Source organism: Desmodus rotundus, chromosome 12 (assembly GCF_022682495.2).
Source record: "Desmodus rotundus isolate HL8 chromosome 12, HLdesRot8A.1, whole genome shotgun sequence".
In the NCBI taxonomy this organism is placed as follows: domain Eukaryota; kingdom Metazoa; phylum Chordata; class Mammalia; order Chiroptera; family Phyllostomidae; genus Desmodus; species Desmodus rotundus.
In genome coordinates, this window is record NC_071398.1 from 77,624,201 (window position 1) to 77,871,070 (window position 246,870).

The following is a 246,870-nucleotide window of genomic DNA, read 5'->3' on the forward strand; positions in this document are numbered from 1 at the left end:
TTGGTCCCTGCACACCTAGTTCTTGTCCTTAGAAAGTGCCTGTCCCATGAGGGAGAGTGGTGGAACCACCTCCCCACACCTGTCCCCAGGACACAGATGTGGGCAACTGGCCACTGATCTTGCTTGGGCTGTGGACCCCAGTGAGTGGGAAGAGATGCAGGGGTTGAGGAAGATAGAGAAGGATAGGGAGGCATGACCTAGAAGGAATGTTGAGAAAGAAGGATCAGTTTGGGAAAGGCAGAGAGATGAGGTGGAGTCCTAGGTGGGGGTGGCAGATCTGGGGGGACCAGAGTTCGAGGCTGGGATGGAAGGCAGACTTAGAGATGAATTCCCTGGGAGGAGGGACGAGAGTGAGAGAGGGGGGCTGCAGCAGAGGGTAGTCAGTGGAGCAGGACTATGAGCAAGGAGCAACCCCCAGCCCCCTGCCCAGGGTATTGACCTGCTATATTACTCAATTGTACCCATATTGATCAGGTAATTGCTTTATCTCAGGTCTCATTTGAGCTCTGTCTGGCTTCCCCTTCTCTCTCCCTCTTTTTTCCTATCAGCCCCGCACAGGGCTCCTTAATACAGAATAGATATATGTATGTATATATTAAAAAGTTTGGTTACCCTGCCCCAGGATGGTGTTGGGGTAGGGGTCAGGGGTTGGATGGGGGGAAGGAAGACCAGCCTCCCCCTGGAGTCCCTGCATTCTCCTCTGCCAAGAAATCCTTCCTGGCTCCAGACGATGGAAGTATCTGCCCATCTCCTGTTCTCAAATGTCCAGAGAAGAGCTGGGGAAGTAGAATTAGCCTCAGTCTCAATCTGCCTGTTCTCACCATAACCCCCCAACCCTACTCCCAAGCCAGGATCTTGGATGTCCCTTCACTAATTCTGCAGATTCTTGCCTGCTTCCTCATGTCATGTGTAATGCCAGTTTCTCCCCTGCCCTCTCTGGGGCTCTGTGTGTGCATGCTTCCTGCCTGCCTTCCTCACACTCTCACCCTCTTCCCATACTGCCTGTTTTCAAGGAGCCTTGGCCAAATCTCCCTACTACCCCACACCTCTCCCCAGGGCTCGGGCAGCCCACTGGGTCTCCAGCCTGAGGAAGGGAAACTAGGGAAGGAAACTTAGCCCCTCCCAGGGAGTCTACAGACTAAGGAAGGAGGGACACCCCAAGCCCCACCCCCAGCAACCAGGTAATCCCTAGTCCAGGAGAAGATATAGTTCCCCCAGGAGGGTAGGAGCCCCCATAGAGGGGCTACCTGCCAGCCAGCAGCATCCGTCTCTGCCAGTGTCCCCCTACAGAGCCCAACAGGACTCTTCATCAGAGTTTATCCGAGCAGAGGGCAACCCATTCTCTTCTCTGGAGCGGCACCTCTGTGCCCTGGGGAAGTTCTTCCTTTAGTCAGCATTCCTCCTGCTGCTCCTGCAGCCTTTTCCTTCCCAGTTCATCTTCTATTCAAATGCCTCAATCCTTTCAGCTTCTCCTCTAACTGTCCCCACCCCACCTTTCTCCCATCCTTCCTTCCCAGTACCACTGCCCTGCTATTCACTTTGGCCTCCTTGTGTCCAGGCCTGGAAAAAGTAGGAACAACTGTCCTGGTTTGTCTGGGGCTATCCCAGTTTCAGTACTGACAGTCTCATGTTGGGAAATTGCTCAGTCCCAGTAACAGTGGGCACCCTACCTGGAAGGTAGTACACTGCCTGAAGTCCAGCTCAAGGGGCCAGATTGGGCACACAAGTACCGAGAGGCCAGCAGCACTTTCCCACATGTACAGAAGACAAAGACAAGCACAACCCCCACCCCCAACCCCCTATACAGATACATGTACACAGAGACACCGACAGTCTCCAAAACACGGCAGAGCTCACATACCCAGCAGCAGACACTCACAGCAACGCAGACGCACACACTCAGACTCACACACAGGCAAGTCCAGCTCACAGACCTACGTTCCCAGACTAGATATGCGTGGACACAGATAGGCACACACAGTACGCCAACCACACATGCTGGAAACACAAACTCCTACCCACACGGTCACAGAGACACTCTGTAGAGAGACAGACACTCATTTCAGGAATCCTCAGACACACACAGACGCTAACAGAGACAGACAGACACACATTCTGACACCCACACAGACCCAGGTACACAAAGAGGCCTTCACCTGAACCCATGGGGTAAGCTGATCAGCAAATCCAGAGCTTTTCCCTGTTCTGCCTTGGAAACACCCACAGGATTTGGGAGGTGAGCCCAGCTCCCCCTCACCTGAGAGGAGACAGTGGCCCAGGTGTAAGGCTTCAGACCACAGGCAGGGGACCCTGGGCTTGAGCCTCACAGAACCAGATAGCACACACACCAACCCTGCTGAAGACTCCTCCCAGGCTTGGGGTCCCTACCCCGCCCCGGTATCAGGGCTGGGGACATTCCTCAGAGCAGCTTTTCTGGAGAGGAGGTCAGATGTGGGAAGCTGTCGTTCCCTGTCTTGGGGTTGGCTGGTGGGGATGGAGAAGTGTGAGTAAAATGGGTTTATTTACTGGGAGTCCGTTGTCTCGATTGGTATCGATCCCTGCATGTCACCTTCCATTGCCACTAATGGGACATGAAGAGTCTCCACAGACACCGCAGCCAATGGCTACACACACACACAGAGCCGCCCCTCCCCCTAGCCTTCATATCCATATGCTGCATCCTAGCGCTGCCTCCCTTGCCTCCTGCTCACCACCTCCTCTGCCTCTAGCCTCTCTGCTACCCTCTGTCTCACCTACTCCTTCTCCTAGTCATCTCCTCCACCTCTTTTTTTGTCCTCTTAAGACTAATTTCCTCCTCCTTCCAAAAGCATACCTGGCACTTCCTTTTTTTCCTGGCCACCTGGGACTTTATCCCAGTCACCACCACTTTCCTCTGTCCTTCTTATGGGGGTGCACTGAGCCCCTTCCTGTCTTGGGGAGCAGCTGGGGGATTTGACGTAGTGAGCCAGTGGGAATGACCCCTCATTTGCCAGCAGCTGGTAAGGACTGTTTATAATGGGATATTCTCCTTCTGTCATAATTGGACCAGACAGACAGATCTTCCTGGAACAAACCAAGTCCCCTGCCCCTTCAATCCTAGACCAGTCCTGGCAGAAGAGCAAGAAGGGTAAGGAAGAGGAGACTTTTTGTCCTTCTTCCCCATCCCTCAGCAAAGAGATAGCACCACCTTCCCATCTCCACCCTGCCTGGCAAACCCCTGATCCGGTGCAGCCTCCTGAGAAGCCCTCCCCAGGCTCCAACCCTATCCCTACATCTTTGGTCCCACCCATTTTAACATTAGATGGTTACAAAAGCACGAGGCCTGAGAGGACCCATTCAGGGCGGTAAGGTCTTGATACAAAGTATGTCAGACAATGTCAATAGGCTTGCAATTTAGCAGATAGTGCTGGTGACTCAAGTAGGAAAAAAAGTCACTAACTAGGACAGGAAAATTCTACATGAGGCTCAAATAGAGCACCCCTTGCTTTGCTGCTGTGAAGACACTCAACATGCCTGAGTCTGTGCCATGAAGTCCTGGGGGCTGGCAGGGAGCTGAGAGGGGCTCCTCCCAGCCCCTGCTTGGCCTTCCCTCAGCCCCGACAGGCATCTCTCCATGCGGTCTCTGGGAGACACCCAGAGCCAGCTCCTAGTCCCAAAGGAGGAAGGGCTGCCTCCTGCTGCCTCCTGTCTCCAGTCAGGGAGACAGGGATGGGATCTCCACCCCAGCTCACTTGGCCCCTGTTATTGTATCACTTTGTCAGGGGAGTTTAGGGGGCTAATCAGTCCAGGTAGTTACTGAATATGAAGTTGGGGGTTTGAAGGCAGTTGAAAATGTGTTGAGGCTGCATGTTGCAAGTTATGATATTTGGACTGGCTAGAGTGTGGGGAGCAGGTTGGGGTACCTTTTGGTTTATTCACTCAGCAATCATTGTAGAACAGCCCCCACATCCAGGTGTTGTGCCAGACACTGGATGCAAATAGAGATGCTCATAAGAGCAAAGAAGAGCGCTGGTTTTGCTCAGAGGACTCCCCTTCCCCAAAGGTCACTAGGGCATTGGTCTATGTCTTGGGGAAGAAATAGGAAACACAGTGGGCCACCCCAGAAGCCAATGTCTGTGCCAGTGTCAACACCTGGCTTCCTAACTCCGCACCCAGCCTCCTCTACAATGTGAATTGGACAGAGAAGGCAGGGGGAGGGGCTGCTTTGATTGGGTTTACAGGAATATGAAAGGAAGTGGGAAGGGACAGTGTGTGGAACAGGAGAAAAGGTGAAAACTGTGATTATCTCAGAAGCAGCCACTCTAGTTCTCACAAGGACTTGAGGGACTTTCCTAGAAGCTCGGATGGTGGCAGGAAGTGGGAGAGCAAAAGAGCCATGAACCTCCTTCTCCAGAGCCCTCCCAGAGGTCACCCTGCCAGGAGAGCTGTGGAGGCAGGAGGTGGTCTGACGTCCCTGTGGAGTCCAGTTCCAAGGTCTAGGTCCCAGTTCTCCCACTTGAGATTCGTCTCTGACATCTTTATGAGGAGGGGGGGGAGCAGTCCTTCCTCCCCCTGAGCCCTCTGTGGCCTTGGCATCTTCTTGCTCCTAACTCAAATGGTCCTGAATTCTTAAATGGAGGAAATGGGATGAGGAGAAGGTGAGCAAGGGGTAGGATGAGCTTTCCAGATGAGGAAATGCAGTGATGCTGAAAAACAATCCCGATACCACCTCTTAGCACTGACTTCAGTCTTCCTTGCTGCAGCTCTCCGTCATCTGTCAACATCGAGTTCGCCTCATTCCTGCTTAGTATTCAACTCCCTGGGACAGTGTTCTGGGTCATCCCTCCCTTTGTGGGCCTTAGCCTGTGCCCTCAGCGGCTTGAGGCCCCAACCTCCTGCCTCCCCCCAGCCGGGACCCTCTCTTTGTGGCCCACGGCTCCTGTTTCTTCCATCATTCAGCCTCTCTCTCCCACTTCCATTATGTTAGCTTCGGTTGGTTTAACCAGAAAACAACCCCCAGAATTTAATTCCATGTCTCTCCATTCTCATCTTGATCAGCTCAGGGCTGAGAGTTGTGTAATGACAGGGGATGAGGGGGGCAAACTTGGCCTCTCAGAGTCAAGGAGAGGGGAAAAAAAAGAAAATCATATTGATTCCCAAGTGACAGCCATCAGTCTTCTCCTCCCCACTAGGGACGGGGGAGACTAGACGCAGGCTCACTCACTCAGCGCCAGGGTTGCTTGGTTCCCAGGACTGTAGAGACAGAGGCTCTAGTCTCTGACATCCACCTTCCTCTACTTTCCCCTGAGAAGTCTCTCCTGAGGTTAGTTACCTAAACCCTTCATCCCCTCCCCAAAGTATTTTGGAATCCTACCCCTTGTTCCTACTCTGTCCTTAGCAAGGTATCTGATGACCTTGCAATTACTTCTCCTGTCTGGTTTATACCTTATTTAGAAGTTCTTCTTGCTGTCTAACTTTGAGTCATATTAATAAAGAAAAGAAAAAATCATTTTCTAGAACTCTAAAAGGAAAGGGACATGAGTCCTTAAAAATCCTTAGAAAGAAGGTGATTGGGTAAACTATACCTATTAAATACTTGAGACTAAGAGGAAAAGTCACAAACTGTGAACATTTGGCAGCAGAGAGCACAGGTGAGACCTGGGACTCAGGAAAAACTGGGAGCAAAGTGGTATTAAGAGTCAGAGCTTGTAAAGGGAGGTCTTTTCCAGGCCAAATTCTTTTTATCTCCACAGAAACTTCTTTAAGAGCTCTGGCTGGTGTGGCTCAGTGGATTGAGCATGGGCTGACAACCAAGGGGTTGTGGGTTCATAGTCCCAGTCAGAGCACATGCCTGGGTTGCGGCCCAGGTCCCCAGTGGGAGCCACGTGGGAGCCACGTGAGAGGCAACCGTGCATTGCTGTTTCTCTCCCTTTCTGCTTCCCTTCCCCTCTCTCTGAAAATAAATAAATAAAATCTTTTTAAAAAGTTCCTTGAGAGGAAAGCTGGCTTACAGAGGGAAGGACAACCCTGGAAGGTTTCCTGGCGGTCCAAAACATGCCTCTTCCCCAGAACTGAAGAAGGGGCAGCCCTCTCACCAGTCTGTCTGTTACTTGATGTTTTAGAAGCTGTCTGCCCCAGAGGTCAGTTCTGAATGCAAAGTACCCTGGGAGAGACACTCCCTCTCACCCCACCCCCACGGAGGTGGAGAGGGCACGTGGCTGTGTTGCCACTGGCCCCCGAAAGGGTTAATTCTATTGTCTGAAACATCAGCTCTCCTGGGAGCTTGGAGATCCAGCTCTCATTTTAAGTAAACTGACTCAGTGTGTGATGATCGAGGGGTTGCTCAGCAAGGCATGAGCCCGAAGGAGACGCTGGACAGAGCAGGGACCAGACAGACTGCTGCACTGAGGTAAGGGACTCTGGTGGCAGGTCCGAGGCTGGGGCTGGCCGGAGGGACTGCCCTTCTCTGCCTCAACTCCCACCCTAGCTGTGGAGCCAGTAGTGGTGCCATTGGGGAGGGAAGAGGTAAGGAGACACAATCACTGGGTGAAGATGAGATCCAAGGGCCACACTGAAGCCACCAGTGCCAGTTGTTGGGCAGTCAAGGCAGAGAGAGGTGGGGACCTCATAAAGGCTGAAAGTCCAGCATAGCAGCAGCCTCTTCTCCCCAGAGGAGGCACAGCTGGGGTCGTATGGCTGCTCACTGGAGTGGATTCCTGGAATTAATGGGGTTGAGCAGGGCCCTGGGGGTACACACAGGGAGTGCTGCATCTCAGTGAGCTCACTGGAGCCATCCCTGTGGCCGAGGCTGAAAGGCAGTGGGTGAGAACCAACATTGAGGATGTGGGCATTACAGCCTGGGGGTGGGAAGAAACAGGATGGGCAGAGGGATCACAGGGAGGGGAGAGTTCAGGTTGTGCTCCCACCTGAGCCAGGCTGGCATGAACTGAATTGAAACCTCTGATGGAGTAACAGGGTTCTGCCTCATCCTTCTCTTCCTTTCTCAGACTCCTGGCATCCTTCTCAAAGAACTAGGACCAAGAAGCCTGGAATCTGAGAGCGTGGGTGCCCTTTATCAGGGGAGCCCCTGTGACCACCGGATGGATATAGGCTATGCGAAACTGGAGAGCCATTGAGGTGATGCTCTTATGGCAGAGAAGTCCCACTCCTCTCTTCAACCCCTTCCCAATTGGTAAGAGAAGAGCTGAGGAAGAGTGTTTTGCCCCTGCCACTCCACCTTCAAGCCCCTTCCTGGCCCTGCTCAAGGATAGTAGGGCCTGGTGGGGAGAGGGACCAGGACACATGAATGGAGCCTTGGGTTGAAGTTGGCACTTAGTGGAAGTTGAAGTTAGGGTTGTATTAAGATTGAGGTTGAGGTGGAGGCTGGAAGTGCATGCAGGATTGAGGGTTGGGATTGAGGCACCAGAGGCTCCCAGCTAGTGAGATCACCCCAGAAGCCTGCTGCATTCTCGGTCCCCAGTTACTCAGCCCCACGCTGGCCTGCCCGCTCACCCCAGCCTAACAGTTGGCTAGGAGCTCTCACTTCCTCTGGCTGGCCTGGCTCCTCAGCCACCTCAGCGCCTGCTGGAGGGGATTTCTTCTCTCGAGGTTGGAGGGACAAAGGGAAGGATAGGGGTTATCCAGATAGGGGGATCCCCTGGGACACAGCTGATGGGAATGAGATGAAAGGAACCAACTGAGGTTGCCACTGGGGGAGGGGCAAGGAGTGCTGGAGCACTTTGGAAACTAAAGAGTAGGGAGCAGTGAGGTGGGCTGTGAGAGCCAAAGCCAGGAAGTTGGGAGGCCTGGGTTCAGTCTCCAACTCTGAAGCACTGGAAATGGGGTGGAGGGAGAAAAAGACAGAGAGAGAGACAAGGAAACAAAGTAACAATGACAGACAGTGACAGAGATATCAAGACAGAGAGAGCCAGTCACAAAATGATTTATTTGTAGACATAAGAAGTAAAGACAAAAATGGAGAGATCAGTGGAAACTGAGACAGAAAATGATGGACAAAGAGGAGAAAAGACAGCGAATGGTGGTGGGAAATCAGACAAGAGAAGTTTGGTGGATGGGAAGTGGGAAAAAAAGGAAGAAGAGGCAAACTGAGAAAAGAGGAGAGAAACAGTAATGAAAGAGGAAATTAGTTGAAAATTGAAAGGTCAAACGAAGTGAAACAGAGCCCTGGAGGGGCCAGAGAGAGGGGTTGGCTGTGGGGCTGGAAGCGGTCTCTGCATTTCGCATGTCCCTAACCTCTGGATCCCTGAAGTGGTGGGTACTTTCCCCATGACTTTCAGCTGCCCTTCATGACAGGTCTGAGGGTGGGCCATGGGGTGTCTGGGTTTGGATTTCTATTCCACAAGTTACACAAACCTTTTAAGCCCCACAGCCCCTAGGAACCACAAAGACCATCATCAGAGGCATCTGCACAGGACAGGGGCAGGGAGGAGGGGTGGGCAGAGATCTGAGACCCAACTTTGGGGATGCGCTACTGGAGCAGAGTGAGAGGGAGCCTGGGAGGGGGCTCACGGCTGAGAGGAGGAAGGAGAGGGGCAGAAGTGCCACTGGCCCTTCTGGGGGAGCAACAGAGAGGCCGGGACCTTTCCCAGGTTGGGGACAATGGCTGGAATGGCGGAGCTGTAAGAGGGACATGAGGTTCAGCTGGCCAGATTCCCAGCCATGGAGCACCAATCAGGAATCCTTTCTGCCCTAGGCGCAGGCTCTCTGGGTAGGGAGAGGGGGCTCTCTGGGTGGCAGAAGGAGGGACAAGAGGCCCTGGGGTATCCCTGCCCCTCCCTCCAAATTCCCCTAGGGAAAAGATGATTGGCTCTGCCCCTCACAGCCCCAGCCTGTCTTGCTCTCCTACCTAAGCAGCTTTAACTAATAATATTAAGGGAGCTGAGCTCAAGGGAGAAACCAGAGGATTCCAATCAAATTCCAGATTTGGCAAAGGGTGAGGATGGCAGTTTACTCAGTGCTAAAAATAAAATACCACCCCCATCTCTGAGTTAACACTGCGTCCCTCTGATACCCACCCCCCCTTGCATATCTGGACCTCGCCTGTATTCACAGGCCCATTTTCACAACTCTATTTCTCTGTCTCTTTCTCTCTGCTGACTCTCTCTCTTGCTGACTCTCTTGCTCCCATCTCTTTCCTCCACCTCTGTATTTAGAAAACAGTCGCAAGTTCCCACTGAGTCAATCAAGCAGTCTTTAGAAGCCTTGGCTGTGTCCAGTCAGTCAGCTTATGCAGCCCCTCAGAGGGCCCCACAACAAAGTGACTTTTGATGCAAGTTTCTACCTTGCAGAGATGCAGCATTGGTCTTGAACTCTCAACTTTTTTTTGTTTAACCTGGGTGTGTTCTGTCCTTATCCTTTCTGTATTCCACTCTACCCATCTGACTGTCTGTCCTCTGGCTTCCTGCAGCCTCCACAATCATTTTTCTGGCCAAGAGCCCACTTCTTAGGTTTACACTGAATGCCTCCCGCCAACCTCCTCTATCTGCTCCCAAGTTTCATTCTCAAAATTTCTGCCCTGATTGACTGATTACAGCTGAGAGCCTAGAGTCAGACAGACCTGTTCCCATCTGGCTCCACCACTTGCCCAAGGATCTTATGCAAGTCTCTAAATCGTCTGAGCCTCAATTTCCTAGGCTTGCAAAACAGAGAAAATAATACTCCCCTCAAAGGGTTATTGTGAAACCTCGGGGAAGTAACATAATAAAAAAATGTCAAGCTCAATGCTGGTGCATGAGAGAGACCCAACTCATATTAACTAAACTCTTAAAAAGGTAAAATCTGTTTTGGGCATTTCCTTAAGCCTTACTCCCTATTGTTATCATCATCATCTCTTGCTTCTATTAAATAATGACCTAAAACCTACATGTGTTGTAACTTGTGTTGGCCAAGGGGATTAATCATATTATTAGTAAGCAGAATGATGGTGATGACAATAATAATTGCTTGCTCCTCTAACCCTTCAAGAAACACAAAGTGCTTAAGAGCAGCCACTAATATTTCAAGATTGGGTTATGATCCTTTTTGATGTAGAGCTCTCAGGACTTGTCCTCTTAGGACTGTAGGGGCTGTGCAGGGCCTGGTAGAGCTGCCCCAAGCTTTGTACAATTAGCTCACAGCACAAGAGGGAGGGGGCTGGAAGATGGGGAAGTGGGACAGAGTGGGACCACCTACCTGCATCAGCCTTGGGAGCATCACCAGGAGTGTGGGTTAAAATAAAGCACAAGGAATTAAGGTTAAACACCAACGGTAATTCTTGGGCGAGAAGGTAGAACTAAAATCTGCTCTTCTCTGAGGGTCCCCATGGTTGGGCAGCTCAAGGTCTCCAGCAGAAAAGAAAGGACTTGAAGGAGACGGTTGACAAAGCTTTCCAGCAGTGAAGATTTCCACCTCCAGAACCAGCAAGCTCCTCAGAGACTTGAGATTACTGGAGGGCCTCCCACACGTGCCAGCCCGGCCGGGGAGGGCTGTGGCATTCAGGCACTCGGGAAACCCGGAGGTTGACCCACTTTGGTTCTGTATTTTGAGTTTTATTCTTTTGGGCACATTGGTAGGCTACCTATGTGGCTGAATATTATAAATCTTTTTAAAATATACACACACTTTAAAATTTTTTATTTATTGATTTTAGAGAGGAAGGAAGGGAGAGAGTGAGAGAAACATCAATTTGTTGTTCCACTTACTTACACGTTCATTGGTTGATTCTTGGTATGTGCCCTGAATGCAGATTGAACCCACAACCTTGGTGTATTGGGACGATGCTCTAAACTGAGCTACCCAGCCAGGCCTTGAATATTATAAATCTTGATTTACAGTCTTGCTTTCCCCTTTTTCACTTAGAGCTGTATGACCTTAGAGAAGTTACTCCCCCCCCCTTGAACACTATCCCGTCTGATACTTTGTGTGAAGTTCAGGGCAGACCAGTTCCTCAGCACAATGCTGGCGCACAGAGTGTCTGCTTCCGGGTGGATTGTCATTCGCTTTTTTGCCAGACCCTAAATCCTTGCTGAGGTCTCAAACCTTCTAGACCAGGAAATATGATCAGATCAGGCAGGCGGTGGGGCAGCCATAGAACTTGGTCAGTTTCCTCCAAGGAAGAGTTTTCCCTTGAAATCTCTCACCTCTACAACCCCCATTTCCCAACCCACTTTTCTAAGGTGAGGTAGGAGAGGTTAGACTTCCCAAAGGATGGGGCAGGAAATAAGGGTGGGAGAAGAGAGTGGGGACATCTGCTTCAGGAGAGGAAAGCAAGGAGAGTTGAGGATTCCAGAATGTCAGCTGTCATTTAGAGACAGAGGGATGTGTGGAAACCCTATTCACCCAGATTCAGAGTAGCATTGACTTAACCATGGCCCTGTCTAATTTCCAGAGATGCTCTCTGCTCAGGCCAGGCTGGGGATCCCCAGAAGCACCTGCCCCATCTCCCACTCCCCTTGAGCTGTCATTGACCTCCCTGGAGCCAAGCATTCATTGGGGAAGGGAGAGCAAAAGACCACATGGCCTGTTGGTGTGGGGATGGGGAAAGCAGGGAGGGTCTTACCATCTGCTGTGTCTGGGATTTCTTGACCTTCTAACACCCGCAGCTCCTTCTTGCTGTAGTCTTGCTATTCAAAGTAAGGTCCACAGACCTGTAGCAGTGGCATCACCCAGGAGCTTGTTAGAAATGCAGAACCTCGGGGTCCGCCTAGTTCTGCTGAATCAAAATCTGCACTTAAAGAGATCCTCAGGTGGTTTTTATGTACATAAGAGTTTGAGTAGCACTCACTATTACAGATGATTTTTTTTTTTTGAGTCTTGAGGCAACACTTTAAAAACTGAGAAATGACAAAGTGCTATGGATTAGGGGGTAAGGGTATGGTGTCTAAACACCATGTGTCAGTCACTTTCCCTCTCTGAGCCTGGTCTGGGGAGTGAGGCAGCCACTCTCGCCAAGTCCTCACACACCCTACAGACCTTCCCACCTAATAAGTTCTTGTTGAGAACAGCACTCACCTCATACCCACTGTATCAGAGACAGTAACCCAGCACCCATGCCCTGTTTACACATGGTCTTTACATCCAGGTAACTCCTTGGGCCCACCCCCAGGAGCAGGGTGCATCTTGCCATCCCCATGGCAGCCTCTGCCATCCCTCCTCAGTCCTCTTGCCTATCATTTTCTCTTCCACTAGTGACAGAGGATGCCAGTCTTTTGCACCAGCCTTAATTCCATCCAGAGGCTTTGGGACTTAAACATTTCCTCCCTTTGTCTGCATCACCTTGGGGCTCATTCCACAATTTTCTCCCCACCTCACTGCCACCCTACCACCCATGCCAGTTTGGGAATCAGTAAGATCCCTTCTTCCTTATCCATGTCCATCAATTCAACAAATATTTACGGAGCACCTGCAGGTACAAGGCCCTGGGCTAGGATGGGCTCTGAGGAGCCAGCAGTGAACAAGAGCGCTGGGGTTCCTGACCTCATGAAGCTGACACTCTGAGGGAGAAGACAGGTGTTAAACACACAGTGATACCACTGTTATATTCAGTACCATCTATTGATTGTATCAACAATTGTTTCTTGAACACCTACAATGTGCCAGACACTCTGCTAAGCACTCAAGACTCATCAGTGAAAAAACACAAAAATCCTGTTCTTCTCAAACGTAAAATCGTTCTAAGTAAATTGGCAGTTTGGGTTCTTTGCATCTGCCACCTCCTCCCACTCAAGGTTTAAAAAGAGCCATGATTGATTACATTTTGGCTTGTCTTATCTTGGGAAAAACTCCAATCCTGTTAAGCCCAGAGAAGAGATGTCCTCTGTCTAAATCGCCCAGCAGGGGCAGGATATTGTGCTCTTCACATTCCTCCCCATCTACATAAGTGACCCAGAGTCCTGGATCAACTCCTGGCCAGTGAGAAGGCCCCCAGAGGAGGCAGGATCCTGCCAGGGTGCTGGGGAGCTTCCTGCCCCAGACCTTGTTCCCCTGCCTCAGTCTCCCTTTTCTCCCTTCATCTCTTCCCTCTTATCTTCTTCCTTCTTTGCCTCCCTCACTCTTTCACCTCCCTCTCCCTTACCTTCTTTCCCTTCCTCCAAGTGGTGTCCATTTCTCCCCAAGGCCCAGACACAGTCTTTGCTCCCATACTGGAACATGCACCACAGCTGCTTGGCAGAAGGCGTCCCTAGAGTTTTGGGCAACTCCTGGATCTCAGGTGAGCCTAGGCCAGGTCTCCCACCCAAGCTCCAGCAGCAATGCTGGAAGCACTTACACTCCCCTCTCTGCCCCAGGCTTGGCCTTCCTCAACTGGGCCTACAAAACCGAGTCTTCCCCAGGCTCCCGGCAGATCCAGCTGTGGCACTTCATCCTGGAGCTGCTGCAGAAGGAAGAGTTCCACCATGTCATTGCCTGGCAGCAGGGAGAGTACAGGGAGTTTGTCATCAAAGATCCAGATGAGGTGGCTCGCCTCTGGGGCCACAGGAAGTGCAAACCACAGATGAATTATGACAAGCTGAGCAGGGCCCTCAGGTGAGAGGAGGCAGCCCAAGCGGCCAGACAGGGCAGAGTTCAAAGAAAAGGGCTGCTGTTTCTGGCACCCCATCTGATTCCTGCCCCTTTAAGGCTTGGGAAATGCTCTTGAATGTGGTCAGATGCCTTGTGCTTATCCAGGAACAGCTCTGGGTTAGTCTTGCTGGCCTGGGGAGGGGGACATAGCTGGGTCTCTGGCTACACTCCCTGCCCACTGGACCAACTCTCCATTCTCATCCTTGGGATATTCAGATATTACTACAGTAAGAAGATCCTGCACAAGACCCAAGGCAAAAGGTTCACATACAAATTCAACTTCAGCAAGCTCATCATAGTCAACTATCCTCTAAGGGAGGTGCAGGCACCACCAACCCGCAACCTGTTGCTGGGGGCCCCTGCCTTGTTTCGTCCAGATATGGTGCCCATGGGCATGCAGAGTGAGGTAGGTACGAAGGCAGCCCCTAGCCCTCGGGCTCCACCAGGCTCCCAGCGGAACCCCAGCCTTCCCTTCTGCCTCAGGGACCCACCAGTTTCCAATGTCCTACTCCCCCAGTATCCTAGTCACTGAGTATCCCAGGGGCAGGTTTGATACTCTAAATCTTCTAAGATACTCTAATATTCCTATGCTAAGCATCACTCCTTTAGGAGTGGATCACAGGGAAGGAAATAGGGGTATTAGGCGAGGGTCCAGGGCATGTGGGCAGGGGTGATTTAACAACCATGGTCAGAGTACTTCATCATTTTAACAAATGGTTGTTAAACAGTATGTCCTGGGGAATGTATGCCAGGGAGAGCCCATTCTACCCCCATACCTTCTTCTCACTCCACAGCTCCTACACAGCATGCTGCTCACCCACTGGGCCATGGTGGAGCAGATGGCTGGACAGTGGACCCCCCGAGGGCCACCAGAGGCCTCTGAGGATAAGAAGGGGAGCACAGTGTCTACCGTGAGTGCTTGGGACTAGGGAGGGCCCAGGGGATCTTAACCAGAGAAGGGGAGCACCCTCTGGATGAACAAATGGGCGAGGGAGCCTGAGACAAGCCTTGCAGGACATTTGGTCCCGGCCAAAACACCCACTCCAGAAGGCCCCTGACATTTAGTCCTGTCCTAAATGCCCATGGAGACATCCGTTCCACCCAGACCCATCTCTCTAGCCCATGTGCCAGGACCAGCTGGGCCACCGAGGCAAGAAAGGTTATTGGCAGTACAGCCGCAACACTGTTATTGGGCCGATAAAACATGATAGTATTGTTTCTGTATTAACCTATAAACCAAAAGTAGAAATAAACACTCTAAAAAGTAGTAAACACTCTGGGCTGTTTGAACCCAGGGATATTTTCTAAGAGTAGAGGATGTGGACAGGACCAAATTTCAAGGACATTCGGCATGACCAAACATCTCCATGGATGTTTTGGGCAGGACCAAATATCTGCTCATTGAGACAAGGGGTAATATAAGTCATTTATTCATTCACCAAACATTTCTTCAGCACCAGCTATTTATTAGGTTTGGGGGTTCAGAGATGAAAGATGGCCCTCAAGATGCTCAGAGACTAGTGGGGGGCAGAGATGGGAATACAGCCAGTGATGAGATCCTGGGGAAGCAAATGCTGCTACAGGAATGCAGAGAAGGGAGTTAAAGCTTCCTAGAGGAGGCCGAACCTGAGCAGGTGAAACAGGTGGAGAAAAATGCCCAGGCACAGAATGGCGTTTGTAAATCTAAAAGCTGTGAGCAGGTGTAGCAAATCTGAAGAGCTGCTGGTAGTTTGCCGTGATCAGAGAGTGACTTATGTGATGGTGGTGGAGACGAGGAGGAGGGTGACCGATCAGCCTAGCAAAGCAAACAGGTGTCCAGTAACAGATGTCCTCCGAAGCAATGCTAAGGAGGTTGGACTTTATCCCGTGAGCAGGGGGTATCTGGGAAGGGAGAGGTATGCTGAGATCTTCATTTCACTGAGATGACTTGGCTTAATTTAGTGTTCGGGTTGGAGTAGGCATAGACTGGTATTGGGAGGCTTTTGAAGACAATCTAGGCTGAAGAGGATGGAACCAGGGCCAAGGCAAGGACCATGGCATGGAGAAGGAAGCCAAGTGAAGAAAGATCAGAAAGACAAAGTTCACTCACTCATTCATTCACTTACTCATTTCTTCTTTCAACAGATATTTAATGACCTCCTGTTTAACGTGCCAGGCATTGTCCTAGGGCTGGGAACACCAGCCTGAGTGAGCAAGACTGCTTTTATAGAGCTTGCAGGCAAGAGGGAGTTTGCAGACACTCAGTTAATATTTTAACAAATTGATATAAATTATAACTGCTAACTGCTGCAGAAAAGTTCAGGGGGCATCTGAGAAGACATCCTTGACAAAGTGACATTTGAGCTGAGACCCAAAATGTAAAGAGGCTCCAGCTTAGCTTCGAAGGAGGGAGGAGAGCATGGCAGGCAGAGAGAACATGTGTGCAGAGGTCCTAGGACAGAGAAAAGGAACTAGGAGAAGGCAGATAGGGCCTCGTAGAGTGATCTGTGGGGAGAAGTTAGAAATGTATGCAGAGGCCAGCACTTACAGGGCTATAAGCTAGGAAGTGACAAAGTCAGATTTTCTATGCAAAAGATCACAGAGACACGGGCTCTTATGCAGAGGCCAATGACCCTTTATTCCTTGGCAATTTCTTGGAATAAGAACTCTTGGCCTTAGTCCCACCCCTAGTAGAGCTGGGGACCCAGAAGTCCCCCTTTTCAGAGAACACAGGTGCCTGGTTCTGGGTCCCTGTGAATGCAACTGAGGCTGTGAGCGTGGGCAGCCCAGGGCCTGCTGGAACTCATCTGGCAGCCTGGAGCCAAACAGCACCTGAACAGTACTCCCTGTTCTTCCGCCCCCACCCACCCCTTCCCAGCTCTGGGAATGCCTTGAGCACAGAGCTCCTCTCTTTGGGAAACTATGAGGGGGGGAAAAGTGTTCCCTGGCTTGGAGTGGGTTATTTGTACCTCCCTGCCCTCTGCAGATACACACACAAACCTGCCTGTGCTTGGGCCCCGAGGGAAGGTATAGGTCACCAGAAGACTAGTAGCAGCCACATGCCTCACTTCTGGATGGTGATTCAGAAAGCTGTGCCAGTCCTTCCCCTCCACCTTCCCTCAGAGTACATGGTGCCAAGAGAGGAATCTGCTTCTGGGCAGAAGAGTGTCCAGGACTATTGAGCCAGAGACAGACGCTGCAAGATTGGTGCTAGGAAGGGGTGTGAAGGAAGAAGGACTGTCTCTTCCACATGCCTACTCAGCTGTGGATCTCCTATGGAGACACAGCCCTGACCTCAGGGGTCAGGGGACACAACCTTCTTGGTGAAGAACAGCAGTCTCTGCCTCATGTAAGGACCCAAAGAAAAAGACAGTAGCCCAGGAGAGGGTCCTCTGGCAGAGGTCTCCACACTTTTCCTCACAAAGGATCATTTTTACTATTTTCCCCTTACATAGATCCAATTTCAGAAATATAGTTTCTATTAAATAATCAGTTATTTAGTTAAGTTATTTTTATAACTAATTTGTTTTTCTAGTTTTTATCAACAATAGCCCCATCAATGTGATCATGTGGAGGTGATACTTGCTCTTCTAGTTAAATGATGTAGACTGCTAAGAAAAATGTGGAACTAGAGTTAGGTTTTTGAAATATAGAAAGTGACATGAAGTTCTATATAGCCATACCCAGAAACCCCAAACTGGGAGCTCCTATATATAATCCTAGAAAAAGAAGGCAGTTTGGAAGGAGTAGAAGGAGGGAAGTCTTCTTGGAGGAGAAGAGTTCTGGGTCAAAGCCAGCCGGAGAAGAGGAAGACTGGGGCTCAGTCCATGTGCACCCAGTCTCTGGCTCCCTGGGCCCCTTCTTACTGATGATGCCACTTTTTCTTAGCTAGGAGAGGGGTTTTTATGGATGAAGAAACAGGCCTGAGAATTTCAACAATATGTCCAGGGCCATGCAACTAGTCCTTTGCCCAGGTAGAACTAGAGCCCTCTGTTACACAGAGAGTAAAGAATGGATTCGCTGGGTTATGGCAAAGAATATCTTCAATCATTCAATCAACACATTTTTACTGAGCCCTTAATATGTGCCAGGCTGGGCAGGATCCAGAGGAAAACAAAACAGAATGTTCCTGTCCCCACAGAGCTGTAATCACACAAATGAGTACCTGATGCTAATGAAGCAAAGGGCCATGGGGGAGGGGCACTGGGAGTCATAAGGAGCAACCAGGGCCCTTGCCCAGGCTGGGGTGGTCTCTGGAGGCTGCCCCAAGGAAGTGACATTTACAATGAGACATGAAGCAAAGAAAAAAAGGAGGGCACGTGGGAGGAGAGAAAGTTTTAAGCAACAGAAAAAAAGAAAAGGGAAATGGGAGAAGAAAGGTGGAGGCGGGCACTCTCTTGACTCTCTTTCTCTCCCTTTCTCTAGGACTTGGCTCTGCCTCCACCCACTGTCTGCTCTGCCCTTGCTGCCATTTGGGGAGCCTCCCAGAAGAGCTGCCAAGTTTTGCCTCCTTCACACCTCCCTTTGCACCCTCTCTCCCCTCTGACTGGACCTGCCTCTCAGGGCCCTTCTTGCCCCCTCTCCTCCCAGAGCAGCAGTTTCCAGGGTCCTCCAAGACAGACACCCTGCTCCCAGGGCCCATGTGCCCCCCCAGCAGCCTGGTATTTTCCATGGCTTCCCTGTTGGCTGAGGTGGGACAGGGGGCTGGTGAGAGGCTCAGGTTCTTGTCTTTTAGGCCAGAGGTGTTGGGAGTAAAGCCGCACCCCCCAATGGGAGCAAAGGGATGCCTAGATCCCTGGGAGGGCTTCTCCTCAGAGATACATGGACCCAAAACTGGGGAGAAAAGTCATATGTCCCCCAATCTGGAGAATTTTGAAGCAGTGTGGACCTTGGATCCTCCTTAACTGGGGGACCACCAAACTCCATTTCTCCTCTTGTCCACCTCCCTGCTGGCTTTGCACCTTCCCATAGGTGGAAATCGGTTTACATTGCAGGTTTACATTGCAGGAAGACTTGAAAGGATGGAGTTGGACCCAAGAGGGTGGAGGCATTGCCAAGAAAGAGCATATGTGGAGATGGGAAAAACTGAGGCAGGGTGCCTCCTCCCCTCCCAATAAATTGCTAATCAGATTAAGGAGACATTCCTTTTTTTCTTTTTTATTGATTTGAAAGAGAGAGAAACATCACTTTATTATTCCACACACCTATGCATTCATTGGGTTTTTTCCTATATGTGCCCTGACCAGGGATCAAACCTGCAACTTTGTTGTGCTCAGATAACACTCTAACCAACTGAGCTAGCCCGCCATAGCTCTTTTTTTTAAGTATATTTCATTGATTATGCTATTATAGTTGTCCTATTTTTTTCCTCCCCTTTATCCTTCTCCGCCCAGTACCCCATTCCCTTCAGCATTTCCCCCGCTACTTAGTTCATGTCCATGGGCCATACATATAAGTTCTCTGGCTTCTACATTTCCTATACTATTCTTAACCTCCCTGTGTCTATTTTATGTTTTTAAAGATTTATTTATTTATTTTTACAAAGAGGGGAGGGGAAGGAGAAAGAGAGACAGAAACATCAATGTGTGGTTGTCTCTCACGTGCCCCCTACTGGGGACCTGGCCTGAAACCCAGACATGTGCTCTGACTGGGAATCGAACTGGTGACCCTTTGGTTCACAGGCCAGCACTCAATCCACTGAGCCACATCAGCCAGGGCTCCCTATCTATTTTATACCTACCAATTATGCTTCTCATTCCTTGTAACTTTTCCTCCATTCTCCCCCCTACCCCAGGGCCCTGCTGATAATCCTCCAGGTGATCTCCATTTCTGTGATTCTGTTCCTGTTCTAGTTGTTTGATTAGTTTGTTTTTGTTTTGCTTTTTAGGTTCAGTTGTTGATAGTTGTGATTTTGTTGTCATTTCTGTGAGCATCCTGATTATCAGTGTTTTGAACTGTGCATCTGATAGGTTAGCTATCTCCTCATTGCTTAGTTCTTTTTCTGGAGTTTTGATCTGTTCTTTTATTTGGGCCATATTTCTTTCTCTTGGCTCCTGTTACATTGTAAGCGGTGGAGCCTTAGGTATCCACCAGGGCAGGGCAACCCATGTCACTGTGTTGTGGCCCTGTATGTGGTGTAGGGGTCAGAGAGGATACAATATCACTTGCTCCCAGCTTTCAGTCACTTCCCTCACTTCCCACAAGCAAATGATGCCCTTCCATTTGCTTCCCTGGTGCTGATTTCCTGAGTGGGAGGGCTTGTATACATTCTAGAACCCTGTGGACCCCTCCAATGGACTCTCCTTAGAAACTGGCAGTTTCTTCCACCACTGCAACCCCCACAGGTTTTCACAGCCAGAGGTTTTGAGGCTTTATTTCCCAGTGCTGGAACCCTGGGTTGCATGATCTGTCTCGTTTTCCAGTCGTTCTTCCCAGTTTTTATCTGCACATGAATGTGGGGCCTCCATGTCTGCCAGCTGCCACCTCACTGCACATTCTCTCTGCCCTGGCTCTCCATCTCCTCCTATCTACCAGCCTGGATGAATATTTCTTCTTTAACTCCTTGGTTGTTGGACTTTCATTCAGTGTGATTTTCTGGCAGTTCTGGTTGTTTTTTGTTTTTAAATTGTTTGTTATCCTTCTTTTGGTTGTGCAAGGAGGCAAAGTGTATCTACCTACGCCTCCATCTCAGTCAAAAGCCCCTCTTTTCTATTTTATTTTTTAAAACCCCTCACCCATGCAAGGATATGTTTTATTGATTTTAGAGAGAGAGGAAGGGGGAGAGAGAGAGAGAGAAAGGGAAACATCAATGTAAGAGAGAAACTTCAATCTGTCGTCTCCCATACACACCTTGACCAGGGTTCAAACCTGAAACCTAAGAATGTTCCCTGACCAGGGATGGAATCTTTTGTTGTATGTGCTGATGCTCCAACTAATAGAGCTACCCAGCCATGTCAAGGAACATTCTTAATCTCAACTTTTTCTGAGGGACATGAGAGTAAGGTTTCCACCATTTGAAGCACCCCACACCTACCCACAGAAGGGGGAAATCAAAGGTCTCATTTGGGAAGGCATCAGGAGTTGATTTGTTCCCTGAATCTCAGGGCAACTCCTTCCTTCTCTGAGGCCCATGTTCCTTACCCAGCCTCCTTCCTGCACCTCCATGCACTTCTTTCCCATCCTTCTGATTTCTGTGGCCCTGGGACATGCATGCAGGTATGTCCTTCTATCTCCATTTCCCAAGACCCAATCAAGTGGTGCTGACAGGGACTCTGTAATACTCTACTGCAGACCATGAATAAAATGCCCTTGGCAAACTGCCCTCTTCGCTGACATTCCTGTTGCTCTCTGATCTGGTGTGGACCTAAACACTGGGATGAGGGCTGCAGGCCTGGAATAGCTGTGGAAATGAAGCCAGCCAGTCTTCTCCCTTCTGCTGCCATTATGTCCCAGAGATACAGGCTGAAAGAAGCCATTCTGGAGATGTAGAAAAACAGCCTCGAGGAAAGAACAGAGCAGAGCAGGGATCTTTCAGAATGACCGTTAGATACCTGCCATGGATCTCTAAGCAGAGTTCTAAGGGGCAGAGGTGAAGGATGGCACTGGCAGGGTCCCTCTTGTTCTGAGCTCCAGGTCCTAGAAGTGATGACAGGGGCTGATTTGAAGCATTGGGTGGCTGGAGAAGGGGAGACACATGAAAGGTGGTCTTTTGCTTAACCAAGGAAGTGCCAAGGTAACTGAACCATATTGCCCTCCTATCTCCAGGCTGTCAATGACAGGTTCAGGATTTGTCTCCACTTCCTTTCTATGATGAGTAGCAGGGACCAAGGGGGTGCACAGCGTCTCTTCGTCCATCATTTGTCCCTGTCCCTCATCGAAAGAGTAAGGGTGCTTCCCTCTCTCTGTGACCCCTGTACATGTTCTTTCTGCTGCCTCTCAGTCCTTCTTTGTGGTAGGTGCATCATTGTCACAAATGGAAGGGGAAGGAGAGACCCAGAGTCGGGCAGGGTTAGGCCTCACCCCACAGGAAGGTTGAGAAGAGCAAGGAACCCAGACCCAGGCCAACAGAAATAATCTAAAAGTATTCCTCATCTCAATCTCCCTCCCACACCCCAGATGCCCACAAAGGGGGACTTAAGAGTGTCTCCCCCAGGAGATCCCAGGGGCTACAGAGAAAACTACTCACTTCCTCCTAAAGCCACAGGCCCGAACACCAAGGCTTTCCCAATAACCTGCCCAGTTTGGGAAGACAAAGAGTTTAGTGTTGTCTGCTCTAGAAAGAGGGGTTTAGATCCAGTTCAGAGAGGCCAGCCCCAGGGACAGAGTCCCATAATGAGAACCCATGTGCCCTCTGCCTTGTGTCTTCTTCAGTGGTTTGTGGTTGCTGAGACCCCCTGCTTTTCAGGCAACACTTTGCTTCACTATTCTAAAATTTCCCTTTGGGGTAGGTGAACTTAGGAGACTGAAGATTTAGTTCCAGAGGACATAAGTTTCCAGGTGGCACACTCTGCATTTTAGACAACAGATTCAAGTAGAACAGAGTTTGACAGCCTCAGCACTACTGACATTTTGGGCTGCAAAATTCTTTGTTGTAAGGAGCTATCTGTATATTCCAGGATGTTTAATTATATCCTTCGCCCCTAGAGAGCAATAAGCACCCTCCTTTCCTTTCCAAACACTGTGAATTGTCCCTTGGGGGGGTGGGGAAGAAATCGTCCCTGGTTGAGAATCTCTTCAGTAGAGAATGATGGCCTTCCCAACTCCGGGTCGTTGCCCCAAAGATGAGGCTCAGACTCCACACGGAGAACTGTTGGCTTCCACGTTGCAAGAGCGCCCTCTGATGGCCATAGTCAATACTAGCAACCGGAAGAGCTCAGAGCTCTGAACTAGCCTGGGTGGGTAGAGTCCACGGGGAGCCCGTGAAAGGGTGATGGACAGCTTGGAGTCTTCTGAGAGGACACAAATCACAGGAGAAAAACATTGTACGTTAATCCTCCCATTTCAAACTCCTTTTGCAAATCATGAGCTATTCACCCAAGTCTATCAGCAAGTCTAATATGACAACAGACTGTGGGGCTGTCAGTTCCTCTGGTACAATTGGCGCCGCTATCAACCCTAGACCACACCTTCTGGTCATTTGTGGCCGCCAGTCTCCCCTGAGAAGAGAATGGGGTGGCTACTCAGCCTTATTCTAGGAGCAATGGGAACTATTTCTTGAGAAAGAAAATACCTGCTAAGAAGGGATCTCAGTGGTTTAACTGGGCTCAAGTTTTAAAAAACAGAGCCTAGCAGCCATTTCTACGCCAGCAAACCTCTCCTGCAAACCGCACTTCAGGGAGAAGCCTGCCCTAAGCTGCCTGTCTCCTGCCCTGAACTGCCTATTTGCACTGTGCCCCTACCATCTGAGCCAGCCGGTATAAAGAGGTTTCTGGAATTCTATTTCAACCAACAGAACTAAGGCTTTTCCTACTCAGTTGGAGCTGTGCAGCTATATCCCCAGAAGTATCTTTACCTCATTTGTATGAGTATGGACCAATCAGGAACCAGGGGCGGGACTTCTGTCTATGTAAGTCAGCCCCCACCACCCCCTCCTCCGTGCCCCCCTCCCCAATCCGGCACCACTCTAGGAGCATACTTCCGTTTTCCACCAAGGCCAAAGACACTCCTGGCTGAACCTGAAGCAGAAACACTGAAGATGAAACATCAGCGATGTTTCCACCAGAGCAGAGCTGTCTAGCAGAAGAGGGCTCTGGCCCCAGGGCTGCACTGCCTCGCAGCCATGCTGTTCCACACCTGTACTGCTTAATAATTGAGCTGTAACACTATTGAACTCTTCCGCAGCTGTCAAGTTTTCACAGTGGTACTGTATTACAATTGAGCTATTTGCAGTGAATAGTTTCCTTCTTCGCTGCCCCCCAAATTGAGGATTCCTCTTGGTGTTCATTGGCCTACTATCGGTTGACAGAACCAAGACAAGACTCAGTTGGTTCACCATTACCCCTATTCCTGGGCCGCTCAGCTCTATCACACCAAAGACAAAAACAGAAGCACTCATTCAGGGAAAGTTTTAGTGAGTCAGACTTCCAGGCTTCATAACTCTTAGACTGTTAGGAGCAAGTGGCATCTTTGACATCATCAAGGTCAGGCCCCTAATTTTACAAGCCCAGAGAGAGAAACAGACTTGCTTAAAATCTTGCATGTAGGAGAGCCAAATTTAGAATGTAAATTTCCTAATTATCAGTCAATGTGCTTGTGACCTTATCATAATCTCTTGGATTGAGAATTTAAGAGGCCCTTAAAATTCCACAGAAATAAAAATATATTATATAATGAGACAGAAATTTTAAGTTATTCCTGTGTAATTTTTAATATGACCATAATAGCAAACATTTCCCTTTTTGTGTGCATTTTGAAGTTGAATTACTTATTGGCTGGTGCAGTTCTCTAATTGTTGGTATATGTTAATATTATGTGCCCTTAAAGCCATATTGTCAGGTTAGTGGCTCACACTCTTGTTAAATGGAAGGTGTTGTTACCAGAGCACTTGATTAGCATATGGAAGTGGCCTTGGAGATTTAAAAACAAACACAAAAGCAAAGTATTTGCTGCCCTGAGTTGCTAGTGGCAATGAGGATAATCCCTACCCTCTCCCCTTTTCTTCCCAATGAAGGACCCGGACCAAGAGCGAGAAAAAATTCAAGTGCCGTATATGATTTACACACACGCATATATAATTCACCAAACATTTCTTAAATGCCTAAGATATGCCAAACACTGTGCTGCCAGGTAATGAGGTGCAAGGTATCTGCCCTTAAGACGCTTTCATCTGTGAAGTGTCACAGAGAGTTGACAGAAGTCAGTGCATTGCATAGGAAGTCAGCGGAGTTTGCACTGGAGCTGGGGGTGGGGTGGGCAGAGCAGGGGCTTGACAGCGGATTGAGTACAGAGCACTTGACAGGCAAGTTTTCCTGTAAGTGTTTAACACCTAATTTAAATATAAATTTTGTTTATTTTTCATAGTCAGTCGACCAACTGTGAACACCTACAAGTAAATCTTAAGTCACTTCTAACCCGCTAATGCAGAAAGCCAGGCAATATGTGTAGATTGCTTACACATATACAATTCTATGATCACTTTTTTTATTTACTATTACTTCATAAACACTTCATCCTTTACTCATAGTTAATGTTGATCATCTTAACCATAGCAGAATATCGTGTCATGTTGAAACAGCATGTATTTGCCCATTACCCTTTTATTGGGTTGACCAAAAGATCTGTTTAGTTTCTCCATAAAATAAAACACACATTTTTCTTTTTAAAATTATCTTTTATTGATTATGCTATCACAGTTGTCCAATTTTTCCCCCCTTTGCCCCCTTCCACCCAGCACTCCCCACTCCCTCAGGCCATCCCCACACCATTGTTCAAGTCCATGAGTCATGCATATAAGTTCTTTGGCTTCTCCATTTCCTATATCATACTTTACATCTCTATGGCTATTCTGTAACTACCTATTTGTACTTCTTAAATCCCTTACTTCTTCACATATTTCCCCACAACCACCTCCCATCCGGCAGCCATCAAAACCCTCTCTGTATCCATGATTCCGTCTCTGTTCTTCTTGTTTGCTTACTTTGTTTTTTTGATTCAATTGTTGATAGATATGTATTTTTTGCGATTTTATTGTTCATAATTTTGATCTTCTTTTCTCAAATAAGCCCCTTTAACATTTCATATAATTATGGTTTGCTGATAATGAACTCCTTTAGTTTTTTTGTTTGTGTGTTTGTTTGTTTGTTTTGCCTGGGAAGCACTTTATCTGCCCTTCGATTCTAAATGAGAGTTTTGCTGGGCAGGGTAATCTTGGATATAGGTCTCTGCTTTTTATGACTTTCAATGTTTCTTGCCAATCCCTTCTAGCCTGCAAAGTTTCTTTTGAGAAATCTGTCTTATGGGAACTCCTCTGTAGGTAACTAACTTTGTTACTCTTGTTGCTTTTAAGATTCTCTTTTTACCTTTAACCTTTGGCATTTCAATTATGAAGTGAAAGTCTTGGAGTGGACTTCTTTGCATCCATTTTGCTTGGGATTCTCTATGCTTCCTGGACTTGCATGTCTATTTCCTTCACTAAATTAGGGAAGTTTTCTTGCATTATTTTTTCAAATAGATTTCCAATTTCTTGCTCTTTCTCTTCTCCTTCTGGCACCTCTCTGATGTGAATGTTGGGATGCCTGAAGTTGTCCCAGAGGCTGCTTACACTATCCTTGTTTTTTTTTTTTTTTATTCTTTTTTCTTCCTGCTCTTATTCATTGTTTTTTGCTTTCTTAATTTCCAAATCATTGATTTGATTCTCAGCTTCATCCACTCTACTATTGTTTCCCTGTAAATTGTTCTTTATTTCAACTAGTGAATCCTTCATTATTTTTTAATTTTTTAAGTACATCTCATTGATTATACTGTTACAGTTGTCCCACTTTTTTCTCCCTTTTGTTCCCCTCTTCCCTGCACACACCCCTCCACAAGCATCCCCCCTCCTTAGTTCACGTCCATGGGTTATACATATAAGTTCTCTGGCTTCTCCATTTCCTACACTATTCTTAACCTCCACCTGTCTATTTTGTGCCTACCATCTATACTTCTTATTCCCTACCTTTTCTCCCATTCTCCCACCTCACCCTCCCCGCTGATAATCCTCCAGGTGATCTCCATTTCTGTGATTCTTTCCTGTTCTAGTTGTTTGCTTACTTTGTTTTTGTTTTGTTTTGTTTTAGGTTCAGTTGTGGATAGTTGTGAGTTTGTGGTCATTTTACTGTACATATTTTTTACCACCGTCTTGTTTTTAGATAAGTCCCTTTAACATTTCATATAGTAAGAGCTTGGTGATGATGAACTCCTTTAACTTGACCTCATCTGGGAAGCATTTTATCTGCCCTTCCAGTCTAAATGATAGCTTTGCTGGATACAGTAATCTTGGGTGTAGGTCCTTGCCTTTCATGACTTCAAATACTTCTTTCCAGCCCCTTCTTGCCTGCAAAGTCTTTTCAGCAATCAGCTGATAGTCTTATGGGAACTCCTTTGTAGGTAACTGTGTCCTTTTCTGTTGCTGCTTTTAAGATTTTCTCCTTATCTTTAATCATGGCTAATGGAATTATGATGTGCCTTGGTGTGTGCTTCCTTGGGCCTAACTTCTTTTGGACTCTCTGAGCTTCCTGGACTTCCTGGAAGTCTATTTCCTTCTCCGGATTGAGGAAGTTCTCCATTATTTTTTCAAATAAGTTTTTGATTTCTTGCTTTTCCTCTTCTCCTTCTGGAACCCCTATGATTCAGATGTTGGGATGTTTAAAGTTGTCCCAGAGGTTCCTAAGCCTCTCCTCATTTTTTGAATTCTTATTTTTTCATTCTTATTTCTTTTCCTGGTTGAATGTTTATTTCTTCCTTTAGGTCCAAATTATTGATTTGAGCCCTGGTTTCCTTCCCTTCACTCTTGGTTCCCTGTATATTTTTCTTTATTTCACTTTGCATAGCCTTCATTTTTTCCTCTATTTTGCAACCATACTCAATTATTTCTGTGAGCATCCTGAATACCAGTGTTTTGAACTCTGCATCTGGTAGGTTGGCTATCTCTTCATTGCTTAGTTCTACTTTTGGAGCTTTGATATATTCTTTCATTGGGGACATATTTCTTTGTCTCAGTGTCTATTATGTTGTAAGAGGTGGAGCCCTAGGTATTCACCAGGGCAGGGCAACCAATTGCTGTGTTATGGCACTATATGCTGGGGAGAAGTCCAAAAGGGAACAATGATGCTTGCTTGGCTCTCAATGGGCTTTCAGTCACTTCCCCCACTACCCACAAGCAAATTGGGCCATTCTGGTGCTGATACCTAGGCGGGTGGGTTTGTGTACATTCTAGGACATCTTTGGGTCTCTCCAATGAACTCTCCCATGAGACTGGGAGTTTCTTCCATCACTGCAACCCCCACAGGTTTTTACAGAGATTTTAAGACTTTATTTCCCTGCACTGAAACCCTGGTTGCACAGTGTCTTGCTCCCCAGTTATTCCCCCTGGTTTATCTGCATGCAAATTTGGGACCACCTAGTCTGCCAGCCACCACCTTGCCAACCTCGTCCTCCAGCCTCCACCTTGCTGACCTGGTCCTCCAGCCACTGCCTTGCCACACATCCTCTCCACCCCGGATGCCCATCTCTGCCCCTCCTGCCAGTCTGAATGAATGTTTCTTCTTTTACTCCTTGATTGTCAGACTTCCATACAGTTAGATTTTCTGGCAGTTCTAGTTATTTTTTGTTTTTAAATTTGTTATTGTCCTTCCTTTGGTTGTGCAAGTAGGCAAAGTTTATCTACCTATGCCTCCGTCTTGTCTGGAAGTCCTTTCCTTCGTTTCTGACTGAATCTTTTTTTATACTTTTGTGGTCCTCACTAAATTCCTTGAGCATCCTTATAACCAGTATTTAACTCTGCATCTCATAGATTGCTTATCTCTCCTTTGTTTAGTTCTTTTCCTGGAGTTTTTAACTGTTCTTTCATTTGAGCCATGTTTGTTTATCTCTTCATTTTGGCAGACTCCCTGTGTTGTTTCCATGTATTAGGTAAAGCTGCTATGAATGTGTGTCTTGGTAGAATGGCCTAATGTAGTGGGTGTCCTGTAGGGTCCAGTGGCACAGCCTCCCCAATCACCCAAGCTGAGTACTCATGGTATGCCCTTTGTTTGGGCTGAGTACACCTTCCTCTTGTAGTTGAGACTTGATTGCTGTTAGCAGGTCAATAGGAGGGATTTACCCAGGCCAGTCAGCTGCAAGGACTGGCTGAAAAGACACATTTTTCATTTTCACCAATAACTTTATTGATATTTTGAGTATGTTGGCTACCTCCTGCTATTGGCTTCTAGTGGGTAAAAGCCAGGGGTGCTGCTAAACATCTTCCAATACATAAGATAGCCCCACAGCAAAGAATAATTTGGCCAAAATGTCAATAGTACCAAGAAACTTCACAAACTACTTTTAACAAGTGATGAGTCACAGCCACTTCTCCATACCCTGTACAAATATTTTTTTGTGTTTCAGTTGCATGTTTACCTTTCTTGAAATAATAAAGCATAATACACTGAAAATGTTACATATCTTCTTCCATCCTCAATATTAAAGTGGCTGCACAAAAATTCAACAATTTTGATTTTTTTTTAATGCATGCTGATAGACAGCTGGCACAATACAATCTAACAAAATAGCTTCATATGACGTTAAAGAAAACTAAGCACTACTAGAGCTATTGTACAGAAAAAACTAAATGAACTTTTTGGCCAACCCAATAGAATGTTTCTTATTATTTGTTTTGTGAATAAAATGGTTTCAAATCTTTCTCCATAATCCCTTCTTTCTTTTTTTAAAAAAAATAATTCCTGGAGATATATTCTCAGGAGTGAAATAACTGGGTCAAAAATTATGGTATTTTAATGATTTTAGATAGATATTGCCCAACTGTCCTAAGTAAATTACTTCTATAAAATCCTTCTGTGGTCATTTGGACTGAGGGCTGATATATCCATTTCAAATGTTAGTAATGTAGGTAATTAATACTGTTTATAATTTTTCATGCTTTGTCCTTTGAGAGGCTCTTGACAAGTCAGGGCAGCCCACCAGGCAGAATCAAGTAAGCACAGCAGTAATGGCCTGTGGGATTCAGCCAGAGGAAAGCAAGGAATGGGTAAGATTTGATCTTTGAGCCAGAGGTTTTGCCTCCAAATGGAATGAGACCCAAACAGCATAGTCACCATGAACTACTGAAGGAACTTAGAAATGAAGCCAGAGATACCATCAGTCAGCCCCATCTATTTTTCAATTGAGGGTTCAAAGTTCCCCGAAAATAAGTTGTCCTGCCTGAGTCACTAAGAACAGCAAAACCTGATTATCAATCCCTATGTATCAAGCTCCTTTACTTTTCCTACCACCGGTGTGCTGTGGACTGATGGACAAAATGCCACAACTGCAGGCCTTGGTGCTACCATAAAGCCACTTTCTCCAACCTCATCTGAGCTATCACAAGTCTGCTAGTCCTGGATTAACTCTCAGCATCCTTTCTAATCTGCTCTCTTACCTATATTCCACCCCCTTTCTCTCTACTCACTTCTTACTAGAGCTTCCCTCCCCTGCTCTGGTTTATTCTTGCAGTCCCAGGAAGGGGTTGTCTCCCCAATGATGAAACCCCTCCTACTTGTATCAAACAAAGAAGGTCAGGCAAGGTTGTACTGGGGGCTTGGGAAGGGGAGTGGTGCCATGTTTCTTCCATGACTTCCATATTACTAAATTCAGTGAATACATTTTTGATCCTTAACCCTTTCCAGCTCTCCCATCCTTAAGTTCTTTTTCAAATTCCTCACTGGGCTCCCCTCTATACCCCCATTCCCATGTTCTCCAGAACATTGGTCACAGCTTGGTTTATTCTACATATGCTTCCTATGTGGTTTCAGTTTTGTCTTCTCTCCTTGCCTTAACCACCACCAAATTCTGACTGTTGACACATCTACACAGTCAGCCACGATCTCTGACTCAAGCTTTAGGCTCATTGGGCTCACTCCCCACTGAGCATCTCTGCCTGGATGTACCACTGGCATCTCAAACATTTCATGTCCCAAATGGAATTCTTTGTCTCCACATCCAGTACTGCCCCTCATTCACCTTTTCTTTTGGTTCCTTTAGTTAATGACACAATATATCCAATTATACCCAAATAGAAACTAGGGTGAAAGGCTATGCTTTCTTCTCACTCATCTCTTATACCCAGTCAGTCACCAAATCCTAAACATTTCTCAGATCTATCCTCTTCTGAACAACTCTACACCGACCTAAATTAGGTCTTCACCAACCTCTTAAGAGAGTCTAAGCTTGTCCCTTTCCAATTCATATTCTGTACTGCCAGGATGCTCTGTTAAAAATGTCAATTTGGAGTTCCAGCCAAGATGGAGGGGTAGGTAGAAACCCTTTGCTTCCTCGCACAACCAAAAGGCAGATAACAACCAATCTAAAATCAATAAACAACCAGAAGCGCCAGAAAATCAAACTGCATGGAACTCTGACAACCAAGGAATTAAAGAAAAAATCAATCAGAACAACCAGACCAGTAAGGCGACGGACCACAGACTGTGCAGGTAGGACAGCTGAGAAAAACCGCTGTGAGATGGTGGGCTGTGCGGGCGGGGCTGACTTAAGGGGAAAGTGGACCATGGCGGTTGCCACCATGGGAAAAACTCCCAGTCTCACATGAAAGTCCATTGGAACATGCACTAGGGACTAGCAGGAGAGCTGCATTGTTCCCTGTCTGGCTCCTCCCCCACAGGCAGTGCCACAGCACAGCAAAGAGGGTTGCCCTGCCCCAGTGAATAGTTAAGGCCCCGCCCCCTTACAACTTATCAGGTGCACCAAGGCAAAGAAATATGGCCCAAATGAAAGAACAGAGCAAAATTCTCGGAAAGAGAACTGAGTGATGAGGACATAGCCAACTTATCTGATGGGGAATTTAAAGTCCTGGTAATCAAAATGCTCACAGATCTGATTGAGCTTGGTCAAAAAATGAAAAATCAAATTAAAGATACCCAAAAGGAAATAAAGCAAAATATTGAGGGAACCAACAGTGACAGGAAGAAAGCCAGAAGTCAAAGCAACAATTTGGAACAAGAGGAAAAAATAAATTTCAGGCCATAACCATGAAGAAACAAGAATTCAAAACAGTAAAGAGAGTTTTACAAACCTCTGGGACAACCTGAAACACTCCAATATCCAAATCATAGGGGTGCCAGAAGGAGAAGAACGACAGCAAAAAATTGAAAACTTATTTGAACAAATAATGAAGGAAAACTTCCCCAATCTGGCAAAGGAAATAGACTTCCAGGAAGTCCAGGAAGCCTGGAGAGTCCCAAAGAAGTTGGACCCAAAGAGGAACACACCAAGGCACATTGTCATTAAGTCACCAAGATTAAAGATAAAGAGAGGATCCTAAAAGAAGCAAGAGGAAAGGTGAGAGTTACCTACAAAGGAGTGCCCATTAGGCTGTCAGTTGATTTCTCAAAAGAAACCTTGCAGGCAAGAAGGGGCTGGAAAGAAGTATTCCAAGTCATGAAAGGCAAGGACCTACATCCAAGATGGCTCTATCCAGCAAAGCTATCATTTAAAATGGAAGGGCAGATAAAGTGCTTCTCAGATAAGGTCAAGTTCAAGGAGTTCATCATCACCAAGCCATTATTATATGAAATGTTAAAGGCACTTATCTAAGAAAAAGAAGATAAAAAATATGAACAGTAAAAATGACAGCAAACTCACGGTTATTAACAACCACACCTAAAACAAAAACAAAAGAAAACTAAGCAAACAACTAGAACAGAAACAGAACCACAGAAATGGAGATCACATGGAGGGTTATCAATAGGGGACTGGGAGGGGGAGAGAGCGGGGAAAGGTACAGAGAATAAACAGCATAAATGATAGGTACAAAATAGACAGGGGGAGGGTAAGAATAGTGTAGGAAATGTAGAAGCCAAAGAACTTATAAGTATGACCCATGGACATGAACTATAGGGGGGGAATGTGGGAGGGAGGGGGTGGGCAGGATGGAGTTGAGTGAAGGGGGTGAAATGGGACAACTGTAATAGCATAATCAATAAATATATCAAAAAAATAAAATAAATAAAAATAAAAATAATTAAAAAGAACAAGCAAAAGCATTCCAGGAGCCGCACTCTGACAGCCGTGCACGATGCCATCCTGGAGGACTTGGTGTTCCCGAGTGAGATCGAGGGCAAGAGAATCTGCGTGAAGCTGGACGGCAGCCAGCTCATAAAGGTGCATCTGGATAAAGCCCAGCAGAACAATGTGAAGCACAAGGTTGAAACTTTTTCTGGTGTCTATAAGAAGCTCACAGGCAAGGACGTTAATTTTGAATTCCCAGAGTTTCAGTTGTAAACAATGATGAAATAAAATACTATTTTCAGAAAAAAAAAATCAGAGAACTGAGTTCCAGACAAGATGGAGGTGTAAGTAGACAATTTCCTTTCCTGCACAATCAATAGAAGGATAACAACCAATTTAAAAACAGAAAACAACCAGAACTGCCAGAAAATCAAGCTGCAAGAAAGTCCGACAATGAAGGGGTTAAAGAAGAAACATTCATCTAGACTGGTAGGAAGGACGGAGATGGGCAGCTGGGGCAGAGAGGACACGCAGCAAGGCAGAAACTGGCAGACCAGGGTGGGTGAGGTGGCAGCTGGTGGACTGGGTGGTCCCATATTCATGTGAGGATAAACAGGGAGGAACAACTGGGGAGCGAGACAAACCACTCAACCCAGGGTTCCAGCATAGGGAAATAGAGCTTCAAAACCTCTGGCTGTGAAAACCCGTTGGGGTTTCAGGAGCAGGAGACACTCCCAGTCTCACAGGAAAGTCTGTTGGAGGGGCCCACAGGATCCTAGAATGTACACAAGCCCACCCACCTGGGAATCAACACCTGAAAGGGTACAATCCACTTGTGGGAAGTGAGGGAAGTGATGGAAAGTGGGGCAAGAACTGAGCAAGCAGTGTTGTTCCCTCTCTGACCTCCCCCACTACATCATACAGGGCCACAACACAGCCAAGTGGATTGCGCCACCCTGGAAAATACCTAAGGCTCCAGCCCTTACATTGTAAGAGGTACACTGCTAAGACAAAGAAATATAGCCCAAATGAAAGAACAGATCAAAACTCCAGAAAAAGAACTAAGCAACGAAGAGATAGCCAACCTATCAGATGCAGATGAGTATGGTCCCAAAATAAAGGAAGAAATGAAGGCTATACAAAGTGAAATAAAGGAAATATACAGGGAACCAACAGTGAAGGGAAGGAAGCCGGGACTCAAATCAACAGATTTGGAACAAAAGGAAGAAATAAACATCCAACCAGAACAGAATGAAGAAACGAGAATTCAAAAAAATGAGAAGAGGCTTAGGAACCTCTGGGACAACTTTAAACATGCCAACATCTGAATGATTGGGGTGCCAGAAGGAGAAAAGGAAGAGCAAGAAATGGAAAACTTATTTGAAAAAGTAATGAAAGAAAATTTCCCCAATCTGGAGAAGGAAATAGACATGCAAGTCCAGGATGCTCAGAGAGTCCCAAAGAGAAGTTGGATCCAAGAAGAAACACACCAAGACACATCATAATTAAGTTACCCAAGATTAAAGATAAGGAGAGAATCTTAAAAGCAGCAACAGAAAAGGACACAGTTACCTACAAAGGAGTTCCCATAAGACTATCAGCTGGTTTCTCAAAAGAAACCTTGCAGGCAAGAAGGGGCTGGAAAGATGTATTCAAAGTCATGAAAGGCAAGAACCTACATTCAAGATTACTCTATTCAGCAAAGGTATCATTTAGAATGGTTGGGCAGATAAAGTATTTCCCAGATAAGGTATGTAGACAATGTCTGCCATCTCTGCCCCGGATGCACACCTTGTACATTTTTCTGAATGCTTTGATACAAAGTCTTATTAAACAAAGATGTGCATAATGAAAAGAAAATGAAAAAGACCAAAACAACAAGCAATTAAAATGGCAATAAATTCACAATTATTAATAATTGAATCTAAATAACAAACTAAGCAAACAAGCAGAATAGAAACAGAATCATAGATATGGAGACCATTTGGAGGGTTATCCATTGGGAGGGAGAAGGAGGAAAATGGGAGAAATGATGCAGGGATTAAGAAGCACAAATTGATAGATACAAAATAGACAGGGGAATGTTAAGAAGACCATAGGAATGGAGTAGCCAAAATACTTATGTGTATGACCCATGGACATAAACTAAGGGGGTGATTGCTGCAGGGAATGGGGGTACTGGGTGGAGGGGGCAAAGGAGGAAAAATTGGGACAATTGTAATAGCATAACATCAATAAAATATATTTTTTAAAAAATAAAATGGTTAAATTGTCAATTTTATATTACACATATTTTACCACAATAAAAAGATAATTTCTGAAAGAAGACAGAAAAGAAGAAAAAGGAAAGAATAGATGGTACAAAGAGAAAAAAATAGCAAAATGATGGAATTAAATCAAGTCATATCAATAATCATATTAATTATAATTGTGCTAAGAACTCACTTAAAAGGCAGAGATTGTTAGATTGGGGGGAGGGGGAGCAGGATACTGCCTACTAGATGTGCTGCCTACTAGAAATCCACTTTAAATATAAAGACACAAGTTAGTTAAAACTAAAAAGGTGGGGAATGATATATACTCTAACTCTAATTTAAAGAAAACTGGATGACTATATTAACATCAGTAAAGTATATTTCAGAGTATAGTATATTATTAGGGCTAAGGGGTCATTGTTTGATGATATAGAGGTCAATTCATCAAGAGGACGTAGTAATCCTAACCATTTAGGAATCTAATAACAGAGTTAAAAAATACATGAAGCAAAAACAGATGGAACTGAAAGAAGAAACAGACAAATTCATAATTATAGTTAGTTCAACATCTCTCTCTCTCTCTCTCTCTCTCTCTCTCTCTCTCCTGATAAAACAAGTAGGTAGAAAAATCAACAAGGCTGAGAAGGCTTGAACAATACTATCAGCCAAACTGACCTATGACATTTATAGAACAGTCCACCCAACAGCAAAAAAACTAATGAGACATTTACCAAGATAGACCATATTCAGTGACTTAAAACAAGTTTCAATAAATTAAATAATTCAAGTCATACAAAGGATTTCTGTAACAATGTAGTTAACTTAGAAATTAATAATAGAAAGATATCTGGAAAATACCCAAATATTTGGAAACTAAATAACAAATAACCCATATGTTTAAAAAATGTCTTTGAAATGAGTAAAAAATAAAAATACAATCTATCAAAATGTCTGGCTTTTAGCCGAACCGCCATCTTCCAGTAATTCGCCAAAATGACTAACACAAAGAGAAAGAGGAGAGGTACCCGTTTGATGTTCTCTAGGCCTTTTAGAAAACATAGAGTTGTTCCTTTGGCTAAATACATGCGAATCTACAAGAAAGGTGATATTGTAGATATCAAGGGAATGGGCACTGGTCAGAAAGGAATGCCCCACAAATGTTAACATGCAAAAACTGGAAGAGTCTACAAGGTTACCCAGCATGCTGTGGGCATTGTCGTAAACAAACAAGTTAAGGGCAAGATTCTTGAGTGCTTAATATGCTCAGTCCGTACATTAATTCTGGCTTTTAGGTAAAACAGTGTTTAGAGAGATATTCATAATGTGAAATGTCTATATTAGAAAAGAAGAAAAATCTCAAACTAATGACCTCAGCTTCAACCTTAAGAAACTAGAAAAAGAAGAGCAAATAAAATACAAAGTAAGCAGAAGAACGGAAACAAATAGGTCACAGCAGAAATCAATGAAACAAAAACAATAGAGAAAAATAAATGAAACAAAAAACTGGTTATTTGAGAAGATTAATAAAATTTATGCACCTGTAGTCAGGCTGGTTGGAGAAAAAATTACAAATATCGGTAATGAGATAGCAGAAATCACTACAGGTTTTATACATATTAAAAGATAATAAGAGAAGATTATAAATAACTTTATGCCCATACTGTCAACATCTTAGATGAAATGTACAGATTCTTTGCAAGACTGGATCTATCAAAGCTCACTCAAGAAAAAAATAGATAATCCAGGTAGCCTTATATCTATTTTTTAAGGTTTATTTTATTTTTATTCAAGAGAGAGAAATATCGATGCAGGAGAGAAACACTGATCAGCTGCCGTCTGCATGCACCAGAACTGGGGATTGAGCCCGCCACCTGGGCAGGTGCCCTGACCAGGAACTGAACCCAGCATATTTTGGTTATGAGACAACACTCCAACCAAGTCATGCTGGCCAGGGCCTTATATCTATTAAAAAAATTGATATTGTAGTTAAAAATTTTCCTACAAAGAAAATGCCTCCAAATGACTTCATTAGGAGTACCCTATAAAACATGTAAAGAAGAAATACCAATGCCAATTCCACACAAACTCTTCCAGAAAATTAAAAGGAGGGAATTCTTTCCAACTCCTTCCATAAAGCCAGCACTACTCAAAAACAGGCAAGGGATTACCAGAAAAGAAAGTGACAGAGTAATGAACATAGATGTAACAACTCTTAACAAAATTTTCGCAGATCAAATCAAACGATGTATAAAGGTTAATACATCACGGCCAGATGGCATTTATCCCAGAAATACAAAGCTAGTTCAACATTGAAAGTCTATAATATCAACAGACTAAAGAATAAAAACCATATGATCATCTCAATTAATCCTGAAAAAGATTTTGATAAAATAGAAACATCTTACCTAACAACAACAAGAAGGACAAAACCCACCTCTCAGCACACTAAGAATGGAAGGGAACTTTCACACTTCCACAATCTGATAGAAAAGCATCTATGAATAACCTGCAGAAAACATCATATTTAATGGTGAAAAAAATGCTTTCCTCCTAAGATCAGAAATAAGACATGGCCCTGTTTGGTGTTGCTCAGTGGATTGAGCACTGGACTGCAAAGCAAAGGGTTGCTAGTTTGATTCCCAGTCAGGGCACATGCCTGGGTTGCAGACCAGGTCCCCAGTAAGAGGTGTGCGAGGGGCAACCGCACATTGATGTTTCTCTCCCTCTCTTTCTTTTCTTCCTCCTTTCCCCCTCTCTAAAATTAAATAAATAAAAAATTTAAAAAGACAGTGTTAAAAAAAAGAGAGAGAGAAAGAAATAAGATACAGACGTTTGTCTTACTTAATTCTATCAACATTGTCCTAGAGCTGTAGCCAGCACAATAAGACAAGAAAAAGAAACACATATTGGAAAGGAAGGAGTAAACTTGTCTTTATCTCAGACAACATGATCATTTATATTAAAAAAGCCTGACAAAATCTATGAAATATCTATTGGAATTTCCAAGTGGGTTTAGCAAAACTACAGGAAACAAAATCAATAATCGTATTTCTATGTCTTATCAGTAAGCAATTAGAACTTGAAATTTTAAAAATACCATTCAGCAATAAATTGAGATACTCAACAATGTAGATGAATCTGAGTAAAAGTCATAGGAAAAAGAATACATACTTTACTCATTCATATAAAATTCTAAAATAAGCAAACTAATCTATAGGAATAAAAAGCAGATCGGTGATTGCCCAGGGACTAGGAAGGAGGAGGGGGATCCAGTGGGAAGGAGTGGGAGGGAAGAATAACAAAGGAGGATGAGAAAGTTTTGAGTTATAAAATAAATTCATATTTGATTGTGGTGATTGTTTTGTGTGTGTAAATGTCAAAACTTATCAAGTTGTACATTTTAAATATGTGTAACTTATTGTATGTCAGTATTTTTTTAATTTTAAGGACTTTTTTTTCAGTTTTTAAAGCATTCTTCTGGAAATATTGTGGGTTTTTTTTTAAATCATCCCTTTGGCATCTCACCTTTTTTGTATCTCACATTTGATCCAGGGAACTTATTCTTATTCAGAGGGGGAAAAAAAAATAACACACATACACACCCAACTTCCCAAAATATTAGCCTTCAATCTAAAATTGGCTTTCTTTCACACATATTCCTTTACAATTTATCTTGGCACCTTCCCTGTTATTCAATTGTGTCAGATACTAAGGGTGTTGAGGGGAGAGAGTTGGTTTCTAAGGTAACCACAGACAGGGAGCTATTAGGCTTAGAAAGCTGGAGTGCACACCTGGAAGGTGACACCATAGATAATGCAGATATTAACTCAGTGATAGTTAAGGTGAGAAGCCTCTTCTCCATGAAATATCTTGAGATCCTCAAAAGTGATAAGGGGGCAAATTTCTGGTGGTAATATCTCAAGGGAAACTGAGAGGGGAGACAACAAGCTGAATGCACTACAGTAAGATTTGCTGGTGACTGCACCATTAGAAAAATCTCTTAGGAGGGCTGAAATGTTAAACCATTGACTTCTACTTCCAGCTCCATGGGCCCCAATTTCTCATCAATAAGCCCTTCGCCTCTTCTATCGTTCTGAGAAGGTTCTGCCTATGCATTGCTCTTTGGTTCTATCTTTCCCTCTCAGTGCTTGACATAGTATCTGTAACATAGAGGCAGTACTGTTGACAATCAAGCACAGACTCTGGGGTCAGACTGCCTGGGTTCTCAGTTCTCTAACCCTAGGCAAGTATTGTACCCCTCTGGGCCTCTGTTTCCCATCTGAAAATGGCGATAATAATAACTGCTTCAAAAGGTTGCTGAGATGATCTAATGGTTAATACTTGCAGTTTGTTTAGAATAGTATTTGGGTATTATCATTACAGTATACCTCAGAGATATAGCAGGTTCAGTTCCAAAACACTGCACTAAAGTGAGCATCACAGTCAAGTGAGTCTCATCAATTTCTGGTTTCCTAGTACATATAAAAGTTATGTTTACACTATAGTGTAGCCTAAGTGTGCAACAGCATTATATCTAAAAAAGCAAGGTATATATCTTAACAAAAAATATTTTATGGCTTAAAAATGCTAACCATCATTTGAACCTTTAGTGAGTTGTAATTTGCTGGAATATCTTCCTCTCAATTTGTTAAAAATAAAAAATCCCACAATATCTTCAAAACACAATAAAGCAATGAGCAATAAAACAAGGTATGCCTGTACTTCATATTAAAATTTTACCGGGAACTCAACAGGTTTAATGAACAGAATATTCTGAGTGACAATAAAATAATGTGTGTAACACATGCTTAATTTTGGTTATTCTGGCTACCCAGAAGCATTCTAGAGAAATCTAAATCAGCTAAAAGATAAACCACAAAATGTTCTCAGCCTTAGGACTAAACAATACTTTAATTAAGCAAGCCTCTGCATATCATCTCTCCAATTGATAAAGGTTGAAGAAGGTGAAGGATCTCCAAAAAACAGTGGCATTATTCCTTCGGTGGTAACTTTATTTTGCTAGGCCTGTCCCCTAACGGCATGTCAAAAGGAGTCCATCTTTCTAGAAAGTATACATATGGGGCTGGGGATGTCTGCCCATGAATGAAAAGCTGCTTCTCTAGAACTCACAGGCTGAACCATTCCAGCATACCACTGCTGTCCCTCAGCCATTCAATTAACTATTCAGTTTCTAGAATCCATCTCAGCAAATAAAAGCTGACCATACCTGTTTTTTCTTTCCCTTCTTACACTTAAAAATGAGGAGATATGAATTCTATCAGTTAATGGGATTTCATACAAATCACCTAAAACCTGTCTTTGTCATTTTTTCCTTGAGTGTAAATGAACTTAATAACTAATGGCCATAACAACTAATGCCCTACCTATCCCACAGGATGTTGGGCAGAGAAAAGCATTCACTGATTAATAGAGTTCTGTGGGAAAAAGTTAAAAGAACTATTGTCAATTCAAAATACCACTTCTTAATATTTATCCCGGTTTTCCTGCCCAGCACTCTATAGTTTACAGAGTCCATGCTTGATCTTATTTAATCCTTAGGTAACAAAGCTAGAAAAGGATACAACCCAAAACAAACTCAGTTCTTAGGACTCCTAATCTAGTGCTCTTTCCACTAACCAATAGCTGCTTCAAGATTCCTACAATGTAGTCTGTGTTAGGCAAAATGCAATCTTTTCCTCCCCCTAAATTGAGATTTCCAATTTGCTTACATGGCCAGCTAACTTCAGGGAACTCTGTCCTGCTAAAGCCAACCCATCCCCATAGTCTTCAAAGTGTACAAAGAAATGCACTCATGTGCATGAGGAAAGTATTTGAGAATGCAGTCACACTAGTACATAACTATAGCAAAAATAATTATTTAAGCTTCATTAATTCTAATCTTTAACATACAGACCTAGCACTCTTACTGGGTCACTACTTCAACATGTGAGATTTTTCCAGGAACCAGTGGTAATGCCACACAAATTCAGACATTCATTTTTTTCATAATGCATGCCATCCACTGGACAAGAATACTTCTGTTAATTGCTACAAACTTTACAATTCTGAGTAAAGACAGGAAGAATGACCACGAAAATCCTTGTTCTGCAGAAATTCATTGGTTATCTCTTGGGAAAGGCCTAAAAAGAGATATTGAACATAGAAGAGATACACACTTTTATTTTACGGTGTTCTGTGATGAGATAAGGCTAGTTACAGTTTGCTATCTAGCACTTGTTTTCAAAAACAAAAACAAACAACAAAAATCCATGTAATCTGTGCCTTAAAGGTGAACATGACAGTCTATTAATTAGTGAGAAAGTCATTGCTTTTCTAAAGAAACTTATGCTTATGGAGAAATCGTTTTGAAAGTGCATGATTGGAAATGGTTCCAACACTGCGATTTTTTTTAATCAAAAACAATGTGTTCCACCTATAAAAACTTATGTCTATACATTTGAAAAACTAGGATAAAGAATTTAAAAATTTTTTTCAAATCTAAATAAAGCTTATTAGTGGGTTTGGGCCCAGTTAAAAAATATAAAATGCAACACCTTCCAATCATTCATGAAGAACTTGATTGACATAAGATGTAAATTTATTAGTTGTGTTTCAATTAAAAATATTTGCATTATGATGAATGAGATTGGAAAATGAGTATCAATAAATGCAATCAAAGATGTATTTCTTCCATTTGAATCTATCTCTGTCGCAAATATCTTTTCATCACCACAGCCATTAACTTTCACTAAAAAAGTATAATTTTAAAAATGTACTTCATCTTTCTTTCCATCTTTTAATATGTGTCTACTCGGGCATGTTTTATACAGTATGTAGTAAAATACATGTAAATAGTTTTTAAAATATTACACATATTTTAAAAGCATAAGAAAAATGGTTGGCACCAGTGGTAGGTCTATCGCCACAGAAGTGTCCACATCTGGGAGCTTCATTTTGCAGCTAGTATGGGAAGGGAATAAACAGTAAGGTCAGTAGCAGTTTAGACTGTGATGCTTCTGGTCTAGGGGTTGGAGAAACGGTGTGAAGGCAGCGGGTCTTTTAATTGCCATCCCGCACTTGGTATAATTTAGGGGAAGCTCCTGATCGTTCTAAGTCCCCACCTGATGCTTATTAGTTTCTTTTTTCTCCTACTTGCAAACCCACCACATCTAACACTGCTAGGATCACTCAGCTCCCTCTCTACTGCTCATGGATCGTGTGGGTAAATATATATACGTATATACATATTTCATCCAAGAACAATCAAGGTGGTGTGGAAGGGAGAGGACACCCAAACACCGCTGCCCGCAGGGTATTTTACAAAAGCAAGAAGACAAAGTTCACTCCCCATTACTAATGAAAAAGTTTCCTTTTGCATTAATTCTTTTTAACCATTAACGCTTGGGACCTTCTGATTAATGTTCTGTTTCTTGGAAAGATTTAGAAACTGATTCTACGTGAGGAAGTTACGAAAATAAAACGGTCCTTGAAAGGCCTTTTCCATCGAGTTCAAAAACACTTTACAAAGCCCTATATTAAGATGCCAATACCAAGCAAAGGTCTCTTTCCCTAATGTCGGTCGGTGTTAGAAGAGGGGAGGGCGCCGAAAATGGGAGGAAACAGTTTTCAAAAAGAGCTTCTGACGCCCAAGAAGGAGGCCACGACAAATTTTTGAAAAATAAGATGAAAAAAGAGGTGCAGACAGGGTGAGCAGTGGCGGTGCGAGAGCAGCGTGATGCTAGTGAATGCAGAGGTAAACCCTGGAACGTGGGGAGGGGGCCTGGAAGCAGGTGGGAGGGGGAGCGGGGGACAAAGGTCGGATCTTGAGCACGGGGCAGTAAAATGGGGATCAAGCACCCAAGGCAGAGCTGCAAGAAGGCAGCAGGAGCGGTGACGGGGTCGGGGCGGCGCCCGCCACCACGCAGCGTCAGGGCCGGGGTCGCGGGAGGGGCGGGGCGGGGCGGGGCGGGGCGATGGGGGCAGGGCCAGGCGGTGACTCTCGTGGAGCCCGGGACCAGCTAGGCCTCGCAGAGGGGCAGGGCCGGAGGCGCTGGGCCGCGGAGGGGCGGTCCGAGCGCGGCGGCGAGGGGTCGTAGGGAGGCCGAGTGCTGGGAGCCCTGAAGAGGGGCCGGCCTACCGGCCGGCTCACGGACACCAAGACCGCACGACCCGATGAAGGGGAGGCGGTAGCCCGCTGTCCGCTGTCCTCCGTCCGGCCGCGGCGCGAGGGTAAAGGCCGGCGGCCCGGCAGCGAGGAGGAGGAGGAGCCTGCGGCCCCGCCCCCACCGGAGCGAGGGAAGGAGAAAGGCTCGTGGGGAAGAAGGAGGGCGGGGAGGGGGTGGTCGGCCGGGCCTGCGCCGGGGTGAGTGGCGAGCTGAAGGGGAAGGGGCCCGGAAGGAGGCGAGCGCAGCTGCGACGCCGGGAGCCGGACGCCCCCAGTGCCCGCCTGCTCCCGCCTTCCCGGCCTGTGCCTGAGCCTGGAGCCCGCGGCCGTCCAGGCCGGAGCGCGACGGTCGGGCGCGGGGCGAGCGGGGCCGGAGTGGAGGCTGCCGGCGGGCCGGCGCGGTTAGGCAAAGGAGGAATAGAGAGGCCGGGAGAGAAGCAGGCAATCGGATTTTTCCAGGAGGCTGTTGTGGAGAAAAATCCCACCCGAACTCAGATCCACAATAATCATCCAAACTCCTCATAATAAGGGAGCAGTTGTTCAGGCCGGGAGAGTGGGAGCGAAGGGCGAACGGGAGGAAGCGAAATCTCCGTTTCATGGAGGCTGAGGCAACAGAAAATTTCGGAGCCTGGATGTGGACAAGCAAAACAGAACTAACTCAGGGAATGTCTTTCAGAAAAAGGCCGAACCTAGGCTAGGTCTGAGAATCAGGCTGGGTAGGTAGAGAAACGCAAGTTTAAAGGGAAAAAAAAGGAGAGAAGATTTTCAGAGATACTCTCTGTTTTGTGGTTATTGCTACCATTTTAAAGGTAAAAAGCATTGCATTTCAGGTGCTTTTTAATTTTTTTCTAGTGCGATCGGCTCATTTAAGAATTTCAAAACCTTTAATGTAAAAGCTTTTTTTGGTTTTTAAAGGAAATTCATAATTTTGGTACCCAGGGTTGTATTGGACTTGGAATGAATGCTTTTGTTTACATGCTATTGTATGGTTTGATTTTTTTCTTTTTACTGTCCAGCAAATCAGCTGGAAGGTTTTTTCCAGGTGCCAATTCGGATTTATTCATAGATTTTTTTTTCTTCCCTCAAATGTATCTGTTGTCATTTTAAGCAGTGAATACCAGAGAATTTTTCCCCCTTTAGAGCTTGAGGCGCTTTTACCAACAGGACAGCTGGGAAAACTGGATTAAAAGGATGGTTTTTATGTGTTTTTTTTCAGTAAGACTGATATTTTAAGGGCATATTCTCTCTGTATTTCATTTTTTAGCCCATAGCGCTAACTATTTAGAGATTTGTGGTTGGGTTTTGGTTTCTAAAGGTCATAGTTTTTCATTTTTCTTTCATTTTTTTCTTTTTTTTAAAGAGGGGGAAGGGTGAAAGGGGACTAAGAAAGCAGAGCATGTTAACTGGTAAAGTAGAATGGAGCTTCAGTTACTAGGGTCCTGAGAGCTGGAGGAAAAAGGATTCAGTCTTCAAGTTGGGAGGCCCTCCTCTCACCTTTCTTAAAAATTGCAAGAATTCAATCCTGATCAAGACATCAATACCACAGGATTCTGAAACCGTGGAGACACCGAGAAACCATGAGTGTAAGGCTACCCCAGAATATAGACAGGTAGGTTTGCCAATAATGTGGTTTTTCAACAGTTAAGAAAAGACTGGTAGGGAGGGTGTTGGATTTTGATAAAAGGTTACAAAAGAAGGGTCTGGGTGGACTGTGGGAATGGTGGGGTAGGAGTATGCATTGGTCTCTGGGAACTGTCTGAGCTTGTGTGTTTATCTTCCTTGTGTGTGTCCATATTCAAAACATCTCCTGATTCAGTGTTATTTTGCTTTGTTTTTTGTTTTTAATACAAGCAATAGACAGTGAAGCCAGGAGTTTGGAGAGAGGGGCAAATGCCTTTAGGCTCTAGCCTGGCAAACGTCAAAGTAGGCTTTGACGTTTGCCAGGTGAGAGGCTGTGGTCCCTAACTTGCCAGCCTAGAGAATAGGAAGTGGGCGAAGCCTGGGTAGGGGTATGTTAGTCTGCAAGGGTGGATTGGGACTGGCTTTAGGTGTTGGAGCTGCGGGAGGGAAAGGCCCTGTCAGGAGCGTGGGCCTCCACCTGGCCGGCTGTGTGGAATGGTTGATGATGGAGTGTATCCCGTTTCTAGAATGAAGAGGATGTTCTTGGCCTGAATGATGGGAAAGAAACACTCTTTGCATCCCTACAGGGCTGGATTTTTTTTTTTTTTAACCATTGGCTAATAATGGCCCCCAAATGAATAGGTCACATTAGAATTTTTTTCCTCTTCAAGATGAGGGTTTAACTTGAGACCTGCCAACCAACTGATTTAAACTTCGAAGGTGTTTTTAAAAAGATTGACTGCAAAATCGGCCTTCCCTCTGCCTAGAGCCGGAAGGAGTTGTTTTGGGCGATTAGGCCTGATGGGCAGATGCATTGGCCCTTAGAGTCTGACCACAGGATGCCCCTCCCCCACTTCCAGAGTCTGTCCAGCGCCCCCATTACTGGTAACACTACAGTTTACAACTTTCTAAGGTATCTATCTGCCTTTTCCCTCTCCCCACCCCCCACCTTTTCTCCTTGAGAATCTTGAGAGAGGATTGTTTTGTGTGTACTGCACATAACATCCTAACAGGATGGAGGACTGAACAAGCGAATGGTGGGCCTGGGCCTGGAAAAAATATTGTTGGAAAGATGGGGAAGACCATTTGCAAGGGACTAATTGCTTTCTGCATGTCCGTTTAATCTTTGATAACGCATGCTAATAATAATTTCTTTTTAGCTATAGAATGTCCCAAGGTGCATTTAATCTCTCTCCCCCAAACAGTAACCCAACCCCTATTGCCTCAGAGTCCTGTTTAGATTAGTTCAGCAGTCCCCAGACAGAGGGCCTGACTTGGCAATGGAGAGGAAAACGCAGACAGTCACAAAGAACAGAAAGTGTATGTGGCTGGTTCTAACCTCCGTCCTTGGCCTTTTTTGTTGGCTTCTCTATAGTTTGACTCTTGTAAAGGGAGAACTGAGGCATGTCAAGGCAAGGGATTGAAATGATTTCCATGCTGTCCTTTTCATCCTCTTGGAGTTTGGGAATTAGTGCACTTGCATTTTTGAGATTTGGATGGTGGGCTATTTCTTTGAATTCAGGGATATGAGAAGACGGAAATCCAGGTGTGGGGTGGGATGCAAGAAGGATGCAGTTAGGGTTCCTGCACTGATGTGAGATGCACCTCTGGGAGTTTGTGTATCCTCACTGTCTACTCGGGATTTGTAAAGCACAGTGCATTTTCCTAAGTGCTGTCATAGGAACATATCTCATTTGAGCCTCATGATAATTTCTGTGAGGCAATCAAATCAGAGGTTGTTATTCCCGTTTTACAGAGGAGATGACTGAGGCTCAGAGAGGGTACCTGGCTTGCCCAGGGCCATCTTACCTGACTAGCAGTGGAAACTGCACTCAAACGCGGCAGATCTGAATCTGAATCCAAGGTTCTTTTTATGGTCCCACTCTGTCTGAAGAGGTTTGTATACTGGTCCTGTGGAATGTGGCGGGCACTGTTTCATTCTCTTTTTGGACGTAGGGTAAGATGCTCTTCAGCATTCCCTTGCACTTTTTAACAGTCCTGGGCTCACATCTGTAATTTTATAGTTAAAAGTCCCATTTTCTCCTGCGGCATAATGCAGCTTTGCAAGGTGAGAGTGCTCCCCACTTCTCTGATTCCCTTCCCCATTAGAGGATCACTTCTAGGGCCCAGGCCCCCCTTCAGGTTATCTCCGTTTGTTTTGGATCTTATCCCTTATCTTGCCCTTTCACTGTAGGCCCATGCTGTTGGACTTTTTGGCATCTCAGGTTCAAAACCCTGTGAATTTTAAATAGTTCACAATCTGTAGGAAAGCCTGTACCTGTCTGTTCTCTCCCTGATCCCTTCCGCTCATTTCTGAACTGTAAGAGATGGCCTCTTTTGGCTTTCGTGATCCCCAACACTGGGGACTGTTTATTTGATGGTTGATTTTGCTGTGCTGGGTACTTCATTGCTAGCTATCATTTGTGACACCCGTGCTGACCCTTTTCCTTCCCCTCTTTCCCTGGGAAAATAAAGTGAATAAATATTTATTCATACTGGACAAATAGATAAGTAAATAATTCACAGTCTTATACTGGGGCAGATCGAGGGGAAGGAAATGCCCCACTTACGGAGTCAAGAATTCGCTTTTAGTTTATCAATTTGCTATGAAGAGAGCCTAGTGTAAGGTACTATAAGAGTGATTTAGAAAATCAAGTTTACAGCTGTTGCTCACAAAGAGCATGTGATCTAGTTGGGGAACTAGGAAAGGTCTAAGATTCCTGAAAGCCACTTAAAAGCAAAGACTGTATTTGGTTTGCTCAGGTATATCCTGTGTGCCTAGCTTAGCACTCTGTATTGGGTGAGTGTTCAATAAATACTGAGAAATGATTGTTAGAATGCATGAACATGTAAGCAAAGATAAATTCCATTTCACATTTTTCAACAATCATGTGTTAATTTCAAATGTAGTTAAAGAAAGGTCAATTAGAGGAGGCTGTCCAGGTGATGTGTATTTTCTAGGAGGTGGGCACCATGATGGAGAACAATGTCTGTGGAGAGATCCGGTGGCTCAGAGTAAAGAGGGCTTGGAATGTTTATTTGGCAGTCTTTAACCCCCTCTTAGGGGGTGATTACTGAGTTCAAAGAAACATGAAGTACCAGTATTTGGGACTAATCTTTATCTTTTAGTGTTAATCAGTTGTTACTGAAAAAGTGGGTTCCTAAAGTATCTAACTGTCCATGTTCCTTATTGCCCATTGATATATATTCTTCTCTAGGGTTTCTAAGAATGGGTTTGATGTTGCAAGCAGAGATAATGATACTGAATTATTTTTACGGGAATGGTAATGAGTTTTGCTAAGTCATCTATATGTGTTTGCCTTATTCTCTATGGTAAATGTTTTGAGATGGCCCAATGGGTTAAAATTTTCACCCATAAAACAGCTTTTTGCTGTGCAGAGATAGCTAATGTGAGGACCAAAACAGAGAAGTACTGGGTTTAAGCCAAGAGTTCTTGATTTGAGCCCTGGCATTCCCCTTAACTATGTTACCTTGGGCAAGTCATATGCCTCCTCTAGTTTCCTCATATGTAAAGCAATAGCTCATTTATATGAAATGCTTATAAACATTTTCACAAACATTTTACATACATTTCCACAAACATTTGCACATAGTGTGTCATTGGAGGATTATAACGTTTATTGCATCTCTTTCAAGGAGCTGTTGAAAGGAGCAAATCAAATAGGATAATATATTTCAAATTATTTTCTAAACTGTAAAAGTGTATATAAATTTTAGATGGTAAACACACAGATTTGATTTACCTTCATGCACTACTTTCTGAAGTAGCTCAAAACATTTTAAGAGTAACTGAAAGATCTTTCCATTGTTTTGAAGAATTTAATCAGTATGACCGGGGGTTTTTGTTGCAGAAGTATATGAGGTTAGAAAGAAGGAATGTTTTTTCCAATGGTAAGGGTTGGGTGATAATACTAGAAGAATATAAGAGAAGGTTATTGGACCTCCTTTCCAGGAATTTTGATGGAGGCTTCAGCTACCTTGACTCCCTTAGATGGAGATATAAAGGATTTGTTTTGGGATCTCTGGATGTTTCTTGCTTTACAAGCATTTGACTTTTCCTAATTCAATAAATCCAGACTCAGCAACTGTTCCTTATCAGGGATCTGAGATCGAATATAACCTTTCCCCAATCTGTAGCCTTTTTTTCCTAGAAGAGGCAAATCTCATACTAGGTGTGTAGAGGAGGGAGAAGGAGGAGGCAGAAGAGGGAGGAGAATGGTAGGTAGGCCTGTCCTAGGAAGGAGCCTCAGGCAGAGGGGAAGGTTTGTAGCTGAGGCTGAGGAGATGGCTTATCTGAGAAGGGGGTGGGGAGTGGTTCCTGGAATGCTTCCGTCTCAGCTTCAGGTTCTCATTGAGCCCTGGAACCAAGAAATCACCAGACGTTCAGCTGCGTTTCTCCTAGTTTAGAAGTTTGACCTTCCAGAACAGTGATAGGTATCCAAAACTACAAGCAGTAAGTCCCCTGAAATTCTGAGCCTTCTCTAAACTGTGCTCTACTCCTATCTGGGGGTGAAGTGAGAGATGTGGGGATTTGCAGATGAAGCATTAGCAATTAAATACCATCATGAGCAGGAGCAGGCTATGCTTAACCTCAGATACTCAAAAACATTTCTGAAAGAGCACCCTTTGATTAAATGTATTTAGGGTTTTTTTTGGAATGGTCTAAGTACTATCAGAGTCTCTGTCTTCCCATTTGGAATAGACAAAAAATACAAAAAGTTAAATGACAGTAAGAATTCATCAGAACTTTAAAAAAAAAAACAACGTTCTGTGAAGAGCACATAGCTAATCCCCAAATTAGTATAATGACAAAGATGTTCTGAAAACTCATAACCTCCATGGAATAGAGTTTGGAAACTTTTGGATAGTGTCCATATTGCTTTGAAAGTCTGGGGTTCTGATTGATGTATGTAAAGGAGCTTTGTTAACTGTATAATTCCATAAAACATAAGAGGAATTATTTTAATCAATATTGGCTGAGTCTACTTCACATCTTCACATTGCCTTTAAAGCTCCATTTCACTGGTTTGTTATTTTTAAAATTTAATTCCATGATTTATCATGTGATTTGAAAACCCTTTTCTCCGTGAACCACATGTTCTTCCTTCCTCAATCACTGTATTGGAGAAAAGCTGAAGTATCAGCCAGCTAGTGGCATCCAGGGTCCCTCTTTTGCCCCATGAGGGTGAGCAGGACTAAAGTTGCAGATTCTGATCTCAAAAGAAAAGAGTATCATTACTTTATTAAAAGTCTTGTTAGATCTCCTGTGAAAGGAGATTTGGAGTTCTGAGGGAAGAAACCGGCATCTGACTTACTAGATGAGTGGATTAGGCTAGCCAACCTCTAAGATTTGATTCCTTCCAGCTATTAGATTCTTTGAGCCTCTGGAAACTTAAGGTCCTGTGTCCTTTCTTACAGTGAGCCTGGACTTTTATTCCCAGCAGTCCTTATCTGGCCTTCTGAAAACCAGTGAAATGAATGTCTGAAAAGACCAAGGAACAGAGTTGTCTGATAAAATGGGAGGGGAAAGTGGAAGTACAGGGATATGGAAGTGTGGGGAGAGGCTGGGTAGTCTATAGCCCCCAATAGAATTGGAGTAGGATTTGGAAGGTGTTTTGTTTTCACGGTCTGGAGGAACACCCAGATTTGAGGTTCTGAAACAATTGCACAGATTTGAGAGGAAGTCACTGAAGTCTTAGGGGATCACCTTGCCCTTTCCCCTCAATTTCAAATAGGGTGTCTCTCGAGCTATTTAGAACAGTTGAGGGTCATTTTCAGTGATGTTTTGTGGAAGGTGATTCTGTGAGTTCAATAGTTTTAAATTCTTTGGGATACCAAACTTTTCTTTGCTATAACTTGAGTCTATTTGATGTCTTTTTATTCTGATTTCAGTATAGGCCCTGAAGTCACTAATATCCCTCTATCATCTTTTTTTTGGGGGGGGTGCTATCATCTTCATTGACTTCAAGATTTTCCTCCTCATTCTAAAGAACAGCAAACTAAGAAATTCATGTCTTAGTGGGAAAGGGGCTTTGGAAAATTACAGTGAAGTGATTTCAGAGTCTTGATTTCTAGCACTTTTCTCCTCCAGTATTTTAAGGTACTGGAAACTGGTGTGATGAAATCTATAGTCTTACCAGTCATGGCCTGGCATCAAATCACAGAGGGAACTGAACCAATCTAGCAACCTTCCAAGTGATGACCTATGGTCTGTGGCACTTAACAATCAATAGGTTGGACAGCAAATATTTATTAAAGAGCTCCATGCTCAGCTCAGTTCTTGGTGTTCTGGGAGATAATTTGCAAGAATGTGGAGCTTACATTCTTGTTGGGCAATGTTATTAACAACACAACACAAAGCAATAAGAAGATGGTACATAATTGCCGAATCTTGATGTCTACCAAAAAGGTATATTTAGAGTAGAAAGTTGGAGCTCGTGAGAATTGGCAGGGGAGAAGTAGTTAGAAATTATTTAGGTGGAAGAGAGAGAGGAGGGCATTTCAGACAAGAGGAACAGCATAAGCAAAGGTTCTGGGGTAGAACCAAACATGGAGTAGTCTCAGGATGGTAAGATTGTTGGTCTTTGTAGAGCAGAGAGAAATTATGTTATCAAGGAATGGGAGATGGTAAAACTGTTCAAGACTGGGTTTGGTAGGAAAAAGGGAGCCAGTGAGGTTTATGTAATATATAATGATAAAAATCGTGCTTAAGAGAGAATTCTGTTACTAATATGTAGATGCAAAGAAAGCTTGGCCCAAGAGGGCCAGTGGGAGTTTTGCAGTGTTCTTAGCAAAAAGATAATGTGGGAAAAAGAAAAGGGGCAGGATTTGTAAGGCAATTTGGAAAGAAAATCAGCAGGGTATGTTAAGGCTGACTCAAATTTGATTCCCAAGTTGCTGAGACTGACTGATGAGAGGGGTAGTACTATTGCTGGAGAGAATAAGGCCATCATTAAAAAGTTACATTTCTCCCTTGGTACCTAGAAATTCACTGAATACAGCATATCAAATGGTACTTAATTTGCTAAGACCCTTAGGTTAGGCCACTTCTACCAAACAGGGTTTTTTAAAATTTATTTTTGTTATTATTTTATTGTATTTTCTCCATTACCATTTATTCCCCCACACATACCTCCTTCCACCTCCGTCTACCCCCACCCCCTGCAGTCACCACACTGTTGTCCATGTCCTGCTCTCTTATCTATGAGTCTGTCTCTAATTCTGCCTATTAGTTCAGTTTGTTCATTAGCTTACACATATGAGCGAGATCATATGGTACTTGTCTTGCTCTGACTGGCTTATTTCACTTAGCATAATGTTCTCTAGGTCCATTCATACTGTTGCAAAGGGTAAAATTTTCTTCCTTTTTACAGCTGAGTAGTATTCCACTGTGTAAATGTACCATAGCTGTTATAACTACTCATCTACTGATGGACCCTTGGACTACTTCCAAATCTTGGCTATTGTAGATAACACTGCAGTGAATATAGGGGTGCATATATTCTTTCAAATTAGTGTTTTGGGTTTCTTCAGATACATTCCCAGAAGTGGAATCTCTGGGTCATTAGGCAGTTCCATTTTTAATTTTTTGAGTTAACTCTATACTGCTTTCCACAGTGGCTGCACCAGTCTGCATCGTACCAAATAGTTTTATTAGAGTTCTTCAGTGCAGTCTTTTAAGGGGAGGGAGAGAAAGGGAGTGAGTTCTGGGAGATCCCTTAGGGCTTTGAGTCATGATTTGAAATGATTAGCATATATTTGGTAGATTTTCACATAGAGACCAAACTCCAGGGATGAAGGGATATCTCTGCAAACCATCCTAGTGGCATAACTTTTTTTTTATTGATTTGAGAGAGAGAAAGAGAAACATTGATTTGTTGTTCCATTTATTTATGCATTCATTGGTTGATTTCTTGTATGTGCCCTGAGCAGGGATCAAACCCGCAACCTTGGCCTATGGAGATGATACTCTAACCAACTGAGCTGTCTGGCCAGGGCCCCTAGTGGCATAATTGTAAAAAGTATAGGATGTTGAGTGAGATCTTCGTGTGAGCCCTAGCTCAGCAGCTAACTGTGTGACCAGGATGATCTGTGTAAAAGCATTCTGTGAATTCTATAGTGCCAAACATACAGTGAATGTCGTTCAGGTATTTAGTTTGGCGAGAACTCCAGATTGGCCTGAGCTTTCCTCATCTGCCAATAGAAGAGCTGTGCTTGGGTGCTCAGTCCTATGCTGATTCTAAACTAAGGACTGAGAGGCATGACTCTGGGAACATACTGAACAAACACAGGACGGTAGTTGAAAGTCAGGTGCATAAGATCTCATCCTAAATTAATTCTTTGCTAGAAACCTTCACTTCACTATCCTTCCTTCCCAGTACAGCCTCCCTGGTTTGAGATTCGTGGCTTTTTCCTGATTACTGCACCTGCCGCCCGACTTCAGTTAGACTAGCCTGTTTCCTGGGCCCACATCACTCTTTTCACACCTTCACATGAGTGTTCTCTTCCTTCCCTCAACTCTTTTAGTCTTACTTCCTTCAAGGAAACCTTTTCTGGTTAATATCATCAACCTCTGTATATTTTATTACTCGACATTCCTTTGGTATATACATATTGTGATTCAGCTCTTTTATTTGTTTGAATAAAATAATTTTTTAAAGATTTTGTTTATTTTTAGAGAGAGGGGAAGGGAGGGAGAGAAACATCAGTGTATGGTTGCCTCTGGCACGCAACCCAGGCATGTGCCCTGACATCCAACTAGCAACCCTTTGGTTCACAGGCTGGCACTCAGTCCACTGAGCCACACCAGCCAGGACTGTATAAAATAATTTATGTAAAAGTTCTAATAGAATGTCTAGCATGTGGTAAACTGTTACAAATAAAGGTTGGTGTGCTTCCATTTTTTGTCTATGTTTTATGTTGGTTATTATGTCGTATCTTGTTATTCAGGGTTCAGAAGTGATATCTCTTCATTTTTCTGGATTACCTTCTAGTGCCTTGTTTAGTTCTCTTTATATGAGGTATATTTCTACGGGCTGTTTCCTGACTTGAACTCTTGCTCAGTCTTGATATTTCCAATTCCCTCCATGCCTAGCCAAGGGATTGCAGTAAAGCAATCTAAACATTGCTGCCAGGAACTGAGATCAAGAATTCCTCTTGTTTTCCTGGGTGCTAGGTCTCCGGGCACTTGGTATTTCTTCTAGGGACAGAGCAGCCTTGTTGTGGTTGCTTCTCTTCAGCTTCTCAGAGCTGGGGGGATTTCCCCATTGGCAGCCTGCTTTCTGGGCTGCTTTTCCCTATGGGAGTCTGAGGGGCACAGGGCCCACCCTGCTATTGTCCTGCCTGCCCCAGGCTGGCCCCATTTATTTCCCAGAGCTCAGTCTTCAGAAGCTTCCCTCTAAGAGACTGCTGCTGCAGAGAAAGGCCACTGTTGTTCTGCGGGGAGGTGCTGGAGAGAGTGTAGTAAATAGCTTTGTGAATGGGACCTTGTATGAGGCTAGAACCGCAGATCCACTTCTCCTCAGAGCCCTAGCAAGAGGGACAAAAAACGACTAGGGTTTTCATGTCTTAACAGGAACAGGGTCTGAGGTTTAGGGACGGATAGTCACGCTACCCACCAAATAAGAAAGTTCGTCCATTTAACAGATCCTCACTTGAGTGGTGCCCCTTAGGGCACTGGATTCCGTGGGAGTAAGTTGCATTTCCTGCCCTCAAGGAGAGTGCGGTTTTGTGGGGGGAGACAAAGTAAGCAGGGGTTGTGTGATCGCATCCTGAACTCTCTTCTGTGAAGTTAGTTGAAGCTTGTGAGCAAGATGTTAAAGTTTCCTGGGGGAGAGGATCTTCTAGTTGAGGCCTAAAATGAGAGCCATGCTTGAGAGAGGGAAAGTACAAGCAAGAGCAAGCAGAGGGAACAGCACATGTAACAGAATGTTACAGAACAGGCCCCGGGTGGGGTGCACAATATACTATTACAGAAAGGATCCCCCCTTTCTCTCTGGGGGTCCCCCCCCACACACCTACAGATTCGTTCGCAATGCCTGCCGCCGGAGGAAAGACGTCTCTCGATGCCAGAGACTGGTGAAAAGGAAAGAAATTATTTATTTAAAAGTTATACAGACTTAGAGTAATGACTTAATGTCTTCATTAAAATACTAAAGTCCTTTAGAACACCCACAGATGCACACAGTCCTTCCTTCTCCCTCTGCCCAGTCTAGGGTACTGTATCTCAGGAAAAGAAGTAGAAGTCCGTGATTCAGGCTCCCAGCACCATCAGCTGTGTTGCTGCCTTGGGGTCCCCACTCTGCCAAAGCCACGTGGTTCTCTCCCCCTACTCCACCAAAGCCTCGTGGTCCTCTCTCTTCTCCTCCAAAACCGCGTGGTCCTCTCTCAGGTATGGCTGCCGTGCCTGGGTTTAAATCCCAGCTCCAGTCTTCCTCTGCAGCCCCATTTCCAACTCCTCCTACAATCAGTTACACCTGCCAGCATTCCCTATTCTTCCAGCTTTACTGGGCTGCCATAGTAAGTCTGGGCAGGTGTGGCCCCAAGGCATGGAGCCAATCTTCTCCAAGCTCTCACGCAGGCGCTGTAACCAGGGGAAGTTACTTCTCAGTTACATCTTGGGTGGAATTCGCTCCCATCCCCCTGGCTCAAAGCATGGCCACAGCTCTTTAACATATCCACGAAACCAGTTAAAGGTTATAGATATGTTAAATGACCATGGCAGAGGTTAGCTGCACAGCTGTTGCTATGCAAAACAGCTCTGAATGGCCCTGCTCCATGTGTCCCTTCCTCCAGGTCAGGCTTGTGGGGCTGAGGACATCCTGTATATATATCTCCTGGACATCTTGAGTTCTGGACCCCATTACAAATCCCTATCTGGGGCCGTCCTCTGGCTGCACCCTGTTACAAGAAGACTAAAGGCAAGAAAGGGCACGGTGTGGGGGGAGTTGGAAGTAGCAGTGATCCATGTCAAGATCATAGAACAATTAATTAAATGAAACTGGAGACTAGGTAGGAGCTGGGGCCTTTGGACCATGTAATCCTCCATGTTAGAGTTTGGACTTTATCCTGAGGGTAGTGGAGGACCATTGCAAGACTTTAAGTACGAGGTGACATGATCAGATATGCTTTAAGAAAACAAGATTGTCCCAGTTAGCTTAAAAGAATGAAAGAATAGAGAGAGGGAAGATGCATTAGGAGACCACTGAGGTCATCTGGGCAGGAAGCTAGAGTGACCTCTTACTAGGGAAGTGACATTGTAGATGGTGAAAAGTGAAGGATGAGAGATGAGTTGTTGGTTATGTTATGTGGAGGGAGAGGGTTGTGAGGAGAATGTGGGTCAAGGATGACATCCTTTTTTTTGGCTTGGGCTACTAGGTGGTACTATTCAGTGAAAAAGAGGAACTCTAAAGGAAGAGTATGATTGAGGGAAGGAGGTAAGTCAGCATACTTTTGGGCATGTTGAGTTTGAAGTGCCTGTGAGAGATCCGAGGGATGATGTTCAGGTAGCTGCGTATATAGGTCTGGAGGTAGGAGTGTCCTGGGATAAAGAATCACATTTGTGGGTTATCACCATCTAGACGGAGTAGCGGAAGCACGAGACTGTCCAGGGACCACATGGAAGGTGAGAAGAGAGCCTTGGATAGAGCCCTGAGAGGCACTACATTTGAAGGTGAGGCAAAGGAAGAGGATCCCATAGAAGAAACTACAAGGGAGTGAGGGAGAAACCGAAAGAGCCAGGGCAGTGTGGAATCTCAGAAATGAAGGACAGGAAGGTCAGCAGTGTCAGATGCTCGCAAGAGGGGAAGGATAGGAAGGATAGAGAAATGTCTGGATTTAGTAACTAGGAGGATTTCATGGCCTCTAGGCAGGAGTGAGGGGGAGCAGAAGCCAGTTCGCAGTGGGTTGAAAAGAGGAAGTGAGAAAATGGTAACAGACAACCTAGTCAATTCTTTTATGGAGTTTGATCAGAAAGAAGAGAAGAAAATGTAGCTCCTGGTCCATATCAACACTACTTTGAGTTTATTTTTTAAGGTAGGGAGAGGTTGCCTTTAGTCAGAGGTTTCAGTCTTCTGGACACATGCGAATCATCTGGAGAGTTCATTAAAATACAAATTATTGGGCCCCGCCCTCAAGATTTCTGACTAAATTTGGATTGAGTTGGGGCCTAAGAATTTGTATTTTAACAGTGTCCCAGGTGATCCAAAGTTGAAGAGCCTTCCCATATCTGTGCTCTTTATGAGCTCTTTTTACCATCTCATAACAGAACTTTTGTTAACTGTCTATTCCAAAACTTTTGCCTTGGTGATTCCACTCTTTGTTGTGAATTTCTTCAGTAGATTTGAACACCTTCAGGGCAAAGGCTGGTCACTCTGTAACCTTGACACCTAACCTAGTGCCGACCATACAGTAGACATTCGATGAATACTGCTTAAATAAATTGAATTGAAATAGGTGAGCGAACTAAAGCAGAATTTCTGGGCCCTTCATCTGTGAAGCCTTGTTTAGCCCTTTTCTGTCTATTACTGATATAGATGCAAATAAATCCTGTGGGCTAGAGATCTTCAAGAATGGTGGGTTTACCGGGGTTTTTTATAATTGCAAAAGTAAACTGAAGCAAAAAAAAAAAAAAGGTCAGAAAATAATCTTAAATGTCAAATTTTATAGCAAATGTCAAAATAAAATATATATAATTTCAGTAATTCAGTTTTGGATTGAGAGAATAAATTTCCTAATGTCATTCCCCAAAATGTTCCCAGGTTCTGAATTTTTCATGTCACTGATTTCTTTTAGAATGTTAGTAGAATTCTTGAAAAGTGGTTCCTGTATCAAAAAGCTTGCATCTCTGGATCACAGGTCTGCAGAATGGTAGCGCACACCACCACCACTAGCTTCCCTGCTCAAGGGATAGGAATAGGGATCCCATGCTGTTCCAGGGTCTTTGTCACTTCCCTTGAAATGGGGTTCAGGGACCGCACTACCACAGTTTCCAAGAGTTCTCTGACCTTAGTCTCTCCCTTTCTCCTGCCTTTCTTTTTACCCTATGAACCCCCAGTGGGTTATTTGTCATAATTTCTAGAAAAGTCCCTAAGTTCTCCCAACCAGTGGCCCCAGGAGTCTGGGGTATAGATGTGGGTCAGTGGATAATGGTAGGTGTACAACAAGGCCTGTGTCAGAGGGTTTCCTAAACCCCACTTTAGGCCTTAGGATCATTTAAGTAATCAGAAACCCAGAAGAAATCCTAGTTCTTTTAGCTGTATCTAGCCTCTAGCTAATAGCTCTACTTCTGCTTTAGCTCACGTGTTTCCCTAGTCCTGAACTTGAGGCCTGGCGGATCGAGAAAGGACTGAGCAAGGCTTGGGAGGAGAGCCCACTCCTTGTTAAGATCCTGCCTCCCATTTGTTGGTCTGGGATATGGGAATTTTTTTATTCATTCAACATACTTACTAAATACATAGTAAATGTTAGGCAGTATTCTAGACTCTGGGGACAGATAGAACTTACATTCCGTTTAAGGAAGATAGACAAGTAAGTGTATTCAACTACTCATTGTTATTAGTTACAATCTAAAGCATAAATGAATTTAGTAAAATATAGGTTCATAACTGCTGTGGGAGAGGCAAGAGGGGATACGGGACAGGATTAAAGGAAGAAAGCCAAGGGGAAAAGTCAGGGTTTTTTCCTTTAAAATAATGATTTCATTGTATCTATAAAAACAAGACATGCTTGTTATAAAATAGTCATAAAGAAAAATGTGAGGAGGCCTGGCCCGTGTGGCCAAGTGGATTGAGTACCAGCCTGCAAACGGAATGGATGCCAGTTCGTTTCCCAGTCAGGGCACATGCCTGGGTTGTGGGACAGGTCCCCAGTTGGGGGCGTGCGAGAGGCAATCAATGTTTCTCTCACATCGATGTTTCTTTCCCTCTTTCTCCCTCCCTTCCCCTCTCTCTAAAAAACAAATAAGCCCTGGCTGGTGTAGCTCACTGGATTGAGTGTGGGCCTGTAAACCAAAGGGTTGCTGGTTCAGTTCCCAGACAGGGCACATACCTGGGTTGTGGGCCTGGTCCCCAGGAGGGGGCATGCAAGAGGCAACCACACATTGATGTCTCTCCCCCTCTCTTTCTCCTTCCCTTCCCCTGAGACCAAAAATGAATAAATAAAATCTTAAAAAAAAAAACAAAATCTTTTTTAAAAAAGAAAGAAAAATATGAGAAAGAAAAAAGGAAAGCCAGGTATTGTCAGCAGTGCCGTCACCCCCACTGGTGTCGTGAACATTGATTGCTGTGCAGGGCTCTAAATATGTCTCCTGTCAACACAAATGCTTTACAAGGATGGGGACCACGTCGCACATTCAGTGCCTGTTCTGAATTTCAGAAGTACAGACACACCTCTGTTGTTTTATAGCAAAGCAAGTGCCAAAGATTTCAGGAAAAAAATGGATTTACACTCAGCCCTGAGAAACGCTACCCATGATTGAGTTTCTATGGATAATTAGAACAAACCCCACAGCTGTCCGAGAGCACAAATTCTGGAGCAGAGCTCAGCTCTTTTAGCATATGTTGAACTACTCACCATCCTGTTTCTCAGGGACCCTCCCAAATCAGGGCTGGAATTCTTCAGTCTGGAAAGATGCGGTCAACAGAGTAATGGCCCCAAGAAGTCCATGTTCTTTTCCCCGGAACTTGTGAATCTGACTTTGCAGATATGATTAAAGATGTTGAGATAAGATGTGGTCCTAGATAATCCAGATGGACAGTGACATCACTGGGGTCCTTATAAGAAGGAAGCAGGAGGGCCACAGTCAGAAAAGATGAGGACGAAAGCAGAGGTCAGGGAGGAGGGAAGATACTATACTACAGGCTCTGGTGATGGAAGACAAAGCCACAGGCCAAGGTACGCAGCTGTCTCTGGAAGCTGGAAACGGATGGGAAAAGTTAGTTTTTTAAGTTGATGGGGAGAGAAGGATGGAAATTTTAGGACTGAGATATAAGTGCAATAATGATGGTAAACCTCTGTATTTCTGTAGTACAATATATAGTTTATAAAGTGTTTTTTGTCCATTATCTTTTTTGTTTGTTTGTTTTTAAATATATTTATTGATTATGCTATTACAGTTGTCCCATTTCCCCCCCTTCACTCCACTCCATCCTGCCCACGCCCTCCCTCTCACATTCCCCCCCTATAGTTCATGTCCAGCGGTCATACATATAAGTTCTTTGGCTTCTACATTTCCTTCACTATTATTACCCTCCCCCTGTCCATTTTCCACCTATCATTTTATGCTACTTATTCTCTGCACCTTTCCCCCCTCTCTCCCCCTCCCACTCCCCTGTTGATAACCCTCCATGTGAGCTCCATTTCTGTGGTTCTGTTCCTGCTCTAGTTGTTGGCTTACTTTGCTTTTGTTTTTGTTTTAGGTGTGGTTGTTAATAACTGTGAGTTTGCTGTCATTTTTACTGTTCATATTTTTTTATCTTCTTTTTCTTAGATAAATCCCTTTAACATTTCATATAATAATGGCTTGGTGATGATGAACTCCTTTAACTTGACCTTATCTGAGAAGCACTTTATCTGCCCTTCCATTCTAAATGACAGCTTTGCTGGATAGTCATCTTGGATGTAGGTCCTTGCCTTTCCTGACTTGGAATACTTCTTGCCAGTCCCTTCTTGCCTGTAAGGTCTCTCTTGAGAAATCAGCTGACAGTCTTATGGGAACTCCTTTGTAGGTAACTGTGTCCTTTTCTCTTGCTGCTTCTAAGATTCTCTCCTTCTGCTTAATCTTAGGTAATGTAATTATGAAGTGCCTTGGTGTGTTCCTCCTTGGGTCCAGCTTTTTTGGGACTCTCTGAGCTTCCTGGACTTCCTGGAAGTCTATTTCCTTTGCCAGACTGGGGAAGTTCTCCTTCATTATTTGTTCAAATAAGTTTTCAATTTTTTGCTCTTCCTCTTCTCCTTCTGGCACTCCTATAATTTGGATGTTGGAATGTTTCAAGATGTCCTGGAGGTTCCTAAGCCTCTCCTCATTTTTCTGAATTCTTGTTGCTTTATTCTTTTCTGGTTGGATGTTTCTTTCTTCCTTCTGGTCCACACTGTTGATTTGAGTTCCAGTTTCCTTCCCATCACTATTGGTTCCGTGTACATTTTCCTTTGTTTCTCTTAGCATAGCCTTCATTTTTTCATCTAATTTTCCACCAAATTCAACCAGCCCCTCTGGTGCTGATTCCCAAGTGGGTGGGCTTGTGCACACGTTAGGCCCCTGTGGGTCTCTCCAATGAACTCTCCTCTGAGGCTGGGAGTTTCTCCAGCTGCCGCCTCAATCCCCACGGGTGTTTTCAATCAGAGGTTTGAGGTTTTATTTTCCCGCATTGGAGCCCTGGGTTGCATGGTCAGCTTCGCTCCCCCACCATTCCTCCCGGTTTATCTATGCATGAATGTGGGGCTGCGGGGTCTGCTAGCAGTTGTGCTGCCTGCCCCGTTCATTCCACAATCCGCCAGTCTTTGGGTCCGGCCCCCAGCAACGCGAGCCCTCTCCACCCTGGCTGCCTGTCTCCTGCCCCTCTCCTACCGGTCTGCATGAATGTTTCTTTTTTTTCTCCTTGGTTGTCCGACTTCCTTGCTGTTCGATTTTCTGTCAGTTCTGGTTGTTTTTGTTTTTAAATTGTTGTTGTCCTTCTTTTGGTTGTGCGAGGAGGTGCAGTGTGTCTACCTAGGCCTCCATCTTGGTTCCAAATCTGTCCATTATCTTACTAAAGTAGTCCAGGCAAGTATTTATAGGAATTATAAAATTCCCGTATTATAAATGGGGAATCTCAGGGAGGCTTTAGTGATTTGCCTAAGATCTGTAAACTAGTAAGGAATGGAGTTGGGATTTAAAACAAACAAACAAACAAAACTGTGCGTACTGAACCCTGGCCTAGTGCTGTTTCCATTTTCTTGTACCCCTGGCAAAGCTTAGTGGTAAAAATGTATAAATCTTGTAAGGGAGCCAGTCATCAGGTTTGCTTGACAGAAGTGGAAGATACCCTCTAGGAAAAGAGATCTGTAAATCAGAAATCAAGTCTCTTGAGTTTTTAATCTCTTCCCAATAAGATTTCCTTGTCCCTGGCCCCTTTTGGACCTGAGGTTTGCACTCACTATCCAAAAAGACATTAACTCCCTCTCTTATTTTGCTTCCTTGTTGGTTAATGTCGGGGAAAGAATTGCACACACTCTGGGACCAGAAAAGTTCAGTGAGGTTGGGAAACATAAAATCTCAGTGACTCAGCACTATTCCACTGAGTAGTTAGTGTGGCACCCTTAGGCTTCAGAGGCCTTATCTTTGTGTGCTCTGTAGTGCCTGGGAGGGACTGTGTAGTGGATGTATGTGCAGTGAAGTTGTACTAAATGAATGGATACAAATTTTTAATTAAGAGTTTTATTAAGATAAAATTCACATACCATAAAATTCACCGCTTTAGCACGTACAAGTGGGTTTTATTTTTTCATTTTTAATTTTTTTTGAATTTTTGAATTACAGTTGACATTCAATATTATATTAGTTTCAGATGAACCAGCATAGTGGTTAGATATTTATATAACTTACAAAGTGATCCACCAATAAGTCTTGTACCCACCTGACACCATGTGTAGTTATTACAATATTGTTAACTATATTCCCTAAGCTGTACTTTACATCCCCATGATTATTTTGTAACTGCCAACTTGTATTTCTTTTGGTTTGTTTTGTTAAAAGATTTTATTTTATTTTTATCTTTAGAGAGAGGAGAGGGGAGGGAGAAAGAGAGGGAAACGTCAATGTGTGGTTGCCTCTCACACACCCCCTGCCAGGGACCTGGCCTGAGACCTAGACATGTGCCCTGATTGGGAATTGAACCATTTGGTTTGCAGGCCAACACCCAATCCACTGAGCCCCACATCAGCCAGGGCCCAATTTGTACTTAATCCCTTCACCTTTCTCACCCAGCCCAGCAGACTCCCTCCCATCTGGCAACCATTAGTTTGTTCCCTATTTCTACAAGTTTGTTTCTCTTTTGTTTATTTTGTTTTTTAGATTCCACGTATAAGTGAAATCATGATGTTTGTCTTTCTTTGTCTGACTTATGTCACTTATTATAATTTCCTCTAGGTCCATCCACATTGTCACAGATGGTAAGATTTCATTCTTTTAATGGCTGAGTAATGCTCCATTGTATATATGTACCTCGTCTTTATCATTCAGTTTTGATCGGAGCAGTTAATCCATTTATATTTAAAGTAATTATTGATAGGTATGTAGTTTGTGCCATTTTATTGTTTTCTGATTGTTTTTGTAATTCTCTATTCCTTTTTCTCTTGCTCCCTTCTCTTGTATGTTAATGTATGTGGTGTTATATGTGGATTTCTTTATTTCTTGTATATCTCTTATAGATTTGTAGTTTATGGTTACCATGTGCTTATGTAGTTTATGGTTACCACGCAGCTCGGTATATATATACCGAGCTGCGTCTATAGCAATCTATTTTAAGTTGATGATCGCTTAAGTTTGAACACCTTCTAAAATCACTACAATTTTTACTCAACCCCTTCATGTTTGTTTTTGTCGTTATTTTTTCTTTTCTGTTTGTGTATCCCTTAATTCACTGTTGTAATTACACGTGATCCTCTCCCTTTTGCTGTTTTTTTTTTTGTTATGTGTTTACCTGTCAGAATTTTTTTTCTAGTATTTTCTTAGTCATTTTTTATCTTTTTTGCATAAAGAAATCCCTTTAACATTTCATATGACACTGGTTTGGTGGTGATGAAGAATTCCTTTAGCTTTTTCTTGTATGGAAAGTTCTTTATCTCACCTTTGATTCTAAATGATTCCCTTGCTGGGTAATGTAATCTTAATTGTAGGTCCTTGCTTTTCATCACTTTGAATATTTCTTACCAGTCCTTTCTAGCCTTCAAAATTCTGTTTAGAAATCAGTTAACAGTCTTTGGGAGTCCTCTTGTAGGTCACTAATTGCTTTTCTCTTGTTGCTTTTGACATTCTCTCCTTGTCTTTAACCTTTGACATTTTAATTATGATGTATCTTGGTGTGGGCCTCTCTGGGTTCATCTTGTTTGGGACTCTGCGCTTCCTGAACTTGTATGTCCAGGCAAGTTCACCAGGTTAGGGAAGTTTTCAATCATGTCTTTTTTCATTTTCTTTTTTTTTATTCTCAAGGAAGGATAAGTTTATTGACAAACAGAGAGACAGAGATAGAGACATCAATGTGAAAGAAAACCATCGATCAGTTGTCTCCCATATGTGCTTCAACCAGGGATCAAACCCACAATTTAGGTATGTGCCCTAACTGGGGATCGAACCTACAACCTTTTGGGGTACCGGACAACACTCCAAATAACTGAGCCACCCAGCCAGGGCTCCAGTCATTATTTCTTCAAAAAGGTTTTCAATCCCTTGCTCTCTCTCTCTTCTCTTTCTGGCACCCTCATGTTGCGAATCTTGTTATGTTTGATGTTATGCACTTGATGTCCCAAAGTTCCCTTATGGTATCCTCTTTATTTTGGATTCTTTTTTTTTTTTTTTTTTGCTGTTCTGTTTGGATGTTTTCCTCTACCTTGTCTTCCAAAGATGATCCTTTGCTTCAACTAATCTGCTGTTAATTTCTTTTATTGCAGTGATTTTCAGCCAGTATGCCATGAGAATATTTAAAACATGCAATGTCTGACTATTTAGTCAGAGGCATTTTCCCTAAGCTTGACAAATTTAAAAAATGACAGCAGCCAACACAATAGCCATCTGTTATGAATGAATCAAAATTATACCTATTTTTTGTCAGATAGACAAAAAATATATGTTTTGGTGTGCTGAAGAATTTTAGTAATTAGCTTATGTGTGCCATGAAATTAAAAGGTTAAAATCGCTGTTCTAATATATTCATTATTTCCATTATTGTATTAATTTCTGATTTCTTCTTTTTATGCTTTATATCTCCTTTTGTTTGTTTTTTATGTATTAAACTTAAGCTCTTTTTATTGTTGTTCAATTACAGTTGTCCCCATTTTCCCCCCACTTTTACCACTCCCACCACCCATATTCAACCTTCCCCCCACCATTGTCTTTGTCCATGGGTCCTTTATACATGTCTCTTGACATCGCTTCCTCTTCTTTCCCCTGTTATCCCTCTCCCCCCTCCCCTCTGGTTACTGTCAATTTGTTCTTTATTTCCATGTCTCTGGTTCTATTTTGCTCGCTTGTTTGTTTTGTTCATTAGGTTCCAGTTAAAGGTGAGATCATATGGTATTTGTCCCTCACTGCCTGGCTTATTTCACTTAGTATAATGCTCTCCAGTTCCATCCATGCTGTTGCAAAGGGTAGGAGTTCCTTCTTTCTTTCTGCTGCGTAGTATTCCATTGTGTAAATGTGCCACAGTTTTTTGATCCACTCATTTACTGACGGACACTTAGGTTGCTTCCAGTACTTGGCTATTGTAAATTGTGCTGCTGTGAACATTGGGGTGCATAGGTTCTTTTGAATTGGTGTTTGCGAATTCTTAAGGTATAATCCAGCAATGGAATTGCTGGGTCAAAAGGCAGTTCCATTTTTAGTTTTTTGAGGAAATTTCATACTGTTCTCCACAGTGGCTGCACCAGTCTGCATTCCCACCAGCAGTGCACTAGGGTTCCCTTTTCTCTACAACCTTGTTGTTTGTTGATTTATGATAGCCATTCTGACCAGTGTGAACTGGTATCTCATTGTGGTTTTAATTTGTATTTTTCTGATGGCTGATCATACTTTCATATGTCTTGGGGCCCCTCTGTATGTCCTCCTTGGAGAAGTGTCTGTTCAGGTCCTTCGTCCGTTTTTTAATTGGATTGTTTGTCTTCCTGGAACAGAGTTGTGTGAGTTCTTTATATATTTTGCAGATCAAACCCTTGTTCAAACCCTTGTATCTTTGGCAAATATATTTTCCCACATAGTTGGTTTTCATTTTGCTGATGTTTTCTTTAACTGTGCAGAAGCTTTTTAATTTGATGAAGTCCCATTTTTTTTATTCTGTCTTTTATATCCCTTGCTATAGGGGACATATTGGTGAAAATATTGTTTTGTGGAATAGCTGAAATTTTTCTGCCTACGTTCTCCTCTAAGACTTTTATGTCGTTGCGACTTTTATTTAAGTCTTTTATCCATCTTGAGTTTATTTTTGTGTATGGTGTAAGTTGGTGGTCAAGTTTCTTTTTTTTGGCGTGTAGTTGTCCAGCTCTCCCAACACCATTCGTTGAAGAGGGTATTTTTATTCCATTTTATGCTCCTGTCTTCTTTGTCAGATATTAATTGACCAAAGAGACATGGGTTTATTTCTGGGCGCTCTATTCTGTTCCATTGATCTATGTGTCTGTTCTTAATGCCAGTACCAGACTGTTTTGATTACCGTGGCCTTATAGTGTAGTTTGATATCTGGTAATGTGAACCCTTCAGCCTTGTTCTTCTTTCTCAAAATTGCTGCAGCTATCAGGGTTGTTTATGGTTCCATATAAATTTTTGAAATGTTTGTTCTATATCTGTGAAATATGGCTTTGGTATTTTAATAGGGATTGCATTGAGTCTATAAATTGCTTTGGATAGTATGGACATTTTGATGACATTAATTCTTCCAGTCCATGAATATGGTATATATTTCCATTTATTTGTGTCTTCCATAATTTCTTTCTTCAGCGTTGTGTAGTTTTCTGAGTACACGTCTTTTACCTCCTCGGTTAGAGTTATTCCTAGGTACTTTATTTTTCTTGATGCTATAGCAAATGGGATTTGTTCTCCTGATTTCTGTTTCTGGTATTTCATTGTTGGTGTACAAAAATGCCTTTGATTTCTGAATATTGACTTTGTATACCACCATTTTGCCAAATTCACTTATTAGGTCCGTTAGTTTTTTGGTGGAATCTGTAGGGTTTTCTGTGTACACTATCATGCCATCTGCAAACAATGACAGTTTTGCTTCCTCCTTTCCAATTTGGAAGTCTTTTATTTCTTTTTCTTGCCTGATTATTGTGGCTAGGGTTTCCAATAGTGTTGAATAGAAGGGGTGAAAATGGATACCCTTGTCTTGTTCCTGATCTTAGTGGGAAAGCTTTTAGTTTTTGCCCGTTGAGTATGATGTTGCCTGTAGGTTTCTCATATATGGCCTTTATTATGTTCAGGAATGCTCTTTCTACTCCCACTTTCCTGAGTGTTTTTTATCATAAATGGGTGCTGTACCTTATCAAATGCTTTTTCCTCATCTATTGATATAAGTGATTTTTGTCTTTCCTTTTTTTTTAATGTGATGTATTACCTTTATTATATTTCCTTTTTTATGTTTCTTATCTCGTTGTTGAAGTTCTCACTGAGATCATCTCTTCTTCCCCAAAGTTCATTGAGCAGCCTTATAACCAGTGTTTTGAATTCTGCATCTCTTAGATTGCTTGTCTCCATTTTGTTTAGTTCTCTCTCTAGAGTTTTGTCATATTCTTTCATTTGAGACATGTTTCCTTGTATCCTCATTTTGGCTGTCTCCATGTGTTTGTTTCTATGTATTAGGTAAGTCTGCTACACCTCCCAGTTTGGCTGAATGGCCTCATATAGTAGGTGTTCTGTGGGGCCCAATAACACAGTCTCCCTGTTCATCTGAGTCGGGTGCTTCATGGGTGTCCATTGTGGGGGTTGTGTGTGCTCTCCTGTTGTAGTTGAGCCTTTATTGATGTTAGCACGTCAGTAGGTGGGATTAACCTCAGGCTGACTGGCTGTGAGGACTGGCTCTGACTATAATGGACAAGCTGTTGTACAGGGGCTGACCCCACAGAGTGGGATTTGCTTTAGCAGGGCTTTTTGCCTGCCGAGTCCATCCTTTGGGTGTATCATATGTGGCACCGATGGGGTAGTTCTCTGGTGTGCTCTGAAGCTGTCCACCAGGTATGTTGGTTCTGGGACCTCTTGGGAGCGGCTCCAGTGCAGGCCAAAATCAGCCACTGCCTGTGTCTGGCCCAGGACTACCTGGTAAGAGTTACAAAGCAATCTGCAGTTGGTGACTGCCTGTGCAGGACTTGGAGGCACTTGAGAGTGGGTATGTTGTGAACTGAGGTTGGCTGCCACTAGCACTTAGCAATAGGTACAGGGAATGCCAGGGCCAGCCCCTGCTTGTTTGGGATTTGTGGACATTGAGAGATTTTAGGAAAGTATGCAATGTGGGCCCAGGCTGATCTCTTTTATGAATTCGCCTATGAAAGAGGTATGAGCGGGGCACATAAATTGGCCATGGCAAGGTCTCAGAGACTACTAGGGTTGGGTGGGAGAGGTGTTAGCCAGGTTAATGGAAATTCATACATGGCATCCACCTGCAATTGTAGGCTTTGGAGAAGAGGATTCAACAAAGGAACCATGGTGCCAGCCAGGTACCTTTTCCAAGAGAGAGCTGCCCTTCCAGCTCTCACCCTGAAACCAGACAATTCACTTCCTCCCCTTCTATCCCTGACACTTTTCCAATTGCTGTCCCTTTTCTGGAGCTTAGGGCAAGTGTTTGGAAGTGAGTGAGTCTGTGCTCAGGCCCCTTATGAGGACTCCTGGTTCTGCAGCATCCTTCCACTTCACCCAGATGGACGGAGTCCTGCTGAGGGACGGAGTCCCTCTTTCTTTCTTTCTTTTTTTTTTTTTTAAAGATTTTATTTACTCATTTTTATAGAGGGGAAGGGAGAAGAGAGGGAGAGAAACGTTGATGTGAGAGAGAAAAACATCAATCAGCTGCTTCTTGTACACACCCCAACCAGGAAGCAAACCTGCAACCCAGGCATGTGCCCTTACCGGGAATTGAAATGACAACCTTTTGCTTTGTGGACAATGCCCAACCAACTGAGCCACACTGGTCAGAGTAGAATCCTGCTGATTTTCATAGCCAGATGTTGTGGGGCTCCTCGTCCCAGCACTGGTGCTCTGGGCAGGGTGCCAGGTGTGGCATTGGGACGCCTTGCTCCTTACTGGTGACCTCAGCTGCCAACAAATCCTTCCTAATTCTTAGCCACCCCATGTGGGTATGGGACCAGCCTGTTTCACATCTCTTGCCCCTCCTACAAGTCTTGACCTGATTTCTTCTTTATATCCTTAGTTATAGGAGTTCTGTTCAGCTAGTTTTCGGGTTGTCTCAAGGGTAGTGCTGTAATTTAGTTGTAATTTTGATGCAGTTGTGGAAGAGGTGAGCACAGCATTTATGAACTCCACCATCTTGACCAGAAGTCCCTAGTGATTTTTAGTATATTCATGGAATTGTGCAACCATCCCCACTATCTAATTCCAGAAAATTTTCATCACCCCGATAATAAGCCTTGTACCCATTAGCAGTCATTCCCATTGCTCCTCCCCCAGTCCTAGGCCACCACTAATCTACTTTCTGTTGCTATGGATTTACCTATTCTGGGCATTTCATGTAGACAGAATCTTTCACTCAGCATATTTTCAAGGTTCGTGCATGTCGTGGCATGTGTGTCAGTACTTGGTTCCTTTTTACGATGGAATAACGTCCCATTGTGTGGATGTGCCACGTTCTGCTTATCCATTTGTCAGTTGGTGGGCATTAGGGTTGTTTCCACTCCTCAGCTATTAGAAATAATGCGGTATGAACATTTGCGTGTGGGTTTTGTGTGGACATGTTTTCAATTCTCTTGGGTATATAGCTAGGAGGGAAATTGGTGAATCATGGTAGCTCAGTTTTTAGCATTTTGAGGAACCACCAAACTGTTTTCTAAGGCAGCTGTACCATTTTACATTCTCACCAGCAATCTATGAGGGTCCAGGTTCTTCACGTCTTCACCAATACTTGTTATTGTCTTTTCAATTATAACCATCATTGTGAGTATGAAGTGGTATCTCATAGGTTTGATTTGCATTTCCTAATGACTCATGAAGCTGAGCATCTTTTCATGTGCTTATTAGCCATGTGCATATCTTCTTTAGAAATGCCGGTTCAAGCCCTTTGCTCATTTTTTTGTTTGGATTATTTGTCTTTTTATCATTGAGAAATGGGTACAGTTTTAAGATAACTTGCTCAATCTCAGTAGGCCCAGTTTCATCAATTGCAAGGTGGGAAAGTTTGATCTCTGAGATCCGTCGAGCTCTAGTATTATTTAATCTGTGGAACCTTGGTCACTTCTTTCAGGTTCTAGTCACCACCATGTTGTTAGGAGTACGACTTTTGTGTCAAATAGACCTGGGTTTCCTGTAATTCATCCCCTCTAAGCCTCAGTTTCTTCCTTTCTAAAATAGCTAAAATCGTATTTTTATCACAGGATTCTTGCAAAGATGAGATAAAAATAATGCATATAAAATGCTTAGCAAAATACCTGACATAGTTAAGAGTTCAATACATGTTAGCTATTATTATTATCTCGTTATTACATCATATCTTGTAGTCTCAAATTGGACAAGCCAGGTCCCCATCCCCTAGATGTGACATGCCTGTCATGATTATTGAGGCTTTGCACAGATCAGTATTGTTCAAGTGACCTATTGCTGCAGTCTATCTCTAGCTGTCTCTCTCTCTGGAATCTCCAGTTGGTCTTTCCACATGTGTTTTCTCAGGGTAGCTGGACTCCAGAGTCCTTCCGAGGTGACTGAAGCCCCCAGAACAAACATTCCCAGACATTTGAAGAAGCTGCATCCTTTTTATAAGTAGTCACGTAGTGTCACTTCCGTTTCACTCTTGCTAGTTGAGGGAGTCATAAAGGCCTGACCAGGATCAGGAAGGGGAATAGGCTCCATCCCTTCATTGGAAATGGAAAGGTTCTGGAAGAGCATGAAGGATGGCAAATACAGTGTTGTTAGTAGTTACTTTTGGAAAATTCACTTTGCCACAATTACTTAACTCCTTTATCATTGGTGTTTGTCCCTCCTCTCCTTCAAATACCAGTTTAGAACTTACTTGACTAGTGAGGTCTTCCTGATTAATTCTCCTTGATTCGGGTTGTTTCTTTTTCCTGTATCTCTCACCACGTCGGTCCCTGTTGATTTTTGTATGACATCTGCTTACCTTTTCATGTGTTTCTTTCATCTATGAATACCCCAATAGTACCTGCAACTGGACTCTGTAGCCTTTAAGGAATGCCAGCCAGCACCCTAAAATAATTTACTGAAATCTCCGGTGGGGATTTTCCCAATAACTTTCATCAGCTAGTTTTCAAATATTGATTGGTTCTCTCTTGGTTGAAGGTCCTTGCATGTTAGAGAAACCCAAGTCTAATACCCTTTTGTTCTCTCACATGGTATTACTTCCGGCCATAAAAGCATATGGAGGGAAGACAGGGGAAAGCCATAATAACTAGCATTTGTCCAGCACTTGACTTGTGCTTTGACAGCTATTCTGATATGTACTTATTATAGTTATTGTTCTCCTTTTTAGATGAGAAAATCGAGGCTCATAGCAGTGGAGACTTTGAATGACATTAGTAGTGAACTTAGGTCTCTGACTCTAAATCCTGGGCTCCTCTCCTTGCTTGACGAAGGCTCTGGTTTGGCCCTGGTTTGGCCCTAGTTTAGCACTCATTTTTTTGTAATTTATAAAATTTTTTTATTGATTGATTTTAGAGAGAGAGAAATATTGATTCGTTGTTCCTCTTATCCATGTATTCACTGGTTGGTTCTTGTGTGTGCCTTGACCGGGGATCAAACTGCAGCCTTGGAGTATCTGGACCATGCTCCAGCCGAGCCCCCTGGCCAGGCCTGGTTCAGCACTCTTAATCATATAGAGCTCCCACAGTACCGATCTCAGAAATAACCTCCCTGTCTTTATTGAAGGAGGTGAACTTGGGTAAAATCTCTTTCTTTTTACCACTCTAGCCCTACCTTCTCTGTAACAGTCATCTTGGTGATCCAGGGCTCCAAGCTTTGTTTTCCTCTCATGGTCTTGCCTCTGTTGCCTTGATTATTTGCACCGGAGGTTGAGGTGCTTGGGAGCCCCGTGAGTTTGGCCGCTTTGGGAAAGTGCACTCCCAATAGGGGAATTCTGTGTGTTTTCTGGGGAGGGTCTGAGAAATAGTGCTTAATAGAATAGGAAGCACAGAATGAGTAAAAGGATGGGAAGGTAACTAGAGATGGTAGAGAAAAGAATCTCCAAAAATGGTCATTTTAAAACACCTTTCTTCAACTGAGGAAAGTATAGGCAGAAGCAAAACTGATGCTATCTCTACGTGTATCCCTGCTGGTGATCTGCCATTGCCTCATCAGGGGCTCTTCACTGGGAGTCTGTTTCATTTCATATGCTATCTTGGTGATCAAATACTTGGTGAGTTTTATATGGGTGCCATTACAAGAACCAGGAACCAAGCCAGGCATAGGATAAGGATCCATGTATTGTAACATAATAATCCTCACAGTGCCAAGCATTTCTCCAGTGCTTTTATTCTTCACAGCACTTTCCAGCTTTTGTACTTTAACCCCACCATATACTTGTGAGGAAGAGCATGGGGGTTGATAAGGGAGGCATCTCTCCTCTCCCTCCCTGGACCTGTGTTCCCCTAGGACACACTATTTTGACAACTCTTACCAGCTTTTGGAATTGCCCCCCTTCTAAATACACCTTAGCTCCTTGTCTTTCTTCCCATGAGTGGGTTGCCCTCCCTCCCTGCTGGTAATTAGAAGAGGAGCCTGCTCATCTGTGTGGCTGCCTAGTCTGTCATCATCAGTCTCCTGGAGAGCCTTTTATATGAAAGCTACAAGATTAGAAAATAAATTGGCTAGAGCAGAAAGATTACTGACTTAGAGGCTAGGAACCCACAGCTTCAGGAAGGCTTGGAGGAGGGGTGTTGAGGAGGGAAGCATGAGACTTTGGGGCTAGCTGGCCGCATGAATTCTACTGGAATCCAAGGTTTTCTTCCCTCTCTACCTGACTTATGCCCCATTTCATTTTGGCAACCATCATCTCTGACAGTATCCACACCTGCCCAGTATTGCATGCCTATCTGTCATCTAGGTATCTTGGAAAAAATAATGGAGAAAAGTGGTCTCTGACTTTAGGGAACCTAAAGGCTTGTTGGGAAGGCACCTACAAAAGACCTAAGAATCCTTAAGCAGCATAATGCTTTACTGGAAGGGTGGAGTAAAGGCACCATGGCCCACATCCAGAGCACTTACTGGCAGCTTGTAGACATGAGGAATCTTTCTGATTTTACCTTTCAAGTCTTATATGGCAATAAATTGACTTCAAGAATGTTTGTTGATCCTTGGTTGATGTGCCAGTGCTGTGTTACAAATTGCGGGGATTTAATATTCATAAGTACATACTTAACCTGAGATGTGTGTTCAAAAATGTGAAAGGAATAGTCACTCAAGGTGTCAGAAAAGTGACATACCTGACACACTTTCTCTGCTATTAAAAATAGATTAGGCGTTCAAGAGAAAAGGGGGAAGACCTGTTAAGCTATTGTAATGGAAGCAAGAGTTGATGGGCATGATTAGAATTAAAAATGTCTGTTGTTTTTACTGTGACAGATACAAACTTCTTACACTTGGGAATAGGTTAGGTTTCTGTGGGATTTCATTCCCTTCCCCACACATCTTTAATACATCTTTATTTGTCAAAGATGAAAGGGAATTATTACAAGTGTACCCTAAGGTCAAGAGATATGTACAGTAAAATGAAAAAAAATACATTAAAGTGAAAAATACATAGCAATCTGGGTACCTTCCACACCTGCAGACCAGATTTTTGAGGATTAGTGAATCGGCTGATTTGATTGCTACTCTGTCTAACCTTAATGACTTCACAATCCACAGCTGTTTATTTGTCTCATAATAACCCCTGTGTGTGTGTATCACTTTGCAGTTTTATAGTATGCATGTTTTCATATATATACTTTTTTAATAACAGCTTTATTGATATAATTTACCTGTCATAAAATTCATCTTCAAGGTGAACAACCATCACCCACATTTTTATCACCCCAAAAAGAAACTCATGCCCATTAACAATCACTTCCGCTCCCCGCAACAGCCTCAGGCAACCACCAGTCTACATTCTGTCCCTATGGATTTGCCTGTTCTGGACATTTCATATAAATAGAATCATACAATATTTGTCCTTTGTGTCTGGCTCATTTCACTTAGCATAATATTTTCAAATTTCATCTCTGTTATAGTATGTATCAGAATTTTACTCCTTTTTATGGCTGAATAATATTCCATCGTGTGTATATACAACCTTTTGTCTGTCTATTCATCTGCTGATGGACACTTGGGTTGTTCCCAAATTTTGGCAATTTATGGCTAATGCTGCTGTTAACGTTGGTGTATACATATATGGGAATATACCTAATGTTAGAGTTGCTGGATCATAGGATAGCTCAGTGTTTTGCATTTTGAGGAACTGCCTAACTTTTCCAAAGTGGCGACACCATTTTACATACCCACCAGCAATTTGTGAAGGTGTCTCTTTCTCTATATACTCTCCAAGACTTATTTGTCTTTTTTATTGTTGCTGACAAAAAAAGGATGTAAAGTGCTTTTTCATTGTTTTGATTTGTATTTCCTTAATGACTGATGATGTTGTGCATCTTCATATGCTGTGGATCATTTCATTGCATATCTTGTTTAGAGGTGTGTCTAATGTTAAATCATCATTTCGTTCCTGGGATAAATCCCACTTTGTCATTGTATGTAATCCTTTTTATATATTAATAGTTTGATTTGCTTGTATTTTAATAAATATTTATGCATATAGTCTTATTTAATCTTTACAACACCCTATGAGATTAGGGTCCTCATGAAGAAATTGAGGCATAAGTTAAGCAGTTTGCCTCTGACTACATAGTGTCAAGACTGGAATGTGAATGCAAAACTTTTGAAGTTAGTTTTATTTTCTTTCCACTGGTTCACTTTGCCTCTCTCGTTTAGCATTTATAACTAACAGTTGATTTTATTTATTTGGGTTATTTTCCTTTTTCGAAGCCTCATCAGTATTGTTTAGATGGAAAACTCCCAGAGGGTGGTCTCTTTAATGCTCTCATCGTATGGCCACACGGTTAAGACTTAATACTGGATATGTTTTAGAGGACAATGAAATGTATATCCTTGTTGGTTGTTAATTTAATTTTAAATACGTCCATGTCAGTTGTCTGTCTGTCTGTCTGTCTCTCTCTCTCTCTCTCTCTCTCTCTCTCTCTTTTTTTAAATCAGGAGCTTCACAGAACAAGGACATACTTGATTCATTTTTTTCTTTCTTAGTGCTCAGCATTTGCTGTGCCCAAATAAATACTTAATAAAGGCTTTAGGATTGGAAGGGTACATCTCTCTAGTGCCGACCTACAAGCATCTAAGGAGAGTATATTCTGCTGGCCTAGTGTTCATCTGACTGAAATCCCAGTACACTTGAAGAGCTCTCTTCTACTTAACTGTATGCCCCATCACACCTGTCTGTCCCTCCTTTCTGAGGCTGTAATTGCTGAGAATTTACAGACAGAACCTCAGCATTAAATCTTTTGCTTTTTCCACCTTTTCTAATCTGTGCATAGGTAAGCTGTAACACATTATACATTGAGGTACAAGCATTGGGAGGCCCAGAAAAGCTCTTTGGGGCATCTCAGAAGAGTGGGTGGGAAGCAGGTGGGTAGACCTGTAAATATGTAGCATTGGTGGATATGTATGAATGCTTTTTAAAACACAGTGTCTATCAGCATTGTAATTTGTCCTTGCTGTCTGTGAACTCCTTAGCTCCTGCTCTAATATAAAATAGGGGAAAAATGACTGTTCACTTTAATGTTAGTCAAAGCCTAAGAATGTCTTCTGCAAAACAAAACCGCATATTAAATTATGAAAGCAAATGAAAATGCTTTTTGGATTTTCTGGGTTTTTGCTGATTATTTGTGCTCTCTCTCCATTAGTGTGGGTATGTGGGACTTGCTGCACATTAATTGATTAAATTATCATTTGTATTTACAAACAAAGAAAGTAAGAGTGTGTAAACATTGTGATTTTCCCCTGTTTTAAATCCAAAGGCCATTGCCATATTTTATGATCTGGCAGCACTGTGACCTGGATAATGAACAGAATGTCTTGGGACAGACTTGTGTTACCAGTAAAAAGCGCCTGTGCCTACATCTCTGTAGTTGAAAAGGGCAATGTTTAATTTCTAGTGTGGGCCTAGAATACTTAATGCTGTTTTTTTTTTCTTTTAATAGTTTTATGGAGGTATATTTGATGTTCATTCATTGTGTGCCTTTAAATATATAATTGGATGCATTTTTACACATGTGTACATCTGTGACACAATCACCACCATTGAGAAAAGGAACATACGCATCACCACCAAAAGTTTCCTCGTGTCCCTTTGTAATCTTTCCCTGCCTTCTCTTCTCCCCACTCCCAGGGCACTCTCCTTGGGATTTCCTTTCCATCACTATAGATTAGTTCACATCTTCGGTAATTCTTTATAAATGAATGTCCTCTTGTTGTCTGACTTCCTTCACTCAGCACAGTTATTTGAGATTAATCCATGTGGTTGTATGTTTCACTAGTGTGTTCCTTTTTATTGCTGAGTAGTAGTATATTTTCTGGACAATTTGTGTATTCATTTTTCTGTCGATGGACATTTGGGCTGCTACAAATAAAGCTGCTATGAGTATTCATTCATTCATGTACAAGTCTGTGTGAACATGTTTTCATTTTCTTGTATAAACCCTAGAAGAGGAATAGCTGGGTCATGTGGTGGGTGTGTATTTAACATCGTAAATTCCCAAAGTGGTTTTACAATTTTACCTTCTCAGTAGTGATGTGTGAGAGTTCCTAGTCAAAACTTGGTACGGCCAGTCTTTTACATTTTAACCATGTTAGTTTTTTGTGCACTAGTATCTTACTGTGGTTTTAATTTGCGTGTCCCTGATGACTAATGATGCCAAACATTTTTTATGTGCATATTTGCCATGTATATGTTTTCTTTAATGAAGTATTCATTCAGGTCTTTTGTTCTTTTTTTTTAATTGGGCGTAATTGCCTAGTATTAACTAAGTTATTGAATTGTAAGGTTTCTGTGTGTATTCTACATACAATTTCTTTGTCAGATATGTTTTTGCAATTATTTTCTCTCAGGCTGTGACTTGCTTTTCCATTTTTGTAACAGTGTCTTTTAACAGTTTTAAATTTGCATGCAAAAGTTCTAACTTTTGACAAAATCTAATATACTGATTTTTCCTTTTATAGTTTATATTCTTTGTATTTAATATATAAATCCTTGCCAAAAATCAAATTCAGTAAGATTTTCTCCTAGAAGTTTTATTGCTCTAGCTCTTGTATTTAGATCTATGATTTATTTTTGTTACTTTTTATATAGTCTGTGAGATAAAATTTAAGGTTATTTATTTTTTTAGACATATAGATGTCCAGTTGTCCTAACACCATTCGTTGAAAAGAGTATTCTTTTCTCATTGAATTGCATTGGCAACTTTGCTGAAAATTGATCATATATGTGTGGTCTGGACTCTACTCTGTTCCATTGACTTATGTCTGTAACAGACTGGTTAAGTTATTCTGACTTTATAGTAAGCCTTGAAATTCAGGTACTACAAGTTTCTCAACATTGTTCTTTTGTTTTCAAAACTGTTTTTGGTTATTCTACGGTGAGAAACATTTTGATACAGATTTTAAAATCAGTTTGCCCATTTCTACAAAGATGGCTTCTGGGATTGTGATTGAGATTGTGTTGAATCTGTCGATCAGTTTGAAGAGAATTGACATCTTAACAGTATTTAGTCTTGCAGTTTATGATTTGGTATATTGCCCCTTTTATTTCAGTCTTTAATTTCTCTCAGCAATGTTTTGTTGGTTTTAGTATACCAGTCTTATATGTCTGTTGTCAAATTTATCCCTAAATAATTTTTGATATTTTAAATGGTAGCTTTTAAATATCACTTTTCATTAATGTTTTGTTGGTACACTTAAACACAATTCAGCTTTGTATATTGACTTTGTATCCTGCAACCTTACTAACTCATTAGTTCTTGTAGCTTTTTGTTCATTCCCTAAGATTTTAGAAGCAGGTTGTCTGACAAATAAGGATACTTTTACCTCTTCATTTATAATCTGTATATTTTGTGAATTTTGGAGAAAATGTGAATTTTACAACTTTTTTCTAGACCTACTAGACCTGTGGAACAAATGTTGATTCTCCCTCATTAGCAATTCGTGAAAAACAAAAAGAAAGGAGGTTATTAAATCCTTGTAACCATTCCTTTATTCATTCAATGAGCATTTAGTGTTTGCTGTTGGTCAGACACTATCTACTGACTAGTGGAAGAGACAGACATATAAACAAGTAATTACAATTTAACAAGTAAGTATGTTAAGTGCCAGAGTAGTTATGACAGAGAGTGCTGGGAACTTTGGGAGGCAGGACCACTCAGAATGAAGGCAGGGGAGAGGCTCTCTGAAGGCCCTGTAGCCCCGTGAGTGGGAGTGAATGGCTGAGATTGATAGGAGAAGGTTTAAACAACTCTGTCCTGATTGTCTGTATTTACTTGATTATTATTGAGAGTCTGAAAGGAATGCACATCTTTATATAGTTCTGTTTTCTTCCTTCCTTCCTTCCTTCCTTCCTTTTAAATTTTAGATGGTACGGGGCAGAGCAGGCTTTGCTTCTAGCCTTGACTCTTACTTATCTAAGGCCGTGCTCGCTGGGAGCAAGGCTATTTGACATCGTTTTACTGTTAACGCTAAAATTTATGCTGCTGTACTCCTAAGAACCCTGTGAGTTTGGTACTATGGCCCCATTTCTGCAGTTTTTTGTTTTGCCTTTTTAAAAATCATTTTAGCTTCTATTCTCTTATTTTTTATTCTCCTTCCAACAGTTGAGGTCTTTACATTTCTCCTGCCCTATACACTTTTAAGGGGAGACATGCTTCTGACTTGTAGCCCCAGCATATTTTCCAGAATCTGATGAGTGGTAGGTGCAAAATAGACTGTCTGTGTGTTGGTATAATTTCTCTTTAGCCTAGTTGTGCTTCGGTTACTCTAAATAATACAGGGTCATTCCAATTTTACAGGTAAAGAAATTTCTCTAGGCCACCAGAGTAAACAGTAGTAACTCTTTGTAGTACTTTTTTTGTAGAGAATTTAGTATTTTATTGGTTTGTAAAACACTAATAATCTAGACCAGCACTCTTCACTTTAGAGGTAAGGAATCTTGCTTGCCGTCATAGAGGAAGATAGTTTAAAAACAGCAATATTAGAAGTAACTACGTTTTATTGGTGGCTTACCGTGTACCAGGCCTGTAGTATGTGGGGTGGATGCATGACTTCATTCGGTCCCCACAAGCACATGGAGTGGCAGCCTTATTTTTGGGTGTCTGGGTGGATCATGGCTCCTGGCAAACATTTACTACCCACCCAGTTCTAAGAACCTAACAGAAGTTCTTCCTTTGTTGTTTTTCATTAGTGATTGAAAACTTAGAGATATCTACACTCCTTATTTGATTCTAAGGCCATGACTCACTCTTCCCATCACCTGATTTTGAAAAGATTCTCTCCCCTTCCTGAACTGAGAATTCCCAGAAGGCAGGGGCCAATATAGCAAGGCAGCTGGCACATGGTAGGAATTGAGTATATGTTCCTGAATGAGTGTATGCAGATCACCATGGGAAACATGCCCATCACAGCAGCACACTGAGAGTGTGGTGGCCAATTTTCCTTTTCAGTGCTGCTTTCTCCGTTGTGAGAACTGACCTGCACATAACTGTGTTCATGTGTTAAAGCTCTCTCTCGTTGGTCTTGTGACCATTAACAGACATGCTCTATACATTACCACAGTACCTACAGTGCATGTTTGGCATTAGGCCTTCAGGCTGAAGAATGAATAAAATAATCCCTGCCTCACGTTAGCTCACAGGTTATTAAATAGACAACTACAGCCCTGGATGGTGTGGCTCAGTTGGTCGGGCATCGTCCTATAAAGCAAAAGGTCGCCAATGAGATTCCTCGTCAAGCAGGGCACATGCCTAGGTTGTGGGTTCTGTCCCCACTCGGGGTGCATGAGGCAACCAATCAATGTTTCTCACATCAGTGTTTCTCCTCCTTTATTTCTCCCTCCCTTACCCCCTCTTAAAAAAAAGAATAGTGCACAAAGAATGCAGCAGTGGGGATTTGTGCTGTGAGTTAGGGGCACAGGGTAAAGGTAGCTAACCCAGCCAGGGGAAGGGAGTGGGATTGTACTGTTTAAGCACTTTGCACATAATAACTTCTTTAATCCTCATAACAACCCTGCAAGTTAGTACTGTTGGTGTTCCCATTTTACACTGAGGGTAATGAGAGAGCTAAGGTCACACAGCTGGTAAGTTGTGGAACTAGGATTCAAATTCAGGCAGTGTGACTCTAGAGTCCACCCCTAACCACTGTGCCATGCAGTGTCTTGTAGGTCCCGAACTAAAGGGGGAAAATTGAGAAATGTAAATATTTGTATCAAATTAATACAATTTATTGTTCAACTGGGTATGTGGTCAGGGAGAAGGAAGAGTCAAGACTGATTGCTACCTTGGGTGAGAGAATACAAGAGGAGCAAAGACACAGAGTGTACGGCGATGAGGTTTTCAGTGTATTTAGTATATTAAGTTTGAGTATCTACAGGATGAGGTGCCCCCTGCTCTCTAAAGTTGCATATAGGAACCAGAAACTTGAGAGAGACTAAGTACGGAAAACATGATTTTGGGGAGTCAGTGTTAGTAGAATTGGTTGGAAGCACCAGAGTAGACATTGTCCCCTACAGAGGGAGTGTGTGGTAGGAGCAGCAGGCCAGAAAGAGAGAGATCAGCATCGTTGGATGTGAAGAGAGGTCCAGTGAGGTGAGATCTGGAAAAGAAAACCCTGTGAACTTTCAGTGAAGGGACTATTAACAGTTAAGGGTCAGTAGCCTTACTGAAAATCTCATCAACCTTCTCATCAACCAAGGCAGAATCAGATTACAGGGGGTTAAAGAGTAGTAGAAGTGAAAAGTGAAGATAATAAGTGTAGGTTACTCTTTCCAGGAGTTCAGGTAAGTAAGGAATGGAGAAAAGAGCCCTGGCTGGTGTGGCTCAGTGGATTGAATTCAATTCCCTGTCAGGACACATGCCTGAGTTGCCCGCCAGGTCCCCAGTTGGGGGCATGCAAAAGGCAACCGACTGATGTTTTTCTCACACATTAATGTTTCCCTCCCTCTCTCCCTCCCTTCCCCTCTGTCTGAAAATAAATAAATAAAATATTTTAAAAAGAAAAGAGATTGATTGGTAATAACTAGAGGAGCTTGCCGAGTCAAAGAAATATTTTTTACTTGGGTTAAGATGTAGTTGGGTACATTTATGGGCTGTGGGGGCATAGAGCCAATAGATTGGAGGGATCTTGAAGATTTAGAAGAGGAGGGATTCCTGACAAACCAGAGAGGAATGGGGCCAGCAGCTTGAGAGGAATTGGACATTGAACTAGAGAAACAGAGCTAAAATGCCTGTGAATGCAGTGAGAAGCTTGTAGTTGGAAGTAGGAAATTGAAGTGCCTAAGGATTCGAGTTATTTCAGTGACCTAGAGAAAGGTGTGGCCCAGAGTGATGCTAGAGAGAGGGTGGACTTTAAATATAGAACTTGAGGTGAGCCATAAAGGTTTGGAGTAGTGATGGAGGGGGTATAGAAAAGACAATTACCAAGGCTTCTAAAGCCCTGACTGGGGGGCACTCCAGGCCTGACAAAGGTGCAGGCCTGAATCTGCACTCCGGATTGCACAGTGGGGTGGGTTTCCCCAGCTGTGCTGCTTCATATACATTAGGCACTCAGTAAATTTCGTTAAATGGAATGGCTTGGAAATGATGATGATGATAGTAACTAAAACGTATATAGCATTTGCCATGTACCAAACACTGTTTTGTTTAATACTCAACAGCAATTCTGTGAATAGGTTCTCTTTATCCAGATTCAATGTAGATTATTTGGCAAAAATATTGAACTAATACCTAGACAGAGAAACTATTTACTTTGATATGTGAGAGATAGGTACACATCTGGAATAGAATGTAAGGAAAGTAGTCATATGAGAGTCCTAGGAAAGGTTTTTTTTTTTTCTGAATCAGAAAAACCAGAAAAGTGTGGGAGTGGAGGGCTGTTTGTTTTTTGTTTGCTATGTTTGTTTTTTACAGCTTATTAAGATATATTTTACATACCATACCTTGAAATTCACCCATTTAAATTATACAGTTAAGTGGTTTTTAGTATAATCACAGAGTTGTGAGACCATCACCATAGTCCAAATTTAGAATTTTTTAATACTCCTTCCCCAAAAGCAGCTCCATACTTCTAGTAATCATTCCCCTTTCCAATTTTCGCCCCTTCACCCCAGCCCCAGGAAGCCACTATCTGCTTTGGGCCTCTATGAATTTGCCTATTCAGAACATTTCACATAAATGGAATCATGAGGTCTTTATGTCTGGTTTCTATCACTTAGCATGATATTTTCAAGTTTCATCCATGTTGTAGCATGAGTCAGTACTTCATTCCTTTTATTAAAAATATTTATTTATTTTATCTTTAGACAGAGGGGAAGGGAAGGAGAAAGATAGGGAGAGAAACATCAATGTGTAGTTGCCTCTTGTGTGCCGCCTACCAGGGGACCTGGCCCCATAACCCAGGCATGTGCCCTGACTGGGAATCGAACTGGTGACCCTTTGATTCACAGGCCAGTGCTCAGTCTACTGAGCCACACCGGCCAGGGCTCATTCCCTTTTTTTATTGCTGACTAATATGTCATTGTATGGATATTTGGGTTTCCTCTTTGGGGCTTTTATGAATATTGCTGCTATGAACAATCACGTGAAACTTTCTGTGTAAGTAAATGTTTTCAGTTCTCTCGGGTATATACTAGGAGTGGAATTGCAGGATCACATAGTATTTTTGTGTTTAACATTTTGAAGAACTGCCAGTTTTCCAAAGTGGCTGCACTATTTTACATTCTCACCAGCAATATATGAATGTTCCAATTTTTCCACATTCTCATCAACACTTGTTATTTACCATTATTTTGGTTCTAGCCAGCTTAGTGGGTGGCTGGGTATCACATTGTGGTTTTGATTTGCATTTCCCTGATGACGAATGATATTGAACAACATTTCATGTGCCTGTTGGCCATTTGTATGTCTTCAGAGAACTGTCTATTCAGATCTTTTGCCTGTTATTTAAAATTGAGTTATTTGATTTTTTTTATATAGAAGAATTTTTTAATATATTCTGTTTACAAGTCCCTTATCTGATACGTGATTTGCAAATATTTTCTTCCGTTGTGTGGGTTGCCTTTTCACTTTCTTGATGTCCTTTGAAGCACAACATTTTTAAATTTTGATGATGTCCAGTTTATCCACTTTTTTCTTTCGTTTATGGTTTCAGTGTTACAGCTAAGAAATCATTGCCTCACTCAGGGTTACAAAGATTTACTCCTGTTACAGTTTTAGCTCTTTTAGGTCAGTGATCTGTTATGTTAGTTGTCTGTATGATATGAGGCAGGGGTCCAACTTCATTCTTTCCAGTTATTGAAAAACTGTCTTTGTCCTTTGAATTGTCTGGCACCCTTGTCAAAAATCAGTGGAGCATAAGCATGAAGATTTATTCCTCAGTTCCCTACATTATTGACCTATATGTCTATCCTTAGGCCAGTCCCATACTGGCTTGTTTACTGTAGCTTTGTAATAGGCTTTAAAATCAGAAAGTAGGAATCCCCCAACTTTGTTATTCTATTTTCAAGATTGTTGTAACTATTTTCATGTGAATTTTAGGATCACCTTGTCAATTTTGCAAAGGAAAAAAGCTGAGTTTTTGATAGATTCTGTTGAATCTATAGATCAGTTTGTGGAGTATTGCTATTTTAACAATCGTAAATTTTCCAACCCATGAACACAAATGTCTTTCCAATTAATTTCTTTCGATGATGTTTTGTAGTTTTCACTGTACAAGTTTTAGTAAGTACTTTGCTAAATTTATTCCTAGGTATTCTTTTGCTATTAAAATGGTATTTTTTTCCAAAAAAAATCCTCACCTAAAGACACGCTTATTGATATTAGAGAGAGGGGAAACGAGAGAGAGACATCAATGTGAGAGAGAAACATCAGTTGGTTGCCTATTGTATGTACCCCAACCGGGGACCAAACCCTCAGCCTAGGCATGTGCCCTGACCAGAATTGAACCCACAACCTTTCAGGATGACACTCCAACCAGCTGAGCCACACTGGCTAGGGTGCATTGTTTTCTTAATTTCCTGTTTGTATTGTTCATTTCTAGTGTATAGAAATACTGTAATTTTTTGTGTGTCGGTCTTATGATCTGCAGCTGTTTAGTAGTTTTAATAGTTTTTTTATGGCTCTCTTGAGATTTTATATATATAAGATCATGTCATCTGTGAAGGGAGGTAGTTTTACTTCTTTCTTTTCAATTTGGTTGGCTTTTATTTATTTTTTTTCTTGCCTGATTGCCCTGGCTGGAACCCCTAGTTCAATGTTGTGAAGAAGTGGATAGAGCAGATACCCTGGTCTAGTTCCTGATATTAGGGTAGGGGTGTCAAACTCATTTTCACTGGGGGCCACATCAGCTTCGTGGTTGCCTTCAAAGGGCTAACTGTAATTTCAACTCCTTAACAGTTAAGGAGTAGTTACATTTATACAGTCCTAAAATTATTTCAGCCCTTTGAAGGCAACCGTGAGGTTGATGTGGCCCCCAGTGAAAATGAGTTTGACACCCCTGTAATAGGGGGAAGGATAAATTTAGTCTTTCCCCATTAAGTATGATGTTAGCTGTGGGATTTTGTTTGTTTCTTAGGGAAAGGGTGAAATTTAATTTGATAGGTGCTCCAAGCAGCAAATTCTTGTGGAGAGAAGGCGAGAGAGGTTCACAGTGAGATTCAGCTACTGAATATTAAACTGGGGTGGGGTGCTTTTATAATGGAATGAAATGGCTCAGAGCTAAGATTACAGGTCCTGAACTGCTTAGTGTGTTTTGACCTTTGCAGCCAGGGAGACTGGCTTCACCCTCTGCAGAAGTTTGCCCCCAGCTAGTTTAGAGTAGCTGATGAATTTGCATTGATAAGGAGTCTACTCATGTCTAGGTCAAATCAAAGTTCAGACTGAGTTTGTAAGCCAGGAGAAATAAAAGAAGGGCATTTGTCCCTCTGGGTACTTTAAGAGTTTAGCAAAGCCCTGGCTGGTGTGGCTCAGTGGATTGAGTGCCAGCCTGTGGACCAAAATGTCACCGGTTTGGTTCCCAATCAGGACACATGCCTGGGTTGCAGGCTAGGTCCCCAGTTGGGGGAGTGCGAGAGGAAACAGATTGATGTATCTCTCCCACATCGATGTTTCTCTCCCTATCTTTCTCCCTCCCTTCCCCTTTCTCTAAAAATAAGTAAATAAATTATCTTTTAAAAGTTTAGCACAATACCACTGACCTCAGGATAGCTCTCTTTGAAGAGCCCCATTTTCTCATCACTATGTTACTCAGTACTTTCTGAATACTGTTGGCTCTTTGTGGGTTTGCTTTTAACCTCTCATTTATACATTGCACAAATTTAAGTCTTTTTGCCTGTGTCTCCAACTCCTCAAAATTATAAATTTTCCAAGGACAAGAATTATGCCTACACTTTAATATGTGCCTCAAATGTTTAAATCACTTCTGTGTACCAATAAATACTGTAGTTATTAAATATTGATAATAGTAAATGTGATCATAAATACAAAGGTTTCTGAGCCATTTGGGAAGCATATTAAGTTTAAGTCAATTTTGTGCTTGATAAGCAGACTCTTGGAAGAGATGAGGTCATATGAAAATCATGATTTTAAGGTTTAACACAGACATACTTGGGTTTTTAGAGATATGTTAGTTCTAAGCTGCCCCTAGAATTTATTTAAGTTTATGCTTAATTATCTGCAGGTGACATACCAGCCACATACAGGTTAATGTTCACTTCCTGTGGACTTGAGCTTAAAACTCCCACTCCTGAGGCAATCTTAGGACCCAACAGTAGCTGGGAGGAAAAGCTTTCAAAAGCAAAACCAGGCCGTGCCTTTTATTCCCTTTTCTACCTTGTGAAGAAATGCAGCAGGACTCAGTGCTGCTAGTGGAAATTGGGTTCTTTCACAGGGTCACGTGATTCCACGCACACCACTTAAGGGAGATTTTGTCATGGTAAAGTTTATTCTGGTGGAAATAGAAAGCTGCCCCTGGGTTTCCATGTCCCATCTCCAGCCATCCCCCATCATGGAAAAAATCCGATCTTTTCTTCATCAAGGCCAAAACAAAGGCCGGCGTCCATAGTTTCTGTTTCATATTAAAGCTTAGTCCGTTGGAGCCCGTATGGTCTGCTGCAGCCCCCGTGGCTGCTAGTCTCACATGGTTGCTATAGAGAGAACAGGCAAACAGTGGGGCAATCATGTGTTACTGGAGAGAGACAGACAGACGGACAGACAGACACCAAGGCCTCTTCTTGCCTGCAGAATGCTTTTTTCCCCCTAAGCCCTGAAAAGAGTGACAGAGAAACCAGATTCTGCCATTTCTACCCTGTGATTATAGTGCTTTTGATGGGATGCTCACTTGTTCCCCACCTCCCTCCGTCAGTCCCACTGTGTGTTCAAATCAGAATCATCCTCAGGATTGGAAGGAATCTGGACTGTCCCGTAATTAATCTGACCCTCTGATTCTTATCCAGGCGATTGTGGGGCTCCATCTTGAAAATCTCCAGTTTTTCTTTGGCTGTCTGGTCCCTTAGATTGTGACTTGTGCCAGTGGCCATTTGTTAGCTGGTTTGCCAAACAAGTGGATTGAACAGTAGGTTGTGTGTAGGATCCTGTATTTTGTAGTGGATGGTGTGTGTGTGTGTGTGTGTGTGTGGTGTGCCTGTGCAAAACAAACAAAAACACCTCTTTTATCCAGCTGGCCAGCAGAGGAGGAGGAAATGCAAAGATTTCAAAAGTGGAAGTCACATTATCTCCTCTCAAGGAGTTTACAGCTTAGTTGGGGAACCCAGAGATGTGGAAGTACATTGATTTCAGAATCCTTAGAAAAAGAGTATCAAACATGCATTTAATACCCAGATGAGGTCTTTACAGAGTGAGTAAACTCCAGGGATGTACTCCTCTTTTTTATCACTCTGGATCTTCAAATACTACTTGAAATCAATGATTTGAATGATTGTGTGTCTGTTTTATACTGATTTTATTGTAATAAGCTACCAATAGTAAAGAGGGCTGGTGTTATACTTGCCTAGGGGGAGAGGTTAACCAAGAAAGGAAACTCAAGGAAAGCTGCTTGGGATTAATATGTTTTAAGTCAGGTTTTGATGGGAGGGATTGGGTTAGTACCAGGCTGCTTTGGGGCTTTTCTCAGTCTGGTCTATCAGCCATATTCTGGGGTCTCGAGTGGCTTCAAGAAATTTCCCGGACAGCCTTCAGTTCTGGCCTCTGAGCTGTAACTGTTCAGAAGCCCTTTAGGATGATAAAGTCTACTCCCTATTAGGGTGCCACCCCTTCCCTATCCTCTGCACTGTCCAACATTAACTTCCCTGGAGGTGATTCTAGGGTGTTGGACCTGCTGAAGGTCTTCAACATAGTGGAGGTGGGGGCTGGGAACAGCCCTGAGACCACTGGGAGCAATAAAGGACAGCATTCTGTTTTGTAATGGTGTGTTCAGGGCATCATTGGGGCTAAACTGAGCAAATCCACCCCCCAAGTTATGGACAGTAACCCTGCAAGAAAGAAGGAAAGTGCTGCACAAAGTACCCTTGCGCTGGAGGGTGAGATAACAGGAACATATTTTATATTCCAGGATAGAAGAGTAAAGAAGGGAAAAACTGGCATTCATTCCCACTAGCCCAGATTATGAGGAGCTGTGAGAGGAGGAAATTTCCTACAGGACCCCTCCAGGATCTTGGAGAATCCTAGATTCCTTTGGACTTCTAGGTGTCACCTTTTTCCTCCTATCTCCAGCCAAAATTGACCCCTGTGTGGAGAGACTGAGGTTGCTGTTTACTGTTCTACCAGATCCCTTTCATTTTCACGTTTTGGGTCTCACCCAGGGAACTCCCATCTGATGTCATCTCTGTGAGAAGTAAGGAATGTAATGAAGGTAGGGATCTCAACAATACTTCTCCTTCTGTAAAAGTTATTTTCATCTCTTGCTGCCATTCAGTGTTAATTATATTCGTGAGATGACTTCTTTCCTCCCTCACCCCTCCTTTCCTTAGTCTCCTGGAAATGGAGTAGGGTTGGAAGAAAGGAAAGATGGAAATTCCCATTGCATCTCTCTCTCTGCTCTCTACTGTGCAGTGGTTGAGATGGGGTTTGGGTGAGGAGGGTGGGAGAGGTAGAGAGATGGAGTCAGCCTTGGAGGGAGAGACCGAGAGACTGCTGAGCCAATGGTATGGGCCTAATTACTCCTCTGCCTTAAGCTTGCCTGTAATTGTGGTTTCTGGGAGCCAGCATGTCCTGGAAATCTGCTGGGACAGCGGAGATTTGGGATGGAGTTGAATTTTCCACTTGAAACAGTTTGCCCAGCACCCATTTTTGGTTGGAGGGTATTGTGAATCCCTAAGGCTCAAAAGGGGCAATTAGAATGGTTAGGACTACCAAGCCTTTTTTTTGGAACTGGATGAGAGGTCATATACTCTCAAAATCTGGACATTTTGAAAAGTTCAGAGAGGCACCTTCATCAGAGAGGCTATCTTCATCAGATAGCAGGATCTGGTGAAGAGTCGTGTGCTAGAAGTTAGGAGATCAGTTCTAACCTTGAGCACAGGGCCTTAATGTTCCTGCACCTTAGTTTCCTCATCTTGTTGTTTGATTTGAACGTTTGTGGGGGGTTTTTACAGGGATATTCCTACATAATAGGTGGGGAAATGCTAGACCCTTTTTTCCCATGGTGGTGATAATAAAATAGCTAATATACATTGTATTTATTGTATACCCTGTGCTAAATGCTTTAATGAATGGCACCATTTAATTTCATAACAATCTAGGGAAGTAGTTACCCACCTCTGCTACAGACAAGAAAACCTGAGGTGGAGAGATTACAAATCTTGCCTGAGGTCAGAGTCAGAATCATGACCACCAAGCAGTGGTTTGATTCTAAAACCTATGCTTTTGACCAGCAGACATAAATGGTAACCTGCATTGTGTTTTTACACTTACGCCAGGAAACACACAGAGCCAGACTGGCTTAGTGAGGTCTGGCTGTTGGACTTGGAGTCAGGGAATCTGAGTTTCAGTCCTGGCACACGGCCCTCACTAACCCCGGGACCTCAGGCAAGTGCTTTATGTTCTCTGAACTGGAGCTTCCTCATGAGATACTGCCCAGCACAATACCTGCCACCCAGCAGTTGTTTAATAAGTGTTAGCAGAATCTGAACTTACTTAAGGAGAAATAAGCAGCCAGTCCCTGCCACTTTGAATTTAGGATCTGAGATTTCAGAACACTGACATAGAGCAGATCTATGGCAAAGTAAAATGAATGGTGAGTACTCTCTAAACAGGGAGCAAAGCATTAGCAGAGAAAGGGTTTTGAGGTTAAACTGCTTGGATTCAAATTCCAGCGTCATCTCACTCACTGGAATGCACGAAATAGGCAAGTTACTCCTTTCTGTAGCCCAGTTTCTTCATCTGTAAAATTACAGTAATAGTATCAAGCCATGGGGCTGTTGTAAGGATTAAATAAAATAAATAAGAATGGCTAAGAATACTGAGTTCTTACTGAGAAGCTGGCCCAGGCCTAAGCATTTTATTTTTATGTTTTCAATAATTCGGTTTTAATAATCCCATGAAATGGATACTATTACCCCTATTTTAAGGGTGAGGCACAGAAAGTTTTAGTAACTTGTGTAAGGTCACGTAGCTGTCAAATGTCAGGGCCAGCCTTTATATCTGGGCATGAGGCTCAAGAGCTCACACTCCCAACCATGCTGTCTCATCTCAGTAAGTGCTCGGAAACATGCTGGCCCTTATCCTCACCATTGGGATCCACCTCTCAGTCAGTCACAGTGCTTACTAAGGGAGTGTGCTTAGACCCCGCCAGTAACTGTGGTCTCTGTCACCAAAGCTCGTGGCGGGCTTTCTGCTCTTAAGTTCATTATTTATTTAGAGGAGACATGATCACTGTGGATGACATAATTTGGAAACAAGTGCTAAGAGATACAACATGGATACAAAATGTAGCAGAAATTAATTTAGTTATTAAAAAGGTCATGGGAAAAGTTGGGCTACTTTTAGAAAACAGCCTAGAGAAGATAGTGTATACTTGAGTTCAACCCCACAAACTGGGCCTAAGGGCAAGGGTGAGCTGTTGGCAGTGCTGGAGTTTGGGAGGAGTTAGAATTTCACAATTGTCATTCATCTGTCAACAAATTTCCAATGAGTATGTACTGTGTGCCTGGCCCAACGGAGAAGATCAGTATCAATTGCCCAGTTGCCATTGTTTCTCAGTCAGTCCAGGTGCGTTTCCTAAAGATTATGTCTTGCAGACTGGTAATACCAAATTGAAATACTTTTACTGCTCTGCTCAGGGCGGCCCCTTGTTGACATAATAAAATCTCATGTAATGTCCTTTGTGCCTGGATATAATCAGAGTACATTTTCCAGGTCCTTGGAAAGGAACTGCAGGGACCATCTTGTTCATCCATTCCTGTCCCCATCATACTCTTTATTTATGAGGAAACTAAGGCCTAGAACTGAGGTTATAATCCAGAGCTTAAATCCCAGGAGACTTTATTTAAATGACTCTGTGCTGCCTGACAATACACTGAGTTAGTGTAAGGTGTAAATGCTCTCAATGTAACTGCCTAGAACAGCTGCTTCTCATTTCTCTTCACCTACAAGGGGGTCGTAAGTCTGTCTCCCAGTGCCAACCATTTTTGTCTTAACATTGCTTTCACTGTTGTGCAGCTCTCTCAATGTGAAGGACATAATTTACTAGGAAGAAGTATGACAACAGCAGCACTTGCTGGGAGTAGCCAGGGCCACCGCTCTAAACCGTGTCTTCCCACAAAATGTCCTGGCACTTCCTCCAGTGGAGAAGCCTGCAGCTGGTTTACTTTCTTTATGTGTATAAGCTGGAGTGGCAGGCTCCATAAGTGTCTGGATAGGTGAGGCCACCTTGGGTTTGTGGCCACTCCACCTCCTCTCAGGGGGAAATGTGTCTTGAGATTGTTGCTTGGAGTTGTCTTAGGCGGGTTTATGTTTTGACAGCTTTGGCTTGTCCAGCAGTCTCAGTCCCATCAGTCAACATGAAGGATGGAAGAAGGGCCATGTGGTGATGAAACTGCAGTGACAGCTACAGGAATCTCTGGCTACTAGGGAAGTTGACTCATATTTTCTCTGGCAGGCCTTCTCTTAGCTTCCTAACCAACTGTGTCTGTAAAGTGTCCTTTGTAGAGCTCGGGTTATTGGTGGGCCTAAGCCAGTTGGCTAGAGATAAGGGTGCTGAAGAAACACAAATTAGAAGATGTAAGTCCCTCCTTCAGAACACGTATTTTATTAGAGAGACAGAACCCAGGTAGAATACTTGGTGTGCTTATAGCATAAGTCAAATGCTTCAGGACTAGAAGGATGCAAAGAATATGTTGACCACTCCTAAGTCATCATTAGAGAATTAATTGAGGAAAGCTTCCTGAAGGAGGAGAATTTCCAGGCAATTTTTACAAGGGTGGAACGAGGAATTTGTGGGAAATCTCTTGCAAGCTTCCCCCACCCCAACGCGACCACCGACCACCGTCTTTCCTTTCTCTGCTTCTGGCAGGACTTCCTGACATCACTAGCTAAGAATGTAGAGGGTAGGGACACTCAGCCTGTGACACTTTGGTGTCCCTGCCTCCTGATTTCCGTTTGGTAGCTTAGATATTGTAACTGGGTTTGCGTCTCTGGAGTTACCTCTGCTGCAGAAAGGTGCTGCCTCCCTGGAGTAGGAGAGGATTGCAAAACAGAGCAGCGGTCCCACCATCCGCTCAGGTTACTGCCACAAGGTATCTGCTGCTTCATGGTTTAACCTCAGCAGTTTTAAAACCGACAGGCTTTCCTCTGCTTCCAAGTACTTTCCTATCGATTTTGGTATGAAGTCGAGGAAGGCAACTAATTTAATCCACCTTAAATTAGAAAGGTGAATCTTCTGAACCATATGACAAAATTTTTAAAAGCAAAATGAAGACTTCTTAGATTTGCCATTATCTTGGGTTAAATGTCTAGTGTTTGTTCTTTATTTGTGCTGGTAATCAAAAACTGACTCAAATAACAATTGTATTTATAGGAAGTAAAAAGCAAGGTGTGCCTTTAAGAAACTCAGTCCTTTGAAAGTTTTTACTTGTATTTAAAGTATTATCATCTCCCAGGAAGATTTATTCAAAACTTCAGAACATATTTACTTATCTTTTCAGGAAAACTTTAGGTAAAACAAGATATGCCTCTCGAGTGATTTTTGGTTTACAAATAATGTAGTTCGCACAGTGTCCTGTGAGAAGTGGAAGGCTTGGTCTCCCCATTTATCAGCCTGGAAGCTGAGGCTTAAAGGTGTTATGTGGCTGATCCACGGTCACACAGTGGGCGTGTGAGCAAGGAAGAAACTTCATTCCACAGACTGAGGCCCATTCCATTCCATCCTCCCCAGCCTCGGGTCCTGTTGACAGGGGCTCATTCTTTATCTTGACAGCTATAGGCTTTGCTCTTCCTTGTTCCTTTGCTTTTGTTAAAACCAGGAAACTAGAATAAAACTATTCTTAGCCATCTTGGAGACATCACCAGTGCAGACTGTCAAGTGCTTCTGGATTATTGTTAGGGAAAGCGTCTGCTGGTTTTTTTCCAGTTGGATGAATTTAGTTCTCCTGAGTGCTCTGGGTACAGGGACCTGATATGCCAAGGAAAAATTGTGAGAGACAGAGTCATGCAATGTTAGAACAAGAAAGGACATTGAGATAATCTGGTCCAGCCAGTTCCTTGTAGGGGGATGAAGCCTGGGTGCTGAGAGGGGAAGGTTGGACTTCGATGTCAGGCTGACTCGAGTTCATGTCCTGGCTCTACATTTAATAGTTGTGTGTCCTTGGGCAACTTATACAACTTCTGGGTCTCCTTTTCCTCTTCTGCTAAGGAAAATAACTGTCTACCTCGCCAGGTTGCCGTGAGAATTAAATGAATGCCTGTTGCATATTAGATGCTTATTCTATTGTATATAACTTTCTCCTCTTTTTCCAAAGGTCTACAGAAAGATAAGGGCAGACTTGGTCTAGAATCCAGATGTCTAGACTGTCCATTCTGCCCTCTTGCCACCTTAGCCTGCTTCTTCCTTGCTGTTCAGTGGTTTCCCTTCTTTGTGACACACACGCGCACGCACGCTGGGTCTTCCTGAAACTAGTCTGGATGATGTTGTCTGGAGTTACATAGCTACTGAATGGCAGCATTAGCACCAATACCCAACTCTCCTGGTCTCCTCCCGCTGTCCTGAGACACTGTTTCCATCAGATAACAGGTTGATGGAGGATACATAGATAAAAGCAAATGAATGTTGGCTAAAAGTAATAGTCAGCAGTAGGTCATCTGCTTCAGAGGAGATCCATAAGGTGGTTGCATCTATATTATTACCTGACTCAAAATTTGTTTACTTTGTGTTGCGAGTCAGGATGTGATTGCTTTGGGAGTAGCTTACTAAGTATGCGTGACTTAGGGTCTTATAACAAGCACAGCAACCATTTTTCGAGCATTGCTGTGTGCCAGGCATTGTGCTAGATACTTTACTTACATTGCACTAGTTCTTACAGTGGCCCTGCAAGATGGGTGGCTAGTATTCCAGTTTTGTAGATGAGAAAACTGAGGTTCACAGAAAGTAAATAATTTTCCCCGAGTCACACAAATGGTCAAAGCAGAGCCAGAATGTAAACCCACTCCTTCTACCTCACGCTCCACCATACCATTCCTCAATATCACTTTGAATTCAGGGTCCTAGCCCAGGCATTGAGTTTTTTCTGAGTCAGACAGGACAAATTAGGTAAATCAGATGTGGGTCTGCATCTGTGATGATAGAGCCCAGAAGGCTGGTGCAGTGTTGGGTTCGGAGTGAAGAGAAGGGTGCACAGCTGAGTTGTGTGGAATTGTTCTCTCTGCTAAGTGCTGAAGATGGCTGCGCCTCAGCGGGGCTCACTTCTTCCTCACTGGGGATACAGCGATGAATTTGGCATGCACTATCTCTTCAGGAGCTCACTAGTCCAACGAACAACGAGGAAAGGTCAGCACCCATGTGGGAAGTGCTTTGGCAAAAATATGTACCAGGTGCTGTGGGAAACAGAGAAGTTATCGAAGGGGTGACTTTGGGCAGGCTTCTAGTTTCCTCTGACTGGTCTGAGAGCCAGAGGCCTTGCCATGGAAGAGAAGGCAGAGCATGGCACAGCTGTGACCAAAGGAGACCAGACCAGCACTGTCTAATAGAAACAGAATGCAAGCCATATGTGTAATTAAAAATTTTCTAGTAGCCACACTAAAAATGAGAAACAGGTGAAATTAATTTTAATGTACATTTACTTTAACTCAGTATCTTCAAAATCCTGTTATTTCAACATGCAATCAATATAAAACACTACTGATATTTTATATTCCCTCTTTTTGTCCTAAGCCTTTGAAATCTTGTGTGTATTTCATACGGTATCTCAGTTCTCAGTTCAGTATCTCAGTTCAAACTAGCCACATTTCAGGTGCTCTGTAGCCATACAGGCCTCTCAGCTCCATAAGACAGTGCAGGACTGGAGAGGTCACCCTCTCGCAGCCCACTCCTGGCAATCTCAATCAATATCTCTCTCTCTCTCTCTCCCTCTCCCTTTCCCTCCCTCCCTCTCCCTCTCCCCTTCCCTCCCTCCTTCCCCCCTCCCCCCTTTCCTTTCTCTTCTATTCCAGTGGCAGGGCTCTCATAAAGGTACACATCATCTCCACCCCACCTGGTCTCTGGGCCTTTCCTTTTCCAGCCCGCTGTAGCCACACCTGTCTTTTTAGAGGCAGCTAATCTGATTCTGTTACTTTTCCTAGAAAGCCTTTTTGTAAAGCTGGGGTGGTCCAACCTTTTGGCTTCTCTGGGCCACACTGGAAGAAGAAGAGTTGTCTTGGGTCACACATTAAATGCATTGCAACATGTAATCACAAAAAAAATCTCATAATGTTTTAAGTAAATTTGCGATTTTGTGTTGGGCCGAAATCATAGCCATCCTGGGCCGCAGGTTGGATACCCCTGCAGAGTAAAATCCTGCCCCAACCTTTTCCTTTTGGCATACCCTATCTAACTGAATTCTCACAGCAGCTCTGTGAGATAGGTAGAGCAGGGCAGGTGAATTATCCACATTTTTTTTAAATCCTTGCCTGAGGATATATTTTAATTAATTTTAGGGAGAGAGGAAGGGATAGAGAAATATTAATGTGAAAAAGAAACATAGAAGGTTGCCTCCCTTATGCTCCCTTACCAGGGATCGAACTCACAACCTTTTGGAGAACAGGGCAGTGTTCCAAACAACTGAGCCACCTGACCAGGGCTGTCCTCCACATTTTAGGTGGAGAAACAAACTCAAAGTTTCCTAAGATCATCCAGCTAGTACAGTAAGTGATAGAACCAGCTTGGGAACCCACATCTTCTCAGTTTTATCTCCTGTTTGTTCCTCTAGTCCAACCCTTCCCTCTCCTCCCCTGTGCTGCACTGACAGCCTCATTGGAGCTGCTGTTTCCAGTTCCTCTTGTGCCTTTGCTTATACTGTTTCCTCCCCCTAGAACATCCTCCCACAGCAGAGCTGCCCATGGGCCCTTCCCTCGGTCCCAGGCTCTAGAGAAGGTCAGCCTCCTCTCTGATCCCTTTAGTGGCCATCCCCCGCCCCGTGTAGTTACTAACTTTTTTTTTTTAAGATTTTATTTATTTATTTTTAGAGAGAGGGAAAGGGAAGGAGAAAGAGAGAGACAGAAACATCAAATGTGTGGGTGCCTCTCAATCACCCCTCACTGGGGACCTGGCCCGCAACCCAGGCATGTGCCCTGACTGGGAATTGAACTGGCGACCCTTTGCTTCACCGGCCCACACACAATCCACTGAGCCACACCAGCCAGGGCAGTTACCAACACACTTTAACACACATTTTCCTATTTAGTGGAAGTTTCAGTGCTTTGTGTACAGAGCTGAATTCTAGAAATCTGGGAGACTGAAGTCTTTAAGAGCTTATTAACTTGTTCTTACAGCCAGAGTAAGATGTCACTCCCTGCTGAAGGTCCACAGAGAGGCTTAACCCCTTCTTTACTCCGTTCAGGCTTTGTTAAAACTATGAAATTGTGAATTAGGTCCTAACTTACATTGATTATGGAGATCATTCAAAACTTTCTGTTGATGATAAGTGTATTTTTATATTTTGATGTCTACAAAGTTTATTTGCATATGTTATCTAATTTCAGTACATGTATTGAATATCTGCTGTGTACTAGGTTCTAGTACTAGGTTCTAGAGCTGTTGCATGGTCTAGAGAACAGGAGACAATGAAGCTTATTAAACAGGGAAAGAAAACATTAAACAATTTTTAAAAAGCATCCAAATAATCCGTTGCTATCTAGTTAGACATGCAAAGGGAAGTTTCAGGGAGATCCAGCCTAGTGGGATGTCAGAGAAGGCTTCACTGAAGAAGAGTTGGTTACACTATACAGTGAAAAGTGAATATGAGGTCTCTTGGCCAAGGCAGGAGAGAAGGCCCCTGGGGTTGACATATAGTGAGCAAGGAGGGGAATGATGAGAGATGATGAGGCTTGAGAGTAAGCATGAGATCATTACAGAGGACCTGTTAGGCCATGTTAAGGACTTGGAACTTTATACAAGGGCAGTGGGAAACCACCGAAGGGTGATACATGTTCTAGGCTGGGTGTTTTTTAAGTCACGATGACCGCATGTAGAGAATGAATGGTTTCTGGAGGAGTGGAAGCTAGAGTAGATGTGAGGATACCGGTTCTAGGTGAGAGATGCTGGTGTCTTACACCAGCCTGGGATGAGGAGGTGCAGAAGTAGGTGGATTCCAGAAATATAAATAGGTATTATCAGTAGGACTTGGCAGTTGATTAGAGGGGGGATATCAGAGATAACTCAGATTTCTGGCATAACACTGTTTTCCGGAGAAGGAAATGTTTCCTCAGGAGCAGAGCTAGGCTTTGGTGTAGGACACTGATTTCAGTTTGAACATTCTCACTTTGAGGTGTTGGTGAAAGTGATTTGTTCCTCCCAATCCCCCTTTGAGGAAAGTGGGGTTACCCACATTTGTGATTGAGAAACTTAGGCGTGGAGAAGTTGGGCAACTTGCCTGAGGTGACATATCCAGGAGAAGGCTGGGACTGAGCTTGAGCCTGTACAGCAGGTCCTCAAACAAAGTTGTTTCTCTCATTTGGTTACTGTATTTTTCGGACTATAAAACGTGTACTTTCCCCCCAAATTTGGGAGGAAATGGGGGTGCGTCTTATAGTCCTCATGTAGCTTACCTGGCTCACTGGGGTGAGGGGGGTGGCAGTGGAGCGGGGTCACTGCTGCAGGAAGCCAGCGGCAGCAGGAGTGGGGCGATGCTGCGAGCCCTGGGCTGGGAGGCAGGAGCGGAGTCCCTGCTGCGGCATACTATAGTGCTAGGGAGGAACTCCCATCATGCTTGGACAGGTTGGGATGGTGGGAGCTGTAATTTGGCAACAGCTGCAGAGCCACACAGGTTGTACAAAACTGCTGTCCCCATACAAGAGTGTTGCACAACCTGTGGCCCTCCAACAGCAGATCTCCCCATAACAGTGTCGGCAGCAGATCCCCCCATAACGGTGTCGGCAGCAGGTCTCCCGGTAACTATGAAGGACACAGTGCTGATAGTTCTGTCATTACTGTATTTTGTTGTAGAAAGATACGATAGCGTACCGTAGTCTCCTGCTGAATCTACCGTAATTGTGGAAAGATGTCAAAGCAGAAAAGGATTTCTGCTTTAAAGGATGTTATTAAATATTTTTCCACATTTTTTTGCTTCAGAATTTTTTTTCCTATTTTCCTCCTCTAAAACCTAGGTGTGTCTTACGGTCCGGTGAGTCTTATAGTCCGAAAAATATGGTATAGCGTTGATGAGATGCTATAGGACTTTAGCTCTTAATTTAGATCAGTCTGTAGTAAAATTGTTTTTGTTATACATTGTTTCACTGCAGTTCCAAGAACCTATCAACAACTTTTAAGTGAGCGCTTACTGTACTTTATTCTTAAAGCCATGCTTTCCAAACCACACCACGTGGGCTGTATGCTAAGTATTAAATGTTGAATCCAGCTAACCAGCCCTCTCGACATACCTACCAGTTCTCTGCTCCCTCCACACACACTTGTCTGCCACGTCGTCTGCTCTGACAGTCAAACAGTCCTCACATCTCCTAATCTTGAAGAGACCTTTATGGAAGTAGGAAGAAGAGCTTTCCTGGCTCTGCCCTCCCTAGATTTAGAATACACCAGAAGTTGTTCCCTCTTTCCATTTATTGTTCACTCACTATTTCTTGTCCTGCTCAACTCAGTTCTGACACGCCGGGCACAGGTCACCCCTTAGGGTAACGTTTGCATGGGACTTCGGATGGTCAGTGGTTGTTGGTGCCAATTCAACACCAATTTGGGGTACAGTGAAGAAGGAAACTTTATTCAGTGCAGACAACTCAATTGTGATACAATGCAGCTGTAGAACAGCTCAGTAGTATTACAGATCAATTATGAAGCAGAGGACAACAGCACAGCTGTGAAATGGCTTGGGGGCCAAGCAGCCCTGCTCTGCTCCAGTCTGCCCCTCCTCCTCCCAGACTTCTGCTCTGCTCCGCTCTGGAAACACAGTCTTTGATGAAAAGGGAAAGTGAGGTCGGTCTCTCCTAGCCAGAGGGGAGCTGACTTACAGAAAGAAGTTCCTGCCCCCGGTCCCTGATTGGCCAGTGAAAATTCTGATGGGGATATAGCTGCACAGCTACTATTAACCAAGGAGAGTCTCAGTCTTATTGGTTGAAATACAATTCCAGGAACTCCTTTATAAGGGTTGACTCAGACGGCAGGAAGGCAGGCAGGCAGTTTAATGCACGCTTCTCCCTGAATTGTGGCATGTGTGAGAGGCCCCTGTTTAGGAATGGCTGCTAGTTTTAGAATGGCTGGGGGATTGTTTGTTTGTTTGTTTGTTTGTTTGATTGATTTAAGCCCAGTTAGCCACCAGGAGTCCTTCTTGGCATTTATCTTCTTTTTCAGTGTCCACAGTACTTTCAAAGAACTTAACAAACATTTGCCTCTTTGATCCTCACATCAGCTCTGAAAGAAAGGACGTGTATTTTCCTTCAGCAAACATTTTTGGAGCAGGCACCCACCATGCACCAGGCACTGTGCTGGAACTTGGCTGGTAATACAAGGATGAATAAGACTTTGTCCTTGTTCTAAAGGGGTTTTAGGTCTCTGGGAAAACTGAGAAGGCTCAGAAGTTAAAGGACTTGTTCTGAGAGTTCCTTAAAGTTACGGTCCTCTGAATAAGTAATAATCTGGTGTGCTTGTTAAAATAAAAATAGAGTCTACACACAAACCTGCTGAATTGAGTCCCTGGGATTGGAGCCAGTGGTTCATATGCTGCTCTACAGCTACTAACTGATCCAGTTGAAATCTGAGCCTTTTCTGGCTGCATTGCCAGAGACTTTCCTCCCCATTTGTCTTCCCCCTGGTTTTACAGATGAGAGAGCTGACACAAGGAGGAGTCAGGGGCCTTCAGTGACTTAGAGATGGGACTGGGGTTAGCGCCTGGGTTTTCCTGATTCCCAAATCTAACCTTTTTCTGCAACAGAGTATTAACTTTGCACTCTGGTTCTGATTGAAAGTACTTTCTGTGTCCTTTTATTTCTAAACATATTCAATTGTATAAGCTCTCAGGGAACATTTGTGTCATACTCTGTCAGCAGGGATTGTCTGCAAACAGGCCTCTTCCCCTTACAGTAGGGATATACAGGCCCAGGAGGCTGTGTTTGCCAGCCTCACACCACAGGGAAAATTCTACCCAAAGTCAGAATCCTTGGAGAGTTAGGGTGCCGGGAGGCTGCTTGAAGCTCCACCCCGGCAGATAAGAGAAACCAGCCCAGGTCAGGGTTCAGTGAGTATAGACTTTATCCAGAGCTAAGGCTCTGGTAGGGTAGCTCCTTCCTTGGTTTACTGCTGCTCCTGGCCTTGGGAAGGGACTCAGGAGTATTCCTTTACTCCAGATTCAAGAGATGTAGGTCAGCCTATGTATAGTGTGCTTTTTATCTCTACCTCTCTGTTTATCATATGTATTATATCTTTATATACACACATACCACATGTATTCTGTATCATGCATGTCATGTATGTGTATACACATGTGAAGTGTACGTAGTACGGGTGTGTATTTGTACGTGGGTGCATATGTGTGTATGTGTATAAAAAATAGGAGAGAAGGTCTAATCTGCATATGGCCACAGGTCATAGAACTTCCTGTTTAGGATCACAGACTTTGAAGTCATACCAACTTTATGCACATCTTAACTCCACTTATTTAACCTCTCTATTTGCTTGTCTGAAAATGGATGTACTACCTACCTCAAGAGGCTTTTGTGATGATTAAATGAGGTAACATATGTCTAATGTTTAGCACAGGGCCTGGTAGGTAGTAAGAACTTAATCATTATCACAGAACAAGGATATTCAGGCCTTTTCCCCATTTACACTTTTCTGGTGGGGCGGGGGTAAGGACAAAGAGACCAGGAACCTCCCACCGAGGGGATTGATACCACCTAGCTTCAGCCGATTGTCATCATGTGAAACTGTAAACCAGTGGTGCCAGAGCTTACGCGTTTTCAAGAGAAACCAGAAACCTGTATTTTTTTAATGTGAAACTGCCTGCTTTTCAAAATTTAACAACTAATTATTTTTAAATACACACATATACACAACACAAATCCATGACAGACCAATAGAAGGGAACTATGGCTGGTTCCCAGTTTTCAGCTTAGAAGGCTGGAAGGTCACCAGATATTTCCTTGCTGGATCACACACCCTCTAGGCTAGGATGAGGAGGGTGCGTTCAACATGTATTTACAGAGTGCCTGTTCCGTGCCTGGCACCGGTCCGGGGCATGTGGGAAGTACACATTGTAACCTTTGCCCTGTAGCAGAGAGGCAGGACTAACACACCAGATAACAGGCAGCAGTGTGGGAGGTAGGAACACTGGAATGTGGGCTCATCATAAAGAAAAGGATGAGGAAATGGAAGATTTCCATGAACTAATATGGAGTTCCTTTGAGGCTATATTAAATGAAAAAAGCAAAGTGTAAAGGGTGTAGGATACTACCTGCTGTGTTAGAAATAAAGAAAATAAGAATATATGTATTTGCTTAGTTTTACAGAAACACAGAAAGGAAAGGAAACCAAAAACAAATGAAAATGGTTACTTGGGGAGGAGTGGGACTGATTATACTCCTAATATTTCATTTTGAGTTTTCAACTATGTAAATGTTTTAACAAATCCAAGAAAATGTAATAAACCTGAAAAAACAAACCCTAAAATTAAAGTGTAAATATAAAAAGAAACCTAGCCCTGGCCGGGTAGCCAAGTTGGTTGGAGCATCATCCCATATACCAAAGGCTGCAGGTCTGATCCCTGCGGCACATACCTTGGTTGTGGGGTGAGGGTGGGTACAGGGGACAACCCATCAATGTTTCTCTCCCATGTTGATGTTTCTTTTACCCCCTCTCTTTCTAAAAATCAGTAAAAATGTATTTTGGGACTCAGACTTTTTTTAAAAAAAGAAACTTAAATACATTTCAAATTGATAATATAAGAAACAGTTAATTCAAAGTAACTTTCACACAGTACTGCTCTTTAGTGGGACATGGTCCAAGGACAAAAAGTAGCATAAGGGATTCTTGAACTTTGCTTAGTAAGCTTGTCGTTGCTACTGTTACTGAGGTAGCAACTCCAGAAACTATCTTGTATTAAAGAGTAGAGCAAACAAGTAAATATATTGCTGTTGTTTGGACACAGGTTTCTCGCTATGGGAAAAGGAAGAAAATATAAAATTAGGGAAGATGAGGAAGAACCCTGTAGTGTTAGAGTTAAACTGGAGATTCAGTGTGAGCTCACAGTTTTGTTTCATTTTGTTTCAGATTTTATTTATTTATTTATTATAGAGAGGAGAAGGGAGGAAGAAAGAGAGGGCGACAAACATCTATCATTGCCTCACATACATGCCCCGACTGGGGACCAAACCCGCATGTATTTGGCATGTATCCTGACTGGGAATTGGACCAGGGATCTTTCATTTTGCAGGACAACACCCAACCAACTGAGCCATGTCAATCAGGGCAGAACTTACAGTTTCTTAAGAAATATTTCCTCTGTGTCCATTGAAAGGGCTAGAAGCAATGACAGCTCAGTAGCAATGAGCACCTGGCACCCAGATCTTGTTTCTACATACATTTCCTACTAAAAGGAACCAGCACTCCTTAGAGAACTGTTCAATTCCAGGTCTGGCATAGGGAAAGTACAAGGTGAGTCTGTACTATCTTTCTATGCTGGAAAGCAAGGATGCACACACTCAGAGAGAGGGAGAGATGGAGGCCATCATAAAAGGCACAGCATATTTTAGGATCCTGTAGAGGTAGGAAAAAAGCAAACAAATGATAAGAGTGAATTTGTGAAGGTATTTGGATCCACTAGATGAAAGAAATGCCTTTTATACCAGGCAATTGCTGTGCGCGTCTGAGAGTATAGATAAGGAAGGAAATTGCCGGTTCTTGATGAAGGGTACACAAGGAAAATAGTATTGGGGGAAAGTTAGTCTGTTGGGGTAGAGTGCTGGTAGAGACTGGAGAGTGGAAACGAGGTTATATATAGTCGTTCAGACTTGAGGCAATGCGTATCGGGTTAAAACGATGGACATCAGTGATACAAGGAAGAAACAATTCTGGGAAACATAAAAGTACTTACCAGTCTCCATCACTGACTGGTTATATGGGGGGATGAGAAGTTGGACCAGAAAAATTTGTCTCGTTGGTACCATTTAGAGTCACAAATTTGGGGTGTAGAGGGTGGGTCTGGACCTTCTTCCTCTCCATCAGGTTTAGGCTGATTAGAATCTGATCTCTGTTGCCAAATTATTTTCTTGTTGTTGTTAAAGATTTTATTTATTTTTAGAGACAGGGGAAGGGAAGGAGAAAGAGAGGGAGAGAAACATCAGTGTGTGGTTGCCTCTCACACACCCCGTACTGGGGACCTGGCCTGCAACCCAGGCCTGTGTCCTGACTGGGAATCGAACGAGCAACCCTTTAGTTCGCTCAATCCACTGAGCTACACCAGACAGGGCTCAAATTTTGATGGGAATGTCATCAGGAAGAGGGAGAGCCCACCATTAAAGTCTATTTCATGCCAAATTACCTTCTTTCCCTCCTCCCTTGTGCTTAAGAGTTTAACCTTGGTCTTCCAAGTCTCTGCTCAGACTTAACACCTGCTGACCCAATAGCCACTGTATCTGCTGCTATCACTGTTTCTTCATCCTTCAATTCAATGGTAGTTCTTCCTCCTGTAAGCTCTCAAAGAGAAAAAGTATTTTTGCAAAAGTATTTTTGCAAAAGTATTGTTGTGATTATAGTTAATGTAGTAATCTCCTTTCTCCCTCACCTATGGGTTTGTTTTTTGTTTTGTTTTAAGGATAATTTCCATTTTATTTTGTACTAGAGAATTTTCCTTCAGCCCTTAAGGACTTAGCTCCTTACATGGACTTTGGTGGAGGCCATGGGGCAGCACCCACAGTTCTACATTGGGGCGGCAGTATTTGCTCATTCCAGGCATCACAAGAGTGATTCCTGACTACCTTGCTGTGAATGGCATGACTCACACAGTAATGTAGTTTCACATACAGCTTGGGAAGCATAGATGTTGAAGACACTCACTTGGAAACATCCCTAATTGCTGCGACCTCTCCTGTGTTTCAAATGATGAACTTCTTGATGGTCTTGTCCTTGGGTACAAAGAGTAGGCTACTCTTGGCCACGGCCCTTTTTGGCACAACCATTGTTGCTTCTTTTCTTGGTCATGTTGGAAGCAAGGAACCGAGAGCCCTTATAGGGGTTTTTTTTTTTTAGAGGAACTTTTTTGAGAGAGAGAGAGAGGGAGGGGGGGGGGGGAGAGGGAGTGTGCGTGTGTGTGTGTGTGTGTGTGTGTGTTTAGAGAGAAGGGGGAGGGAGGGAGAGAAACATTGATCAGTTAGTTGCTTCTTGTATGCCCCCGGACCAAGGACTGAATCCACAGCCCAGGCATGCGCTCCAACCAACTGAGCTACACTGGTCAGGGCTTTTTATTTTATTTTATTTTTGTTTTGTTTTACTAATTATTTTATTTACTTACCTTTTATCTTTATTTTTTTTTTACACTACCTTTTAGTCCCCTTAAACCCTTCTCCCCCCGAACAGTCACCACACTGTTGCCCATGTCCATGAGTGGTCAGGGCTTTTTAGAGAAACGTTTGATGGCAGCTGAAATTATCCTTGTCCATGCCCCTAACAGCCATCTGCAGCCAGGCATGTGGACCTTGAGTTATGTGCAACAGCTTACAAGCCAGCTCAAGAGCAAACCAAACGAGGTGAAGAGTTATCAGACCATTTTTTCTAGGCTTTAATTTGGACATAAGAAGCCAGTTTCCTGCAGGGTCAGGAAGGAGACCTGAACTGTCCCAAGATAAAACAGGCTTTTTCCTCAGGTAGTGAGGAGGGAGAGTTCAAACCCATCTCAGTACCCAGTGGTGGGGTGTTGTGGATCTGAGCAAAGACAGGATGATGAGCAGCTGGAGTAAAAGACCTTTTAAGGTCCTTTCTGAGAAGCCCTCTCTGATGGGGGTGGAGGGGCAAGGTGGAGCTGTCGTCACTCAGTCTTTGTACCGAAGTTCTGTATGTTTATCTCATCCATTACCTGCAAATGACTGTGTCTCGTTCATTTCTGTATCCCCTAGTACCTGGCATAGTGTCTAGAGCAGCACTGTCCAATAGAACTTTCTGCAGTGATGGAAATACTGTATTCTGCACTGTCTAGTACAGTAGTCACTAGCCAGATGTAGCTATTTAGCACTTGACCTGTGGCTAACACAGCTGAGAAACTAAAATTTAAAAATGTTTAAATTTTTTTAAAAATATGTCTATTGATCTTAGAGAGGAAGGCAGAGAGAGAGAGAGAGAGAAAGAAACATGGATGTGAGAGAGAAACATCGATTGGGGCCTTCCATACATGCCCCAATCAGGGATTGAACCCACAGCCTAGATACGTGCCCTGATGAGGAATCGAACCCCCAACCTTTTGGTGTACCCAACACTGCTTCAGCCAAACTGAGCCACACCAGCAAGGGTCCTGGGTTGAGTGCTGGCCTGCAAACCAAAAGGCCGCCAGTTCAATTCCCAGTCAGGGCGCATGCCTGGGTTGTAGGCCAAGTCCCTGGTTGGGGGCATGCAAAAGGCAGCCAGTTGATGTTTCTCTCCCACATTAATGTTTCTCTCCCTCTCTTTCTCCCTTCCCCTACCTCTAAAAAATAAGTATATAAGTTTTGTTTTAAAATGTAAATTTTAATAGTTACATGCAGCTAGTGACTATGTGTTGGATAATGTAAGTCTAGATTCAAGAACTTTTTTTCATTTCATTGAGATATAATTGACATACAGTACTGCATAAATTTAAGGTACATTGTGACGATATATATTGTGAAATGACTACCACATTAAGTTTATTTATCATAGGTTCAGAAACATTTATTAAATGTTGAACTAAATGGAATCTTTACATTGGGTGAAGAGGTGGGGGTAGTCAGGGAGTGATGGAAAGGGTAATTTGAAGGAACCCAAGACTTGTAGCTCTGTAAGTTTACCTTCTTGTCTGGCTTATAGACACAGTAATGAGAAGTAGAGTAGGAAGAACATCTAGGAGAAGGAACAGTATGGGCAAAAGCAGGAATCAAGAATAGGACGGAGCCCTCACTAATCAAAACCACCCCACCTTCCTGGACCCTGCAGTCTCATCTGTACAAGCCTACCGACAGGTGTACAGGCAGTTCCACTGGATGTTGGTGCTGCAGGAAGAACAGGTCCTGGGAGCTGTGGCGGACAGAAGCTGACCAGCATCAGGCAGCCTGTTAGATGTCATGGCTTAATGGCTTAGCTTGAAGACAGGACAGCCTTTCTCTGAAGTGTAATAGGGAAGCTCTGAAAGGTGTTAAGCAGCAAAATGACAGCATAAACTTGCATTTTAGTAAGCTCACTCTATTCCATTTTGGCCAGTTTCCATACCTGGGTCCATTATAGCTCAGTTGTGGTTTTTCTTTTGAACCAACCATTTCCAGTGTCTTGTCTAGTTTATGTCTTGTTTTGTTTTTTATTTCTCTTCCTCCTTTCCTGTATTGCTCTCTCCTGGGTCCCACGCTCTCTTCTTCCTTGATGTGCTCTCTCTGATCCAAAGATCAGCCAGTTAAAAGCAGTCTCACCTGTCCAGGGAAGAGGGGTGCCAGGGTGAGGGGAGGGAGAACCCCCTCTTTTAAATTTCAAAGTTATTTATTTGTATTTTATTATATTTATTATTTTGGATAGATAGCACCTTCACATGATTCAGAATTTAAAAGTTATAAATAAGAATATAATGAAAAGTTTTCGACTCTATATCCTTGTGCCCCAGGCACTCGGTTTTTCCTTCTCAGAGGCAACCGATGTTATGTTTTTTTCATACCATATCAGAGATATTTTAGATTTTTTATGCATGTATAAACAAATATTTTAACAGGTATAAACAAGTAATTTCCACCCTGGCGGATGTGACTCAGTGGACTGTGTGCCGGCCTGCAAAGTGAAGGGTCTCTGGTTCAATTCCTGGTCAGGGCATATGCCTGGGTTGTGGGTCAGGTCCCCAGTGGGGAGTGTGCCAGAGGCAACCGATTGGTGTGTCTCTCGCACATCAGTGTTTCTCTCCCTTCCTTCCTCCCTTCCCTTCTCTCTAAAATAAATAAATACAGTCTTTTTTTAAAAATAATAATAATTTATTTTTCTTCTCTCTTAGTCACTTTTTTCCTTTCCACATAATTCTGCATCTTGCTTTTTTCACTCAGCATCATGCCCTAGAGACCATTCCCTATGGTATATGAAGAGCCCCTCATTCTTTTGTAGGCTGAATACTGTGTCATTACATTTATATACTGCAATTTATTTAACCAGTCAGCCATCGTGAAAGGTTACTGCTTTCATTGAATAACCTTCTACATAGTCATTTGCTATAGGTGTGAATAGGAGGCCCCTTCGGAGGAGCAGCAACCATTGATTAGGACCTGGCAATTTGGACACTTGTCTAAAAAGGAGAGACATAGCAATGATTTGAGCTTTTACTATTCTGCAACGTCCTGTTAATAACAGGATATCAAGCAATAAATTTTCTGGTTTGGTGATCTGATTGGTACCTTGAGGTCTTAGGATCTTAATTTCTAAGCAAGGTGCCTCAGAATGGCAGGAGGGACAGGGCTGAATGTGGAGTTGGAATACTACCACCAAACAGACCAGATTCCCGTTCTCCTGTGGTATCCACAAGATAAATGGAATTTTCAAAGGTTTGAGTCATTGTTATACCCTTCTTTCTAGAAAAGTGTACAAGTTGCCAGTTACCTAGCAGGCTAGTATCAAATGCCCAGTTACCCTCCTAGAGACGTTGTTTGGGAGAGGGGTGAAGAGATGAAGCTGAAGCGGGGGAGGTTATTTCCGTTCCTGCCACTGCAGCCCTCTGCTATGTTCATGCAGGCTTCTGTATGTTTTTGACTCGCCATACCCTTGCCCTCCAGTCTCCCCTTCCTTTACCTAAAACTAACTAGCTGTTTGTTTTCTCCTGTCTTTTTCTTGGCATTCATTTTATCTGTTGCTCTGTTCTGTTCCATCAACCCCATTGCAGCCTGGTAAGACCCAACAAGTGTATGTATGTGTGCACATCCCATTGTTGCTGTTATCTCTTTGTCTCCTGGCTCCAGGAAGGGCTGCTTCCCTTCACACCTTGCTGGGTATTAGAGAGATCATATTTGCCGTGCCAGCCTAGGATTCCAGATAAGTGGCGTTGCTAGTAGTATAGACGTGGCTGATCTTCCACCAGGTCAAGTGGGTTTCAGGATGAGAGGGCTGGTCTCTCAGTGCCCAAAACATGGGGCCACTTTTTGGTAGGGTTTTTTTTCCACTATGAAATCGGTCCCTCCCTGCCCACCTCACTGATGTGCTTTTATTACTCCTCCTCCAGGTTAAGTAGCCTGTCTTTGGGAGATTCGGCACCTGAACGCAAGTCCCCTTCCCACCACCGTCAACCCTCTGACACGTCTGAGACAACAGGTAACCTCTTTCTTGGGGCATTACCACATTTTAACACAGAGGTATATACTCATACACACAAATCCATTTACCCCAGATGTAAAACAACTTAGCTTATCCATGAGCTCGTAATGTGTGCTAAGTGTTGTTACACGTTGTATATAAATTTCCTCATTTAGTCCTTACATCAACTGTAGAAAGTAGGTCGTATTGTCCCTGTTTTACAGATGAGGAAGCTGAGGCTCAAAGGGATTAAGAAACTGCCCAAGTGCAAAAGCTTATACTGGACAGAATTAGGACCTGACAAGTGGGTTTTAACTCCAGAACTCATGCTTTATCCGTTACAGGAAGCTGTCACACATACCTGCACACATGCGTGTGCCCAGTACACACCCAAGAGGATGGAGACAGTGGGGAGTTACAGCCTTTCTTATTTCCTATGTTTTTGTATGGATGTACTTGTGAAAAAACGGATTTTCTCTTGTCATTTATCCCTCCCTGGATTTGGCAAGGAATCAGCCCTGAGTCACCACCCTGCATAAGTTTTCCAGCTTTACAAAGAGTCATCAAGCTCTGGTGTCCCACGTGCTGCAGTCATTGGATGTAATTTGGCGAAAACTTGCAGTGTCACTGGGCTTCAGTCCCAGGACTGCTTCTCTGTAATGTTAGTCTTCAGCCTGGAGTCAGCCCTGCCCCTTCTTCAGCCAGTCTCACCCAGACAAACACAGATAGACTGACATGTACAAGACAGACAAGCACCTCAGAGAGGGTGATTTCTTGTATGGAATGCAGAATTGATCACTAAGAGGGGCATGTTGTTGCCATAGCCCCTGGGCATGATAAGTCTGGGGAATCTGGTTAGTCCGGAAAGGCCTCTGGAAGAGTCAACATGGGGCTTTCCTGCGACGGACTTGGCTTGTATGCACTAACCTTGCAGTGACAATGCCTATCTAACCCTCTTCTTTCTTACCACTCCCCAGGTCTTGTTCAACGCTGTGTCATCATCCAGAAAGACCAGCATGGCTTCGGCTTCACAGTCAGTGGGGATCGCATCGTTCTGGTGCAGTCTGTGCGTCCCGGTGAGTATTGCATCGCTCCTACAGTGGACAGTTCTCACGAAGCCACCTGTATGTGACAGTGCTGTCTTTCTTAAAGAACTTATATGACATTTCTCTCTGAGGGCCTGGGAAGTCATGGGGAGCACCATTGAATTACTATAGAACTAGTTCCCCCCGGGGGCATCTGGGGAAGTCTCCACGGTGCTCAGCCACTAGGCAGAATTTCTAGGGAATGACACTTTATGCTCACTTCCCCTGCTGGGAAGTGTGTGAAAACAGCAGAATTCCCTTAAGGTCACCAGGCAGATGCTTGGTTGCCCTCCAGGGGAGCTCCTCACACTGGGTCAGAGGATGCCACAGAGGGACGGAAGACCTGCTTTCTCCCTACTCGCCTTCATATCTCCTCACTCAATACACAGGCCATCACTACTCTGCAGCTGAGACAGCCACACTGATCCAGATGTATCTGCAAGTACAATTAACATTAAATAATAAATTACCAAAAGATAAATGATATGTGGAGGGTGGACAGTATGGGAGGTGACAGTGTTTGGGTAGTTTGTGGTTCAAGACATAGTATATTTCTTCTGATCAATTTGGGAAAGCTTCTTAGAAGAAATAGGATTTCAGGAGTAGTTTGAAAGATGGAAGTGAAAAACATTGGCAGGGTAGGGATTTGGTGGGAAGGGAGTAAATATTGGGAGGACGTCGTCAGCAAGTCAATTAAGTAACTAATTAGGTATGAAAAAACTTCAAGTACTTCAGAGTATGGTTATATGTCAGGTGAAAGAATTGTTGTTGGTAACCCAGGCTGCAGAAGACATGAAATGGGAGTGGGGGAGAGTCTAAAGCAAGTGTCCCAAAGAGGACTGGACAGCAGAGTAGCAAATGAGGCTGGGTCTGGTGACATGGAGCATTATGGGCTTGGTTTAAGGAGGATACAAGGAAAGGGGTAGGGAGCAGGCTAGCGTTTCACACTAAGTACAGTGCAAAATGGGAAGGAAAATATGCTGTAAGTAATTTTGGAAAGATTTGAGATTTGTTTATGGGAAAGTCAAAAAGAGAAGTCAAAGTTATGACCAAAATGAGGTAAATGGATCATGCAAGAATATAAACAATTATAGCCACCTAACTTTTATCAGTGGAAGTTTTTTTGTTGGTTGTTTTTATTTTTGTTTTTCATATCCTAGGGTAGAGGTCTGAAGGTACGTTTATTCTTTGCATGCTTTTTCTCCCAAGGTTCCTGGACTCGGTGAAACAGCTAGTGGGACTGCCGGTCACTTGTACTTTGCCTCCCTGGTCTCTGATAGGGGAAGCTTGGGGATGCAAGTTCAGCACTTCTTCAGTGTTTCCTTCTATCAGGCCTGAGCAGAGTCAGACCCCAGAGAGGAAAGAACAAAAGGATGGGTTACAGCAAAATAGGAGTTTTGGAAAATAAGTGCATGTGTGTGTATTTTGGGGAGGAAGGAGGAAGGGACCTCATTTGGATTGGCATTGAAATCACAAGATTAGGATCCTCTGGTTCACTCTTTCTCAAAATGTAGTCTTTCTTCTGCCTGTATCAGAATCACCTAGGTACCAGAATGGTTGAGACCAATAGTACTGAGCCCAGCCTCAGAAGTACTCAGTCACTCGCTGGCAAGGGGGCCAAGGAATATGCTTTGTAATAAATTCCCCTAGTGATTCTTGTGCTTACTGAAGTCTGAGAACTTCTATTCTAATTCCTTAATTCTAAAGAGTTAAAAAAAATTTTAAGTACTAAATTATTAGAAGTCACATATGTTTCATACATTCAGGCAAAATGGCTCCTTTCTCTTCACCTTCAGTTTTTAGATGACAGTGTAAGAGAGTTTCCATCTATTCACAAGTGATCTTACATCAATAGCATACTTTACATGCGGGTAGTTTCAATTCTTAATACTGAAAAGCCAAGTTGGAATGCACTCGTCACTGTCACTTCTCTTGTTAAGACTAGAAACATCTAGATGTGTTTTGTGGGAGTTTTATTTTGATCAAATGAATGCAACTTACAGATTTAATGATTACCTTGGGGCCGATTTACAAAAAAAAACTTCATTTGTATGCTTCTCCTTAACTTGCCTCAGTGTTAGTGTTTCTTAAGCTTCGTGGACATACGTTAAGCCCTGGCTGTAAGTCATCTAAAACAGCACAGCGGCCGAAGTGCTGCAGCCTTCAGTTGGGTGATAGCCTGAGAAAGTTAAGAGCACGCTCTGAGTTCTGCTCATTCAGTCATAATCAGAAGCTCTTAATCTGGTCCATTAGAAAGGGGAAGCTACAAAGAGTTTAAAACAGTTTAACAGAAAATAAAATGTTATCATGTTTAATGAACTCTCAGAGTATTTTTATGAACCTCTCAGGGCTTATGAGCCACTGTTCAAAAACTCTCATTTTAATCCTTTTCTCCATATTTCTCTTAGTAATTACTATTATGTTAAGAATTATATTTAATGTAGTAAACTCGTTCTTCCCACTAGAAAATAAGAAATAACTTTTATTTGACCTTGGAGCACATCTAGATACATTCAGATGAAGCACACATACCCGTCCCAGAGCTTGGCCCTCCTCCGCTCCTGCCGTGGCCTGGCCCTTAGAAGTCTGGCACCTGAGCTAGGTGGAGGGAGGAGCAAGAGCTGTGACCTGATATTGTCACCCTAGTTTAAAAGTAATCTTGTCGCTGGAGCAGAGGTGGATGTACACATTTGAGATACTTAACACAGAAAGGTGAGAAGAAATTTTGGAAGGAAGTGATCTGACAAGGACTTTAGGAAAGGTGACCTCTGGCAAAGGTGGTTGGGCTCTACTGACCTGGCCTTCTTCCTACAGGAGGTGCAGCCATGAGAGCTGGTGTGAAAGAGGGCGACCGCATCATCAAAGTGAGTGACCTTCCCTTTGCGCACCTCCATTTTGACACCAGTTATTAGTCAGCCACTGGTTTAGGGGTGGTGCCGTGAGAGTGAGCACAGTGGTATAATGTGACAGACGGTGAGGACTAAGATATTCTAGGCCCTTCTTAACTCAAAAGCAGTGGTCCCCAACCTTTTTGGCACCAGGGACCAGTTTTGTGGAAGACAATTTTCCCACTGGGGGACAGGGGGCAAGGGATGGTTTCAGGGTGATTCAAATGTATTACATTCAAGCTTACCTCCTGCTGTGTGGCCTGGGTCTTAACAGGCCCAGACCAGTACTGGTCTGTGGCCTGGAGGTTGGGGACCCCTCCTCTAACACAACCAGGCTTCTAGAACAGGTATGGGGGGGATACTCTCCCCATACAATGCTGACTTTAGGTCCTTGCCAGTTCTAAACTACTGGCATCTTCCCTGTTGCTTCAGTGCTTTCTTCTAGGAGGAGAAAACACGCTGGGTCAGTTGACACATGTACAAGGTTAATGGTTGAGAAGAAAGTATATACCAAAAATGTTTAAGTGGATAAACAAACAAACAAACGAATGAATGAGGCCGCAGGTCTTATCCCTGCAAACTTGTAGGCTAGCTGGGAAGACAAAACACATGGCAGATGTGAACAAGAACAAATTTACAAAGTGATTTTGAGTGAACAAGTGACCAGAGGTGGTTAAAGAGCACTGGAAAATAGCTTCCTAAAGGAGTGGCATTTTGAACTTGTACAAGGATTCCCTAGGTTTCCATCATCATTATTCAATATCATTTGTCCCCCCAACAGGTGAACGGCACCATGGTGACCAATAGCTCACACCTGGAGGTAGTGAAGCTTATCAAATGTGAGTTGGAGAGAGCTGACCACTAAAGAAAGTAGAGGAGCAGGTGGGGTGGGAGCGAAGGCGGGAAAGGACAGGCCTGTTGACCCCAGAGTCTACCTTTGTAGATGAGGGAGGCAGCTGAAGTCACGTTTTTAGTCTTGATGTGGAATGGTCCAATTAGACTGTCACAATTTTCTATTATCATTTCAGAGGGAAACACTGTTAGTCTCTCATCAAACACTTTACTTTGACACCCATCTTTGCCGTCACATTTAGACCCTATTTTACTAAGGCCAGGTCTCACTGAAATACCATTTGCTCCTCTCTCCCATTCACGGACATTCTCCCTCGTTTGTTTCTTATTTGGGGAAAAAAAGCAAAAATACTCTTTTTGCGGCTGGGAAGATGCAACAATTGAGTTTGCCTAGGTAATCAAACAGAAGCAACAAATGATGAGGAAACAGTTAAAGGGTGTGGGACGTTTGAGGAGGGTGGGAGGCTAGACCTACCGTGAGTGCTTTTCATGTGCCAGGCAGACAGTATACTGGGGCTTTGTGTTAGCCACTTAGTTTAGTGACACAAAGGAGGAAACAAGGACTGATCGGGCAGACTCTCAGGAGTGTTCCCAGATATTTATGGTGGAACTTTGGTTGAGGTCTCTGCATGAAGAAAGGGAAAGAAGGGGCACTTGTGTTGATGCAGGGTAGGTAAGCAGGAATTAGAGAATGGGGGACATTACAACTGAGGAGAACTTTATCTACAGAATTATTAGCTTCATGAGGGGAGAAGGAAGAAAGAACCCCCTCCTTTTCGTCTGAATGTCTGCTGTCCAGAACAATACCGCTTGAGCCAGCCTTTGTCTGTCCCTGCAGCTGGTGCCTATGTTGCACTGACCCTTCTGGGCTCTTCACCCTCGTCCATTCGTGCCTCTGGGCTCCAGCAGGACCCAGACCTAGCAGGAGCTCCCCAGGTCACCCCTGTGATCCCACCACCACCACCTCCTCCACCTCTGCCACTTCCACAGCGCATCACAGGACCCAAACCTCTCCAGGTAATGATCCTCCTGCTCCTCTCCTCACTCTCTTGTCCCTTTGAATAACTTCCACTGAGAGGAAAGTAGGTTAAATTGAATGATATGCTGGTAAGCAGAGACAAGCGAAGAGATGTTCTCCTTCCATGTAAACACACATGTGCAGTTTCATCAGACAGCAGCATACAGTGTGTTTCCTAGATATGTGGAAGACTCTAAGGAGGCCCTTTAAGAGTACTCCTCCCACACCTGCAGGCTTGGACAGAGTTAAACACTGTTGCCAGTCATTGTCACTAGGGTATGGAACAGTAGGGGAAAGGCTTCCTGGAGAAAAAGACTGCTTGGAGGAATGAAATAATGGAGCTAAGTCTGTAGTGGAAGAGAGTAAAAACAGAAAAACCAAGTAGGGAGAGAACCAAAAGTCCAGGGAAATCTGTGTGATGTGTTAAAAAGAGGTTGAGATGCAGATAGAATGGGGAACAGGATTTTCCAGTTGGAAAGAAGACTGAGCCCAGCAAGTCCTAGGAGACTTTAGAGAGCAATTTGATACCAGAGGTGATTACAGCAAGGTTTTTAGGAAGTTCAGGTAAAGTCAAAGTAAGATTGTATTACTGAATTCCGGTGAGGTTCCAGGTATTAGACAAAACACATTTATGATGCAGGCTCAACCCTCATAGCTTTCCTTGGCCAAGAATCAGCAGGTAGAAGAGAACTGAGCTGGTCCCCACCTCTGACTACTGTCATATTTTTCACTCTTAGGATCCTGAATTTCAAAAACACGCCACCCAGATCCTTAGGAACATGCTGAGGCAGGAGGAGAGAGAGTTACAGGTAAGGTCGCTGCTGAGGGTAGACTGTCCATTGCCTTAATGAAGTAATATTTTATCAGAGCAGTCTGCCAATGTGCACAACTGAATGTACAGGCCATATTCTAGTACCATAAAACTTCAAAAATTAAAACCCGGGACCACTAAGAAATTGTCATAGGCCAATAGAATTTGTTGATGCAGTTAAAGCAGAATTTGACCAATAGAATGAACAGGGTAATAGCTCGTGGATAATAGATTAGAATAGTGATTACACAGACAAAATACAAACACGTGATGAGACAGGTAGAATAAAATGAGGGGACACTAGAACTGAGGAAAATCAGAATCAGTTGGAATTGATCTTGCTGGTTTCCAGGGAAGGAATGCTCAGGAGGAGGGAGGGGGTGGATAGGTGAATGCCCAGGCAAGCTGATGGAGATGGGGGTGCTGTTGGTAAAAAGGGTGCAGAGATTTCCAGGCATAGAGAACAATAAGAAGATTACTTTAGCTGGAGTAGAATCATTTAGATTACTATAGTGGCTTACAGCAAGCTCCTCACTCCTTCATTTCAATTCAACAAACTTCTGTTAAGTGCCCACTGTATGTAAAGCATTGTTTTAGTTTCCGTGGCATATAGTGAGGGAAAAGATCAGACAGTTCTTGTCCTTAACCTGTTTAAAATCTAATGGGGAAAATCCATATTACAGTAGGGAGAGAGTGGCAAGAACAAAGAGCTTCCAATAAGAGAAAGAGAGCAAGTAATAATTGGAAATGCAGGGGAAAACTTTATAGAGGATTCTATTCCAGCTAGGCCTTAAAGAGTGGGATTTTTGTATGCAAAAGAGATGGGGGATGGAATGCTACTCAGTGTAGGTCAAAGGCACAAAGATAAAAAAATACACTCATTTATTTTACAAGCTGAGTCCCTGCTGTGTGTGTGTTGCAGTGCTAGAGGGAGGAGGAGTCCTAGGGGCAAAAGTTGGAATGGTTACAAAGATAAATGAGAGATGAACCTTTCCTTTAAGAAGTTTGTGATCCAGTAGGATATCAGTGGATGAATGAAGATACATAGTTACACTAATATAATAAGTAATGATATATGTTGACAAATGTCATGGAATAATCAAGACAGTGTGGTACTGGTGTAAGAAGAGACCTATATATCAATAAAGTAGGATTCAGAGTCCATAAATTAACCCACACATCCATGATTAATTGATTTTTGACAAAGATGTCCAGATAATTCAGTGGAGAAAGAATAGTCTTTTCAGCAAATGGTGCTGGGACAACTGGGTATCTACATGAACAGAATGAATTTGGACCCTTGCTTCATATAATTTTTTAAAAATTAACTCAAAATGGATCAAAAACTGAAATTATTTTTAAAAACTGTAGCCCTGGCTGGTGTGGCTCAGTGGGTTGGGCATCATCCTGCAAACTGAAAGGTTGTTAATTTGATTCACGTGCCTGGATTGCAGGCCAGGTTCCCACTCGGACATGTAAGGGGGGCCAGTTGATGTTTCTCTCTCAAGCTGATGGTTCTCTTCTTTTCTTTATCCCTCCCTTCCCCTCTCTCTAAAAATAAATAAGTAAAATCTTAAAATAAGAGAATGTGGAACTCATATATCTGATAAGGGTTTAGTACCAGGATGTGTAAAGGGTTCTTAAAACTCAACAATAAAAAGACAGCCCAATTTCAAAGTTAGCAAAGGAAGTGAACAGACAGTCCAATAAAGAAGATAAATAGCCAATAAGCACAGGAAAAGCTGCTCAGTATCATTAGTCATTAGGGAAACGCAAATCAAAACTACAAGAGATACCACTCCATACCCACGAGGGTGGTTACAGCCAAAATAACAGAAAATAACAGTTGTTGGTGAGAATGTGAAGAAATCGGAGAAATACTTGTTTATATTTTATATACATATCCATAGTCCTAATCTATTTCCACCATTGGTGGTGAAAATATAAAACATAGTACAGCCACTGTGGGAAAGTTTGGTAGTTCCTCAAAATATTAAAAAGACAAACAGAGATAAGATGATCAGTTCCACTCCTAAATATATACCAAAGAGAAATGAAAACATGTTCAAACAAAAACCTATATGTGAGCCTTCCTAATAGCATCAATCATAACAGCCAGAAATTGGAAACAACGCAAATACTCATCAACTGTTGACTAGATAAACAAAATGTGGTATCAGGTTGGCCAGAAATTTCATTTGGTTTTTTCCTTAAGATGGCTCTGGTAACACTTAGTTTTCTTTAACTTCTTTCAAAATAATTTTGTTAGATTGTATTGTGGCACCTGTCATATCAGCGTGCATTTTTTTTAAAAACTTATTAAAATTTGTGAATTTTTGTGTAGCCATTTTAATATAGAAGATGGAAGAAAATACGCAATATGTTCAGCATATTATGCTTTATTATTTCAAGAAAGGTAAAAATGCAATTGAAATGCAAAAAATAGATTTGTGCAACGTATGGACAAGGTGCTATGACTGATCAAACGTGTCAAAAGTGGTTTGTGAAGAAGGTTCATGGTAGAGACTTCTGACTGGACGATGCTCCTTGATCAGGTAGACCAGTAGAAGTTGATAGCAATCAAATCGAGACGTTAATTGAGAACAATCAATGTTACACCACACAGGAGATAGCCGACATACTCAAAATAGTCAAATCAGTAAAGTTATTGGTGAAAATAAAAAATGTGTTGTTTATTTTACAGAAAAAAATCATACAGACTTTTTGGCCAGCCCAGTATATCTATACAGTGATATTATTTAGCCCTAAAAAGGAATGAAGTAGTAATGTGTGCTCTATACTAAACGAAAGAAGCAACTCTACGAATGTACTAAAAACCACTGAATTGTACACTTTAAAGTGGTGAAGTTTGTTAATGAATTATATGTCAGCAGTAGTTTTTAAAGTAAATTTTCTGATGCTGTGGAAGCCTAAAAGAAGGAATAATTCATTATGCAATGGTCAGAGAAGTCTTTATGAGGTGACACTTGAGTTAGGGTCAGTCTGTTTCACTCTGGAAAGTGCTTTGACCCTTGATGGGCTTCGAGTTTGTTCTGAAGACAGTGGGAATTGATCAAAGGGTTTGTGAGTAGGGAGTATACATATCTTCAAATCAGTGTTCTTTAGAAAAGTGTGTTAAGTGGATTAACACGTAAGGAAATCATCCAGAAAGCTATTGAAATAGCTAAGAAATGATGACAGATTTAATAAGAACAAAGTTGGGGATGGCAATGGGAGACATCTCAGAAGGCATATCAGTAGAACTTACCAACTGGAAGAAGGAGGTAAAGGAAAAGAGAATAAAAAATAGCCACGAATTTAGATGCCTGGATAGATGGTGATGCTATTGATGGAATGAGACAGGGAGAGGAACAGGGTTTAGGGGAAAGAAATGAAGGTTGTGTTTGGGTGTGCTGAGTTTAAGGTGCCCCTGGGACATTCAGATCAAAAGACCATCACAGAGTGTGTGGAGATACCAGGGCTGAACCTCAGGAGACAAAACTGGGTTGAAATATGCATTTGGGTATCCTCAGCACAAAGGCGGTAGTTGAAATTGCAAACTAGGTGATAGCACCTAGGGTACCAGTGCAGAGAAAAAGAAGAAAGCTGAGGATGGAATGTAAGAGAGGAGGCAGGGATAAAGGTACAGTTGGGGGAGGAGTGTGAGGAGACCCAAGATTGTGTAGAGTTAGGAAGTCAAGAGGGCAGCATTTTGAAGAGGACCTAGAAGAAACCATTGGACTTGGCATTTAGTTCATTTTATTCTTTGAAAGAGTATCTGTCGGAGACAAGCGGGAGGAACTAGACGGAGGAGTGAGTGAAAGGCAAAGCAGTGTGGGGCTGACTGCTGACTGCTGTGCCGCTTTGCAACGCAGGGCTGTGAAGGGAAGAAGAAACGAGTTGATGGAAAGGGTTTTGTTGTAGTGGTTTGTTTTTAGGACTGGAAACTTGAGGAGAAAGAACCATTGGAAGGAGACTTTGAATATATGTGACTAGTGCCTAAGAAGAGCCTGAGGCAATTGGAGGCATTAACTTTGTAAAAAATTTGTAGACACGGTTTTTCTCTACTGCGGCAGGGAGGGGTGGCTGCAAATGTTTTGAAGTGAAAAGTTAGGAAGTTCTTACAACACGACATTTTTTTGCTGAGGAAAGAGTTGAAGGCTTGCTGGGCTAGACCTGGAGATGAAAAAAAGTGTGAGGAATTTGTAAAAAAAAAAAGGTTGGCAGGTAGCAGTGAGGCCCCAGGCGACACTAGAGAATATATGCATTCGGAGTCTTTATTTAACTATTTAACCAGCCAGCTCTAGTGAGTATTTCCTTTTGTAGTGAAATAATAATACCTGGCCGTATTCAGTGGTGTAATTAAGCACCAGACACTCTGCTAAGCACTTTACATCCACAGTCTCATTCAGACCTTACAGCTCAGCTCTCCCCAGAGGCAGGTACTGTCATCTCCAGGTACTTTTGTCTATGAGGATGAATTAAAGCTTGCCCAGGTCTACACAGCTCGTAAGTGGAGGTACCAAAATGGAGTTCAAAGCCAGGACTCCCCGACTGCAAAGTCTAAGCTCTACGTGTGTGTGCCGCACTCCGTGTGCTGTGAGGAGTGCGACGTGAGTGTCAGACTGCTTCCCGCCCACGGGCTGGGGAGACCTATGGTGGCTTCCCTCGTCCACACGTTCCGCTCATCTCAGCTGCTTCTCACTGAGTGAGTTTCCTCTTGGGCACCTCTGTGTGTGCTGGTCTGGACAGTCACGTAAATATCTCACACTTGAGGAGTGATCAAAGGAGACCTTATTTAGGATGTGGGAATTAAGCCAGCCTTTCAAGAATGGGTCAGAGTAGGATGGACCTTTGTGTTACGTCTTCTTTCTCCAGTTGCAGCCTGTGTTCTGTTTCTCACCATTTATACTTTTTTTCTGCTCCTAATTGATGGTGAAATAACATGCATCTACTAGAATGCAGAGATCTCTGTCCCCTTTCTTTTGGGATAACTGTTTATCCCCCTTACTCGTGAGTCATCCATTCTCTACTAACCACCCCTTCTGCCTTTTCCCCTCCACCCTGTCCTCACCCCTCCCCAGCGTATCTGTGAGGTGTATAGCCGGAACCCCGCCAGTCTGCTAGAAGAGCAGATCGAAGGTGCCCGGCGGCGAGTCACTCAGTTACAGCTGAAGATCCAGCAGGAGACTGGTGGCTTAGTGGTGAGTGATAGTAGGTATAGCTCTAGAATGGGTACCCTGCAGGTGGACTGGGTGGAATTAGTGAGAAAATGAGGGCAGAAGGCTTCCTGAGTCATGCCAGGACCCCATAGGCTGACCTAGTAAGTGTTTAGTATATAACAAAGAAACAGAGGTCTGCGATTTTTTATTGAGAGCCAAAGAGACTGAGCACCGTCCTGACACTTGAGACACAAAGGGAAAAGCCTCTCAGGATCTTACAGTTGCAGTGGAAAGAAATAAATATGGAATAAATTGTTGTTGGCTTTAGTCTCCTAATTATCCATCTCCTTCTGGGTAATTTCCTCATAGCTGATATGTATTCCTACACTGGTTTCACTCAGTTTTCATCTGGTAGCTTTTTTCACCACTCATTCCTCAGGTCTTCTCAAAGAAGTACAAGTACTTTTAAAAGTCAGGCTAAGTAAAAGATGCTCAGTCAGTTGAGAGGTTTCTATAGCAGCAGCTAACCACACTTTGTGGAATATCCCAGAGAGGCGATGGTGCTTACCTGTTACAGTGAGGGAGGGAGTTTGCTCTTAGTAGAGTCTTGCTTATCTCTAGCAGGCCTTAATTCTTCGGGTATATAGGAAGTAACTTTCCAGAAACTTAAAACATCTGCAAGAATAATATTTGCCAAAACCAATACAAATTATTTGAAGATTATCTACTTTCTCTTTTAGAGCATCCAGATCAAAAGGGTCTGGGAAACAGGTTAATCAAACTTAAGCTCTTTTATTTTCTAAAGGACTTCTCAGTGTCACATGGTTGATAGGAGCTCAAGTCTGGACTTATACCATCTGGATTCACATCTCAGTTCCAGTGCTCACCGCTTTAAGACTCTTGGGCAAGTCACTTAATGCCTGGGAGCCTTGGTGGCCTCGTTTATGAAATGGGATGGTGACAGGATCTGCCTGACAGCATTAGTGTCAGAGTTAGAGTGTGCCCTCAGCACGGGGCCTGTGCAGTTGCTGCTGGCACTGCCTGTGCACTCGTGTGCTCTGTGAGGTGGAGTCTGAAGCACTCCACCTGGAATCAGGAGATCTGGATGCAACCATGGCTTTATAGTTTATCTGCTGTGTAGCTTGGGCAAGTTACTTAAGATCTCTGGGCTTCTGTTCCCTCATTATAACGTGAGAGTTCTGTACCTGCCTCAGAGTTGTTGAAAGACTAAATGTGATGTAGAAAAGAGGGCTTTATGAACAGCACTGTTAATATAATGCTCTCTACATTGGCTGGTCAGCCAGCCCTAGGCTGGCACTTCAGAGACCTTTAGAGATGGAACTTTTACATGTTCCCTCAGTCATCTGCTTGAGATTTTGTACCCCTTGATAGGAAGTTCTTTCTGTGTCCCGCCCACCTAAGGGAATAGATGTTTTGAGGTCATGGTTATAAATCAAGTGAATTTTTGGAATTTTTCTGATGGTAAAGTTCTCTTCTACCGTTAGGGGTCACTGTCCTCCTGAAAGTGTGCAAACGAAGCAATAGCTTTTGTAGCTGGGCATTGTTAAGGCGATAAAGCAGAAGAGACCACTAGTTATAAACTCATATCTGCTGAGACTGAGGGAAGGGTTGATTGGAGGAAGGAAACAGTGGGAGAGAGGTTAATAGAATTTCCTCACCCTTTGGACATTTCTTTTTTAGGATGTACTTCCACTACCTGGTGACACCAGCCAGAGATCATCAGAAGGTGAGGCTTCCCCCACCACCACCACCCATTTTTTCTCCGGCATGTCCCTAGTCTAGGTTTTTTCTTTGTTGTCCCTTCTCCATGAGGTAGATCCAGGGAAAGAAAATACATAGTACCTGCCTCTGGGAAGTAGAGTAATGAGAGAAAGCAGTACCACGGCACAGAGAAATTGGATACCACTCATTCGGTAGAAATCAGTATATAGCCAGTAGCACTGGGTACCTAAGTGCCAGGTGGAGACTTAGGCTGTAGTGATGATGGTCCAAATGCCAACTTGCCTAAGCACCTAGCACCTTTAGGAGCTCAAGCAATACTGTTGCAAGAGAAAATGGATGGGAACCAGGGAGAGTTGCGGATGAGGTGAGGTCTAAGACTTGTGAGACAGAGCTATGAAGTATTATTTCAGGAGATGACATGGTCTGGGCGGCACAGGTGTGTAGGTAGGTAAAGCCTCTGACTCAAGGTGTCATAAGATAAGAGAGGCAAAAGGAAACTGGGCAAGAAAGGAGGGTGGCAGCTTCACTTTTCTGCTCTGTGTACAAGTTCCCAGATTAAAGTTCTCCCTTTCCCCAGACCACAGCCCTCCTTACTGAGTAAGTTGTTTTCTTGTCAGGCCAACTTTCTCTGGATTCACAGGACGGGGACAGTGGCTTGGACTCTGGTACAGAACGCTTCCCTTCCCTCAGTGAGGTGAGTGTCAGCAGGAGCAAGCCTATTGAAAAATGTAGGTTTAGTGTCCCTTCTCTAGCACCTAATGGTTCTGCTGCTCACTGGTTGCAAAGACCTCGGGCCTGTCGTGGATATCTTCTCTAGTTCCAGTTGCAAGGATTTTAGTCAGTCTGCTCTGGGTTCCAAAAAGGAGGTTTCAAACACATCCGACATGCAAGATCATCAAATCTGGCATCTGTTTCATCGTAAGTCTGTTATATAAAGAGTAAGGTTGAGAGAAGGGCCATGGCATTAACTGTCGCTTGACCAAAAACACATTTCTGCCTGGCTTTGAATAACTCATCTTTCATTAACACTGGGAACCCTGTCTGCTAAGAAGCAGCAGTCTCTCTTTCTCTGACACAGATCTTTTTGTACTTCACCAGTTCATCTCTTCTGGAGTGGTCAAAGGATTTCTCTCTTTAAAAAAAAAAGATTTTCTTTCTTTGTTTTTAGAGATAGGGGAAGGAAGGGAGAAAGAGAGGGATGAAACATCAATCAGTTGCTTCTTGCACACGCCCAACCAGGGACCTGGCCACAACCCAGGCATGTGCCCTGACCAGGAATCAAACTGGCAACCTTTTGGTTTGTGGGATGATTCCCAACCAACCCACTGAGCCACACCAGACAGGACAAAGGATTTCCAGTTTTGGCCTCAAAGGTTCTCTCTTCCAGGTGTTCTTAGTTTGCATATATAAACTACAAGTATGCAGTATAAAAAGGCAAGTGAATGAAAGAAATAATAAAGATATTAGCAAAATATATACCTAGCCAGGTTAATTAAGCATGTGAATCCATCATTTAAAATATGTTTAAAACCTAATTTTAAATTACAGTTGAAATTTTATTTCCTTACTGCTCCTGTCCATTTGGGAGAAGATGATGCATGTAAGTGAAATGGTCAGTACATAGGCCCTGGCTAATGTGACTCGGTGTGTTGAGCGCCAGCCTGCGAACCGAAAGGTCAACAGTTCGATTCTCAGTCAGGGCACAGGCCTAGGTTGTAGGCCAGGTCCCCGGTTGGAGCACACAAAAGGCAGCCAATCGATGTTTCTCTCGCACATTGGTGTTTCCTCTCCCTCTTTTTCTCCCTCCTTTCCCCTCCCTCTAAAAAATAAATAAAATCTTTCAAAAAATAAAAATTTAAAAATGTTAAAAAAAAAAAGAAATGATCAGTATGTGGGAAGGACATCAAGAAGGGACCAGAGGGGTCTAAATAATCTAAGTTAACATTATCTTGAGGGCTTGACATCTGGGAGGCATCGTAGCTTTGTGACAAGAGTGGTGACCGTGGGATGAGATGCTGGGTTGAATCCAGGCAGTACCTACTTGGCAGCTATTTGACTTTCAGCAAGTCTTGTAACTGCTCCGGGTGTTAGTATCCTTGTGTGAAAAGTAGTAAGGACAATAGTATCTCACTCAAATGACTGTTGGGAGTATTAAATGAGGTTCTGTGTAATCAAGGTTAATGAAGTGCCAGGCACAGACTAAGTACTGAATTTTTATTAGCTGATGAGTATGGCTATTACCACCAAGTGAGCTGAGCCCTGACGGTCTTCTGGATGAGTTTCCTTCTCACAGAATTCTCTGTTCCTTTAGTCGTTGATAAATCGGAACTCAGTATTGTCAGACCCTGGACTAGACAGTCCTCGAACCTCCCCTGTGATCATGGCCAGGGTGGCCCAGCAACATAGGTGGCAGGGCTCGGATGCACCAAGCCCCCCCACCAGCGACCAGGTGAGTGACTCCAAGCCACCCTTCGATCTTCCTTTCCCCTTTCCCAGAACTGGGTCACCAGTGCATAGTCATGAATGATCAAACTAAACCCCTGTTTTGAAATAGACACTCACCTAGAGAATAAATAGTAAAGAAAGAACATGGTATCAATAACTACATGAAAGTAAGACTATCTCAGTTCTATGTGAAAAGTGAATGAGCCCTGGCTGGTGTAGCTTAGTGGATTGAGTGTGGGCCTGTGAACCAAAGGGTTGCAGTTCAATTCCCAGTCAGGGCACATGCCTGGGTTGCAGGCCAGGTCCCCAGCAGGGGGTGCACCAGAGGCAACCATACATTGACGTTTCTCACCCCCTCTCTCCTTCCCTTCCCCTCTCTCTAAAAATAAATAAATAAACTCTTTTAAAATTAAAAAAAGAAAGAAAAGTCATTGAATACCTCTGTAGGGGAGTCATGTCTAAGGAGCAGATAGGTGGTCTTTTAATATCTGTATAAAACAGGAAATACGTTTAGTTATTGTTTCTCCAGAATGCTGATTTTCAATTTTCTCTTTCTTTAGCAGAGTCCTTTTTGTAAGTATAATCTTATTATTTGACACCCTAATGTAGAGAGCAAATAAAAGCTCAGGAACCCTGAGACCTTTTTCCGATCAGCCTTCCCCACCCTCAGGGGCACTTCCCTGGAGCCCTAAGATTCTGCAGAACCTGACTTAAAAGCCACTGCTTTGAAGGGTAGAACTGGGTTCAGGGAAGATCAGGAAGACAGGTTTTAGTGCAAAAGCTTGCAAGGAATCTGGGCTATCTGAATGGGCTGACCTGAGAGCCAAAGAATTGCTCATCGTTCTGGTGGAAGCTAAGTCACTACCTGTTAGAGACACAGGAAAGAGAACTCCAAATTTTGTAAAACGATGTCTCTCAAAATTCATCTGCTACTACCATAATGATTTTTTCCATATTTTCATGCCAACTATATAATGTTACATAATATTTTTCTTTAAGCTAACTCACTTTTTTAAACTTCAATTTATTTTAAAGGAATTCTGTCATTCCCTTAAATAAAATCCAGTTTCACACACTATTTAATGCTCTCATTTTACCCATAGGATAGAATTTGGTTTCTTTTAGCTCATGGAAGGAAAAAGGTGGGAAAATGAACCTACCATTTGTTAAAGAGCCTGGGACACCATCTGCTGTGCTAGATCCTTTAGGAAAAAAATATCTCACTTAATTTTCCCCATCAGGAAAGGAAGTAGGCATTAATATCCTCATTTGTAAAGTGAGTCAACTGAGGCAAATGAAGACTAAGGGACTGTTCAAGAACTCAACTTGTTAATCAAAACATCACACTAGCACTTAGTTTTCCTGAGCCCCAGCGCAGGCCTGCTCCTCTCCTAGCCACTGATTGCCCCTCCCTACTCCACTGGACCAAGTTTTCGTCCCAAAGGAGGTCAGATGCGCATTCTCTTCTTAACGGAAGTTTTCTGGTAGGTGGCTAATAGGAGCAGGTGAAGGGTAATCAGTCTTGGGGTCCATTTTTTCCTCCTGAATCTGTTCACCTTCTGAAAACTATTTAAATTGCTACTTTTGAGTGATAGGAGCAAAGTATACTTTCAGTTTCGTAATAATAAATGTTAGCATGGGAGAAACCTATAGTATCCATGAGATTGTCAGCATCAGCAGCAGGGGCATGGGATCAAAGGGAACTCTCACATTCTGTTACATAATTCTGAAATGTTTGACTTTTTAACAGTAAGTATATTCTGCTTTTGTAATCAGAAAAACTGTACAGTTGTAAAGACTTAAAGGAAAGAATCCTCCCCCAAATAAGCAACAACCTACTGCTTTCAGGTTTTGCCAGAGAGCCAGGTAGAGGCATCCAACACCTCCTGGGGATCCTGGACCCCAGAGAGAAGCAGGGATACTCAGAGATATCTCAGAGGGACACTCTGAGATACACAAATACAACACATCAGGCTTGACTGTGCAACTTTGTACATGCCATTCAGTCTCTCTGGGTCTCACCTTTTCATTTATAAGTGAGTGCTGGACTCTGATCTCTTAAGGCATCTTCTGGGTATCTCACATTCTTTGACTCAGTGATCGTTGGCATAGACTCCATACATATCCAGGAGAACAAAAGTGCGTGGGGAGTAACAAGGAGGAACTGTCAGGAAAAACCCGTTGACAAGTGGATTAAGAATTATTATCTTAGGCCTGGAGAGAGGTAGGCATGAGTAATCTAGGTGGGTTTTAGAAGCGAAGCCCTTGTTGGGGAGTCACTGGAAATGAGGTAGATTAAATTGAGTGGAAAACAGAATTGGTAGAAAAGCTTTGAAGCCCAAGGAACCTGTAGTAGAAATGCTTGTCTATTGCAGCATCTGAAAAGTTTTTGCAATTTGAAATCTTTCATGATACCTAATATTGATAGCATACCAGTTAGAGTTAGGTTATTAAAATTGGCATAAGGGGGAAAGAAAGAAAAGCCAATCTAAGAAGTTTGGATTTTAGAACAGACAAGGGAAATGGTGAAAATGGTGTTGGAGAAAGCTCAGCTCCTTCCCCTTTTGCTCAAGGAGGTAGATAGACTGGTGTGCCTTCCTGCTCGTCCGGCTGCTAGTGCTCACTGGACATAGTAACTGCAGAGTGGCACTGTGGTGGCCTCTAGACTTGGAGGGGGTGTGTTCTGTGTGGGGGTGGCTGTTTAGGAGAACAGCAAAGTCTTCAGCCAATAGGAGCTCTAGGTTCTCATTTAGTTGTCTGACACCCCCTCCCCAGTTCTTTCGCAAACAGGAAGAGAGCACTTTCCCTCACTTCCCATCTTTGTGTGTCTGCTCTGCCCCACCCAAATGCAGTTGACTTCCTGCAAGTGGAAATCATATTTTCTGTTTTCTGAGATTTGGGGGTTGTAGTAAGATGACAGCGTTTGCTAGACATGTGGTTTTCCCTGTCAGTGCTGTGCTGTCACTAAACAGGCTTCATCAGGGGGGTTGGATCCCCTGTCTTGTAACCTCTCATCTCTACAACCTGACTCTCTCCCCCAGGGTGTAGATCAAAGCCCAAAGCCTTTAATTATTGGCCCAGAGGAAGATTATGACCCAGGTTATTTCAACAACGAGGTAACGGTTTCCTGGTTTTCTCCTTTCATCATTCTTCTCTCATACCAGCTGCTCTTAACTAGAAGCAGTTTGACTACACTAGCTGGAAGGGAGCATGGAGGAGGGAGCCACAGCTTAGAAACCCTGGGAGGCCGAGAACATGGGCGCTAAGCCAGAACAGGCCCCACTGCTGTACCCTGCCTCTGTGTCCCCCAGCCCGTCCCATCCTTCTGCTTTCCAGAGTGACATCATATTCCAGGATCTTGAGAAACTTAAGTCACGGCCAGCTCACCTGGGGGTTTTTCTGCGTTACATCTTCTCTCAGGCGGATCCCAGCCCACTGGTAAGTCAGGAGGGTCAGTCTTGATTGAGTGCCTGTTTGTGCTTGACAAATCTCTGACCTCTGGCCCTGCCCTGTATCACAGTTAGGCGTCTCAAGGCCATAGATAAAATAGAAAATGAAATGAAACTTCAGTGGAAGGGAGCCTTCACAGCTAAGTACATTGATAACACAGGGAGGAGCCGGAAGACCAAGGCCAGGAGAACTCATTTTTGGTCCACTTGGAAGAGATGGTCTTTTAGAGGTTTTTGAATGAAAGTATATACAGAGTGACTGGAGTGTTGAGAATGGCCCTTGGGAATATACAGTGTTACTACAGGATAGCTTGGCAGAGAAGCAAGACACGAAAGGGCCTTGGATATGAAGGTGATGACAGGAAGGATGGTGGGTGACAGGCTGGAGTACCCTGGGTTAGTGCTCAGAGCCAGCAACCTTACCAGTTGCTCTCATTCCGCTCAGCTGCTTAGCAAGATGGAATGGAGAGGTTGATGTTGTGTTCTTCAAAATAAACTTCATGCCCAAGGCACTGACTGCTGGTTTTTTCTTTCTGACAATACCACCATTAGAAGCCAGAGTCAGCATCCATTCGCTCAACAGGTATTCACTGAACACCTGTGCATAAGTCCCAGGTGCTGGCGTCTCAGCAGCATTCCTAAATTAAGACAGGGCACATCAGTCACAGACAAATTAAGCATGACCCTTTTTCTCTTTAATTGTTGTTCAAGTACAGTTGTCTCCATTTTTACTCCACCATGGCACCCCCACCCCTCCCATCCCTGCCTTCACCCTTGAACCTACCCCCTTTGGCTTTGTTCATGTGTCCTTTATACATGTTCCTTGATGGACCTTCCCCTACTTTCCCCCATTATCCCTCTCCCCCCATCCCTCTGGGTACTGTCAGTTTGTTCTTTATTTCAATGTTCCTGGTTATATTTTGCTTAAAGCCATGACCCTTAAAAAACCATCTGTGGACAAGTGCGAGGCACAAAGCGTCCAGTGTGGAAAGGATACAGAGTTGAGGCAGTTGTGCTGACTGCGTGTGTTGTGTGCCCAGCCACATGCAAAGGCAGAAGGGTGGGACTGTTTACTGTGTAGGCTTTTTGAACACCCTGAGCTGGGGTTCTTAACCTCAGCACTGACGTCCTGAGCTGTGGAATTGGTGTCTATGGGGCGGCAGTTGTGTGCATTATAGGATATTTAGCCACATCATTGGACTCTACCCACTAGACAACAGTAGCACCTCTACAGGTGTCTCCAGACATTGCCAGTCGTCTGCTCATGGGGCAGAGTCCCTCCTAGTTGAGGACCACTGCTCTAATCCATTGTTCTCTCTTCTCCTAGCTGTTTTATTTGTGTGCAGAAGTTTATCAGCAGACAAACTCCAAGGAATCCCGAAGCTTGGGAAAAGACATCTGGAATATTTTCCTAGAAAAAAATGCGGTAAGACAGTCATGGATTGGATTACAACTTTATTATACTCTTTGGACCACTCGGAAACAGGAAAAACAAAGCAAAACATTCAGGACGAATGCAGGCAGGTTCTGAAAGAGAAGTGCGGGCTGACAGATTGGGACTCCCAGGTTCTGTTGTAGCTCTGCTCTCTCAGGGCCGATCTGCTCGCTGAACCTCTTCTGTCCCACATGCACCAAAGTGGAATACAAATTGCCTCACCCATCCCCGGGACCAAGGAACAGGCTCCAGAGACATCAGATGAGCCAGCCTGACTTGCTCTTGACTGCACACAGGCAGAGCCCAGCAGGAAGACAGCCCAGAGAATGGGGACAGATGAGCACTGCATTTGGGCATAGTGCCCCCCGGTGTGGCAGTATCCCGCTGGCAGCAGCTCCTCTGCCTGCAAAGGGCAGTTTCCATCCTAGACTTTAATCTGATCGACTAAACCAATTCCAGAATGACTTTATTCATCTGTCAGTAAGCTACTAGGACTAATGAGGTTGTGAAATGAACTGTTTTTCCTCAAGATTTTTGTTTTTGCCCCTTAAATTGAGTTTTGATTAAGGAGGTTAGAGGTGCCAGTTGTCCCCTGTTGACTGTAATGGAACAACCCCAGTACCCAGCTGTCAGGTACTCAGAGCACCATGCTCCCTGGGAGACTTGGTAACGTAAGACCTATTTCTCTTGGCAGTGCAGAGAAGGAAAGTCCACCAAATAGCCTAGGAAAGGTTTCTCCCTTGCTGCTAAATTAGCACCAGTCCACTCTTTGGAAGATCCATTTCATGTACTCTGATGTCCATGAAATAAGAGCAGAGAAACTGCGTGTCCCAGCTTGCTCTGCATCCTCAGATTCCATTTCTCAAAAACCCTAGCCTAGGATTCAGGTGTACGTGTTGGAGAGAGGTGAGAGGAGGGTCGGGTAGATAGAGGGGAAAGGGAGAAAAGGCAGTGCTGTCTCCCACATTCCCTGGGCTGTGTTGTGTGACCTCACTACTTCTGACCCCACTCTTCTCTTTTGTAGCCACTGAGAGTGAAGGTCCCAGAGACGTTACAGGCTGAAATTGGTAAGTTGTCTCATTGGCCATTTAGTGCCTGTCTTGTCCCGGGCGCTCAGGAGGCTACAGAACAGAGTGGCATAGTCCCTGTCCTCAGGCAGCTGTCCTCTAATAAGGAAAATAGGGACAGTTCCTCCAGAACTCCTGACACAAACAGGACAGGCCCTGCCTGGGAGCTCACTGTCTAGTGCAGCTTGTCACAGGAAGACACAGCTAGGTTAGGATACCTGGGCTTATTTCTGCCAACCTTCCATGTGACCTTTCTGGGCGTTGGGTCATCTGTACAAAGAGAAAACTGTATGCAGTGAGAGATTCCTGATCCAGGTCAGTCATCAGAATCACTTGAGGAACTCTCTTTTTTTTTAAAAAAAAAAAAAAAAAAAGGCACAGAAACTAGGGTCTCACTCCACCCCATCCACAGAGTTGGAGCCACTGGATGTTTTTTAAGTTCCTCAACTAATGGTGATAGCGGGTAGCCCAGACTAAACTAGGTAAGCACTTCTCTCCTTTCCTGTTCTCCAGTCACCAGGAGAAGAGCTGAGGGAGCTCTTCAGCTCTTTACACTGAGAGAGCAGTGTAAAGGGGTGTCAGCCTGAGAGGCATATCCCACCCAGCTTTCTAGAAGATAGAAGTTCGAAGTTGTCTTTGGAGAGAGGGTGACAGGGAAGAAAGCTCATAGGCACAGGCAAGAGGGTGAGTGGAGATTTCTCAAAAGCAGAGAGGAAGCCACCACTGCCAGGAACTTGGCCGTGGCTGCATGAAGCTAGATGCAGGGGCAGAAGAGCCAGCATCCAGTGTCTGGTGCTTGTGAGTTGGCCCCGGGGTACAGGAGGAGCATGAACCTCTCAGAGTCATGCACTTTGTTGTCTGCATCCGGACACAGCCCAAGAGAGAGGCTTTATTATTTCTCTGCTTATTGGAGTATAGAGCATCCAGGAAATGTTCTTGCCCTTGCCTTGGAACTTGAACATCAGGATTTTAGTCCTGAATTCAGGAATGCCTGCTAGGTCCACACCTCCATTTCTTTTGCTAACAGGAGGGCAGAAGGCTAGCCTCCCCTCCCTGTGCCATAAGACTTTGACACATTCTGCTAACCGGACCTCCTCCCCTACATCCCTCCCCACTTCTGTCTTCTCTCACTCCCACCACAGATTTGCGATTGCGGGGTGGTGAGGACTTGCGCAGCGTTCTCTCTGAGGCTCAGGAGGCAGCCATGCCTGAGATTCAGGAGCAGATCCACGACTACAGGTGGCCTGGCCCCTGTCCTCCTCACCCCTTTTCTTTCCCCTGTGATGTGTGTATCGTGTTAAGTGTGCATGTCTGCCTCACTCTTTCTGGATATCTGTCTGTCAAGAGTTTGGGTCCATTTGTGTCTCTCTGGTTCAGAACAAAGCGCACCCTGGGACTGGGCAGCCTGTATGGTGAAAACGACCTGCTGGACCTGGATGGAGACCCTCTCCGAGAGCGTCAAGTGGCCGAGAAGCAGCTAGCTGCCCTGGGAGATATTCTGTGAGTCTCCAGTTCTACTACTACCCCCGAACATGCTGAACAGGTTGATATTTTGCGGGTCTGTTTACCAATCCCTCCCCCTCTTTCACTTCTTGTCCAATTCTACTTCCCCTGAGAGATGGGAATACATTTCTCATGCTGAGGGCTGACAGTATTTCGAGGGAGTTGCAGAGCCCAGGGTTCCTGGCCGTCATGAGGTAGTTCTGACAAACCACAGGCTCCCAGAGCGCAGTGAGCTTTCTGCATCCCTTCCTACGCCTCTGCCCGACCACTCTCCCTTCCTGCCTCTAAGGTCATATCCAACTGAGCATGAGAGTCACACTTTGAGTCTCCAATGGATCAAGTTCCTTCAGGAAGCAGATAAAACTGACTTACAGGAAAATGAACCATTTTTAACTAATCACATCAGCAGACTAATCTAACTAAACTTACTAAGGAGCCTCTGCCGTAGCTTCTGGTCATTGCTCCTCTCCAGTCCCATCTTCCAAAGTGTTGCAGCCTCCTATGATGGCTTTGTGGGGACACTTCCAGGCTTAGAGGTAGATTTCACCTCATTACTGCTGCTTTTCTTTTTTTAATCTTCACCCAAAGGTATGTTTATTGATTTTAGAGAGAGAAGAAGGGAAGGAGAAAGAGAAACGTCAGCTGCCTCCCATACGCACCCTGACCAGGAATCGAACCCACAACCTTTTGGTGTATAGGATGACACTCCAACAAACTGAGCCACCCAGCCAGGGCCCAATACTGTTTCTTTACTCAATAGTTGTGTGACCTTGGTCAAGTGACTTCATACACCTTAATCTCATCAATAAAAAGGCAAAAGTTGGACTAGGCAATCTCCATTGTCTCTATTAACGCTGATTTTTCAACTCAGCAACTATTTCTGGAGTCTTTACTGTGTGCCTAGCATTGTTCTAGGCTCCTGGGGTACATTAGTAAACCAAACAATACTTCTTGTGGAGCTGGTGTTATAGTGGGAAGAGAAAGCAATGTATAGTAAATAAATAATAAGTACTGGCAGGAGCAGGAGAAAGATCAGGCTGTGGGATTCAGGAGCTCGAGAGCTGGGGTGTACAGTTTTGATTAAGAAAGCGGGGATTAGCCCTGACTGGTGTGGCTCAGTTGAGTGTCATCCTGCAAAGTGAGGGGTCACCAGTTTGATTCCCAATCAGGGAATGTGACTGGGTTGTGGGTTTGGTCCCTGTCTCGGGGCACATGCAGGAGATGGCCGATTGATGGTTCTCTTCCTCTCTTCCCCCTGCCTTCCTCTCTCTGAAAAAAAAAAGAGAAAGAAAATAGGTGAACTATCCTTGAAGTCATTGGGGGAAAGAGCATCACAGGCAGAGAGACTAGCCAGGGTAGAGTAGGAGTGTACTTGATATATTTGAGGAGTGGCAGGAGACGAGTGTGGCCAGAGCAAATTCAGAAAGACAGTGCCAAAGTCAGAGTGTTGATAAGAGGAACAGCCACATAGAACCTGTGAGCCATCATAAGGACTGACTTTTACTCTTCAGTGACTGGGGGGTCATTGGAGCTGTGAGACACTCGAATGTGGGTGGAGTGTGGTGAGAGAGCAAGGGAGGTTAGTTCCCGGAGCCACGCAATGGGAGCTTGGACCACAGTGGTGGCTGTGGACATTGTAGAAATATGTCCCCTCTCAGTCTATTTTGACAGTAGAACAAACAGTAGGATTTCCTTTAAAAAGTCAAGGAAGACTCCATAGTTTTTTAACCTAAGCTACTAAAAAGATAAAGATGCCGTCACTCACAAAAGGGACGACTGTGTATGGAACAGTTTTGTAGTAGGCCACTAGAGGCTCAGCTTGGACATATGTTTTTTAGACATCAAATTGGAGATTTGCATAGGCGGCTGCATCTATGAAGCTGGTATTTGATTAAGAGGTCTGGGCTGGATGGAGATGAGACTAGATGAGATCACACAGGGAAGGCATGTCCTCTGAAAATAGCCCTCTGGCCTTCAGCCAGGCCCTGAAGCGTTTTGGGCCCCTCGCAATCAGATGGCGGTGATCACCCAACCAGTCCAGGGATGGAGCCAAAACCTGAGTTATTCAGGATTATTACAGCATAGAGTTCCTACTTATAATGGTTTCTATTTAAAGCAACAGAGCTTCCGTCTCATTACATGGAGGAAGAATACCTACTCATGGATTGTTTTGAGAATTAGATGAGTTACTACTTGTCAGTAGGTTAGGATAGTACTGGGCCCATAGTTAACACTCAAATGGGAGTTTCAGTTACAATTCATTCACCTCTTTTAAATAGGTTTCTTTGAATCTGGTCTCAAGGTATTATCTCTGTTCTCTTACCTTCTTTCCTCTGACCTCTCTGTCAGCCCAACCCCTCACTTGGTTCTAAGTAAACATAAGGAGGCACCTCTTCCTCCATAATAACTTCAGAGCACATTCTCTCCTTTTAGCTAGAAGGACGTCATCGTCATTGTCATAACTCTGTGCTGATGGAGTCCCTTGAAAGAATGAGAACTCTCCCCTCCTGAGCCCCACCTTGGCTCCAGAGCTGAGACCCAGAGTCTAGTCTGACCCTTTATCATACTCCTCCCTTCTCCCCACTACACTCCCTTCCTCTTGTAAAGAACTTACCCTCCTCCCAGTCTCTGCACCGGCAGAGGAACTGCTGCCTTTGCAGTCTGAGTCATCTGTTCTTCCTTTTGTTCCAGGTTCAAATACGAGGAAGACAGAAGGTGAGTGAGTCTGTGGTATGGTTTCAGGGTGGGAAGGAACGGGGTGAGCTGCCGTGCTTTTCCATCTCTACCAATCACAGGAGAGTCCCTAGCATCATATAATCACTGTCTCTCCAAGGTTAATTCCAGGAGTCCATGTCACCATCACACAATCAGGTCATGAGGTCCAGGCCCTTCATGCTTAGGATCACAGCCAGGGACAGGTGTCTGCTCCTCAGTGTAAAGGCACCGAGCTGCCATCACTCCCAGTATTTCCATACCTTGCATCCTCTTCACCCCCGTTTGCCCTGGGTCTCCCTTCCCACTTTTTTCTCTTAACCTACCTCAATAAGTAACTGATAGAAACAGCCTGTGTGAGCAGCTTCTACAGAGGGGAGCTGGGATATAACATGTTCTCTTAGCACATGTTATGAATTCTTTTGCAGTCCGTGTACAGATCTCTTTCTCGGCAGCCAATGTTAAAATGAGTATGCATTCCCTGAGCATCCACACACTTATCAAGGGAGAGAAGATGGGGTTATAAGTCTGTTTAAGAGGAGAAGAAAAAACCAGGGCTGAAGCATTTGCTGCACTGAATCACAAAGAGGATAATCTGTCTACCCACTTGAGAGCCAAATCCATTTTTAAACACAGAGCTCTGGACAGTTTCATCTGTGGCAACTGAAAGCTACTTGACAGCTCCTTTCCATCTCTTTTTCTCTCTGTACTTGGCAATGGAAGGGTGGTTGGTGAAGGCAGTCTGCCTCAGCAGAGGTGCGTGAGCATTTCTCCCCTTTCCTTTGCTACTCCATCCCCACTTAAATGCCTAAAGACATTAACTGTGGGCCTCAGCTGGCCCTCCAGGCCTGTCGATGGCTGGTTTGCCTCCATTACAGGGAACTGACATGCCCTTCCACTGACCACATCCCTGTGTTAGGAAGAGTTCTGCTCAGGGAAAGAATACAATTTCTCCCAGGAGTCGTGGCAGCCAAGACTTCTAGCCAGCTTCTGGCTGCTGCCTCATTCAAGTATTCAGGCCAGCCTCAGAGAGCCCTGGCTCATTTGCCACCCTACTGGGTAGTGGAGCCTAAAGCAGCATTCCTACTCTTCCCCCTGCTGGCAGGTGCCTTCTGAGTCAGCACCCACTCCTGTCTTCCAGCGCCCCCATGGACTTTGCTCTCAGCACCTACATGAGCCATGCTGGGATCCGGCTTCGAGAAGCTCGGCCTTCCAACACAGCTGAAAAGGCCCCATCTGCTCCTGACAAGGACAAGTGGCTGCCCTTCTTTCCGAAGACCAAGAAGGTAACCAGCTACCGTAGAAAATACCTCCTCTTTGTCAGTCATGTGCACTGTGGCAGACTGGGAAAGCCCTTTTGGAGTTATCTCACTCACCCCACCACCTTTGGCCATGGAGTCAGTGAAAATTTTCACACGGGAGCAGCACTCTCCCTCCCTTCAAACTTCAGGAACAAGCATGAGTCTGCTTTCCAGTTACTTGTTTAGGCCCAGTCTTCGGAGCAGTGGCAGAGTGATTAGTGGCCAAGTCTGAGTATTAGGACTTTGTCCAAACCCCATGTTTCTTGTCTCAGCAGAGCAGCAATTCCAAGAAAGAAAAGGATGCCTTGGAGGACAAGAAGCGAAACCCCATCCTCAAATACATCGGGAAGCCCAAAAGCTCATCGCAGAGTAGTGAGTACTTGGGGAGCAACAGCCTTGGGTAGGGACCTCAGCCCCTTTACAGACCAGTATGATGGCAGAAGGTCTTCCATTGTGTCTGGGAGCCACAGGCCCAGACTCTGAAACTGCAGCTTCCTCTTAGTGCTGCTGCATTCTCACTGGGCCAGCCACTGCAGGCTGTTTGAGGGACAGGTGACTGCATCAGAGGCAAGGAGGCCATGACAGTCCCTTGGTCTTAGTCTAGGAACTCAGAACCAGTTGTAGCTTCTGAAGAGCCATACGGAGGAATATTTCCCCCTTGGCAGGATTGCTCTATTGATACTGAATGCTGCCTTTGCCTTCATTGGTGGGATTCATCTGTACTCCTGAGGGCCTGTGTGTTAGGTGCAATTATAGGCCCTTGATGGGAGTTTGAGTTACTATTAAGCAGAACTATGTGGAAAGATGGCAGGTTTGGGGCCCAGAGGTTCCCCTAATGCCATCAGTAATCCAACTAATTGAGCCTGTTGTTACTCTTCTCTGTTGTATCATTTGTCTGGAAGTTGCTGCTGGCCCTTGCTGTCATTTCCTGAGACCCCCCCCCCAGTACTAGTCTTGGGAATCTGTGGGCCTTGCTGCCTTTTCTGAAATTGCCGTTTAAGCGGGAGGGGGAAGGGACTCATAGATCAGCCCTGATTTTTGCCATTACTTTTCATTTTCCAGCTTGATGTAATTTTTATTTTAATCTGACTTTTCATGGTTTACTTTTGTTTTTGTTTGTTTTCTTTTAGCATTTCATATTCCCTTGTCCCCTGTGGAAGGTAAAAGGACCATTTTCTTTGGATTTTTCTTTGCATTAGCATTGAGTTTCCATTTCCCAAATCCCATTTTTCCTCCTTAAATCCCATCCTTCCTCCTTCCCTTTCCTTCTTCACCCTTTCCTCCTGTCCTGCCCCTGTTCTCGCTCCCTTTCCTAATCCACTTCTCTTATATGTTCCTCCTTGTTGCTAAAGCTGCTCTGTGACAAGACACTGCGGGGGGCGGGGGGGGGGGCGGGGGGCGCCTACCCCATGCCTGCTTGTTGCAGGTTTGGGAGGGGCCCAGACAATCCTCCGCAGGTAGAGCTCCTCTTGGCCTTTCTCAGAGGCCATATTCTGGGCCCTTCCACAACTGTTCCACAGTCTGAGGCCTTCCTCTTTCATTCTGTCCCCTCTCCGTGGATGAGGTGCCAAAAGTCCAGGATTTCATAGAAATGAGGGAAACCCTCCCACACTGAAATGTCCTGCACAAGTTCCTCAGATTTTTGTTTTCAATCAAAATAATAACAAAACTCCTCATTTTTGAAGGGTATGTAGGGGGTTTTAGTAAATAATGATTCTACAGCAGTTTTCTTTGGGCGAGTTTTAATTTATATCACCTATTCTGCTTAACCTTTCAGTGTAGTACCTCCATCTCCCTGACTCTTAATTTTGCCGCCACTGTATTACTGCAGCAGTTAAAAAAGAATGACCCTGCTATCTAACTTAATATGTAGAGTATCTATGATCAGTCTTCTAGAACCTATGCATTAAAATATATATACATAAGCCCTGGCTGGTATGGCTCAGTGGCTGAATATGGGCCTGTGAATCAAAGGGTCGCTGGTTCGATTCCCAGTCTAAGGCACATGCCTGGGTTGCAGGCCAGGTCCCCAGTTGGGGGCCCATGAGAGACAACCACACATTGATGTTTCTCTCCCTCTCTTTCTCTCTCCCTTCCCCTCTCTCTAAAAATAAATAAATCTTTTTTTTTAATTTAGATACTTATTAAATTAAAAAAAAAAAACAATTCTTAGACAAATTGATAATTAATTAATTAAATACGTGCGTAATACACACTAACCCAAAGAAGCTTAGAACCTAGAATTGGACAGGTTCATTTCCCAGCAGTGAGTCCATGTGCATGTGATTAAGTAATTAATATTTCTAGGTCCTACAGTAAATCTATGGAGGAAGGTAACTGTGGGGTGCAATCAGGAAATTATTCTGTTGCTGGAATTTATTTTATGTAAAAGTGGCAACAAAATAATCTATAAATTTTTTAATTATTAAATTCTTATTCATTATGCTCTTTTAAAACAAAAATAATTATTGAAAAAGTAATTATATAACAATGGGAAAAAATAAAAGAATGGCCTTGAAACCTAGGCCCTTGGTTTTTCATACATACTTTTTCCCCACCCACCCTGCCCAGGGAAGGCAGGAGGCAGGTAGCAGGCTCTGAGAGCCTGAGCAGTCATGCCCCAGTTGCTCGCCTTGTGTCACCCTCAGAGGGGACAGGAAGGCCCAGGGTGGAGTTGCTGATCCCAAGGGCAGGACCGAAATGCTGGGTGTCCACTATCTCTTTGAGTCAGATCTTTTCATTATAATTTCTTGATGTGGTTTGTGTTTTCAAATTCCCAGGATACCACACAGATCTGTATTCATATCTAAAGACCACATACCCGCCGAAGCTAGAAAGACTCAATATTGAGTTTTGCCATTTAGGATCATCAACTGTTGCCCTTGTTTATTAGTAAAAGTATCTGATTGTTAGTAACATAGTTTACTTCTATTTAGTTTTCTTGTCATTCAGCAAATGGAGGAAGGAAAACAAAGGCTTCTCGTGAAACTTTGCTCTTTTTAAAAATGTGCTTCTCCACACCAGCTTTTCCCCCTGTACTCTGGATTTTTTCAGTTATAACAGATCTCACGGTCACAGATGTCTCTTCTCACGGCTAGGACGTAACTATATCCTAAGGACAGTAGGACACTTTCCAAGTGGCCCATGGGACAGGGAACAGTGGACTCAGCCTTGTGGCTTTCTGTTAATGGGGTATTCCCAGGCTCCATCATTACCCAGCTAGGGCAACTCAGGGCTGTGGCTGCACAGCTGACCCTGGCTCCTGCCACTGCCCCAAGGCCCAGATGTGCATTCCGTCGGGGACAGGCAGACATGGCCCCAAGCTCCAAAATAAGAGTGATGGTAATACCCCTACTCCTGTCTCATTCACACAGCCACCTGTCGGCAGTTTTAGAAAAACATTACCCTAGCTTCCTGCTTGGAAATTTTCTTACGAAACTGGAGTTTCAATACACAGGGAGATTTGTAAGTTTGAACATGTAGATTCAGAATCTGAAGCATGGGCAGGACATTGGTTAGTGTGGTTAGTATTGGGGCTTAGCCCTCCGGGATATTTACGTTGCCTCCCCAGTCCCACTGACCCTTCCTGTTGGTCTCAGGCAGAGCAGCATTTCTAGCCCAACTCCTGTTCTAATATCACTGAACTTGGACCTGAGCTAGTGGACTTTGAAGATGAGAGCCACTGAGTATGTCTTCTTCAGGTGTCTGCATGGCATCACATGTGCCTTTTTACTCTCTCATATGCCCTGTCTGCTTCTTCGAACAAGAATAGCTGTCTTTTGTCTTAACTTTGAAAAGCGGCTGGAATTTGAATGCCCAAGAATATCTCTTCTCTATTTCTCCTCAGCCTCCCTCACTGGTAATAGTGGGTTTGATTCTCTTAAGGATGGAGACCAGGGGTTAGGGGTATGGGGAGCAGAAAGAACCAGAAAGGAGAGTCAAGAAACAACAGAAATCATGAACTCTAAAAGTAATATAAATTTGAAAATGCTTGATATAATTTGGCACCATGGTCAAATTACATGTAGATATGTTTTTGGTCCTCCTAGCTATTTTTTTTTTAACCTGTATGTATCTCTTGGAAAACTTAGTCACAATTTTCAAGCAGAAGAATTATTGTAATAAAGAATGTGAGGGTCCAAAGAAATATCCATAGAATATGTACCTCTAAACTCTCTCATTTTGCAGATAAAAAAGAGCAGACCCAGAAAAGTAGAGGGACTGCCGGTGCCGCACTGCCCTTCAGTAGAAGAGCCAGGACTAGACCCTGCTTCCTGATTCTCAGCCCCACACTGTTTTCATCCATACTTGCTCATTGCTCTGTCTTCTGGGTTAGAGGGGAGCAAGGACCCCTGGACATCGTCCCTGAACAGAAAGCAGAATGTCCTTCATTATCTTTCTGCTTCCAGTCAAACCAGGCAACGTGAGGAACATCATTCAGCACTTTGAAAACAACCAGCAGTATGATGCCCCAGAACCTGGGACACAGCGACTCTCAACAGGAAGCTTTCCCGAGGACCTGCTGGAGAGCGACAGGTAGCAGTGGTTGGATGGCGCTTGCCACCTGTCCAAAGAGGGGCACATGGACAGGGTTTGGAGCGAGGGTTTAATTCCAGCTACTTTAGCCCCTCCACTGGACTGTGAGGCTCCTACTATGGAACCGTTTCTCCCTCCCTCAACCTTCCCGTCTGGATGTCTTCAGAAGAAGACGTAATATGTGTTGGCACTTAAACCAACAGAAGAGAGAGTAGGGCCCCAGGGTTCCTTCTAGCCCAGGAACCACGTGTCTCTAAAATTTTCTTTCAGTTCACGCCATGACTCTCAGCAGTTTTCATGTGAAGAATGAGCTAGATTATAGAGCATGAAGCAGCTAATCAATCAGGAAACCCTAAATGACAGGCTAGAGGAGACTGGAGGGGGAAGAAGAGAAGTCCTGAGATAAAGGGAGGTCAGGCAAAAGACAGTCTTAGATGCCCATGAGGAAGAGAGCTGGAGATGAGGTTCTGCTTGGAGCTTCAAAGGCAGGTGCTAGCCCTGGCTGGTATGACTCAGTGAATTGAGTGCTGGTCCGTGGACCAAAAGGATGCTGGTTCAGTTCCCAGTCAGGGCACATGCCTGGGTTGTAGGCCAGGTCCCCAGCTGGCGGCATGCAAAAGGCAACCAATTGCAAGGCAGATACTAGAACTGTGAGCATCAGAGGTCCTTATTCACAAAGAGATACAAAGTTCATCCATTCAAAATGAATTGTTCTTTTCAAGAATAACGAGGAGCTGTGACATCTTTCATAGTCTCCATCTTTGGCCAGGTTCTAACTAGAACCCTTCTCTAGTATTGGACACACTCTTGGACTTAAGTGTTTTTGACTGTGGCATGACGATAGGTCATGTCTGAAACTCTACAGGTAGCACTTAAGTGAAATTTGCCTGCAGTTGGGAGTATCCTTGCAGATTTCTTAAGTCACCCTTGAGGTATAGCAGTAGGAAAATAATGCTTGTGTGCACTCAAGTCTGAGCCACTGGGCCAGGCTAAGTAAAGGCAGGCACAAAGGCAAGCCAGTAAGCAGCAGCCTTATAGCCAGACCGTTTGCCTCTGAAATACCTGATCTTCAAACCATGTGTGGGACATTCCTGCTTGTATGCAAGGTTAGTCCGTTCCGTTAGTTTAATATGTGTTCAATGATGTTGTCAAATGAGAATTAACAAATATTTAGGGAAGATAAAAGTTAGATTTGTGCCGGGGTGAGGTTGAGTTCTAATACTACTGAGTAAATTAAATATACAAATTATATAATTGCTGGGGTAGGCATGATCTTATAGACATATCAAGTACACAATTTTAAGGTCAACATTTTGAGAAAATGTTTGAGGCTATTTGCAAGCTTGTATTCTTGAAGTTGCTGGGTATATTTGCCCTAAGACATTCACTAGGATCCTAAATTTACTCTCAGCAGAAGCCTTTGGATTTGGAGACTAAGTTTATTAGCAAGCAACTTTAGATAGAAGAAATAGTATCAGCACAGTGGGTCAGAGGTCGTCATAGATGCTTAGCAGGTATAAGAAGCCCCTGATTCAAGAAGGCAGTACTCTAGGAATTTTTGGCCAGAGGTTATGTGCCTCACTTCTTGATGGAAGCATTACCCACTTATGGGCACTTGAAGGAAGGTGCTTAGCTATGCAGCCTCAGTAACTTCACTGGACGAGGTTTGTCATGCTAAAACAACCCATGGGGGGGGGGGGACTGGTGAAAGTGTTTTGTGTTAGTCTAGGTCGGAGTTGTTCTAACACAGTTCAGGGTGTGAGTTCAGTAGGGGATCAGCTGGCAGTGTGGTTTCTAACCCTATGTACAAGCCCTCAGGATGCTGGGGTGGGGGTTGCTGCATGTAGGTCCTCTGACAGTATGGAGGTACTTGATGGATGGAGACAAGCCATTTATCTCCTTCTGTGCAGCAGCTTGCTGTGCTCTTAAGAGCCCTCCAGACTCTACAGGCTTCCTGTGGTCCTAGAGACAGGGCACAGTGCGGATTAACAATAATGTCAACAAAGAAGCAGCCTGGCAGGTCTGTGGGGGAGGCAGCATCCTAGACAGGAAGGGTTCAGAGATGCTGGCTGTCTCGGGGCTGGTGTGCTGCAGTACTCAGAAGAGAACAACATCCACTTGTCAGCATCTCATCAAGCCCCAGAAATACTCAGGAACCAAGCTTGGCAGGCCAGGGAACAGGTTCCTGCCAGTCAGCAAACAGGCTCCTATAAGTGTGCTGCCAAGCTGATGTGCTCCCAAAAGAAGAAATGGAAGCTTAGGAAGGATGCTGGCAAGTTAACAATGGAGGAAATCCACATTACAACTGGAGGGGTGGAGGTCTGTCAGCAGAAAGAATTTTCTGGCGGGCCTTGTACAGAATGCCAGAATGATTGTGTGAAGATGGTGCCTGTAGGATGGTGCCTGCAAGGAGGATTCACCTGAAGCAAGGTCTACGGTGGAAGCTGACCTGTTCCACAGCAGAGGACAAAGATGGACTGGCCACAAGACAGCTAACGGGTAGCCAGGGTAGGACCTGGTAGTCCCTGGTGAGGGACTTGGTGTCCATGGCTTTCCTGATAGGGCCTGGTTTCTTTGGCATTAGAACACACTGCAAGTCTGATTCCTTTAGTCCCAGATATCACTGTTCCTGTAGGATCCCTTTCTGATCGGTCATGAGCAAGATGAGAGGCACTGTCCATCCCAGGCTAGGGAGAGGGAGAACTTTGTGGAGCAGCAGAAATAGGTTATCATTTGGAAGTATCTTTCATCTAGGATTCTGGTGTTTTGGTGAATCTAGGTGTTTGGGCCCTTTGTGGGCCCAACCCCTGAAATAAAGGGCTGGAGAATCCACACCATTGAGGTGCCCTTGAGATGGGGCGGCGGATAAAAGTGGCCAGGACATCGAATCCTAAGGTTTCTTGCCCTTTCCCCCAGCTCGCGCTCAGAGATTCGCTTGGGCCGCTCTGAGAGCCTGAAGGGCCGGGAGGAGCTGAAACGCTCTCGGAAGACAGAGAACGTGCCCCGCTCTCGCAGTGATGTTGACATGGATGCTGCAGCAGAGGCTGCCCGCCTCCACCAGTCAGCCTCATCATCAGCCTCCAGCCTCTCCACCAGGTGGGCAGGGCGCAGGTGGCTGGGGCCATGGATAGTGCATAGGCAGAGGCAGAGGGTTTCTGAAAACTGACATTCTCTCCACAGGTCTCTTGAAAACCCAACCCCTCCCTTCACCCCCAAAATGGGCCGCAGGTGAGTGATGGGTACAGTAGCATCTCTCTTTGGTGTCCAAGTCCCAGCCATGTTCAGCTTTTCCTCTCACCCCGGGATGGCTGGTTAGGTGTGTGTCCTCTTCATGGCCTACTGCTTTCCAGTGGGACGGGGTACCAGGTTTGGCAGGAGAGGGAGGGACAAACCTTATATGTGAGTTTTTCCTCTGCATAAAGCTAAGCTGCCCATTTTCTCCAGGAGCATTGAGTCCCCTAGCCTGGGGTTCGGCACAGATGTCCTCCTCCCCCACCTCCTGGAGGATGACCTGGGCCAGCTGTCTGACCTGGAGCCAGAGCCAGACACCCAGAACTGGCAGCATACGGTGGGCAAGGATGTGGTGGCTGGGCTAAACCAGAGGGAGATTGACCGGCAGGAGGTTATCAATGGTGAGAACGTACTCCACCTCACTCTGTTTCCACTCTTAACTCATGTGAGAATAGGTGCAGAGCGCCTAAGATGCAAAGGGTGGTAAGAAGTAAATGGGTGGGGCGCAGTCTGGGAACGAACGGGACCAGGTCCATGTTATTGATCCCGTAAGGGACACCTCAGTTCAAACTCTTTGGTGAAAGAAAGTTGATGTGCAATATGCAAAGAGCACTCAGCCACCCCCGAAATAAAGTGGTTTGTGGTAGTCACGGTAGTGACTAGATACTTGCTAATGTGTTTTCTCCCTGTCTTTCCACTCCTCCTGTCAATACCCCTGCTCAGAGTTGTTTGTGACAGAGGCTTCCCATCTCCGTACACTCCGGGTCCTGGACCTGATCTTCTACCAGCGCATGAAGAAGGAGAATCTGATGCCCCGGGAGGAGCTAGCGAGGCTCTTTCCCAATCTGCCCGAACTCATAGAGATCCACAGTGAGGACCCTTCTTTCCCTCCTGCCACCCTCCCCCTCCACATCCCTTTCTGACTAGCCTTCAGGCTTCTGTTCCACTTCTGCTCATAAGCCAGGACCTCCCTGTATAGATAACCCTCACCAAATACTCTGTGAGAGAGCTTGTTGGATAACCTGAAACCAGCATTCCGGTTCCCCGCAAAGTAACTGGTTTCCAGACCCTCCCCCACAATCCTGCTGTCAGAGACCCCCTGCAGCTCAATCCAAGGTCTTTCTATTTCTTCTCCCCTCACTCCAGATTCCTGGTGTGAAGCCATGAAGAAGCTCCGGGAAGAAGGTCCCATCATCAAAGAAATCAGTGACCTCATGCTGGCTCGGGTATGGTGGCAAACTTCTCCTGCTCTCTCCTGCTCCAGGAGATGGGGAGGCGGGGCTCATTACCCAAAGCTTGAGGATGTGGCAAAGGAGGAGTTAGGGAGGGACCAGTCTCAGGCAGGGATGTGATGGTGCCTGGCGCATGTCCATTCTGCCTCACAGTTTGATGGCGCTGCCCGAGAAGAGCTCCAGCAAGTGGCCGCCCAGTTCTGCTCCTACCAATCCATAGCCCTGGAGCTGATCAAGACCAAGCAGCGCAAGGAGAGCCGATTCCAGCTCTTCATGCAGGTGCATCCTTGGCCATCCTTCCACATTCCCTCATTGCCACTAAGAGTTGGCCAAGTCAGTCATATCTTAATAAAGTTGGGGCAGGGTTTGTAAACCAGGTTCGACAAACCAGGTTCACCGAGGGTCTCCTGAACTTCCATCCTGGCCCTAGCTCCAAGCCCCCAAGCCCTTTCTCTCTAGCGAGGAGGATAATCTGGAACTCCCTGCACCCGTCCGCACCCTCCCTCATACCACCTCTCCAAAAACTCTGGCACATACCCTCTCACTCTCAAGAGAGACATTACTGTTTGTTGAAAAGAATACTGGATAAGCAGTCAGCAGATCTGGCTCACATGTTTACTGTCTATAAAGTGGGAATAACACCTGCTCTTTGTGGCTTGTTTAACCATATCCCTTTCGTGGACTTCTGTCTTCCTGCCCCCACCAAGCTTTCCCTAAATATTCAAGGAAGAAGCTGCCATCACTGTTTGAGTTATCCTCTGGTACTAGGGACCTATTTGGCATTTTCACACCCACCCAGGTCCTGAGCCCATAAGCCAGTTCCTAACCCCAGGTTGACCTCTTCCTCTGCCTGTGCCTCCTGTTGTCTAGGAGGCTGAGAGCCACCCTCAGTGCCGGCGGCTACAGCTGCGGGACCTCATCATCTCTGAGATGCAGCGGCTGACCAAATACCCACTGCTGCTGGAGAGCATCATCAAGTACACAGAGGGTAGGGCTTGGCAAGGGGCTAGTGTGGGAGGCAGCAGCCCTCGTTTCAGACCCTAGTCCTAGCGCTGACATACTTCGTGACCTTAGAAAGTCACTCAGTCTCTCTGGTCTTCAGGATCTTCGTTGTGGCCTTGTTACGGTCAGTCTCAAAGAAGATAATGGTTGTAAATGCGCTTTGGAAAAAATAAGGTGCACAGCAGTGGCGGGAGGTGAGGGCTACCTCTAGCCCTTGTGGGGCCTTTATACAGCTCAGGGCAACATCTGAGTGGACACAGGTTGGCCCATGGAGGGCACATTGGCTCCTCTGACGATCATGGTCCCTGACCAGGTGCCATGGCTGGACTTTGGTCCCTATTCTCCGCCCCCGCCTTCCCCCACTGGATGCCTCTGTGCAATGCACAAAAGACACAGCCATATGTGGTAACTAAAGGAGTAGAGACCATGCTGAATGAGGAGGTCTGACCCCAGGTTTTCACTGCTCTGGAATTCTGAGCATTGTTCACCACTCTCAAATTTGGAGTGTTGGAGTCAGGGTGTGTGAGTGTGAGGAACCTCCACTTAATTTAACAGGTATTCCTAGAGGTACAGTCACTGTAATCACCTATAGTCTGTTCCTGTCCCCCCACATCTGTGGAGCTGGTTGTGGTGTAGGCAGGAATTCCCAACAGCCATTAGTGTCTTCAAAACAGTGGTCTGAAATCCTGTAACCCTCAGTAAAAGATAATGTTCACTTGAGGTCCTCAATTAAGCAAGGGTGTGCTATCCATACCCATACCTGCTGGTTTGCAGTGGGCCAGTAACCGTGGCTATAAGTAGCCAGGTCATATTGGACTTTTACAGATTTCTTAGGCAGGAACCCCTAACTACCTCCTCTGTGCTGATTGGTAGGTGGCACCTCTGAGCATGAGAAGCTCTGCCGGGCCCGGGATCAGTGCCGGGAAATTCTCAAGTATGTGAATGAAGCAGTGAAGCAGACAGAGAACCGGCACCGCCTAGAGGGCTACCAGAAACGCCTTGACACCACCTCCCTGGAGAGGGCCAGCAACCCCCTGGCAGCAGAGTTCAAGGTAAGAGGCAAAGAGGGCAGCATGGTCAGCCCCATCCCCTGCACATTCTTGGGCACCCTGAGAAGCAGAACTCTGGTCAGGGCCTGGAGAGTGGAAGGCAGGAGATGTGGGCCTGTCTGGTAGGATAGCGTGGTGGGGCCCTGGAACGCATATGCCTCCTGTCACCGTGGTCATGCCCTCCCTGGAGAGACATGGGCAGGCAGACAGCCTCACCAACAAAGACTAGATGTTGGACTCAGCTGGGAAGAGCAGGGGTGGGAGTTCAAACTTGAGGTAAAGGTAAAGATCCTTTGGAAGGGAATAAAGCTGAAGGGGTGGGCAGATAAAGCAGAGAATGACCTCCTTGGGAAGGTGGATGGCACGTGGTACCATGTGGAGGAGAGACCCAAACCAGAGCCATCGCCATATCTCCCAGTATAGCACAGGACACGCTGCTTTGTAGTGGCCTTTTTACTTGTCTGTGTCCCTCACAAGAGGGTAAGAGCAAGGACTTTCTTGTCACCACTTACCCCTGGCACCTTAGCGTGGTGTTTGGGACATAGTAGGTTCTCAAATACTTGTTGACTGATGGAATGAATGAACGAACGAACAAGTGGTTTCTCCTTGACAGAGCCTGGATCTTACAACCAGAAAGATGATTCACGAGGGGCCCCTGACCTGGAGGATCAGCAAGGATAAGACCCTGGGTATGTGCTGGGGGGCTGGGGCCCAGAGGAAATCTGTGGTGCGCTGGGCTTCCCCAGCACTTTGCTTCCTGGAACGTGGTGCTCTAAAGGGGTAGTAAGGGAGCTGGGAAGCAGCTTAAAACATACCGGCGATCAGGGCTTAGACTCCTTTAAGCACAGCATGGTGGGGCAGTACCAGAAAGCAAGGGACCAGGTGTCCCAGAGTCCATGGTGCCCCGTGTGTTGGTGCTGGGGGAGTAGCAACTAAAAATGCCTCACAAGCACCACATACTCCCAGACCTCCATGTGCTGCTGCTGGAGGACCTCCTCGTGCTGCTGCAGAAACAGGATGAGAAGCTGCTGCTGAAATGCCACAGTAAGACAGCCGTGGGCTCCTCAGACAGCAAGCAGACCTTCAGCCCCGTGCTCAAGCTCAATGCCGTTCTCATCCGCTCCGTGGCCACAGGTACCATGCGAGCTGGTCCCAGCTGGTCTGGGCCCTGGGGCTGTGGTCAATGTCACTAATGTCCAGAGAGCACCAGGTGATGCAGGGCCAGTCTGGGGTGTTACAGAAGTTACCGGTCCACCTACACTCCTTTCCTCCTTTCCCGACCCTTCTGAGCCAGAGAATGTGATCCAAGATGGGGTAGGATGATGGGTTGGATGGGGACCAAGATGAAGATAAACCACCTGGTGCACACAGGAGGGGATGTGAGCGCCCAGCATGGGCTGAGTATGTGTAAACAGGATTGGGCAGAGAGGAGTAGGACAAGCCTTCCTGCTGCAAGAGTGACAGGCAGAAGACTGAAGCTCCACAGTTCAGAGAACAGATGGACAAATATTTCAGTGCAAAGTGGTGTGTGCCCAGGAAAGGGCTCTGGAGCAAGAGCCTGGCACCCACCTTTTGTGGGCTCGCTTTCCTCATCAGTAATGTGGGCGTGACACCTACCCTACCTCTTGGGGGATCAAAGGGATGATGGGCATGGTAAGTTTTATAAACTCTAAGCGCCACACACACACCAGCCTTCACTGTTAGGAAAGCAGGAGGGTAGTGGATGGCTGTGAAAGATGCCTTTAGGGGTTCCAAAGTTGCCTCTGTCCCTTGTGAGTAGGTCCCAAGTGGGGATGATGGAGGTCTGCCTTATGCTGCATTCTCATCCATTCTGAGGGTCAGGGCTCTGAGCCTGCACTGTTGCCCTGGCCCAAGCTGGAGTAGGCCTCTGCCACTCCCAGTACAGTGCCTTCTACCTTCATTTCCTCACACAGATAAACGGGCCTTCTTCATCATCTGCACCTCCGAATTGGGCCCACCCCAGATCTATGAGCTGGTGGCATTGACGTCATCAGACAAGAACACGTGAGAATTGATTAGAGGGTCACCCTTGGGACCAGGGTGGTATGTATGAGGACAGTGGACAGTGAAGCCAGAAATGGGCTCCTGAGCAGTCAGATGACAGGGCGTTGAGCAGGGAGGTAGGAGGAAAGACAGACTGAGAAGTTCGTAGGGTCACTGTCGCTGCCCCAGCGATCTCCCAGCCATTTTGCTTTTTTCCTGGCCCCATCCCCTTCTTCTTGAGTTCCCTTCCCTTTCCCCATCAAGTGTTTTAAATTCACACATTCTTCTCTGATGTTGGCCTCCAGTACCCTCATCCCCACCCCAGTTGTTCACGCACCCATGCTCCCTCACAGTAGCCAGCTGGAGGTGGCATGACACAGTGAAGGAGACAAGCTGAGTCAGGCGGTTTCTCACTTTCAGGGTTTTCATCTGTAAAATGTGTGTATTGAGTTATTGTGAGAGAGAACAAATACAGAATGCTTAGCACAGAGTATAACAGAGGGTTATACTCTGTTAAATCATTGGTAGCTGCAAGTAATAGAGCCACACAGGAGCAGCCAGCCAGGACTGTGTGGGGAAGTAGGGCCCTGCTGGGCCCAGGGTCCCTGGGGTAGGGTGTGGAAAAAGGCTCTGGGCAGTGGGGTCAGTGGGGGAGCTACTGTATGACTGCCTACTGTTCTCACCACCAGTCCTCTCTGTTCCTGCCGAGCTATAGGTGGATGGAACTCTTAGAAGAGGCTGTTCGAAACGCCACCAGGCACCCCGGAGCTGCCCCAACACCTGTCCATCCCCCACCGCCTGGCCCCCAGGAGTCAACCCACCAAAGCCCCAGGTCCAGCAGGTGCTTAGCCCTCGAGGTCCCCTTGCTTCCCAACTCCAAGCCCATTGGTTTTTTGGTTTTTGCTCTTATGATTTTTTAATTCATTTATTTTAGAGAGGTGGGCAGGGAGGCTGAAAGAGAGGGAGAGGAGCATAGATGTGAGAGAGAAACATCGGTCAGTTACCTCTTGTATGTGCTCCGACCAGGGACTGAACCCACAACCCAGGCATGTACCCTGACTGGGAATCAAACCAGCGACCTTTTGCTTTTGAGGGATGACCTTCAGCCAACTGAACCACACTGGTCAGGGCACCCCTTGTTTTTTGCTGTTCCTAAGCCTTCAGCTCTGGGGATAGATGGCCTCAGCAAACAGGTGTCAGCAGGCTGGTAGAGGGACGTTCCCACTCCTCTGCTTTCCTTCCCTGTCTGCTGTCCCCAGCAGCCCTTACACGGCTGTAATGGAGACCACACCTGAAGTGGGGTGGGGCGGTAGATTTAGGGACCAGGAGAGGCTTGGCTGGCACCCACCCTCCTCTTCAGGCTACCAGTCAGACAGCAATGCTGAAACCAAGCACCTTCCTTCTTGGACCCTACGCCTTCATTGCCCATTCTCACTCTGGGGGCCAGAGTGGAATGTCATGACCTCTCAACCTCCTAGCTGGCAGAGAGCTGGCACTCCCAGCAGGTGAATTCTCACCCGCTGTTTCTTCCTTCAGGGTAGGACTGGATGACTCAGAAGTATTCCGAAGTGACCCAGAACCAGAGGAGCTCCCTGGAGGTAAGTCTCCTGAGTGGTCTTTGTGAACGGAAATCGAAGTCCATTTTTATAGGCACAGGTAGGAAGGTGGGCAGGGGTGGAGTGGGGGTGATGGGAGGGAACTTTCAGGGCCAGAGGTGTGAGGTCTTGATAAGAACAGAGAAAAAAAGTAGAAGGAAGAAGAAAGTCTGGAAGAGGAAGGAAAACAGACTAAAGCAAGTTTAGACTAGTTCACGTGAGCAGAGAGTATCATCCTGGCTCTCTGGGTGACAGGTATTTAGCAGTGGAGGAAAAGAAGGACATTTGGGAGTCCAGGGCCCCCTGCTTCCTCCAGTCGGGGGCCACTAATGGAGAATGAGCTGCAGGCAGGAACCATCAGAGCAGGAGAGCAGGAGCTCACAATGATCACCAGAATGGGATTGGCAGGGCAAGAGGGCCAAGGTGATTCTCAATGATAGCTTGTATGTGAAAGAGCTTAGGGTCTTGGGTTTAGAGAGAAATCTCCCTGGGAAGGCAACCTGGCTGGGTCCCTTTTCTGTTCCTTCTGTTGACAGTGCTTTTCCTCCTAACTTCCGCACCTCCTCCAGGACTTCTCTGCACAACAATATGCCCTCTTTGACCACTCTGTTTGGTACCATAACCAGCACTGCGGATCCCCCATACCCTGCTCTGTAGCACTTTCCTGTAGCCCTCCTCCCCTTCTAGTTTATTTAGGCAGTTTACTTACTATTTCTGTGTCCCTGCACTTGAATATAAGCTCCACAAAGGAGAGAACTTTGTTTAATTTATTAATAAACAAGAGCCTGGGACAGTGCCTGGCCATAGTAGGTGCTCAGTAAATCTTGTGGTATGAATCAGCCAATGTTCCCAATCCCTTAAATCCAAAGCAGGGCATGGGATCAACCCCCACGTGCCCGCCCTCTTTCCCTGCCTTATACTGTCCTCCCATTCAAACCAGATACTGGGCCCCAACAGAGGGTCAAAGGGAAGCATCCAGTCCTGCTCAAGGACCCTGAGCATGAGAGCAGCATAGAGGAAAAGGAACTGGGTGCCCTGCCTCACCCTTCCATGTCGCTGGATGGAGAGAATAGAGGTGGCAGGACAAGGGACCCCATCATCCTGCCCCTCCCAAGCCCCCTGTTCATGGAAGGACTTGCTGATGCAGCCCTACAAGATGGTGAGTGCCTCATGGACCCTGCCATCAGTCCCTGGTCCCCAGTAGCATGACCCGTGCTAACTAGCAGATGTCTGCAACCCTCCACCTGCCTGAAGATTCTCCCTGCAGAGACACAGTTGTCACTCCCATTCCCCACTCTTAGCCCCTGCTGGTTCACCAGAGCCCTCCCTCTCCACTCAGTGAATCAGGAGGCAGGTTCACCAAGTTGGGAGTCAGGAAGGGAGTAGCAACCCTCCTGCCACCTCTGCACTCTCCTACCACTGGTTGGGTCCTGTACCAGGGAAGCTACCTCCCTGTTTCCTTCCAGTGGAGAACCTGCGGCACCTGATCCTGTGGGGCCTGCTGCCAGGTCACCCCAGGGAACCACAGGCTGCTGGAGAGCCTGAGGATGACCTGACACCTACACCTTCTGTCGTCAGTATCACCTCTCACCCCTGGGACCCAGGCTCCTCTGGACGAGCTCTCCCTGGAGGTGAAGAGGAGAGCACCCGGGTCCCAGGGACAGAAGGGGGGCAGCTGGAACAGGAGGATGTGGCTCTCTGTTCTCTGGAACGCCTGCCCCCAAGGACCAGAAATTCTGGGGTCTGGGAGTCTCCTGAGCTGGACAGGAGTCCAGAGGAAGAGGCTTCGAGCCCAGAGGCAGCAGGAAGTTACAAAGTTGTGAGAAAAGGTAAAATAAACTGGGGGTTGGGGGGGTGTCAATGCCATTTTGGGTAGGGTGAAAGGGAGTCTTCCCCACCTATCCTGGAAATCACGTGTAGGGGCTCACACTGAGTTTTAGGGGAAGGAGACTTGTTGATAGCATGCAGAGGCTTTGGGGTCAGACAGCCAAGGTTCAGAGCCCTAGCTCCTGCACTTCATGTCTGTGTGACTGTAAAGCATACTGAACTATCTCTGAATTTCATTCTGTAATATGGGGATGAGTGATTGGCCTTCAATATAAGTCTCTACTAGTGCTTCTCACTGATCTGCCAGTCCTAAGGAAAAGGCGGGGCTCTTCTCAGAGCCTCAGACCTGGAAAGACAAGGACTCCTGCTTGCAGCCAGTCCCTGCACGTGGCAGTGATGAAGGAACTGCAGTGTGGGCTAGGTTGAGCGGAGGTAGAGTGGAGAGGAGGGGCTGTAGGACAAGCCTGGGAAGATGCTCAGAGAGTGAGGGGTGTGGCGAGTGAACAGGGTGGCAGGGAGGGCACCCTAGCCATGGATATGGTAGACGGCTTTAAGACAAGAAAAGCTGAAACTGGCTAGGATGGTCCCTCAGGACAGGTTTGTCTGGCCAGAGCAGTGAGCCCGGGGAGGGAGGTTGCGGCACAGAGAGGGGCCAGCTGAAGAGGGAAGACTGGTGGTGGAGCACAACAGGAAAGAAAGGGTGTTCCTCAGAAGTCGGGTGGGATTCTAGTTAATGCCAGGGTTTTCCAATCCTCTCCTGGTGTTCAGCTCTGCCTCCCTTTACAGGAGCATTTGTTATTCCATCTGCTAAAGGTCTGCCCTCTCTCCTGGGTTTCTGGGAACTGACCTTCCTTCTCTGTCCTTCGGTGAATTGGTGGGAGAGTTCTCTGCAGCTCCCTGGGGTGTAGTCACGTGTGAGCTTGTGTTCACTGTGTTCTTCCTTTTTTCTTTTTCTCCACCCCTACTCCTCTCCTTCCTCCTCTCCTTCCCTTCCCTTCCTTTTGGTTTCTGCTCTCCCTGGTGGTGGTGGTGTCGGTGCAGCTGAGGTGGCAGGCAGCAAGGCTGTCCCTGCACTACCAGAGAGTGGCCAGTCAGAGTCTGAGCCACCTGAAGTGGAAGGCGGAACAAAGTCTGCGGGTAATGAACCCCTCCTGGGAGCCAGAGACAGGCCAAAGCTGAGTGTGGGCCCAGAGGGCAGAGCTGGCCTCGGGAGTTAGAGGCCTGCCTGTGGGCCAAAGACAGGGACAGACCTTGTGCCACCCCCTTGTCGAGCTGCACAGGCCTCTTTCAGAGCAGTGGGGTAAGCAGCCTGTGCTCAGTCATGAGGTGGGGTGGGAAGCCTGGCCTGGTTCCCTGGGCCCAGTGTCCTTAGCCTGACATTCTGAGCCACTTCTTCCCCACCCCAGTTACCACTCCAGTGTCACTGTGGAAATAGGCTTACATGCCGTCCGTGGTTCCTCAGCATGTGCCTGTGCTAACTGCCCTGTCAGGCAAGGGACCCTCTGGTCCTTCCTGCAGCTGTCTGAGCCCCCTCTGATGAGTTGAAGGGATCATGAAATAGATGGCAGTGGGGGCAGAGGGCGGTGCTGCAGTTTGGCAGAGTGAAGGAGACTACTGCCCACAGCTTTTCAAAAGTTCCTAATACCCCCCACCACCTCTTCACCCTTCCTTCAAGGAATGGGAGCCCTTCCCGTTTCCCAAATGAAACACAACAACCCTGCTACTTTTCCCTTAATTTCCATTACTAAGCATCTTTCCCTGGTATGGGTCACACTAAGCAAAATTGCCATCTAGAAGGCTCTCTAGAGGAGGAGGGCCTCAGGAGACCAGTGGGCAGCATGAGGCCAGGGTGTTCTGAGCTCATCTGCAGGGTGGCTTCCCTGGCCCAGTCAGCACAGGGATTGCCAAGGGAACAGAAAATGGCTTATACTTCCTTTGCATTTGCCTCCTAATATCTTTCTCTTGCCATGGGGACAGGGAACTGTTTTTATGTCAGCATGCCAACAGGACCCCTGGACTCAAGCACCGACTCCGCAAGGGCATGCACAGACCTCTCCCAGCCCGAGACCCTCCCTGCCTGGCAGACAGAGCCTCGGTCCCAGCTGCAGGGAGACAGTGGAGATCAAAGGCACCCCGGCTGCTCTTCCCCCAGCCTGGCCCTCAGGGACGTGGGCCTGATCTTCCGAACCATTGAGCAGCTCACCCTCAAGCTCAACAAGCTCAAGGTGAGGGAAACGGGGCTCAGTCCCCGCGGCAGTGGGGTGCGCAGCCTATGCTCAGTTATGATGGCGTTGAGGAGTCTGGCCTGATGGCAAGGTTCCTGAAGGGATACGGACCAGTGGTGTGTGTCCATGGGAGCTCTAGATCTTGGCCTGGCCCAGGCTCTCCCCACAGCCCACCCATCCACCCTCAGGCACAGCCTCCTCCCCAGGGGCCTTAGAGCAGGCTTGAGCAGACATTCCCATGCACTCTTCTAGGACTTGGAGCTGGCCCACAGAGAGCTGCTCAGGTCTCTCGGGGGCGAGTCCTCTGGTGGCACCACGCCTGTGGGCAGTTTCCACACAGAAGCGGCTAGATGGACAGACAGCTCCCTGTTACCTCCAGTGAAGGAACCCCTGCCCTCTGACTCCAGGGACAGCCGAGAACTGGAACCCTGCCCTGAGGACAGTGAGTGAAGCTGATTTCCTCTTTGTACCAGCCCAGAGGGAGAAGGCCTCCCGCTAGTGAGGAAACCAAACACTGCCACACAGTGAGAAGAGAGGGGGTGCTTCGGGGGGGTGGGTGCATTTCTCATTTCCCCTTGGTGTACAGTTAACTCCCCCAGCTCTTGTGAGCTTGAGGGCTTTCCAGGCAAAACATTAAGAGGGAGGGTCATCTCGGAGGCCAGTTCCCCACTGTCATCGTTGCATCCCCCACAGGCGCCAGCACTCCCCTGGAAGACAGCGCGGCAGACACAGCCACATCCCCAGGACTCTAACTGTCCATACCATCAAATTCTCTGCACCCCCACTCCTCCGCTACGGACTGGCCTGAGGCAGGGCACAGGGTGGGGACACCCCAGAGCTTCTCCTGTGGTAGAGGCAGTTGAGGAGATGGCTCTGCCAAGGGACACCCACATGTTGCTTGGAAATCCAGTTTCAGTGTCTTTTCCCCTCCCTTCAGCCCACCCCTCCAGGGCCTCGGGTCTCCTGGTCTCTACGCATGCTGACTGCATCTGAAAGGCCTCCCTCGTCCCACGCACGTGTCCACTGGTGTGCGTGGGTACTCTCAGACATGCAAGTGAAAGGGAGAAGCCTCTGTGTAAATGCACTTTCTTCCCCTCCCTTTCTCCACAGGACCCCAAGGCTGAGGGAGGTGCCGCCACTTCTCCTCTCTATCACTTGGTTTCCTATAAATATGTATATTATATGTGCATCTTTGCTATTGTAAATAACTTTGACCTTTTATGTTCCTGTTCCTGGAGTGTTGGAGGCAGCTACAGAAGCCACTGCTAAGGGAAAAGGAGGTTCACTTGCGCCTCCTAATTAATACCCAGCTCCAGGATCGGGGCCTGAAGGTTGAGCCAGCCCTGAGTGTCCCAGTCCCCTGTGGGCCCAGCTAGCTCAGGAGTCCGGTCTCTGCAGCTGGGGACCAAGCGACTCCCTCCCCACTAGGACTTCTCATCTTCAGGGGAATTTCTTACCCTACCTGTGTCTTCCTTTTCCCACCCTTTTCCTTACAGAAAACCAGTGTATCAGGTACGGAGCTAAAAACTGGGCCCCAGGAAGGAGGGGTAGGGGTTTGGAATGCTGGAGTCCCTAAATTCACCCAGGACCATCCCCAGGAGCCAGTGCAACATTTGCCCCTGTTCCCATGTCCACAGCACTCCCCACTGACTAATAGAATATACACACTGTGCTAGGTGTATATATACATATATATAAATATATATAATATATAAAATATAGATATGGAAATGACTGTTTTGCTGTTAAAATAATGTATACTCTTTATTTTCTTCTTTTCATGGTTAAGAATTTTTTTTTTTTAAGAAAAGTTAAATATTCTTCAACTGTAGTGGTGTGTGTGTGATTCTTGGAACTGCTGTGATAAAAGATGTGGTTGTTCCCCCAAGACCGGTTAGAATTGGAGAGAGGGACAGAAGGAAGTCCCTCCTCACCCTTGGCATCCAGCCCCCAGACCCAGGTCTTGCCATACTCTCTCCCGAAGCTCCGGTGCTTGCTGAACTACTGTCGGGCAAACTAAGTTATAGAGCCCCATGGCCAAAACACAAAAAGACACTTAACCCACTTAATTTGAAAACACATAGTGGGGTGAAGGGTTTTCAGGAACTACTATAAAGGACACATGGAAAAACCAAGGGGGAGGGTGGAAGCAGGGGAGGGAGGTGGGTTTGGCTGGGGTGGGGTAGAGAGGTGGGGAGAAAATGCAGACAACTGTAATTGAACAACAATAAAATAATTTAAAAACTGGGGGGGGGGGGAGAAAACACACATAAACATGTATATACATAGGAGTAGTGGACCCAGAGTCACAAGACCTCACAAGCTGCCCACAGTGAGCCTCAGGACTCTAAAGGCAAACATGAAGGGAAGGGTCGTCTCAAAGGCCTGGCTAGTCCCTCACTGTCATCAGCCCTCTGCATCCCCCTGCAGGCTCCAATGCCCCAGCACACCCTAGAAGCCAGCGTTGACAGACACAGGCACATCCTCGCTACTGTAACCACCCAAACCGCCACTATTCCTTTGTCTTCGTTGTTGGACTTAGAACAAATTCTCTTTCAGCCCTAATACTCTCCCTCCTCAGCCTAGCATAATGCTAGGTGCTCACCTTGTGAGTTTACGATCTAGTTGGGCATGATAATTAATACACAATACATTGGTGTGAACGTGTAAGGATAAGCCCTGATTGGTGTGGCTCAGTGGGTTGGGCACCACCCCACAAACTGAAGGGTGTATTTGATTCCCAGTCAGGGCACATGGCTGGGTTGCAGGCCAGGTCCCTAACTGGGGGCGTGCAAGAGGCAACCAATTGGTGTTTCCTCTTTCTCCCTCACCCTCTCTAAAATAAAGTCTTTTTTAAAAAAAAAAAAATGTAGGGATAAGAATGGGGCTGTAAAGTTTCACTGAAGCTTTACTTTAGAAGGACTCAGGCAGGAATAACTGGAGAGGCTTGAGTAACTAATCCTTGTCAAGCACCTGTAATGTGCTCAGTGTTAGGAATCCAAAGAGCTGATCAAGTTTTCTTGCAGAAGCTCAGCCAGCTGCCCAGAAGCTGAGGAGACGCAGAGAGGGGCTTGGGAGAGAGCCACTGAGCCTCGGCCAGAGAGTTCTCAGCCAGAGAGCAGTCCCTGTCAAGGCAACAGGATGAAGGGATGTGGGCCAGGTTAGATCTGCCCAGAGGTGAAGCAACACTTCTCTGGAAGCTCCCTGTAAAGTGGATGTTGGTTCCACAAAACCCAGCCCTGTGTGCTCTTGGCCTTGTCAGTAGGTCCTCTCGGGAGGCCACACTGATGGGCCCCCAGCTCTCCTGAGACCTCTAGCCCCACACCATCTGGGTGTCCCTGGTTTCAGATGGCAGGTGTCTGCACTAGGAAAGAAGAGTGACTGGCCTGAGCAAGCAAGAACTTGGCCTCCAGGTGGCAGAAAAGCAAGGACCCAGCAGAACTGTGAAGTGATTCAGCCATTTCTGGCCATGTTACACAAACAGCCTCAGTCTAAACATTCCAAGTAGCTCTGGACCAAAGTTTTTCAGACAACCTCAAGGGAAAAAGTACAGCAATGGACCTTGTTAATGATCTGAGATCTCCCCCAGGGGGGTAAGCCCACACGGACAGGAAATGCTCCCGTGGCCCAGTGTCAGCGGTAGGTGCTAGGTGGAGAAAGCCATGGCCTCCTCCTCTCTGAGCTTGGCCTTACTGATGGGGTCCCTTGGCAGCATCAGCTCTTGGATCATGGTGTACATAGGACATTGCAGGGAGAAGCAGTTTTTCTGGAGGAGGAAAAGGAAGGCTGGTATCTGACAAAAGATGGAAATGGGTTCTCTGGGACAGGAGGGGTTAGGGGCTCGGGGGTGTGGACAAAAGGCAGAGTGGGTGTGACTGCTTATCTTGCACCAAGACAAATGGAAGTTAAGATTGTGATAAAAAGAACCAGGGAAACCACAAACCTGCCTTGGAAACAGGAAGGCACAGAAGCTGTAGCAGGACAGCGATGGGGACTCACCGCCAGAGAGAGCCACAGCAGCCCCGTGGGACCCTTGGACACACTCTTCGACTTGGACAACTGTGTCTGGTACTGCACTGCAATGAGGAAGCCTTCCAGCCCCACCTCAGTGATGTGGTTTCCTGGTCAAAGAAGCAGACAAGGCGCCTCTCAAACCACCACCCTCACGGGACACCCTTGACACCTCTTACCCACAACAAGCTCCGTTGTGGCTCCGTTGTGGCTCCGTTGGAGCTCACCAGCCCAAGCCTAATTCCTCACCTAGCCCTTCACTCCAACTCTCCTTCACTTCTCTGATTCCTCCTTTGTCTGAACTCCCTCAGCCTTTTTATTTCCCCACCCCCATTTCTCTCTCTCACTCCCCTTGTTACTCTCGAATTACCGTCTCAGGGCCTGACTTCCTGTCACCCTAAAGCCCCTGCAAAAGGATCTCTGACACCACTATGTGCAACTGTGGGAGAACCAGGTTATAATACCCTGGGGTCAGAATGGGGACACCCTTGGGGCAGAATGGGGCCCAAGGAGCCTTGTGGCAGGAGGGCAGAGGTGGTTGGCACACATACGGAGGAGGTTGAGGTGCAAAAGGACCTTGTTCCCAGGCAAGAAAACCTTTCCATCTCGGTGTTCCACGGGCTCCAAGAGAGGGTTGACCATCTCAGTAGTTTCAGCCACCAGCTGCTAAAGTAGAATACTAATAGCAGCAAAGGGGAGGGGAGCTGGTCAACAGACCATTCATTCACTCAACATACCTGTTCTAAGGGCCAGCTATAGTCCAGGCTCTGTCCTAGGTGCTGGGGATACAAAAATAAATATGCCCATGCCCTCAAGAAGCAACTGGGGTGGAGGGTGGGGGCAGAAAGTGAAACGGTAATACAGTATCTGTGACAAGTGGCAGAGACAAACTCAGAGTACTATAAAAGCATGAAGCAGGGACGCCTAACCCAGTCTCCCAGACTGGTGAGCTGAAGTTTGAAGGGTACATGGTGGATACCAGAGGAAGATGAGAGGAAAGGTGTTCCAGGCAAAGAAAACAGGGGGTCAAAGGCCTGAAGCAGTGTGTCGCACTCAGGTTTTACTGTTTCCTAAGCGCTGGAGCACCAGGGGCGATGATTGGAGGGACAGGTGAAGGCAGAATGAGGAGAAAGCGCCACAGTCCTGGTGAGAAACAGCAGCCTGGATCCAAATGGGACAAGAGAATGAGAAGCAGCCTCACCCCTTCTCCACCTGACCGTCCCCTCTGTGAGATCTTGTGAAGGTGCCAGAGAGGACTCCTAAAGAGGAAGCAGCATTCCCTGTTTAAGGTCGGGGAGGTCTCCTGATGGACAGCCCTCCTCTGGCAGCTGACTCCACCGACAGCTGGAGGGCTGGCAAGGGTGGCAGCTGTGGTTGGCAGTCCAGGAAGCAGAGAAAAATTGGCCCAAGTTGAAAGGGAAAGGGCGGGCTCCAGGGCAAAGGGGAGAGGGTCTGAGGAGCCTCGCACAGGGTGGGGCAGCACCAGGACTATGACACGTCCTGCCTTCCTGGGAGCCGCTGAGAGGAGTACTGTTCCCAGGGCAGCAGGACCGGCAAGTGGTGGTGGTAAGCCAATGGCCTTTTGGGAAGCAAACAGTGGAGACAGGATCAAAAGTGTGAGCTCCTAATAAGCAAGGAAAAAGAGGGTCTCCTCAAGCCTGAAGAGAAGACAGGGCACTGTTATCCCCCAGCGAGCCCAGGTTGGGATGGGGCCGTGTCACGTGGTTGGCGCAGGAGTGGAGAACAAAACACGAACTGAAATAGCTGCTGCCACAGTACAGGGATGTCCCAGAGACATGCTCCCTAACCCCCTTCCCCCGCAGCCTACCTCTGATTCCAGGAGGATGCTGCGCTTCTCTTTGCTCCCAGTCTTGGGCCCTTTTCCCTTAGTTGGTTTCTGCTCAGGGATGGTTACCTCTGGAGCAGAAAGAGGAGCCAGAATGTACAGTGTAGACCTCTGATAGACCAGGTTCCCCAGAGAGAAGGGCTGGGCAAGGAAGGTGACTCCTCAAACTGGGTTTGGGTGCAATAAAAACAGCTGGAGGGACCCCCAGCTGGAGGAAGTCCTCTCCTGAGGGCAGGACCATGGGGTTCCAGCCCAGGGAAACAAGTGTGGAGTGCAATGGTCAGCTGGGGCTTTCCACATCATCTTCCAAGAGAAGGAAGCAGACTCAGAGAGGGACATGCCCGGAAGACTGGCTCACCCCTCCTGCATCATACCCCATGCTCCTTCTTCCTAACCAAGAAGATGCTGCAGAGGAGTACTAGCACTTACTCCCCTTGCCTGCCTTTGTGGAGTCTTCCTTCTTTGGGGTTCCTTGTGTGGGTGACTGCCCAGACCCCGGCTTCTCCTCTTTCTTCACCACTTCCTGTGGAGGATATAAGAAGACAAATTGAAGTCCTCCCTCCATGGGGAATGGGGAGCCGGTTGGGAAGGGGCCAGTGTTAGGACCCTGGGCCTGAAGTGGGACTTCGAAGGCTTTCTTCCCTCCCCACTCCCTCCCCACCAGTGCACCATGGAAGTTTCCTCTCTGCTCATCTCAAGAGTGCCCAAGTCTCTCTTCCCACAGTTCACCTACCCCTGACTTTTCCTTTTTCTTGCCCAGGCTCTTGGGTGTCTTCACTGTCTGCATCTTATCTGCCTTGTCCACCAGTGCAACACTGCTGACCCCCACCAGCTGATTCTTCTCACGGTCTGTTTTGGAGTCCCCATGTCGAGAGGAGGAAGGCTGTGCTCACAGATGGGAGGAAATGGAGGCAGAAGCCAGTGCCCCTTCCCCAGGGAGGGGAAGCCTTGTGCCTGGGTGGCAGTCCTTACTGGCAGCACACCGACTCCCTCTGCCTGCCTAAATGCTAAAGTAACCTGTTTGGGACTTCTGGGGGGGGGGGGGGAATGTTAAGAAGAAAGGGCAGAGGGACCTGGGGATAAGCTGGGGTGGGGCAGTGGGGGAGTGTAGGAGATCGGACTCTCACGGGTTCCCAGTGCATTTACATGCATTAAGTTATTTAACCCTCTCAACAATCCTGTGAGTAACACCCTAGCCCACAAGCTGTTGTGTCACAAGAGATTTCAAGGTCTAGCAGTCCAGATCTATTCCTTTCTCTTAACCAATACACTCTACTGGCCGTGAAGAGGTTCTGCAGTGAGAGCCCAAATGCTTTCTAGGCCTGTGCAGAAGTCGCACAGCAGGACAGTCACTGCAGTAGACAGGTTGTGACATGGCTAGCTGGCTGAGAAACATTGGCCTAGGAAGAAGCTGGGGGGCTGCTCACCGACCGCATGCGCTCCTGGGTCCCCTTTTCCAGGAGGAGGCGGCGCCGCTCCACCACCTCGGTGTGCGTCAGCTCAAAGGGCCGAAGGACCTGGGCCAGGTGGCACTGCACAGTCAGATGCCACCTCGCAGCCGGGTCCACTCAACCAGCCTGCCCAGTTGGCACACCCACCTCTGCCAGCTTCAGAGCGCCCTTGTCCTGGATGCGGTTGTGGGCCAGGGACAGCCAGAGCAGGGAGCGGTTCAGCCGGAGGCCCTGGAGGGAGGAAAGGTGCATGAGCCTGTGGACCTGAGCCCCGAGGCTCCGTGGGTCCATCCCCCGCTGCGCACACACGCACGTCAGCAATGTAGCCAGCGCCCTCGTCCCCGATGTGGTTGAAGCCCAGGTTGAGCGAGACCAGGGTTCGGTTGCAGTTGTGCAGCGTGGACAGAGCCTGGCCTAGGAGCTGTGCCCCGTGGTCATCGATGTTGTTGTTCCTCAGAGACAAGTGCGCGATCCTAGGCAGTGGGAGGGGGAATGAGGGTCACTGGAAACATGGGGTCCTGAGCATGCACTGGAATCTCAGGGAACTTGGGGGCATGAGGAGGGCCACTGAGTCTGAGGTTGGTGGCACAGGAATTCAGGGTGCCTGGGGCAGCACATCAGGGGACTAGGGCCCAGAGAAAGGGAATGGGGAAAAGAGTCTCACCTGCTGTCCTGTGCCATGAACTTGTGATATGACTGCTCGGGCAGTGGGTTCCCCTCCAGAGACACCTTCCTGAGGATGGGGTTGGACTGAGACCAGGGAGCACCACTGAGGCCAGGCGAAGAAAGGGGACAGAGAGGAAGTGTGGGGCTCTGAAGAGCAGCTTGGAAACAGAGTCCAAGGATGGATCCCAATGTAGGAAATTATTTGAGAATGTTTAATTACATGAGAACTAAATGTAATTTAGTTCTCCAGACTAAAAGTCCCAAAGTGTGGCCACGTGAAGGGATGGGATCACTCCCCAGAATTAGTGACCTATAGTACAGTGACCTCTAGAATGACTCCAAGGATCCCCACTTTCTAGTATCTATACCCTTGTGTAATCCCCTCCCCCTGAGTGTAGCTGGACCTAGTGATTCACATCTGATGAATAGAATCTGGCAAAAGTAATGGGATGTCACTTCCGAGTTTAGCTTACAAAAAAGACTGTGGCTTCAATCTTGGATGCTCTCTAGCACTCCCTGGGTCACCATGAGCTGCCATGTGATCATGGAGCACTCGGGCTGCTTACAGAGGGCTCCCACTCCCGTGTGGACATGCTGCTACCTACAAACAGCCACGAAAGTCAGCTTGGAAGTAGATGCTGCAAACCCAGCTGAGGCGACCACAGCCCCAGCCAACAGCTGAACTGCAACCTTACCAGTACCCTGTGCCAGAAGCGCCCACTATACTACATCCAGATTCATCTCACAGAAACTGTGAGATAATAAATGTCTGTTGTTTTAAGCCATTCAGTTTATAGGTGATTTGTTACGCAGCAGTAAGTAACTAATATATGGCCTGTCCGCAAGGCAGTGGTTTCTCCAACCATGCTTAGAGAACAGAGGGCTTTTTCCAAGTCACAACAACGATTGAACTGATGGCTCGAAATTTCTCTTTCAGAATTTTCTCCCATGATATATTATTGTCGCTTAACCTTTCAGCATGGCTCATCTGTCATCTAAACGATTATATTCATTTTTAATTATTTTTATTATGTTGATCTAACTTACTTTTACATATTAAAATAAATTCTATAGTTACTTTTCTGCTGGCTCGACTGTGTCTAATTACCATGAGAACAGAATAATGTTTCATGGCATTCTATTCAGAGTGTTAAGGACCTCCAGCTGAAGACGTTTCTATCCCACAAGAATCGTCCGTCCCGCCCATGGAAGGAAGACAGACAAGCCAGTGCGTAGGACTGAGGGTGCGTTGTGGGAAGCAAGAGAAGTCAAGGGTGCTGGGGGAGCCTTGAGAGGGAGCAAGGAGCGGCAAATCAGCTCTGTCCTTTATACAGCAAACCACACCCACCTTTCTCCTGCTCCCTCCTTTCCCAGTTCCCTGCCTGAGCCCCTCCTATTCCTCCTTCAAGGCTCAGCTCCACACTACCGCCTCCAAGCAGCCTTCCATGTCACTGTGCCCCACACCCATAGGGTAACAGTACTTCTCTGCTCCCACTCCCTCCCCCCAATAACCACTTTTTTGCCACGACAGTCCCCACGTTGCCCTGCAGTATCTCTTCCTAAATCCTTTTCCCTCCCTCACTAGACTGCCAGGTCTTGGAGGATAAGAACCAGCCCCTAGTACAGTGTCAGGCCTCAGGCCTCAAGGAACAAAAGAAAACTCCAGGGAGAGAGCAGTGGTAGGACTGATGGAGAGCAGAGGGATGAGGCCACAAAGATACGGCCCCTTGGGCACTGGTGTAGGCAGGAAAAGGAATTCTGCTTCCTGTTAGATGGGAGCTTCAAAACCCACCAGACACCAGCTGAACCCCATTTCCATAGGGATGCCAGCCCAGGCCCTTAGGAGCTGGGATTTGCCACTTGCCTCCCCAAACTCCTCCCTCTGACCACCCACTCAGCCTGGCTACCAGGCACTGGAGGCCTCCCAGCTCGCCTGTTCCCCTTGGCTGACCTGAGAGTGGGTGAGCAGAGAGGTAGGAGGGCGATGAATGTGGCCAGGGTCTTATCAGTGAGCCCCACCTTCCACAAGCTGTTGGTGGAAAGCACAGAACACAGCTGGAGCAGCACCTCCTTCCCCACACGGTCCCCCCAGCAGCACCCTTCCTAACCACCACCACCCCTCTTCCACCTCCCCAGGATCTTCCCTATTCCTTCAGTTCTTTCTCCTGAGCCATCACCCACACTGGGCCCTCCCCGGCCCCATGTCCTCTCACTTGATAGCCTGCAGCTGGCTGAGAGGAGGCAGACATTTAGAGAAGATGCCCAGGATCCTATCCTCAACTTTCCAGCCTGCAGAAGGGAGAGGAGGAAGATGTCTCAGGCCTCGGCAAGCTGCTGGCAGGTTCGGGAGAGGGGCGGGGGAGGGATGCCCACCGCGGATGTAGATTTCCTTCACCGACTTGTCTTCTGGCTCTTGCTCCACCTGGATTGTGGGCCGGAAGAACGCGTATTTGCTCTCCAGACTGTTGAGGCTGCAAGAACCCGACAGCCGCTGATCGTCTAGCAGACAGGGATGCCAGGAGACGGTGAGAAAGGAGGGCCCGGCTCAGAGGGGCCCCGGGAGAGGGATGGCTCCCACGCGGGCAGCAGGGCTGGAGGGCTCAGACCTGTGGGACGCTGGCCGGTCGCCGCTGCTGCGGGCAGGCCCGGATCTGCCGAGTCTGGCGGCTAAGCCAGAAGACTTCCCCACCCACCGTCCCACCTGCTACCCCTCACTTACAGCCACTCTGCCCTGCGCCCCCGGAATTCGGCCCTCCGTGGATGGGAGGCTGCGGATGGACGGAGTGGCCCTAACGGGCACTCCAGGGCTCCACTGTCACTCACCCAGGGCAGGCTTTTCTGACAAGGAGGCAGACGGGAGAGAGGTCGGGTGCGGGCGGGGCCGTGTGACAACTTTGGGGAAGTCCGTGTAGCCGGACCTGGTGCAGAGCTCGGCGAAGTCAGTCTCGAGGGCTCCGGTGCACTGGTACTCCTCTGTGGGCCCAGGTGGGGGGGACAGCAAGGGTAGGGCCTGCGTGTCAGCACCCGCCCGTGTTCCCAGCTCGACCGCTCTGTGCTTGGCCTCAGGGTAGGTAGCCCCCCTCTGAGGTGTGGTAAAGACCCACGCTGAAAACTGTGGGAAACCAAGGGCTGGGAGAAAGGACTACAGGGAGGAATGTGCTGGCTCCTCCTCCCACCCCACTGCTCAGGGCCGCTTCCATTGGCTGTCAGCTTCCCAGGGGACCTCTGCCTCCCACAGTGTCCCCAGCCCAGCCTTCTCCCTTGTCCCTTCCTTGCTGGTGCTGCCCATGGTCACAGGAAGAACGAAGCCCAAGAAGCCTCAGGACTGTGTGAGCGAAAGAAGAAACAACCCAGGAGTACCTCGCCATCCCCACCCCACTCCCCGCCCTCAGGACACCCCGAGGGCCAGCAGAGCAGCCCCTTTCATTTGTTTAGCGAACATTTGCACAGCACTTACTCCCGGCCGCACTATTCAAAACCTTGAGAGACATTAACTCATTCAAGCGTAGTAAAAATTCAGACAGATGCCCCCACATCCCACCACTGAAATCTGAGATGTTGAGTCCCCAGAAACCCTGCTTTTTCCAGCTCCCCCATGGGCGTCCGGGAAGAAGTCGTTTCTGAATATGGGGAACCTGGAGGCGGAGGGCTGGCTTGGTGCCAGCCTGCTCTTCCAAGTGCCCAGAGGCCTGGCCCCCACAGCAACGCCGCCCAGGACGCAGGCAGGTGCTGCTGGCGCTGTGACCAGAGAGAACTCCTGCAGCTGACAGCAGAGCCCGCCTGAGGGTGTGGGAGGACATGTGTTCGGCAGGTGTGGGGGCAGGACACAGAAAGATTTGGGGCTCCTGCAGAAAAGGGATGAGGCACATGTTCCTCACATGTCCAGCCACCAGGGGACACAGACACACAAGAAATGTTGGCTGATGGACAAAGCAGGTGAGAGGAGGCACAGCGGGGCTGGGGTACCCCTTGTCCAGCTGACTCCTGCACACCACCTGCTTTCCTGGGCTGTTCCCTCTGCTGGGAGAGCCCTCAACCTTTCCTTGCTTCTTCATTCCCTCCACCTTTCTCTACAATGGAGATTCTCAAACTGTAAGAATCACCATGAGAGCCCATTAAAACAGTTTCTTGGGCCCATCTGCAGAGATTCTGATTCCATAGGCTGGGTGGAGTCCATCAGTTTGCACTTCCAACAAGCTCATGGCTGCTGCCATTGTTGCTGGTCCAAGCCCAGCAGCACCTTGGGAGCTGCTGCTCTAGAACAGCGCTGCCCAGCAGAACTTAATGTGACATTGGAAACGGTCTGTCTGTGACCGAGCAGAAAGGGCAGCACCTGGGGTTAGCTCCCGCTCCCCTCCACTCCCACACTCCTTCCCCGGCTCACCAGTGACCTGGCCTCATAGTTTCTTGAGATGCAGAAGCCACCAGATGGGATTTCCTCTACACCTATGAACCTTCCCACATCTGCTATCACTCCTTACCTCTTCTGAGCCTGACATTTGCCCCACCACAGCTCACAATGGCATCTACTAAAGCTGCCATAACCTCTGTACCGCCCTGTACAGGGTCCCTCTGCAGTCGTCACTCCCACTCTCTCCCACCCCTCTGCCCGAGCCTGAGAAGGCTCCCTCCTCCTCAGAGATCTCTAATCCTGGGTCCTGAGCCCTCTCCTCCTCTCTGGTTGGTTACATTTTGTCCCCTACCCTCGGTGACTCACTTTCATTCCCAGGGCTTCAGTTCATCCAAATGTCGGCAGGTCCCAAAGCCACACCTCCAGGCCTGACTTCTCTTCAGCACTCCAGACCCCTGTGTCCAGCGGACTAGCTGACATCAGCCCGTGGGGGTCCTCCCTTACATGCTCTTCCTTCGGGCTTTCCCATCCCCATGAATGGCACCTCAGTCCACCCAGTGCCAGTCCAGAAACCTAGGAATCATTCTCGCTGTGTTCCTCCCTCTCCTCCCCATGCAGCACCACACCAATTCTTACTACTTCTACCTCCAAAGTATTTCTCCAAGGAAGCTAATCCATTCACCCTCATGCCCTATTCCAACTATCACTGTCCCTCACCTGGACTGTTGAAATACCTTGTAACCCATCTCCCTGCCTTCATTCTGTCCCCCTTCCACTCCACTTTCCATACGGAGTGGTTGTGTGTGCATGTGTGTATATGTAAGGTAACTGGGTTCTGTCTTGTCTCTCCTTCTGGAAAATGCTCTTTCTCCAGTTCTCATGGTTCCCTCCCCTCAGCCCCCAGCACTGACAAAGAGGTGGCACCTGGCCAAGGTCTGACAAACTCTTCCCAACTCATTTCATGGGAAGTCTAGGGCCTGCAAGTTCCTGTCCCTCTCTGACAGCAAAGCTGGTGACTGTGAATCAAGAAGCCTTCCAATAAATTCCCCTTTGTAGAGAATTAATTTGGGTTTGGGCTCTATCACTCGAAGCACACAAGGCCGCACTCCTACTTATATACTCTTCTCATGGTTATCTTTTCCCTGCGAACGGAAATTCCACCCATGCAGCACTGTGCCTGTCTCATTGTATTGTACCTGGCCGAAGAGCAGGCACCTTCTGGTGTCCTCCCATCATTCCCTGGTCCTTCTTTTCTCATATATGTTATCACGTTTAGTCGCATTTGTCAGCATCCCAAAGCAGACTGTGGGTTCTTTCCGATCAATTCAGCTCAAACCTCGCCAAGCTGAGGTTCAGGAACTGTGATGTGAGGCACACGGGAGTTCATATCCCAGGCTGGAGCAGGGCGCTCGGCACAGAGTGGGTGCACAATCCATGCTTGTTGAATGAGCACATGAATTTGCAGTTTACAAAACACTTTTTCACCATCAACTCCATTGCCCTCACCTCAGTAGGCAGGGCAGGACGCACATTTCCATACTACAGAGAAGAAACATGCTCAAGGTCACACACCTAACAATGGTCACCTCTTACAACACCCTTACCTGTGCCAGGAGCTAGCTACATTCACACACTGAACTTCAGTCAGTGGAGCCCTTTCCGTACAGCACTTCTTTGCATCAGAAATTCTATTATTATTTCCTGGCTCGTCTGTCTCCCCCACCAGAGTGTCTTTCTGCACGTCCAGTTCAGTGCCTGGCACAACTACAGCGCATCATCCAACCTGACAAACCAGAGTCATGAGGGGCTGGTGGAAGCACAATGGAGCCTCAGCCTTAAGGCCTCCAGACCTGATCCCCTAATCTCGCCACCAACGTACCAGGGTTTTTGGGCTCCTCCTCGCCCACCGGGGGCAGGACGGTCGCCGGCTTCTCCTTGGCCCCGCGATCCCCCTTCTTGGTCACTGTGCTGGATGACTTCTGGGTCCCCGGACGCGGGGCCCTGGGTGACGTCCCCTGCCCACTGGCCTCGCCAGACATGTTGGTGCCGTCCGCAGCAACGCTGGGGACCCTCACGGGGGTGAAGAGGCAAAACGAGTGGTGATTATGCAGGCGGTGTCCGAATAAGTGGTTTCTATTCAGCGTCCACCGGCCTGGCGTGTCTGCAGTGGCGTGGGCTCCGCGTCCCTCTCCACGACAACGGCACCAGCTGGGCGAGCCGGTGGAACCTGGTAACCGCAGAGTGCACGCGGGCCCACAGGGGGCGCTGCCGACTCAAAGCAGGGGTGGGGGCGGAGCCATTAGGTGAGTGGGTGGGGGTGGGAGCCAGGGAAACAGCGGGGCCAGGGCAGAGTCGTAGGACAGCGGGATGTGGGCTGGCCCAGCGAACCCCGAACCCCGTGGGAAGGGAGCGAGCCAAGACTCGGGCTGGGGCTGAAAGGACAGGGCTAGACGAGACCAGGACGAGGGGTGGGGCTAAGGCCAGCGCCAGCCATCCAAGTCCCCTAGGAAACTGAGCCCAAGAAAGCGAGGAACTGGCTCGTCCTGTCATGGATGGTGTGTCTGAGGAATCTAAGGAGATTCCCGGTGGGGGTAGATCCTCTCTCTGGGCCCGCCCTCCTAGCCTGTAAGGAAGGGAGTCCTGGTGGAAAAGGCCCAGACAGACCCACAATATTCTCCACCGCATCTACTTGGCCTCCTGAGGTCTGGGAACTTAGTTGATCTACTGATGAGTTAATGAGGCTGGTAATGCTTTATAGTAACCTTGGATTCAAAGTCCTCAGGTAGTCCAGACCCTGCTGGGCTCCCATTTGGGTATACCCTCTCCTGTCTGCCTTCCTGCCTCCAGCCTCCACACCCCACTCAGTTCCACTGCCCCAATGCCACCCCCCAGCCCTTCCCACCTCTCAGCTTGTTGCTGTTCCCCTGTAAAAACGCCAGTTTGGGCCCTGACTGGTGTGGCTCAGTGGATTGAGTGCCGGCCTGTGAACCAAAGGATCACTGGTTTGATTCCCAGTCAGAGAACATGCTTGGGTTGTGGGCCAGGTCCCCAGTAGGGGGCATAAGAAGCAACCACACATTGATGTTTGTCTCCCTCTCTTTCTCCCTCCCTTACCCTACGTCCAAAAATAAATACATAAAATCTTTAAAAAAAATGTCAGTTTGGGGCAAGGCTCCCACCTGTGTAGTCTGTTAACTCTCAGAACATGCAACTTGCCCATCTGTCTGAGCACTTACCACAGTGTCACCGGTACTTTTAATTCACTCAGTCACGCAGTCTTTTAGGAAACATTTATTGGGTGCCTACTATGTGGGAAGGGGAACCAATGCTGAGCATAAACACAGGACTCCTGCCTTCAGGAAACTTACATTCTGGTGGGGGAAGCAGAAATGAATCAAAGAATCGCATAAAGAAGCAACATACTGCAGGACGAGGTGCCTGGCACACTGCAGGTCTTCTGCAGCCATCTGGTGAATGAATACAGCTGTGATCGGTGCTGTTAAAGAGAGGCGCTTCCCAGAGGAGGGGATGTGAAGGACAAGTAGAAGTTAACAGGGGAGTGGGAGAGGAAGAGCCTTCCAGATGTGTGAAGTCCCTGTGGCAGGAACAAGTATGGCTAAAAGGAGGACCTAGATGCCAGTATGACTGGAGCAGCGAACACAATGCAAGGGGAAGCCGAAGACAGAGATAGGACAGCCAGAAGACCCTTTAATTAAGACCTTTGACAGTTTTCACTCTGGCCCAGTAGCAATGGGGCACCCATGAAGACTCTCAGGCAGGAGCAACCTAACCAGCTTGTATTTGGAGCTGTTGGTTGGAAGGCGTGCCAAGTGAATGCAGGGGGAACCAGTTAGGACACCATTGCCAAGGTTAACTGTCTTTGAGCTCCCTCTCTACTAAATGGTGAGGGCTGCAGGACAGGACCTGTGCCTGGTACCCCTCTGAGAGCACATGCACACACACAGAAGCTCACGCGTGCACACATGCACACGCGCACACACACAGAGCCCAGCCTAAGAGTGCACAGAAAAGGTTCCCAATATACATTTTACATCAATATGAAATCAGAGTTATCCAGTAACATTCAGCCCACCAGTTTATGTATACATACATGCCCTGGTGGCCCTCAGGAGCAGTGGGTTAGGGAAGGGGAATGCAGGCTTCCTGCCAACCAGCGTCCCAGTGTAGAACCGGGAGCCAGGTTTCCATCTCTCCATTCACTTCTTCTATTAAAATTGTTCACAAACATGTCCATATTCACAACCTGCCAGAACTGTCCCTGCTCCTTGCAGGGTACAGCTGGCTCTGTCCTCAACCTTGGGCAGCAAGAACAGGTGCCCTGGCCTCTGCACACCGTCTTGGCCCCTCAGCGGTCCTGGTGCCGAAGTGGGGGTGATGGGGGATGCCGTACAGGAGGCAAGTCATAGTGTCCAGGAATGTGGCTGTTCTTGGGTGAGTCATAGTGGCCAGGGATCAGGCCCAGAGGCAGAGGGTGGTGGGAGCCCACGGAGTCTCGGTCTAGAGACAGAGAGGGGACAGAAGGAGGGGGAGGTAGCTCCTCCCCATCTTACTACTCCCCTCTCCAGCCTCTTCTGCCCAAAGGCAGAGGGCTGGTGCCTGGCTACAGGGCAGTTTGTGCAGGTGGTGCAGCTCCTCACCTGCCAGTAGGAGAGGCCACCTTGACCCGCCCACCTCACAGGATATGAGGACACTTTGTCACCTGCCTTGTTCCCCACTTTTCTCAGTGCCAGCTCCACAAGTTAGGTGCTATACAACCACCACTTCAAATCCTCAGCCTCAGGCCCTAAGAGGCACTGTGATTCCCAAACATCATGCCTGGTCTGAGCCCAAGTCTGCCCCCAAAGGCCTTGCTCTTGCTGCCACATCACGCTGCCTCCATGTTCTTTCTCTGTCCCTTTCTCCCCTTCTACCTCCCTTGTCCCTTCTTCCTTTCTACCTCTCTAGCTCCTGCCCCTGTGGAGAAGGAGAGCTCACCATGGGTCAGAGCAGTAGGCTGCTCATAGGTACCACTGTTTCTCTGCGGCTTCAGGTATCGCTGCCTCTGGCTGTCCGGGAGCTGAGGAGGCTGCCTGGGGGGAGATCCTGAGGGAGGACCTTTCATCTCCACGTAGCTGCTTTCCCGGGGGCCCCCTAGCAGGCTGGGCAGGTCCCTGATGGTGGCGTAGGGGTTCTCACTGCTCAGGGAAGCCACACTGGCCCCCAGCCCTTCTTCAGAGATGGGCCCTGAGGATAGAAAAAAGAATTCAGGCTCAGGGGAGGCATTGGCTCCTAAACCTCACCCCACCCCTTACCCCCCAACCCCATGGCCATACCTTTACTGTAGAATGGACCTGGGCCATTACTGTTGCGGTAGCTATAGCTGTAGCGACGGTCCATGAGACTGCTACCTGAGGAGAAGGAGGCAATGCCCAGTCAGACCCCTGGCCCTCTCTCCAGGCTCAAGCCCCCTCTAAAACTGGTGCCCAGAGCCCCCTTCTGCAGATGCATACACTTAGATGGAGCAGGACGTTGAGCGGTACACACCCACCCTCACCAGAGGCCTGGCCTCCAGGCTCCTACCCCTATCCAGAGGCCCTGGAGGGGCCTCCCGGAGGTGCTTCCAATCAGCAGGCAGGGTGGCGTGGCTATCTGGCCCATGGGCTCCACCGGGCCACTCAGGGGGGGCCTGGAGGCTGGCGAAAAGCTGACTGCCTGGAACCTGATAGGGGAGGGGTGGAAAGGGAGAGGGACATGCAAGGATGGAACTTTCCAGAGAAGCAGGTCTTTACCTCCACCGTGTACCCCTCCCCCAGCACTGACCTTGTTAGGGGGTGGGGGGTTAGGTGAGCACTGTGACAGGGTGTGGTAGCTGGGGTTGGAGTAGTAGTGACTGTAGCTCAGAGAGACATCTGCAAGAACAGACACAGACGCAGGGTGACCCACCCAGTCAGAGATAGGCCTGAGCCTGAGAATGTTATTATGTTCCAGGGGATAAGTAACCAGCCCCTCTGACCTCCCTTCCTCCCTCCATCCCTCCACTTCCCATCTTCTGGGTCCAGGGAGAGACACAGAAGCCCCCTGCCTATAAGCAGCCACTTGGATGTGTCCTCTTCCCCCAGGCCAGCTCACCTGGCATGACATACTCAGAGCCGTCCAGTTGCCCGCTGCTGTACGCCACTGCCAGGTGTTGGTGCTCCTTGCCTTTTTGCCAATGGCGGTAGCCAATGAACAATGCCACAAGGGCCACCACCAGGGACCCCAGTACTGCGATGCCGATCACTGCCCCCAGTGAGTTATAGGCCATTGGAGAGGGAGGCATCATGGTGAAGGGCTCCTGGCTTCCTAGTGGGTAGGGCAGTCATTCAAGACAGCATCTTGGCTCTGATAGTGAGCTTGGGGGACATGCATGGGAGGACCTCTAGATGAGGGGCCTAGATCCTGGCAGAGGCCCAGCCAGATACCTGTGTCCTGGTTCCCTGAGGATGATGGGGACCTAGAGAGGAACTCACCCATCCTGCAGGGGGCACCACTGTGCCCTGGGGGACACACACAGGCCCCCGTCTCTGGATGGCATGTCTCTCCAGAACCACACTGGCATAGTTGCGAGCAATTGGCACCAAACATCCCTGGAGAACAGCCTAGGAGAGAGCCAAGGAGGTAGGCGGGGATGAGAGGTTGCCAGGAACTGCAGTCTCCTCCTTCAGCCAGGGCTGACTTGGGGACAGGGGCATGGAGCTCCCCTTCTATTGGTACCTTCCAAGCAGAGGGGTCCAGTCCAGCCTGGGGGGCAAAAACAGCTCCCATCCTGGGGATGGCAGGTCCCACCATGGTGACACTGGCAGGGCTGGGCGCAACTGTCTCCCCAGTGTCCTGGAGGGCACGCTGCAGGAGACAAGGCACCTGTCCGGTGTGCGAGCCCAGCCCTGCCCCGCCCACACCAGATGAATTCTCAGCACCCAGCATCACTGAAATCTGCCCCTCAGCTTTGGTCTCCCCAAGGACACCAAGGTTTGACCAGTATCTACACCCGATGACTCGTAAATGCTGATCTGCAGACCTACGTGCCCAGCTGCCGACTTAAAAGTCTACACTCAGCTATCTGACGGCCACTCGGAACAGCACAGCAGGGCCAGGCCACAGAAGCCTGCCAAGCTGCCCTGCGTGGTGCAGCTCTGGACTTCTTTTTTAGAACACGACAGACATAAATGTCCACACTATTTAAGGCACAATTTCTGTGTATTTGACATTAGGGAATAATCTAATAGTAGTTATTCTGAACTCTATGGAAAACTCTTCACCTGCCTGCTGATGAGCTTACACCCAGCCTATTTCATAGTAATAGCTTCTCATTCCCCTTTCCAAAATTTATCTCGCTTGGTTGATTTGGGCTAATCTTTTCCATGATGTTGTTCATGTATTTGTGTGAGAAAGAAGCCACGGGCAACAATTTATTTATAAACAAGTACTTTGAAAAGTGCAAAAAAAGAAAGAAGAAGAAGAACATGTTCAAAATTGAACTTGTGGCTTCCCTGACTCCCTGCTCTTCCTAGGCCTCCCACGGAGAAGGGCAAGGAATTGTTTTTCCATACCTGTTCATTGCTGCACCCTCAGCACCCAGAATGGAGGTGATACCCAGTAAGTATTTCTTTATATTGTTTATATAACTGACTGCATCAGGGTAGGTCCAGAGGCGTTAACACCCAGGAACAGGGGAGGAGACGTACGTAGGGAACAGTCCGAGCCAGTCCAGCCAGCCAGGCAGTAGCATGTTCCATCCGAGGGGTGGCAGGAGGAGTGGTTAGCACACTTGCAGGGCACACAGCGTTTGCCATAGCGTCCAGGCTGACAGGCTGGAAGAAAGACGCTCCTGGTGACTGGGGGCAGGGGCCAACCCTCAGTAAACCCTTGGTCCCACTATCTCCCTCCCTCTTTCCTACTGCGGTAACTGGCACAAGGATGGGAATCAGTGGGAGAAAACAAGATGGGTAGGGTGGAGGCTTCTGGCCTCTGACACTGCACTTCACCACACTGCTGGTAGGTGGGAGAGGAGGGAGCCTCACGTCTCTGGCAGGAGGGACCTCGGAATCCAGGTGCACACACACAATTGCCATTCTCAGGGATGCAGGTGCCCCCATTCTTGCAGGTGCAGGTGTTGCTACAGTTGGCTCCCCAGAAGCCCTCAGGGCAGGGCAGGTGGCAGTGGGTACCTGTGGGAGAGAGGTGTAGGGTGAGCCTGGCTCTCTCCCCTTCCATAGGGATTCTTCCGGATACATTTCCTAGGAGATGCACCACCAACTCCACAGTGGGCCTGGGGTCTGGACACCCAGAACGCTCACCTGTCCAGCCAGCTTGGCACTGGCAGTATCCGTGAACAGGGTCACAGCCATCAGAGTGGACACAGTCACAGCGACTAGCACAGCCTTCACCAAACTTCCCCTTCTTTGAGAGAGAGTAGACAGTAGGGCAGACTAGTCACTAAGGGCTAGGGTGCCACGCCCTCCCCACCCCCAGGCAGGCAGGCTGTTGAGCACTTACTGGACAGGGGAGCTGGCAGTGGGCCCCGTGCCACCCAGGGGTGCAGGTACAGGCTCCAGTTTGGGGGCTGCAGGCTGCCTCATGGGCACACTGGCAGCTGGCATTGCAACCAAATCCCCAGGTTCCAGGTGGACAGGGCACCGAGCAGTTGCCACGTTGCCAGCCTGGAAGAGGGAGGGATCTGCAGGTAGGCATGGGGACTCAGCTCCCCTCCTCAGTGAGAACACACCAGGCATTGGCTGTGCCAGACTCTGTGTTATGAGTTGGATGGTGGAGTGGGGGTGCTCATGGTCCCATACAAGAGACAAACAAATAAACTGTTAGATATGGCACAGAGGCTAAATGGCTGCTGGCCATGCACCACCCCATTCTGGGTCTTGGTTGCCTCTTCTGAAAAATGAAGGGGGTTAACTAAAGGATTTATCTTGATCATGTGTAAGACAATAGGGAGCAGTGGGGACTGGAAACTGAAGGTTTGTTAAACATAATAGACAGCTAGCCAGGCAAAACACAGCTGTTTCAGAATCCAGCCTAGAGACTGCCATCCTGCCCCCCCCCGCCCCCCCCGCCCCCCCGGCCGCCCCCCCCCGCCCCCCCGGCCGCCCCCCCCCCCGGCCGCCCCCCCCCCCGCCCCCCCCGGCCGCCCCCCCGGCCGCCCCCCCCCCGCTAGCTGTCGGAGCCCTCCGCGGTGCTGCCATTTTGTGGTTCTGTATCACTGAGGGTGAACAGTGTTCACCGAAGAAGGGACTTCTGGCCTGGGCCTTTAAGAATGATTGGGATTTTTGCAGTTTAAGAAAAAGCAAAGCAGAGATTCCAGGAAGGAAGTAGCTTGGCCACTTTCCCATGGTCCACTGCTGCCCAGTGGCTCCGCCCTTACCCTGCAGCCTCCCTCTTGCCCTTAGACCCTCCCTTCTTTTCCTGGCCCAGCCCCCCAACTACCCCCTCTCGGCGACCCACCCCATTACCTTCCTTGCAGACACAAGCGCCGTCGATCGGCGAGCAGGAGATGGCGTTCTCGCAGGAGCAGCGTGCGGAGCAGTTGACTCCATAGGTATCAGGCGGACAGAGGCTAGCGCAGTGCTGGCCCTGAAGGCAGTGGGCGGACTAGTTAGGGGAGCGGCTCTTCTGCCTCACCTCCCCACCCATCGCGCCCCCCCCCCCCCCCGCCCCGCCCCCCGCCGCGGTCCCGGGGCCAGGTCTCAGGGCGCGCCTCACCGTGTACCCGGGCGCACACCGGCAGAGGCCGCTGTCCGGCTGGCAGAGGCCGCCGTGCAGGCAGAGGCAGTGCTCCCGGCAGCCCGGCCCGTGCGTGTCCTGCGGGCAGCTCTCGTTGCAGTGAAGGCCGGCCCAGCCGGGCTGGCACGAGCACTCCCCGCTCATCGGGTGGCAGCTGCGGGCGGAGGCGGGCGGTGTGCTCTGAGCCGCGGCCCTGGGCTGACCTTCGGACCCCTTTGTGGGGGACAGCCCGCGTTGCCGAGTGAGGGGGCACAAGGATAGCTCGGTGCTGTTTTGAAAGCGCCCCACTTCTCTGTCCCCAAGGCCCTTCTTTTCCCTCCTGTGACATCTGTCCCGCCCTTGGATATGTGCCTGGCGCTTTTTGTGATTCCGGAGGCTTCAGCACCAAAGGCCTCTCCCACTGGCCTCCTAAGTCCATGACCAGTGTCCCGCGGCCCACCTGAGGCTGTGCTCTGGGTCGCAGGTGCAGGGCACCTGGCAGCTGAGGCCGTAGAGGCCGTCGGGGCAGAGGCGCTCGGTACAACGGTCCCCAGTGAAGCCGTGTTCGCACAGACATGCGCCATTGGCTGGGAAGCAGCGGGCCCCGGGGGCGCAGTCGCACGTCTCAGCACAGTCCTGTCCGAAGCGGCCCACGGGGCACTCCTCACGGCACCTGCGAGCCCAGCTGAGTGAGCCTGGCTACACCCACCCCTCCTGGTCGGCTCCCCACCGCTTCCGCCCTGGTGAACGCCACTCACCCATCTCCAGTGTAGCCTGGAGCACAACGACACTGCCCAGTGAATCGGTCACAGAGGCCACCGTTGTGACAGTGACATTCCTGGGAGCAGTTGGATCCATAGAAGCCCTCCAGACAGGGCAGGGAACAGATTGTGCCCTGTGGAGTGAGAAAGTGACAGAGCCCCAGGCACCGATCCACTCCCCATGGTTACAGGACCCTCTGATACTCCCATACCAAGAGCCCTCAGACCTCTCCAGGGCCCACAGAGCCCAGCCACTCACATAAACCTAGCTCACAGCCTTTCTGAGAACCACCCACAGAAATGCCCCCAGACTCCCACCCCATTTCAACAGATCCACCATTCATACCATCCAGCCAGGTGGGCAGCTGCAGCCCTGGGAGGCCTGGAAAACACCCCCATTGTGGCAAGGAGAGGTGCTGGGGCAGAAGAAGTCAACAGTGCCCAGCTGACAGGACACGTCACAGCTGCTGGGCAAAGCAGGTGATGTCAGTGCGTGAACAAGCAGTACTCACCTCCCCTTTGCCTCCAAGGGCTGGCCAACCCACTCACAGATCCTTCCCAGAGGGAGGTTTGACTTCAGGGTTCAGTGAATGTCGCCCCCCCGCCACCACCACCATTGGGGACTACAGGTATCAGAGAGCAAAAATCTCCAGGACTGTTAATGGCAGCCACACAGCACCACCAGGTGGGGGAAGTGAGCAGCCCACGCACCCTGCCCCGCCCCCCACCTTTGCTCATACTTTTGTTTCTGGGGGAAAGCCTCTGCCTGTGTGGAGCTCTCAGCTCCAGAGGTAGGTCTCCAGCTAGGTGAACCTTCTCCTTCCTGTGACTCCCCAGCTCTCCCAGAGCCCTGCCTTGCAACAGGGTTCTCTGTGCCCCTGTCTTAGCCCCACTTTATGACATGCTTCCACACACATGCTCTCACGTGTTATCTTCACAGTAACCTTTCCACAGGGACAACACTGTTGCCACCGCACAGACCAGCAGCAAGCTCACAGTCAATGATTTGCTCGAGGTCACTCAACCAGTGAGTGGCAGAGCTGGGTCTAGGGTCTTGGCCCCCTGAGTCCATCCCCACGTTTGGAATCCTGTCAGAATCCCCTCATATGCCCACATATGCCTGTGACCCCATTAGTGTGCTTGTCCCCCACTACATACCTGGGCCCTGTTCTCTCTGGAGGGCATGAGCAGGCTCCAGTCTGGGGGTCACAGGGTGCCCCGTGGCACTGGCAGCGGAACTGGCAGGCAGGGCCATAATGGCCAGGGGGGCAGGGCTGCAGGCAGTGTGGGGGCTGCAGGCCAGAGGGGCAGGAACACGCCCCACTCTTGGGGTCACAGGAGCTGCTGTTGCCACAGCTGCAGGGCTTGTCACACTGTGGCCCCCACACTCCTGGGGCACAATCTGTGAGATGAGGAGGGGAGAAGGGGGCCACCAGGGGTCTCACCCCTTCTCAGCCTCCAGTTAATCCCTGACTCAGTCTCCCAGCCCCCACACGTGCCTATGTCTGGCTCTGCCCAAACTCTGCACCACTTCTCTGGAAAAAGCAGCATAGTGCACATCCCAATGGGGCTCCGGCGGATAATTGCTCTGGGGTCCTAAGCACCTGTGCCCTGGCAAGGAGGGTGTGCCAGGGGCCCTGCAGTCACCAGCCACTCACCACTGGAGCAGTCATCACCCCGCCAGGCTTGCACACACTGGCACTGATTGGGTGCCACACAGCGGCCATGGACACACTCCTGGGCACAAAGCGCTGGAGCAAAGATGAGGGAGTGTGAAGAGGCTTGCAGCCCTGCCCTTGCCCACCCTAATTCTCTGAAGCCTCACCCCATCTTCCTCCCCCACCAGGGAACTGGGGTTCTCTGAGCAGCCTTTCTGCCTCTAAAATGCAGAAAGACTGAGGGGCAGCAGCTCAGCTCAGAGCTTGACAAGGACCGAGGGTTCCAGGCTGCCCAGCTCCTTTCTGTGAGATTCTCAAAGCACTTTGTGAAAACGGGGAGAGGGTCTCAGGTAGCAATTAGACATGGATGCTATCCAGAGAGAGAGTGGGGGTCCGGGTTAGGTCAGGCTTGGCACAGACTGATGATGGGCCAGGGGTGAGGCAAGGGGAGAGAGGCTGAGCAGGCCCGTCTGGGGCTTCAGGGTGCTGAGGGCAAAAGGCAGAAGAGACTGAACATCAACAAGTCAGAGACAGATAGCAACAGAGAGACAGGGACAGGAAGAGACAGAGGCAGACCCAGAAAATGAGACTCCAGACACACAGTGACAGAGACACAGGCAAACCAGAGACGGAGGGAGAGGCTTGGAAAGACAGAGATGCAGGGACAGAGACTGCTGAGGGACATGGAGAGAGGGGATGGGAGAAACACGGGGTCAGCTGGAGACAGAGGCAGGAATCCAAAACTGTGGCCTTAGGGACAAGGCCAGCAGAGGGAGAGGAGAGGGGAAAACTCAAAGGTGAGAGGAGTAGCCCTGCCCTAGTAGATTCAGGGAAGGACTAGGAAGGGCGAGCTAGGTCCCTCCCATTCCACGGCCCCACCTAGAACTCACGGACGCAGACCCCACCGCTCTCGTAGAAGCCCCGACAGCACTGCAGGCGCCTTCGGTGGTCCGTCTTCACCACCTGGCGGTAGACGGTCCGGTAGACAACCCTGGGAAGACCCAGAAGGGCCTTCAGTCTCCCTACTGAGGCCCCAGTGCCCCCCTCACACAGTGCAGCATTGTGGGAGGCCTGGGGCACTATCCCACACTCTGGGCTGGGAGGGAGTAGAGCACACTCTACCCCTTCGGTGCCTGGAGGCCAGACGCTTCCTCTAAACTCTAAAGGTTCTGAGAAGAGAATGAGGGTGTGTAGGAGCAGGGGCAGCCCGTCTGCCCACAGAGGAGGTCGGGCCGCTCACGTGGGTTGCCGGCAGGTGTGAGGGCTCTCCCGGAGGTGGTCACAGGGCTCTGAGGGGAGCAGGCTGAAGGGACGGGAGTAGGACTCCTTGGTGGTGGTGGTGAAGCTGTAAGACAGAAAAGGCCAGAGGCTCAGGTAGGGAGAGGCCTGAGCTGGCACAGATGCCACGAGAAGCAGGGGTGTGAGGCTTGGCCACCGTGGGGAATCACCACCCCAACATCTGGGCTTGCTCCTCCCAGGCTAGGATGGACTCCCATCCTGCCCCCCAATCTGAAGGAATCCTCCTAGATTTAGAATAGTTCCGGGACACCCCCTCCATCAGAGCCCCTTCTCACCCTATAGAACCAGAGCTGTCAAATTTTCCTTCCGCCTCCTCCCATGCAGGGAGATTGAGCGAGAACTAACTCTGGGCCCAACTGATGGACATGGGTTGAAGCATTTCTGGCCAAATCCTGCCCCAGGTCTTGGTTCCCAACCCTGCCCTCTTTGCTCCCCCTGGGCTGGTCCCTCTGCTTGTCCCCCACATAGTAAATGGCCACCGTGTACTCTGTCCTACAGCCAGCCTCCCACAGGGACCAAGGGACTTGGGTAAAGGAAAGACAGGAAGGGTCAGAGCTGGGATGGAGACTGAAGCAAAGTCAGAGATGGGGAAAGAGTCAGAGGCAGCCCGCGAGGGGAGCAGAGAAAGCAGAAGTAGAAAAAGGAGGGAGGTGAAGGCTGGAGAGAGGAAGGGAAAGACCCGGACACAGGAGCCCTAGTAGGAAGAATGGGGAACTGGGGGCTTGGAGCCCTCAAGGCACATCCGGGGCCCCTCTCACCTTTCCCAGAAGCTGCAGGTATTGGGGTCATTGGGGTTGAGGGTTCCAGCCAGCCCCAGGCCCAGGGCCAGAAGGAGGGAACACAGAGGTGGCGACATTGCAGAGGCCTGCGACATAACATGGCCGGTGAAGGGCACTGCAGCCACAAGCCTAGAGGACCAAATCTTTGCAAAGACCTGAACAGGGGTGGCAGCAGAGGGGACTCCCCTGGCCACAGCTCCCCAGGTCTCATCCCTGCCTGGGCGGTGCCCTGCATGCCTTTGAGCCTTTCCCACTGCTTCTTTCATTCTTCACCTCAAGTCCTCACCTTTCCAGGTCTAGCCCCAAGTGCCACCTCTCCTTCTCTGCTCCGCTCCTCAACCCCCACTACCAGACTGCCCCACCCATCCCTTATGGAGCCCCCAGCACCATCCCCCTCCCCACACCACTGGTGCAATGCCCATTCCCTGACCATGACCTCTAGAGGCAGGGACCAGTACCTTTTATCTCTGAGTCCCCAGTCCCCGGTTCAGCCCCTCCCAGGGCACTTTGACATTTATACCAACATGGAAAACTAGAGCCAGTGAGGGGAAGTGATGAGGGAAGCCGACTAGGGCTCTGCGGAAGGAAGAACTTGCAAATAGTCCAAGCAGCTCAGTAACGGAATCAGCAACCTCAGTGGTGAGCTCCCCATTACTGGATGTATGCAGGCAGAGGCCCAAACTACCCTGATGTAGTTGCGGGCTTCCTGCTGTATGGAATGGGAGTAGGTAGGGTTGGGTAGGGTTGAAGTAGACCCCTCTCCCACTGGTGTACTGGCATCGCCCATACGGTCCCACGAGAACCATGGTGCGCATCTCCTCCCAACTCCTGATGTCACATTAGCAGCTTGAAATCAGGCATGGGGGATTATTTATACCATGGAAGTTGACCAATGAACCCAGGCCAGCCACACACAGACACACACCGAGCTGGCTGTTAAACACTTGCCAGCACATCACTATACCCAACTCCAGGCACTATCACCCAAGTAGGCCCCCAACCAGGCCTCAGGCTTAACGAGAGGCACCCACCTTCCGCTGGCCGCCCCGTCAGCCATTTGGAAATGGGCTCCTCTCTATCTCTTCCATCCTTAGTCTCACCCAGTGAGTGGGAAGCAGGTCAGGACTCAGATGGGTCTGTTCTGCTCCTGAGTGGCCACCCCCACAGCTGGTTTCAGATTCCATGTATAAAGTTCCTAAAAGTTTCCCTGGTTGCTGCTCTACGCCTCCCTGGGGCGCCCACATCTGCTTATGATTTTGGAGCAGGAAGGTCAGGTTCCTGGCCCGTTATACCCCTGAGTATCTCTGGAATGCTTGATGCCTGCCCCACCCCATACCCCCACCCACACACTCCCAGGGGCCCCACAGCTACTCTCAGCTCCAGTCGGGGCTGCACTCCTTCCCTCCAAGTCTTGGAGCAAGAGATGTGCTCCCTGACTTACCCAGGCTCCCCAGCAGGCATGTCCCTCTCAGCCCAAGGCCCACCTATCCTCCCCAGGTGCCTCCCTCCCCCTGCAAATCCTTCCCTAGAGCCCTGCAGTCCCGCAGAGCAGTAGTAGTACCATTGGCTAGCTGTCCCCATGGCAGCTCCCTGGAGGCACATCTCCACGTCTGGCCTTTGTGCTTCCTCCCCTCAGGCCTCAGTTCCTACTGTAACTCACTAGAAGTAACTCACCAGGCCCTAGGGCATCCTGGGACCTGAGAAATTCAGGTGAGCTGGGCAACGTGGCCTCAGCCAGAGAGGCCAGAGAGTGTCCTCGGGAATCCTGGTGCTCAAAACCGGGAGCCTGAAAACAGGAAATCAAGACTAGCTGGAATGCATGTATTTAGGAGAGGGCAGCAGAGAATGGGGGTGGCTCCATCCTCCCACTGCCCTCAACTCAGAAGGTGGATGTGGGGGCTCAAGAGTACTGTCCTCAGAGAGCAGTAGTGTCCTCCAGATCCCACAGCTTGTCCCAGTGCACCACCCCATAGCCTCCCACACACATGCTATCCTCCCCCTCCCAAACAAAGCTGGCTCCTCCCAATGTCCCAAAACTGCACCCTCTGCCCTTTCCCTGCTCTAGCCGCCTTCCCAGGCCCAGAGCTCGCGCCGTATACTTCCAGCTGCCCTTCTTCCTTGTCTCCCCCAATTGCTCAGCAGCCAGGGCCATGGGCAGAACCCTGAGCCCTCCACACATCTCTTCCTTCCACATTCCCCTCTTGCTGGACCCCCACTGTAGCCGTGGCATGGGAGCCCTGTCCTCAGGCTGGAACGCTGTCTGTCTGGATCCAGGATTATCCCTGGGTAAACCTCATCTCCAACCATACCAGGACCTGGGCTTGCCCCCGGGCCAGGATCTGTCCCCAGTTAGAGGCCTCAGTGAAGTAGACAAAACCTGCAGCAGGAAGGATTTGAGTAGAGGCACAGGAGGAGGGGCCATGCAGACTGGGCTGCTGGCCCACAGGAAGCCCGTCCTCCGTCCTCCGTTCACATCAGCCCCCTCCCACCATCACCTCCTCCCAACCCACTTCTAGAGGAAATGCTTCACCTGGGGGCTCAGAGGGATCTGGAGGTGGACAAGGGAGCATGAGGATAGCTAGGCTCTAATGGCCAGAAGGTAGCTGAGTGGAGGGTGGGGAGATTATTTTCCCAAAGGGCTTCATGGTAGGACTGGAGTTCAGAGGAGGCGTCAGCTGTTTGGTAGTGGGGCTGGAAGCCAGGGTGGGGTCTGGGAGACCAGTGGGTAGTCAGCAGGGAGGGGGGACATGAGATGGGGAGCCTGATGGGGAGAGGAAGGGTTTGGCCTGACCTGCCTCCGCCCCTGAGGAGAGAGCACAGGCCTGGTCAAGAGCCCAGAGCCCCAGCCTGGCTTCCCAGGTTTGTTGCCTTTGGAGTCTTTGTTCCTGCAGGGCAATAGGACCTAAGGCCCTGGTCCAGTTTCTCCCAGCCCCTCCAGTCCAGCAGCATTGGTCCCTTGTGATTACATGAGCCCCTCAAGGGGTTTAAATCAGACAACTTCTGGTACCCCATCCCCCCCCAGGGCCCTCAATTCATTCACTGAGATGTGCCCCCAGTATCCCCTACTGCTTCTTCCCACACAGAAGCACCCCCCCCCACACACACACACACTTAATCTCCTTCCTCCACTGTATCTCTGGTTTAAGGGACCCAGACACCTTCCCTCACAATAAGAAAGATAACATGACCCCACACATTGGCTACTGTGTTGAGTAAGGCAGGGTGCTGAGCAATTTATATGGATCATCTTATTTAAAGCTTGTATCAGTCCATTGTGGCAGGTATTAGTATTCATTTTACAGATAAAGAAGGTACAGAGAGAGTAAGTCACTTGCCCAAAGCCACACAGCCAGTAGTATCAGAGCTGGCAGAGGCCTCCCAATGATTCCAGTCTTTTCGGAGTCCAGGCTAGAATCCCAGGGCTTTGCATCTCTTTTTAATAGCCTCAGTTATGGGGAGAGGAGAAGCCTGGTGGGAGGAGGGGATGGGGGTGGAGCTGCAGCAAGAATGGAGATCAGAGGCGTGGGAACCGGGATGTGTTTACAGTCAAGAATCTCTCCTCCACCTCAAGATGCAAAGCAGCTGGGCTCCAGGCCAGGCCCCAGTCCTCGGTTCTGTCTGCACAGCCCCCCGGCACCCATGCCCTCTTGACCCCCAAGCCTACACAGGGCCCAACCCAGCTCGCCCTCCCCTGCTCTTCTCCAAGCTCAACCCGATTTCCTCCAGGGGGGAGTCCCCTACCCTCATTGTGCCACAGCCCCAGGAAGGAGGAGGGGAATGGGTCTGAGGCCTCTGGGAGGGGGTACAGTTCCTGGCGGACAGATGATCCATTTCTATAGAAGACAAACAGCAAGAGTGGGACTGATGAAGTGAGGCAGCAAGAGGGACTTCCTCACCCGTCCCTCCCAGCTTCTCTTCTCTGGCAGGTGGTAGAGCAAAGGGTACCCTCTGAGTTCTGCATCCCCTCCCACCCCCACTCAAGCCTGGGCGTGAATCCCATCTGTAAAACGGGGGGATAAGAGTACTTCCCTTGGTAGGGTGGTTGTGCAGACTAATGCACGACTTAGTGCAGATAAAGCGCTTCGAGCCCGTATATAATATGCTCAGTTAACATTAGCTGTCTCGGTCCTGCACCCATCACCATGCCCCTTGGCACTGTTATACCCTTTGTGCATTAATTCCAGGAGAAGCTGTTTCTTGTTTTTTTTCTGAACAACCCCCGGGATGATCCAGGAATAGGAATGGGGACTTAGATGCTGAGAGAGAGAAAGGAAGTGGGACTGGGAGGGGCCTGCCCTGATCCCCCAGAAAAATGGACTTACTACCAGGTACTTCTTCAAGCCAAAGGCGGATGACAGGCAAGTTGTCTGGATTCTGCTTCCCCAGCCCTCAGCCTGAGCACCACCTCCAACCCCTTGCTTGGTTCCACTGGCCTCTGTGTCCTCTCTCTCTCTCTCCCCTTCCCATCTCGGAGTCCAGAGGTTCTGGTACTTACCAGCTGTCACAAGCTATGTGACTTCAGGCATGGCAGTTGAGTCCTGTGAGCCTCTACTTCCTCCCTCCGAATCTCCCAGGACTCAGTGAGGGCTGGGACTGCTGGTCCCAGTGACCACCTGGAACAGAGCCTCAGACCAGAGGCAGCTCAGGGGACCTGTGTTCATGCAGAAACAGAACTCTCAAGTTTTAGGCTCTCTGCCTCTTTCTTTTTGCCTTTTATCTTCTTCTTCATCAAAACTCTCTGCTTTCTTCCTTTTTTTCTTCCCCCATCAGTTTCTTGTCTCTTACTGCCTCTGTCCGTCCTTCCTTTCCTATGTCAAGGCTGTCGTGTAGAGCTGTGCGGTACGTTCACTGCACTAGGGAACCTGCCTTTGAGTGTGAGGTGGAAGCTGAACTCCAGCCGCAACCCGCTCACTGAGCCACGTGTCTTAGCTTGGTGCCAAGGTTGCCTTGACTTATATCTCTCCTTTCTGTCTCTCTCCTTGTCTCCACGTCTGTTTCTCTTTGTCCTTTCCTAACTTATCTTTGCCATGGAGATAGGGTCCCTTAGTCCTCCGCACTCAGTGAGACCCGGTTAGAAGACTCCCCCTCGCTACCCACACACGGATGTGCTCTGACCCAGCTCCACACGCCACTCAGGGCACACATGTGCATGCTTGCACACGAACGCACAGAGCCCTCTACACCCAGCCAAGTCAGGCCTTCAGCACACCAGGCCGTCTGCCAGATGGAGGGACAGGAAGCCTGCGTGTATGTGCAGAGGCCTGGCGGGAAAAGGGCAGGGGTGAGGGGCAGGCCTTGTGTTCTCTGTGGCTCAGGAAACAGAAGCCAGAGGGTCCTCTGTCTGACTTGTTTACTCATCAGGAAATAGGGAAACTGCAGGGATTCTGATTCACCAAACATCTCAACACCTACTGGAGGTTGCCACCAGTGCCTGTCCTGACCTTCGTCACCACTCTTAGGTGCTAGTGACAGTTATTCCCACTTCACAGGAGAGACCATGGGGTCTCAGGTAAACTGACTTGCCCAAGGGCTGGCTGGTTGTCAGAGGCAACTACAGGACTAAAATTCTCCTTCAAAGAACAAAGCAGCCCTGGCTGGTGTGGCTCAGTTGGGTGGAGCATCCCATAACCAAAAGGTTGCAGGTTCGATTCCTGGTCTAGGCGCATACAGAAGGCAAGCCATCGATGTTTCTCTCCTTTCCTCTCTCCCTTCCCCTCTCTCTGGAAGCAATGAAAAACTGTCCTCAGGTGAAAATTAAAAAAAAAAAGGCAGTAGGTAGACAGTGACCCCTGGAGTGACACAGGCCAGGGAGCAACCCTGGCTCCGACGGAAAGCTCCCCTCTGGCCCACCACCAGTGGGTGCTCACTGCCACCCCCAGAAAATGCAGCTCTGCTCCACCCACCACCCTTCTCTAATGTCTTCTGGGGCTCCCTACACCACAGGAAAAGGGTGTCCAAGCCCCACCAGATGTCCAGTTCCACGGCCTCTGCCCCTGTTGTCCCATCACACTGGACAACCCACTTCCACCAGATGCCTCTCATCACATGAGCCACCTCTGCCCAGGCCACCGCTGAAATGCCCGGGTCCTACCCATCAGGCCGGCGTCTTCCAGGAAGCCCTTCAGTGGCTCTAGACCTCATCCATTCCTCCCTGAGCTCGTCACCACAGGGACCCCCCAGTACCCTGGCCGAAAGGAGACCTGGGCTGTTCTTCTCTCCACATTCTGCCCCAAGGCCAGCTTCAAACTGGACATGGATCAATACTTCTGGAGACCTCAGCCATAGGCTTGGCGTCGGTACCCTTCCTCAGGGGACATGTGGTACTAACCCAGGCCAACCCAGAAGTTCACAGCCCCTGGAAGGCCTCAATCTCATGGGCTGATCCGGTAATGAGACCCCACTTGTGACTGCTGGTTTGTGAGTCTGGTTTCCCACCAGGCTTGGACACCGCCCCCCAATCTAACTCCTCTCCTAGGCTTCAGTAGTGGGGTGACAGCCCACCGGGTGTTCGCTCCAGTCCCACAGTCATTGTGTTTTTGTTCAGGTCTGTCTTCCCCACTGGAATAGAGCTCCTTGGGGTCGGGGCGCGTCTTTGCCTTCCTCTCCCCAGCATCCCCAGCATCCCCAGCACCACCAGCACCTAGCTGCATGCACCCAGACAGCCTGGCAGCAGCCAGCAGTAACTAAACATTTGTGTGGGGTGGGTGGGCTAATAGACTGAAATCCCTCCCAACTCCAGTAAGGCTTGATCTTACTTTGTGGAGAGTGGGAGAGAGAGAGAGGGGGAGAGAGAGAGAGAGAGAGAGAGAGAGAGAGAGAGAGAGAGAGAGAGATATGTTTGGAGGCTGTGGCTTCTCCCTGGCTCACTAGACAGCAGAACCGGCCCTCCTTCCAGGCCCTCAAGATACATTGGCAAGATGATGAAAGCTGGAGTTCCGGAAAGAACTTCCAATGCTACAAAGCGAAAGGCGGCTCCAGGCCTGACCCTCCAGCCTCCAGCCAGAGTCCCCCAGGGCTGGCCTCCATGTTCCTGGAGGCTGAGTGTGCCAGAGTACAGCACTGAGTCACCTCAAGAGGATGGGGTGGCACCTCCAGCACAGGAACAGTGTCTCCTCACTGTCCATCCACACCTCCTTCCAAACAGAGGGACTAGGATCCAGATGCCACCACTTTGAGGGTTGTGTGGGGGACTGGCAGGACAGGGGACCCAGGAGACCCCAGGACTCACCCATATGCTGTTCCTACCTGGAGACCGCTATCTTACCATACAGGGTGCTGTAATACCAATCACTGCCCCCTTGTTAAGTACATCCTGTGGGCTAGATCCTCTTCTTTCATTCTCTCAGCCATCCTGGAAGTAGGAGCTAGGATGCTCCCTATTTGTAGATGAAGAAATACTCCAGGAAGGTTAAGGAATTTGTCCGAGGTCATATAGCCAACCAACTGGGTCTGGACCAGCCCGCGCAGCCTCTTTAGGTCCTTCTCTTCCTGTGGTTTCTTTTTGGTCTTCTGACCCTCCGTCTTCCCTTCTGTCTCTCCATCCTTCTTATTCTTTCTCTAGGTCTCTGTTCTGTTCTTCTAAGTTGGCTTTCTTTCCCCCTCTGGACCTTTTTGCTTCCAGAAGTCTCTAAGCCTCTTTCTCTGTTTCCATATTTATGTCTCTCTATATCTCTGTCTTTCTCCTTCCCTGCCTTATCTTTTTCCTCCTGCTGGCTTCTCCCCAAAGGTCATGTGCCAGGAATGGAGCCAACACTCTCCCCACAGTTAGGGTGGGCCGCAGAGCCCCTCAGTGTCTCAGGAGTCCTCTTTCTCAGGCTTCCAAGGCTAGGACGAGAGGCTGGGTAGGATCCCAGCCCCTTCCCAGCAGCACATGTTGATGGGGGAGGCAAACAGCAGCCCAGTGACCTCTATCTCTATCCAGATTTCCGATTGGTGGATGGGGCTGCCTGGAGTTTCCTCCTCTGGGAAAGTCTGATAGGGAATGGTAGGGGTGGGGACAGTGGAGAAACACATGCCAACCATGGGCTTCACCTCCCAGTGAAGAGAGGAAGACAGAGAGGTGAGCCTGGCCACCAAGCCAGCTCCTAGGTGGCAGAGAAGGAGGCCCCAACTGCAGCAACAAGTATGGTGGGTAGACTTTGAGAGACCTCAGAAGTGGGAGAGGCAGCAGCAGAGCACAGATGACAGGAGATGGGAGAGCTTCCCCCACACTCTGGCTCACATGTGCACACACACAGGTCCTAGGTCATGAAATGGGGTGGGATGGGGTTCAGAGAACAGGCCCAGCTTAGGCCAGGGTTTAGAGCTGACGCCTTGCCCTATCTTTCCTGGAGCTGAGGTCTGGCTGAGCCTGGGAACCTCAGGCTAGCACAAGCTGTTCCCATCCCTTGGGACTGGGATCTCCGCCCAGGCCCAGGACAGGCCATTCATAAAGGGCCAGGAGAGCGGAGAGTCCACTACTGGAGGCTGGACATGGAGGGTGAGGGATGGCCTTGCTCGGGCCTGGACTCATGGATCTGGACCTGTCCCCAGGTAACGTCACCTGCCCTACACTACACCGGTCTTGCTGTTAGCACTACCTCAATTCATCCCAAGCCCAGGGGGTTTATGAGGACCCAGGTGCCTGAGACCTTCGGTCAATATCCTAGTCCTCAACACTGGCAAACCTCTGAGTGACAGGAACTTGCAAACCTGGGTCACTTGTCTACATCCTCCTCAAACACTTCTCCTGGAGGGGAGAAGGGCAACCCTATTAATAAACATTGGCCAGCAGACATGTTTTTCCTCATCCAAGCCTACAACCAACCCATGAGGTAGGCACTATGTATTATTATTCCCCTTTTAGAAATGAGAAAGTGAGGCAGCTGACCAAGGTCCTACAGGTAGTAAGGAACAGGGCAGATTCCAACTTAGCAGCCATGACTCCACTGGATGCTCTGTGGGTGCCCTGAACGCTCCCCTCAGCCAAGTAGAGGACTTGGTACTCCTTGTCCCTCCAGCCCTGGGAACGGGAAGCAGCTGGAGGCTGCCCTGGACTCACCCAGTTGCAGCAGGGGCTCGGGAAGCTGCCTTATTTGCATGTCATGTACCTGTTGCTTCATTTTGCAAGGCAACCCCAATCCCCTCGGGCCCCTCTCCACTACATCCAGCCCTTCGCATCTCTTTCAGGCTCAGCCGCCACTCCCCACCCTGGGGGCTCAGACTTCAATTCAGAGGGGATTTCAGAGTCCACCTGCCCTCCCCCCGGGGCGGGGGGTGCAATCACTCACCTGCTTAGGGTCCCATCCCCCTGTCGGCCTGGGCTGCGGACTACCAGAGTGAAGGATGGGACGAGGGTCTGCGTGGAGCTTCAGCCCGACTACAGAGCGACGGGAGCCGAAGGCTGTGGCCAGCAGGGCGGGGAAACGAGGAGGGGCGGGGGGCAGGAAGGAGGTGGGACTCGGGCCGCGCCGAGGCAGGAAGTTTTGACAAGGAAGCCAGGAGCCGGGAGCGGGATGATCCATCGAACCCCGTAGGAAAACGGTGTCGGGGTGGGACGGCAGAGGCCGAGAGGCACAGACCCTCGGCCCCGGCGACCGGTGTTGATTGGGATGAGAATGGAGAAGGGCAGCTCTCCAACAGCTGTACGGCCTGGGCCTCAGCTTCCCTGTCTGCAAAGTGGGCTTGCGGAGGAGAGTCAATGACATTGCACCTTGCCAGTGCTGCCAGCGATAGTGATTTCATTCAAGACAAGCCGGGGACCGACCGGCCGCATCTCAGCCCCGGAAAGGTGGCGGGGGAAAGCCACTCCCACCTGCCGCCCACAAACACCCTGTGCGCTGGGGTGATACTGGAAAGCAGCCTCCGGCGGAGTCTCCGCCTCTGCCTGCAGCCTCTTAGGGGCGCTCCCTGGCGGCCAGCGTCCACCTGGCGCAGCCCGCACAACGGACCTGGGCAAATGTGCTCACTCCGGAGGTCGTCAACTAGCCCCGCACCCTTTTTAGGGCACCTTTCTCTCATTTGTCTGTCTAAAGGGACAAAGACAATTTTATAACATTTGCTGCCCTCATCAGTCCTTTAGGTGTATTGCTTAATTTAATCCTTAAAATGAGATTGGTTCCAGGTACATGATGAGACCAATGTCACGCGTGATTAGAAGACCAGTAAGTGGCAGAAGCAGAAATTGAACGGAGGTCTGTGGTCCGTCCAGTTACACGCTTCCCTTCGCAGACCACCACCTGGAAAAGCTACAATAGTTGAGGAAGAGCAAGACAGGAGCATTCCTCCTTGCAGACTTTTAAAAATCAACTTTATATTATTGACGTATAATTGACAAACAATAAAAACATACCCACTTAAAAGCGCACAGTTTCATGACGATTTTTTAGATTTTTTTATTGTGGTAAAATATACTTAACATAAAATATACCATTTTAACCACTTTTAAGTGACATTAACTTTATTCGTATTGTGCAACAACCATCACCCCCATCTACAGGACTTTTCCACCGTCCCAAACTGAAACTCTGTCCCCATTAAACAGTGACTCCCCATTCCTTCTCCCACAGCCCCGTCCACCTCTATTCTTTCTGTCTCTGTGAGTTTGACTGCTCTAAGTACCTAAAATGTGGAATTATACATTTGTTTGTGTTTGTCTCATTTCTCTCAGGGCAATGTCTTAATTTGATGAGTTTTGACAAATATCTTCATCTATGTAACCAGCAGCCCAATCTAAATTAAAAAAAAAAAAAAATTCCCTCACCCGCTAGACTTCCCTGTGCTCCTTTGCAGCTAATGCTGCACACTGAACTCCATTCTCAGCCCCCAAATCCAGTCCTATGAAATTTTGGACCTCTTCTCATTACTGTAGGTTTGTTTGTTCTAGAATTTCATTTAAATGATTCATATAATATGTGCTCACTTGTGCCTGGCTTCTTTCACTCACTGTAAGGCTTTCCAATAGTCTGTTTCTGATTGGTATTCCATTGTATGAATTTGCCCCAATTCATTTCATCTTTCTGCCAGTTGATGGGCACTGGGTTGTTCCCAATCTGAGGGTAATATGAATAAAGCTACCAAGAACATGCATGTGGAAGTCTAGTGTGGACATATATGTTCATTTATCTTGGTATGTAGCTACTTAGGAGTGGGACTGCTGGGTTGTAATGGTTATAAATGTTTTTATGTATTCTGGTGTCAAGTTCTTTGTCAATGATATGTACTGAGAATACATTTTTATCTGAGAGACAAACAAGTGTTGTTTAACTTGATGCTGGAGAGGTGGAAGGTGTGGCAAGGGGCCGATTGGATGGTGTTGCTCATTTTAGAGAAGGAAAGGAAAAGGAAAAAAAGTTGGACGTAGTTTTTCTTAAGTGCCACCAACAGTCTCCAGTAGAGGACAGCAGAAACCACAGCACAGCTCCAGGGACCCGAGGCCAAAGACCACAGAGTTGCCGCAGTCCGTGGCCAGAGGAGCCTTGAAAGTCATAAGATCCATCACCGTTAAGGAGCAAATGGGGAGACTGAGGACCAAAGAAGAGAAACATGAGTACCTCCCTTCCTTTACCTGACTCACTTGTTCTCATCATTCCACATTCAGCTCAACTGCCCTTTCTCTGGGAGTCTTTCCAGCCTCTGTCCTTCCCTCCGCATCCAACTCCTACTTATGAAAGTTTAACTTGCTTCTCTCCCTACACTCCGAGTTATTCAAGGACTGGGGTCAGGTCACAATCGTCTTTGTGATCCCAGGGCCTGGCACAAAGTGAGTGCTCCATAAATGTTACAGTGAGTGGCTGCTGCCTTGCACAGTGCTCCTCGGCAATTTGGACCCAGCATGCTCGTGGGCCCAGCCCTACAGCTAGAAGGACAGAAGCTCCCCTGTTGCCTCCAGGGAAGTACAAGAGGACCCAAGGTCTTCATTCATCCTTTTGTTCAACAAGTACTCTTTTGTGTTTATCTGGTGCCTGGGATCAGAGGAAATTAGTTGATGATATTGGTGGCAACTATTAACTTTTATTAAATGAACCCTATCAGGCACTCTCCTAAGACCTTTATATTTAATAACTTATTTGGGGGAGAAATAAGGGTCTCTTTCCTCAAAGAGCTCACATGCTAGTTGGGGAAAGAATCAATTATTCATTCATTGAATAAAGATTTGTTGAGCACTGACTATGTGTAGGCAATGGGGCTATGGCTATGAACAAAAGAGACACAAATCTCTTCCCAAATATGGTAAGTAAAAAAAAAAAATGAAGCTTACATTTTAGCAGTGGTGCTGGTGGAGAGATGATGGATGAACTAAATTGTTTAGCTCATGACACAGTGGATGAATGATAAATAATAGAAAAAAAGCAAAACAGAGGAAGGGGAGAGGGAGCGCTGGGGGTGCAGTTTTGGAAAGGTGGTCAGGGAAGGCCTCGCTAACAAGGTAACCTCCAGGTGAAGACCGAAAGGGGTGAAGTAAGGAGCCACGCAGATTTTGAGGGGAAGAGCATTCTAGGCAGGAGAAGAGCAAGTACAAAGGCCCTGAGGCCAGAGCATGTGCCATGTTCAAAGACTAGCTGGTTGACTGGAACCTGGTTAGTGAGGAGAGCATGGTGGGAGATGCTGAGGACAGAGGTGTAATGGTGGTCACATCCTGCGGGGCCTTACTGCCTGTGGTAAGGCTGTAAGTTTGTTCCGCCTGAGGTGGGAAACCACCAGAGGATTTGAAGCAGAGGAGGCATATGATGCAACTCAGGTTTTACAAGAATTACAGTTGTGTTGAGAATGGGTTGTAGGGAGCCTGGTGGCAGCAGGGAGACCAGTGACTACTGCGCGGATCCAGGTGAGCCGGGATGGTGGCTTGGCCCAGCAGAGGTGCCCAGGAGTGCGTGGCTCAGAACACAGCAGAGTGCTAACAGAGGGGAGTAGGGGGCGGTGAAGTATGTGTGTCTCTTCCCTCCAGGGTGGGCGGGGGTTGCTGACAAGTCCTAGAAGCAGCTGCCTTGACGGGATTGGAAAGAACTGAGAGGCCCTGATCCCACTTGGAAGTCGTGGCTGAAAGCTGAGCTTGAGGCTGGTCTCTCTCCTGCCACAACTCACCTCAGCAGGTAGGATGTCAATGCACACCCCACCTGCCGTTCCCTGTCTCACCCACAGTCCCACTAGGTGCGCTCACCAGAACATGGACAGAGGAAGGAGACTGGCTGCCCGGGGTAAGAGCTGAAAGAGTGAGGCCCTCTCAGGAAAGCCTGAAAGGATAGAGCATTCCTGCTGCTGCCCTCCCTGCCTCTCCAGCTACACTTGGCATGCGTGCTTGGCAGTCATGACAGCGGCCAGGGTGGCCCGCTCCTAACCCCCCTAGGTCTTAACTGTGTGTTGAGAGTTGGGGCTAAAATACAAGCTATGAGCCCCAGTTACCCACCTGGCCTCCCCTCCCTATTTCAAGCTCCCAGGTCCCTGCTCCTGGGTGGCCCCTGACCTGGATCCGCCCACAGGCCCACCCACACCCTCTCCCCTCCCCTACCCCAGCCCTGCCTGTGGCCTGCCCACCAGCCTTCCTGGCACTCAAGCTCCCATCCCTCAGCCCCACCACTCTAGCTGTAATCACAGTTCAGCCCAGACTCCCCTCCTGTGAATAATTGGGGCTGATTTAGGGCCCATCAGGGGCGAGGGGGGGCTAATGGAGTTCGTGGGGGTGCACCCTGGTGATGAGGGGAAGGTTGAGAGGCAATTAGCGGAGCTGACAGCCTCAGGAATCACCTAATGCGCCCCCTTACCTCACCCACAGTAAGGGCTAAGGAAGGGTTGAGGGGGCTGCCCCATTCCCACATCCAGGGTGGACTTGGACTTGGGGAGGGATCCTGGCTCTCCCTCAGCAGGAGGTCTAAAGGCAGATAGCAGGAGAGACTTCCACAAAAACAAAGGCAAGGGGCAAGGGGCGGGGTGGAGGGCCACTGTGGGGAAGGAGGAGGCTGACAGGATAAGTCAGGAGCTCCAGGTCCCCATAACCGCCCACTCACCAACACACACACACACACACACACACACACACACTGCCCAGGCTGAATCCTATCCCTCGCTAGGGACCAGCTCCTCATTAATACCAACATTAGCCCTGAACACTCTCCCCTCCCGGCCTCCCTGTCATTAATTACCTCTTCTCCCAGCCCAGCAGAGGAAAAGGCAGCTCCTCCAGGGCCAAAGGAACCAGGCCTGACCCCCTGCCCAAGAAGCCACTCCTGCCCCCTCCTCTCAACTTCCGAAGGAAAGGAGAAGAGAGGAAGAAAGGAAGGAATCTAGAGGCAGGAAGGAAGAGAGGGAGGGAGGAAAGATCATGTCCTTCTGTCCCTGGCACCCCCACACCCCTACATTCCCCTCTTTGAGGTGCTCATCCCTTGGAGTTTTTCTTCAGCCTAAGCTCCACCCCATCCCTAAAAATGGTCAGCCAGGAGCTAAAAACCTCTGGCTGGGAAATAGGCCAGATCCCTGAGCTCCCTTCCCTACCTACATCCCCTCTGAGTCAGGTCGGGAACAGATGTGTGCAAAGAGCCAAGTTTGCACAAACCTTCACACAGGGACTGTCACACGTAAATACAAAACCAGACACTCTGGGACCAAAGTCACCCTGGGGTTGAGAAGGGGGCAACATACTCTGCTGTGAGGTGATGCCCACCACCACTTGCTGAGATGGCTCCTTGGAGAGGTGCAGGTAAGGTGTCACAGAGCATCCGATTTTAGTGGAGGGGGCTCTGCCTCCACAAGGGGAGGTGGGGATCACTTGCATGTATATGAGCCTCAGGAGGGACCCCTGCCTTCTCCTCCTAGTGCTGCCATCTTGAATCTCTCTAGCTCAGTTGCATTCTCTGTCTGTCTCTCTCGTGCACGTGCATGTGAGTGAGCACACATGAGAGCCAAGTGTAGTGAAAAGCCCACGTCCGCCTCAGCTGTCTGGCCCACCCCACAGTCTTCTCCTTGCCCAGGATAACAAGCCCTAACTCCCCCGTCAGCTCCCTCTGCCTTCCCAGAGCCTGTGCCTCCCAAATTGTGTCTCCATGTGTCTTTCTTTGAGAAGACCCAGGCAGCCCTGCTCCCACCCACTATAGGGGCTGGGAGCTCCATGAGGTTCTCCTGAGCCCCTCCCATCACCCCCGTGAGCCCCATTATAAGACCAAGTGAGCCTGGAGACCCCACAATCAATATTCCTCAAAGATAAAGACGCTAATAACTCTATCCCTTCTTGTCCTCTAACTCTCGCCTACATTAGCTCTGACCACAGGCCCCAGGCAGCTGGGACCTGCAATAGGGGGTGGGGCCTGGAGCTGACTAACCCCTTCAGATCCAGGTAGAAAGCAGCAGGGCAGATAGCAAGAAGGACTTCCTGATATTCAGGAATTAGAGGCCACGGGATTAGCGAGAGAAGCACGTTTCCCACTCCTGGATGGATGCACTGGAGACTAGACTCAGAGTCTCTGAGGACTTGTGACCTCGGAAGCACCCTATGGGGGTGCCAAGGTTCATGTCTAATCCCTGAGGGCTACTCAGAGGCGGAGTGACCTGGGAGGCAAATACCCACTGGGAAAAGTCAGGGAGTCAGGAGACTAGAATTGATAGGAGTGGTCAGTGGGGACACTCTAGCCCAGCCCTACCTGTAGTATCTGGGGACTCTTCCTCCAAGAGTCTTTTCCCAAGGTCTGTTGGGAAAGCCCAGAGACCTGCAGCCTGCAACATTTCAGAGGAAGGAAGGAGACCCCCCTTACCTCCCACACTCCACAGCTAGGCAAGTCCTCTCTGGAGCAGCTGCAGCTGGAGGGGGTGGTTGGGATCAGGGAACACGAGCTTTTTTTATGAGCCCTATGCCCCCAAAACATATCCCTGCCTGCCTGTCCTGCCCCATCCCCAAAGACCAGGACTGGGGCCTGCACTGGGGATGGGACAGAGAGGAAGAGAAGGAGAATGGAGGAGGAGGAGCGGGAAAGAGTGACAACAGAGCAAACATTTACACAGCACTCGCTGCCCTGTCGGCAACGCTCTACCATAAACCTCACAGCGACCCTGTGAGGCTGAGCTGCCACGGTCCCCATTTCATAGAGGACACTAAGGCACAGAAAGGTTGAGTAACTTGCTTGACATCACACAGCTGGTAAGTGCAGAACCAGGCATTCTGACTCCACAGTCTAGAAGCTTCCACTCCAGAGATCCTAGCCGTGGAAGAAGAGGAAGGGACCCACTTTAGCAGAAGGTGAGCTGAAGAGCCTCTGACTAGAGGCCAGGCTCAGAGTAAAACTCAGTGCCCTGGGGCTTGCCCTTCTGCATCTGAGCTCTCTTCCTTTTTCTCCATGCCCTCTGTGTGCAGCCTGTTCTTCTGTGCTGCTTTGAGCCCTCTCTTTGTCTCCGTGCCCCTGTGTACCCCTCCGAAGCCTCTTCCTGCAGCCGTGGCCCTGTCTTTTCTCTGTCTCTCCTGGCTCCAGACCCCTCTCCTTCCCAGCACCCCAGAGCCATAGCTGCTCAAACCTTCCATTTTAGCAGGGGAGGCTTTCAGAGCTGTAGTGGAGGTGAGGGGACTGACGCTTAGAGTAATGGAGTCACCTCATTCCAGGGCCGCGGGACTGCCTGGTGTTCTGACTGGAGTTCCTGGGTCCTGACTCCTCCCAGGGCTGTCATTTCCTCCCTCACCGGCAGCCTGTCCAAGGCTACTTCACTTTAGGAATTTGGCAAGACAGGCTCACTCCAGCCGGTAGTTAGACAACCCATGGCCTTAGGAGTCTGGAATTATCTCTAGGAACTCTTCACTTCGGGGGTCCAGGGCACACAGGACATTCTCCACCCAGGCCACCCCAGTGTTTTGCCCACGCTGTTCCTGGAAACCAGAATAGATGCTCTGCTCTCCTGTCGGGAATCCAGCCCCTGAGGGAGCAGGACAGGAAGGAAGCCAAGGCTGCTTAGGAAGGCTGAGGGGGTCAGGGTGGCTTAGACCCCTGATTCTTTAGAGAGCCCACCTCCATGCTGGGGGCCCTGGGGAGTGGCTTCTGCACCGCTGATTCCTTCTCTCCAGAGCCGATATGGAGGAGCTGGCAGGAACTTCCTGAGAGAGGAGCTTCCTTAGCATTCTTTCCTTGATGCTGGGTATCCTTGCGGTGTCTACCACCCTTTCTGAGCCTCTACCTTTCATCCAAGACAGCCATTTCTGAGAGGGAGAGCTGAAGGGAAGGGCCCACAGCAGGTCTGGAGGAACCAGCTGTCTGATCCCCACAAACTCAGGTTGCTATGCCTGTCCCAGCTTCCCATGGAGCCCTTAGGGTCCCATTCCACTGATCCCCCTGTAGGCGTCCGTCTCTGCTGGTGCTCAGTTCCTGGTGTGTGTGGGGTTGCGATGCAGGAATGGACTTGGCACAGCCAGGAGGTAATTAACAAGGAGAGGCCATGTGCCACAGTGGGGTGGAGGGGGTGCCAACAAAATCCACCAGCTGGGAGTGATCGGGTGGCTGTGTGTGCATGTTTGCACATGTGTACCTGGCTGTGTGGGCTAGGCCGGTGTGCCTGGGGATGTGCTACACATGTCAGTCAGGGAAGCTGGTAACGTGGGAGCTAGCCCCCTCTCGCCACCCAGGACAAGGCTCTGGGCCCAGATTGCCTGAAGAGAGCAGAATGACTGGTTTCCACTCCTGTTCCCGGGTAGATAAAAGCTATCCGGCTCCCTCTCCCATGCTCTAGTGGAATTTTCCCTTTCCTGTCTTAACCTTGTTCTCAGAAGCCCTAACCTCACCTGTTCAGCTTTTCCAGCTAGACCTCCAGCTATGGTTTTAAGAGCCTCTGATGCCCTGAAGCTCTTGACCTTGGAAATGCTACAGTGCCCTGGCAGATCCCTTCTGCTACCTGCCCTCCATCCCCTCTGCTACAATCCTGCCCGAAGTTGGCTGGAGCTCAGAGCCCCCGTGCCTCTAGGCACAGCATCTCCAAGGCTGGGAGTGTTCCACGCCCCAGCCCCCAGCCCTGAAGAGACAGGCTCAAGGGGCTGAGGAGGTGGGGAGGATGGGAGTACAGATGGACAGAAAGTGCCCTCGGTATCCCTGTTCTTCTCCGGACACTCCGATTTGCCTGCTTGTCCCACTCATTTGTTCCTCTGACCCTCCTCTGTCCATCCGGTTGTGTTTCTCTCTTCTCTGTTTTCTGTCTCCCTCTGCGTGCCTCCACATCTGTAGGTCCTGTCCCCACCTCTGTCTCTACCATCTCTCTCTTTGCACCTGTCCCTTAGGCTCATCTGTCACCTCTGATTCCCCACCCTGTCTTTCTCACGAGGTTCCCAACCCCCCTCCTCCCAATGACTCCACCTGCTGTAAGTCCTCCCTCACAGGGGTGGTACGGCACCACCCCACCCACCCCAAGGCAGGAAAGGAGGGACTATGAACTTGCCCTCAGCCACCAGACCCCCAATCAATCAGCCTGCAGCCCTGGTCAGACCTCCATTAGCACTAACCAGCCTGGACAAGAGGCAGACACCACTGGGCTAGGCCTAGGGGTGATAAGACACAGATTGAATCACCATGTTCAGAGAGCTGGGCACCCAGGGACAAAAGGCAGCCATGCCATTAGCCCTGAGGAGCTGTGGGGAACATGGGTTATTGCAGGAGCTGGGCAGGTGATTGAAAGTGATGGGGCTGGGGCAGGGTGGGGGTGGGGAACTGCTCCTCCCTGGCTCAGGCGTGGGGAAGAGAGAGGCAGGGCCCAGGTCCTGGGGATGGAGGGCCTCACCAGCCTCTGTGCTGACAGAAGTCTCGGGCTGCTCAGTAAGGCCAGTGGTGTTTCAAGGGGGGAGAGGGGGAAGGAGACCCCACCGCCTCCCTTGGGCAGAATGGGATGGGGAGATGGCTTTGTCCAGTCCCTGGCCTCCAGATGCTGACCTTAAGGCACTTAGAGCCAAGAAGGGTGATGGAGGGGAAGCAACCAAGGGTTATTTCCCTCACCATCCCTTTCACCTGTCCCTTCCCTGTCCCTGCCACATGTACACACACACACATACACAGGCAAGCTTGTGCTCGCTCAAACGCTCGCTCTCTGTCTCTCTCGCCCCGCCCCCACATTGGTCCTACTGTGTGGTCACTCTGCCTGCCAATGTTTTCATCCTGTCATGGCAACAGCTCACACCCACCCGTCCCACTGCAGCACCGGCCTCCTGAACCGAAGTGCAGAAATGGCCAGTTAGGTGTCTGATGGCCTTCACCTAAGGCTGCCTCACCACCAGGCAGACAAGGTAAGCTCAGGCCTGGGAGCAAACCACAGCCATAAGGTGGAGGTGACAGTGGCATGGAGAAGGGGTGGGGCTGAGGGAAACCAGAGAGGAGGAGGGTCCCAAGAATCATCCCCTACCTGAGTCCCAACACCCCACTCCCGGAACGACGTCATCCCAAGAACTGGCAAGAGACACAGCCAAGGGATAATAAATATAATTGATGTGACAGGACCCCACCTAGAGAAAAGGGGCATATCCTCCCCTCCCACACTCCACCTGACCCCTCCCGCATGCTGAGGGAGAGTTAGATGCTTTGAGATCACCCTAGGGCTGCTGGGAATTATGGGGTTGCTGAGGGCAGGCTCCAGTATTCCGGCTACTCAGCCCCAACCCCTAGCCAGCCCCCTAGCCCAGGACTTCCAGGTACACAGGAGGCGCCTGGGCCAGGGCTTGCAGCCGAGCGTGCACATCCTTGATGCTGTGGCGTTGCTGGGGCTCTCGCTGCCAGCAGCCCCGCATAATGGCATAGACCTCCGGCGGGCAGGCACGTGGCCGCTCCAGCTCACGTCCCTGAGTGATGCACTCGATCGCCTGAGGCCACCGGAAGGAGAGAGAAGAGGGCACACTGGGCTAGGGGCAGGAGAGGCCAGCCTCAATAATGCCCCTGCTTCACCGAGGCTCCTAAGGCAAGTCCCACAGCGTGTCTGGGCCTCTTGGCTACTAATAATCTGAAAGGATGCAATGAATCCCAAGACTCCTTTCCACTCTGATGAGGAGCAGTGGGAAAGATCAAGGCTAGATAGACTCTGGGAAGGTTGGGCTGGGGGTAGGATTGCTTCCCAAAGGGCTAAAGTCTTGTCCTCAGGAGACTTGCCAGGTGGGTTGATGAAGGGAAGGGACCAAGGCATTGCCAAATCCATCAGCCTAGCCATTGAAGGCTGAATGGAGGAAGGGGAGCGTCCTCCAACTCTCAGCTCCAGAGGGCAAAAAGAAAATAGAGCAGGATGGTGGGTAAAGGCCTTGGAAAATGTCTGGCTTGCATTTGAAGGTAGAAGGCAACCCCACTTCCTTTTCTCTTCTGTAGGTATCACTCTGTGGGGACCTAGCTTCTCCAGAAAGACACTGCAGCAGGAAATATCAAAGTTAGACTCCAGGAAAGACTGCTAGAGCTGTTAAGGGGTCTAAAGAAGGAGCAATGGTGGCAGGGAGCTGGCTACAGGGGCCTGGAGCCTCTCCCCCCTTCTTCCCTCCCTCCCCATTAGAGGGCTTGGGTTATAGGCGGCACTAATTCCATTCCTTCTCTCAGTGCTTGAGAAAATTAAAATCTATAACCCTCTCCCCCACCCCACCAGCCTCCAGGGAAGAGACTGCATTAGGAGAAGAAATGGAAACTGACAGCTGTGAGCCAAGGAGGGGGTGGGGAGGCTGCTCTGGAAGACAGAACACCTGGGGCCTACTCTGGCTATGTCCAGCATGAGGGGGCAGGGGCAGGACTGTCCTTCCTACAGTCTAACTTCCAGCCTTCCTGCTGCAGTGTCAGGCCCTCTTGTTTTGTGCTCCTCTTCCCACAGCTCTCCCTTTCACCCTCATAATACCTGTTAAGTCTATAAAATGCAGCTAGGGATGGGAGTCCGGGTGCCATCTGTAAAGCTCTTTGAGATTCCCCAAGAGCCAGTAAGTGGAGGGGGAAGAATGCAAGAGAGAATAGAGTGGGGTGGAGGGAGCACAGTATCGTCATGAGGATGGGTGCTCGCTGGCAGTGGGATGAGGAGCAGAAGGGCACAGGATTCTAAAGGACAGCCGCAGGGGCAGGGAAAGGAGTGGCCGACGGGGGTGGCCCAGGAGGAGGGGCTGACCTCGGTGTTGGAGAGCTGGTACCAGGGCTGCTTGCCGTAGGTGAAGATCTCCCAGAGCAGCACGCCGAAGCTCCACACGTCGCTCTCGGTGGTGAACTTGCGGTACAGGATGCTCTCCGGCGGCATCCAGCGGATGGGCAGCATGGTGTGGCCTCTCACCTGCGGGGAGTGGGGGTGGGGAGCGTCACCTGCAGGGGTCGCCCCTGTGCAGCCTTTCCCGGCTAGGCCCGCCTAGTCCCGTCCTGTCATTAAAAATACAAGGAAGTGACTTTGTCTCGCCCAGGGCTAAGAGGTAAAGACCGATGATGTTGTTCTGTCCCAGGTAGCAGAGACTGGCCCTCCTCCACCGCGGATCCAGGAGCTAAGAAGGGGCTTTAAGCCTAAGAATCTCAGACCCCAACTCGCTGGAGAAAGAGGAGATTGAGGAGACCAGGCCTGGCCGGGGCAGGCTCTGGGCGGGGACTCAGCATCCCTGTGTCTACTGTTTGGGGGCGTGACTGGAACCTTACTCGGTAATAGTCGGTGCTGTAGATATCCCTGCTCATGCCGAAATCGCCGATCTTAACTACCAGTCCCTGACCCACCAGACAGTTGCGCGTGGCCAGGTCCCGATGCACGAAGTGCAGTCCCGCCAGGTACACCATTCCCGCAGCGACCTGGCTAGCCACAGCCAGCAGCTGCCCCAGGCCTAGAGGGCCTGGAGCGACATCTTCCGCACCAGCCAGCAGCTTGGCGTCAGGCCCGTGGGACCTGCAAAACAGTGAGGGAGAAGAGGTGGGCGGGGAGGAGAGAATCCCCAGGAGCCTGAGGAAGCAGTCTGGGGAGCTGGGGTGGAAGGCATGGTACTCAGGGGTCTGGAAATGGAAGAAGGAAAGAACAGGGGAGGCAGCTGTCTGTAGGAGGAAGTGGGGTGCCAGATGTGCCCAGCTCCAGGGCCTCCACCAGTGCCCACACTTCCCAGTCATGCCTTCCTTTCGGGCAGCTGCCTTGAACTCCAGCCCCAACATCCACCTGCCCACTGGCCCCTACATCTCTTGCCCATGGAAACCTCTGGCCCAGACCTTGCCGAAATGCTCAGCACCTTCCCTCCAGCCTCAGCCTCAGTGAAGGGAATCTTCCGACTCAGCTCTGAACCTGAAACCTGGGAGCCCTCCTGCATTCCTGCTTCTCTCATCTTTGCCCTCAATATCCAGCCATTCCGACGGGGTCTTCCTCCCTTCCAAAGGTTTCCAGGCTGCCCAGCTCCTCCCCATAGGCACCACTCCAGCACAGTTCCTGATGATTCATTCCGCCCCCCAATATTCCTTCTTTGGAACCTTTGCCTGAGCTGATGACTTTGTCCATACTGCCCTTCCCTACTGGCCGGCTTTCTCCTTATTCATTTATTTCTTCATTTATTCCAGGTATTTGTTAAAATATCTCCAATGTGCCATGCACCAGAGCTACAATGGAGAGTAGAATGCAAAGTGAGGGGCACCTAATCAGTACTCAGGGTAGGGATGGAAGAAGTCAGGGAAGTCTTCCTGGAGGAAGAGACATCTAAACTGAGACTCCAGCCCTGAAGAACAGAGGTGGATAAGCCATTCAAAGGGGTCAGGGACTGGGTGAATGAAATGGCTGGAGGGAGGCAAAGGCCCAGAGGTGAGAAGGAACAGATGGCCTCTCCTAGGGGAAGCCTTCCAGACTCATCTAGGAGCTTTCATGACGCCCTCCTTTGGTTCCCCCTGTGCTCCATCCAGCTTGTTGAGCTGCTCCTCCCACAGCCTTGGCCCCCAATAGTGGCCTGCACCCCTGGAGCCTAGCATTGAGCCCCACTGTGTCTTGTGAGCAAGGGCAAGGGCTCCTCTCCTGCTCCTCATACTCAGCCTCAGGTCTGGCATCACCTCCCTCCTGCTCTACACCCTCCAGTGGCTCCTCTCCACGCACAAGGAAAGCTCAGACTTCAGGGTCTCTCCCAACTGACTTCTGCAGCCTGACTGCATGAATGACCCATCACTCCCAAGGGATTGTTTGGGGACCAAAGTGAGACCATCAACTAACAATTACAGCTTTCTCATCCAGAACCACAGTCCCCTGGGTGGGGAAACTGAGGTCAGAGAAGAAAGCTATTTAGCAAAGAAGGCTCAGCTAACAAGGCAGAGCCAATGCCAAACCCCAGTGTCCCCCTGCCTCGCACTGCCCCATCCTCACAGGGCTCACCCCATCAGAACATGTGGCCGTCACAGTCGGGGTTAAATGCAGGGATCTGCCTGGGGTCATGGCCCCCCGGGCCACTTACTACCTACTTATGTGCTGTTGGACAAGCCACTGAACCTCTCTAAGGCTCATCTGTGAAATGGTCACATTTATTGAAGTTATAGAAATTATCAGCACAAATTAGTAAACAAAACAGTTGTTTTGTCTAAAGCCAAAAACCCCGAATATTTGGTAAATTTCTTCCAGTATAAATTGCCATGCATGCTTGGGACTGAGTACGCACTTATACTGTTGTGCAGGTGTGTGCGCGCGAGGACACGCAGCCCAGTGAGGATGGGCTGTAAGGCATGTGACCGGGACGCAGCGGTGCCTGCTAAGTGCTGCCGCCGCTGGGGCAGTTGTCTCAACTGCCGCCTCTTCCGAGTGTGGCCGCTCTGTGCTCCACACACAATGACTCTGCGAGCGCAATCTGCCGGGCTACTGCCACTCTGTCCTTTGCACAGACTGTCCCCGTGTTCACACATCTGCCTCAGAGCTCCTTGAGGATAGGAGTCATGCCTCCCTGCTCCTTCTTGGTGTGCCCCTCAGTTCAACAGACAAGCCAGAATGTGCCTGCGGGGAAGGGACATCAGGGCTCAAAGCCGGGGGCCAGGGACCAGCACTCGAGCCAGGTGCACACACCGGAGAAAGCAGTTGAGGTCACCGTGTCGCATGTACTCAAAGACCATGAGCAGTGGGCGGCCCTCGGTGCAGACTCCAAAGAAGCGCACAATGTTCTGGTGCTGCAGCATGGTGAGCAGCTCAGCCTCGCGCTGGAAGTCCTGCCGCGCACTCTCAGACACCTCCTTCAGAGCCTGATGGTGGAGCGGACACAGGACTGAGTGGGGGGAGAGTCCTCACCTCTCCACATCCAAGGTGGCCCACGCAACTGTAAGTCTTGAGCTGCACCAGATGCTGGCAGCCCACCCCCCAGCCTGAGCACCCTGTTCTGGAACAATGGCTAAGGTCTTACCTTCACGGCCACGAGCATCTTGTCCTGCTCAGGCAGCAAGCTGTGGCACTCGGCGAGGAAGACCTTTCCAAAGGCACCCTCACCCAGCTCCCACTTGAGTACGATGTCCCTGCGCTTGATGTGACGAACACCTGGGGAGTGGCTCGCAGGATCAGACAGGAGGCCCGGCTTTGGGAAGGGTGGGGTAAGGGCCAGGACAGGACTGTCTAGCCGGGCTGTGCACTGCACAAGGGTACCAACCAAGGGGCTGGATGAGGACTGAAATTGAGCCTTCACTTCTTCACCAAGCCCCCTTCTGTGGTGCAGACAAGAGTGGTAATGGTGTGAACAAGGGTGGTGGTGGAAGGGAAGGCTTGTTCAGGCCTGGGGTAGGCAGAAGCGATGGATGACCCAGGGGAGGCTACACATTTGCATGCATGTAAACTTGCCCCACCCTTGACCAAGCATACTCCCTCACAGGTATCACTGAAGTATTGTGGATTTTCAATAATGTGGCCTTGGAGCCCAGAGCCTTTGCCCTCGGTAGGGGACAAGGAGCTGCCACCCAACGTCATGAAATGCAGGGACATGGCCAGTCCATCCTCCGGAGCCAGCACCACAGGGCCTGGGGAGGAGACACAGCCACAGGTTGCAGGGTGCCAAGGGACACCACCTTGTAATTTACAGGGTGATGAACAGAGGAGCTAGTGGGCGTGACAACCAGCAGGGAGAAGGGGAAGCACTATGGCCTCTCTGTGTCTGGCTCCTGCCCAACCCCAGGCCCCATGGGCCACCAAAGAACTCCCCCACCTACCCCCAACAGAGCTCAGACCTCCCAGACCCACTTAGTGTTTGACTACAATCCAGCCACCAATTAGCATCTGCTACCTGTGAAACTACCACAGCCCCAGCCCGCACACACTCACACACACAGCTCCACAGCCAGCAGGCTCTCATACACCCCACACGCATACTCCCTTAATTCCATGTGTCTGTCCACAGCACCGACCCCACCCCACCCCACAGAAGGCAGAGTCAGGAAGAGCTAGTGGGAAGTAAAGCCAGCAGGACAAACTAAACAACAGCCCCTCTGCAGCCCTTCCACTCACGGATGATCCCAAACTTGTTCCTCCGGCCACATTTGTTGAGCACAAGGAACAGTACAGAAAAGAAGGGGCAGGCAAAGACAGCCAGGCACACAGCCACCAAGACCTGGGAGTGAGGGTGGTTATATCAGGAGCTTCTTTCGATGTTTAAGAACTCCCCTACAGCAAACTGTTCCTCCATCCTGCATTGAAGTCCAGAACCAGGCTCCCAGACCTGCTTCTCCCTCCCCTACGGCCCCTGGTTGTGGCTGTGAGGAGGGCTGACTGAGCACAGGCCAGACTGGGGGTCTCAGACTGTAGAGACCCCCATTCTCTGACCAGAAGTGGCATGCAGGTGAGCCTCTAGCCCAGCCTTCTGATCCCAAGTGGACAAGCTTCCACTTCCCATGCTCACCCCAAAAGGTGTCTCATCCTTCTTCTCCACTGGGTCTCCAGACGTACTGTTAGTGTCTGCGGGGACACAGGGCAGGGTGGGCCTTGGCACATGTTGTATCTCCTCCAGCAACTCCCCACCCTGGCCCTGGCCCTGGCCCCCTTGGGGACCAGGTGAACTGTACCCTCTGCCCCAGCCTTGGCTCCAGGGACCACAGAGAACCTACCTCCAGCCTGAGTTACTCACCCACTGGCGAGAAGGAGACTGCAGCAGAAGGGAGGAGAGAAAGCAGTCAGATGGGGGAGGACAGCAGTGAGTCCTCTTCCCCCTTGGGACTCATCCCTTCATGGGCTGTGGGTGAGGTGGGGTGGTGAGGTGCTGGACCTCAAGCAGGAAGATGCACATGGCCCTTTTCCAGTGGGGCTGTGGATGCCCTGGTTGTACGGCTCTCTCCAGCCAGCCCAAGTGGGTGGAAAATAGCTCAGGGATTCGGGACTCCTGGGGCATGGAGGAGGCAGGGGCAAGGAGGCCAGCACGGAGCTGCACAACAGAACTCCAGACTCTTTTCTGTCCGGGACTAGGCACTCCAACTTCTAGGGTCAGGATCACAGCAGAAAGTGGGCCAGGCCTCCCTGTACCCCAGGATATGTACCCAGGTGGAGCCCAGGGAGTGGGGATAGGGTTTGGGGTAGCCCTCACACCAGGGATGGGGTCCTCGGGGTTGAACTCGAAAGGGTTGTCCATAAAGGCGACCATGATGGAGGCAGCGGCCTGGCCTGAGGGGTTGGTGGCCAGCAGCGTGTAGTTGCCATTGTTGACGTGAGTGGGCTGGTTGAGGCGCAGGCACCCATGCCTCACAGTTTCATTGGCGGCCGGCTCCAGGAACTCGGTGAAGATGAAGCTGGTCTCGTTGAGTACGGAGCCGTTGAAGAGCCAGCGTAGAGAGGGTGCTGGCTGCCCATCCACCGAGAAGGGGATGCACCAGTGATGCAGCTCCACTGCCGCATGCAGCTGCACACTGGCCGGGACTGCGGGCCAGAGAGAGTGCCGTGAGCAGTCAGGAGTAGCTGGAGGGCACACAGCCAAACCTGACAGGTCCAGGGGCTGGGGGGAGTTGACAGTAAATCTTAAATAAATCAGGTAGCAAGTGTGTAAAATTCGGAGGCTTAAAGAACAGTGGTGGGCATAAAGTCAGCCTTAGAGAAGAGGTGCATTACTCATGGAAATTAAACATGGGGTCTTTTGGATAAGTGCAGTCAAGCTTAAGAAGACAGGAGGGGCCTGGCCGGGTGGCTCAGCTGGTTGGAGTGCCCTCCAGGACACCAGAAAGGCTGTGGGTTTGGTTCCTGGTCAGGGCGAGAACGGGAGGCAACTAATCAATATTTCTCTCCCTCTCTCTCAAATCAATTAACGTATCCTTGGGTGAGGATTAAATTAAATTAAAAAATGAATATAGGAGGGAGCAAAAAAATAAAAGTTTAAAAGCTTTTGGAAAGAAGACATGGTCTTCAAGCAGACCCAAGCTCAGTAATAGGAAACATCTGTATCTATATATACATATACATATATAATTTACACTGGAATTCCAGCCAGCACCCATGTGGTGGAATACTATTCAGCAGTGAACTGAATGAACTAAAGCTACTCCCACCAACATGGATGAATCTTACAAATATAATGGAGCAGAAGAAAGGAGACACAAAATAATACTTGAGGTATGATTCCATTTATAGACTTGCAAGAACAGGCAGAATGACACCAAATTGATAGGGAAACATATATGTATAAAATTATTTTTAAAAGCAAGGAAAGATTATCACAAAAGTAGGAGTGGGGTGGAGGAGAAGGAGGGGTTCTGAATGGGGAGAGGAAGGGAGTGTCTGCCGAAGTGCAGATAAGAACGATTATTGTTTAAAGGGTATAGATTTTATGCACAAATCTATGCATAAAATCAGGGCCCACTGCTGGCCCCTCCTGATTTTGTCAACAAGGTCTCCTGAGTCAGTTGTGGCTACTCTTGACTACCCGTTATATTCCACACTGAAAGAAAAGTTATATAACGTAAACGACTTAAAACAATTTGTTGGCAGACCTAGAGAAATCAGGCAGTGAGCCTAGGAGAGGAACTAGGGAGGGCAATTGCTGCTTCTTTTATTTAAATCTAAAGTTGGGAATGTAAGTTTTATTTTTTTAATAGTTTATTTTCTATTGTATTTTTTCCCAAGCAATTGCTTCTTTTAAAACCAGTCTGTAGAGTTAAGGCCCTACAGAGGGATGGGCTTGAGGAACTGCAATGGAGCAGTGAGAAGAGCCAGGCCGATGGCCTCAGGTACCAAGACTTGGGCAGGAGGCCAAAAAGAAATCCATATTCATCCCTCTGGCCTTGACGAGCCCCCAGCATTTCCCCCAAAGGATCAGGTTTTCATGGGAATCTGAAAACAGCTGGGAGGGAGCAGCTGTGGATATACACATCCCACCCCTTCCCTCCACTGCCCGCCCCCCTTTTCGAGGCAGAGGTGATGGGGGAGGGTGCAGGGCAGCCATCAGGACTCACAGGAGACGTTGACCTGGACAGAGACTTCAGCCCGGCCCACTTCGTTCTCCGCCCAGCACGTCACATTCTTTCTATTGAGGTCACTGGTGACATTGGCCAGGGTCAGCCCCAGGGAAGGCAGACTCCCAGATTTCTGTGTCAGGGAAGAGAGGGGAACATCAGGAAGAATGTCAGCTGGCTTCTGGCTAGAAGCTGGGGGGCTAGAGCTGGTGTCTTTGGGGAGCCCCTCTGGCTCCAGATGGACAAGAGAGAGGGCTGGTGGGGAGGATGAGGAAAGAGGTGTGGAAGAGAACACAGCGGAGAATGGGCATCTTCCTTTAAAGCTTGTTCACAGACAATAATCTCCTCTGGATTATTTATTTACTGGTTTGGAAAATGTAGAACATAACCAATAACCTCAAAACAGGCAAAAATATCCCAAACCAAAGCCACCCACCTGAACAGCTAAATAGATGTCACAAATCCCAAGTACCAAAAACACGTGACTCACTGGAGAACCAATTAGGACCTCCCCACCTACTCACCCCCATTCTAACATGGTCTCAGCCCAGGGGAGGTCAGAAACAAGGAGACGGCCCGATACCAGGGCGCCCATTACAAGCAACAGCAGCACCATGACCTCCTTTAGCACATGAAGACACAGAGCGAAGTTAGAGCGACAAAGTGACTTCATTCTGAACCATCACCAAAAGGCTGAATCAGTTTCAGATTTTCTTCCTAAGAAATCATGGACGTGTGGAAGTTTTATGATCTTAAGACAATTCTTAATCTTGCTCAACCTTGGTTTCCTTGTTTTGTAAGAAGAGGTAGACAAAATGATCTTCTGACATTTTAGAGAGGCATTTTCATAAAACGATGAAAATAAATGAAGTAGTGGACAAATATCTCTTATCTGGAAATCTCATAATGTGGAATCCTTCAGATAAAGCCAGAGCAGGTGAAGTTTCCCTGGGTTTCCATTGGAATATGTGAGTTCAGAGATGCTGGAAGCGTTGCCCAGCCCCTGGTGCAAGGTCTGGGTTCCAGCCATCTCAAGGAAAAGCCCTGCCCTAAGCTTCTTCTCTTGGCTGGTTGGGGTGCCCTCCAGGACACCAGAAAGGCTGTGGGTTTGGTTCCTGGTCAGGGCGAGAATGGGAGGCAACTGATCGATGTTTCTCTCCCTCTCTCTCAAATCAATAAACGTATCCTGGAGCGTGGTATCCTATTAACTCCTCTCTCTGTGCTGCTATCCTGAAAGTGACCATCCTCCCCGCCCCTCATTTAACCCTGCTAGGGTGCGACTTTTCTATGGGAAGTTTCTAGAAAACACAACCGCTGGCAAATATGTAAATCACTCACAGAGAAGAACAAAAACCTCGTATTTTTCAACACATAGTTAATCAGCCCTGGCTGGTGTGGCTCAGTGGTTGAGTGCGAACCAACAGGTCGCCAGTTTGATTCCCAGTCAGGGACGTGCTTGGGTTTCAGGCCAGGTCCCCAGTTGGGGGTGATGTTTCTCGCCCTCTCTTTCCCTCTCCCTTCTCACTAAAAATAAATAAAACCTTTAAAAAAAAACAGTTGATCGAAGGTCTGTCCACAGATGGCCCATCTCTTGCCTCTGCCTCGCCCCCTTTCCACTGCGCACTCTCACTGGCTTGGATCTCCAGGAGGAAGAGCCAGTGGCCCGTGGCTCCTCCACTCTGTCTGGAACGCCCTGCTCAGGGCTCCAGTGCATCTTCCTATAATATTGTTTCAGGGGCCTGCAGCAATTCTGGGGTTGGCTCCCTTCCCAAAGTGCGGGCCTCTAAACTGAACACCACACCCCAGGTCCCACTGGCCCGCCTCGTCCCAGAGGCTAGACCCTGTGTGTCTACCCACATTTTTGGGTAGGCACAGCCCACTGCTGGCCCCTCCTGATTTTGTCAACAAGGTCTCCTGAGTCAGTTGTGGCTACTCTTGACTACCCGTCACCGGCCTGAGGATACAGGCGAGGCTGAGCAGATGCGCAAAGACATCTGAATAACAGACTAAGGCCGGGGAGTAGCCAGAGGCCTGCAGAAGGCCATTGTGCCCAACTCCCCAGTTTACAGATGAGAAGAGCAAAGTGCAGGTGGAGTGAGTGATTTCCTCCCCACAACTCACCCTAACAACTAATTAGTGAGTGAGCTGCAACCAGACCTGTGCCTCCTTTACTATATGCTTATTGCACACCCAAGAGAACGCTGCTTCCAGAATCTTCAGAAAAAGACCACAAGTTCCCCAAGAACTAGGCTGGGTACAGGACCACAGATACTGTATCCTCTCCATGGTCCTCAGTTTCCTTATCTCATAGAAAGGGGCCGGATGGGAGGGAAGGTCTGCAGGGCCTCCCTCAGCTCCAACGTGGCCCTCTGAGACCCTCTGTCTTGCAGACAGAGCCATGTTTCCAGAGAGGAAGCCTAAGTCCTGGGGGATCCAGCAGAGCCTGGGGTCCCTACTGGGCCGGGGCCCTTCCTGAGGCCATGTGTGTACCCGGGGCTGCCCCACAGCATGAGCCTGAGCCCCGTGGGTCTCAGCCACCACTGTCCATTGTTGCCCTTTATGTGCTTCTTATTTGTGTCTTTGTTCCCTGTGTTCTGCCCAGGATTCTCCTGGGGAGAGGGGGTGGGGGCAGCAACGGTGAAGGGCTTCTCACCGTCACGGTGGCCGACTCCTCCAGCTCCGCGGTGATCCAGTCGGCCTGCTCCAGGCCCTGCCCCTCCACCTGGCACTGCAGCCACACGTCGTCCCCCACATTCACAGAGGCGTTGGGCATCTGGACCTTCAGCACAGGCACGCCTGGTCGCCCAGGACGCCCAAGGGGTGTTAGAGAAGGTAGTGGTCTCAGAACCCTACCCCAGAGCAGGACTCCTTCCCCCAGCTTCCTCAGTGCCCCCAAGCCCCGTGGTGACGCTCCCAACCTTCAGTTTCCCCCTCCTGGCACCTACCGCAGCTGGTGTTGGACATGTGGGCAAAGGGCACCTGCTCGAAACACGGGAACTTCTGTTCCCCCATGCCGCCCAGCCTCTCCTCCTTCCAGCGCCACAGCCAGAGCAGGGCACAGGAACAGCGCAAGGGGTTTCCAGACAGGACTCTGGTGGGTGTGGAGGATACCAAGAGAGTCAGGGGAGGGGCAGGTGTGGGGCCTGAGGAGCCACAGGGAATAAAGTACACAGTAAGAGGGAGTATACTTAGCAGTGTGGAATGTCTAGAGGGAAAGGAGTGAGGACGTAACAAGACATTAAAAGAAACAGAATGCAGCCCTGGCTGGAGTGGCTCAGTGGACTGAGCGCTGGCCTGTGAACCAAAGGGTCACTGGTTTGATTCCTAGGCTCTGACACATGCCTGGGTTGCGGGGCCAAGTCCCCGGTAGGGGGCACGCAAGAGGCAACCAATTGATGTTTCTCTTTCTCACTCTCCCTCTTTTCCCCTCTCTCTAAAAATAAATGTTAAAAATATTTTTTAAAAAATAGAATGCAGAGAGTCCGACAGCTGCCTGTGGGCCACATGGCATTCCCTTATTCTAGGCTCCCCAGGGGCAGAGGCCAGGTGACAAGGGGAAGGACGCTGCCTCCTGGAGTGACCGAGAAGACATGGGTGCCCACCAAGCACACATAGCCCACTGCCGTCCCACCCATCCCATGTGCAAAGGCAGTGGGCCACCCCCAGCCTGCTAAGTACACACAGAATTAATTGTCCAGGCCAGCACCCCACACGCCCCCCAGGGCAGTAACACCTCAGTGGGTAGGCCTGCAAGCCTGTGTTTTGATGCGAGCCTCACAGGCATGCACCGAGTTCCCAGTCTCAACTCACAGATAAACAGGGAGTCCCCAGAGCCACCACACCCCTGCCAGTTCCACATAGACTTGGTGACACAGTGTCACACAAAGATACAATCACACAGAATTGCTGCTCTTGCCCCTACAAGCCCCCTTACTCACAGTTCCTGTAAGGAGAGGCCCTGGACGGTTTTCCAGGAGAGAGACTCCAGAGCATTGAAGGAGAGATTCCTGTGGGAGTTGAGACAGCAAGACTGACCCCCCACCCCCATGAGCAACCCGACCTCCTTCTGACCCAGCTTGAGGGAGGGGAGGGTGGGAGGAGGAAGTTGACAGACAGAACCAGCCCAGCCCAGCGTGGAGGCATTGGGGGTGGGGGGACAGGTTAGGCACTTTGAGTGTTCCTCTTCTCCCTGGGTTCACCCCACTTAAGCCCCTCCCCAGACCCCAGGGAGGAGGTGTCTCAGAGAACAGCTGCTCCCTCCTCCCCACCCTTGGCCCCAGCTGGCAAAGTGCTGAGGCCCCAGCTGGGGGAGGGGCTCCATCTGTGTTCCCCTCCCCGCAGAGCCCAGGACATGGCCAGAGGAGGGGGAGGCCAGCAGCTCCCATACTCCCTTGCCCCCTACCGGATGACAAGGGTTTCAGAGTACTTCCTCAGGTCTCCTCCCCATTTCTCCTCAGGGACTAAAGTCAGCTGAAAGGGCCCCCAGGTCCCCAGACCCCTTGTGGTAGAGACGAAGAAAGTGAGCTGGGGGAGGACCAGCTCCAGGTCACACAGGAGGCTGGTTTAGGAGGCCCAGTACTCAGTGCCCTGCACCAACCAGCCTGCCACTCCTGGGACCTTCTGCCTGAGGGGCCTGCCCTGAGCCCCCTCCTTGCCTTGTTGTCCTGCAGTTTTGGGGGTGCTGAGTTAGCGAGGCACTACCACATAGGGATCGGAAGGACTACCCACTTTAGCACACACACAGCTGAGTGTGAGTCTGTCCTGCCACCTACAGCTGTGTGACCTCAGCCCAGAAACTTAACCTCCCTGAATCTCAGAATCCTCACTTATGAAGTGGGGATGACACTCTCTCCCAGCAGGTTAATTGTGAAGACGCACTAACATAAGCACTGTGAGGTACACATAGCTAACTGAAGCCCCGGCACATAGTCAGTGATGTGACGTCGCCTTATTGGTTGTTGCTGTTGCTAAACCACTGGACACACAGGAGTTCAGAGCACCCCGCGTGGCCATGTGAATGACAGGCCCCACCTTTCCATCTCTCCACCCGCCCACGGTGGGGAGAAGTTGCTGAACTCCTGGCTCTCAGAAGGCCAGAAAGGGGCAGCCCGGGACACCAAGGGCCTCCTTTCAGCAGTCTCTCCTGACCACCCCTCCCCTCCCTGTCCTGAGCTGTGACTCCCAGGAATGGAGAGGGTGACAAGTGGCAGATCTGATACCCCAGCTCTCAGGGGAGCTGGAGTCCCGGCCAGACCCCCGGATCCTGCTTCTGCCCCTTGCTTCCCAGTTCAGGCGTATCTGATGTGTATCTGAACCCTGGGAAGAAAACTGGGCTAGGCACCTAGGAGCAATGTTCCTGTAGCTTGAGGCATGGGAGTGAGACAGCAAGAAGGACCTTCTAACTGTCAGGCTAGGAGCTGAGAGTACTGTCATCCCTGAAGCGGAGGGGAAGAAGCCCCAGGCTAGAACCTTGCTCACAACAGGTCCCGGGGGAGGGCCAAGCCCATCAGTCACCCAAGTCTAGGTGGCCTCCCACCCCCTCTGCCCAACCCAGGTCACTCACAGGCGACGGAGCCGAGGGGTGAAGTGGAAGGCATCTGGAGCCACGAGTCGGAGACCACTGTTCACGATGGTGCTGGGGAGGGGTGCAGCGGGGTCAGCCCAGGGGCCTTAGCTGCCATGCCAGCCCCTAGTCCCCTTGCTGAGCCCTGGACCCCTCCCCACGCCCCTCACAGCTTCCTCAGCTACCCAGGTCTGACCTCCTCCAGCCCCTCAGGCCTCAGCCTGTCAAGTCCTCCCAGGCCCTTAAAATCCTTGAGCTCATCCTGACCCTCTTGTCCAACGGGCTCTGCACTGAGCCCCACACCCACACAGCCCCCGGCCTCCTCACAGGTTTCTCAGCTCCCCCAGGCCCTTCAGGTGGCTGAGCTCCAGACGCTGTAGATGCTGCTCATTCTCGATGTAGCTGTGGGGAGAGGGGATGGGCATCACAGGGGGCCAGGCCCACACTCGAGTTCCCATACCCACCCACCTGCCTCTCTCACAATCACACATGCACACACGCATGCCTGCAAACTCATATGCACAGACCTGTTTACACTCACACGTGCACAGGCATGTACACCTGTGTTCACATATGCACAGAAACACACCGCACGAGTCGCATGTGAACATGTATGCATGCATCCTCGCACCATGACATGTACACACTCTCTCATCCATCTCTCATGTATACACACACTAAGGCATGCACGCGCACACAGAGGCATACATATATGCACAAAGATACGTCTCCACAGTCACACATGTGTGTGCCTGACCACAGAGATGTGCACATAACAGGCTCATGCCCTCACACAGGGACACACATATACATATATCCCTCATGCATACACCTGTGTGAGAATGTGAGTGCATACTCACATTCACAAACCCACACAAGTCCGTTCTTGGCTTGGCATTCTGCTTTTATACACAGGGCCTCTCCTGCACATGCTCAGACAATGGGGTCGTGCTGAAACACCTGCTTCCATGAGGGGCCTAGGCTCCTAGTTGCCACTGCCCACCTAACACAGAGGATGCCTCATGGTCATGCCCATATGTGTGGCCAAACACACCTGCTCACCCACGCTGCTGTCCACACACACGCACCACCCTCTCCCCCTTGAAGCCACTGGCCCTTTTCCCACACTCAAGCAACAATCCCTACTCCTTCTCAACTACCTTTCAGCAGAGCAGGCAGACACATGGAGGCTGTTAGTCAGTGACACCTTGAACCCCTCCCTGCCCCACGAGGGACCCAGGAGGGAGGAGAGGGGCAATAAGAGGATGGGTTGGGGGGGGTTGAAGAGGCATGGGCTGGCTGACTTACACCGTGAGAGAGCGATGGGAAGGCTCAATGTGGAGGGTGGCAGAAAAACAGAGAAAGAACCAATGACAGACACTGAAAAAGAGAAACTGACAGGAATAGACTGGCAGAGAGAAAGACAGGCAAGGAGAAAGTCAGATAAGGAAAGGGAAACGGAGAGACAGATAGATAAGGAAGCAAGGCAGGGAGATGAGAAAAAAAGAAGGAAGAGCAGGCATGCAGGGGTGGGGAATTCCTGGCGCCCTGGGCACTGCCGAGCTTCTGGGTCTGGCACGTCAGAGAGTTCTGGAGAACTCACCGAGCTTCTGGGTCTGGCACGTCAGAGAGTTCTGGAGAACTCAGCTGCCCTGCAGGGGCACATCAGTGTACCCACCCCACCCCCGACACACACAGGGGCTCCTGACTCACTGCCTGTTTCAGAACTCTCCCCCTCTACCCTCTTATTTTCCCTAACTTGTGGGAACCATCACCAGCCTGAGTGACCCTCTCTTCCTCTCCCCTTTCCAACCCTGGCCACAGCAGGACAGCAGGACAGTCCCCTGGGGCCTAGGAAATAACCTCCAGTGACTCAGAGGGAGAGTGGGTCCCTGCCCAGAAGGCTTACAGCTGTACGGACCCGGTGGGGGGCGGGGGGTGGCACACAGGGGCCTGGCATGCGCAAGCTGTCAGGCATCATGCTCAAAGCTGCCTCATTCGTTTGGGTTCACAATCAATCTGTCTATTCGAGTCCATTATCTCCTCTTTAGTCCTGCCAGTGAGGGAGGAGGAGGGGACCACGCGGGCGGAGACAGGGGTCAGGCTGCCGCCCCACCCAGAGAGGCATCTCAGCTCACCACCCTGCATTCCTCCTAGTACCAATCCTCAGCCTGTCCACGATCCCCCACCCCCCGGCTGGATCCACTTGGGGCTTGGAAGGAAACTGAGAAATGAGAGCTCTGATAGGAAATATTCAGGAGCCTGGGCCCTAGTTTGAAGGCCCAGGGTGATGAGTAGAATGGACTGGAGGTGGCAGCCTGGATTTCATGCCTCCTCCCATTATGCAGATACCTAGGCCCTGACCAAGACAAGGCCATCTCTTCTCCTCCTGGTCTCCCTAGGGCCATTAGAGAGATTGCGTACCTTCCCGTTAATTACCATGAGATACCCGAGTAACTCAGTGCCAATTATCGCAGGCTGCTCAAGTAACTTCCAGGCAGTGATGGCCCCTGCCTCAGCTACCTTTCAGCCTGTCCATCACTGCATGAGACCAGGGTTTCTTGCCCACCTCAAAGCCCCAGGCTACAGGAGAAGGATTTTCTAGCAGGTCCTCATCTCTTCTAGAAGACTTGCTGGCCCAGTAAGCCACATAGAATACTCGAGTATTTTTCAGCCATCACCATGTGATGCTTGAGTATCTCTAAGCCAATTATTACAGAATACCCCCATAGGTTTCACCAGCTGCTGAAAAGTACTCAAGCATTTTATAACCGATTACTTCAGAATGTCGGAGTACTGCAGGGTGCTGGAGATTCCTCCCAGTTTGGGGCCCTGAAGGGAGGAGAATCTCTCAGCAAGGGCCCTGATTTCCTGTCCCAAGTAGGAAGACAAGGGTGGAAAGGGAGAAGGGTGTGGGGAGAGAGATGCCAGAAAGTGGGGTGGAGGGGGTGGAGGGGTGTTGATTTCCTACATCCGTATCAAGGAGTCCTGTGGACAAGAGGCGGTGGAAATGGGGAGAAGAAAGCACAACCATCAAGCTATGACTCCTCACCACCTCCCACTTTTGCGGCTCAATTCCCAATTCCAGGGCGAAGAGATGGGGTTGCCTGGCCATGACAAGGTAGACGGTGGGTGGTGATTACCCCGTGGAAAGAGGATAAAGCAGTGAGGGTGCCCAAACTGAAGGGTTCTCCTGAGCTCCAGAAAGCTGCTTGGAGACGGCTGGGCTCTCTCAGACCTGGTCCACGGAGAGTCCCCGTTGCTCTCCCCAAAGCCAGCACCCCAGCCACACCGAGCGCTAAGTAAGTCCAGGCAGTAACTGCGATGGCTGCCAGTGCGATGGTAGCAGCGAAGGAAGCAGCCTCCCTCAGCGCCTGCCCTCCTGACCTCGGTGAGTCCGCACCCTCGGGGATCAGATATACTCGCTGGACCCCGCGTCCCCTCACCCGCCAGACACTCACAGCTCGGTCAGGTTCTCGGCGCCGGGCAAGTGACGCAGTCTATCCAGGGCCCCAGCCCGGGTGCAGCGCAGCCCCGAAGGGCCGTGGTAGCAGCAGACTTCGGGGCAGGGTGCGGCGCCCACAGATGCCAGCATCAGCCAGGCCAGCAGGTGGCCCGGGGCCATAGCCCGGCCCTGCCCGCGGAGCTGCCCGCGCCGTCCGCCTCGCAGCATCACCGCGGCGCCCACCTAGCCCGAGCCGGACCGCCGTCTGTGCGCTCCGGCAGCAGCCGCCGGGCCTCCCCAGACACGTGCGCTGGGCGGTGTTAAAGACCCAGTGGCCAGGAAAGGGCGGAGCCAGCGGCCCCCGCCCCGCCCCACCCAGCCCCAGCGGCTCCCATCCCTCTTCCTGCCCTCCTAAGCCCCTAACTCGGCCCCCACCCATTTCGGGGTGGGAGGGCGACAGCTTTCTCCCCCAAGATCCCCCCAGCTCCGGGATACGTGAAGGGGAGACCGCGGAGCGCCTCAGAGGTGTCTCCGGGGGTGGGAAAACTGGGAAGTTGATACATTATTTTGTCCCAGCCTAAAGCAGCTGCATTTAGTGGGGAGGGGGTGTGACTGAGCCGGGGAGAGATTGCCGTCCAGTCGTACTAGCCAGTCTCCGGCCTCAGATCTCATTCCTCACGGCGCACTTGCTTGTGGGAGTGCGCAATGTCACTTGGGGTAAATTAGGTGAAATGCTCTCTAAACTTTAGGAAGAAGAGGGAAGGGACCCAAAAGAGACCAAACGCAGCACCTAGAGGAGGAAAAATCTAGTCAGAGAAAAGGGAAATTGTCGCCCGAAAAGCGGGAGAAGGGCCTAGACTCCAACTTCCAGCAGAGACCACAGGGTGGCGCAAAACGCCCGCTCGCAAAGGTGTGAGCTCCGCCAGAGTTGGGTGGGTGGGGACGCGGCCTGCGGCGCCCACTGAGCTGCGCCTCGGACCCCAGCATCAGCCCTCGACCCAAGGCCAGCTAGCGTTGGCCACCCGGCCGGGTAAGTCCAAGTTGGGCGGGCATCGATCGCCTCCCTGACAAGAGCATCGATTTCTGCACGGAGAAATTAATAGATCTTCTCTTAGCTCCTTGGACGCGGGAGCGGCCGGCGGGTGGAGTTGGGTACGGGTTAGTCCTAGGAGGCCGCACACCCGGAAAGCCCCAGGATCTCCAGCACCTAGGGCGCCACAGGGCATGTCCCCGGCCCCGACACCTCGTGGGCCTTCGTAGCTGCAAAAGCCTCTTCGCCTCAAGCAGGGAGAGGAGGAGGAAGAAGGAGTCCTGGAGGAGAAACTGAGGTCGAGGGTGCAGACAAGGGCTCCGGGGAGAGAGCGACGCGCGGCTCTCTGATCCCCCGGGGCCCCAGCACAAATAGCTGCCGCCCCTACTTCCACCCTTCACCCCCACTCCCTGAGGCAGGGACAAACGGAAAGACCAAGCCAGCCCAGCAGACTGAATTCAGGAAGGCAATGACAGAGGCAGGGCCCCACAGGGTGATCGCCCTCTCCAACGGCTTCCTAGTTACAACCGAGGGACTTGACTGGGACGGAGCCTCGCACCCCAAAGCGAACGTGGAGGCCTCCGGCGAAGCTGAGGGGTTTGGGCAGACCAAGGGCTTAAATATTCAGGAAACACAATGCACATTCCCGCCAGGTCTTGGCTGCCCGAAGTTACCCTGCAGGTGTCGATGCACGGTGGCAGAACCCAGGGAACGCGGCTGGGCTGCTCGGGGCGCTCCTCGGGCTGGGCCGCCCAGCGCGAGGAAAGTCCGCAGGGCGGGGCCAGGGGAGCCCAGTTCTTGGCCTACTACCCCCCTGTATGTTGGCCTTATTTCCCCAACAGACCTGTCCCCTCTCAGTTGTCAGGCTAAATATTTTGGCTTGGCGGGTGGGGCGGAGAGAACCGAGAGGTCCCGGCAAACCAATCCGTTTGGACTGGGGGCGGGGAGGGCGGGAGCCCCAGTGTGCGCCGCGGGAGACACCGCAGCCAGCGGGGCCGGCGGGCGCTTGGGAGCATAAAGCGCCCCTGGAGATCCGGAAAGACCCTCCCGAGTGCCCCGGGACTCCCGCTACTCTCCGTGGCACGGCAAGCTCTCCGGGTTTCTCTCCCCCTTGGGGCCGGCTGGCCTCTTGGACCCTTTTTGCTCTGCACCCTGTGTGACTTTCTCCCCCTGGGGCGTCTCTCTGAGTCTTCCGGTTGCTGCCTGTATCTCTGTCCTCATCTCTCTGTCTCTGGCTTCACGCTGAGTCTCTGTCTCTAGCTGCCTGTCACTGTGTCCAGTGGCTGCCTGTCATTCCTTTGTTCTGTCTCCTGCCATATCTGTGTGGGACTCCTTGTGGCTTGGTCTCAGACCTTGCCTTCCCCTCCGAAGCCTGTGTCTGTGTCCCTTAGGGCCTGTCCATCTGGAGAGGAGTAAGGACTGGGGCAATGGTAGTGCCCAGACTGTGGCCACGGGTGGCATGTCTGCTTGTGATCCACCTGTCCTTGGGATTTGGCCTGGACACACTAGAGGGTGAGTTCCTGGTACTGTCTCCTGGAGCCCCATCTCCCTCCCAGCCAGCTGGAAGGCCAAACAACTGAGTTTCCAGCCAGAGCACTTCTATTTAGCTACTGCATTGTGAGTGTGGGGGTTAGCTCACAGAAGGACTTCCCACCTGGAAGAGCAGTTCGTTCCCTACATGAGGGTGTTTTCCTCTCAGTTCTCTGGGAGGCGAGAAGGACTCTGAAACAGAGAGATGAATAGATGCCCTCCATCCTGCTTTGTGAAACCTTGATCCCAGTAGAGCTTGAATGAGAACCAAAATGAGGGAGGAGAGTCTTAGAAAGCATTTCCAGGGCGTGTGAATGGGAAACGGGCAGGAAAGGAATGGGTAGCTGAGAACTAGGCACAGTTAAGTGACTGAACTCACTGTGCAGACAGGAAACTAAGGCTCAGGAAATTGACAGGTAAAGCTAGACTGGGGTCCTGAGCTCCTGCCTCCAGGGCCCTGTCCATGCTCCCCATCTTAGGGCCCATTCACTGAGGTGGGGGCTGTTTTTTAAAAAAATCCTCACCTGAGGATATGTTTATTGACTTTAAAGAGAGAGGGAGAGAGCGAGAGAGAAACATTAATCCTTTGCCTCCTGTACATGCCCCAACCAACTGAACCTGAGACCTAGTATGTGCCCTGACCAGGAGTCGAACTCACAACCTTTTTGGTGTACAGGGATGACGCTTCAACCAACTGAGCCACTCGGCCAGGGTGGTGGGGGCAGGGGTGGTGGTGGTACTGCTTTTTTATTAGTGCCCCAGGCTAGACAGTCCTCAAGTGTAGGGTTTGAGGGTGGGTGGGACCATATAGACTAAGTGGCGCTCATGGGGATGCTGGGGACTTCGCTAGAGAGGAAAAAAGCTGAGGGTGGAGGATTCAAAAGGGGAAGGATTAGGAGATGTTCCTTTCCCCAAACACACCCTTCCCTTTCTGACTAAGGGGCTCAGGAATCCAGTGCTTGGTGCCTGCCTGAGGTCCTCAGACTGGGGGCTTCCTGGGGCAGGGCGCAGTCTTCCCTTCCTACATAGACAAGAATGATGCAAATGGGTTGGGGTAGGGGGTCCCTGAAGAGTGCTAGTCACAGAGGCACTGCCTTCAAGGCAGAGCCCCTCCCTTGCACTGCTTCCTCTCCTCCACTGCAGTGCCAGGACTGGGCACAGAAGATGCCAGCCAGAATCATGGTTGTAAGGACAGAAGCACGTCCCTCGGGGGATGGAGGGGTTGGTGTATGGTCAGGGGACCCAGATGTCCCATTCCCAATGCAGCTCTGCACAGGGCCATGTCCTAAGGGGAAAGCAGGCAGGGGTTAATCTGTAAAGGTCGGAGATTTATTCTTCCAAATGACTCCCATCAGGGGAGCCCTAGAGAGGCAGGAGGCATGATGGGAAGTGGTATTGGGCACCTGACAGAACCTCCCATCTGCTTCAAAGGGCTTGATTGGCCTTCGCCTGGAGGGGCTAGAAGTGTTTTCTCATTCTCCTCTCTTTTGTGTGTGTGTACCTGCATGTGCTCACACGCAAACACTCAAACAGAGTTGCTGGGCAGAGTCAAGCCCAGGGGCCATTAATGACAACAAGAAGTGTGAAGTAAGTTCCAGGGAGCCAGCCTTGCCTGCCCACCTCACTTTAAACCATTAGGGGATGGGCCTGGGTATGTGACACATGCGATGCTGCCGAGGGCTTAGGTAGGAAGGGAGAGAATAGAGGCTGGAGAGGTTAGCAGGACTTGAATGGCAAGTGGAAGAATTCAGAATTGAATCTTCCTGAATGGGGAGCCATGGGAAATATGCTTGAGAGCAAGTGAGTGCAGGGACCAGGTAGCCCACTTAGGGGAGTGGTCCTAGGTGCCTCGGGGAGAGAAAGGGAAGTGGGGCTGATGCCCTGGAGAAGCCAGACATATCAGGATCCCCAAGGAGTGCACTTAGGATCTAGATGCTCATCAATTCAACCCATGGCCCTGGAGTGCCCAGTGGTTCCAGCCCTGAACAGGGTACCATGGGGGGATGCAGAGCTAACAAGGGCCCTGCCCTCAGAAGATTTCCTTCTTGGAGGGGGTGATAGAGATATAGACAGCAATGTTGAGGCAGTGCCCCAGCTGTTCTCGGATGGGTGCTGGACTAAGTGCTGCTGAGCCTGAAGGGGAAGTGATTAACTCAGGGTCAGAGTGTTAGAGAAGCGGGGGGGGGGCTTGACCTGAGCTTACAGGACAAGAGCTGCTGGTGTTACCAGGGTGGGGAACCTTCTGAGGTTATAGATATTAGTGGGGACCAGTTTATCAACTCCTGAATGTCAGGCTGAGGAATTTAAACTTGAACTTTTGGCAATCAAGAGCCATGGAATGTCCCTTCGAAAGTAAACAAATGCAGAGACCAAGTGTCTAGCTCCCTTAGGTCTGGGAGAGAAGTAGAGTGTATGAAGCTCAGACTACGGATTCGCAGCCACAGGATTCATTCATTCACTCATCAAATATTTATTAAGTGCCAGGTTTGTGCCAGGCACTATAGCAGGCACCAAGGACACAGCAAAGATTATTGCTGTGATCCAGAGATCCCTACCTTCTGGAGCTTAACGTACACAAAATGAATAAATTATATATGAGCCAGTGTTAAGAATTATGGAAAAAAATAAAGTAGGAAAGGGATAGGGATTATCACAATTTTAAATAAAATGGTCAGAGGTCTCACTGAGGTGACATTTGAGCAAAGACTTAAAGAGGGTAAAGAAGCCATTTAGAGAGAAGAGTTTCTAGCCCAAGGGAACAACAGAAAGTACAAATACCCCAAAACAGAAACTTGGCTAGCTTGTCTGAGGTCAATGTGGCTGAAGAAGAAAAAGAAAGGGGATGTCGGCAGAGAAGCAGCCTCTGCTGATAGGCCTGATAGGCCGTTAATGACCTTGGCTTTTGATCAGTGAGATGGGGACCATTGGGATGTTTTGAGCAGTGGAGGAATGTGGTCCAACTTGTGTTTTGAGAAGCTCACTCTGGCTACAGAGTGGAGAACAGACTGAAGAGGGGACAGGGTGGAAGTGAAATGACCATTTGGGAGGCTACTACTGTAAATCCAGAAGATGACAGTGAAATCAGTGGAGGTGGTGACCAGGGGCTGGATTCTGGGTGTATTTTAAAGACAGCCCACAAGCTGTGGGCATGGGAGAAAGAAGAGTCAGGATGGCTTTAGATCTGGAGTCTGACTGCAAAAATAAAGTGGCAACCAATGGAAAAGGGGAAGTGGGTTTAGGGGGCTCAGCTGCTCATCTGGCAGAGCCCCCTCAAGCTGCCAAAGAGGCCTCTGAGGCTCCGAGAAGAGGGCACCCCATACCTGTAGCAGGGCCTGGTTCCCACTCCATGTCCCACTTACAGTGTGGTACCCCTCCTCCAAAGCTGCTGCGGTAGGATGAAGTGCTTGGCCCCCACTGCACTGACCACTGCTGGCCACTTGTGCCCGCAGTGTGCCCCAGTCTGGATATCCGCTCAGAGGCGGCAGAGCTGCGGCGACTGGAGAACTGCAGCGTGGTGGAAGGCCACCTACAGATCCTGCTCATGTTCACGGCCACCGGCGAGGACTTCCATGGCCTCAGCTTCCCACGCCTCACTCAAGTCACCGAGTACCTGCTGCTATTCCGCGTCTATGGTCTGGAGAGCCTGCGTGACCTCTTCCCCAACCTAGCAGTCATACGCGGTGCCCACCTCTTCCTGGGCTACGCGCTAGTCATCTTTGAGATGCCACACCTGCGCGACGTGGGGCTGCCAGCACTAGGGGCTGTGCTGCGTGGGGCCGTGCGTGTGGAGAAGAACCAGGAGCTCTGCCACCTCTCCACCATTGACTGGGGCCTGCTGCAGCCTTCACCTGGCGCCAACCACATTGTGGGCAACAAGCTGGGTGAGGAGTGTGCTGACGTGTGTCCTGGTGTGCTGGGCGCCACTGGCGAGCCCTGTGCCAGGACCACCTTCAGCGGGCGCACGGACTACAGGTGCTGGACCTCCAGCCACTGCCAGAGAGGTGAGCACTGGCACAGAACATGACTGGGGGCACAGGGAGAGCCGGGTCAGGTGGGCAGCCACAGGATGGTGTGGGTCACTGCTCTGCAGCCTCTGTTGTTTCTGTTTTTAATTCTCAGTCATCCTATGAGACAAGTACTATTGTTTTGCAGATAAGGAAATTAAGTCTCAGAAAAGTCAAGTAACTGATGTGGCATAAGGTAGTCAAGATATAGGTACAAGATGGCATCAGGTAGCAATGGAGAAAGTAAAGGACAGGTGCAGGGCTGGCACGGGAGGAAGGCGAGGCATGAACGGATACAAGACAGCGCACAAGAAGCGGTACGGGGCAATGGTAAAGCACAAAGCCAGGTGGCCCAGGGATGAATCCCAGCCCTACTACTTACCGGCTATGTTATTTTAGCCTCTCTGTGCCTCAGTTTCCTTACTGTAAAAGGGAACAGGGTCATTATGGGGAATGAGCTATTCTGTAAAGCGCTGGCGCAGGGCCTAGGCTGCGAGAGCGGTTCTGCTCCTGATGGAAGTAACCACAGCGCAGGCGACCCAAGATAGGCTGGCCCTATCGTCGTGGGGAGGTTGGGAACTGGGTAGAAGAAGGAAAGGGAAGGCGACACATAAAGGACAGGACAGGAAAGGACAAATCTGTGAGGTGGGATCTGCTTTAGGAAGTAGGGTGCATGGAGAGGAAACCAAAGGAAGGAGGTGTGGGGTAAGGAGGGAATGGTGGGAGGAGAAGGAATTGAAAGTTCTAGGGGAGGGAAGACCTTTCAGAGTGTGGGAGTAGATCTGGGGTCCCCCAAACTAGGGCTCTTTCCGCACAGCTCCTGAAGGTCAGCTCCCCTCACCCCTCAGCATCAGGACAGAAGAGTAACCAGATCCCTACTGTATCCTCTCCGCCTCACCTCCCTGGTGCCTCCCTGTTGGCTGTAAACACAGCTGCTGCACGTCCTCTCTCCTGTCCCCTCTCGTGTATAGTGTCAACATGCCCTGGCTGACCCCCACCCCGTGCATGCTCCCATAGACAGCCAGCTGCCACTGTGCAGAGTTCCCAGGCCATTGGTTCCCCAGCCCCAGCCCCACCCACTATCGCTTGGGGCTGCCTCCTGCCCAGGGTAGAGAGCTGAAGAGGGAGGAGTTATGGACAGGGGCAAGGGTAAGATGACCAGTGGTGGCCCCTCCTTCCACACACTCCCAGGCCCACCTTGCCCGAGGCCTAGCTGCTCAGGAAAAGCTGGCTGGTTCACCCTGGCACCATGCCCAACAATGATCTGGGCACCAGGCCTAGACAGGACAGCAGGTGAGGGAGCAGCAGTCCTGATGGACAAGGTCACTGCTGTGTCCTGAGTTCTGACACCCTTGACTGGACACTGTGGGAAGTTGGGAGCCCCCGGAAGGGGCCATGGCCCTAGTCCTCAAGAGCCCCTGTCTGAGGAAGAGTCAGCAGCCAGTGTTATATGAATTGGAGGGGTTTGGGTTCAGACTAGTGTCACCCCAGGAGCGGGTAGGGCCAGGGCCAAGGAAGCCTGGATACAGCCTCACTGTACAGCACTCTGCCCACAGTGTGCCCGTGTCCCCATGGCCTGGCCTGTACAGCTGGGGGGGAGTGCTGCCACATAGAATGCTTGGGGGGCTGCAGCCAACCAGATGACCCCCGAGCCTGCGTCGCCTGCCGCCACTTCTACTTCCAGGGCGCCTGCCACCAGGCCTGCCCTGTAGGCACCTACCAGCATGAGTCGTGGCGCTGTGTCACAGCTGAGCTCTGTGCCCGCCTGCACTCTGTGCCCAGCCATGCCTCTACCTTTGGTATCCACCAGGGCAGTTGCCTGGCCCAGTGCCCTCCGGGCTTCACCCGTAATGGCAGTAGGTGAGTGTAGGGTGGGTGGGGAGCACCCTTGAGTAGTGAGAAGGCCCACCCTGGTCCAGGGCTCATGCCACACTCTCTGCTTGCCCCTACCAGCATATTCTGCCACAAGTGTGAGGGGCTGTGCCCCAAAAAGTGCAAAGTTGGCACCAAGACTATCGACTCCATCCAGGTGGCACAAGATCTGGTGGGCTGCACCCACGTGGAGGGGAGCCTCATCCTCAATCTTCGCCAGGGCTGTTAGTACCTTCCCTCGGGCCATACCCCTCTTCCTGGCCATACCCTTCCTCCCTGCCATGCCCCTTCCAGTGGCCCAGCTAAAGCACCACTTCCTATTACCCTGGGTTCCAGCCTGAGGACCCCCTATCCGGGACCCCATTTAGCCCCCTGCCCTGTGGACCCACCACTTTCCTGCCCTTGCTCCATCCCTGTCTTCCCCCCTCCCCAGACAATCTGGAGCAGGAGCTGCAGCACAGCCTGGGGCTGGTAGAGACCATCACTGGCTTCCTCAAAATCAAGCACTCCTTTGCCCTCGTGTCCCTGGACTTTTTCAAGAACCTCAAACTAATCCGGGGAGACTCCATGGTGGATGGGTAAGGGGTCAGAAACAGGTCTCTGACCAGCTCCCTGTATCCCATCTTCTCCCTGTATCCCATCTTCTCCCCTAAACTCCCAAAGTAGTGAAGAACATGAGCTCTGGAGCCAGCTCTGCTACTCACTAGCTGTGTGACTCTGGGTAGGTTACTTAATCTGGTCCTCAATTTTCTCATCTGTTAAATGGGGTTAATATAAACACTGCTTATTTCTTAGGACTGTTGTGACAATTACTTAAGTTGTTAGGTTAAAGCTCTTAAAACGATGCCTGGAACACAGCGCGTACTATATAAAGTGTAGTTACATACAACTCTCCGTAGGTTGGCTATAATTGTTATCTGGTCCTCTCAGCTGCAGAAAAAGACTGCCTGGGTTTGAAACCCATTCCCACCACCTACCAGTGAAGGCCTATCCTTGATGTAGCCAGGATTTTTCAAAATAAAGAAAATGTTTTAAATTACCGTCCAGCCAAGTGGTTTCTCATGTTTCCTGGCATGTTGCCATGTACCCCCGGCTGACCACACTCCAGCTGGAGAGGCGTAGCCCCACGCTGAGGACCACTCCTTAGCCTGACACAGAGCAGGCGCTCAGTCAATGTAATGTTAGGGAAGGAGGGAGACAGAGAAACTGCTGACCCCATTTCACAGATGAGGAAGAGACAGAGTGTGGGTGACTCCTGGTCAGCGACACGGAGTGGGTGTGTATGAATACCTCCTGCTGAGAGTGGGTGGCTGAGGGCCCCGCTTCCCCTATGCCCCCAACACAGCCTTTCCAAGAGGAGCCCATAAGGCACTTTCTCCCCTCCTGCCCCCATCCCCTGTTGGAAACAAGGTCTCCTCTGGCCCTCAGGAACTACACTCTGTACGTGCTGGACAACCAGAACCTACAGCAGCTGGGCTCCTGGGTGGCTGTGGGGCTCAGTATTCCCGTGGGCAAGATCTACTTCGCCTTCAACCCGCGCCTCTGCTTGGAACACATTTACCACTTGGAGCAGGTGACCGGCACTCGAGGACGGCAAAACAAGGCGGAAATCAACCCCCGCACCAACGGAGACCGCGCCGCCTGTGAGGCCCCAACCCCAACCCTGAGGGGGGAGCACAGGACCCCGAGATACACACACGCGCGCAGCCAGGTGGAAGGGGCCTCTTGGAGGGGACAATGTGGTAACTTCTCTTCAGAGGCTGCGTTGGGGGTGGAATGGTGTGGGGTCAAAGTCGGGCTTGGAAGTAGTCGGCTCCAGCGGAGGCCCAGCGCTGTTGAGGGTAGGTGTGCGCCCCTCGCCCCGCCCAGGTCAGACTCGCACCCTGCGCTTCGTGTCCAATGTGACGGAGGCCGACCGCATCTTACTGCGCTGGGAGCGCTACGAGCCGCTGGAGGCTCGCGACCTACTCAGTTTCATTGTGTACTACAAGGAGTCGTGAGTACCCCTTCAGAGCCGGGGCCGGGCTGCGCCCAAACCGGGGCGGGGCGGGCCGGGGGCGAGGTAACCACCACCCAAGGCAGCAGACCAGCGCGGGGCTTTGGGCAGTCAGAAAGCCAGGATCCCCAAGTCGCACTCCCTGTAGGGCCCACGTCTGGCTCTCACCTCTCACCTTCATCCCTCTGTGGCTCGATCTCATCCAGTGAAATGGAGAGGGCAGTCAGGACTTCTGAGAGCCTGGGAGAGGCGCCCCGCTGGGAAGGCTTGGATAATTAAACTTCAATTCACTATGCTAATATCTGTACTGACCGCATGCTCCTGCCCCAGCAACGGTCTGAGGAGTACCCACTAATTCGGCCAGTTTTACGTGCAGCTTGACCAGCAGCATTTCATCAAAGCCTGACGAAGGAAGGAAGCAGGGACAGCCAAAGACAAGCTGCTCTTTGATCTGGAGAGAGCATACTGACCAAAGCAGTAGGCATAGTGCTTGACCAGAGGAAGGACTTCTCCAAAAGCATGGCTAGGAATCAAAAATAGACATCCTTAGAGGAGGGAGACTGATTTGGGCGGGCAGGCTGAGAGGGCAGGCTGTGAGGAGAAATCCCCCTCCTATGGTAGAGAGGATGGGAGCCACCAGGCTTGGAAGCATTTCCTGTGAATTAAAATTGAGAGGTCTCAGTTGCTCAGTAGCACTTCCTTCTCGGCCTGGGAGGAAGGGAGGGAAGTCAATGGTCGCAGGCCTGCTCAAATGGCCAGGGTTCTCCTAGGCCTCAGTAGTAGGTGAAGGTCTCCAGCTGGGGGAGCTGCAGAGTTTATTAAATACAGTTTCCTGGGCCCCACCCCCACAGATTCTGATTCAGTTAGCTCTGGGTAAGGCCCGTGAAACTGCATTTCTAACAAGCTCCCAGGTAATACTGAACCTTCTGGTCCCTGAACCATACTTTGAGGGCACTAACATGGATTGCAATGTCAATGGCACCCCTGGCTTGTGCAGCTCACAATCTGCACAACTGTATACAGCTGCTTCTGGACTCAAAGAGCAGAGTATCATAGAGGCCCTTCGGGAAGCTCCCTACCACCACTGCCTTGCAGTGTGGGTGTGGCTGTGCCCCCCAGAGACATACTGTGGATCCTGCCTCAGGTCCAGCTCTGAGCAGACCCATTCAGGGAGTCATGCCACAAGGCAGCTACCCCAAAGGGTGAACCCATATCTGCTTCTGGATGCCCTCATGAATACTGGAAGAATGACAATGACATTCTTGGGGTGATTCAGAGAGGAGGGGCTCCTAGAAACTTGGGGTGGGGTATTCAGTCCATTCCAGAATGCCACGGAGCACATAGGTCCAGATGCCTGTGGGACGCAGAGCTGGAACCTGCTAGATGTGGAGCTCCCCCTAAGCCGCAACCAGGAGCCAGGGGTGACCCTAGCACCCCTCAAGCCCTGGACACAGTATGCAGTGTTTGTGCGGGCCATCACACTGACCACTGCTGAGGAAAGCCCCCACCAAGGAGCCCAGAGCCCCATCATCTACCTCCAAACTCTTCCTGCAGGTAGGCCTTTGGAGGAAGCAGAAGCTAGATGTCTGGGTCCTAGTGAGAATGGGGGAACCCACACACCATAAATAGAGGTGCTGGGTCACTGAACACCTGACCAATAGAGGCTGGGGGGCCAGATGCTTGAATCCTAGAAAGAATAGGGGGCAGGCCCTGGCCGGGTAGCTCAGCTGAGTTGGTTAGAGCACCATCCCAATACACCAAGGCTGTGGGTTTAATCCCTGGTCAGGGTACATACAAGAATTGGCCAATGAATGCATAAATAAGTGAAACAACAAATCAATGACTCTCTCTCTCTCTCTCAAATCAATAAATAAAATTTAAAAAAAAAGAATAGGGGTCATTCACCTAGATCCTAGGGAGACTGTGGGTGGGAGAGTGCAGGGGGAATAACTGAGGCAAATCAAGGGCCTTTGGAAGACATGGGAAGGACAAAATGCTCAGTTCTAGGAAGAGGAGATTGAGAGTCACCTATTGCTTGGGGCAAGTGGGGCTGGACTCAGAGAGGGGCCCATGACCAGACAGTATTTGAAAAGGGATCTGCAGCTTTTCAGTTGTACCCTACTCACTCCCCCAGCGCCCACTGTTCCCCAAGATGTCATCTCCACGTCCAATTCCTCCTCCCACCTGCTGGTGCGCTGGAAGCCACCGACTCAACGCAACGGGAACATCACCTACTACCTAGTGCTGTGGCAGCGTCTGGCAGAGGACAGCGACCTCTACCTCAATGACTACTGCCACCGCGGTGCGCAGGGGATGAGGCTTGGGCGGGAAGGGTTGGCAAACCAGGCCACGGGTGCTGTCAGTCTAATTACTTCCCTCCCTGCTGACGCGCCAGGCCTGCGGCTGCCCACCAGCAACAACGACCCACGTTTCGACCGCGAAGACGGGGAACTAGAGACGGAGATGGAGCCCGGCTGCTGCCCTTGCCAGCACCCACCTCCGGGACAGGTCTTGCCACCGCTGGAGGCTCAAGAGGCCTCGTTCCAAAAGAAGTTTGAAAACTTCCTGCACAACGCGATCACTATTCCGAAGTGCGACGCCGCCGGGGCCGGGCGGGCCTAGTGGGCGGGGCCTGTAAGGGGCGTGTCTTGCTGAGAGGGTGGTTTGTTGTGGGTGGGTTTGGAGGCGGGGCGCCGCTGCCAGGGGCAGTTCCGTGTGGGCGTGACGAGGCCCTCCCTGGTCTCCCCAGGTCCCCTTGGAAGGTGACGTCCATCAATAAGAGCCCTCAAAGGTGAGCAGGGGCGGAGCCAATGCTGAGGGGTGTGGCTGGGGTGGGAGAGCTTGGCTCTGACTCGCACCTTCCCCAGGGATTCTGGGAGGCACAGCCGAGCCGCAGCAGCCCTCCGACTCAAGGGAAACAACTCAGATTTCGAGATCCAGGAGGACAAAGTACCCCGGGAGCGAGCGGTGTTGAGTGGCTTGCGCCACTTTACAGAATATCGGATCGACATCCATGCCTGCAACCACGCGGCGCACAAAGTGGGCTGCAGCGCTGCCACCTTCGTTTTTGCGCGCACCATGCCTCATAGTAAGTAACCCACCCCACTTTCTACACCCACCACCAGCCCCAAGCACTCTATCCAACTATTGCTCCAACTAGCGAGTCTGATCTACAGCTAACCCCAGGGCCTCGCTTTCCTCGCCCCTCCCAGTCCCCATAATCCTAGAGTGTCTTCAAACCTTCCTGTTTAGCCCCCTTGGGTTTGATTTGACGGTAGGAGGAAATAGTCATTCACTGATTAACAACGGGCATTTGTTCTGAGAGAGCATTTATTCTGAGACACATGTGGTTAGGCCACTCCATTGTTGTATGACCCTCGTAGAATTCACTCACACAAGCCTACGTGGTGTAGACTACCAAACACATAGCCTATATGGCATAGAGCCCATTGTTCCTATGCTACAAACCTGTACAGCATCACTGTACAAACAACACGAGATTAAACACAGTTAACACTCGAGATGCATGAGGCTGCTCCCATAACACCACATACTATTTCGCAGCAAACTTTTTTTTAAAAGTAGAAAGGGTACACTCTAAAGTAACTACAGAAAGTATATTAAAGTAAATACATACACCAGTAACAGTGTTTATTATTATCGAGTATTGTGTACTGTACATAATTGTATGTGCTATACTTTTTTTTAAAAGATTCATTTATTTATTTTTAGAGAGAGAGGAAGGGAGGGAGAAAGAGAGGGAGAGAAATATCAATGTGTGGTTGCCTCTTGTGCACCCCCTACTGGGGACCTGGCCTGTAACCCAGGCTTGTGCCCGGACTGGGAATCGAACCATGGACCCTTTGGTTCACAGGCCGGCACTCAATCCACTGAGCCACACCAGCCGGGGCTGTGCTGTGCTTTTATACACAGGCAGCATAGTAGGTTTGTTTATACCAACATCCCCACAAACATGTGAGTAATGCACTGTGCTATGATGTTAGGACAGGTATGAAGCCACTAGGTGATAGGAATTTTCCAGCTCCATTATAATCTTATGGGACCATCATCGTATATGCAGTCCATTATTGACAGAAACATCACTATGTGGCTCGTGACTATACTTGTGGCTGGGCTGTCTGATGCCCTCTCCCACAGGAGAGGCTGATAGTATCCCAGGGAAGGTGGCCTGGGAGGCAGCTAGCAAGAGCAGTGTCCTCCTGCACTGGCTTGAGCCATCTGACCCCAATGGACTTATCCTCAAGTATGAAATCAAGTACCGCCGCTTGGGAGAGGTAGGTACTCCAGAAGACCCCCTAACCCAGCCCCAATTTATGCCTCTATCCTTTTCCCAAACACCTGTTCTGTGTTGTCCTCAGGAGGCCACAGTGCTGTGTGTGTCTCGCCTGCGATATGCCAAGTTTGGGGGTGTCCACCTGGCCCTGCTGCCCCCTGGGAACTACTCTGCCAGAGTGCGGGCAACCTCGCTGGCTGGCAACGGCTCTTGGACAGAAAGTGTTGCTTTTTACATCCCTGGCTCAGGTATACACAGCCTCTGTCCCAGACCTACCCAGGTCCCCAGCCACATTTCCCATTGTGAAAACCACAGACCCCCTCCATCCCACCCTTGCCCCATCCTAGTCTTCCATTTGGAAAGAGAAGTATCCTCTACCCTCTCACTTCTCCATCTTTGACCCTTCCCTTGCTGCCCTCTGCTCCTGTCCTCTGACTGACCACCAGAGGAGGAAGACTCTGGGGGGCTGCACGTCCTTCTCACTGTCACCCCTGTGGGGCTCATGCTGCTCATTCTTGCTGCCCTTGGTTTCTTCTACAGCAGGAAGAGGTAAGGACAGGTCTCACTGGTTCCCAGCCCCCTTCTCTCCCTGAGCCCTTAGCATAAAGTCAGTGCAATCAGAAGGTGGTAGATGAGGTGGCATAAAGGACTTCCTTAGAAGCACTAACTCACCCCTGAGGCTGGCATGGAGGAAGATGCACCTTCCCGTTAGCGTGACCAGCTCATCCCAGTTTGCCTGGCACTTCCTGGTTTTAGCAATGAAAGTCTGTCCCACATCCTGGGAAACCTCTCTGTCTGGGTCACCACACTCAGACCGAGGACTAATGAAGCTAGCCCTACCATAGCAGAGGGAGAGGCAGTAGACCTCAGGATGTCAGATCTCCGCTGAGGCTGAATACAAGAGGGGAATGGGGGCAGGACTTTGATTAGTTGGGTTCTAAGGACTAGCTGAGGGGGAGGAGCCCCTCTAGTCCTTTCCTCTGCATTCACAGCCTGTCAGATCCCAGGTCCCGGGACTAAGACCAAGACCAGCCTGGAGAGTGCTCAGGGCTCCCCAAGGGTCATGCTGATCAGGGCCAGGGGTATTTAACTGCCCTCCTCCTTGCACTGTCCCTCTTCCTTGTCTTCTGGTGTTGCTCCTTCCCTCTTGAGGACACTTCCAGCCTGACCCTCTCACCTCTCATTGCAGAAACAACACTCTCTATGCCTCTGTGAATCCGGAGTACTTCAGTGCCTCTGATAGTAGGTCTGGGGGTGGGTGGACAGGTGGTGTAGAAAAGAGACGGGAGGGGAAGAGAGGCAAACTTGCAGGACACCTTTTTGGAGCAGGCAGCCATGGAACCTGAGCCATTCAGAGGAGGAGAGAAGTGGGTGGAGGAGTGGCAGACAGTGGTATCCTTGCCTTGTGACCCCCACCTCCTCTCAGTGTATATCCCTGACGAGTGGGAGGTGCCTCGGGAGCAGATCTCCATAATTCGGGAACTGGGCCAAGGCTCCTTCGGGATGGTATATGAAGGGCTGGCACAAGGACTTGAGGCTGGAGAGGAGACCACGCCCGTGGCCCTGAAGACAGTGAATGAACTGGCCAGCCCACGAGAACGCATTGAGTTCCTCAAGGAAGCCTCTGTCATGAAGGCATTCAAATGTCACCATGTGGTAAGGGAGGGTCAGTGGCATTGTCAAGGTCATAATTAGGTAAGAGGAGTAGGGTTGGGGATGAGGTCAAAGCTCTAGGTAGGGTAAAGGTCAGGGTTGGGGTTAGAGTCAAACCAGGGTCATGGTAGGGCCATGGTAGAATCATGGCTAGGGCTGAGATCGGTCATGGTTGGGGGTCAATATTGAGTGTCCAGATCATTATTGGATTGGGATTGGGATCAAGGTCACAGTTGGGCCAATCATAAAAACTAGGATGATAATCAGCTATGATTAAGGTCATAGGTTAGGGTCAGGGTCATTGCTGGGTCAGGATTAGAGTTAATGCTGATGGTTGGTGTTAGAGTCAGGGTTGGTGTCTGGGTCAGAGTGTGGTCACAGCCGATCAAGATTTTGGCCTGGTGGGTCAAGGAGAGCTAGGTGGACCTGCAACTAGGCTCTTTGTCCATCCCAGGTACGTCTCCTGGGTGTGGTGTCTCAGGGCCAGCCAACTCTGGTCATCATGGAGTTAATGACCCGTGGTGACCTCAAGAGCCATCTTCGATCTTTGCGGCCGGAGGCGGAGGTAAGGACTGGGAAGACTCCGAGCCAATGGGCTGGGGAGTCAGAGAAGACTCGGGCATAGTTGTGGGGTTAATCCTTGGTGAGGAGTCCTGCCTCTAGGTTCCTTCATCACCAGTCCCCTCTCCTGGCTCTAGAACAACCCTGGGCTCCCAAGGCCAGGACTGGGAGATATGATCCAGATGGCCGGTGAGATTGCGGATGGCATGGCCTACCTTGCCGCCAACAAGTTTGTGCATCGAGACCTGGCAGCCCGAAACTGCATGGTGTCCCAGGACTTCACTGTCAAGATTGGGGGTATAGAGGGTGCCAGGCAGGTGGGGCAACCTGAAGAATAGAGCAATTCCCCCAAAGCTAGGCATCCGGGGACTTAGGTGTGGCCCACAGCTCTCCTTGGTAGCCCCCCACCCCGAATTTCAGTCTCCCATCTGAGTACAGAGGGGTTTGAATGAGAAAGCCTCTGGTGTACTTAGAACCCTCACGTTCCAGGATACTTGGAGATTCTGGAGGTGGAGGAGGTTGGGAGAGGTATTCCTGGGGCAGGAGCTAGTGTAGGCTCTGCTGCCCCACACCTTGACCGCCTTACTTTCCAGACTTTGGGATGACTCGAGACGTGTATGAGACAGACTATTACCGCAAGGGCGGGAAGGGGCTGCTGCCTGTGCGCTGGATGGCCCCCGAGTCCCTCAAAGATGGAATCTTTACCACCCACTCGGATGTCTGGTGGGGCTTGGCTGGAGCAGAGGGCTCAGGGGATGTGGAGGTGGGGTCTGGGGTGACGCCTGGGTGCACTCCCTTATGAAGGGTGCTGGGCTCAGGCCCTCCTATGTGTCCTCCAGGTCCTTCGGCGTGGTGCTCTGGGAGATCGTGACCCTGGCTGAACAACCCTACCAGGGTCTATCCAATGAGCAGGTGCTCAAGTTTGTCATGGATGGTGGGATCCTGGAGGAGCTAGAGAGCTGTCCCCTTCAGCTGTGAGTCATCGCAGCCTGCCCCCTCCATATCCCTACCCTGCCTACACCTATCCCCTGCCCAGCATCTGGTTCACTGCCTCTGATGCTTTTACTTCCACTGATCCCAGCTCTGAGCCCAATTCTAAGTCCCCACTACAATGTGCCCTCCTGCTTATACTGACTGATGCTCTGAGGATAAGATGCAGGGACTGTGGACTCCTCTGACCCTGTCCTTCTACCCCACCAGGCAGGAGCTGATGACCCGCTGTTGGCAGCAGAACCCGCGCTTGCGACCAACCTTCACCCACATCCTGGACAGCATACAGGAGGAGCTGCGCCCTTCCTTCCGCCTCCTTTCCTTCTATTACAGCCCGGAGTGCCGGGGGACCCGAGCTTCCCTCCTGCCCACTGATGCAGAGCCCAACTCCCCACCAACCCCAAAAGGGGCTTCCTCAGACTGCAGCCCTCAAAATGGGGGTCCAGGGCACTGAGGGGCACCCCATTCCCTCACTGATTGGCCTCCCAGGGGCAGAGAGGAAGGGACCTTTGTGGCTGTGAGATGTGCAGACTTTCATACCCCTGAGCATGGGGTGGCCACGAGTGAGGCAGAGAGCAGGGGCAAGGAAGATTGGGGGGCAGAGCAGACTCACTATAAGATTTTCTCAGGAGCCTCCGTTCTCCCTGAGAAGGTAGACAAGGTCCCAGCAGGAGTGGTGGTTAAGCCATGGACTAGATGTTCTGGCTCTCAAAGAGCCCCTACTCAGGCTAAGAATAGAGGGCCTATGCACTCCAGAGGTATTGCCTGCAGAACCCCTCCCTCAGCATCCAGGTCTCTTGTGGACCCCTGGGGCCATCAACACACTTGAAACCAGACAAGCAACCAGAACAGGACTGGAACCTTCTCTGTCCATGTTTGGGCTGCTGTGAATGGGTGTCCATGTGACTGTCCTCACCACTGTGTGTCACCTCCTACCTTCTGCCTCAGATGCGAGGTGGAGTGGGAGCACCCATGGCCCTCAGTGAGCAGGTTCCCAGCTTGGTCTGTGGGCTTGCCCTCACTTCCTCCTCTCCTTTGCCATCCCAGGGATTTCCAAGTTTGGTGCTCCTCCCTCCTCTTCCCCCAGAGTATCTCTTGGAGTGAATCCCCTCACCCCTCCCAGTCTCATCCCCTCAATCTCCCTCATACCCTTGGATTATGAAGGTTTTAAAAGGATGGCTTCACTCTGGCTGGTGTGGCTCAGTGGATTGAGCATTAGCCTGTGAACCAAAAGATCACCAGTTTCATTCCCGGTCAAGGCACATGTGTGGGTTATGGGCCAGTTGCCCAGTTGGGGTCAGGTGAGAGGCAACAGGTGATCAATGTTTCTCCCTCTCTTTCTCCCTCCCTTCCCCTCGCTCTAAAAATAAATAAATCTTAAAAGGCTTACTTCCTCCCTGTCCTCACTCCTGCTCCCTCCTCTGTCCTCTCCGGGGAAGCCACAATAAATGCCAATGTCTATTTGTACCCTGGTCCCCAGCAGCCCATTATTTCTTCATCTCTATGGTATTAACACTGGATGAACTTCCCCCTTTCCTCCTTGGAGACTTGAGGTGGTGACCCTGAGGCAACTATACAGCATGAATATGCTGCTGTCAAACACCACCTCCTGAGGACCGGAGCAGCCAGGGTTGCCATGGCAGTGAAACAGGACCATCCTGCTATTATCTGAGCTCAGGCAGCCAGAAGTGGCTGAACCCAGCAGGGAACCCTGTATCTGGCCTCCCTGTCTCGCCAACACATTCTGACCCCTCATCTTGAATTCATCCCTTGCTGTTTGCATTTGCAGACATGTCCTGCGATATCCCAGGACAGACTTGAAATGGGCAGAACACGGGGTTGGGGAAGGCCTTGAGGACATCACCAGTCCATGCTTGATGTCCCCCATCAAGGCAGGAGACGCATCACAGCAGTGTCTATGTGTCTGGCACCCCTCAGTTACTCTATCCTGCCTCCCCCAGCAGAGGTGCCCTGGAGGCATGTTGAAGGAGCACAGGGGAGTTCATTTCCCAGCTCTTAAGCCAGTGCATTTGAAGGGAAAGAGCTTCAGACGAATGACTTGAAACCTTGGTGGAAGGGGCTGGTCATGGCTCAGGGCTTTTTAGCATCCTGTACCAACAATTTCTGTATGCAGATCCTCAGGGCTATAGCTTGCGCTGCCATAGGCTGTCACACACCTGGAGCCTGAGATTTGCTCACTCCAGCAGCTGCCCTGCAAATAAGACTCCTTAAGGCAGAGCCTGAGTGGAGTGGGCCTGAGTCAGTGATAACAAATACAACTCATAAACACTACCCTGACAGGGTCAAGTTGGGCAACAAATACTACCTGTCCAACCTCCACCCCCTAACCCCTGCCCTGCCAGACCCACCTGACATTGGTGGCTGAAGCAACAGTGGCCCCTAACGGTTGCTGGCAGGACCACAGCTTAGAGAAAAAAGAGTGGAGGAGATCGCTCTCTCCTCCTTTGTGTTGCTGGTCTCAGAGAGGCGTCCAGCAGGGTAGAGGGAAGAGATACTCCACAAAAATCCCCAGGTCTGAGACCCACACATTCACACAGAGCACACAGGCACCCCTGCACTTGCACAGACCCAGAGGGCAGCTGTGGGTTCAAGCCCTCCCCTCACCACCCATGTCCCCTTAACCTCTACTGTGCTGGGCAGCACTCACAGGAAGTGCTTATCAACTACATATGGAGAGGCTCAAGGAAGAGGTTGGGTAGAAGGAAACAGCATCAGAAGAACTCTGTGCTCTATCTCCAAAGCTGAGGAGGTAGTGGCTGGCCAAGAAGAATTTTTTGGAGAAGGGTGTAGAGATGCTAAAATGCAAATTCTATTGCCACCCATATCCTAGAAAAGAATTGGATTAAATAAAGTAGCAAGAAAGATGGAAGGTTGACTTCAGAAGGGACTTCCCAACTACACAGTGAAGTTTTGTGGAGGGAAGGAGTATCTCCTCTTTGAGACAGCTGAAAACAAACAATAGGTTGATCTGGGGAGGGAGTGCTGGAACTTACCACAGAGGCCAAAAGGGAAATGCAGTGACTAAAAGAGAGATCCCGGAAACATCCTTCGTGATTTCCTCCTCTCTCCTAGATTCAGACAGAACTCTAGGAGGGTAGGGATAACCCTCAGCTGGCTAGGAAGGGAACAGAATGGAGTGGAGGCACATTAGCATAAAAGAATTACGTTTGCCATCCATCCCTTGGAACTGTCCCTGTATCCTTGTGACAAGTCCTCCACGTGGGCAAGGGGATTCTGGAGGCTATGGGCCTCATGTCCCACCTTTTCCAAGCTCAGGACCAACTGATGCATCTTTGTGGGTATAGAGGTCAGTCAGGTTGGAGTTCTCTAGAGGGACCTGGGACATAGGTAGATGAGGTCTGAGATTAGAGGAGCTGTGCCAAGCCTTAGTGGAGGCGGATAAACTGAGGTGCTCAAAGTTCCTGTGCAGCTCAGCTCTGCTTACAGAGCAAAGGCTGCAGCCAAGGTGGTTCCTGGCTGTCACCATATGGGGAAGAAGAGCAGGGAAAGAGGGCACAAGAGGTCGGCATCCCGCTCTTAGGTCAGCTCCACAACACTGTGCTCCTTCCAGATCCAGGGAGTTTGGGTAGCTGGACACCAGGTCTTAGATGTCCAGCCAGGAGCAACCCTGGGGTAGAAACTGTGGAAGTTCCTCCTGGTCCAGAAGTTGTTTGCCTTTGTCTACAGTCTTCTGTTGGTGGTTAGGGCAAGGAAGATGTTAGGACCCAGCCACAGCCCCACAGCAAAGGACTTCTTCCTTCCTGCTAGAGGTTCCTACACACAACCCCTTGAGACAATACTGCCTGCCCCAGGAGCAAGAAGGGGAGTTTTTGTTTCTTCCCATCTCTGTGGGGCTGGTGGACCATATGCTGGCACCTCCTGCCCAACCTTGTCTTTACCCAGGTGTCAGAGGGCCTGAGCACCTGGGTCTTCTGGTTGTCTGCCATGAATAGGAGCCCCTCAGGTTCACTTATCAAAAGGATCCACTAGAGAGTGAACACTAGGATGACATTATTCATCCCTGGAGAGGATGAAGGAAGTGACATTGAACGTGTAACAGATTAGGAATCCAGGCTGGTAAGGCTAGGATCCAGTCAGAGTAGAGGGTACCACGTGAGGTCCTAGGCAGAGGGGCAGAGGGGAGGCGCTTGGTGAGGTCAGGAGTTTGAGATCGAGTCCTCCGCTACCCTGATACTGACTAAAGCCAGGCTCTCAAGGGGCTATATAACTAAAACTTTTGATGTCTTGTTGTTGAAAGGAGGTTTGAAGGGCCATGGGCAGGCATTCAGAGCAGGTGTGGTGAATGGTATGGTGAGTACAGGGTCTGGATGTCTAGATTGCCCTAGCTCAGGGGTATTTGCCCTTCTCCAAAGCTAGGAGATATAGCCACCTGCACAGTATCTTGGCTGATTGAGCAGATATTCCAACCTTAGCTTAAATATGCCTTTCATTTGGTTCCTGGGAAGGCAGGACATCTGAAGAGTTTGGCCTCTTGGACAGTGCAGGCCAGGAGATCCTCTTCCAGCCAAGACGTTGACTGAGGACTTCCAGCCAGAAGGAGGCATAGGTAAACACACTGTGCCTCCTCACACAACCAAAAGAAGGACAACTATTTAAAAACAAAAAACAACCAGAACTGACAGAAAATTGAACTGTATGGAAATCTGACAACCAAGGAGATAAAGAAGAAACATTCATCCAGACCAGTAGGAGGGGTGGAGACTGGCAGCCGGACAGAGAGGACTTGAGGCAAGGTGGCAGCTGGCAGACCCATCGAGGTGGTGGATTGTGGAATGGGGTGGGCAAAGCTGAAGCTGGCCGGCAAGGCAGCAGCTAGTGGACCAGGTGACAGACCATGCACCCCAGAGTTCCAGCATGGGGAAACAAAGCCTCAAACCACTGATTGAAAACCCCTGTGGGGATTGAGGAGGCAGTGGGAGAAACCCCCAGCCTCACAAGAGAGTTTGTTGGCTCCCACAGGGTCCCAGAATGTACACACACCCACACACCTGAGAATCAGCACCAGAAGGGCCCAATTTGATTGTGGGCAGTGGAGGGAGTAACTGAAAACCACCGGAGAGTGGAGCAAGCGCCATTGATCCCTATAGGACCCCTCCCCCACACACAGTGTCACAGTGCAGCAAGGAGTGTTACCCCACCCTGGTGAACACCTAAGGCCCCACCCCTTTATGTAACAGGTGCACCAAGACACAAAAAAAATGGCTCAAATGAAAGAACAGATCAAAGCTCCAGAAAAAATACAACTAAGCAATGAAGAGTTAGCCGACTTATCAGATGCACAGTTCAAAACACTGGTAATCAGAAAGCTCACAGAATTGGTTGAATTTGGTCACAAATTAGATGAAAAAATGAAGGCTATGCTAAGAGAAACAAAGGAAAATGTACGGGGAACCAATAGTGATGGGAAGGAAACTGGAACTCAAATCAATGCTGTGGACCAGAAGGAAGAAAGAAACATCCAACCAGAAAAGAATGAAGAAACAAGAATTCAAAAAAATGAGGAGAGGCTTAAGAACCTCTGGGTCAACTTGAAATGCTCCAACATCTGGATCATACGGGTGCCAGATGGGGAAGAAGAAGAGCAAGAAATTGAAAACTTACTTGAAAAAACAATGAAGGAGAACTTCCCCAATCTGGAGAAGGAAATAGACTTCCAGGAAGTCCAGGAAGCTCAGAGAGTCCAAAAGAAGTTGGACCCAAGGAAGGACACACCAAGACACATCATAATTACATTAGCCAAGATTAAAGATAAGGAGAGAATCTTAAAAGCAGCAAGAAAAAAGGAGACAATTACCTACAAAGGAGTGCCCATAAGACTATCAGCTGATTTCTCAAGAGAGACCTTACAGGCAAGAAGGGGCTGGAAAGAAGTATTCCAAGTCATGAAAGGCAAGGACCTACATCCAAGATGACTCTATCCAGCAAAACTATCATTTAGAATGAAAGGGCAGATAAAGTGCTTCCCAGGTGAGGTCAAGTTAAAGGAGTTCATCACCACCAAGCCATTATTATATGACATATTAAAAGGACTTATCTAAGAAAAAGAAGAAGATCAAAACTATGAATAGTAAAATGACAACAAACTCACAACTGTCAACAACTGAACCTAAAAAACAACAAAAACAAGCTAAGCAAACAACTAGAACAGGAACAGAATCAGAGAAATGGAGATCAAATGGAGGGTTATAAGTGGGAAAGGGGAAGAATGGGGGAAAGGTACAGGGAATTAGAAGTATAAATGGTAGGTAGAAAATAGACAGGGGGAGGTTAACAATAGTATGGGAAATGGAAAAACTAAAGAACTTATATGTATGACCCATGGACATGAACGGGGATGGTATGGGTAAATGCTGATTAGGGGGGTGCAGGGCAGAGGGGGATAAAGGAGTTTAAAAATGGAACAATTATAATAGCATAAGCAATAAAATATACTTTTTTAAAAAAAGGAGGTCTTATTCAGGGCCCAGGATATTCCTCCCTCCTTCTCTCCCCACCTTCTCCCACCCAAATGGCTGCAGCTCTAGAACACCAAGGTTTTTCTCAGATATCAGAGAGAGAAAGGACAGGAAAGGAGGGGGGTGGTGAGGAGACAGAATAACAGAGGTGGATACGGGAGAGATAGAGGGGCGTGGAGACAGTTCAGACCCTGTCTACACATGTGCAATGGAAGCTTAAAGGTCACCTCAGGACTTCTCACCCACCTGCTCTTTTGCTCTCTGTAGGTCTGGCCCCCACCCCTCCCCACTGGTGAGCAACAGCATGGAGACAGTCTGCTGGGAGTGGGCAGCACATCCTGAGGGAGTAGAGGCCCACTCAGATTCCTCCCTCTGAGGCTGGTCCTTATTCCTGATTTGACAGGAGTCGGGGGAGTGGGCGGAGGGATAAAGGGAAGGAGAGCCATGCACAGGAAACTAGAGTGGCAGCAGGGAGGAAATTCTGAGACAGGAGAAGGATTCTGGAGAAAATGAGATGGAGGCCCTGGCTGGGTAGTACCATTGGTTAGAGCATCATCCCGATGTGCCGAGGTTGTGGGTTTGATGGGGGCACATCCAAGAATCAACCAATGAATACATATAAGTCAGTGCAACAACAAATTGATGTTTCTCTTTCTCTCCCTCTCTGTCTCTGAAATCTATAAATAAAAATTAAAAGAAAAAATCCTCATTATTTCAACTTTCTTTTTTTCTTTTTTTTAAAGATTGTATTTATTTATTTTTAGAGAGAGGGGAGGAGAGGGAGAAAGAGGGAGAAAGAGAAACTTTGACTGGTTGCCTCTCACATTCCCCCAAGTGGGGACCCAGCCTGCAACCCACGTACGTGCCCCGACTGGGAATTGAACCAGCAACCTTTCCGTTCACAGGCTGGTACGCAATTCACTGAGCCACACCAGCCAGGGCATCATTATTTCACATTTAAAGAACAAAAAAAAAAAATGAGATGAGGAGTCTTTCTCTCTGAGAGGCAGAGAAAGGAAAGAGTATAAGACAAAAGGGCAGAGCTGGGTCAGGCAGGAAGAAGTGGAAATGCAAGAGAGGGGTCCAGATCATGTCCATCTCTCCAAGTAATATTCAAAGTGGAAGTCAGCTGCTGCCGAAGCAGGAAGAATGAAGGTGGGACTGTAGAAAGAATTCCCGAACTTGGGAGGCACAGGTGGGAAGAAGGCAAGGGTGGCCTCTTCTGGAAGCAATGTTACATAAGGAAGGGACCTACAGTCAGGAAGGCCTCGGACTGAAATAAGATAATGAACACCAGGTGCTTTGTAAGCTGTGGAGCACTATAGAAATGATTGTCATTGTTATGTAATTGTGATAGCATTTGCATAGACACTGCAGAAGTACATTTAGTGCCATGGAAGGATGACCACGGTGACCTGCAGAGGGAAAGGAGTGAGTTACAAATGACAGAAGTGCTATGGTTTGCATTCACATGTACAAACCCTGAAAAATGTCTGGAAGTGTAAATACACACCTGGAAGATAGAGAAGATGATTTATATCTTATATTTGCTTATCTGTATCTTCTCTTTATGACTTTTAAAGACCATACATTATTTATAGAGTGAAAAACAAGCAGTTTGCTTTAAAAAGGAGCCTCCCTGCACTGGCGGTGGAGGTGAAGATGCAGAAGGAGTGAGGTCCAGCCTGCAGCCTGGCTCTGCCCTCCCTCTGCCTGGTTGGGTGCTATGGAGTCTGACCCACACACATTGTCCAAAAACATTTTTCCTTCATCTCCTGGGATAGGCCAGAGTCCGTTTTCGTGAATTTAGGATTGGCAGCACGTTTTTAACCCCACAATATTTTGCATCTGGGGAGATTAAAAAACCGGCATGACGTAGAGAAAAGCTGACATTTCTCGGAGATTCCTGGCAAGTCTGGCCCCCCCCAAAAAACAACATCCCCCTGTTTACAGTGTCTTTGGGGCTACAAAAAGTGAGGGCACCTTCCCTTTCCAACCCTGCAAGATCAGCCTCCACCCATAGTGGGGTACCACACCCATCACCTTTTCCATTCGTCACTCACCATTGTCTGCTCAACTTTGCCTCCCAGTCTGAGAGTGGCCCATCACACCCTGAAGGTTACCCCAATACTCTTCCCCACTGAAAATAACCTCTCTTTCCCAGTCTGGAAATAACCTCCTGGGTCCAGTAAGCCCCTCCTCCAGAGCTGCTCTTCCCCACTTACTCAGAATAATATCTAATATCAGTAATTCTGGCTGGTGTGGTTCAGTGGATTGAGTGCTGGCTTGTGAACTGAAGGGTCGCTGGTTTGATTCCCAGTCAGGGCACGTGCCCGCATTGCGGGCCAGGTCCCCAGGAGGAGATGCATGAGAGGTAACTACACATTGATGTTTCTCTCCCTCTTTCTCCCACCCTTCCCCCTCTCTCTAAAAATAAATATGATCATTTTTTAATTTTTATTTTTTTAAAGATTTTATTTATTTATTTTTAGAGAGAGGGGAAGGGAAGGAGAAAGAGAGGGAGAGACATATCAATGTGTGCTTGCCTCTCATGCACCCCCTACTGGGAACCTGGCCTGCAACCCAGGCATGTACCCCAACTAGGAATTGAACCGGCAAGCCTTTGGTTCTCAGCCCACACTCAATCCACTGAGCTACACCAGCCAGGACAGTCTTTAAAAAAAAAATTATAAAAAATAATTCCTTATACTGAGAAAGAGCTTTCTATTTCCAAAGTGTGTATGTGTATTAAAATCTACTTTTGAGAGTATCAGTGATCTGAGAGGCAAAATGACTTTGGCCTGCTTCCGGATGTCCAGCCCCTTCCACCGTCATCCTGCCTCAAGAGGTGAGAATAAGCTGAATTGTCCTTCCTTGTCCTTCAGTCCCATCTTTACCTCTATATTGCATCTTCCCTGCCAGCCTTCCACTTCTAACTGCAACCTGCCTTTCCAGCATCAGGACCACTCCAGTCCGATACAAACATCACATTTCAGTCAATGTAGACTCTTCCCTATCTGACAACTTGCACCATGCTGCCCATCACCTGGCCTGCTCCCATCTGTCTTCATCCTCTGCCCCATCTTTGGTCTCTGAGTTCCCCTGTCACGCCCTTTGTGGTCTCTATATCATCCACGGAGCACCTATGAGTTTGCCGTGCATAGCGCACACCCATGTTTTTGACCCAAACTTTCAGGAAAAAAAAATGTTGTTTGAATGTTTTAATTCAATTATTTATTTATTAATATTTAATACTTGTTCTCTGTATTATAAAGGAATTTTAGCATTTATTTTTGAACATATTATGGCATAAGAAATTTTATATAACAAATAATTACAAAACACAAGAACAGATACAAGGTACAAGAAATTTTATATACCGGTAACAAATTTACGATATTTACGCATCACTAGCACTACCCATGTATAATGCACATCCTCATTTTTCCCTCAAAAAGTCGGGCTAAAAAAGTGCGCATTCTACATGGCAAAATACGGTAGTGCGTGCTGCCACGCACAGCCATGGGTTAGTGTCAGGAGTGCCCTGAGGAAATCAGAAAGCATGCTAGGTGTTTTCACAGAGAGTACTGAATATGAGGGACTGGCTTTACTGGTGCGGGAGGGCTGGAAAACACAAGAGGAACACGAGGTCACACAGACGTCACTGCAGGAAGAAGCTCCCGCCCTCAGACTGGGAGAACACATGGGTGAGTTTGGGGTTGTTGGCATCTAGAAACTCAGAACAGGGCTCCCGTGGAGGTGGGACCTGAGTTTTGGAGGTAGTGCCACCCAACCGGTGCTGGAGTGACTTGAAAGCAAGCAAACAGGAAGAGGCAAACCCTTCGTGTCCCCTCATCACCAACCTCCCCATTGGCGGAACATAATGGAGAGCCTCCTGGAACCGTAGTTTGCAGAATTTCATCCCCAATTCCATCGCAGGGCAGAGTCCAGGAAGGAGGGGTAGAGCTGAGAGAAAACAGGCAAGCGAGTGTCCAGCACCAATGATGGTTATTATTTATCAAGATTATTATCCTCCAAACGCACTGAGCACTTTCTACACTCTAACACACAGAACAACCTGGGGGGCTTCATACTACCGCCAGCATTTTACATGCGAGGAGACTAAGCATCAAGGAAGTGAAAGTATTTGCCGAAGTCTCAGAACTAATAAATGACGGAGCTGAGATTCAAAGTTAGCTATGTCCATGCTTTGTCCTCTATATCTTGCTGCCGGCAAGATGCCCACAATGGGCTCAGAATTTCTGGAGAGGGGTGGGATGACACCTGTGGGCAGAGACGCTGGCCTGTGCAAGTGTCTGGCCCCAGCACCAAACCGCCTTTAGCACGTCATGATGTGTTGAGCGCCTGCTCACGGCAGACCCCGCAGTGGGTGGCTGAGTCCCAAAAGTGGGACTCTGCCCTGGAGGAGCAGATGGTCTACTGGGCTGGCAGGCACACAGGCAGAGAATTGCAGCCCACCACGAGCCCTCAGGAGCTGGGAGAGCACCAGAAGTGAGGCAGATCTTACCACTTCCCCGCTGAAAGCCCTTCAGTGGCTCCCCAGTGCCAACCAGCTAAAGATGAAGCTCCCAGGCAGACTCACCCCTCAGCCTCAGCTCTCCAGCTCTGCCCTTCACACCCACACCATCCCCAGAGGCCGCTGCAGCCCTAAGCCTCCACGCGGTCTGTCACTTTGCTTCTTCCACCCAGAGCATCCTCCACTTTCCTCCACCCCCGCTCTACGTTTATCCTGAGGATCACCTGCTCCCTTTAAACCAGCTCTCTCAGGGACTATCTCCTCTCTGAAACCTTTCTGACCTC

The 246,870-nt window shown here is 48.3% G+C and overlaps 6 protein-coding genes across 35 annotated transcripts; 3 read left to right on the forward strand and 3 right to left on the reverse strand.

The window, feature by feature from the left end:
* Positions 1 to 13,125: 13,125 nt before the first annotated feature.
* On the forward strand, positions 13,126 to 18,595 carry ETV3L (ETS variant transcription factor 3 like). The gene is made up of 5 exons (XM_024571112.3): positions 13,126 to 13,186; positions 13,263 to 13,500; positions 13,753 to 13,942; positions 14,331 to 14,451; positions 17,941 to 18,595. Exons 1-5 carry the CDS (start codon positions 13,126 to 13,128, stop codon positions 18,417 to 18,419), a joined length of 1,089 nt encoding a protein of 362 aa, XP_024426880.2. The 3' UTR covers positions 18,420 to 18,595.
* Positions 18,596 to 42,454: 23,859 nt separating this feature from the next.
* ARHGEF11 (Rho guanine nucleotide exchange factor 11) lies at positions 42,455 to 155,524 on the forward strand. Of its 13 annotated transcripts, none has more exons than XM_053916172.2 (41): positions 42,455 to 44,239; positions 107,535 to 107,623; positions 108,583 to 108,681; positions 111,505 to 111,554; positions 112,360 to 112,417; positions 113,269 to 113,447; positions 114,186 to 114,257; positions 119,344 to 119,463; positions 121,123 to 121,168; positions 121,782 to 121,858; positions 123,476 to 123,613; positions 126,651 to 126,725; positions 126,946 to 127,047; positions 128,386 to 128,484; positions 129,518 to 129,560; positions 130,703 to 130,799; positions 130,938 to 131,060; positions 133,755 to 133,778; positions 134,881 to 135,061; positions 135,349 to 135,448; positions 136,207 to 136,236; positions 139,486 to 139,612; positions 142,529 to 142,708; positions 142,793 to 142,840; positions 143,057 to 143,244; positions 143,567 to 143,713; positions 143,990 to 144,069; positions 144,229 to 144,354; positions 144,946 to 145,063; positions 145,951 to 146,129; positions 146,740 to 146,815; positions 147,093 to 147,260; positions 148,061 to 148,151; positions 148,846 to 148,962; positions 149,667 to 149,728; positions 150,666 to 150,884; positions 151,192 to 151,554; positions 152,594 to 152,689; positions 153,530 to 153,777; positions 154,030 to 154,219; positions 154,471 to 155,524. In XM_053916172.2, exons 1-41 carry the CDS (start codon positions 44,208 to 44,210, stop codon positions 154,527 to 154,529), a joined length of 4,716 nt encoding a protein of 1,571 aa, XP_053772147.1. In that variant the 5' UTR covers positions 42,455 to 44,207; the 3' UTR covers positions 154,530 to 155,524. The 13 variants fall into 13 exon arrangements, with proteins under 13 accessions (XP_053772147.1, XP_053772155.1, XP_053772157.1 ...); XM_053916170.2 differs by having other exon boundaries at positions 42,456 to 44,239; positions 148,846 to 148,971; XM_053916171.2 differs by having other exon boundaries at positions 42,456 to 44,239; positions 135,352 to 135,448; positions 148,846 to 148,971.
* A 64-nt stretch (positions 155,525 to 155,588) lies between these two features.
* LRRC71 (leucine rich repeat containing 71) lies at positions 155,589 to 168,309 on the reverse strand. 9 transcript variants are annotated; one of them, XM_045181486.3, is made up of 16 exons: positions 167,982 to 168,309; positions 164,575 to 164,724; positions 164,125 to 164,250; positions 163,965 to 164,040; positions 163,703 to 163,780; positions 161,750 to 161,854; positions 161,399 to 161,558; positions 161,233 to 161,316; positions 161,062 to 161,151; positions 160,368 to 160,517; positions 160,064 to 160,157; positions 159,617 to 159,705; positions 158,990 to 159,047; positions 158,340 to 158,467; positions 157,777 to 157,898; positions 155,589 to 157,543 (listed from the first exon to the last, which is right to left on the reverse strand). In XM_045181486.3, the coding sequence occupies exons 1-16, from the start codon at positions 168,139 to 168,141 to the stop codon at positions 157,504 to 157,506; spliced, it is 1,710 nt and encodes a 569-aa protein (XP_045037421.2). In that variant the 5' UTR covers positions 168,142 to 168,309; the 3' UTR covers positions 155,589 to 157,503. The 9 variants fall into 9 exon arrangements, with proteins under 9 accessions (XP_045037421.2, XP_024426867.2, XP_045037423.2 ...); XM_024571099.4 differs by lacking the exon at positions 158,990 to 159,047 and having other exon boundaries at positions 158,340 to 158,451; positions 161,750 to 161,818; XM_045181488.3 differs by lacking the exon at positions 158,990 to 159,047 and having other exon boundaries at positions 158,340 to 158,454; positions 161,750 to 161,818.
* Positions 168,310 to 169,790: 1,481 nt separating this feature from the next.
* On the reverse strand, positions 169,791 to 189,751 carry PEAR1 (platelet endothelial aggregation receptor 1). 10 transcript variants are annotated; one of them, XM_071220119.1, is made up of 28 exons: positions 189,619 to 189,751; positions 184,845 to 185,000; positions 184,091 to 184,182; positions 183,685 to 183,817; positions 182,024 to 182,135; positions 180,808 to 180,925; positions 180,329 to 180,435; positions 179,512 to 179,616; positions 179,162 to 179,262; positions 178,272 to 178,364; positions 177,772 to 178,015; positions 176,960 to 177,077; positions 176,611 to 176,747; positions 176,313 to 176,525; positions 175,853 to 176,027; positions 175,603 to 175,723; positions 174,638 to 174,801; positions 174,439 to 174,541; positions 174,163 to 174,309; positions 173,827 to 173,952; positions 172,856 to 172,984; positions 172,612 to 172,740; positions 172,232 to 172,444; positions 171,923 to 172,011; positions 171,683 to 171,821; positions 171,436 to 171,510; positions 171,098 to 171,346; positions 169,791 to 170,620 (listed from the first exon to the last, which is right to left on the reverse strand). In XM_071220119.1, exons 7-28 carry the CDS (start codon positions 180,424 to 180,426, stop codon positions 170,469 to 170,471), a joined length of 3,120 nt encoding a protein of 1,039 aa, XP_071076220.1. In that variant the 5' UTR covers positions 180,427 to 180,435; positions 180,808 to 180,925; positions 182,024 to 182,135; positions 183,685 to 183,817; positions 184,091 to 184,182; positions 184,845 to 185,000; positions 189,619 to 189,751; the 3' UTR covers positions 169,791 to 170,468. The 10 variants fall into 10 exon arrangements, with proteins under 10 accessions (XP_071076220.1, XP_053771492.1, XP_071076219.1 ...); XM_053915517.1 differs by lacking the exons at positions 183,685 to 183,817; positions 184,091 to 184,182 and adding an exon at positions 181,381 to 181,496; XM_071220118.1 differs by lacking the exon at positions 180,808 to 180,925.
* A 9,985-nt stretch (positions 189,752 to 199,736) lies between these two features.
* Positions 199,737 to 217,919, reverse strand: NTRK1 (neurotrophic receptor tyrosine kinase 1). The gene is made up of 17 exons (XM_053915769.1): positions 217,639 to 217,919; positions 214,505 to 214,579; positions 214,178 to 214,249; positions 212,553 to 212,621; positions 211,560 to 211,705; positions 211,268 to 211,410; positions 208,615 to 208,747; positions 206,762 to 207,088; positions 206,307 to 206,324; positions 206,082 to 206,137; positions 205,691 to 205,793; positions 205,060 to 205,206; positions 204,603 to 204,733; positions 204,272 to 204,444; positions 201,904 to 202,144; positions 201,395 to 201,553; positions 199,737 to 200,129 (listed from the first exon to the last, which is right to left on the reverse strand). Exons 1-17 carry the CDS (start codon positions 217,848 to 217,850, stop codon positions 199,944 to 199,946), a joined length of 2,391 nt encoding a protein of 796 aa, XP_053771744.1. The 5' UTR covers positions 217,851 to 217,919; the 3' UTR covers positions 199,737 to 199,943.
* A 620-nt stretch (positions 217,920 to 218,539) lies between these two features.
* INSRR (insulin receptor related receptor) lies at positions 218,540 to 237,003 on the forward strand. Its single transcript, XM_024571088.3, has 23 exons — positions 218,540 to 218,652; positions 220,044 to 220,164; positions 223,632 to 224,183; positions 225,743 to 226,046; positions 226,140 to 226,282; positions 226,492 to 226,636; positions 227,487 to 227,701; positions 227,928 to 228,054; positions 229,370 to 229,608; positions 230,189 to 230,356; positions 230,450 to 230,645; positions 230,804 to 230,845; positions 230,922 to 231,142; positions 232,213 to 232,349; positions 232,434 to 232,596; positions 232,795 to 232,897; positions 233,538 to 233,590; positions 233,775 to 234,004; positions 234,456 to 234,566; positions 234,700 to 234,859; positions 235,156 to 235,285; positions 235,402 to 235,536; positions 235,763 to 237,003. The coding sequence occupies exons 2-23, from the start codon at positions 220,080 to 220,082 to the stop codon at positions 236,004 to 236,006; spliced, it is 3,903 nt and encodes a 1,300-aa protein (XP_024426856.2). The 5' UTR covers positions 218,540 to 218,652; positions 220,044 to 220,079; the 3' UTR covers positions 236,007 to 237,003.
* Positions 237,004 to 246,870: the final 9,867 nt, after the last annotated feature.

Bases quoted from the DNA above. Each gene is read 5' to 3' on its own strand.
- ETV3L (XM_024571112.3), top strand. From the start codon at position 13,126: ATGCACCACAGCTGCTTGGCAGAAGGCGTCCCTAGAGTTTTGGGCAAC. The intron at 13,187-13,262 runs GTGAGCCTAGGC...TCTCTGCCCCAG, and splicing joins GGGCAACTCCTGGATCTCAG to GCTTGGCCTTCCTCAACTGG. The intron at 13,943-14,330 runs GTAGGTACGAAG...CTCACTCCACAG, and splicing joins CCATGGGCATGCAGAGTGAG to CTCCTACACAGCATGCTGCT.
- ARHGEF11 (XM_053916170.2), top strand. From the start codon at position 44,208: ATGAGTGTAAGGCTACCCCAGAATATAGACAG. The intron at 44,240-107,534 runs GTAGGTTTGCCA...CTCCTCCTCCAG, and splicing joins CTACCCCAGAATATAGACAG to GTTAAGTAGCCTGTCTTTGG. The intron at 121,169-121,781 runs GTGAGGCTTCCC...TTTTCTTGTCAG, and splicing joins CAGCCAGAGATCATCAGAAG to GCCAACTTTCTCTGGATTCA.
- LRRC71 (XM_045181475.3), bottom strand. From the start codon at position 168,141: ATGTCTGGCGAGGCCAGTGGGCAGGGGACGTCACCCAGGGCCCCGCGT. The intron at 163,781-163,964 runs GTGAGAGGACAT...TTCCACCAACAG, and splicing joins AGCCAGCTGCAGGCTATCAA to CTTGTGGAAGGTGGGGCTCA. The intron at 157,899-158,339 runs GTATGTGTGCCA...TTCTTTGACCAG, and splicing joins TTTGCACCTCAACCTCCTCC to GAAACCACATCACTGAGGTG.
- PEAR1 (XM_053915516.1), bottom strand. From the start codon at position 180,426: ATGTCGCCACCTCTGTGTTCCCTCCTTCTGGCCCTGGGCCTGGGGCTG. The intron at 179,263-179,511 runs GTGAGCGGCCCG...GGGTCTTCCCAG, and splicing joins CACACCTGCCGGCAACCCAC to GGTTGTCTACCGGACCGTCT. The intron at 174,542-174,637 runs GTAAGTGCTCAA...TCTCTCTCAAAG, and splicing joins ACTGCCAGCTCCCCTGTCCA to AAGGGGAAGTTTGGTGAAGG.
- NTRK1 (XM_053915769.1), bottom strand. From the start codon at position 217,850: ATGCTGCGAGGCGGACGGCGCGGGCAGCTCCGCGGGCAGGGCCGGGCT. The intron at 205,794-206,081 runs GTGAGCATGGGA...CCTCACTCCCAG, and splicing joins AGGATGAGACACCTTTTGGG to GTCTTGGTGGCTGTGTGCCT. The intron at 200,130-201,394 runs GTCAGCCCCTCC...CGGTGGCCTCAG, and splicing joins ACCAGCTCTCCAACACCGAG to GCGATCGAGTGCATCACTCA.
- INSRR (XM_024571088.3), top strand. From the start codon at position 220,080: ATGGTAGTGCCCAGACTGTGGCCACGGGTGGCATGTCTGCTTGTGATC. The intron at 226,637-227,486 runs GTAAGGGGTCAG...TCTGGCCCTCAG, and splicing joins GGAGACTCCATGGTGGATGG to GAACTACACTCTGTACGTGC. The intron at 234,005-234,455 runs GTAAGGGAGGGT...TGTCCATCCCAG, and splicing joins CATTCAAATGTCACCATGTG to GTACGTCTCCTGGGTGTGGT.